General features: G+C 41.6%; 2 protein-coding genes across 5 annotated transcripts; both read left to right on the top strand.

The window, feature by feature from the left end:
- Window positions 1–2,654: 2,654 nt before the first annotated feature.
- LRIT3 (leucine rich repeat, Ig-like and transmembrane domains 3) lies at window positions 2,655–47,481 on the top strand. Its single transcript, XM_089668523.1, has 4 exons — window positions 2,655–2,810; window positions 6,133–6,605; window positions 35,711–36,016; window positions 46,305–47,481. The coding sequence occupies exons 1-4, from the start codon at window positions 2,701–2,703 to the stop codon at window positions 47,387–47,389; spliced, it is 1,974 nt and encodes a 657-aa protein (XP_089524649.1). The 5' UTR covers window positions 2,655–2,700; the 3' UTR covers window positions 47,390–47,481.
- A 22,947-nt stretch (window positions 47,482–70,428) lies between these two features.
- On the top strand, window positions 70,429–257,350 carry EGF (epidermal growth factor). Of its 4 annotated transcripts, XM_089668510.1 has the most exons (25): window positions 70,429–70,791; window positions 70,922–70,996; window positions 72,143–72,254; window positions 97,036–97,649; window positions 133,742–133,941; window positions 136,512–136,693; window positions 140,918–141,148; window positions 144,561–144,772; window positions 148,472–148,555; window positions 150,672–150,794; window positions 160,363–160,485; window positions 165,440–165,565; window positions 166,228–166,364; window positions 169,937–170,085; window positions 171,157–171,261; window positions 174,124–174,344; window positions 176,854–177,021; window positions 198,343–198,510; window positions 209,600–209,716; window positions 214,174–214,299; window positions 216,439–216,561; window positions 224,106–224,256; window positions 227,360–227,521; window positions 248,604–248,681; window positions 255,223–257,350. In XM_089668510.1, exons 4-24 carry the CDS (start codon window positions 97,445–97,447, stop codon window positions 248,656–248,658), a joined length of 3,168 nt encoding a protein of 1,055 aa, XP_089524636.1. In that variant the 5' UTR covers window positions 70,429–70,791; window positions 70,922–70,996; window positions 72,143–72,254; window positions 97,036–97,444; the 3' UTR covers window positions 248,659–248,681; window positions 255,223–257,350. The 4 variants fall into 4 exon arrangements, with proteins under 4 accessions (XP_089524636.1, XP_089524637.1, XP_089524638.1 ...); XM_089668511.1 differs by lacking the exon at window positions 72,143–72,254; XM_089668512.1 differs by lacking the exon at window positions 97,036–97,649 and having other exon boundaries at window positions 70,430–70,791.
- The last annotated feature ends 27,913 nt before the right edge of the window (window positions 257,351–285,263 follow it).

Here is a 285,263-nt window from a genome sequence, read left to right as displayed (position 1 = left end):
CTTTGGGTGAAGCTCAAAATCACCATGCCAGACCAGCAGTCTCTATCTGCTCATTTATGGACATCCAAAAAAATGAAATGTCGACAACAAGTTGCAACTGAAAAAAAAATTCTTTATTGTATGCAAGCAGTAAAATATTTCAGAAAGCAACCAACACTAATGCTTTTCAGTGAAGAAAAGGCCTTATTCATAGCCAGTCTAGTCTGGTCTTTTCTTGACTGAAACGCATTAGTGTTGGTTGCTCTATGGAATATTTTACTCCTTGCATACAATAAAGAAGAACATTTTTTATTTCACCGTGTTGTTGACACTTAGTTTTTTTTGGTGGTCCAAAGTGGAATGTATAAAATATCCATACCTTGAATTCTTCTTTAAGTTTTGATTGTCATTTGAGAAATATTAAAGCAGGTCAGGCAAAAAAAGAGAGGGTCAGACTCACAGGGAAACACAGGGGAAGCGTAGAGGTCTCAGGGAAGTGGGACCTGTGAAGAATGTTGAATAACTCTTGGTTATTTAGCTCAAAAATCCAAGGGAAAAATTTTATGTACATTTTCTGCAAAATAAAAAAGAGCATTGGAATGCATATGCTATAACAAATTGTTCTATTACTCTAGAGTCCTACCTTTTACAATTCTTCTGCGGAAGTGGACCATTGGTCTGAGAAATGAATAGAGAATTTTGTGCCTTCCCACCAGCTAGTGAATATAGATACTAGTGGTGCACCAAAATGAAAATGCTGGTGCCAAAACCGAAAACAAAAAATCAAAATGCACTTGGCCAAAAACCAAAACCAAAACCAAAATGCGCAGTTTTTAAAAATAAATATACATGTTTTTGTAAAAAATACACTTTGATTAAAATAAACAAAAAAAATATATACCCAAATTTTTTGTAAAATATGAAAGAGGATGTTACGGCGAGTAAATAGATACCCAACATGTCACGCTTTAAATTTGCGCATGCTCCTGAAATGGTGTGAAACTGCGGTACTTAAAAATCTCCATGGGTGATGCTTTAAAAATTTCTAAAGGTTAGCAGTGTAAAGTTACAGAGGAGGTCTAGTGTGAGAAGTATTGCTCTTGCTCCGATGTTCGTGGTGATACCTCACATGTGTGGTTTGAACACTATTTACATATGCGGGCATGGCCTACGTATGCATTCACCACTACGTGCAAGCACACGGGGATGAGGGCATTTTAAACTTTTTTTAAAAATTTATTTAATGGAGTTTTTTTGTACTGTCTCTTTAAAAAAAATGTAATCCCTTTTATTCTTATCACAAGAAATGCATGCATCCCTTGTGATAGAAATAATTAGTGACAGGTCCTCTTTATGGAGAGATATGGGGTCAATAAGACTCCACATCTCTCCTCTTCAATGTAAAGCATTGGATCAAAAAAAGCATTGATCTAGTGCTTTAAAAAAAAAATGTCCGAAACCGGAAGTGACATTGCTCCGGTCCTCCAAAGGCATAGAGATGAGTAGATGCCATCTTATCTTCACTCATCTCTATGCCCAGCGCCGGGATTGTAGATGGTTTCTCAGGTAAGGCTGCCGGGCAGCAGAGAGGAGCGGTGGCAAGGGGCGGGGTTTTTTCGGCACCTCTATCTGTGCTTTTTTTCATATCAGCTGACGGCCGAAAGGGGTGTTTTTGGCTGAGACATTTCGGCCACCGAAATTTCGGTGCATCCCTAATAGATACCATAACAGTCGTAGAAACTATGTTATGTATTGTGTGACTAATATGTTTCATGGGTGCATGTGAAGGTAGATACTTTAATATCTATATATTTTATGAATTGCTATTTTTTAAATATGGAGAGGTTGAGCTATTTATATCTGGTGAAAAGCATTAATACCATTTACAGTATGTTCTCAATGAGACACAATAAAGGCGAATATTTTTTAACAGCAATTTGTTATATGATCTATTTAGTACCAAAACAATTCCCTTTTAGTTCTTCAAGTGTTTGTGCAAATATATTTATTAGAGGTTGGTAAACCCTTAAAGTGGTTCTAAAGGCAGAAGGTTTTTAAAAAGAAAAATGTCTGTGTCCAGCTCCCCCAGCCCCCCTTATACTTAACTAAGCCCGATCTTAATCCAGCGCTGTGCCTGAGAACAGTGGATCTCTCCACACTCTCCTTCCTCACTGGCCATGGAGGCAGCAAAAAGGAGCCATTGACCTGTGAGGAGAGGGCTGAGCTGCACTGTGTGTGTCAACAGACACACACAGTATGGGTCAGGAGCGAGCCTGCATGCATGCCCCCATAGTTAGCAGCTTGCTATGGGGATATTCAGTAGTGGGGAGGAGCCAGGAGTGCTGACAGGGCATCTGAGAAGAGGAGAATTGGGGTGGCTCAGGGTAAAACAGTTGCGCAGAGTAGGCAAGCATATCATGTTTGTTATTTTAAAAAATCCCTTTAAGGGGATATAAAAGTTCACACCCATACCAATTGTATTTGTAAACTGATGTACACATATGTGGATATGTGAGTCGAAAGCCAGCAGACTGTGACCCCACAATCCTTTCAAGAGCACATTTGAAGGTTAAGTAACTCTAGATCTCAGTTAATCTCATATAATCTGGTATTACTAAATAAGCATGCAACAGACTAGTTCCCTTTCTCAGAATGCCACTCGGAAGACTCGGACAATGAAGTCTCAAAATTGGTTGACTTTCCTCTAATCACACAGAAACCATGTTTCTGCTCCTTTATGTTTTAATACAAGTATTTAGTACACTTGATGCTTTCTGTCCATCACAATGCACTTGTATTTTCCATGGAAGGAGTGACGGTACTGGATCAAGGTATGTCACAAATGTCATTGTTGATGTCTAAAATTACACCTGAATGTTCAGAAAGATGCATTCTATATTTATGTATACATTTTTCAGCCTTTATGGACAGTTAATAGAGAGGAATTGTCAAAAATGTTGCATCATATTTTGTGCAACAGGACATAATAGTCCATATCTAGGCTAAATTAAAAAAAAAAATCTAAGGATCACGAACAATGCAGTGACAGGTTTTAATGCCAAACCTTAACTGAACAAGTTGAAGTTAGAATCTGATTGTCTACAATGCACAGCTGCACCAAATTATGAGTGCACCAGTTTTAGTAATTCTCCCCCATTATTTTCCTAAATCCTTTTCTATGGTAAAGAAAGTTTGCCAAATCATTCCAAAAACAACCAAACTGAGTACCTATTATTTAATGCTTAGGGCTCTATAAAACTTTAAGACTTACATTATGTGGGTTTAACCAGGTTAGCATATTGAGAACAGGGGACATTCCTTTTGATTTTCTCCATCATGTTTATGTTTACTGCTTGTGTTTAATTTTATCATCATCAACTTATTTTTTGGTATACCGAATGATAGAGGAATTTTATGTTGCTGTAAAAATTCTAAAGGTATTGGGTAAGAAGCCCATTAGTGACATCCTCAGCTGATGCTATGTGACCCTTAATACTGTATTTAATTTCTCAATACTAACGCACATGTTCCTGCATAAGAGATGACTGTGTATAAAAGCTGGTGCTGCAGCGACCATCATCAGGAACCGAAAGATCCAAGGAGAAGAATGTCACCAGCACACATGCCTGATGAAGGGGTCCTGCGAGGCTCCGAAACGTTGCTCTTGCTGTAACTATGTGATCGCTTATTAAAGCTTTGGACCCACATTGGAGACCCTCAGTGTGCTGGTGACATTCTTCTCCTTAATACTGTACATCACTGCTGGGTTGGCCACTATAGAAAGAGTTCCCACAAAGTCTCCAAAAGCAGTGGTTTTGTTACAATAAAACACAGTCCTGCTACTGCAATTCATTATACTGGATGTCTTCTGATCTACCATCAGTAACATTATAGCAAACATTTTACTGTTCTCCCCTCTGTTTACATGAGATATGCCAGGTATCTTCCAGGCATAAAAGAAAAAAAAAAATATGACTTTGTTTTAATAAAGGAAGGTCAAGTGGCACTCTTAGCTTCCCACAGATGTTCATGACTTTTTGTCCTATTAAGTGCTAGATGTTGTAGCTGTCAATAGCTTCAGAGTTAGGTCAGAAAATGACAATCTTTAAATTAACCTCTTGGCGCCGGCCGAACGCAAATGTGCAAATCTGAGCCTAGACGCCAAGCGGCCGCACATTTGCGTTCTATAAAAAAAAAACATATGTGCTGGGAGTGTGCACCCTGCGAGCTCCCAGCACACACATTCGGTTCTCGTGGAAAGGTCCCAATCTCCTCTTTCGATCAGGACCTTTCCCGATCATGTGACCGCCATCACGGCAGTCACATGACCCTAAAACCCCGCCCGCCTTCCGGCTTCTGGAACCCTTAAAGGGCCGGGTGGCGCTGGTGCCAAGGGGTTAACATTCCAATTTTATTAAAACAATGAAATGTTGCAGGCCAATGTGGATATATTAATTGGTCTTCACACACCTCTTCTGCATTATATTCTATAAGTCCATAAACTTTTAGCAAACAGAACGGAAGACATTTAAAAAGAAATGTGCATAATAGGGAGCAATGTTTTAAAACACTAGGTGAACTTCCTGTACATTTATACAACCAGCTGACATTTTGTTAGCAGCTTCCATTTCTGGTAATAGCTATCAAAGGCACAATGAAGTAAGTATGAAATATTTCAATATCTGGAGATGTGTATGTCATACATTGTTGTAAGAGCCATTTCTTTTCAAGCATGTCATTTCACTTTTTTTTTCTGAATAGTGATCCTTTAAAAATTGTATTGCCCCAAAGCCAGGAATCTAATTTTTTGTCTGTATCACCATTGAGAGAGCTCCAGTCACTTTCTGTCCTAACTAGAAATAAATAGAAATTACCCCAATAGACACACATATAGCAACATACTGTAAAGGCTCTAACTATTCCCTGTTCTATCCCAAATTAAATAAACGCTTTGGGTATACATGCACTCTTCTTATTACTAACCATAAGCTAACCACAACACCTAACCCAATCCTTAAAGTGATATAAACACGCATTGTTTAATTTACATTATCCCTTCTATTTTTGTATATGGATGATGGCACTTGGTAATTATTTTAATTAAAAAAAATCTAAGTACCTTTTTCCTAATTGATATACAGCTGTCACATGACCCAGCTCTTTCCCTGCCTGTCTGCAGGGAAACATAAGCAGGAGGAGCTTCTAGTCCTCTACTACTGGTCACATGTTCAAAAAAAACAGCCTTTGAGGTGCAAAATAAAATAAATAAATAATATCAATAAAATGTTTTAAATTGTCATAAAAATATATATACAAATATATATTTGAAACCAAATATTCATTATTTTTTTAGCAATAACATGTTGTGGGCGCATTTCTGCCAGTCACAGGGTGTGTCATACCCCTCCAGCCTGTGCCTTAGAATAGGAGGAAGGTGATTCCTCCATTAATCTGTATGTAATATCTTGCCCCCATTGTGTTTAGTTGGTTAGTGCGCATAGAAGAGGAAAGAAGGAGTGGGCTGTCATTTACCACTGTGTATATGCCCACATGTGTGACTCTATAGTCACATGGGCTGCTTAGATGTGATAGGGAGGAAATGCTCAGCATAGAAACTCACTGAAAACTGAGCATGTGCATAGTTGCCTCCATAGCTGCAAAATCCCTAGCGGAAGTGGGGACATGAACAGAGGGTGGACATAGAGAGCAGCTGGATCAACCAGGTCTTTTGCAGAATACAGAAAACAAATCTCATAGTGACTGAGTGAGTATGAACAGCATGTAATACAGCATTTATTGATTGTTTTTTTTATGATGTAAGTTTACTGACACTCTAAAGATATGACTTAACCCCCTAAACCCCAACCCTAAACCTTACTCTTGATCTTAACACCAGATTTACCACTTAAGTATATAAGGAAGAGTTACATTTCCAGTAAGTTTATGTTTTGCTGGTTGTTACCTATTCTGTACAAAATGTAAAAAACAAGGGTTATACATATACCTCAGGGATTAAATTAGCGGTAGGGATTTAGTTACAGAACCATACCTAACTTGTAAGGTGAGGTGTCAACAAGGTAAAACAACCAGTTCATTTTACCAACTGCTCTGAACACCATCAGGTTAATTGTGATGTTTTTATTCATTTCCTAGGTCAGTTCTTTGTAATGATCCAGATATGTTTGACATACCTGTGAATGTTCCGGTTGATACTGTAAAACTTCGGGTTGAAAAGACAGTCATTCGTAGGATTCCCACTGAAGCCTTTTACTACCTTGTCGATCTGAAGTATCTATGGGTGACCTACAACAGTATTACTAGCATAGACTCAAGTAGCTTTTACAATCTGAAACAGCTGCATGAATTACGCCTGGATGGAAACATGATATCTGTTTTTCCTTGGGAATCTTTATTAGAGATGCCTCGATTGCGCACTTTGGATCTACATAACAACAAGATAGCAAGCATCCCTGCAGAGGCTTCACGCTACCTAAAAAACATTACATACCTGGATGTGTCTAGCAATAAGCTCACCACTCTGCCTTCAGATTTGCTGGATATCTGGCCACCCTTCTCTGAGCCCATATCCAGGAGTACAGACCTGTATGCCCAGAGAGTTATACTCGGTAAGTTATGTTACTATCCTCTGTACATACTGCAAATATTAAAGGAGAACTCATAACTTAAAAAAAAATAAAATCAATAAAAATGTCAAATTTTATACATCAAAGGTGTACCTAGAGTATTTGACATCTGAGGTGGATCATTTCACTAACACCCTTACCTCTATATCACAAAAGAATTAGTAATAATAGGTATGGAATCCAAATAATAATAATAATATCCATAAAAGTAATTCAGTGGAAACAGGAGCATGTATTTACCAGGGGCGTAGTCCGCAGAGGGGCATTTGCTCCCAGGCCAGTGCAAATAATAAGTATTGAGCTGATGGCCCTATTTAGAGATACCTCTGTTCAGGCCTCAAAGGAGGATCTGTAGTCAATGACAGCTGCTGGGAAATATAAGTCTTTCAGAATTGTCTTCCTTCGTGGGTCTGAGAGGTTATGCAGCCAAATATAGAGAGTTGTGCCCCATTGCTGTCTGGGTTCCTTTGGAGAGATTTCCCTACCTGTTCCATGAAATTTTTACAAAGTGAGAGGGATTTCCTCCTTGGATAGTTGTCACTAGACAGATATCCCTATAGGAAGATTTATTTGTACCTCCAATTCTGGTGACAACTATAAAATGTTGGATTTTCCATAATTTTCTGTGATAATTGTCAGCAATACAAATAGAGAGGGACACATATATCATTAAAATCTTGACAGGGGTTCTAATCCTTCCATATTCTATTAAAAACTAAAAAAAGTTTTGTATATACATATATTTTAGGTTTCTTGTTAATTTAATGTCCACCTATTCAGTTGTTGGTCAACTATGGGATGTTCTTTTAGTTGGTGGTAAATGTAGTGACCCCTTTTAGCTGGTCTGAGTGGTTTTGGTGCTCCATTAATGGTAATCAGTGGGAGCTCAAGAGTCATTGCTATCAATAGGATTTTATGGTATGTGGTGTATTTTATTGAAAAAGGTAAACTAACCCTTTAAAGTGACTCTGTAATGAGGGAGGTGTGAGGACTGCTATTGTGGGTCTCCATCTGAAAATGCTAATTGTCTGGTGAGTACTTTTGAATCTCAGGTTTAAAACAAGCATGTTTTAAATGAGTGTTATAAAAGCATCAGACCTCCTTATTTCTCTGTTCCAATCACTTCCATGGCCACAGGTGTATAAAATCAAGCATCTAGGCATGCAGACTGCTTCTACAAACATTTGTGAAAGAATGGGTTGCTCTCAGGAGCTCAGTGAATTTAAGCGTGGTAATGTGATAGGTTGCCATCCTTGAAATTTCCTTACTGTTAAATATTTGAAGGACAACTGTTAGTGGTATTATAACAAAGTTGAAGCAACTGGGAACAACAGCAATTCAGCCAAGAAGTGGTAGGTCATGTAAAATGACAGAGCGGAGTCAGAGCATGCTGAAGCTCACAGTATGCAGAAGTCACAAACTGTCTACAGAATCAATAGCTAAAGACCTCTAAACTAAATGTGGCCTTCAGATTAGCACAAGAGTGCATAGAGAGCTTCATGGAATGGGTTTCTATGGCTGAGCAGCTGCATCCAAGCCTTACATCACCGAATGCAATGCAAAGCGTCAGATGCAGTGGTGTAAAGCATGCACCACTGGACTCTAGAGCAGTGGAGACATGTTCTCTGGAGTGATGCATCACGCTTCTCTGTTTGGCAATCTGATGGATGTGTCTGGGTTTGGCGGCTGCCAGGAGAACGGTACTTGCCTGACTGGATTGTGCCAAGTGTAAAGTTTGGTGGGGGGGGGATTATGGTGTGTGGGGTTGTTTTTCAGGTATTGGGCTTGGCCCCCTAGTTCCAGTGAAGGGAACTCTTAATGCGTCAGCATACCAAGACATTTTGGACAATTTCATGCTCCCAACTTTGTGGGAACAGTTTGAGGATGGCACCTCCCTTTTCCAACACGACTGCACACAAGTGCACAAAGCAAGCTCCATAAAGACATGGATTAGCAAGTTCGGGGTAGTGGAACTTTACTGGCGTGCACAGAGTCCTAACCTCAACCTGATAGAACACCTTTGGAATGAATTAGAGTGGAGACTGCAAGCCAGGCCTCGTCTGACATCAGTGCCTGACCTCACAAATGCGCTTCAGGAAGAACATTGCCATAGACACACTCCTAAACCTTGCTGACAGCCTTCCCAGAAGAGTTGAAGCTGTTATAGATGCAAAGGGTGGGCCAACTCAATATTGAACCCTATGGACTAAGACTGGAATGCCAATAAAGTTCATGTGTGTGTAAAGGCCGGCGTCCCAATACTTTTGGCAATATAGTGTATTTTCCCCTACTTGTCCTTTTGACAATGTCTTACCAGACAGAAAGTGAGGGTAACTCCTAAACGTCAATATAGAAGGAAATTTTTAGGTAGAAGTGAAAAAAACATGGCATTGTATTTCTGTCTGTGTAACTGTTGCTACTTTCCATCTGTTACTGTCTGGTAAAACCATTGTCCATGAGACAGAAAGTGAGGGAAAATCTTTTTTTATATTGAGCATTTTTTTACATGGATACAAAGCGATTTGGATCTGCTTAAAAGTGTTGGCAAAGAGTAGGAAGATCTGTGTACCAGTATACCCTCCTGGGTTAAAAAGGAAAAAGTTCAGTTTGACCTGTCATTATGGGTCAAACTTGGAGGTGAGCGCAAAAGTGTGCTGGAAGTGGAAGAGCACTAAGGGGTGACACAGGAGCACCGTACACGTTTATACAGTAGTGTGGTAACACTGGTCCATGTGAAGTACTGCGGATTTAAAGGGACAGTTCACCATTATTGAGATTATATTAAATTGGCACTCTTTTTGGTGTATTTGTATCACGATATAGAGGAAGTGTGACTACACTGGTCCACGTGATGTGATTACGGATTTAAAGGGACAGTTCACTACAAATGATTATATATTTTATTGCACGATTTATGTTGTATTCATAGCACTGTTTATGTGCAGAATCTATGGGAGTTTATATGTACTTATTGGAAGAGATTAAGAGTAGCATATATTGATTCTCATAAGCACGGCAGATTGATTATCACCATTTATATATGCACGTATAAGGTTGCAAGCACCATTTTATTTATTTAATTGTTGCGCTGCATTTTTTTAACTTATTTTACATTCTTATGCCTACTCAGAGAATTGTAGAGGATTACTGAAAGCAATAAGGGGTGTTCTATAGTGTCTGTACCTTAGAAAATGAAGAGATTTTCTTAGTGCAGATAGCACCAGGTAGGAGAAGAGAGCTCGGAGGAGATGTGGACTGTTCTCTCTCCCTGGTGTCTGTACACAGGAGTTAACAAGGTTACAAGGTTTGATTTTCTTTCCATATCACCTACCCTCACTGCTCCTATCTCAGTAGCAAAACCTGTGGGTAGAGGGAGATAATCAAACCCTTTAAAGACCTAGCTGAGTGGGTTCTGTGATATCTCTGGTATACAGACAGGTGGAAGAGGAACTGGTGAAGTGGAGAAGGTTGGGGGAGGGACAGAACATTCCACACCTCCTCCGTCTCTCTCCTCGCCCTTCTGCTTTCACTACTTCTGTAGTGATGAGATGGATGTGGTGGGATGATAGATTTTATGATGGGGGGGGAAGTTATTTAAAGAAGGATCAAGAACAGAATTTGTGCTAGGAGGGAGGATTTGGGAAGGCAGGATGGGTGTATAACCTACAGACCACCTAACTCTGCCTTACAAGCTACATTTTAGGGCATGCAGTGCTTTAACACGTGGAAAAGCGTGCATTTTTCCAACACCAAATAAAAATTTGCTACCTTTTGCAGATTCAGATGTGAGTCATTCATTCTTAATAGCAACCCCACACAGCTAGTAAATTATTATATTATTATTATACAGTATTTATATAGCACTAAAAGGTTTGCTCAGCGCTGTACAATATAGTGGGGGACAGTACATGAGACAATACAGTAACAAAACAAAACACGAGGGGTTCGAGGGCCCTGCTCTTTCGAGCTTACAATCTAGGAGGGAGGGGATAGTGGCACAGGAGGAAGTGGCTGTGGGGGATGGAGTGGTAGGAGGAGTGGAGGAGATCCGCTGTTAGGTGAGGGCGGGGTAGGCTTCCCTGAAGAGATGGGTTTTCAGGGTGCGCCTAAAGGTGAGGAGGGTAGGTGACAGTCTAATGGATTGGGGTAGTGAGTTCCAGAGGATGGGGGAAGTCCTGGAGAAGTCCTGCAGTCGGGCGTGGGAGGTGGAGACCAGGGAGCTAGAAAGTAGGAGGTCTTGTGAGGAGCGAAGAGTATGGGTAGGGTGGTATTTGAGTATCAGGTCGGTGAGGTAGTTTGGGGCAGAGTTATGAATGGCTTTGTATGTCTGTGTTAATAGTTTGAATTTAATGCGTTGGGCAATCGGGAGCCAGTGGAGGGAATGACAGAGGGGGGTGGCAGAAGCAGAGCGGTTGGTAAGGTGGATGAGTCTGGCCGCTGAGTTCAGGATAGACTGAAGCGGGGATAGCCTGTGATGAGGCAGGCTGGTGAGAAGGGAGTTGCAGTAGTCCAGACGTGAGATAATAAGGGAGTGAACGAGTTGTTTAGTAGTGTCTGGGGTTAGGAACATACGTATTTTGGAGATGTTGCGGAGGTGGAGCCTGCATGAGTTGCCAACGATTGTATCTGGGGCTGGAAGGACAGGTTTGAGTCTAGAGTGACACCTAGGACTTTGGCTTGCGGGGTGGGACTGATGGTGGCGTTGTTGGTCGTGATGAAGAGGGTGGGGGGGGGGGCGCAGGCTGGGGGGAAAATCAAGAGCTCAGTTTTGGAAAGGTTTGAGGAAATGGAGCAACATCCAGTCTGATATGTCGTTCAGTAGGTGGGTGATATGGGCGGAGACTGAAGGGGTGAGGCGAGGGGTGGAGAAGTAAATTTGCGTGTCATCGGCGTAGAGGTGATAGTTGAAGCCATGGGAGTGTATCAGTTTGCCGATGGAGGAGGTGTAGATGGAGAAGAGAAGGGGCCCGAGGACAGAGCCTTGGGGGACCCCAACAGAGAGGGGGAGAGAGGGGGAGGTGGCAGCGTTATAGGTACCGCTGAAGGAGCGTTGGGATAGATAGGAGGAGAGTCAGGAGAGAACGGAGTCTCTGATGCCGAGGGAGTGTAGTTTATTAAGGAGGAGGGGGTGGTCAACTGTGTTGAAGGTGGCGGAAAGGTCGAAGAGTAAGAGGACTGAGTAGTGGCCATTAGCTTTGGCGGTTAGCAGGTCATTAGTGATTTTGAGTATGGCGGTTTCGGTGGAGTGTAGGGGACAGAAGCCAGACTGTAGTGGATCGAGGAGGTTGTTGTCAGTGAGGTGGGCTGTCAGGGACCGTGGGTCTCGCCGTGGCGCACAGGTCTGCGCATGTGCAGATTGCCTAGGCGCATCAATGTGCAGGCAGTAGGACCTGGGCAGCCGTGGCGGCAATTGCGGCCGCGCATGCGCACTTGCATGACGGTGCAGGGCGCACTATTTAAACTGGCCAGGCGGTGTTCAGATTGCCGCAAGGTCTAGTTCCTGTTACCTGTGTTCCTGAAGTGCGTTCCTTGTTGCCTGTTCTGATTTGTGTTGACCTTCTCTTGCTCTGACCCCTGGCTCGTCCCTGACTATTCCTCTGCCTGCCCTTATTATTATTGGACCTCCCATTGCTGAACCTTGGCTCGTGACCCGGCTACTCTCCGTCTACTGCTTGGTACCTATCTGCCTCCACCGTTACCGACATGGCTAGTCTGACCACGCTCACTCCTGACTATCATCCATCCATCCTGCTCGGGACCTGGACCTGTCAGCCTCTTCACATCAGGCTCACCCTTGGCACATACCCTCAGTGGGACCCCTCTACCACAGTTGGGTGCACTCAGGGGTCGCTACCTGGTTTCAGTCTTGCACCAAGTCCATCCCCACCATCAGGGGCTCTGGTGAAAAGGCAGACTGGGACTTAGACTCCGCGTCCTGAGGAATCCCGTTCTGTGGATTACTAGAGATCCAGCCGGGTGGTGTCTGACATGGGCGCTTAGGCGATTGTAGACTAAGCGCTCAAGGAGCTTGGAAGTAAATGGCAGCAGGGAGATGGGTCTAAGGTTGTTCAGGTCAGTGGGGTCCAGGGAGGGTTTTTTGAGTATGGGGGTGATGTGCGCGCGCTTTAGGGGGGAGGGGAATTTGCCAGTAGAGAGGGAGAGATTGAAGATGTGGGTGAGGGAGCGTAGGATGGAGGAGGAGGGTGACCGGAGGAGTTGTGTAGGGACAGGGTCAAGGGGGCAAGTGGTGAGGCGGGCTTCTGAGAAGACCTTAGTGACCTCCTCAGTGGTAGCAAGGCTGAAGGAGCGGAGTGTTGGGGAGGTTATAGTGTGCAGGATGTTAGGTGTGGTGGGGGGTAGGGCGGTTGCGAGGTCAGAGGAGGGGAGAGTTGATGGGATTATAGTGGGAGGGAGGCTAGGTGGGGAGGTAGGTGGAGCATTGGCCATGTCCTTACGGATTGCGTCGATCTTGTTTTGAAAGTGATTGGCAATCTCATGGGCAGTGAGTGAGGTACTGGGTGGAGGTGGGGGGGAGAGAGTAGGGAGTTGAAAGTGGAGAAGAGACGGTGAGGACAGGTGGAAAGGGTGTTGATGAGGGTTACGAAGTAGACTTGCTTGGCAGCGTGGAGGAGTAGGTGAGGAAGGCGGATTTGTAGAAGGAGAATGCTCGAGGGGATTTGGTTTTGCGCCATAATCATTCCAGCGCGCGACTGCATCATTTAAGATTTTTAATGTGGTCGTTCTGCCAGTGTTGAAGCGGTCGGGGTCTAATGCTACATGTAGTTAGGGATGCTATGGAGTCTAAGGCAGCTGACAGCGAGTCGTTATACGCAGTAGTGGCCAGGTCAGGGCATGACAGTGGAAGGATACTGTTGTAGAGACGGTCAGCTGCAGAGTGGAGAGGGGCAGGGTTCAGTTTGCGGAGGTTACGGCTGCTGATGGTTTGACGTTTCGGGGGGGGAGGTGTTTGAGGACGGGGAGACGGAGAACGTAATGAGGTTGTGGTCAGAGAGAGGGAAAGGGGTGTTTGTGAGTTTGTGGAGGGTGCTGAGATGGGAGAAAACGAGGTCCAGGGTGTTCCCATCAGTGTGGTGGGTAGCTCAGACGAGAGGGAAAAGGGTAGCCAGGCGGAAAAGTCGTCAAGGAAGCGGGATACAGGTACAGGAGGCAGATAGATTACTGCAATCCTCAGAGGGGTAAATGGGACCAGACGAGACCTCCATAGGAGAGTTCCGCAGGGGACGTGGAGTCAGTGGCTTGGATCCAGGTTTCGGTGACCGCTAGGAGGTTGAGGGAGTGGGAGATAAAGAGGTCATGGATGGTAATGAGCTTGTTGCAAACCGATGGAGCGTTCAGGAGTGCAACCGAGAATGGAGGGGTGGATGCGGGGAGGAGGGGGACAGGTATAAGGTTGAGGGGGTTGCGGCGGTTCGTGGGAGTAGGAGGGTGCCTAGTGGGTGAGTGAGGTGGTGAGGGACCAGGGTTTGGGGAGATATCCCCAGAGTTTAGGAGAAGAAGAAGGGTGAGGAAAGTAAGATGGGAGTGGGATGTACACGAGCGCACATGCCTTCCAGTCCTGGTGTTTGGGTCAGCAGGAGAGTGAAGTATCAGCAGGAGGTGATAAGAGCAGTAGTAGGGAGATGGTAGCAGTGAGGGTGAGATGTACAAGTTTTGGGGTGGAGCAGAGGGATAAAGAAATGAGATTTTGGGAACGTAAGAAAGTAATATGAAATGGAGGAGTAGAGGGGACATATTAAAAAGGTACACGATGTGGAACTCAGATTTGTAAGAGATGTTTCTCAGGGTGTTTGCTCGCAGTCTGTCCAGCATGCAGTAGAGTTTCTTGCTGTTGTTGTGTCTTCCTGCTGCTTGAGTTCTCCTGCTTTAGTTCAACTGCTGTGTTTAACTGCTTCTTCTTAGCACTCCATCAACGCAGCACTCACGCAAAAGCAGCACCCCCATCAGAGACTGTGCCCCCCATCAGTGATCTCCCCCCATAAGCTAAAGTAAACATAAGTAAATATTCATATGTTGGTGCCCGCTACTGGTACTGCAGTATCATGTATTTTGGTCATTTAAAATATCATGTGTTTGATGAGCACAGAGCAACACATTGAAATAAGCAAACCACAGGAACTTACAAAAAAACAAGCACACTCAGACACACCTCCTGGTGTGAACGAGCCCTCAGGCTGGTGTGCCCCATGATTGTGTGCAATTCTAAAGGGTGCCATTGACTGAAAAAAGATTTGAAAACACTGCTTTACACAGTGAAGTAAGACTTAGTTCATCTGTTTGTTCAGTTGGCATTTATTGTAATGACCAGTTGATCAATACAGTTATTCCATGTAACAAAGTATCTAGATCAACCTTTTTCAACCAGGGTGCCCAGGAACCCTGAGGTGCTTTGAGGTTTCTTCAGGGGTGCCTTGACAAAATGTCTACAAATTGCCCAAAACTTGTATAGAAGCCAGCACGTGTGTAGCCCTGTTTTGGGGGGAGTTATGTGAAATGGCCCACACCAAACAAGCTATGGCGTTAACCTGTATATGAGCAGGCAATCCTGAGCCTTCGCTATATGGAAGAGGGGGTTGTGATAATACAAATGGCAGTGCCTCCACCTAGAATAGGGATCCTGCAATTGAGGAGACTCACCCCTTTCTAGGAATGTAACAGGTAGACAACTTAAAGTAACTATACATAGCAGTATTAATGCACCCAGCTTATATTTCTAACATGATAAACATGTCACCACACCTGTATGAGATTAATGCAAAGTTTATATAAAGCAGCCACATAAAACAGGATGCATAAGAATAACATTCAGGAATTACAATTTAGCATAAATTGGGAGGTTGCAATTATACCCGGGTATATGTGCATGTAGTATACAGAATACCTCCAACCATGGGTTATAGCGCAGTCCGGTTGCAGGGGCCCCTGGAGAGGTGAGAGTCAATAAGATGCACGCTTCCACTTTAGATGCTGTGATGGCATCCAAGTAACATGCGGATGATTGCACTGCTTGTCTGAAGATCATCGATGCATCACCTAAAAGGATAAAATGCCCTATCTATCCTCACTCTTAGTCCCTATCCCTAAACTGGGCTGTCACTGCAACCGGGCCTCTATCTGTCTAAGTGGCCGTCGGATGCCTAACCTACCTCTAGCCTAATCTTATCCAACGCTCCCTATGCTAATCCTAGCTAAAGAGAGATCCAGACCAATAAGGCTCTTCAAGCAAAGAGGCTGCAAAGATACACTGCAATTAATAGAAAGTTCACCAGACAGTCTTATGCAGGTGAAAACACTGATCTATATATATATACAACTATAAGGATTCTGCAGTGTGTAAATAGAATAATGATAATGAACCACAAATCTCTCTTTTACAGAGTTATTAGGGTTCCTATACAGAAGTTGAAATATAACAGAGGCAGACCTAATCTGCTTCTGTAACAACTACATAGATAACAGCCTTGTTAATCTGGATCATTACTCACAGAATTCCCATACAATTCTCCCCAGATACATAGCACATGGCAGGCTGGAACCCTCTGCCTGATACTTCCTGGAAAACAACTATATAACATCCTGGGGTTTCTTGACCTCCTTGTAGGGGCAGGAAGCACACCTAGGGACTTGTCTGTAATGGGACCTCTATGGTAGTGGCTGTATATGAACATAAACAAACCACACTAGTGTATAAAATAACAGTTCCCTACACTCTCCCCCTGGTGAAACCTTTACGTCCCGTCAAAGGAAGCTCACATTATATACAATAATGAAATTCAATTTCAAATACACAACGTTGTCCTCTGTCCATTACAATGGTTTGCTAAAGAAAACAACAGATTAATATAAATACATGCCAGGTGATGCAAATACAGGTAGCATATTGACCAGATTAGATACTGCCCCTACCCAGGCATGGTATAGATGGGGCTGAGAAATGATGCTGGGATCTCCCAAAGTATCATAAGTCAAAACAGGTGGTGGATGTCTAACCCTTCCTCCTCTACGCACTTCCCTATGAGTTAATCCCTGATTTGCAGGTACTGAATGAGGGCTTTGTGTCATGGGAAGAGATGGAACTGATTGTGGAGTAGAACTAGATCCTTGGTTAGGCGTACTCACTGACTCAGGCACAAACTCTGGAGATCTAGGGTTCAGTGACTCTCTTGGAAGAGGAGAAGCTGTTGGGCTCTGAATCTCAGGAACTACAGTCCAGTCACTCTCATTAGAGTCAGGAGGGTCAGTTGTAATGTTAGCCTGAGGTTGTGGGGAGTCCCTTCCCACAGTATCTTCTGAGTCATCATCATCAGTGACTTGAGGAATAGGGAGCAAATGGTTTCGATGCCAAGCTTTTACTCTACCTTCTGGTCCCTTTATTTTGTACACAGGAATTCCAGGTAATTGGCTCACCACTGTAAAAATCTCATTCCTCCATCGGTCAGCTAATTTATGCTTCCCAGAAGGGCCCAAGTTTCTAAGCAATACCTGGTCACCAGGTTTCAATTCTCTGTATCTCACACGACGATCAAACCTCCTTTTGTTCCCTTCATTTATCTTGGCAGCATTTTCTTCAGCCAAACGATAAGCTGACTTAAGGGTATCTTTCAGACGAGCTACATACTGATAGTGACTTTGATGATCGACACCATCAGTGGAGACCCCTAGCAAGAGGTCTATTGGCAGTCTAGGCTCCCTTCCAAACATTAAGAAATAAGGGGAGAATCCCGTAGTCTCATGTCTTGTGCTATTGTAAGCATGAACCATGGCTTCAACTTTACGACTCCAAGTGCGTTTATCATCAACCTGTAGAGTACCTAACATATCAAGCAAAGTTCTGTTAAATCTCTCAGGGAGAGCATCACCTTCAGGGTGATAAGGGGTAGTCCGGCTTTTATGGATGTTGAGCAGTTGAAGTAATTCCTTAACTAGTCTGCTCTCAAAGTCTCTTCCCTGATCCGAATGCAATCTGTGGGGTAAGCCATAGTGGATGAAATACTTCTCCCAAAGCACTCTGGCGACTGTCACTGCCTTTTGATCCTTGGTAGGAAAAGCTTGTGCATACTGGGTGTAGTGATCAGTCACTACCAACACGTTCCCAATTCCTCTTGAATCATTGTCAATGCATAGAAAATCGATACAGACCAAATCCATGGGACCTGAACTCTGTAAATGTCCCATTGGGGCAGCTCGAACTGGGAGGGTTTTTCGTCTCAGACAACGGAGGCACCTTCTACAAAGGCTAGTCACAGTTTCTCTCATTCTGAGCCAATAAAAGCGGTCCTGAATCAAGCCATAGGTCTTCTCAGGCCCCAAATGACCATGATGATCATGTAGACTTCTGAAAACCATCTTTCGAAAACAATAAGGGAGAACCAGTTGACGTCTCCCTGGGTGGTCATGATACAGAGTCACACGGTAGAGTAGGCCCTTTTCAATCCTGAATTTATCCCAGTCTCTCAGAAATGAGCTACATTCAGCAGGCAAGGTTTTCTTCAATATCTCTGGATCATTAACACTAACTGCTCTATATAAAGGTCCAATCAAATGGTCAGCCTTTTGACTCTTAATCATCCGCTGAGGAGATATAGAACAGTTCTCAAATGAGCCTAGGGCTGCTGGGTAAGCAAACATGTCTGGTACAGCATCAGGTCCACTTCCTATGGAGTCTATGAGCCGCATCTCTGAGAAAGCCACGTTATCGTCCACTACTGCAGCCATAGAACATAGTGCTCCAACACCAGGACCAGGGACTTCCTCCCATTCATTGTCTTCAGAGACAGGCATTAACCCAGGGCGTCTGGATAACGCATCTGCACCAATGTTCTTTGGACCAGGTTTGTATTTCAAGGTGAATTGATAATTTGATAGAGCAGCCAACCAGCGATGTCCAGTGGCATCTAGTTTTGCTGTGGTTAAGACATATGTCAAAGGATTGTTATCCGTTCTTACTTCGAAAGCTGCTCCATAAAGATAATCATGTAACTTATCGACAATAGCCCATTTGAGAGCTAAGAATTCCAACTTGTGAACTGGGTAATTGCGCTCGCTAACTGTGAGGCTTCGGCTGATGAAGGCGACTGGTCGCAACCCAGCTGGATACTCCTGGTGCAACACTCCACCCAGTCCTTCAAAGCTAGCATCTACATGGAGAACATACGGCTTTCGAGCATTAGCATAGGCCAGAACGGGTGCCTCTGTTAACTTCTTCTTTAACTGAATAAAGGCATCCTCACAGGCTGAAGTCCACTTATCGCCAAAAGGATTTTTGGTGGATTTCTTCTGTTTTTCTTGACCGCTCGAATCAGTCTTCAACAAGTCATGTAGGGACTTGGCCACTTTGGAATATCCTTCTACAAATCTGCGGTAATAACCACAGAATCCAAGGAATGAACGTAACTCTGTAATATTCTGAGGTCGTGGCCAATTCACAACTGCTTCAACTTTGGCAGGATCTGTGGCCACTCCTTCAGCAGAAACAATGTGGCCTACATAGGTAACAGATGAACAGCAGAACTTACACTTGTCTGCAGACAACTTCAGCCCTTCCTCCTTTAGACGCTGCAACACTCGCATGAGACGTTCTTCATGTTCCTCCAATGAAGCTCCAAATACAATAATGTCATCGAGGTACACAAGACACTCTCGTGGCACTAAATCACCCAAAATGCGTTCCATTAATCTTTGAAATGTTGCTGGTGCACCCCTTATGCCTTGTGGCATGCGGGTAAACTGATAGAAGCCCAAAGGACATATGATGGCTGTTTTCTCTTGGTCTTCAGGAGTACCCTGACCGCAAATCAAGAACTGTGAACCACTGATTTCCATTCAGAGCTTCCAAAGCCTCTTCTATCCTGGGTAGTGTATACTGATCAGGTATTGTCCTTCGATTCAGGGTTCGATAGTCCACACATAGGCGAATAGATCCACACTTCTTTCTTACCACAACAATAGGTGAAGCATAGCGACTTTTACTATCTGCAATGATCCCCTGATCTTTCATCTGATGTAAGGTCTGTCTGAGCTCATCAACATCCTTTGGAGCTATCTTTCTGGGCCTTTCCCGGAAGGGAGTGGCATCTGTTAGCCTGAAAGTGTGTTGAGCACTTTTGGCACAGCCTACATCCATTTCATCCATAGAAAATACTTCTGGTAATCCTGATAACTGCTGTGTCAATCTGTGAACCCAAAGCTCTGATAAGTTTGGATCAGTCAGATCAAATTCAACAGTAGGAGCGGTACCTTCAACTTGCACTTTGCACACTTCAGCATAGGGGTTAACACCAAAGACAGGATAGCAATGGGCTACCTTTTGGTAAGGATCAATTACAACGGGGTAAGGTGAACAGTTTCTCACAGTCACAACTGTAGATAGGTCCACTCTGGCCCTCCAGTCTTTCCTTTCAGGAATCACCTGCCACCCCTCTTTGTTGATCATCTCTTCAGGTGTTTCCATAAGGACGTAACTGCCATCTCCAAGTAGCTCAGGAGCAATGCTGGAAGCAACCCTTAGTATTCTCTCTCCCCCTGGAGGAATTTCCACTGCATGCCTACCGATGTGATACACCACTCCGTGTTGATAGCCAACAGAGAGGACATTACAAAGCTCTTTAAGATCAGAAGACAGTTCAATTTGATCTAAAGAAGCAGTTCGACCTCCTTCAAGAAACTTCTGAAAAGCACAATGTACTGCTTTACAATTAGTACCTAATATCACAGGAGCGGCATTGGAGTCCCCAGTGTCAGGACACACAAGTGCAGTGATCTCCATGGGAGGGACACCTTTGTCCTCTAAACCAGGTACAGTAACAATTATGCGCAGGCTTCCATCAACAGGGTATGACTTAGAGTTCAACCCCCACAACTTCATCTGTCCAGTAGATTGAAGTGGTGTGTTGCTCAAATGCTTCTGATAGAAGGAACGATAGATAAGGGTAACTTGTGACCCAGTGTCAAACAAAGCTGAAGTTTTAGGTCTGTTGACAGTAACGTTAACAATGGACTTGGAGCCTATGATAGGCTGTTTTGATCCTGACTTTGAATATTTCAGTCGTCCTTTGTGCTTTTGTACAGGGAATGACACACTTTGCACCATTCCCTCATAATCGTCATGACATTGTCTAGCTGAATGGCCCGCCTGACCACACCTGAAGCACTTTCTAGAGTTTCTCTCTCTGTGTAATGCAACGGGCTTGTTAATGGAAGACTTGGACCAAGTGAATTCAGGTTGATCATTTTGAACAGGACGAGAAGGGAGGTCCTCTTTAAAAGGTTGTTTCACTTTCTTAGGGGTGCTAAACTGAATGTCAGCTTCCAATTTCTTCACTAACTTCATTAGTTCATGAAGAGGAAGATCATCATCAGATAACTTCACTTTGAGGAGCTGTGTGAGAGGATGATGAGGTAACAACCCCCGTACTAATTGACTAGTTCTCATTGAATTCAATGCATCAGGATGTATAGCAATGTGATACACCAGACGTGACAACAGTAACTGCAATCGATTAATGAAAGTGGAAACACTCTCTCCTTCTTTCTGACGGGTCATACGATAGTCAGCAACCATCTGTTCAAGGTCATAGTATGGTTCAAAATGGTCAGACAGTACTTGTATATAGTCTGTTGCACTTACCCCCTCATGGGTATCTCGATACAAGCGGATTCGTTCTGCTGCTGGAGATCGCAGACTTTCCATAACACGCTGACGCTTGCCTTCCTCTGAGCAGGACCATTCTTTCAAGCATTGAAGGGTGTGCTCTTTCCAAACTTCGAAAGCTTCTTCTCCTTGTGGAACAGGAACATTACCAGAGAACACTTTTAGCTTTCTATAATGTGCCGCCTGTAACCCTTGTGCTAGCATCTCAGTCAGTTGATTTAAAGTGCCAACAGCATTATCACTAGATTGTGAAATATTGACATCTTCCTGATAAAAATATTTAACTTTCTTCTTCTTCTTTTACACTGACGTTTTGTGGGACAGAGGGAAGGTACCTCCTTCTAGGAGTAGGTTGAGGGCGCCACTTTTCTTTGTGTTGCTCCTCCATGACTGACTATTAAACCCACTTCGATCTCAGCAGTGCCTCCAAATGTAGCCCTGTTTTGGGGGGGGGGGGGTTATGTGAAATGGCCCACACCAAACAAGCTATGGCGCTAACCTGTATATGAGCAGGCAATCCTGAGCCTTCGCTATATGGAAGAGGGGGTTGTGATAATACAAATAGCAGTGCCTCCACCTAGAATAGGGATCCTGCAATTGAGGAGACTCACCCCTTTCTAGGAATGTAACAGGTAGACAACTTAAAGTAACTATACATAGCAGTATTAATGCACCCAGCTTATATTTCTAACATGATAAACATGTCACCACACCTGTATGAGATTAATGCAAAGTTTATATAAAGCAGCCACATAAAACAGGATGCATAAGAATAACATTCAGGAATTACAATTTAGCATAAATTGGGAGGTTGCAATTATACCCGGGTATATGTGCATGTAGTATACAGAATACCTCCAACCATGGGTTATAGCGCAGTCTGGTTGCAGGGGCCCCTGGAGAGGTGAGAGTCAATAAGATGCACGCTTCCACTTTAGATGCTGTGATGGCGTCCAAGTAACATGCGGATGATTGCACTGCTTGTCTGAAGATCATCGATGCATCACCTAAAAGGATAAAATGCCCTATCTATCCTCACTCTTAGTCCCTATCCCTAAACTGGGCTGTCACTGCAACCGGGCCTCTATCTGTCTAAGTGGCCGTCGGATGCCTAACCTACCTCTAGCATAATCTTATCCAACACTCCCTATGCTAATCCTAGCTAAAGGGAGATCCAGACCAAGAAGGCTCTTTAAGCAAAGAGGCTGCAAAGATACACTGCAATTAACAGAAAGTTCACCTGACAGTCTTATGCAGGTGAAAACACTGATCTATATATATATATGGACAACTATAAGGATTCTGCAGTGTGTGAATAGAATAATGATAATGAACCACAAATCTCTCTTTTACAGAGTTATTAGGGTTCCTATACAGAAGTTGAAATATAACAGAGGCAGACCTAATCTGCTTCAGTAACAACTACATAGATAACAGCCTTGTTAATCTGGATCATTACTCACAGAATTCCCATACAATTCTCCCCAGATACATAGCACATGGCAGGCTGGAACCCTCTGCCTGATACTTCCTGGAAAACAACTATATAACATCCTGGGGTTTCTTGACCTCCTTGTAGGGGCAGGAAGCACACCTAGGGACTTGTCTGTAATGGGACCTCTATGGTAGTGGCTGTATATGAACATAAACAAACCACACTAGTGTATAAAATAACAGTTCCCTACACGTGGATCAAGCCTGCCTTTTAGTTACAAAAAGCCACAGGTTTTCAATGTGCACCATTACACCCTTCTAGCCAATGGCGTCCTAACAACCAATGGCATCATTAGTTGATAAGGAGGATGTTGGTTGCCTGCACATCATTTTTGTTTGACCATCCCCTATCCCTATCTGTCAGCACTGGGGTCACATTAACTCAGTGATGGCGAAAAACTGAGGGAGAAGAGAAACACTGGAATACTAGTCAGTACCAGTGTGCAAAAGTGTATTTGCTTTGCAAGAATAACTCACCTCTAATGTTGTGTGTCCTACATGTGTGGATGTTGCTGCGTTATATAAAGCTATTAGAATAGTTTTTTACATTTTAGAATGGGGTGCCTCAAGACTGTTCAACATTTTAATGGGTGCCTTTACTAAAAAAAAGGTTGAGAAACACTGATCTAGATTATAGTTCTGTCTTCATAAACTCCAAAAACATTATCTCCATGAGGCCAAATGACAAAGTTTTCTGTACTGTAGAACTGTACAGAAATAACTAGAGTATGAGAGTCAGGATTAGCAGAGATTTCCCAATTAGTAGCCCTGTACTTCAGAGATCATTTAATCTCAGCCATGTGTTTAACGCAGACACTCATCACTTCAAACAACGTGGATCTTAATGCTCCATCCTTATTTCACCTTGTTTTAAACCTTTTAATTAATGAAATGTGCCACTCTACAATCCTTTGTACTATACTTCAGGGGCCTAAATCTAAATACATTAAAGAGACGTGCCAAAGAAAAACGTGACCCACGCACTATCTGAGGATGTTTATTCAATACAGTTTAAAGACCTCTTTGCCAATATCCAGTCACTGTTTAATTTTTGCTACAGTGTTTTGTAGCAACCTAAGGTGCAGGTGCCATCGTGGGCAAACAAACACATTTTAGGTGGCTCCTGTAAGATTGATAGTCAGAGATCTACAAAATTATTTGATATTTCCCATTAAAACATAACTTTAAAGTTTGTTAAATATCATCTAGTCTCAAGGCTTGTGAGCTTACTAGAAAAATTCCTATGTATGAAAAAGGTGGCTTTTGCATTAATCTCTGTGTATATGAAAATAGGTGCAGGAACTCAACCACGGCCCCCCAAAAATCCCTTCCCCCTCAGACACACATCCTTCAAACTGTATCAAATAGTGGATGTGGTCAAACTTCAGTACCAATGGGAGGGTCTTAAAGGGGTTATTAATACCAGGAGTGCATTACACACAGAGTGCAGAGTTCTGGGGGGGGGGGGTTTACACAGAGAGTGCAGAGTTTAAGGGTGTGCTATGTATGCATGGCTGCATTAGTGTCATCTACTTTCTTACAGCATTTGCATGAATTACCTATTACTGCATTATCTCCATTGTTGCCTCCATCCATCTGGCTCTGGCTACACAAGAGGTTACTCACATCATGTCTTGAATGGACTTTGAGGCTATCGCCCTGCAGAGTGACTTTATACTTTGTTATCCTTTCTGGCCAGCGGCCATGGCCACACTGGCCTTATTATATTGCATTTCATTTTATTGCCTTATGTTTATGCATTACATGTCTGTGGTTTAGCAGTGTATATCATTTTATCATTGTGTGGTTTAGTATATCCAGGAGCCCCCGGTGTGTGTAGTTGGCATACACTTCCATCTAGCGGGTGTTGGGGGGGTGGGGTGTCAGTGGGCTGGTTTTATCTCCCTCAACTCCTCTCTCCCCTAGTGAGGGGTTTTGGCGGGACAGGAGGATCCTCCATCTAGGGGAGGGGTGCTTTGTGGGTCCCCGTGGGGGTGTTGGGGGGTTGGGAGTGTTCAATGGGGTGGGTTGTGTCAAGAGTTGGATTTTGGAGGGTTTGGGGTAGGTTTGCCCAGTAGACTATTTCCTATCATCCTTGGTCCATTTTTGAGGGTCCCCCTCTCGAATTCTCTGGGGGGGGATAGTGTCCTCTATCATGCAGGATTGTCATGTCTCTGATGGTTTACTACTGTCCAGGGTGCATAATAAAATTCTTTTGAGGTTAGCCAATTAGGGCTCATGTACATGGGGCATTTGGAAAACTCTTCAGAACGATGGAAACTGACTGTTGGAAAATGTAGGTTAAAAAACGCCAGTTTAGCTGCATTTGCATACCACAGCGTTTATGCACGTTTGCGTTTAGAAGCATTTTTAGAAGATAACCTCAGGAGACCCTCCCAAATGCCCAGAATGCTCTGAAAAATAGTAAATTCATTAAAAAAGGCTACTAAAACACTGCATGAGTTTTTTTTATCAAGTAATGCAGTATTTTTGTAGTGAAAAGCATGCATTATGTTTCAGCTGCCAGCCCCCCGCCCGCAGACCCCCACAACCACAGCCCAGGGTTGTCGGGAAGAGGCCCTTGTCCCCATCAACATGGGCTGAATCCAAAGAACAAAAGGTATATTGCTCAGGCAAATAATCCAGATCAATCCACAACAGGTGCAGGCTCTCGCCACCACACACGATGCAACAGAAAGAAGGGTCAGCCGCATACCGGAGGATAGATGAATATAGTGTGTATTTATTGATCCATAGGACACACAAAACACCAGGTGTTTTGTGTGTCCTATGGATCAATAAATTCACACTATATTCATCTATCTTCCGGTGTGCGGCTGACCCTTCTTTCTGTCCCATCAACATGGGGACAAGGTGCTTTGGCGTGGGGCTTTAATTTTGGCGTAGGGCTTCCCCTCAAAATCCATGCGAGACCCAAAGGGCTTGGTATGGATTGGAGGGGGGACCCCACGCTGTTTTTTAAAAAAAATTTTTAATTGCTGGCAATTCTTTCTTTTGCATTCAGCTGTCAGTGGGAATCCCGCTGACAGCTGAAACACGATGTATGCTTTTCACTACTAAAATTCCGCATGACTTGATAAAATCATGCTGTATTTTAGTAGCCTTTTTTAGTGGATTCAAATTGTTTTTTTTTTAAATGCTCGTTTGCGGAAGCATACCGCTTAGTGAATTGTTCCCTGGATATGGACAAGTCAAAAAATGCTTCTAAATGCAAACGCTAAACCACGTTTACAAGCATTTACACACGTTTACAAGTGTTTGGCGTTTGAAACGCCGGTAAAATTTTCTCCTGAACGCAATTTTGCTGTGTTCAAAAAATGACTGTAAACTCAACTGTCTGTATATGACTGTAAATGACTATGTGTACATGGACACATAGGAAAACATTAGGAAGAGTTTAGGGGCTGCTGAAAAAAACGCAGAAAAGCTCCTGAACATCAGTTTATCAGCTGCAGTGTACATGAGCCATTAGATGTGCAGCCTTTTTTCTTCCCTTTCTTTTGTTTTTGTGCTATGTACATAGTGCAGAGTTCAGGGGTGAGCTGCATACAGAGTGCAGAGTTCAGGGGTGAGCTGCATACAGAGTGCAGAGTTCAGTAGAGCAGTATGCACAGAGTGTAGAGCTCAGTCTTCTTCCACAGCTGTTTACCTCTGCTTCCCCCATCCACATCTCACTTTCACCCCTCTTCAGTTCCGACCTCTGCATGAAAACCCTATCTCCACTGCCCCCATCTTCTCCCCCTCTCCTTAAAAGCTCCACCATCTTCCATATGTCTTACTTTTGTTGCTGCATTAAACTGAAGCTCTAGGCTGGCTCTAGTACCTCCCCGCACGCTTTAGGTGGCTCCACCTCTTTCCCTTGCAGGGAGATCATCCAGTGGGGGTGTCAGCATCTGCACTGCGTCCTGCGTCCTTCCTTGTCCCCATCCTGCACTCAGTGGGAGCTGCTCAGGAGATCAGATCTGTGGGAGCTTTTGGGAGACAAGCTGTCACTTGAGGGACTTCTGTGTTTACAAGTGATAGGGTAAGAAAGGAGCAGAGGACCTGGGTCAGAGGTGGTGGAACAGAGTTCCATCACGTTCCAGCTGAAAAAAAGCCATATATAAATACTGTGCCTTGAAAAAGTAGTCATACCCCTTGAAATATTCCACATTTTGTCATATTACAACTAAAAACATAACACTGAGTATATGTAAGAGGATTGGGGAAGGCAGTAGTGATCATTGAACAATATACAGTGGTGTGAGTCAGTGTTTCGAATCAAGGACAGAACATAATTTTTCAATTAAAAATATTGGAAAAGTTCTGAATAAGATAGTTTGTGGGGTTTCTTTAGGGCTTTGAAAAATGTAACACCTTGTAATGATAATACATCATAGACTTTACGGAGGTTAGCAGGGAACCACCAAGCAGAAGGATTGTGAGGAGTCAAAGCTTGGGCAGACGGCAGTTACCCCATATCATAGAAAGGGAGAGACAGTAATTTGCAGAAGTGTTTTTTTGTCATCCTAGTTCATCAAGAAATTCTTGTTGATGGTGTTGAAAGATGTCTGTGGTGAGGTGGGTGCCAGAGAAGGTTTATGACATTTATGAAATGGAGTAGGCCTCTAAACTTATCCATGGCAGCTTCTCTCTGAGCAACCGGAGGTGGCGGGCGGGGCTGTGAGTAAAACTGCCCCCTCTGCTCTTTGCACATTTGGCCACTTCACTCTGGCTGATGCAGTAGCTGAAGAAGGGACAGGAGAAGGAGCAGAGACAGCAATCCGGCAAGTCTTCCAACAGCAATTGTGCAGTAAGTGGCTCACATATTACGCTACTACATACTGTCCTACCGCTATATATTGCTCTCTTCCCCACCACTACATATTGCGCACTGACTGCCCTGCCATTACATATTGCCCTATCATTACATACTGCTTACCGACTGCTCTGCCACTACATACTGCTCACTGACTGCCCTGCCACCACATACTGCCCTACCCTGTCACTGTATACTGCTCACTGACTGCCATGCCACCATATACTGCTCTACCCTGAAACTACATACTGCTGTCTGACTGCCATGCCACTACATGCTGCTCACTGACTGCCCTACTCCTACATACTGCTCACTGGCTGCCCTACATTTCCCTATTGCTACATACCATACACTTTACAGCTCTGTGCTGTTATTTCAAACTGACCTGCATATTGCACATTGCATTTTATTACTATATATACTGCTCTGCATCAACACTAGAGTTATACCAGATGGGGGGGAGCTGTCATGAAGGCTGTGTGTGGCCCCATGATTTTTAAAGGCAGCTCTTCTCATAATTGGGCTTATAGAGGATCTGAGGAGCAATCCTGGGATTTGGGGCCTTATCTGAATTACAGGTATTGGGTTGAACTGTGCATATAATATGTGAGTAGATTAGGATGAGGAGAACCCTGAAATGATTGTGGGGAGGAAAGCCATGTCTGAAGGGCTTTATTCAGAAATTTTTTACTTTGAGATTGAAGAGAAAGATATTCTGCTTCAAGTTGCGTAATTTTTTCTTCCACTGCATAGCCAGTTGGATAAAGCAACCCCTATTCGTGACCTTATGAGCCTCTCAGAGCAAAAATCTGGTTATACACTAGTAGAATTCCAATTCGTTTTAAGAATATTCATTTGCTTTTCTAATTGGTAGTGGAGGAGGATGGAAAATTTTTCATGAACAAACAAATTTCTAACAAAGTATATGGTTTTCAAATGGTAAAGTCTAGTCGTTCCAAAATCAAATGTTATAAGAAAATGAAATGTTGGACTGCTTTAGAATGATATTTGTTAAGTTGTTGAATGTATGAGAGTTTTTTTTGTACAAATTTTCATATGAAAATCTACTAGTAACCAGCCTAAATTGAGAGGGACACAGCCAATGTTAAGGGTGAAGTATTTTGTAGGGCTATGTGCAAAAGAAGGAAGAGTCACCCCACAGTTTGTCACTGTTGTAACAATGGGACCCTAGGACGTTTTGTATGCTGTCTCAATACATCATGGAAATCAGATCATAGTCCGTCCAAGGGATAGGATACAGAGCATCCAGAAAGTATTCACAGCGCTTAACTTTTGCCACATTTTGTTATGTTACAGCCTTATTCCACAATGGATTAAATTAATTTTTTTCCTCAACATTCTACAAACAATACCCCATAATGACAATGTGAAATAAGTTAATTTTTAAATCTTTTCAATTTATTAAAATTAAAAACGGAAAAAAACAACACCTACGTAAGTATTCACAGCCTTTGCAATGACACTCAAAATTGAGCTCTGGTGCATCCTGTTCCCACTGTTCATCATTGATATATTTTCACAACTTGATTGGAGGTCCACCTGTGGGAAATTCAGTTGATTGGACATTAGGAAAGGCATAAACCTGTCTATATAAGGCCCCACAGTTAACAGTGCATATCAAAGCACAAAACAAGCCATGAAGTCCAAAGAATTGTTTGTAGACCTCTGAGATAGGATTGTATCAAAGCACAGATCTGGGGAAGGGTACAGAAAAATTTCTGTAGCATTGAAGATCCCAATGAGCACAGCCTCCATTATCCATAAATAGAAGAAGTTTGGAACCACCAGGAATCTTCCTAGAGTGGGCCGCCCGGCGAAAATAAGTGATCGAGGGAGAAGGGCCTTAGCCAGGGAGGTAACCAAGCCCCCGATGATCACTCTGAAAGAGCTCAAGTGTTTCTCTGTGGAGAGAGGAGAACCTTCCAGGAGAACAACCATCTTTGCAGCACTCCACCAATCAGGTCTGTATGTTATAGTGGCCAGACAGAAGCCACTCCTCAGTAAAAGGCAAATGGCAGCCTGCCTGGAGTTTGCCAAAAGGCACCTGAGGGACTCTTAGACCATGAGAAACAAAAAAATGTCTGGTCTGATGAAACAAGGATTGGAACTCTTTGGCCTGAATGTCAAGCGTCATGTCTGGAGGAAACAATGCACCGCTCATCACCTGGCCAATACCATCCCTACAGTGAAGCACGGCGGTGGCAGCATCATGATGTGGGGATGTTTTTCAGCGGCAGGACCTGGGAGACTAGTCAGCATTGAAGGAAAGATGAATGCAGCAAAGTACAGAGACACCCTTGTTGAAAACCTGTTCCAGAGCAATGTGGACCTTAGACTGGGGCAACGGTTCATCTTTCAACAGGACAATGACACTAAGCACACAGCCCACATAACAAAGGAGTGGCTACAAGCCAACTCTGTGAATGTCCTGGAGTGGCTCAGCCAGAGCCCAGACTTGAACCCGATTGAACATCTCTGGAGAGATCTGAAAATGGCTGTGCAGCGACGCTCTGTATACAACCTGATGGAGCTTGAGAGGTACTGCAAAGAAGAATGGGAGAAATTGCCCAAAATTAGGTGTGCCAAGCTTGTAGCATCATACTCAAAACGACTTGAGGCTGTAATTGGTGCTAAAGGTGCTTCAACAAAGTTGTGTTTTTTTTGTTTTTTATTTTTAATAAATTCCAAAGAGTTAACACTTGGAGTTAACACTTGAATGAAGTGCACTTGAAAAAGGTAAAAAAGAAATTAAGGTTGATAAAAATTTGAAACATGATACACAGCTATTGTGACTAGTGCATTGTAAATTGTTTCCGTTAGAATAATTTATTTTCCTGAAGGGGTACTTTATGACAAGTGAATTTATTTTTATGAAGGAGATACACATTTTCCTGTTTAGTGTCTTAATAAGCTATATAAAATTGTGGTTAGGAGAGGTCAAGAAAGCAAGACAGTGAGGACTGGGAATAATGAGGCCCTGCACATTCAGATACACTGTCCAGAGGATAGTGGGAGTAGGAAAGGGAGGGTGGAGGATCAGGGAATAAGAGAGGGATAGGGGGATGGAAAAAATGGGAAGAGAGAGTAGAAGAGAAAAGGATTGGATTAGATTTGAATAGGGTGATGAATAGAAAGGAGATTTGCTACAGAAAACCTGAAGGCAGGAGTGGGGAGTGAGGATCCAAGCCAACAAAAACACAAGGCATAAAGGGAAACTAAACCCTCCTATTGTTTTCTGCCAAGGAAGCTGCCATCTTATCTTCTGTTTGATCTTCAATTGCCATGATGATGCACATGTGATTAGTTATGAAACCAGCCATTTGATGGTTTGGCATTTTGGTTGAGAGCACAACCAACTGTGACAGTTAAATTCCTGGCACATGCTCTCTGTTTTTTTTTTTTAATTTATGGGTTTATTTCCACTTTAAGTAATCAGTGTTACTAACTAAGCTTAAAGAAGAATTAAATACAAACATGAGAAAATGGTCTATATACAATAAGTATTTATGTAATAATAAGGGAGCTACAACTTGGGCCCACAGGGCATAACAGTGGGTCATACATAACAGTAAAAGTCATGTGGAAAGGAGGAAAAATATATAAAGACACTATTACTAGATGTGCATTATGCCATGAGAGGCACAGTGTTATTAAAGTCTGTGAGCTGGAACCCTATCCCCCTTCATTAACATAACATAATATAATAGCTTGCTAAAGGTGACAGAGAATGGTTACGAGCTGTTTGATTGGCCCTGAAAGGGAGCAGCAGGTTAATCTATGCAATATCAGGGTAACATCATGCATTATCCCAGTGTGGTCCAGTACATTTAAATGGTTGTGCAGTAATAGAACATCATCGTACAGTTGTATTGTCAATCAATGTCCTCTGTAAAGTGAATGTAGGGTAACAATGTGTCCCTTATTGATGGCACAGTCAATCTGAACATAAATATGACCTGGAGCCAAGTCCACTGGCAATAGACTTTTGAGGGGAGAACCCAGAAATTAGAACAGGATGCCTGTGTGAAATAGTGACTACTGTTTAACTGCAAAGAAAAAATTTGAATTGTTTTCAAAGATCGTCTGACAAATGACTGGCTAGGTGTCACCATAGCATTAAGCCAATATAACTTTTGAAAGTAGAATAAAAAAAGAGAACTCATCCTTAAGTGCCCTTATCAGAAGAAGGCTATCATGGCAGATGCAGAGTATGGTGGGTCCAGTTCTGACAGGTCCACAGTTTGGAGACAAACAGTGGGTTTATCATGCTTTTTCAGAGTGAGTTTGTCTGCAGTGGCTGAATAAGAGAAGTTTTAGAAGTGTGTTGGCAAAAGCATACTTTCCTACTTTTCGAGATGGGAAAAGAGGCAACTTGTAGCACAAAGTGGGCAGGCAAAGGGCACCCCCCTACCACACAAAACCTACATTGAACCTGATGAATTAGTATCCCACATGGAAGAAAAATATATTGTAAATATATTCTTCCCAAATATATTGACATATATTTGAAATACTACAATTTTGGCCGTAGTCAATATATTTAAAAAAATAAACAAATATATATACTGTATGCTGAAGTGCTTTTTTTATATATTACAAAACATATGAAAAATATTTTTTAAAATATATATATATTTTTTTAAATATTCTTTATATTTGTTTTAACATATAAAAAAGTCATTTTAACATATATTTTTACATATATGTGTAAATGCATTCCACAAATTTAGATAAAATGTATTTTTAAAGACATACAGTACATTGATAATGTATGTTTAAAAATATTTTTCATATATTTTGTAATATTTAAAAAAGCATTTCAACATACAGTATATATATATATATATATATATATATGTAAAATGTTTTAAATATATTGAATACAGCCAAAATGATAGTATTTCAAATATATGTCAATATATTTGGGAAGAATATTTTTAAAATATATTTAAACTATATTTTTCTTCCATGCAGGATGTCATCAATGATTGGTTAAAATAGTAAAAAGGCTACTTTAGTACTAGGGAGGTTACTTTCTTAAATTCGTATTTCTCCTTACCAAGGGCCCGGGTTCAGTAGGGGGCCCCATGAGATGCCCCTGGTACCTTTTTCATAGGCTTTTTTGAGTGTGGGCAAGGACACAGGGGCCCCATGATCCTCTATTGCCCGGGGGCCCCATGAGTTGTCAGTCCACCCCTGCTCCTTACTATTAGTGCCATTGTCTGGTCCTCATATCTTGTGCATAATTTGTATAGTAGTGCAGGCTAGGGAGCTTTAGATTGACATACTGAGTACAGATGAGCATCATGGAATGCACAGGGCTGAATGCTCTACACCAGAATATAACCCAGGTCACATTCAATTTATATTTTAAACAGGGAAGGGAGCTATATAGTTCACACTGGTAAAAAGTATTTTCTTGATATGAGGTCTACTTTAATGCAAACAGAAAAATGGTGACATCTAGTGGTAAAATGTTGTGTTTTTTTTTTTTTTTTGGGCACAATGATTTATTAAAAGTTTAGCAGTAAATGTATTATATTTTAAAGCTATGAATAATGCACACCAGGTGTGTGTTGTCAGTGTTGATCAACCAATGCTGGTTCAATGCAAAGACACAGAAAAAACAATAGTTTTCTAGGTTCCCAGTTCACACCATACTGATGTGTTGCATAACGCAGAGCAGCGCACATTAACGCCAAGCAACCCACTGCTAAGCATTGTAATGTACTGTTGTGCATAGAGTTGAACAAACTGTCATTTTAGGTAAAAGAGTTGTAAAGATTAAAAAAAAAAAAGCAAACAGTGTAATGTATTGTAACAACACGTTGCACCGCCCCTACGCAACGCACACCAGCACGCATGTGTTATTGCACCAAACCTGGTCATAGCACTCATATATCTGTATTATATATCATGGTTTTGAGGCTGGCTTAATCTGTTGGTAAGAAATTAAGGCAAAAAATATATTGTGAGTTTATTTTTATTGCAATTTACATATATTTTAATTTCTGTAAAATAAAGCTACATAGTGTCAGTTTGGCACAATCTGTTTATTAAACTTCAGCCTACAAATGCAGTGTGCTGCCATTGTGACTGGCAAAGTTGAGTTTTCAATAAATACTTATGAAGAATGCAATGAAAAGTGTAGGGTGCAGCTATGCTGTAGGGTTGATTTACTAAAGACAAATAGGCTTTTCACTTTGCAGGGGAAGTTGCACTTTGCAAGGGAATTTTCCCCAGAGCTTAGTGAATGCGATCAATACCCAATAACATGTGTAGCACCCTTATTCACAGGCTGTTAGGTAAATTTTGTCTGGGGCTTCTGCTGTAGGCACAGGAACCAGAATTGTTAAGTTTGATCTGCTCAGGGCTCCAGAGGCTGGGACTTTGACTACTTCCTCCTGACTCTAGGAGAAGCTTCTAAAGATTAGGGTGGGAGGATTCACATACCCAGCCTGAATATTTGGCAGGGCCTATCCAGTCCCGGGGAATGGGGGTCTTGGTCCCAGATCGTGGAGGGGTTCCTATTAAATAGGCTGGAGTCCAGAGGAGAGGGTCTTTTCCCTGCTGAGGGATGGATCATACTGATGGACCGTGTATGCTTCAGGACCCCATGAGTAGAATCTCATCTCTTGAGGTGGAGCTCTTTTTTTGGTCTCAGGCTAAAATGTTAGGAAGGAGATGCCTGGCGCACTGATAGCAACTGAGTCCAAGTGGGTTCAGTGGTTTAAGGCAAATAAAAAACTCTTTAAAAGTCCAAATGGTGTCAGTATGCTTGACTCTGAATTGGGACTGGCTGCCGCTGCTGAAGAGCTAGAAAGGACTCTGCATTGGGACAAACAGAAATTAACAGCAGCATCATTCTAACTGAAGGATCAAAGCATTATTTATTTAGAAACAACAAAATGGCAACTAACAAAGTAATGGAGATAAAAGTGCTCATCTAGCCATGTAACACCGATGTAACAAGCCGGTCCATTCCTGCTGATCCCGGTATGGTGGATACTGAAGGGAGCTCCTGGCAGTGCTGGTGGCTCCTAGGAAGTGCTGGGAGCCACCAGCACTGCCAGCAGCTCCCTTTGGTATCCACCCCAATGGGATCAGGGAGACTGGACTGGCTTGCTGCAGCAGTGTCAAATGACTAGATTAGTTCTTTTATCTCCATTACATTGTGAGTTGCCATTTTGTTGGCTACTACATTTGGACTATCTCCTTCTTCCAGGACTTGTGCTACATTTTTTGTGCATGGTCCTCATCTGTGCACATATAGACTGCCCTAGCTTATTATCAAGCTTTTGGGAATTATTAGTGCTTTTATCAAGACAGACTTGTCCACCATTAAAAATCTGTTTTATTTTGGAGTATCCTGTTTCACTCCCAGATCCTTATCCCAAGTTCTGTCAGCAATTTACAAAAAGACACATCTAGACTAATTACTGAGCCAGAGTGGATGGATAACCGCTGTGTGTCTGGGTGCCCTGCTCTGATTAGAGGGAGAACCTGGTCAAAAAATCCAGTGGCCCTTTGGGGGTAGTGGTTCATGTGAAAGAAAATTAAAAGAACACATTTTTGCTTACACATGATTGGATGATGTAAATTAGCAGAGCTTCAACTTATTCACTAAGCTCTTAGGAAAATTGCAACTTCCATTACAATGTGAGCAATCTATTTGCCTTCAGTAAAGTAGGCCCTATATATCATGTGCCTTGCATATTCTTCATAGGACTGTGAGTAGATTTCAGTTTATTCCACAGGTAATGCATGGGTGAAAATTAACTATTACTGGGGTGACATGCCAGGGTGTGGGAGGGAGATCCTACTAAGGTCTTGAACAAATGTAAAGTACTGTGGGGTAATAGACCCTGGCCACTTTACCCAAAAAAAGAAAATAATTACTATTATTTTATAATGTAACTATATTTTTATCTAAATTGACATTTCAACATTTATATACTATACATATGTGTGGTTATTGATTTTGCATTACATATTACGACATATGTTCATACATGTGGAACAAATTGTCATCTACCTGTTCTAACTGGAAAATACAACCATTTTTTTCTTTCTTTTATTTTAAAGGTCTACAAGACAATCCTTGGTTTTGTGACTGCCGGATTTCAAAGCTGATTGAACTATCAAAGATTGTGGATCCTCAGGTGATATTCTTGGACCCTTTAGTTGTGTGTTGTGGACCTGAATCTTTGACTGGAATTTTTTTTCAAAAAGCTGAACTTGAACAATGTCTCAAACCTTCTGTCATGACATCAGCTACAAAAATAACATCCCCATTGGGCAGCAACGTTCTTTTAAGATGTGATGCCACTGGTTATCCCACGCCACAGTTAATATGGAGCAGAGTAAACAACACAAATACTAATTATACAGGTAAGATTGGGTGTTTCAGTCATTTTATGTTGCCAATGCATCCTAGAGGCTGTGTAAAACATTAGGGACCCCTCTGTATCTTTTCCCTCATTTCTGGCTTCAATACTCTTGCTGGAAGTTACACCATAGCCTTTACTACTTCTTTTGGCGCTAACTAACCGTGTTTGACTCCTCTCCGTAACAACATGCCATATATTTTATACCACTTGGATTCTATCAGTAAAGCTTCCTAATATAGAACATTTTGATGTAGACAGATGAGCATGTGTGGCAATCTTGGAGGGGGGGGGGCAGAAGACATTCCCTCCTGCTGCTTGTAAAAGCAATCCAGCAGCTAGTTAGCCCCTAGGATTGCTTTGACAAAAGAGCTGTCGGCTATTAAAAAAAAAAAAAAACGGTACCAGGGTGATGCCCGCAACCACAGGCACCATGTGAAGTCTAGCAACGTATGGGTATGTTGCTGCTCCACAAGTGGATAGAGAGAGGGAGAAATAAGAGGATGTATATTTCAAAATTGTTCCAAAATGTTCTTTACTTGTAACTTCAAGTGCCAATAGTACAAATAACATTTTAGCAGTACTGCATATGTTTTTTTATTTTGCCTTACCATAGACAATAAAGCTGTAAAAACAGAAATTTGTCAGGCTTTTACTGCAGAAGAGACAATCTTTTCTGCAATAAGCTGCCTGCTCGCTGTCTTCTCTGGTGTTGTAAATTGAGCTGCACTTACACAGTTCAGCTGACAGTGCTGACGATCTCTTGAGAACTGGGATGACTGACTCCTGTGCATATGCAGGAGTGACGACATGCCCTGTAAGCCAATGAAGAGGTCCAAAGACTGACACTCAAAAGAAGACACTGGCGCTGGTGGAGAACCGTTGGACAGGTAAGTATTCACCCTTTAGTTCCACTTTAAGTTAGTCTACTTCATCTCTCTTTACAGCAGTATTGGCTTATGGCAGTATTGCTGGTACTTTTTTTTACTGTATGTTCAGTGTACAGTAGCAAGTCTCCCATTGAGGTTAAATCAATTTCTTTCAGCCCATCACTTTCTTTCTATATATTAATGAAATACTGACAGTATCAAGTACATGAATTAGGTATACGCTCACGAAAGTGTTTTTTTTCCAACAAAAACAAATGACAGTTCAATGTTTTGACAGGTGCAGTTAGCTGGTCTGTCACTAAATAGCTCTGTTCTCAATAAAGTATGGTAAAGGGAATTATGTGATTGAGTGTTAGGTCCCCTTTTAGAAACGTTCCTCCTTAGAGATGCCATGGGTATAGTCAGTGCCCATATAAATGCCAGGCTAGAGTTATTCAGATGTAGTCAGCTACTGTCCCAGGGCCCTTACTAGGGCTGCAATCCCGCGTGAGGTGGTTCAACACCCAGTTGGACCAGCCGTATTCTTTGTGACTTTTTTAGGCTACGTTCACACTAGCGTTGTGTGCAGGCGGCAGAGAGGCGTTTGGGAAGCGTTTTTACCGCTTCCCAAATGCCTCTGCCAATTTTGCACATTACAGCACATGGTGCTGTTCTAACGGGAGCGTTTGCGTCGCGTCGCGGCAAAACGGACGCCTCTGGTCGAGTCAGGAGGCTTTGAAGCCTCCTATTCTCGACTATGGTGCTGCTCCGCAAAGGCCCGGCCGGCGTTTGCGGTGCGGTTGCGACGCAGTTGCGGGGCGTTTGTGGAGCGGTAACACCACTCAAACTGCATTATAGGCGTTTGTGGGGCGTTAATCACGCTCGGCAAACGCCTAGCAACCGCCACTAAACCGCGCATGCGGCGTTTGTGGACCGTTTGCCGAGCGTTAAAAAACGCTCCGCAAACGCCGAACCAACGCTTGCCAAACGCTATAGGGGCGTTTGGCAAGCGTTGGTAAAACAGCCAAGTGTGAACGAGCCCTTACAGTTGTCTGTGGGTTGTCAGCGGGATGCAAAAGGCCTTTTAGGTCAGGCTAGAGTACTAGTACACCTGGAAGTGAGTGTGCTATATGAGAGCCTGCAAGGTGGGGCAGAGTTATGGAGGGGACTCTGAAAGAGACTAATATCAGGCAAGTCAGTGACAAATGTGAAACTGCCCACTGTTGTTGGTAAGAGATTTGCCCATTTAAGGTTCATTAAAATTACAGGTGGGCCACATGACTTATGTAAACAATTGAAAATACATGGGTAAATTTTCAGTATCTCACAGAAGTGAGTACACCCCTCACATTTTTCTAAATATTTTATTATATCTTTTCATGTGACAACACTGAAGAAATGACACTTTGTTATACAAGCTATACACTCACTACTTTACATTGTAGCAGTGTAAATTTCCTGTTCCCTCAAAATAACTCAGCACACAACCATTAATGTCTAAACCGCTGGCAACAAAAGTGAGTAAACCCCTAAGTGAAAATGTCCAAATTGGGCCCAAAGTGTCAATATTTTGTGTGGCCACCATTATTTTCCAGCACTTGCTTAACCCTCTTGGGCATGGAGTTCACCAGAGCTTCACAGGTTGCCACTGGAGTCCTCTTCCACTCCTCCATGACGAGATCACGTTGCTGGTGGATGTTAGAGACCTTGCTCTCCTCCACCTTCCGTTTGAGGATGCCTGACAGATGCTCAATAGGGTTCAGGTCTGGAGACATGCTTGACCAGTCCATCACCTTTACCCTCTGCTTCTTTAGCAAGGCAGTGGTCGTCTTGGAGGTGTATTTGGGGTCGTTATCATGTTGCAATACTGCCCTGCGGCCCAGTCCCTGAAGGGAGGAGATCATGCTCTGTTTCAGTATGTCACAGTACATGTTGGCATTCATGGTTCCCTCAATGAACTGTAGCTCCCCAGTACCAGCAGCACTCATGCAGCCCCAGACCATGACACTCCCACCACCATGCTTGACTGTAGGCTAGACACACTTGTCTTTGTACTCCTCACCTAGTTAATGCCACACACGCTTGACACCATCTGAACAAAATAAGTTTATCTTGGTCTCATCAGACCACAGGACATGGTTCCAGTAATCCATGTCCTTAGTCTGCTTGTCTTCAGCAAACTGTTTGTGGCCTTTCTTGTACATCATCTTTAGAAGAGGCTTCCTTCTGGGATGAGAGCCATGCAGATCAATTTGATGCAGTGTGCAGGGTATGGTCTGAGCACTGACAGGCTGGCAGCTGGCAGCACTCATACGTCAATTTCCCTAAGATAACCTCTGGATATGATGCTGAGCACGTGCACTCAACTTCTCTGATCGACCATGGCGAGGCCTGTTCTGAGTGGAACCTGTCCTGTTAAACCGGTGTATGGTTTTGGCCATCATGCTGCAGCTCAGTTTCAGGGTCTTAGCAATCTTCTTATAGCCTAGGCCATCTTTATGTAGAGCAACAATTTTTTTTTTCAGATCCTCAGAGAGTTCTTTGCCATGAGGTGCCATGTTGAACTTCCAGTGACCAATATGAGAGAGTGAGAGTGATAACACCAAATTTAGCACACCTGTTCCCCATTCACACCTGAGACCTTGTAACACTAATGAGTCACGTGACACCGGGGAGGGAAAATTGGGCCCAATTTGGACATTTTCACTTAGGGGTGTACTCACGTTTGTTGCCAGCGGTTTAGACATTAATGGCTGTGTGTGAGTTATTTTGAAGGGACAGCAAATTTACACTGTCATACAAGCTGTACTCTCACTACTTTACATTGTAGCAAAGTGTCATTTATTCAGTGTTGTTACACGAAAAGATATAATAGAAAAGATATAAAATATTTACAAAAATGTGAGCCGTCTAGGGCGCACTGCCACCTAGGGGCACCTGGGTGCAGCACAGGCCTCCATGCTCTCTGTGTGTCCTGTGTACCACTTGCATGAATTAATTTCTCTGCAGATTTCCCTTCTCCTCATACACAGGGAATGATGGTATCTTTACTCTGCACAACTGTCTCACAGCCTTTCCACACACATTACCATTTAGTATACACACACACACACACACACACACACACACACACACACACACACACACACACACACACACACACACACACACACACACACACACACACAGAGATACAGTGCTCAGCATAAATGAGTACACTCCTTTAGAAAAGTAAAATTTGAATTCATATTTGAACACAAGAACAATTTCCAAAGTTTTTACAAAACTGAGTTTTATACAACATTTGTTTAGCTCATTACATGAAAGTAAGGTTAATAATATACCTTAGATTACAAAATCTTTAGTTTAATTCAAATTAGTTGATACAAAAATGAATACACCCCACAACAAAAACTCCTCCATCTAGTATTTTGTATGACCTCCATGATTGTAAGGACAGCATCAAGTCTTCTAGGCATGGTGGCGACATTTTGCAACATTGATTTTTTTACATTCTTCAAGAACAACCTCTTTTAGAGCCTGGATGCTGGATGGAGAATGATTATTATTATTATACAGGATTTATATAGCGTCAACAGTTTGCTCAGCACTTTACAATATAACGGGAGACTGCATGCTCCACTTGTCTCTTCAGAATTCCCCACCTGTGATCGATTGAGTTCAGATCAGGAGACATACTTCGCCATTGAATCACTTTCACCCTGTTCTTCTTCAGAAATGCAACAGTGCACAACGACCAAGGGCTGAGTGATGGTAGCATCTCTTTCAATATAGAGCAGTACATTTGTGAATTCATGACATCATCAATCAAATGCAGCTCCCCGACACCAACAGCATTCATGTAGCCCCACAGAAGGACACTGCCACCACCATGTTTCACTGTAGGCACCATGCATTTTTCTTTTTACACCTCACCTTTGCTACGCCATACAGTTTTAAGGCCATCAGTTCCAAAAATATTTATCTTGGTCTCATCACTCCAGAGTACAGAGTCCCAGGAGTCTTCTTTTTGAGCATGGGCCCTGGCAAATTCTAGACAGGCTTTTTTGTGCATGGGCTTTAGGAGAGGCTTCATTCGTGGACAACACCCATGCATGCCATTCCTTTGCAGTGTGCTCCATGTTGTGTCACGGGAAACAATCACCCCAGGTTGGCTTTCTAACTCTAATTGTAATGAACTTGCATGGTGATTTTCTTCAACCCTTCTCATCAGAAGACTCTCCTGTCGAGGTGTTAACTTCCATGGACAGCCTGGACATCTCTGTGAGATGGTTGCAGTTCCATCTTTGTTACATTTTTGTATCACGTTTGCTACAGTATTCTGACTGATAAGTAAAGCTTTGCTGATCTTCTTGTAGCCTTCACCTTCTCAGGCCTTGTGACATTTCTCTTCCATGTGGTGCATTGCTGACAGCAAGAAATGGGAGGGGTTTTATTTGTTAAGTAAGACCCTTTTATAACCAACTGTCTGCTGGACACCTGTTTAATTAATTAGACTCACCTGTAGTTGAATCCTTGTCAATTAGGATTTTGTTGTCTACAATTTAGCTTTGCTCCTAAGACTTTCATTGGGGTGTATTTATTTTTGCAACATGCTCTTGAATGAATTTGTTAGGAAAAATACTTTTTTGTGTGTGCAAATTAACAAATTTGTTTGCAATCAATGGCCTGTATTTGTGGGTGGATATTGTAGTATGGAGTCTCATAGAAAATGTGGAATCTGAAAGGAAAGGAAAGGTTTTCTGATAAATCTGTTGGGGTGTACTCATTTGTGCTGAGCACTGTAGATATATACCGAATATACAGTGGGGATCAAAAGTTTGGGCACCCCAGCTAAAAATTTGTATTAATGTGCATAAAGAAGCCAAGGAAAGATGGAAAAATCTCCAAAAGGCATCAGATCACAGATTAGACATTCCTATAATATGTCAACAAAAGTTAGATTTTATTTCCATCATTTACACTTTCAAAATAACAGAAAACAAAAAAATGGCGTCTGCAAAAGTTTGGGCACCCTGCAGAGTTAATATCTTGTACTGCCCCCTTTGGCAAGTATCACAGCTTGTAAACGCTTTTTGTAGCCAACCAAGAGTCTTTCACTTCTTGTTTGAGGTATCTTTGCCCATTCTTCCTTACAAAAGTCTTCCAGTTCTTTGAGATTTCTGGGCTGTCTGTCATGCACTGCTCTTTTAAGGTCTATCCATAGATTTTCAATTATGTTGAGGTCAAGAGATTGTGAAGGCCATGGCAAAACCTTCAGTTTACACCTCTTGATGTAATCCCCCGTGGATTTCGAGGTGTGTTTAGGATCATTATCCATTTGTAGAAGCCATCCTCTCTTTAACTTCAGCTTTTTCACAGATGGCATCAAGTTACCATCCAAAATTTGCTGAAATTTTATTGAATCCCTTTTTCCTTCTACTCGTGAGATGTTCCCTGTGCCACTGGCTGCAACACAACCCCAAAGCATGATTGATCCAACCCCATGCTTAACAGTTGGACAGAGGTTCTTTTCATTAAATTCTGTGCCCCTTCTTCTCCAAACGTACCTTTGCTCATTCCGGCCAAAAAGTTCAATTTTAACCTCATCGGTCCACAGAACTTGTTTCCAAAATGCATCAGGCTTGTCTATATGTTCATTTGCAAAGTTCAAACGATGATTTTTGTAGTGAGGACGTAGAAGAGGTTTTCTTCTGGTGACTCTTCCATGAAGACCATATTTGTACAAGTATCTCTTTATAGTGGAATAGTGTACCACAACTCCAGTGTCTGCCAGATCTTTCTGGAGGGATCGTGCAGTCAAACGTGGGTTTTGAATTGTTTTTCTCACAATCCTGGGAGCTGTCCTGTCTGATATTTTTCTTGGTCTTCCAGATCTTGCTTTAACTTCCACTGTTCCTGATGACTGCCATTTCTTCATTACATTCCGAACAGAGGATAATGACATCTGAAAACGCTTTGCTATCTTCTTATAGCCTTCTCCAGCTTTGTGAGCGTCAACTATTTTCAGTTTCAGTTTTCTAGACAACTGCTTAGAAGAACCCATGGTGCTGATTGTTGGGGCAAGGTCAGATGAGTCTGGGCATTTAAAACCTTTGAGATTGACATCACCTGGTCTTCCCAGACGATGATTGAGACCAATCCATGGCACTGGCAGGTCTCAGCTTGGCAAAGGGGGCAGTGCATGCTATAAATTCTGCAGTGTGCCCAAACTTTTGCAGACGCCATTTTTTTGTTTTCTGTTATTTTGAAAGTGTAAATGATGGAAATAAAATCTAACTTTTGTTGACATATTATAAGAATGTCTAATCTGTAATTTGATGCCTTTTGGAGATTTTTCCATCTTTCCTTGGCTTCTTTATGCACATTAATACAAATTTTTAGCTGGGGTGCCCAAATTTTCGATCCCCACTGTATATATATATATATAAAACAGTATTTCATGTAGCAGTGAAGTGTCGGCTCCCCTAGGATGGGAAGTGATGACATTAGCCCAGGACCCAAGGCGGTCAGCAGTCTCTGATTGGAGGAGCAGTCTGTACATCTCTGGTACACACACTGGCACACATGGTCTTCCAGCTGTAACAGGGAGCGGGCTAGTGACTAAATGGGGCATGTCCAGCACTGGCTCCACCTTTTTCTACACAGCTGGATCCAATCAATAGATGGGGGTGTGCTCTGGTTGCAGGGTTAACCCTATGTGAGTAGGATGATCAGGGCCTGATGTATATGAGAGGGAAACGGTGTAGTGCTGGGAGGCTGCCTATCCTCACCCTGGACTCCGCACCCCAGCAGGAGCCATCAGAGGTGAGCTGAGCCTAGGAGGATTGCAGTTCATGGAGGCAACAGGAGGAGGAGTGGGCGGACAATGGTCAGGGTGAGGGGAGTGGATGCTGATTGATCGTGTGAGATGCCGCCACATCATGAATGATCGTTCAGCTGAGGGGAGGGGTTGCAGAGGGGGAGGAAGAAAGGACAGAGGAAGATGCCAGGTGTCTAGGCCCCGTGTAGAAGCGTTCAGCAGTGTTCCTCTCAGACTCAGTCTTACTGTAAGCCCGGTGGCGGCTACTGATCATTGTGGATTTTTGTAACTCTGTCCTTGTTTTTCTATGTATGATTGGTTAATATAGTTAATTTATTTATGATTAATCTATATTTTGTCTTTAACTGCTTCCATACCGGGCACTTTTACCCCCTTCCTGCACAGGACATTTTTCAGGTTTCAGCACTCTCACAATTTGAATGACAATTGCGCGGTCATACAACATTGTACCCAAACTAAAATTTTATCATTTTCTTCACACAACTAGAGCTTTCTTTTGGTGGTATTTAATCAACACTGGGGGTTTTATTTTTTGCTAAATTAACAAAAATGTTGAAAAAAAAACACGTTTTTCTTTGTTTCTGGTATAAAAGTTTGCAAATAAATAATTGTTCATCATAAATTTAGGCCAAAAGGTATTCTACTACATGTCTTTGGTGAAAATAACCCAAATTAGTATTTATTATTTAGTCTGTAGGAAAGTTATAGAGTTCACAAACTATGGGATATATCTGAAAATTGATCAATCCTGAAGTACTGACGGCCAATCTAATTTCTTGAGGTCCAAGAATGTCAGAACAGTACAGATATCCCCCAAATGACCCCTTTTTGCAAAGTAGACAGTCCGACATATTTCATAACAGGCATGGTGAGTTTTTTGAAGTTGTAATTTTTTGTCATAATTTTTCGGAAATGAATAAAAAAAAATGATTTTCACCCGGAGGGACGAGGTGTTTTGCCGGCCGCCATCTGGCTATAGGCCGGGTGGGAACCTGTTAATATTGGTGCTAGTGGCATCTTATGGCACTTATTTTTGCAAAGTAAAGAAATTTAGCAGTTTCATGTTTTGTTGATTTAATATATTCTACTGCTTTTAAAATGTTTTATTTATTTAATTTATTGGGGGGGGGGTCTAGCTGGTCTAGCCTAGGGCACAAAATAGTCTAGCACTGGCCCTGAGGGCAGTCATAAATGGTTCTAAATAAAAAGTAGCAAAATTACATTTCAAAAGAAGTATGTGCCCCTTGACAGTTTGAGGCCATTCCTAACCACAGATTTCTCCATGTTCAATTACATTTGAAGAGCTGTGGAGGATGTCAAGCTGTCATTGAGTTGTACACGCTTTCTGTCCACAGTTGAATGGAAGCACATGGCTGTACCCATCACAAAAATATGCTGATCTTGACAGTGTATGGCATTAATCAGCCATGTGCATGAGCCCTTACGAATTTTAAAACCACTACAAGGAAGCATGTAAATCACTTGGTTTTTCTGTGCTTTTACCTGAAATTTGGTGGCAGAGTCTTTTAGCAATATACTTCATATACAGTACTTGCCAAGACAGAGGCTTGTGACAATAAAAAGAAAGAAAAGTACAAAATAAGAAGAACCTCTGACTGGTAAAGTGCAAGACAGCTTTCAGAAGTCATCACAGGATGTTTAGAGATTCCAAAGGTTGCTGTTAGGTTCAGTAAAGACAATAAATAGTCAAGGTATTACCTCAGAATCCAGGGAAATGTTCCTGGAGAAAGATCAGCTGGGGAGGTCATCTGACAAGGCAGGTTAACCACAGAATCTATCCATAGATAAAGAAAGACAAGCATAATAATGAAATGTGAAGATCACAAGAGTTTTCTTATAAACCTGTGACAAACATATAATGGCAGAATGCATAGATTATTATGGCCAAGTAGTTGAGTACTCTGTGAACAGTGCACTCTGGCACATAGCACCAAACCTTCCAAAATGGCACCAGTGCATCAGTGTGCAGAAGATGAGGAAGTTACATCTATAACAGTTATATTGGAAGGTCTCCAGGGCATGGTTAGTGATTTTCAGTAGAGGTCATGGTTCAGTGCAGCATAGTTTAGTGCATCCATCACTCCAGTTGTGGTGGTACACCTTCTTTAACTCCAAAGTTTTGTTACCACCAGAAGATTTCCTAAGAATGCCTATACATCACATGCTAGAACTCAAATGACTCAAAATAAACTGATTAAAATATTCCCTAGAGTGCCCTTTGTGCCACTAAACCATGCACACAAATCAATTTTCAACTTTTTAACAGGCCTCAGAAAAGACTGGTGCAACACACCAATTTCTAACTAAAATTTGCATTATAGAGCTTTATGAGTCCAGGGATTCTTGAGGCATAACCAAATCTATGTGGTTGCCTGAACTAACCTGCAATTGCCATTATACAGTGCATTAGATGGGTACATGTACTATATTTCACCAGTGTCAAACTGATGGATGTGGACTATTATCATTCAAGATTATAGGAGTCCTGTCACTGGGGTAATAAATTATAAGAACATTTGCATCTGAATGTGACTTAGCTTGTTTTCTTCATTTTACAGTTATCCAGGAGTCCCCCACAGATGGAGTGAGATGGTCAATCCTAAGCATGAATGGTATTTCATATAAAGATGCAGGAGAATATCGATGCAAGGCTAAAAATTTGGCAGGCATATCTGAAGCATCAATAACTGTCATAGTAGTTGGCGTTGTCACTACAACATTAACACCGCAACGTTTTGGAAGGAGGCCAGAAGCAGACCAGGTAAATAATATAAAAGCAGAGGAAAAGGAAGAAACAGTTAAAATAAGCACAATCTGGTCTCCAGAGACATTAACATCCACATTAATAGACACAACAGTGGAACCCACCATGGTACCAACTACAGTTACATCAACTACAGTAAGAGTTCCAGAAAGGAAACCACAGAAAACCAAAGTGCAAAGCCAAGCTGCAAATAAAAAGTCTCAGGTTGCAAATTCTACCAACAAGGAAGGAGAAGTACTTAAAAACATTTCAGATGGCGCAGAAGCAAACACTGTTGTTCGTAATCTGAAGGTCACCAGTGAGACAGAGGATAGGGTAACATTAACATGGAAAACACTCAACACCACCAACAGCTCAAGCTTGACTGTGCTATATTCAAAATATGGTGAAGAACAAATGCTGAGACTGAGTACAGACCCTAGTAAAAATAAAGTAACAATTGATGGTTTACAGCCTGGAACAAAATACATGGCCTGTGTATGCCCAAAAGCAGCTCCGCCAAAGAAAGACCAATGCATTGTGTTTTCTACAGACTCCTTGCTTAAGAATGAAGAAGAGGGCAGTTTCCAGATGACCATCCTAATAGTGGGCAGCAGTATAGCTTGTGCCATTGTCCTGCCCATCATCTTCTTTTTGCTTTACAAAGTTATGAAACTACAACGTAAACCCAAGTCTCCTAATGCAGAAGACCTTTTAAAAGAAACTTATGTCAAGTTTGAAACTTTGTCACTCAGGCCACGATCCATAAACAATGGAGGTGAACTATGGACACGCAGAGACACAACTGAATCAGAAAGACTTCTTTTATGCTCTAGGTCAAGTATGGACTCACAAGGAACTTTTAAAAGTGAGGGATCAAGGCCTGAATACTACTGCTAATATTTATGCTACATTTTACAGGATTCTGTTTTGTTCTACAACTGTTAATTGCTGTGTTGTTCTGGATTTTAATAAACTACATTTTAAATTTAGAGTGTTTTTTTGTGAAGTAAATGTAAGTCATATCAATTGTCATAGTAATCAATTACAAAGTGCAGAATTGAGGGTGGGCAATACCAAGCTCAAGAGTGTAGATGTTCCTGAGGCATTAAACTTGACCAAACAGCAACCACATTATCCTTGATGGGCAATTTGGGCAATGCACATTGTCCCTGACTTGGTTCTTAGTTAGACATCTGTTTAAACTAGGAAAAATTAATTAAAACAGGGCTTTGTTGAAACAAAATGCAGTGTTCGCATGTTGCTGAAGCCAATACATTTAGTGGAAACAAAATATGTTTCTTTATAGGTTATCTCTGAAGGAAGCAATCTCTCTCAAAGATTTGGTGCAAAATGTAGCCAGGGAATGGGAATGGTGTGACTTGTAGCACTACAAAGACAGCAGGGAACATTTGTAGACTTGTTCTTTTACAGAGCAGGAGAGATTTAAGTACTGCATGCAGTGATTTTTACCCTAGATTTAAGAGAGAAAAATGCTGGACATTGTAAATCTATAGAGATAGGAACGGCACTTGTGGGACCTGCCATGATGTTTAATTATACAAATCTAAGAAAGAATGAACGATGGGCATGATGGAACTTGCAGTGGTCAGTGGGCCATGCTAGGACTTTAACTTTAGATTCAAGAGAGAGATCAATGGAACAAGATGGCACTTTTCCTTTAGACCCAATAGTTAGAGCAGTGGGGTATGATTGGACTTTTACATTGGATACAAGAGAGACAATTGGCATATCTTCAGACTCAGAGATGTGAGAGATGACATTGGGTCATGCTAGACTTTGGGGTAGATACAGATGAGCTAATCATTGTATTAGTATTTTATGGACAGTAGAAAATAAGATGGAATTTCGACTGTCACATGTTATATAGAGAAGTACGTAGCAATACATATAACTACAGTAGACAGCATTATTCCCCGTGTGATCATGACCATCAAATTCCAGGACAGCAAGGTAATCAACTAGAAGCCTCAGGCTGGCATATTCTGTAATGAAGCATAGTTAAAAAATAAAAAAAATAAAAAAAATCACAGAATTATCTTAAGCCAACCATAGATGATGCAATTTTCTTTTCTACAACCACGGGTTGCAGGAAAGAAAATCACTCAAATCCCTCCCGCAGAACTATTGTGTTCCCCAGGGGGGGAGGCATAGGGAAGAGCTGTCCCTGCTGGGAGAACACAGTGATTAATGCTAGTGGCTATAGTTGCTGGCAATAATTGCATGAAAAATCTGATGGGCTGGTTGTACCCCAGTTGTACTATTGTACAACTGGGGTACAACCAATTTCTGTACAATCAGCCTGCCCATAGATGGTTCGAATCCTGGCTGGTCCCTGCTAAACCAGCTGAGATTCGAACCATCTATGGCCGGCTTTATACTCTCAGTACTGTGAGAATCTGTTATCATCAGACATCTGTACTCTTCTTACAGTATCTCATTGGTCTGTGTGAACTTCCAATGAAGTGCCATTTTCATGGAGACAAACATCATGGTTTTACATATTCTACATCTCTATATGTCTGCCTTCACAATAGGTAAGAAAGTTACAGTAACTATTTTTGGTAATGGCGGAGAAAGTCACAATATTGTATGTTTGCTTGCAGTACTTCCATAATATGAAAGTTAAGCAATGGCATCTTTAATGGATAAGTGTTCTTGAAGCATATGTAAGCACAATTACTGAAATCTTATGTAAGCTTTATCATGTAAAATAATTTCAATGTCATTGCAAAGGAAGTGGTTTCAAAGATGCTGCAGAAGATCAGTCACACTGACATGCAACAAAGGGTAAAAAAAAAAAAAAAAAGGTTAAAAAAAGTTATAAAACAAGCATGCCAATTGTTAATATACAGTGGCCCTACAACACCTCACCCCTTCAAAAAACCTTAAAGGACCTATTCGCATATTTTTAGACCTTTAACACATATTGAGTTAAGGCATCCCATTTTTTGAGAATGGGCTGCCAATGCACAAAATCAGTCAAGACACTCCTTTAACCACTTGCCTACTGGGCACATATACCCCCTTTCTGCCCAGGCCAATTTTCAGCTTTCAGTGATGTTACACTTTGAATGACAATTGCGCGGTCATGCAACACTGTACCCATATGACATTTTTATAATTTTTTTCCACACAAAGAGCTTTCTTTTGGTGGTACTTAATCACCGCTGAGTGTTTTATTTTTTTGTGCTATAAACAAAAAAAAGAGCAAAAAATAAAAAAATAAAAAAAGCTTTTCTTTGTTTCTATTATAAAATTTTGCAAACAGGTAATTTTTCTCCTTCACTGATGTGCGTTGATGAGGCTACACTGATAGGCAGCACTAATGGGCACTGATAGGCGGCACTGATAGGCAGCACTGATGATGCTGCACTGATGTGCAACAATGATGGGCACTGATAGGTGGCACTGATGGGTGGCACTGACTGACAGCACTGACTGGCGGCACTGATGGGGGACACTTCTGGGCACTGGTGGGTGGCACTACTAGGCACTGATGGGTGGCACTGTTGGGCACAGGTGGGTGGCACTGCTGAGCACTTGTGAGCAGCAATGCTGGGCACTGGAGGGTGGCACTGCTGGGCACTGATTCGATCCGTCCTCTGACAATTGGCAGTTATCAGAAGCACTTTCCTCATGCTGTGACAGCGTTAGGAAAGTGCAGCTGATAACCGGCAACGGCATTTACAGGTGATCTGCTGTGTCATTGGACACAGCTGATCACGTGGTAAAAGGCCGCAGTGATTGGCCTTTTACCACATCACATGAGCAGCTGTGTTCAGGGTTGGACTGACAACTCATGGGGCCCCCGGGCAATAGGGGATCATGGGGCCCCTGTGTCCTTGCCCAAACTAAAAAAAGCCTATGAAAAAGGTACCAGGGGCATCTCATGGGGCCCCCTACTGACCCCGGGCCCTCGGGCAGTGCCCGAGTTTCCAAATGTTCAGTCCGCCCCTGCTCTGGCCTACCACACATACCCCACGGCCAGTCATAGATTATAATAGGCTTCCCCCACTATTTAACTTTAACTACTTTAAGACTGACACTTCAGGGGGGGGCACCTGAAGTTTGACATTTGCTGCTGTGCAAGGGTGCACATGGCATCAAACTCAGAAAACAAAGTCAGAAGCAGCATGTGATGAATTGCTTGCATTGGGTTTATATGCATTGATATTGCACTGGGGATTAGTTTGACTTAATTATGACTTTTTATGGGGATAAAAAAGCAAAATAGAACATACTACTTAATTCACAAAGCTTTCAAGCCCAGTTTAGGGGACAGAAAAAAAACAACCTTTGCAATGCCACCCTTCCAAGCTGCAAGGGCTAAATCTGTGTTAAGTCTAGGGGGAGCACAAGCAGCTGCATGACTTACCTGACTCCCTCCTCCAGCAGGCTCCAGCCCTCTGCCTCTGACCTGGCTTGACAGTTCTTAAATATGTAAGGGGCGGGGCCACCCGGGGACATTACCCAAGGGACTCCGCCCCATGTGATATTGTAAGCCGTGTACCGGGGTGGGCTCCCCAGGATACAGTGAAGTCACGAACGAGGAAAGCAACCCCAACACCAGCCTTTGCCACAACAGAATTTTACTTAGAGGTGGCAAATAAACACAACCACAAATGCTGAGAATATACAATAAATTTACATACACTCAGCCCAAAGGCTGAGACCCTTGTGCTGCACAGCACGGCGCCTCCTGATGGATGAAGGTAGAAAGTGAAGTAATTTACCTACTGGCGGGCACAAATAAGCTGCCATACCTTACCTGTTATTACCCTAAAAGAGCAGGAATCAGTGTATGAGTGTATGGTATGGGCTAGCCTGTGCAGCACAAAAGCTTGCAATCTTACACAAATCTACAGTATTAAATAATAAAGACCTCCTGCGCTAAAATGGATAACCTAATTCTAAGCTGCTCACACTCGCCTTAACCACAAGGTAAATACAAAAGAGGGGGAAAAATAGTGAAGCGCTAGCATAACCTACTGGTCTAGGACAGACATAATGTAATGCAATATATTGGATGGCATAAAAGTGGGTAAAGCAATAATATCATAAATACGCAAACAGTAGATTAATTGCAGTGATACAGTGCATGTGCTCATATATTCAAATGCAGTTCATGCTATGTGAAAGTCCATAGAAAAGAACTTTCCAAATTTGGTGACCAAAAAACACAGCAAGCTACATGGGGTGATCACAGTGCCACACGATGTGCAGACAAATCCACAGATGGCCAAGATAGCTCCTCATCTCCTTAATGTGACCCTACGGGTCAACTCACTGTGTGGGTGGTCCACATGCACCAGGAAAGATATCACCAGGGATAGAACACTAAGGATAACAACCTTATTGCTTCTGGATCTTCTCCTATCTCAGGGATACTCAAATCCACATGACCGTAGTAGGATAATATTAAAAACAGAAAAAATCCTCATAGTGTAATCCTGCTTTTTATTAGACACATAAACAAACAAAGCCAATTGCCCACTCACATTTAAAAAATATATATAATCGCCTTTTTCCCATATCATGGGTGTATACTCATGGTTCTGATGCTGGATACATACAGCTCCACTCGCTCCATGATAACTCCAAAAATGGCTTCCACGCCGGAAACGGCGTCACCGCGTTCCCGGAAATGTGGTCAGTGCATGCCGACGCGTTGCGTCACGATCCACCTGACTTCTTCAGGGTGAAAAAACTAAGTTACAATAGTCAAGGCGAGAGATATTAAGGGAGTGAATAAGTTGCTTAGTGGTTTCAGAGGTTAAGAATGGGTTTATCTTGGAGACGTTGTGTAGGTGAAGTCTACAAGATTTGGACAGTGATTGGATTTGGGGCTGAAAGGACAAATGGGAGTCTAGGATTACACCTAGTACCCTGGCATGAGGGGAAGGACTGATGGTTGTATTATTGATCTTGATGAAGAAGTCAGGGGAGGGGGCACGGCTTGAGGGAATAGTATGAAATCCATTTTAGAAATATTTAGTTTGAGGAAGTGGAGTGACATCCATGCTGATGTGTCACTTAGTATGTTAGTAATGCGAGAGGAGACTGAAGGGGTGAGGTGAGGAGTGAAAGTGTCAGGGCTCCCGGGTATGACCAGAGGTGTGTGACTGACGCAGGGAAACGCAGACTTCAGATATGTTATAAACAATGTAATTTATTAACACTAACCATACAAACATAAATGCAGTGCAATACTAAAACATAACACAGTGCAAACAAACCAACCAACCACCCACAGATAACAGTACATACAATGCAAGCGTCGTCAGGCAGGCCGGGTCAATATCAGTCGGGCAGGTAGGTACAGGGGGAGCAAGCGGAGAATGGTCGGGGTCACAGGCCAGGTTCAGCAGGTAGCGGGCAGCGTGGTACAGAGGGTCAGGCAGAGGAGAATGGTCAGACATGCCAGGGATCAGAGCAGGGTCAGCAGAGAATCAGACAGGAACAGAGAGCAGGAACAGGATACAGGGCCCAAGAGAAACACAACACCAAGGCAGAGTCTGCAGGTCTGAATGTCCCTTAAATACACCAGTATAATTAGTTCCAGGTGTTTGACTGGCTTCAAGGTTGAGTCTCTGATTGCTGGGAGCACCTGCTGGCCAGCCCTGGTACTGCAGCTCATAAGGCAGCTGAGTCCCACTATTGCTGGCCAGTCCATTCCTGACAGTACCCCCCCTCTCAAGGAGCGGCCTCAGGACGCTCCAAACAGTCCTAGCTGGGCAAAATGTTCCACCGCCCCGGGTCTGGTAACTGGCGGGATATCAAAGACTGGCACATCGGGCAGGACTCCGGGCAGAGGCACATCGGGCTGGACTCCGGGCAGAGGCACATCGGGCTGGACTCCGGGCAGAGGCACATCGGGCTGGACTCCGGGCAGAGGCACATCGGGCAGAGGCACACCGGGCAGAGGCACACCGGGCTGGACTCCGGGCAGAGGCACATCGGGCAGGACTCCGGGCAGAGGCACACCGGGCTGGACTCCGGGCAGAGGCACATCGGGCAGGACTCCGGGCAGAGGCACATCGGGCTGGACTCCGGGCAGAGGCACATCGGGCTGGACTCCGGGCAGAGGCACATCGGGCAGAGGCACTCCGGGCAGAGGCACATCGGGCAGAGGCACATCGGGCCGGACTCCGGGCAGAGGCACATCGGATTACAAGGCGAAGCAGCAGGCAGCGGGCCACCAGGCGGAGCAGCAGGCAGCGGGCCACCAGGCGGAGCAGCAGGCAGCGGGCCCCCGGGCGGAGCAGCAGGCGTCGGGCCCCCAGGCGGGGCGACGGGCCCCCAGGCGGGGCGATGGGCGTCGGGCCCCCAGGCGGGGCGACGGGCGTCGGGCCCCCAGGCGGAGCGACGGGCGTCGGGCCCCCAGGCGGAGCGGCGGGCGTCGGGCCCCCAGGAGGGGCGACAGGCATCGGGCCCCCAGGCGGGGCGACAGGCATCGGGCCCCCAGGCGGGGCGGCGGGCCCCCAGGAGGGGAGACAGGCATCGGGCCCCCAGGCGGAGCAGCAGGCACCGGGCCCCCGGGCGGGGCGACAGGCACCGGGCCCCCGGGCGGGGCGACAGGCACCGGGCCCCCGGGCGGGGCGACAGGCACCGGGCCCCCCGGCGGGGCGACAGGCACCGGGCCCCCGGGCGGGGCGACAGGCACCGGGCCCCCGGGCGGGTGACCGGCATCGGGCCCTCAGGCGGAGGGGCGACAGGCGTCGGGCCCCCAGGCCGGGCGACGGGTGTCGGGCCCCCAGGCCGGGTGACGGGCGTCGGGCCCCCAGGCGGGGCGACGGGCGTCGGGCCCCCAGGCGGGCGACGGGCACCGGGCCCCCAGGAGGGGCGACAGGCATCGGGCCCCCAGGCGGGGCGACAGGCATCGGGCCCCCAGGCGGGGCGACAGGCATCGGGCCCCCAGGCGGGGCGGCGGGCCCCCAGGAGGGGCGACAGGCATCGGGCCCCCAGGCGGGGCGACAGGCATCGGGCCCCCAGGCGGGGCGACAGGCATCGGGCCCCCAGGCGGGGCGGCGGGCGCCAGACCCCCAGGCGGAGCGACAGGTCTCGGGCCCTCAGGCGGAGCGGCGGGCGCCAGACCCCCAGGTGGAACAACAGGTCTCGGGCCCTCAGGCGGAGCGGCGGGCGCCGGACCCCCAGGCGGAGCGACAGGTCTTGGGCCCTCAGGCGGAGCGGCGGGCGCCGGACCCCCAGGCAGAGCGACAGGTCTCGGGCCCTCAGGCGGAGCAGCGGGCGCCGGACCCCCAGGTGGAGCGACAGGTCTCGGGCCCTCAGGCGGAGCGACAGGTCTCAGGCCCCCAGGCGGGGCGGCGGGCGCCGGACCCCCAGGCGGAGCGACAGGTCTCGGGCCCCCAGGCAAAGCGGCGGGCACCGAGTCACCAGGCACGACAGTGGGCTCCGAGTCAACTGGTATGACCGCAGGCACTGGGTCAGACATTGGATTGTCTGACTGGACAGCGGGCATCAGGTCACCAGGCATCAGGTCATTTGGCCCGACAGCGGGCACCGCGTCATCTGGCAAGGCAGTGGGCTCCGAGTCAACAGGCACGACAGTGGGCACCGGGTCATCAGGTACCGGATTGTCTGGCTCGACAGCGGGCATCGGGTTACCAGGTATGACAGCGGGCACTGGGTCACCAGGCATCAGGTCATCTGGCAAGGCAGTGGGCACCGGGTCACCAGGCATTGGATCGTCTGGCTGGATCAGTTCATCATGCTGGGTAGAGGCATCAGGCTGAATGCCGGCATCCGGCGGAGTAGAGGCTTCAGGCCGAGTAGAGGCTTCAGGCCGAGTAGAGGCTTCAGGCCGAGTAGAGGCATCAGGCCGAGTAGAGGCATCAGGCCGCGTACAGGCATCAGGCCGAGTACAGGCATCAGGCCGAGTAGAGGATTCAGGCCGAGTAGAGGCTTCAGGCTGAACCACGGAAGGCAGGTTCTCAGACGGCAGACTCACCGGTTTGGATACTGGCAGGATGGTATTGGTTGGAAAGAATTTTCGCTTTTTTCTGGTTTTAACTACTGGAGCACTGCAAGTAAACGCAGGTCTGCAAACGAATGGAGCAGCTGGAGACAGAGAAGAGCTGGAGGATGGAACAGAGGAGGGAGCAGTTGCTACAGAGGACTTTTTTACAGGGTTAAAGGCAGGACAGGTGCAGCGAGTGGGAACAGGGGACTGACATGCGGTAGATAGCAGGGCAGGAGGAGCTGTTGGGAATGCAGGAATAGAGTTTTGAGGAAATAGATTAGAAGCAGGACTGGGTTTTTGTAAGCTGACTGAGGCTGGGTGCAACAAGTCTGTCCATGTCTGCAGTATGGGTTGAACAAAGCTGAGCTTACACAAAGCCTGTCTGGTCAATGACTGCACTGCGTTTATACAATCTCTCAGTGTCTGTGGTGAACATGTGGAATAACGCTCCAGAAAGTAACCCACATCATCCTCTAATAACCACACCAGGGACTCTACCTTGTCTGCACTAAATGGTGGCAAAAATTCATCCCTGCATTCGGGGGAACCAGATGAAACCAACTCAGCACAAACCTCAATCAAAGGCTGCACCTCAGAGAACTCTGTGCCCTGATCTACTAGAACATGAGCAAGCCGTATACATTCTAGCAGTTCATCCCGGGGATACTCCTTCAGAGTCTGATAAGCATACTCCCTGTCATCAAACACTAGCAGAGATAAATACGCAACCTCATCCAGATCCATCCTTCCCATCAACAAGCCAAGATGGCTTCTGTCAGGGACCACGGCTCCAGGGTCCGCGATCGCGGCTCCGTCCCTCGCGCATGCGCAGTGGCGGCGGCTCGCGCCGGGACACGGGCACTAGGTCCCGGCGAGCCGCAGATGACAGGACGCCGCGCATGCGCAGTAGGAGCCGCGGGCGCGCCTCAGGCGTCCAATGACAGCCGGGGGCGCGTCCTAGCCGGCCAATGACAGTGCAGGGCGCACTATTTAAAGATGCCCTGCACTGTCACAGATTGCCGCAAGGTCTTCTGTGATCCTGAGTTCCTGCAACTATCCTGTGACCCTGATTGACCCTGACTATTCTGCCTGCTCCTGCGTTTGACCCGGATTGTCCTGACTACTCTGCCTGTTCCTGCGTTTTGACCCGGATTGTCCTGACTATTCTGCCTGCTCCTGCGTTTGACCCGGGTTGCCCTGACCATTCTACGATTTGACTTCCCTGCTGACCCTGCGTGTGACCCGACTACTCTCGCCTACCGATTCTGTACCCCGCTTACCCCCACGGGCCCACAATCCGTTACTACCCTGCTGGGGCCGCCATCCTCTTCATATCTGGCTCTCCCGGAACCTGTCCCCAAGGGTCTCCTCAGCCACTGGCGGGCCTGCTCGGAGGTCGTGACCTGGCCCGGGACTGTTTCAAGTCCATCCCCACCATCAGGGGCTCTGGTGAAAGCACAGCCCGGGCTTAGACCCCACGCTCTGAGTAGGTCTGTCAGTTGGCAGCCTGAGGCACCACCTGGCGGATCATAACAGTACCTTGCGGCCATGACAGAGCCAGGAAGTGGACCGGCGTCCCTAGAGGATATTTGTCAGCACCTGGCCACCTTGACCCAGGCTTTTCAGAACTTCCTCAGTTGCTGCGCCCGACTGGAGGACCGCATGGAGTCAATAGCCCCCCTGACTCCCCCTGCTCAGAGTCCTCCACCTGCAGGACCTCCCGCTAACCCGGTATCCGGAGCGGTTGCCACATCCCCAGCTCCTGAACCCCGCGTTCCTCTGCCGGAACGATTCCGTGGTGATCGGAGCCGCTTCCGGGCCTTCCGGAACGCCTGCACCCTATACTTTGACTTACAACCCCGCACGTTCACCACTGAGACCGTCAAGGTGGGGTTTATAGTCTCCCTCCTTCAGGATGAGCCCCAGGATTGGGCTCACCGTCTGATGGAGAAGCACGACCCCCATCTTGAATCCGTGACCGAATTCTTTCGGGCCATGGCCGTCTTGTATGACGACCCTCAGCGAGCTGCTTCCGCTGAAGCGACTCTATACTCCCTGCGGCAGGGCCGCCGGACAGCCGAAGAATACGCGTCCGATTTTAGGCGTTGCATGGGCGACACCAGATGGAACGATGCGGCCTTATGCCACCAGTTCCGCATCGGGCTGTCTGAGCCTCTCAAGGACGAACTAGCGCGAGTAGGCCTACCTGACTCCCTGGAAAAACTGATTGAGTTGGCCATTCAAATCGACCGTAGACTAAGGGAACGTCGGCTGGAAAGGAGCAGTCAGGGTCAAAGGGTGGCATGGATTCCTTCCAGGGATACAGCTCCAACCCCAGGGAACCATCCGCGAAGCACGGAAACAGGGGACAACCCGGAACCCATGCAGCTGGGATTGGCCCGTTCTCACTTATCGGTCGAGGAACGTCAAAGGAGACTGTCACAGAACCTATGTCTGTACTGCGGGGAAGCTGGTCATCAGGTGCGCTCCTGTCCTGCTAAAATGAGTAAGTCCACGCCCGTTTCTTTTTCTCTACCCGCAGGAAGGGATGATCTGTCGAGTTACCTGGCCATTCCTGTGTCTTTACAGCTCCCCGGAGGAACATTGTCGGTGACCGCAATCGTTGACTCAGGAGCCTGTAGTTGCTTCATCGATCTGACTTTTGCCCACCGGCAAAAAATCCCTCTCCAGACCAAAGAAAGGGGGTTCAACATCTTCTTGGCAGATGGGTCTCGTATAAAATCAGGGGTGGTGGACCAGGAGACACCACCCATTTTCACCACAATGGCAGACCATCACCAGGAGTTCCTCCGTTTGGATGCCATCGCATCCCCCCTTTTTCCAGTCATTCTGGGCCTCCCTTGGCTTAGGGCCCATAACCCCCAGATTGACTGGGAAAAGGGAACAGTTCAATTTTGCTCACCCTACTGTTTAAGCCACTGCCACGTCACAGGATCCGTGGTCCCCCGGTTCCTCCTGTGCTTGGATGGTGACACCGATCTTTCCCAGGTTATTCCCCCGGCCTACCATGACTTCTTAGACGTCTTTAGTAAGCGAGGAGCTGACGTTCTCCCTCCGCACCGTTCCTACGACTGCCCCATAGACCTCCTACCCGGATCTGAAATCTCTTTCGGCCGTATCTTTCCCTTGTCCGAAGCAGAATCAGGAGTACTGAGGGAATACATTGATGAGAACCTTCGGAAGGGATTTATTCGTCCATCCACATCCCCAGCCGGGGCCGGGTTATTCTTCGTAGAGAAGAAGGACAAGTCGTTACGGCCCTGCATAGACTACCGTGACCTGAACAAAATAACGGTAAAGAATCGTTATCCTTTACCCCTAGTCCCCGAGCTCCTCCAGAGATTGAGATCGGCTACGATATTCACTAAATTAGACCTGCGGGGGGCCTATAACCTTGTCCGTATCAGGGAGGGGGATGAGTGGAAGACGGCGTTCCGTACGAGATTCGGTCACTACGAGTACTTGGTGATGCCGTTCGGGCTCTGTAATGCACCGGCGGCCTTTCAGCACTTTATCAATGATGTTTTTCGTGACCTTCTTGATATTTTTGTGGTGGTTTATTTGGATGACATCTTAATTTTTTCCCCTTCACTGGAGGTTCATCGGGGTCATGTGATACGGGTATTAGAACGGTTGCGTCAACACGGGCTATACGCAAAGGCAGAGAAATGCTGTTTCGAACAGCACGAAACCACATTCTTGGGACTGGTTCTCTCTTCCGCAGGGGTCGCGATGGATCCCCAGAAAGTCACGGCGATCTTAGATTGGCCAATACCCGCCGACAAAAAGGGGGTACAGCGTTTCATCGGTTTTTCCAATTTTTACAGGAAGTTTATTAGGAACTTCTCCGGTCTGGTCTCCCTGATCACGCAACTGACGAAACAAGGGGTCCGCTTTAAGTGGACCCCCGAAGCGCAGGCAGCCTTCGAAAAGCTCAAAGAATTGTTCACCTCTGCTCCCATTCTCTGCCATCCAGATGCTTCTCTCCCATATGTGTTGGAAGTGGACGCCTCCGAAAATGCTGTAGGGGCGGTTTTGTCCCAAAGGAATGGTACCAAGGAACTTCTGCACCCTGTGGCGTTCTTCTCCAGGAAGTTGACTCCAGCGGAACGCAACTACGACATTGGAGATCGGGAGCTCCTGGCCATTAAAACCGCTCTAGAAGAATGGAGGTATTTACTGGAAGGAGCCACACACCCAATCCTAATATTCACAGATCACAAAAACCTTGAATATTTGAGAACGGCAAAACGACTGAGACCTCGCCAAGCGAGATGGGCGCTTTTCTTCTCTCGATTCTCATTCCATATAACGTACCGACCCGGTACTAAGAACACTAAGCCAGACGCTCTGTCCCGCATGTTTGAGGACCCCGACGACGCTGTGCCACCCGACACCATCTTACCTTCTGGGAGTTTCCTCGCTCTACAAACGGAACTTCGCTCTCGACTTCTTGATGCTTCTGTAGGACTACCAGTTCCGTCAGAATCACCCCTCCAGAGCCACGGTGGGCTAATTTGGAAGGAAGACCGGATCATGGTCCCAGAAGAAGTGCGAACCCTGGTCCTAGGGCACTGCCACGACCATCCTATGGCGGGCCACTTCGGGGTAACGAAGACGCTGGATCTGCTACGGCGCTCATTCTGGTGGCCAGACATGATCAAGGACTGTGAGCAGTACGTCCGAACGTGTTCCACCTGTCAAAGGAACAAACCCTCCAGGAGCAGGGCATGGGGATTGTTACGTCCTTTACCCATACCCAAGCGGGCTTGGCAAATGATAGCCATGGATTTCGTGGTCGAACTTCCACCATCCCAGGGCTACACTGCAATAATGGTGATCGTTGACCGCTTCTCAAAGATGGCACATTTCGTGCCCCTGGAGAAGACCCCATCAGCACCGGAAACGGCACGGATCTTCATCAAGGAAGTGGTTAGGCTTCATGGTGTTCCCGAAGATATAGTATCAGATCGGGGGGTCCAATTCACCTCCAGGTTCTGGAACGCCTTGTGTAAATCGCTGGGAATCAAGCTGTCGCTTTCATCCGCCTACCACCCACAGACCAACGGCCAAACTGAAAGAACAAACCAGACGCTGGAACAGTACTTACGGTGCTACACATCCTACCTTCAGGACGACTGGCTGTCGTTGCTGCCTTCTGCGGAATTCGCGTACAACAACTCGAGTCACTCAGCCACGGGTCAATCCCCGTTCTTTTCCAATTATGGGTATCATCCCACATTCCTCCCTGATCTGATGCCTGAGAATCCGGTACCAGCTTCTCAAGACATCTTGAACTTCTTTTCTGTCAATAACAAGACAATTCAGGAAGCCATCGCTAAAGCCCAAGAGGACAGTAAGAGGGCATTCGACAGAAAGAGAAGAGGAGAATTACTGCTTCAACCAGGGGATCAGGTTTGGCTGGCAACGACCAACTTGAAGATGCTATGTCCTTCAAGGAAGCTGGGACCCAAGTTCATCGGCCCCTTTCCGGTAAAACGAGTGGTTAACGAGGTGGCCTACGAGCTCGAGCTTCCGCAGACCTTCAAAATACATCCTGTCTTCCATGTATCTCTCCTGAAACCTTCCAGACCAGATCCCTTCCCGGACCGTGAATCCAGACCTCCTGAGGCAGTCACTATAGGTGACCAGGAGGAATTTGAAGTGGAGACTATCCTCAGTTGCCAAAGGAGGGGGGGCCAGACACAGTTCCTGATAAAATGGAAGGGGTATGGCCCTGAGGAGAACTCATGGGAACCCGCCCAGAACGTCCACGCACCCAGGCTCATCCGGGAGTTTTTTCGTGCTCACCCGCGGTGGAGAGATCAGTGGGGCTCCCGGAGGGTGCCCATTGGGGGGGGGCAATGTCAGGGACCACGGCTCCAGGGTCCGCGATCGCGGCTCCGTCCCTCGCGCATGCGCAGTGGCGGCGGCTCGCGCCGGGACACGGGCACTAGGTCCTGGCGAGCCGCAGATGACAGGACGCCGCGCATGCGCAGTAGGAGCCGCGGGCGCGCCTCAGGCGTCCAATGACAGCCGGGGGCGCGTCCTAGCCGGCCAATGACAGTGCAGGGCGCACTATTTAAAGATGCCCTGCACTGTCACAGATTGCCGCAAGGTCTTCTGTGATCCTGAGTTCCTGCAACTATCCTGTGACCCTGATTGACCCTGACTATTCTGCCTGCTCCTGCGTTTGACCCGGATTGTCCTGACTACTCTGCCTGTTCCTGCGTTTTGACCCGGATTGTCCTGACTATTCTGCCTGCTCCTGCGTTTGACCCGGATTGCCCTGACCATTCTACGATTTGACTTCCCTGCTGACCCTGCGTGTGACCCGACTACTCTCGCCTACCGATTCTGTACCCCGCTTACCCCCACGGGCCCACAATCCGTTACTACCCTGCTGGGGCCGCCATCCTCTTCATATCTGGCTCTCCCGGAACCTGTCCCCAAGGGTCTCCTCAGCCACTGGCGGGCCTGCTCGGAGGTCGTGACCTGGCCCGGGACTGTTTCAAGTCCATCCCCACCATCAGGGGCTCTGGTGAAAGCACAGCCCGGGCTTAGACCCCACGCTCTGAGTAGGTCTGTCAGTTGGCAGCCTGAGGCACCACCTGGCGGATCATAACAGCTTCCCTGTGCAGCCACTTCTGGTCAGGATTGGCCTTGGTGTAATGTCAGGGCTCCCGGGTATGACCAGAGGTGTGTGACTGACGCAGGGAAACGCAGACTTCAGATATGTTATAAACAATGTAATTTATTAACACTAACCATACAAACATAAACGCAGTGCAATACTAAAACATAACACAGTGCAATCAAACCAACCAACCACCCACAGATAACAGTACATACAATGCAAGCGTCGTCAGGCAGGCCGGGTCAATATCAGTCGGGCAGGTAGGTACAGGGGGAGCAAGCGGAGAATGGTCGGGGTCACAGGCCAGGTTCAGCAGGTAGCGGGCAGCGTGGTACAGAGGGTCAGGCAGAGGAGAATGGTCAGACAAGCCAGGGATCAGAGCAGGGTCAGCAGAGAATCAGACAGGAACAGAGAGCAGGAACAGGATACAGGGCCCAAGAGAAACACAACACCAAGGCAGAGTCTGCAGGTCTGAATGTCCCTTAAATACACCAGTATAATTAGTTCCAGGTGTTTGACTGGCTGCAAGGTTGAGTCTCTGATTGCTGGGAGCACCCGCTGGCCAGCCCTGGTACTGCAGCTCATAAGGCAGCTGAGTCCCACTATTGCTGGCCAGTCCATTCCTGACAGAAAGATAGATTTGTGTGTCATCAGCATAGAGATGGTAGTTAAAGCCATGAGAGTTTATCAAGTGACCAAGGGAGAAGGTGTAGATGGAGAAGAGAAGGGGTCCAAGGACAGAACCTTGAGTGACCCCTACAGAAAGGGGAAGTGGAGAGAAGGAGACAGAGTTATACGTAACACTGAAGGAGCACTATGATAGGTAGGAGGAGAACCAGGAGAGAGCAGAGTTTCAGAGGCCAAGAGAGTGGAGTTTTTTTTTGAGGAGGAGATGGTCAACAGTATCAAAAGCCGCTGAGAGGTCAAGTAGTAAAAGTATGGAGTAGTAGACTTTGGTTTTAGCAGTTAGTAAATCATTAGTGAGTTTAAGGAAGGGCAGTTTCAGTGGAGTGTAGTGAGCGAAAGCCAGACTGTAAAGGGTCAAGAAGGTTGTTGTCAGTGAGGTTGGAGCTCAGGCGATTGTAGACTAAGCGTTCTAAGAGTTTAGAGGTAAACGCAAGCAGGGAGATGGGTCTTAAATTGTTCAGGTTGGTGGGGTCCAGTGAGGGCTTATTTTATGGGAGTGATCTGTGCATGCTTTAGAGGGGAGGGGAAGGCACCAGTAGAGATGGAGAGATTGAAGATGTGAGTGAGGGAGCAAAGGATGGAAGAGGTTGACAATTGTAGTTGTGAGGGAACAGGATCCAAGGAGCAGGTGGTGAGATGGGCTTCTGAGAAAACTTTAGTGACCTCTTCAGTAGTAGCAAGGTCAAAATAGGAAAGTGTTGAGGGAGGTTTAGTATAAGGTATGCTAAGTGGGATAGATGTCTGTGTAGTGGAGATGCCCCTACGAATTGCATCAATCTTGTTTTTGAAATGATTGGCAATCTCGTAAGCAGTGAGTGAGTTACTGGGTGGAGGTGGAGAAAGTAGAGAGTTAAAAGTAGAGAAGAGAAGACGAGGACTGGATGAAAGGTATTAATAAGAGTGACAAAGTAGGCTTGTTTGGCAGCATGGAGGGAGCAACTGTATTTTAAGAAATCAGACTTTTGTAGGGTGAATGCTTGCTGGGATTTGGTTTTATGCCACAATCGCTCCAGTGCACGACTATGTCTCTTAAGATTTCTAGTGTTGTTAGTCTGCCAAGGTTGTGATGATCAGGGCCTGATAGAAAGTGTAGTTAGAGGAGCAAGTGAGTCTTAGCGTGGATGAAAGTGAACTGTTGTAGACAGAAGTGGCCAGGTCAGGGCAGGACAGGGGAGAAATTCTGTCATAGAGGTGGTCAGTTTCAGAGTGGAAAAGAGAAGGGTTTAAGTTGTAAAGGTTTCTGCGAGTATGTGTTTGTTGCTTGGAGGGATAAGTGTTTGAAGATGAGGACACTGTGAAGGTGATGAGATTGTGATCAGAGAGAGGAAAGTGGGTGTTTGTGAGGGTGTGGGGAGTGCAAAGATGGGAGTACACAAGGTCTAATGTATTCCCATCAGAGTAAGTGGAGGACTGTGTCTATTGTGTTAAGGCAAAAGATGAGGTTAGGTTGAAGAGTTGGGATGTAGAAGGGTTGTTCACATTAATGGGGATGTTAAAAACTCCAAGAATGATAGTGGGTATTTCAGAGGATAGAAAGTAGGGTAGCTAGGCAGAGAAATCATCAACAAAGCGCGACACCGGTCCAGGAGGATGATAGATCACTTCAATCCTCAGAGAAATGGGAGAAAAAAGCCGAATGCAGTGAGTCTCGAAAGAGAAGGATAGAAAGGGAGGAGTATGGAGGACTTGAAAGGTGCTCAGTGGGGATAGAAGCAAACTAACTCCACCTCCTTTCCAACCACTTGGTCTGGGTGAGTGAGTCCAGTGGAGGCCTCCATAGGAAAGTGCTGCGGGAGAAGCAGAATCTGATGCTTGAAGCCAGGTTTCTGTAATTGCTAGTGGATTAAGGGAATGGGAGACAAAAGGTCATGGACAGAGTTGAGCTTATGACAGACAGAGCGGGTATTCCAGAGTGCACATGAAAAAAGGAGGGTGGTTTTTAGGAGCATGGGGATTGAGAATAAATTGAGTGGATTGCGGCTATTCCTGGAGGAAGGAGTGTGCCTGGTGTGGGGGTGAGATACTGGAGGACCAAGGTACAGGGATATATCACCAGAGGTTAGGAGAAGGAGGGTGAGGAAAGAAAGATGGGAACAAGATGTATATAAGTGCACATGCCTTCCTGTCCTGGTGTTTGGGTCAGCAGGCGAGTTAAGTATCAGCAGGAGGTGATGAGAGCAGTAGTAGAAAAATGTTAGAAGTAAGGGTGATATGTATAAGCTTTGGGGTGGATCAGATTTTGAGAACAGAGCATACTAATATGAAAAGGAGGAGTAGAGGGGGCATATTAAAAGGTAGTTGGAGTGGGAATCAGACGTGTAGGAGATGTTTCCCAGGGTGTTTTGCTTGCAGTCCATCCAGAGTGCAGTAGAGTTCTTTGTTATATCTTCTCACTGCTTTAGTTGTCCTGCTTTAGTTAAACTGCTGAGTTCAACTGCTGCTTTGCACTCCTGCAGAAAATGCACTGAGTGCATTTGTGACTGTATGTAAGATGTTTTTTAGTTAGGAAGAGGAATGCTAGAACCTCTGTCAGGTTTAATAGTTGTCTGTTTCCATGTTGCATATTTTCCCTCCTCTCTGGTAAAAGGTTGTCCCCAGAACAGAAAGTGAGGGTAAATCTCTCTAACAGAGCGCCGCATAGCAGTAATACCTGACATGGGTTCTAATCTTCCCCTATTCCAGTCAACTTATGAACAGTGAAGTCTTATTTTCTTTTTTTTGGCCCTTTAAGCATACCATTGAAAGAATTTTCAACAAAATGGTGGCCATCTGCACACCGAAACAGACTCCCTGTTGCATAAATGTCAAATAAATAAGTAAAATATGGCTTCAGCCTCTGTTTTTCACCTGCAGAGAAATTCAAATGCATTTTGCCCTTTTCGGGGCTTAATTGTACGGGCCTTTAGGATTCGTCTTGGCGCTGAGGGTTCTGCATATTTGCATATCCAATGTGAACAACAGATGTTCCAAGAGTGTGCACCCTACATGCTCCTGGCACATTTGCCAGCGCCTCATGGAAAGGTCCCAATCGCTACTTGCAGTCGGGAGCTTTTTGATCATGTGGGCTGGGAGGCGCCAGTGCCAAGGGGTTTAGGCCGAAAAGGGCTAAACGCATCTGAGGAGTTCTCTACAGGTGGAGAACAGGAGATGAAGTCATATTTTATTAATTTCATTCACATTTATGCAATAGGGAGTTGGTGTCTGTGTATAGACGGCCGCCATTTTGTTGAAGTCTACTAGAGCCTGATAAGCTGATCCTGTCTTTTACCAGTCTATTCACATGCTGATACTACTGACACAGGTTTGGGGGGGGGGGGGGGAGGCTGCATACTGTTTTCATTGTTTTGAGCTACATTGAAAATGTTTTGTTATATCTGTTCACAAAGTGCAAAAAAATACCAGTTGAACCTGCCAGAAATCCACTGAGCTCCTATCTTCCTCTAGAGGGTGGAAAATACAGTGCCTCTGCTACATAGAAAATCCCAATCTGTACACCATCTATATAAAAAACACCTCCAGGTTGCCATGTTGCATTGAATTTTAGAGTAAATTACAGCGCTGCAGATTGAAAAGGAAAGATCATTTATAATAACACTCAATTACAATATGGCTTTTGTAGCAATTGTATATGCTATATTTTTTCCTACTAAAGTGGAGTTACTCTTTAAACCTTCTCACTCGTTCCTTTTAATCGACCATAGTAGTTAGTATACAGTGGATATAAAAAGTCTACACATCCCTGTTAAAATGTCAGGTTTCTGTGATGTAAAAAAATTAGACAGAGATAAATCATTTCAGAACTTTTTACACCTTTAATGTGACCTATAAACTGTACAACTCAATTGAAAAACAAACTGAAATCTTTTTGGGGGGGAGTAAACATAAAAAACTAAAATAATGTGGTTGCATAAGTGTGCACACCCTCTTATAACTGGGGATGTAGCTGTGTTCAGAATTAAGCAATCACATTCAAAATCATGTGAAATAGGAGTCCAATCTGCCATCATTTAAAGTGCCTCTGATCAACCTCAAGTAAAGTTCAGCTGTTCTAGTAGGTCTTTCCTGAAATTTTCTTAGTCACATCCTACAGCAAAAGCCATGGTCCACAGAGAGCTTCCAAAGCATCAGAGGGATCTCATTGTTAAAAGGTATCAGTCAGAAGGGTACAAAAGAGTTTCCAAGGCATTAGATATACTATGGAACACAGTGGAGACAGTCATCATCAAGTGGAGAAAATATGGTGCAACAGTGACATTGCCAAGAACTGGACGTCCCTCCAAAATTGATGAAAAGACGAGAAGAAAATTGGTCTGGGAGGTTGCCAAGAGGCCTACAGCAACATTAAAGGAGCTGCAGGAATATCTAGCAAGTATTGGCTGTGTGGTAAAATGTGGCAACAATCTCCTGTATTCTTCATATGTCTGGGCTATGAGGTAGAGTGGCAAGATGGAAGCCTTTTCTTATGAAGAAAAACATCCAAGCCCGGCTAAATTTTGCAAAAACACATCTGAAACCTCCCAAAATCATGTGGAAATGTGTTATGGTCTGATGAAACCAAGGTTGAACTTTTGGCCATAATTCCAAAAAATATGTTTGGCGCAAAAACAACACTGCACATCACCAAAAGAACACCATACCCACACTGAAGCATGGTGGTGGCAGCATCATGCTTTGGGGCTCTTTTTCTTTAGCTGGAACTGGGGCCTTAGTCATGGTAGAGGGAATTATGCATACAAGATCAGCAAAGGAACGGCTTCACCAGAAGAAGATTAAAGTTTTGGAATGGCCCAGCCAGAGTCCAGACCTGAATCCGATGGAAAATCTGTGGGGTGATCTGAAGAGGGCTGTGCACAGGAGACGCCCTCGCAATCTGACAGATTTGGAGTGTTTTTGCAAGGAAGAGTGAGCAAATATTGCCAAGTCAAGATGTGCCATGCGGATAGACTCCATAACCATATTATTTTATTTGTATTCCCCTCCACCTAACATGTTTCAGTTTGTCATTTAATTGAGTTGTACAGTTTTTAGGTTACATTAAAGGAGGAAAAAGCTCTGAAATTATTTATCTTTGTCTCATTTTTTTACATCACAGAAACCTGACATTTTAAAAGGGGTGTGTAGAATTTTTATATCCACTAGATAGAATAAGTGATCAGGAAGTAATCTGAGCTTTTAAAATACTGCTCCCCACAATATTAGTTTAAAGTGGTTCTAAAGGCTGAAGTATTCTGTATACAGCACTCCCATAGACATGTGCACGCTGAAAATTATCGTTTTGCTATATTGGTTATATTGAACCAATTTGGTTTTGGAATTTTTTTTGTATCTTTGGCATTTGTTTTGTATATTTGTTGGTCTGGGTGGATGAACTTTAATGGCATCCCAGTCTTAGTCTGTAGGATTCAATATTTAGTTGGTCCACCCTTTGCAGCTATAATAGCTTCAACTCTTCTTGGAAGGCTGTCCACAAGGTTTAGGAGTGTGTCTATGGGAATGTTTGACCATTCTTCCAGACGCACATTGGTGAGGTCATTCTCTGACAGCCCTGGCTCGCAGTCTCCGCTCTAATTCATCCCAAAGTTGTTCTATAGGGTTGAGGTCAGGACTATGAGCAGGCCAGTCAAGTTCCTCCACCCCAAACGCACTCATCCATGTTTTTATGGACCCTGCTTTGTGCACTGGTGTGCAGTCATGTTAGAACAGGAAGGGGCCATCCCCAATGTGTTCCCACAAAGTTGGGAGCATGAAATTGTTCAACATGTCTTGGTATGCTTGGTATGCTGGCCCCTTAGTTCCCTTCACTGGAACTAAGGGACCAATCCCAACCCCTGAAAGAAAACCACACACCAAAATTCCCCCTCCACCAAACTTTACACTTGGCACAATGCAGTTAAGCATGTACTGTTCTCCTGGCAATCGCCAAACCCAGACACATCCATCGGATTGTTAGATAAAAGTGTGATTCTTCACTCCAGAGAACACATCTGCATTGCTCTAAATTCCAATGGCTTTACACCACTGCATCCGACGCTTTGCATTGCATTTGGTGATGTAAGGCTTTAATGCAGCTGCTCGGCCATGGAAACCCATTCCATGAAGCTCTCTATGCACTGTTGTTGTGCTAATTTGAAGGCCACATGAAGTTTGGAGGTCTTTAGCTATTGACTCTGCAGACAGTTGGCGACTTCTTCGCACTTTGTGCTTTAGCATGTGCTGACCCTGCTCTGTCATACATGTTTACATGGCCTACCACTTTGTGGCTGAGTTGCTGTTCCCAGCTCCTACTACTTTATTTTATTACCACTAACAGTTGACCGTGGAATATTTAGTAGCAAGGAAATTTCACAGATGGAACTATTCCACAGGTGGAAACCTATCATGGTACCACGCTTGAATTCACTGAGCTCTTGAGAGCGACCCATTCTTTCACAAATGTTTGCAGAAGCTGTCTGCATGCCTAGGTGTTTGATTTTATACACCTGGGGCCATGGAGGTAATTGGAACACCTGAATCCAATGATTTGGAGGGGTGTCCCAATACTTTTGGCAATATAGTGTACCTGAGCTAGATCTTGATCCAGGGCTGTGCACAACAGCAGCATCTCTGCCAGTTCTCTCTCTTCTCATTGGCTGAGACATGCTCCCTCTGCTGTCAATCACAGCTAGTGAGAAGGGAGTGGGAGGCAGGCTTGAGCTGCACTTTGTCTTATAGACACACAGAGGCAGCTTAGGAGCAAGCAGCTTGCTTTGGGGCCCTCGGCAGCAGGTGGGGCCAGGAGCGCCTGTGGGGGACCAGAGAGTAGGAGAATTAGGGCTGCTCTGTGGAAATCCACTGCACAGAGCAGGTGCGTATGACATGTTAGTTATTTTTTTTAAATCTGAACCTTTAGTATCTTAGTATCACTTTAACGCTTTTCATCTAACCTGTATGTAAACCACTATTAAAACTTCTACATATAACAATGTATAATTTCCAGTGGCCCTAGCATAGTTATTTACTATTGTGCGTAATTCTTTTTTTTTATAGGGAAAACATTAAAAGTAAAAAAGGGAATATTGATGAAGTGATATTTCTTGATAAGTCTCATTTGTAGTCAGCACCTAGATATTGTGCTGTTCCCTGAAAGTAACTAAGAGTCCAGAATTTTATGTTGCCTACAGAAATGGCTGAATTTCATGTACGTCACTGGAAATAAAGGTTAATGAATGTATTTAGGTTATGAATGGCCAGTGAAGTGGATAGATGTTGTCATTGTTCTGCTGTACAATGTTCCTGCTGTGCTGAAAGAAGCTGGAGAGTAAATGATCTTCTAAGATTTTTGCATTTTCTTTCAAGAATGTATGTGACAGTGTACACACGATCAAATGCATTCTTGATACTTTGCAGCTACTCAATGAGCACAGTTGTAGAGCAGAGATGTTAACATTGTACATAACCTTTCCTTGTCCTTCCTTCTCTTTTTTTGAGCAGCATAATCTGCAGCTGTGCCCCCTCATAAGGGTGTGTTCGGTAGCTCAGCTTGAATGCCAAGCTCTTGGATGTCTGTTACTTCCCACAGTGGCATTTGGGTCACTGTCCAGTTCTTTGGCTTCCTTTGCAGGCAGCTGGTGAATGTGTCCTACACTGCTCAGGGTCACACCATGTGATCAGCCTTGAAAGCTGAACTTGAAAGTTCTGTCTTACTTTAATGTCTGCTCACCTTTTACTAGAAAATCATAAAGTGGAGAGAGAGGAGCCTTAGAACCCAGCTGGGAATTCTGCAGAGCAAATGCTAGATGGGAGCTATGGAAGGAGAAATGTTGGCGATTACAGCACATTCCCCTACTGGTGTCATAATTTAAGCACGTCAACTAGCTTAGAACTGCAAACACACCCTAAAGTACGTTCTCTTACCCAGCTGGCTGACTATGCCTTTCATGTTGGACTACTGCTTTATGGCTTCGTACTGCATAGGTAAGCTAAACATTATCTGTCTGGTAGTAATAGAATACATTACTTTAATAAAGGTATAATTAGATCGACATACCCCCATTTTGTTAAATGCTGTGTGGGAAAAATTATAATGTCATGTTTCTTTCTTCAGGAGAACAGAACAATTATTATCTATGTGACTTAGAAGACTAGTGGAAGAGCAACAGTCACCCAAGGAATGTTTTTGGTGAGTATGACTCAAAACATTTTAGATTTAATATTAAATATGTGTGCTTGGAAAAATGTGTAAATTATTATTATTATTATTATTAATACTAATTTGATATGACACCTGTGATAATTTATTTAAGCAGAGTTCCAGTTGAATAAAAAAAAAAAAGTCAGCAGCTACAAAAACTGTAGCTGATGACTTTTAGAATACAGACACTTACCTGTCCCTTGGTCCAGCAGTGTCCTCACCACGGCTGGTTTCACCGGCCGTCTTCTCTCCCCAGCGCCGGCATCTTCAGTGCGGGCAACCCACCCTGCATGCACGAGCAGTGCTACACTTTGTGAATGGTCCCGTAGTTTTCTGGAACCTGTCACGTGTCCCAGAAGGCTACGGGAATGGAGGGGGGAGGACAACGTCCGCTTTCGATTGCCTTAGGCGATTGCACTGGAAGTGGGAGCGGGTACCTGTCAAATACAGGTACCTGCTTCCCCCAGGTGCCAATCCTTAACAGGGAGTGAGGGACAAAGCCTTAAAACAGAACCTGCCCTTTTGGGTGGAGCTCTACTTTAAACTTACTTAACAGGGCAACGGCAACAAGACGTTGCAAATGTCTCAATGTACCTGGGGCAACTCTGGGTGCTCTCCTAAGCAAAAATGGTAGCACTGAGTATACTGTAGCAACTGAAGGGTTATTGTCTACATAGTTTACACAGGTGGTAAGGTTGAATAAAGACACCAGTCCATCCACTTCAACCTGTGTGCGTGTGTGTGCTCATGTGAAAAACTAATATCCCATAGTGGTCAAACTATTACAATGTTTTAAAAGGGTATGGTTAAAACAGAGCTACACTGCATCTGAGCTCCACAAACCAAAAACACTGTTTAATAATTTTTTATATTTAAAGCAAACTCACCCATTTATCCATGTCTCCATGCTTTATTTTGCTGAGGAAATCACTTTGAAAACCAGCCCTAGCATTTCTGGCTATAGCCATCCTAAGTAAAGGCAGATTATACATGTAGGATTTAATTCCTGGAATCCATCTGCCCTTTATTCATGATTTTGAATGATCATGAATAAACAAAAACAAAGCTGATCATTGTAAGCGCCCCATCAGTGTTAAATGGTTTATCTCAACTCTCTTACTGCTACATTTACAGGACTGTTTGCTCTGATGAAAAACAGCAGACTTACTGATCAGATCACCAAGTGAAAACAAAGGAAAGAAAGCCAAAAAAAGAAAACCAGTGCAACCATAAAATCTAAGAATTGGTAAGCTGCATTATAATAATGTTTGTTTTTTAATTCTTTTGTCTGTGCCCAGCTAGGTATATTTTCTTGCACTTCCTAATCTGGAGATGCAACGGAAAATAAGAGGAAATCTCTGAAGTAACAGAAAGTGTATAGAATACTCGTCTTAGAGAGTAGTCATAAGAACAGGTGCTTCGGTTGGTGGAGGTTTCTTGACTTTTTGCTCTTCTGATAACTTTAGAAAGCTAGATTTCCCATCACTATCTGTGTCAGTGACAATGGTCACCAAGACAAAAGGCTTTCTTTACTCTGTACTGTCTGGTTTAAAGGTTAAAGTGACTATAAAGGTTGTAATTAAAAAAACAAACAAACATGTGACACTTACCTGCTCTGTGCAATGGTTTTGCACAGAGCAGCCCCAATCCTTTTCTTTTTGGGTCCCCCTCTGATGGTCCTGTCTCCTCCCCCTGCCAAATGCCCCCAATAGCAATAGCCTCTTGGTATGGGGGCACTCAAGCAGTATCACTCCTGAGCTGTGCTCCTGTAAATGGACATTGTCCAATAACACACAGAGCACAGTTTGGCCCAGCCCCCCACTCTCTCTTCATTAGCTCACTGGCTGTGATTGAAAGAGAGACCAGGGAGAGCTGTGGCTCACATGCACATCGCTTGATCAAGATGGGGCTCAGGTGTGTTTAAGGGGGACTGAGATGGGAGCTGCACACAGAAGGTTGTTTACCTTAATACATAGAATGCATTCAAATAAAAAAGCCTTCTGTCTTTAGAGCCAGTTTCCGTGCCAGTCTTAGGCAGGCCATAGATTTGTTTTTGCATTTTTTCAGCCAATGATTAGATTGATTCTGTAGAGTGGGACCAGCCACACGTGGATTACAATTTGGACAGTCGTTGCTGAGCCAGCTGAATTTTTATCCATTTATGGCATGCTTTAAGAGGCCACAAGCTTTATCTGTGCAATCTCCTTGGATTGAATATTAGACTGTGTAGGCAAGCCATTGTACTACATAGTGTACAATCAGAATGCAATGTGTGTGGCCAGCTTTAAGCAGACAATTATCTTTTTTAACAGTACATACTCTAACTCAGGTCTTGAAATTTCCACTTGCCTGCTCACCAAGGGCGAGTGGAAATTATGGTGGGGGCGAGTGTGTCTCCCAGGGCCGTCTTGCTGAGCAGGCTCGGAGCTCAGGCCCGATCTGTCAATGGCACTGGGAGCCGTCAGACTGCTCAATAGCTGAGTGCAGTGAAAGCAAAGGAAGGAGTGTGTGCTGTGCTCTCTGCCTCCCCCTAGAGTGCAGTACCTGGCTCTATGAGTGAACAACGAAGTACTGCAACTTTTTATAGGGGTATGTGTGTGTGTACATGTGTGTGTGTTTGTGTATCCATGTACATGTGTCTGTGTGTATGTATGTGTGTATCTGTACATGTGTCTGCGTGTATGTACATGTATGTGTGTGTACATGTGTCTGTGTGTACATGTACGTACATGTGTCTGTGTGTACATGTGTGTGTATGTATGTATGTATGTATGTACGTACGTACATGTAGCAGATATAAGAAGCGCCACAGAAAATACAAAAAAAACAAAACAAATAATAAGCAGCACCTCTAACCAAAAAAGGTAAAATAGTGTACAAATAAAAAGTGCGCTAATTATTCACAAAAAATGCAAGGATAAATAATAAAAATATAAATAAATTCATAAATATAAACATAAGTCCAGCCACCATAACAGTGATAGTCCACTTTCAACTTAATGTCAATCTTGAAAACAAACACCCATGTGTAAATCCGACACCAGATGAAATGAATACACTCACCAGAGCTATATGCTGATTATATTATAAACCAGCATGATAGCATTTTGCTCTGGGAGCAATGATCTGCAGGATATCCTAGTAGAGGAACAGCAACCAATAGTGATCCAATCAGCACATATGGAACAACTAGGCAGCACATATGGAACAGCTAAGCAGCAATTGATCTTCCAATAACATTGGCAAAGCTCGAGGAATAAGAAGAGATATGATGGTGCAGTACGTTTAAAACCAGTAAAATTTTATTAGTAATTTTATTTGTACACTATGTATGTACATGTGTCTGTGTATGTATGTACATGTGTCTGCGCGTGTGTATTTCCGTGTATGTACATGTATCTGTGTGTATGCGTATCTGTACGTGCCTGTGTGTGTGTACATGTGTCTGAGCGTGTGTGTACACGTTTGTGTGTGTATGTACATGTCTGTGTGTGTGTACAGGTGTCTCTGTTTGTGTGTGTTTGTTGGTGGCGAGTAACTCTTAAGGCCTGGCTAGTAGCTCAGGACATGAAATTTTAAGCCCCGCTCTAACTACTGTACTTATATGACTATATGATTAATACAAAAGAGCTGATAATATTCACAAATAATTTTCTGCTGGTGGTTCATTGATAAATGGTGCTGCATTCCTTTTTCCTAATTCTGGCCTTATTGCTTATTTCTGCCTGCTATCAGGAAATGTCTCTAGAAATAGAGAAGGGAAAGGCAATAGGCCTGGAGTATGAATATGTGTGTCCTTCTTTGGCTAGTCACTAGGAGCTTTGTTGTTAGTGTTGCATGCTAGGGAAAGGCAGAATATTTAGGTTAGCTTTGTGATCTTTTCCCGACCAGGCTTGGTCGGGTGCTGTCTGTGCTAATATCCTCTTAGGCCTGCTGCCTAGGGAAGACTACATGTGTTTGAAGGTAAGATCAGGTTCATAGTCTAGAGCTGTTCTCCCAGAAATGGATGGAGCCTTACTCAAGCTGGAGTACCAGGGGGTGCATTCTGCTGGAGGAGGTGTCCTAGATAGCTTTAAGCAGCTAAAGCCTCACAGAGGACTGGTAACTCTTACATAATGGATACAGCCCTCTGTTCATCAGCCAAGACACTTAAATTACAGAAATGCCAGACTTACCTTCAAGGAGAAGTACAGCCAAAGCTCAGTTAGCTCTCCTGTGGATCACAGGAAAGCAGGTTGTTCTGCACTCCTGTGACCTGTTTTCAGGCTAAAGTCTGAAGCAATCATACAAAACCCCCTTTATGGGACTTTTAGGCTTGGTTCACATATGTGCGGATGGTGCCGCTGCTGATCCACATGAAAATCCGTGCAGCCGCACCACCCACACAGACAAATGCGGACCCGCGGGTGAGTGCCATTAGTTCTAATGGCACGCCACCCGCACTGGAAAACGCAACCGTACTGGGAACCAAGGTTCCTGTGTGGGCTGCGTTTACAGAAGACGTGCAGGGACTTCTTCCCTGCGTGTCATGGGGCACGGGAGTCCATTCAAATCAATGGGCTCTCTTGCCCACGCAAAACGTGGACCGCACGGCCGCATATATGTGAACCAGAAGTAAAGGCAGATATAACAATTGTGTATATTTCAATAAAAGGCTTGTATGCCAAGTTTATTACAAAATATTCACAGAGTATACAAATACATTGCATACACAAAATGCTGTATCAATGTTATTATATAAACCTCATGTGTCGATAATATATGAAAAATTGTAGTATGCCTGTCATAGCTTAATTTTTTCTAGAGACATCAGGACAAAACTCAACGCATTTTGGAAAAACTCTTTCAGGGGATAAAGCAGGGGTATGCCCTGTCTGGGAAGCAATCACATTATTAAGTATATCACATTATTCAGATAGTACCAATACATGAACATGCAGTAATTTTACATATTCCATGCTATACTTACATAATAGATCAACAAATACATAAAAATAGTTGAAGATGGTTGCCAGAATAGGGCTGCCAACACATTGCTCGTCCAACCCAGACGAGGATACATCCCAGGGGTCAACACACATCCACTGGGGCTACCTGGCGTACGACAGAGAGGGTGAGCTAACAGGGATCCACATCAAACACATGTATGAAACATGAAAGTACTTGGGTGAAAAAGGGAATGTAAAGGATCCATATACCCATAGAGGTAAAAAAATTCCCATTAAACCATACCACTGAAAAATACGTGCTGAAAAATAAATTATAGATATACACCCTTTGTAAAAGGGACAAACAAGTGGTTGCCATAAATGTGAAATTCATAAATGTGAATGTTCCCATCAATGGAAAAAGAAAAAAATGATGGTAGAGGACTGATGTAAAATCCCCTGCAAAAAAATATAGCATCCCATAAAAACTTCTCAGATAGGTGAAAAGAAAAAGGTAATATAGGCATGGAAAAAATATTAAACCTCCATACCATGCATAAGACAGAGCAGCCACCCACTCCCAGTTTGGTCTCAACTATGACTGAACCCAGCCTTACCTAGCATATATACAATTGTGCTCATTAGAGTCATCAGTGGCACCTGCTTAAATAAGGCAAGTGATTACCATGTTTCCAAATAAAGGTGTGTAGGTGGGCCCATCTGCAAAAAAGGAAAAAAAAGAAAAAAAGAAAAAATGATGTCAAAGTAGGGAAAATGTAACTCTCCTGTAAAAGGATGTGGTGTCCAAGGAGCCAATCTCAAAAAAGGAAAAGTATAAGCATAGAAAAAAATAATCCATCATACCATGTATAAACAGAGCAGAAATCTGCTCCCATCCAGATGTCATCATGAAACCTAGTCTTACCTAGTATATGTATGGGGGTATATGCAATAAAGTCATTCCTACTCCAATGATGTGGAACCCCCACCAATCTCATCCCTCACGTGCCGCTGCCCAACAAGGGCGGCCTTACACATCTGAAAGCTGCGGGATGGGACGGCGAGACCTGACACACAAAAAGTGGCCCACAATCCCCATCAGAGAGCAAAGGCAGAGCAGCCCATTAAGCACCGCCCCACCACCAACCAGTGGGCTAAAGTCACTCATCTGGTCCACGACACATGGTTGGAATCGACCCAATAGCCTTGACTGGTACCTAGCTCAGCCTCTCAGTGAGCCGCTGAGAGCCTGAGCCAGCCACCCCAGTGAGCACTGGGGGGGGGGGGGGGTCAGAGCAGACCGCAGTGACTGACAGTCACAGCTGTCTGCTCAGAGCAGCAGGGAGAACTGAGTGATCAGCAGTGCCTGATCACTCAGTTCTCATCCGCTGAGCCAGAGGGGGACAGATGCAACATCAGATTAATGCTGCATCCACCTAGGTAAGTATGGTAAAAAAAAAAAACATACTTCTCTTTTAAAGACTCTTATTCTGTAAAGCTGGGAGTGGGAACTGGAGTCTATGTAGGACTGTGCTATTTTTTTATCAATTGCTGCCAAATAACTTTCATGTGTCAAAGTGACTAGCACCAAATGTCATTCAAACCCCATTATTCCCCATGGATTAAAATTCTATCCCAATCTGCCTCTGAGGGTCCATATTATGTCTCTGATGTCATGGGGTGACATGTTATGTATAAAATTAATCATTCTTTATAGCCCTTTCCTATACACTGATGTTTTTCAGCCTTGTAACTGAGTGATACTCAAATGCAGCAAAAAAATATAAAAGCTAATTGTCGTGTAAATGCAAAAGTTAATTTTACAGTAGAACCATGTCCAAGCTACTTTCAACAATTTCCATATTTTTAACAAGCAGTAAAATGTTTTACACAAGTCCTCACTGACTTCTGTACCTGCAAGCACACTAGAGTAGTTCATTCTCAACACCCATGAAATCCAGAAGTTTGAAGTGCTTGGTCCTTACCCTTTTTGCCTATTGCACTTCCTTTTTGTTCATTGAAGCTGTCTTTTATAGTGATGGACCAGTAGAGACGTATTCGAGGTGGTAAACAGTGGGACCAAGTGATACATCAAGTGAACTTGTGATAAGTAAAACTATAAGAAAAATTAATAATAGCGCCTATGGTCAAAATTGTATAACTTACTAATAGTGTACCAGCTGCAAAAAAACACCATATATAAAGTGTACCAATTAATAAATAATTTGCGCTAGTAAATATATATAAATATATGTAAAGAAATCATCAAATCATAAGTCCAGAAAAATATATATATACCAATACCACAGAAAAATATATAAAAAACTTTTTAGGTGCAAAAAAACTTTTGTGCAAAAGGAGTGTCTCAATATAAAAAAAGTGTCTCAATATAAAAAAATTTCACCAAAAAACCTTGATAATATAATGGCAGATCATCCATAAAAATATCTTCAGAAACAGAAGCTCTCCAACACACCGATCCTCATCGATCGAAATAACAGGACGAAAAACTTTGTAGTTAATCGAAAATCCACTTCTCCAATAGAAAAAGGACCACCTTCAAACGTATCCATGGGGGGAAATGCCAAGCACTCGAGAGAAACAGAAAGACTTCATGGTGCAATATTATAAAAACCAATTCCTTTATTAGATACTCATTGCACTTACTCAAGAGGTGTCCCAGCCGACACCAGCATCAGTTGATGCTGTTGATGCTGGTGTCGGCTGGGACACCTCTTGAGTAAGTGCAATGAGTATCTAATAAAGGAATTGGTTTTTATAATATTGCACCATGAAGTCTTTCTGTTTCTCTCGAGTGCTTGGCATTTCCCCCCATGGATACGTTTGAAGGTGGTCCTTTTTCTATTGGAGAAGTGGATTTTCGATTAACTACAAAGTTTTTCGTCCTGTTATTTCGATCGATGAGGATCGGTGTGTTGGAGAGCTTCCGTTTCTGAAGATATTTTTATGGATGATCTGCCATTATATTATCAAGGTTTTTTGGTGAAATTTTTTTATATTGAGACACTTTTTTTATATTGAGACACTCCTTTTGCACAAAAGTTTTTTTGCACCTAAAAAGTTTTTTATATATTTTTCTGTGGTATTGGTATATATATATTTTTCTGGACTTATGATTTGATGATTTCTTTACATATATTTATATATATTTACTAGCGCAAATTATTTATTAATAAGTAAAACTATGTTTGTATGAAAGGCACCAAAGGTGCCTGCACATACCTTACTCACATCCCCTAATCCACTGCTAGTAACTCCTGGAAAACACATGCAAATACCAACTTTTTGAAGCCACATCACTTTACATTCTGTTCCTAAAATATCTAGTTGTATATGAGAACACCACGAGCTTTGAGGCTCCCCGGGTGTAATGTAATGTAAATGCATTTTCAAATACTTTATATCTGTGCCAGCAGTTTAATAACTTTAAAACCAGATCTGCTTTAATAACCAAGCTATTTTTTTGCTCTACAAGAACATTATACTACTAAATAAAAAACTATTATATGAATAACACATTCATGTTATTTGGTAGTTAGCCTTTGCTCCATCCATAAAAGAAGTGTCTCTGACATAGGCAAGCTGATATGAGGAATTTGCACAATTAGCACTTCATGACCTATGAATTGTACTGTGTGTTCAGTGCATCTGTAAGGATTTTATTAATTAGCACTGTGTCAGTAACAGAAGTGTGACTAACCACAGAAACACAGCTGATAACATTTGTAATGTTGTGAGGGGATAAACTATATGTACAGCCAATGGTCTTTGATTATTAATTTGATATTGAGACAAACACAGAACTAGACCGAGACAGAGGAAGAAGCTTGATCCAAACACTCGGGTGATTATGCTTCTTTATTACTTTATTGTTTTATGCACCTTTTGTATAACATTAGATATTTGCCAATTTACTCTTAGTAAATGCTCATAGCAAACATATTCCAAAGACCTGTACCATTCTTTGTCAGTTCTCACTAAACACATAGACGTCTTCTAAGAAAACTCTTATGCTTTTACATATTAAGTGTAGCGCTACCCCTGTAGGACCTGCTGAGTTTCCAGGTTCTTTCCCAAAAGTGCAGTGGAAGCCAGGCCCACAGCAATGTCCATTCACTAAAGTTTAGAAATCAGTCTATGGGGATGTCTTTTTTGTAATTTATTGCTGAAGAAGAAACGTGTAACAAGAAAGGAAGGAGTGTGAGATACTCCAAAACTTTTAGCACATCTTGAGGAGGACACTTCTTTGTTAGTAGCAGTAGTACAAGGACAAATTGACTAACACAGTCTGAAGGTGCACAGCTGGAGACTGTGTGGAGAGGATGGGGACGGGGGGCACAGGGTGGGGGGAAGACCAGGAGCTCGGTTTTGGACAGGTTTAATTTGAGGAAATGGAGCGACATCCAGTCTGATATGTCGTTCAGGGGGTGGGCGATGCGGGCGGAGAGAGAGGGGGTGAGATGGGGGGTGGAGAGGTAAATTTGTGTGTCATCGGCATAGAGGTGGTAATTGAAGCTGTGGGAGTGTATTAGTTTGCCACAGGAGGAGGTGTAGATGGAGAAGAAAAGGGGCCCGAGGACAGAGCCTTGGGGGACTCCGACAGAGAGGGGGAGAGAGGGGGAGGTGGCAGTGTTATAGGTGACACTGAAGGAGCGTTGGGATAGGTAGGAGGAGAACCAGGAGAAAGCAGCATCCCTGATGCCAAGGGAGTGCAGTTTAGTAAGGAGGAGAGGGTGGTCGACAGTGTTGAAGGCCGCGGAGAGGTCAAGGAGCAGGAGGACAGAGTAATGGCCATTTGCTTTGGCGGTTAGCAGGTCGTTGGTGATTTTAAGTAGGGCGGTTTCGGTGGAGTGTAGGGGACGGAAGCCAGACTGTAGAGGATCAAGGAGGTTGTTATCAGTGAGGTGGGCGCTTAGGCGATTGTAGGCCAGGCGCTCAAGGAGCTTGGAAGTGAATGGTAGCAGGGAGATGGGTCTAAGGTTGTTCAGGTCAGTGGGGTCAAGGGAGGATTTTTTGAGTATGGGGTTGATGTGCGCGTGCTTTAGAGGGGAGGGAAAAGTGCCAGTGGAGAGGGAGAGATTGAAGATGTGGGTGAGGGAGCAAATGATGGGGGGGGTGACTGGAGGAGCTGTGAGGGGATACGGTCCAGGGGGCAGGTGGTGAAGCGGGCTTCGGTGAAGACCTTAGAGACCTCCTCAGGGGTAGCTGGGCTGAAGAAGTGGAGCGTTGGGGAGGTGATAGCATGCGGGGCATCAGGCATAGTGGGGGGTAGTGTGGCTATGAGGTCGGAGGAGGGTTGAGGGGATGATGGAGGGCAGGACAATGTCCTTACGGATTGTGTCAATCTTGTTTTGGAAATGATTGGCAATCTTGTGGGTGGTGAGAGAGCTGCTGAGTGGAGGTGGGGGGGGGAGAGATCAGGGATTTGAAAGTGGAGAAGAGCCGGCGAGGACAGGTGGAGAGGGTGTTTAGCACAAGTAGTTACAGACCAGGACAGTCTATGGGTGCACAGCTGAAGACCATGCAGGAGTATATAGCACAAGTAGTTATAAATGTAGACAGTCTATGGGTGCACGACTGAAGACCATGCAGGAGTATATAGCACAAGTAGTTATATACATGGACAGTCTATGGGTGCACGGCTGAAGACCATGAGGGAGTATATAGCACAAGTAGTTATATATGTGGACAGTCTATGGGTGCACGGCTGAAGACCATGCAGGAGTATATAGCACAAGTAGTTATATACGTGGACAGTCTATGGGTGCACAGCTGAAGACCATGCAGGAGTATTTAGCACAAGTAGTTATATACTTGGACAGTCTATGGGTGCACAGCTGAAGACCACGCAGAAGTATATAGCACAAGTAGTTACAGACCAGGACAGTCTATGGGTGCACAGCTGAAGACCATGTGGGAGTCCATGGGTGCACGGCTGAAGACCATACGGGAGTATATAGCACAAGCAGGGGCGGACTGACCATTTGGAAACTAGGGCACTGTAGGGGGCCCCATGAGATGCCCCTGGTACCTTTTTCATAGGCTTTTTTTGAGTTTGAGCAAGGATACAGGGGCCCCATGATCCCCTATTGCCTGGGGGCCCCATGAGTTGTCAGTCCGCCCCTGAGCACAAGTAGTTATATACTTGAATAGTCTATGGGTGCACAACTGAAGACCATGCAGGAGTATAAAGGGCAAGTAGTTATATAGTTGGTGTCAGGGTCCGCCGCAGCATCGCGCCCGACGCATGCGCGGTCTTGTCAGCTCGCGCCGGAATACGGGCACTAGGTCCCGGCCGGCCGCGGCTGAGGGAGACTCGCACATGCGCAGTAGGTGCCGCGAGTCCCTGCTGGGCGGCCAATGACAGCGCAGGGCGCGGTATTTAAAGATGCCCTGCGCTGTAATGAATTGCCGCAAGGTCTCTTCCTGTACCTGTGTTCCTGTGTTCCTGTGCCTGTACCATTAGTGACCCGGATTGCCCTGACTACGCTGCCTTCTCCTGATATTGACCCGGATTGCCCTGACTACGCTGCCTTCTCCTGATACTGACCCCCGGCTTGTTTTGACCTCTATGCGGACTGACCTTCCCTTACTGACCCTGCGTGTGACCTGATTATCCTTTGCCTGCCGTTTCTGTACCTCGCTGCCCCCTCGGTGACAACTGGCTAGTTTGACCACGATCCGTCCATCCATCCCTCCATCCATCCATCCTGCCTGGGCCTGCCGGCCTCCTCACATCTGGCTCTCCTCCTGTATCCATCCCCGGAGGTTCCCTCTGCCATGGGTGGGATTGCTCGGAGGTCGTGACCTGGTCCTGGTCTGCTTCAAGTCCATCCCCACCATCAGGGGCCTTGGTGAACACGCAGACCGAGACTTAGACTCCACGCTCTGGGTAATCCTGCCTAGTGGGCTGCCAGAGGCACCACCAGGTGGATTCGTAACAGTTGGGGAGTACATGGGTGCACGGCTGAAGACCATGCGGGAGTATATAGCACAAGTAGTTATATATTTGGACAGTCTGTGGGTGCACGGCTAACAACCATGTGGGAGTATATAGCACAAGTAGTTATATACTTGGACAGTCTGTGGGTGCACAGCTGAAGACCATGCAGGAGTATATAGGACAAGTAGTTACAGACCAGGACAGTCTATGGGTGCACGGGTGAAGACCATGCAGGAGTATATAGCACAAGTAGTTACAGACCAGGACAGTCTATGGGTGCACGGGTGAAGACCATACAGGAGTATATAGCACAAGTAGTTACAGACCAGGACAGTCTATGGGTGCACAGCTGAAGACCATGCAGGAGTATATAGCACAAGTAGTTATATACTTGGACAGTCTATGGGTGCACGGGTGAAGACCATACAGGAGTATATAGCACAAGTAGTTACAGACCAAGAAAGTCTATGGGTGCACAGCTGAAGACCATGCAGGAGTATATAGGACAAGTAGTTACAGACCAGGACAGTCTATGGGTGCACAGCTGAAGACCATGCAGGAGTGTATAGCACAAGTAGTTACAGACCAGGACAGTCTATGGGTGCACGGCTTAAGACCATGCAGGAGTATATAGCACAAGTAGTTATATATTTGGGCAGTCTATGGGTGCACGGCTGAAGACCATGCAGGAGTATATGTTGTTCCCAGTTGCTTCAACTTTATTATAATACTTCTAACAGTTGACCATGGAATATTTAATAGCAACGAAATTTCACAGATGGACTTATTGCAGAGGTGGCAACCTATCACGGTACCATGCTTGAATTCACTGAGATAATAAAAGCGACCCATTCTTTCACAAATGTTTGTAGAAGCAGTCTGCATACATACTGTAGGTGCTTGATTTTATACATCTGTAGCCATGGAAGTGATTTGAACACCTGAATCCAATGATTTGGAGGAGTATCTAAGGCTAAGTTCACACTAGCTTTGTTAGCAGGCATTAGACAGATGTTTGAGAAGCATTTGTAACATTCCTCAAACGCCTGTGAAAATTCTACACATGGCAGCACACAGTGCTGTTCACAGTGCAGCGTTAGCATCGCGTTGCACCATGGCAAAATTGATGCCTCATGTCGAGTCAGGAGGAGTTGAAGCCTCCCATTCAAATCTATGGTGACGCTCCTCAAACACCTGCCAGGCATTTGCGAGGCATTTGCAAGGCATTTGCGGAGCATTAAGGGCTCGTTCACACTAGGCTGTTTTGCCAACGCTTGCCAAACGCCCCTATAGCGTTTGGCAAGCGTTGGTCCAGCGTTTGCGGAGCGTTTTTTAACGCTCGGCAAACGCTTCGCAAACGCTGCATGCGTGGTTTAGCTGCGGTTGCTAGGCATTTGCCGAGCGTTAATAACGCCCCACAAATGCCTATAATGCAGTTTGAGTGGCGTTACCGCTCCGCAAACGCCCCACAACCGCGTCGCAACCGCACCGAAAACGCCGGCCGGGCGTTTGTGGAGCGGCACCATAGACGAGAATAGGAGGCTTCAACGCCTCCTGACTCGTCCAGAGGCGTCCGTTTTGCCGCGACACAATGCGACGCGACGCAAACGCTCCCGTTAGAACAGCACCATGTGCTGTAATGTGCAGAATTGGCAGAGGCGTTTGGGAAGCGGTAAAAACGCTTCCCAAACGCCTCTCTGCTGCCTGCACACAGCGCTAGTGTGAACGTAGCCTAATACCAATAAACTTCATTATAGACATTTGTGGTGCAGTTTTAACTCTTGGCAAACGCCTCAAAAATGCGCATAGGGCGTTTGAGGAGCATTAAAAACGCTTCCCAAATTCCTAACGCCTGTCAAACACTATAGGGGCATTTGGCAAGAGTTAGAAATTAGTCAAGTGTGAACGAGCCCTAATACTTTTGGCAATATAGTGTATCTTTTTGTAGCCACCCATTGAGTTGCACTGAAAGCACAGAGTGCATTTAAGTGATGACAATGATAGCCCTGAGTGAAAAAGCACACAACCCTTTAGATAAGTATATTCCTCTCTGTTGGCCTCTGTATGGTGCAGACTTTAGCTGAGATGTGCTGATCAGCTACTCAATTACTGTTCAAGAAGCAGGTCTAAGACCTCATGCACACAGGGCATTTTTGCAGCTACTTTTAGGGGCGTCAGGCGTTTTTTTTTTTACTACTTCCAAACAGCCCTCTATGTTATCCTGTGTCCATGCACACATAGACTTTTAGAAGCTTTTAATAGCAGTAGCGTTTACCAGCAGAAAAAAAACCCAGTGCCAGTGCGTCCAGGAACAGCAGCATTTTCACTGAAAAAATGCTTGACGCACTTAAATGTGTCTTAATGCATCTAAAAGCTAGGCGCGTTTAGCTCTTGAGCGTTAATTCATTTCAATGGCTACAATAAATTATCTTTTTGGCCAATGAAATTAATTAAGTGCTTAATGCTTGTAAATGCGCCTAAACACTTGTAAAGCTTTAGATACTTTTACAAGGGTCAGGCGTTTTTTCTGCAAAACCCTGCTGCCAGGAGGACAGCTTCTAGGAGAGTTTTATTTAACGTCCTGTGTACATGAGGCCTTAGAATGTAGTCAAGTAACTGATGGGCTGATTGCATAGATAAAGTCTACACCAGCTTCCTCCCTGGAATACACACATCTAAAGGCTTCAACCAGCCTGTCAGATTTTACATGTGATTATCACTAGCAGCTATTATAGTCGCTAGCAATAATCACTGTCCTCTCCTGGCAAGAACAGTGGGGACTGCTTTCGACCCCCCCACCAGGAGAACACAATGGCTCAAAGGGATGGATTCTCCAATCAACCCTAACTGTGTTTATGGGGGAATCAAGGTTGCAAGAAAGAAATGTGCACCATCTATGGATTGCCTAATACAACATTTTGTGTCAGTTCTTGGTAGTAAAACCTTCTGATTTTAGTTACTTACCAACACTGCAACTGGAAAGCTCTCCTTAATAATTGACCATTGTAACAGGCATCTTTTTATGTTTCTGTCTTTAATGAAAACTTTAAAATTGTAGGTGCAGGACTTTAAAAGAGTTAGGAACTGCATCTGATACCTGTATAGAAATCTTCTTATCACTAATATATGTGTAGCATCCTCCTAGTCGGCTAAGGCGAGCTAGACCTCAGTTGTTGGCCAGGAGGGCTGAGTAGCAGCCAAGGTGTAATAGCTAGCACCTCACTGACCCGCAGAGGGAGGATCACCTGTACAGCAGGGAAGGAGCGGCCCCGGTAGAAGGCCTGGTAGCAGCTACCAGCCCATCAGTGGTACAGGAGAAGATCTGAGTGAGAACCCCTGCACCCCCCGGGCAGATAGAGGAAGAAGCACTTTGGTGGGAAACCAGATTCGCCACCTGCCTGGGACTGTACATTTCTTAAAGCAATTGGCAACAGATCCACTGTTCAGGAATACCTCTGGATTGCTGGGTGAAGCAAGAGGAGTTCACCTGAGGTCTGGGGTAGTACATTAGGAGATGCTGGCTGGCTCTCCCACAGAGACTGTTTTACAGTGGAGGCTTGTAAATAGTTCCAATAAGTTGTCCTCAGTTCATCAGTTCCCTTGGGCATCCTATACACCCCTAACCCTATCTCAGTTTAAATCCCCCTAAATAAAAATAACAAAAACAAAGCTCAAGGACTGATCTCTGGCTTCTGGATGCAAGCCTGTGTGAAGATGCCTGGCTGCACAGGGCTATAGGGGGACCCCAAATCTTTGCGACTCTTAAGGGTGTAGTGCTACATATGGTTTTATGTTATTATACAATATACTAGAATATATAATATACACACATTTTAAAACCAAGTTGAACAAAAGGATAAGGATAGGTAACCTAAGAACTAAAGTAGCTTTAAACCTTTAGAAACTAAGAGTGATATCCTTGTGAAATTATAAGGCAAAATTCACTGCTATCACCAAAGGTTATGCACCCAACTGTTTAGTTTTAAAGGTAAGCAGGTATGTTTTTGGATAAGTTTTTAATCGGGTCTTTGGGAATTTCCTGTTCAAACAATATCAAGGCAAGAAATACTGGAACCAGATGTTACTGAAACAGGATGGCACTGACACTGTATGTGTCCCTTAACTTCTTTGTCCTTCTAAAAAGTGAGATGGTTTTTTTTTGTGTAAGGTTCACAGACAGTAAGAAAAACCTGAAAAAAAATCAAAGAAATAATTCCTGCTATATCTGAAACATAACTACTTGTTTGCGTAATCATCAGAATTGGTGGGCATTCTTTGCTACCATAGCTCCCTCTTAGATAGGTGTTAGGTTTGGAGTTGGCTTCCTGTATGTTTGTGGAGCTGTGTTTGATAGGTAAATCTAGTTACCTCACTCTACCCAGTCTGACTATAATTATTGTTAGGAAAGTTTTGTTTGTACGCTGTACTCAGTGTTGCTGCATTCTACTATATAGATCTGCTCAGTGAGCTAGTTGTTGCCAGCCTGATAGGTCCCTCTGTCTTCAGGGAGCTTAAGAAGCCTGTATATATTTTTTGAGCACACTGGGCTCTGGGCCTTTTTCCTGGAGAGGATCCGTCCAGACTGAAAGGGGTTTGCTGTCCCTCCAGGGCATTGCTGCCACATGTCTGCTGTTGTGAGGCCTCAGGTGGGTGACCTGAAGGCCTGAATGCTGAGACCTGGGTACTGATAAGAGCTGACTGAAGGGCTACCTACTGGAGATCTGTTCTGGTATCACAGAAGAAAGCAACTAGCTGTCCTTGGACCTTGTGAGAACAGACAGTCCTGAAGGAGACTTTTGTGCTTCTAATACCCCTTTGGTGCTAAGGAGTCAGCTATGGATCTATTTAACCACCTCAATACTGGACATTTTCACCCCCTACGTGCCCAGGCCAATTTTCAGCTTTCAGCGCTCTCACACTTTGAATGACAATTAGTCAGTCATGCAACACTATACCCATATTACATTTTTATAATTTTTTTTCAAACAAATCGAGATTTCTTTTAGTAGTATTTAATCACCACTGGGTTTTTTTTTTTTTTGTGCTGTTAATGTCATATTAACAAGTTATTTCTCACACACAGCATAGACATACTTGCAACTACACCCCAAAACACGTTATGCTACTCCTCCTGAGTATGGCGATACCACAAGTGTGATACTTTTTTACAGCCTAGCCTAGAAAGGCCCAACATCCAAGGAGCACCTTCAGGCATTATCCACTTTAACGGACAAATTCACCTTTCGTAACATGTTACATGTTACACTGATATTCAGACCGCCCCCCGCGATCCCCGCATCAATTAAAAAAAAAGTGGCTCCGCCCACACGGTTACACCACTCACAGTCATCTGTGAATGAGAGACTACAAGTCCCAACAGCCTTAGCAGCTGTCAGCTTCTAGTCCTCAATAAACTACCATGGTGCTGTGAAGTGCTGTGGTAGTTCATTCATTTTTCCTGTCAATATATCTGCTTACTTCTACATCCCGTATATACTGACAGATCTTCAGGAGACCTGCATAGCACCAGGCTCCTGCAGACAAAAATAATAAATGCACATTTTCTTACCTTCATAAAAATGTGCATTTATTCTTTTTTTTCTAAAAGGTGAAGTTATCCTTTAAGACCAGGCCTCCTTCTGACACTTTTTGTTTACAAGCAAAACTCTGTATTTATGCTAGAAAATGACTTAGAATCCCCAAACATTATATATATTTTTAGCAGAGGCCCTAGAGATTAAAATGATGGATTATGCTATTTTTTTATCTCACGCAGTATTTGTGCAGCGGTTTTCCGAACACATTTTTTTGGGAAAAAATACACTTTAATGAATTTTAATGCACTTAAAAACAATATAATACCATTTTTTTTGTAAAATATAAAATATGGTGGTGTGCCAAATAAATACTTACCAAATATGTCACTCTTTAAAATTGTGCACGCTTGTGGAATGGTGCAAAACTATGGCATTTAAAAATCTCCATAGGTGACAATTTATAAGCCTTTAAAGGTTACCAGTTTAGAGTTACAGAGGATGTCTGGTGCTAGAGTTATTACTTTCATTCTGACGTTCAAGGCAATACCTCACATGTGTGGTGCGATTGTCAATTACATATGCATACAGGACCAATGCATCCATTTGTCTTTGCACATGAGCATGGGGGGGGGGCACTTTAAATGTATTTATTTTATTTTTACACTGCTTCTTTACATTTTTTTTATCACTTTTTATTGCTGTCACAAGGAATGTAAACATCACTTCTGACAGCAAAAAGCAGTAACAGGTACTCTTTATGGAGTGATCTGGGGTCTATTGGACCCCAGATGTCTCCTCTGCCCTTAAAGCATCTGATCACACTGACTACAGCACTCATCACTTCCAGTTTCAGACACCATACAGGTCATCAGAGACCTTCTGGTCCTCCGTGGTCTCTATTGTAAGCTGACGGAAGCGCCGGTTTCCGTTCCGGGATCTCTGGTGGGATGGAGACCCCAGAGAGGCAGCGGCGGGACACCGACAGATGTTGATGTTGCAATTGGACACCACCAGCTGTTGATGTTGCAATAGGACATGTTGATGTTGCAGTGGGACACTACTGAAGATGTTGATGAGACACTGCTACAATGTGACAGGTGTTGATGAGACACAGGAACACTGTGACAGATGTTGATGGGACACCAGTACACTGTAACAGATGTTGATGAGACGCTGGTACACTGTGACAGATGTTAATGGGACACTGCTACACTGAAAGATGTTTTTGTGCACTTGTACACTGTGACAGATGTTTATCGTCCACCGGCAGACACGGACAAATGTTGATGTTGCATGTGGACAGTGATATGTTGATGTTGTAATGCGACACTATTGCAGATGTTGATGGGACACAGGGACACTGTCATAGATGTTGGTGAGACACTGGTACACTGCAACAGATGTTGATGGGACAATCGTACATTGTGACAGATGTTAATGGGACACTGGTACACTGACAGATGTTGACAGGACATTGGTTCACTGTGACAGATATTGATGTGACACTGGTACACACAGATACTGTAGTTGACAGGTGTTGTCATAGAGGTTGTATCCTGAAGAGCTTAGTCCATCTAATCCTCTGCTTAACAGGGACTCTGCTCTTGTGACACAAACTAAGAAGTCTGCATTCAACTACTACAACTTTTCCAGAGAGAAAATTAGTCCTCAGGTTGTACATAGCTCTTGTTTTGGAGTATCCCACTCAATTCCCTTATCCCTATCCAATTTCTCCAAATAAAAACACCCCTAAACTGGTCATTGGAGAAATGCATAGATGAGCCTGTGTGGGGAAGACTTGGACAGTATTCCTGTGGCTCCTACTGGAGTAGCGCTACATTACTCAAAAGTAGCACTGCACAAATATAAAACATTAGTTCATAAAGTTTAACACTGGGATTGAGAAAACATTTACCCTTGCAGTGGGCTCCTTTCCCACAACAAGGATTAAATGCTCTTTTTGTCTAGGAGATAAAAAATAAGGTGAATTACCTTCTTCCCCCTTTAGCTGCCGTTCTCCGACACTGTCCCAAGTTCCTGGGATGTGGGTAAGCTTCAACATGCTTACATACAATGCTGGACTACTGGCCCTGCATTGTAAATGATGACACTGTGGAGAGCTGGGCAGTGAAGAGAAATGGCCTTAGGGGACTGGTCTTACAAAGAAGAAGAAGTCTGCAGGAGTGAGAAATAAGGTAAGCATTTCATCTTGTTCCATTCTCCTAAGACAAATCGTGGATGCAACCCTTGCAGTGTGGAGGGGCCCTCACTATGTAGATTGGTTTTCTTTACAAGGAGAGGATAAAGAAATAGAAAGGAAGGAGCCAAAAACAAGAAGTGCCTTTCCAAAAACACACAAGAGATGGGCAAACGAAAATTAAATAAAGAGATAAATATAATTAATCTAACACTATTTGCATTAATCCCTAATCCTAAATGTATAAAGATGTCACTGTAATCATCCACACAGTTATGTTTTGTTGGTTTTATCAGGAGAAAAAAACTTCTGGGGAATATAATAATAAATCATGAAGAGGAAAGTCTTAAAAACATTAGAATAACATTTTGAGGAAGGTCAGATAGGTAAAAAATGTAGTATAATGTTAGTAGAGCAGGAACTGGATAATCAGAAAGAGACAATGAAGTGTGGTAATTTACCATTAAAAACCAAGATGTTGCCTCTTCATTTGAATATAAAAGATTTTCTATTTCTGGAAGTAATCTCACAAGAATTGTGAGGGATTGATTGGACAATGACATGAAAAGATAGTTTATGGAGAAAGAAAAGCACTGGATGAACTGAGAAGTAATAGTGTGATAATAATTAAACCCAGTGACAAGTGGAGTGTATTTGTCATGTGAAATATTATATGGGGGAATTTGAAAGACAACCTTCAGATATAAGCTGCCAAGAGAAGATGAGGGACCCTTTGGGAGCCATGAGGGGCATTTTACAGAAAAGATGACTACGAGTACATAAAGTGGAGAAATACAATATTCCCATTTTTATGTGCTCCCAAAAATACATAAAAATAAGGATGCGTCCCTTGGTTGCCCATATAATTTCAGCCATAGGCAGCCCCAGTCAAAGAGTGGGAGACTGGATGGAAAAATGCTTAAGGGCCCAGTGACCTGTCTTCCATTTATGTGCAAAATAGTAAGCATATTTTGAAAATTTGGATTTGACAAAATTAGAACAGGAGAATATTCTATCAGTTGACAATGAGTTTTTCAGTATATCAATTCAACAATTAATATAGTTGCTGTAGGTGCTGTAAAGTGTTTTTTTACAATTGTATTGAGCAAGTGCAAAATGCATATAAAAAGGATCTACCTAAATTAATTTTGGAAAATAATTATTTCCCATTTGCAGGTCATTTTTATAGACAAATAAGCTATGGAAGCCTCATGCACTCCAGCTTATGCATATTTCTATTTGGGTTACTGGGAGGAAGTGCTGGTGAAAAGTGTTCATGGGTTTGGGACACCCATATTAAAGGTATTCAGTTTCACCAGGAAATAAAACATAAAAGTTACACAAATATTAAAATCTCATTACTACTGCTTTTAAATATCATAATCTTAAAATGAATGAAAAATGAAGGACAAAGTGAATAATTATCCCCAATTTTTCAAGCCATGCAATGTTACATAACCAAAACACTATATATAACAAGTTATAACAAATGTGCTGTGCCGCATAGCCACCCCCTATGACAAAGTCGTAAATGAGAGGCAATGTGATCTGGTGAGTGGACACCAAGAATGGTGATTCACATTTACATGTGGTAAATATTGGATGGACTATTGAATATTGGCGTTTGGTCTATTGTTTTGTGGCACTTCAGGAGATTTGCACACTATTATGGACGTTTTTCTTGAACATTTTATTTTTTTTTATGTATGGTGTTTGGGTTATGTAATTGCACTTCTTGAAAAATTGTGGACAATTATTCATTTTAACCTTAATTTTCCATTCATTTTAAAGTGGCAGTAAAAAAAAATATATATTTTCCCTGCAAGTTAAGAGCATAATATGCATTGCATACCAGCACAATATGAAAAACTTACTTGACAATAAAGCCCTTCAGCGTAGCGCTGTCACAGCTCCCCGAGGCGTCTATCTTCACCCGGTCTTCCTTCCAGGTTCCCAGGCTGTGCTTGTTTGACTGGCTGGGCCATGGTGATGTCACTCCTCCACATGCGCATGGGAGTCTCGGCCGTGGCACGGCTCTCTCAATAGACAGCACGCCGTCCATTGCGTATGCGCCGGTGACATCACCTGCGCTGCTAAAATATCTACAGTACCTACAGGTAAGTCTTATTGAAGGCTTATATGTAGGTAAAACATAAAAAAAGTCTTTACTACCATTTTAAGTATACTAAAGGTATCCTGATAACTTGTTGGTCATGTGGAGAGGTAGTGAGCTAGAGTTTGAACGATTATTTGAGAAGTTAAACCAGAATCCATGTTACATCTTCCTGAAATATAAGTTAAATGAAAAACAATAAAGGAATTTTTGTTTTTCTGAATACAAAAGGAAGGGTTGATAATTACAGCATCCACTTTCAAAAAGCAACAAATGCTACTATCAATCAACTATATGGGGGTTACCATATGACAATTCTTATGTATATAATATGTCTAAACTGTAAGGATGAAAAGGAAGCTTGTGATTTCATAATCACTAAACCATCATATCTAAACAGTAAACAGAACAAGAACAACCAGAGAGTGTTTGTTAGGCCCCAACAAGGGGAAGCAAGAGGAGTTGGTCCTTGGATGGTGTGAAGGAAATTCAAGTAGATATTTTTTATTACCCTGTGATTCTGCTCTCTCCTGGCTCTCATCCTACCTGTCACAACGCTCTTTCAGCGTTACCTATAATGCTACCACCTCCCCCTCACTCCCCCTCTCTGTTGGGGTCCCTCAAGGCTCTGTCCTTGGGCCCCTTCTCTTCTCCATCTACACCTCCTCCCTTGGCCAACTCATACACTCTCACGGCTTCAACTACCACCTCTATGCCGACGACACACAACCCCCCACCTCACCCCCTCAGTCTCTGCCCGAATCACACGCCTACTGAGCGCCGTATCAGACTGGATGTCGCTCCACTTCCTTAAACTGAACCTCTCCAAAACCGAGTTTCTTGTCTTCCCCCCAGCCCGGACACCACCCCCCATTGACTTCTCCATCACATCCAACAACGTCACCATCAAACCCGCCCGCAGGCCAGAGTACTTGGTGTCATTCTGGATTCCAACCTATCCTTCCAGCCCCAAGTCCAATCATTAACAAACTCGTGCAGACTCCACCTCCGCAACATCGCCAAAATACGCACAATCCTAACCCAAGAAAACACTAAACAGCTCATCCACTCCCTCATCATATCACGACTCGACTACTGCAACTCCCTCCTCACTGGCCTGCCTCACCGCTGGCTATCCCCGCTTCAGTCGATCCTGAATACGGCTGCCAGACTCATTCACCTTTCCAACCGCTCCGTTTCCGCCACCCCCCTCTGCCAATCCCTCCACTGGCTTCTGACGGATCAAATTCAAAATCCTAACACTGACGTACAAAGCTGTCCACCATACTGCCCCGAACTACATCACCGACCTAATATCCAAGTACTGCCCAGCATGCACACTCCGCTCCTCACAAGACCTCCTTCTCTCTAGTTCCCTGGTCTCCTCCTCCCATGCCCGCTTCCAGGACTTCTCCAGGGTGTCACCCATCCTCTGGAACTCCCTGCCCCAACCCATCAGATTATCACCTACTCTCCTCTCCTTTAGGCGCACCCTGAAAACCCATCTCTTCAGGGAAGCCTACCCCACCCCCTGCTAACTTGCCGACCTCCTCCACTCTTCCTACCACTCCATCCCCCACAGCTATCTCCTCCTGTGCCACCATCCCCTCCCTCCTAGATTGTAAGCTCGAAAGAGCAGGGCCCTCAATCCCCTCATGTTTTGCATTGTATTGATATTGTTTTGTAACATGTTCTGTCCCCCTTTGTAATGTACAGCGCTGAGCGAACTATTGGCGCTTTATAAATACTGTATAATAATAATATTAATAATAATAATATTATTATAGCAAATTCAGAAAATGGCAGTGTACTTACAGTATTTACCTAATTCCATTTCTTTTTATATTTATACTAATGTTTTATTGATAGACTAATATATTCTCCTAATTTAAGGTGAACCTGTATATGATTTAGAGAACATGTGTCAAACGCAAGACCCACAGGAGATAGCGATAGCCCCATCCTCATTAAAGGTACAACAACACAACAGAATCCCAGTTTTTATCAAGGCAGCTAAAACCCTGCAGTATGTAACTGCAAAAAATAAAAAAACACCAAAAATGGCAGCCACTTCATGTGTGTGTGGCCTAAGTCAGATTTTGAAGGTGAGCCCTAAGTACTGTGTCCATTGCTCTGTATGTTATCCGCCTCTGATGTCTTGAAAAAGGCTGCATGCCTTTTTGTGTCTGTAAATATTTAATGCCAGCATCTAGCATCAATAAATACATGATGAGAGTCTGCATCAATTCAACACTCAGGCCTCTTAACGATGTCCAGCTAGGCATGTGATTGCTGACATTCCTTTACATCACAGGAGATCCTATCACTCATAGCCACCAGCCTAGGGTCTGCCCCTTGCTGGTATTTTACTGGCCTGCCTGGTAAAAATGGAGACATGCTGCCTGTGCTAATAATAGAAAGAAGGCCATTAGGCTGATATTTTGTCTCAAAAAAAGGTGACATGCTTAGGTGTCACTGAAGACTGGATAAATAATGATGATAAATGGTGACAAAATATGTTTTAGTTAGGGCCTAAGACAATTGCCTTCTTAAGAGGACCCTGATTTTAAAGTGTAGTGTATAATACAAAAATGAAAGGAAAACTCCAATTAGGTGCTTAGATTTTAGCTCCCATAGATTTCAGCTTGTAGGCATTCAGTGCTCATATAGACTACACAGGCATGTTAGAGAAGTGGAGAAAAAAATTGCGTTATAGAGTTAATTTGGTTTCAATGCATTGTTCATGTTGGAAAGTGTCTGAAAGTCTTTTGGTATGATCCTAAAGCTGTGGTTAGCCATTTGGAGAAGCAAGCAGAAAATGTAATGAGCAGAGAGGGCAGGAAGTGAAAGAGGAACAGCTCTCAATAAAGTGGAGTAGCAGATATTGACATATATGATTTGTATCTGAATCTAGGCTTACATGGTCTCTCTGTGTTCCCTTCCTCTCCTTCATGTTTGTAACAGGGCAAAAGACAAGACAAAACACATACTATAGGATAGACCAGCGACCTTTAGTTTCTCCTTTTTTGACAACTGAGCTCTGCATATGGTGGCTGGTTTAAAATGGACTGCAGACAATCATCAGTTTCTAGGGAATTTCATGACTGTGCCTCTTCTTACTAAGCTTTTCCTGTCCACCTGCCAGTATAAGTCACATGGTACTGTATCCAGGACCAGATTTATATTTCCTGCATTCCAGGCCAAGAGTCGTGTGCCAGCCCCCAAATGAACTTATTGGCTATCCTTAATATCACACTAACAAGATCAGACAACATAGCTACACAAAGAATGCTGAGCATAGGGGTGGAGAGACTGAAAGAGACAGATCACAAACTCGGTGTTGGTCCTTGAACAGTATTGCAAACTATTAGCCTACTCTGATAGCAGTTTGAGTCTAAGTGGATAGACCTAGAGTGGGTGACCTGTAAATAGGTGGGTGAATGGCAAATGCACAGAGAAGAATGGGAACCCAGCTGGGGCTGGGTGTGTACTGCCCCCAATTGGAGACCTTGGCTATGGCCTATATTGGCCAGGCAGATATACATCCCTGGTTGTGTTGCCCACATCTATAATGGTAGCCACCACCACTCAAATACGCAGAATGGAGGTTGAGGACCATGTAGGATAGGACTGGTGCTGTAGGAAAGAGCACATCAAGAACTAAGAGATAAGATCATACATTGTTAAGCGCTTTTATTCACCGAATCCTTCCTAGTGCTGAATCTCAGTGCTGGGTAGCGGTGTTTTTTAAATTCCTTATCCTAAACCAGATGGTTATTTGAAGTGAGCATAGTGTGGCAGGGTTAGAGTAAAATGTAAACCCATTGGTATATGCAAATCCCAAAGAGAATAATGTAAACTATGCCTTTGTTTGTTTTGAAATGCCAGTACTACGGTTTTACGACTTGCTGAGTCAGGTATTTCTCAATATCTTCCTGATCATGTGAAGAGCCAGAAGTGTGTGCTGTTTACAACCTATATAGGTCGGATGATGATCGTCTAGATGAGTCATTTTTGTTCTCTTTCATATTGATTTTCAATAATTCAGGCACCAAAACATAAGTCAGATTACTGTATTCAAGATGAGTCACTTGTCTCATTTTTGAATCAAAGAACACTCAAATGAGTTTCCACATCAAATATACTTATTCTCTAGTCTCAAACTTGTTATAGATTGCCCCAGTCATCAAAATAAAATTCATGATACCTCTCTACATACCTTCCTACAATTTGAAAGAGTTACAAGTGCTTGTGTGTTTGTTCTAAGTCTGGATTCTTTCATTCCCAGCATGGAATAGACTAAAGACGGGCTCCGCTTGACTGGCACTACGAAGACAGGAGGAGTGGCGAGGAAGCATTTTAAAGGGGGCAGCATTTGGGGAAAGACAGACCCTGGTATAGAGGACTGCACACCACGAACTGGAAGGTTATCACATAGCAGTTTGCTCTGACACTGAAAGAAATGCTTCCAGACTGTATTTTCTGAACGTGTTACATTTGTCACTAGGGTGCCTGGCATTTCATACTTTGCTTCGAAAAGAAAAAAATCAAGAGGCATAACTAATTAGGAGGCTTGTATACGGAGAGGGGTCACCACATTGTTGAAGTAAATAGAAAGGCGAATAACAAAAATCTGGCATTGCTGAGAAAATGTTGTTGGCTGTGAAGGGCTGTGTGGAAGAGACAGAGCGTCCTTCATGCACACTGCTGCATGGGGTGAAAGACAAGTGACATGTAGCCTATGGACAGCACAATCACAAGAAGAGGAGATTATGTTCCTTTTATTAACTGTTTTCTGGCCATTATTTTTTTTTATGGCTTTCCTTTGCACCCAAGGAATACAACAATGGGATTGTCAAGAAGGTTATGGTGATTTTGGTAACGGACAGACCACTTGCAACGGTAAGTAAATGTTTATTAGCTGATGAGTTCAACGAATGTATTTTGTTGATTTCAGATAAAGAAAGCATTTTTGGGCACACAATCATTTTGTAACATTATGATGGTGTATGTTTTAACTTAGCATAGCCTTTATATGTAAAAAATATGACTATATGGGGAATTGTGAGAAACTTTAGGAATGAATAAAGGTGAAGGTGCGGAAAGTGACACATAAATCATTTTTCACTCTTCTTGCCCTCATTCACAGCTTAATCTTTCAAGAAAAACGTAATTGTGAACACAGCTTTATAGTTGCCGTAGTCAAAGTCTACTTCAACAGATATGTGATTGTTCTGTTTGTTTGAGGCAATCTGTACACATATGAAAGCAACGGAGAGTGTTGAAATAAAGGAACTTAGCTGTACAGGTTTAAAAAAAACTAGAATAATGATCAAATAAAATTAGAGTCAGAAGCAACTGTAACTAGGTGGTTGATTTGACAAGGGAAAGACCAATGTGCAGCATGCAGTGAACCTCAACAGCCAATCAGAATTCTTGCACCTATCTGGTAATAAAAAGTGGCTTAGCACATTGTAATTGCATTTTACAGTGGATTGTTGAATAAGCCTGTAATAGTATACAACTAGACAAGTTGCTAAAATGTCTCCTTCATTGTTAACCCCCTTCCTGCCCAGTGCCATTAGTACAGTGTCATTGCGTTTTTTAGCACTGATCACTGTATTGATGTCACTGGGGATGTCAGTAACACCAAGTCAGTTCCCCCCCCAGTGTCAGAATGCCCTCCGCAGTCCCGCTATAAGTCACTGATCGCCGCCATTACTAGTAAAAATGAAAAAAAAAAATTCCAGTATCTATACCGCCATTTGTAGATGCTATAACTTTCACGTAAACCAATTTATTTACACGTATTGGAATTTTTGTTTTAGCAAAGACATGTAGCAGAATACATTTTGGCCTAAATTTATGACGAAATTTGATTTTTAAATTTTTTTTACTGGACATGTTTATTAGCAAATAGTCAAAAATATTGTTTTTATTATAGTGCAAAAAATAAACGCACAGGCGTTCAAATACCACCAACAGAAAGCTCAATTCGGGGGAAATAAAGCACGTAAATTTCATTTGGGTGCAGCGTTGCATGACTGCGCAATTGTCAGTTAAAATAGTGCAGCACCTTAACACAGAAAATGGCTTGGTCAGGAAGGGGGGGGGGGTTGTAAATCCTCAGGAGGGCAAGTGGTTAAAGTAATTAATGAATAAAAAGAGAAGCATATTGAAATCCACATTTTGATACCCTGTGGCACTGTAAGGGCTTGTTCACACTAGCCCATTGGACTACACCAGGCAGAATTGCACAATGCTTTTCCATCATTAGGATGAGGCAATTTGTTATACTGTGTGTTCTATTTCTTCAGTTCATACCAGTATGCTGCGTTGGTGTGCATTGTAAAAAGTAGGATATGTTGCATTTTTATGTATCGAAATGTGCTGCCACACATAAAGTTAAATGGCCCATCAGGCTTAGTAAAATTAAAGAAAAAAAAATTATTTAAAAAAATTTAAATATACTGTGAAGCAATGTAGAATGGCTTGCAGCAAGCATGCACAATGCAAATCAGCAAGTGTGTTATTTACACCCAGGGGCGGACTAACCATTTGAGCACTCAGGCACTGCCCGAGGGCCTGGGGTTAGTAGGGGGCCCCATGAAATGCCCCTGGTACCTTTTTATAGGCTTTTTTTGTGTGTGTTTTGAGTGTGGGCAAGGACACAGGGGCCCCATGATCCCCTATTGCCCAGGGGCCCCATGAGTTGTCAGTCCGCCCCTGATTGCACCTTTTATGTGCCTGCTGGTATGAATGTGCCCTAAGTATCTGGCAAAAAATAAAAAGTGTTGTTAAATATGAAACTGTTCTTTGAACATCTAGTGTCAGTAGCTCCCTGCCACCTCATGTTGCTGCCATATTAATCACATTTCACACACCTGTTGCAAATGTTATGCCTCATTTATAAAAACTGAAAAATGTATCAGCCAGTTAGAATGCTGCTGTCATTTTTAAGCACACATTGTAAAATGAGAGCTTGAACCAGATTGGCAGCTATAGACAAAGTCTCCACTTCCTTTTTTTTTCCAAATGTCTTGATCAAACTGCAATATGGGAGCAATACATAAGGATTTAGGTTTTGTTCACCCCATGCAGATGCAAGTGTGTGAGTTTAGGACAGCTCATTAATTTCAATGAGCTGCCCTATGCTAGAGAAACACGCAAAATAAGTCCTTGACCATTAAAGTTGTTAGGGATGATATCACATGGCAGTGAATCCAAGATTGAAAAGGGTCTATCCTTTGCAACTTTCTGCCTGCCAGGTACTTCTATGTCAGAACTGTCCACAATGCATTGCTTAGGTTAGTGAAAGCATTGCTCAGGAAATGAAATGGACTTTATGAGCCTCACATTTTTTGAATGACTGTCTCTAGTATACCCAGGAAGGTGTACTGCAATTCACACAGTGTGGAATTCCTTTTTATTATCAACTAAAACAAGTGTTATGTCATTGCATATGCAAACTGTATACAGAAGCATGCAATTACATTGTTAGAGGACTTCGAGTATTTATAATAAATTTACAGTTTGGAATGTTAATTCATTTATCGCCACTACAGAGAATTACTGGCAGATATATTTAAAATTAACTTCTAAGTATTATAATTATGTAGCATAGTGTTTTTTCTTTCTTTATACTAACAGCTTTTGCTGGAGGTTTTCCTGTATAGAGTAAATTACATTGTTTTAAAAAATTACTGATCCTTCTACAGCTTTTATTTCAGCTGTAAAGTGACATACACTACTGTGCAAAAGTTTTAGGAAAGTGTGAAAAAATGCTGTAAATTAAGAATGTTTTCAGAAATAGAAGTGGAAATAGTTTATTTCCATCATCTAACAAAATGGAAAGTAAATAAACAGAAATCCAAATCTAATCCATATTTGGTGTGATCACCCTTTCCCTTCAAAACAGCATCAATTCTCTTAGGTACATTGCACACAGATTTTGAAGGAACTTGGCAGGTAGGTTGTTCCAAACATCTTGGAGAACTAACCACAGATCTGAGGATGTAGGATGCCTCAAATCCTTCAGGGCTCTGTAAAACCATCACTTCCAGGACTCCTCATTCTTCTTTGTGCTGAAGATAGTTCTTAATGTCATTGGATGTATGTTTGGGGTCGTTGTCCTGCTGCAAAATAAATTTGTAACTGATCACACACCTTCCTGAGGATATATGGATAAGAATCTGCCTGTATTTCTCAGCATTGAGGACAGCATTGATCATGACCTAATGTCCAACTCCATTTGCAGAAATGAGCCCCAAACTTACAAGGAACCTCCACCATGCTTCACTGTTGCCTACAGACATACAGTATTTTAAATTTTGACTCATCAGTCCAGAACACCTGCTGACACTTTCCTGCACCCCAGTTCCTAGGTTTTTCTGCATAGTTGAATTGTTGAGGTATGGCTTTGTGGACGCAATTCTTCCACAAAGACCATTTCTGGCCAGACTTCTCCAGACAGATAGGTGTACCTGGGTCCCACTGGTTTCCACCAGTTCTATGCTGATGGTACTGCTGGACGTCTTCAGATGTTGAAGGGAAGTATGATGTATCTTTCATATGCTGCATTAAGTTTCCTTGGCCAATCACTGCGTCTGCGGTAATCAACTTTGCTTGTTTCTTTGTACTCCTTCAAAAGAGCTTGAACACCACATCTTCAAACCCCAGCTTGCTTTAAAATCTTTGCTTGGGAGAGGCCTTGTTGATGCAATGCATCTACCTTGTGTCTTGTTGCTGTGCTCAGTCTTGCCATGGCGTATGACCTGTGACATGAAACTGTCTTCCACAACCTCACCTTAGTTGCAGAGTTTGGCTGTTCCTCACCCAGTTTTAAGCCTCCTACACAGCTGTTTCTGTTTCAGTAATGACTGTGTTTCAACCTATATATGAAATTTATGATCATTAACACCTGCGTGGTATAATTGGCTAACCTGACTCTAATTCTTCAAAATCCCTGACTTAGTGCCAGTGTACAAAGTGTGCAAGGGTAAAGCAATCCATAGCAATCCAAAGACGATTGTTCAGTTCCCTCATAAATTCACTCAATGTTGATGAGGGAATCCCTCCCACAGCTCTATTGTGTTCTATAGCCACTGGCAGTAATCATATGTAGAGAATCCGACAGGCTGGTTGTACCCAAGTCAACTGATGGATTGACTTGCATACATCAAGCCTGCCCATAGGTGGATTGAATCTCGGATGGTCCCCATTGAACCAGTGGTGATTCGGTCTATCTATGGACAGCATTTCTTCACACTTGACTAAAACTTTTGCACAGTACTGTGCAACAAGGTCCCCTTTACACTTGGCCATTTGTTGAAGCGAGCTACCACTAGTATGTTTATATGCAGTATTCCACACTTTGTTGCTTATTGTTGTGCTGAAGTTTAGTTCTACCAGAACCTACTGTACTTATTAGTTGGGGTGCCATTTGTTGTAAATGAATGGCACAATACTGCACAGAGTTCTGTGCTTGCTGGTTGTTGTGGCAATCTGTGGTATAGAGCATTTCATCACGTTACAGCAGTGTGTATGCATGAAGCCAACAATAAAGTGGAGTATAGGAAGTCTCCAGAGTTCTGATGAGCAGTGCCCCTACTTTCCATTCCCACACTGTGGGGCACCTTCACACCTATCCACATGTTTACACTTTCTTAATCTGCTGATGCGTGTTGTATTAAGGTAGCTAATGTACCTGAATGGGTCTTTAGAATATCATAGCTTTTATGATGCTCTTTCTTTCTGTATAAGTAATAAATGGTGTAGCTGAAATATTTTAGGTTAACTACAGATGCAGCTAAGTGGAAATGTTTTGCACTTGTTTAAATAGACCTACACACAGAAGATCATTTTGCTCCCCTTAACCCCTTGAAACATTAACCTTCTTTTTTTGTTTGTATACTGTATTTACAGTTTTCTTTGGGTTTTGTAATTCTAGATGGGCACCTGAAGCTTGAAGGCTTCAAAGTGTCTTCGGTGGGAAGAAGCCCTCAATCCTGTGTCCAGGTCTTCCTGGAGACCTGCACGGTGTACAGTATGTGTCCAGGTGTACACACTCATTGTAAGCCAGGAGCTGGCCATAGCTCAGAGCCCTTGTTGGAGAGAGAGGTGATCTGCTCAGAAGACAACAGTGGATCCCCTCTCCTGGCTGAGAAAGCAGAAGCTAGAAGCTTTGAAAGTTTTAAACTGCAAGTGCTGGGATAAGATTTTTACCAACTGGGGAATTATTATTTTATTGTGCACTAAGTGTTAAGATAAAGGGTTTAATTCTACTATATACTGCTTACTACTTGAAGGTCTAACTGCAGGGTTACCTAAAGGAAAAGTAAATGGCTACAGCTCCCTCATTAGCTGTTTGCCATAATGCGTTAGTTATGCACAGCATATTAGAACATTATTGTAACCTAATTTTGCAAGCAATACCTTCCAGTGCTGAGATTTCAGCTCCCTTCTGTCCCTTCCATCTTCTTGGGGTCTTCCTCCAATTTGGTGTCTTTGCCCTTTTGATTTGCTGGGCCTTGTTGGTGTAACTCTCCCACATGCCCATGGGAGTTATTTCAATTGAAAGGGCCGATTCACACCATGGCCACATCCAAATCACACAGAAATGTGCTGTGAGATTCAAACCACATGCAAAATGCACTACATTTGCGATTTGCAGAGTGTGTTAATAAAAAGTTAACGACACCCCAAACATAGGTCACAAACGCAGTGCAATTGCCCGCACATGATTACTTTTGTACCACATGATCTGGTTGCAGTGCATTTTAAACAGTTGTGCATGCACTACTTTTGGTATAGTGCAGTACAATTTCAGTCCATTCTAAATGAGTGGGCTGATATCACACTGCTCAGAACCACATATGAATCCTGTGCGATTCAGACGTGGGTATGGTGTGAAGTGGCCTTAATAGCAATTTACAAATTGTACAAGTATGCATACTCAAAAATCTGTGTTGCCTTTTGCATTTTATATATTTCAGATCATTCATGTGCTATCTTGTAGAGTCTATTTTTCAGCATTAAAGGGAGGTGGTAAAAGTGTTACTTGAAGTACTGTTGAGGGCAATGATATAATAATTCCACACAGGAAGTTCTCTATAAGAAGAACTTACATACTTTCCAGAGACTGGGGGTGAAATAGAATGGTTCTATCCCAGTCTAATCTCTGTTTTTACTTGTTTTACTAAATGCTGCTGTCAATCAAATAAGAAAGTATAACATGGACAGAACTGGGGGAGACACATTTTTCTTCAAAATTAAAAATACACAAATCTATTAACGAAAAAACTTTGTGCCAAAAAAGTGACCTGTGCTTCAATGATCATAATATGCAAAAAAGTAAAGTGTCCAGTGCTTCAATATTCACAGCTTGTAATACAAAGTGTCCAGGGCTTCAATATTCACAGTTTATAATACAAAGTGTCCAGTGCTTCAAAATTCACAGTTTATAATACAAAGTGTCCAGTGCTTCAATATTCACAGTTTATAATGCAAAGTGTCCAGTGCTTCAATATTCACAGTTTATAATGCAAAGTTTCCAGTGCTTCAATATTCACAGTTTATAATACAAAGTGTGTAGTGCTTCAATATTAACAGTTTATAATACAAAGTGTCCAGTGCTTCAATATTTACAGTTTTTAATACAAAGTGTCCAGTGCTTCAATAGTCACAATTTATAATACAAAGTGTCTAGGGCTTCAATAGTCACAATTTATAATACAAAGTGTCCAGTGCTTCAATAGTCACAGTTTATAATACAAAGTGTGCAGTGCTTCAATATTCGCAGATTATATTCCAAAGTGTCCAGTGCTCAAAGGTATGACAATCATTCTTCATAAAATCTTTCCAGCCTAAAATCCATAAAGTGCTACTTCTTCATATGCCATTTAGCTGGGGTTCACATATATGCGGTGTGGTGCATTGCATGTGATTCGCACAGGAATGGCACCGCATTCCTGTGCAAATCACATGCGATTTGTGTGCGGTGTGATTGGAGCCATACATTTTGTATGCCAAAGAGGTGAAGGACCCGTTTTTTGGGCCACACTAGAATTGGATCTCATGGGTATTCACAGCTATGCGATTGGATTCTGCACATCGCACCGTGTTTTGCGGACCGATTTCGGAGTGTTGTTAATGTAACATACACACCCGCAGCGGTTCGCATGAACGGGGTGCAATTCTGATGCGACGCAGAATTAGCACAGAAAGCGCTGCAATTTCCACACCGCATCAGTGTGAACACAGGCTTAGTGTATAAATTCATGCAACACCTCTGTGACTCTTCTACCAGCCACACTAATAACTCACCAAAGGAATGGGCTCTGTATAATATGGATCTGCATATTTCCTCCAGAGGAAACTTATATATTAGAAGGAAAGTGAAGAACAAAAAGCATCCATAGTGTAAAAACATTTTTAAAAACCTTATAAAGACAAATCACTAAACTCACTTAGAGAAGGTATCTCTCCTGACACTAGGAATCAATGATCATGACTCTGTACAGTGCCGGCTCGAGCTGCACTCACTAGCTGTAAACAAGCGCTGATGACAGGATGACATCACATTTACAATAAACCCTTCCCTAAGTTGATCTGATGTCTTCAGGGACCATTCGGACACAACTGTCCTGAGTGGCACTTAAATTTTAACACATTATTTGAATATGCATGTTCCTCAAACAAAACCTAAATTTAAAAGCAAATAGCTACCCTTAAAACTGACTTATTATCTGCACCAGACTTTTATGCTGAAAAAAAGTAATATTAAAAGACAGCATTTGAAGGGACATTACACTAATTAAAGCAAAACTCTCACCCTATTTTGGTGATCTCTATTAACAGGTGCCTTACACCAAGCCAAAATCCCCTATTGTGGATCTAAATGTTCATCTAACAAAGGATACCACACTTTATTTAGGGTGGAACTATAACATATCTAAATCATTACATTAAAGCAGAACTCTACCCTTACACTGTTAAATTACTTAAAAATCATATAATGTTCCACCTTTACAACCCTCTAACACTAAAACGGATATAGGAATAAATAATAAGCTAAAAATGACCTCTAAAAAAAGAAAAAGCTACAAAATTACCTCTAAAAGTACATAAACTAAATTGACATAAAAAAAATGTCAAAAGGCAGTTTAAATCAATATCTGTGTTTAGTTCTGTAGATTATAATGTATCTATCTCATGAATTCAGATAGTTTCTACCTTAGAAATATCTTTCATAAGATCCAAACTCCTCCAGTGATTTTTAACATGATCGATACTATAACATATTAGAGAACTTGGACCTTTGCTGTGCACCTCTTTCTTATGTCTAGTGTCTAGTCTATGTTTTTTAAAACCTTTTCTAAAGTTACTTTAGTATTTATGTGTTCTTCAATTCTGACACTAAAGTTTCTGGTTGCCCTACCAACATACTGCATCCCACAAGGGCACTCTAGTACCTAAACTACATGAATAGTATCACATGAAATAAATTATTTTATATGATACTGCATTTTGGTGTACAAACAACTCAAACATACTTGCTTTTTATTTTGCTTTTTCGGTGTTTTGAATGGCGTTCACCTATACAATAATTTTCCTTCAAAAAATGTAACTGTTTTTCTAGGAGGATCTATAATGTTATGTGTAATTTTGTCTGCAGGGGGATCTTCTGTAAATAAACATAGGTTTGTTCAGGGGTACCTTATAGAATTATTTATCTTTAAAAGATTAGCCAGTATTTCTTTATGATTTTTTTTCTACTTTTCTGTGTTGCCTACTATAATCAACTATAAATACGCATTCATTTTCCTTTTTTCACCTATTTTTTTTCTTAATATTACTCTTTTCAGAGTTTCCAGCTATGTTTTTTCATATTCCTTGTTCACAAATCTTCTTTTTTAAACAGCAGCTGCACCTTTAAAGGATAAGTTCACCTTTGGAACGTTACATGTTCCACCCATTTTTAGGGTGGGACATGTAACATGTTCCCATAACCAACACCCCCCTCCCTCTGACAGATAGTACAGGGAGAAGTCTCCCTGTACTATCAGTCTGATTTGAAAACAGCTCGACTGTGCGGGGCTCCACCCACACAGCCGCATCGCTCATTCACAGGCTTCTGTGAATGAGTGCCTACAAGTCCTGACAGCCTTAGCGGTTGTGGGCTTGTAGTTTTCAATGAACTACCACGTTTAGCAGCGTTTTGCCACGATTAGCGGCATTTTTCTGCATTCGCGGTTTTTAGCTTTTTTTAGCGTTTTACAGCGTTAGAGCATTTTTACAGCTAAATAACTCCTCTAGAAACCCACTAGTCCTGGGTTTTTTTTCCAGCCAAAAAATGTCCCAGCCAAAAAATGTTGATTACAGTCTATGTGTGCATGGACACATAGGATAACATGCTGGGGGGTTTACTGGCTGTAGAAAAAAAACATCAAAAGCCAAAAACAGCAACTGTAAAAACGTCCAGTGTGCATGAGGACTAAGAGTAATTCTTTCCCTACTCCACCCTTTCCAGGAGCTGAAAAAAGCCTTACAGTGGGACCAAATATATCATGCAGACGTCATGACTAATAAATCCAGATTACCACCAAACAATTGTTTATAAATGTATAAACCCCAACTGAAATCCCTGGAAAGAAAGCTTTTCTAGCTTTAGGCTTAGCTTTTAATTGCATGAACTGGCTCTATTTGTAAAAGATTATAGAGAGGTTTTGGTTCATCTTACCCATAGGATAAAGCTCTGAACCAGATTGCTAGCAGTAGAGCGAGTGGAGCAATGTCCACCTCTTTTCCTTTATCACTACAGGGGTTCTCTGTTGCTACTTTTGTTCTCCATAAACCAAACCTGCAGCCATTCTCATCAGTTATTCACCTTATATGGCTTTATGCATACAAAATTCAGGGTATTCCACAACACACTTCCCTGTTTAGAACACACCAAGTAATGTGGATTTCCAGATTCTAAAGGTTGACTAGGAAAATATCTCTCATGCCAAATTTATTTTTGTCTCTTTGAAGACACCGCAAATACTGAAAAATACCTGTCAGAAATGCAGTGAGCTTGTAACTTCCCATAGCAAGGTGGCAACACTGCCTTTTCTGCACTAAAATCCCAAGCAGTGTTGTCAGTCCTGACTAAGTTTCCCCGCTGGACTACAGAACACCCCCCCTTATGTTATGCAGATGAGGAATGGGATAAGTGTCATGTAATTGTCCTGCTTCCAGCAGGGAAATATACAGGTGAAACTCAAAAAATTTGAATATCGTGCAAAAGTTCATTTATTTCAGTAATGCAACTTAAAAGGTGAAACTAATATATGAAATAGACTCATTACATGCAAAGCAAGATAGTTCAAGCCGTGATTTGTCATACGTGTGATGATTATGGCTTACAGCTCATGAAAACCCCAAATCCACAATCTCAGAAAATTAGAATATTACATGCAATCAATAAAACAAGGATTGTACATAGAACAATATCGGACCTCTGAAAAGTATAAGCATGCATATGTACTCAGTACTTGGTTTGGGCCCCTTTTGCAGCAATTACTGCCTCAATGTGGCATGGCATGGAAGCTATCAGCCTGTGGCACTGCTGAGGTGTTATGGAAGACCAGGATGCTTCAATAGCGGCCTTCAGCTCTTCTGCATTGTTCGGTCTCATGTCTCTCATCTTTCTCTTGGCAATGCCCCATAGATTCTCTATGGGGTTCAGGTCTGGCGAGTTTGCTGGCCAACCAAGCACAGTAATCCCACGGTCATTGAACCAGGTTTTGGTGCTTTTGGCAGTGTGGGCAGGTGCCAAGTCCTGCTGGAAAATGAAGTCAGCATCCCCATAAAGCTCGTCTGTGGAAGGAAGCATGAAGTGCTCCAAAATCTCCTGGTAGACGGCTGCTTTGACCCTGGACTTAATGAAGCACAGTGGACCAACACCAGCAGATGACATGGCTCCCCAAATCAACACAGACTGTGGAAACTTCACACTGGACTTCAAGCATCTTGCAATATGTGCCTCTCCATTCTTCCTCCATACTCTGGGTCCTTGGTTTCCAAATGAGATGAAAAAGTTGCTCTCATCAGAAAAGAGGACTTTGGACCACTGAGCAGCAGACCAGGTCTGTTTATCTTTAGCCCAGGTAAGATGCTTCTGACGTTGTTTGTTGTTCAGGAGCGGCTTGACAAGAGGATTACGACAGTTGATGCCCATGTCCACGATCCATCTGTGTGTGGTGGCTCTTGATGCACTGACTCCAGCCTCAGTCCACTCCTTGTGAAAGTCCCCAACACTTTTGAATGGACTTTTCCTAACAATCCTCTCCAGGCTGCAGTCATCCCTGCTGCTTGTGCATCTTTTTCTTCCACACTTTTCCCTTCCACATAACTTTCTATTAATGTGCTTAGGTACAGCACTTTGGGAACATCCAACTTCTTTTGCAATTACCTTTTGAGACTTTCCCTCCTTATGGAGGGTGTCAATGATAGTTTTCTGCACAGCTGTCAGGTCAGCAGTCTTTCCCATGATTGTGATTCCTACTGAACCAGACTGAGAGACCATTTAAAGGCTCAGGAACCCTTTGCAGGTGTTATGGCTTAATTAGCTGATTAGAGTGGGACACTTTGAGCCTAGAATATTGCACCTTTTCACAATATTCTAATTTTCTGAGATTGTGGATTTGGGGTTTTCATGAGCTGTAAGCCATAATCATCACAATTATGACAAATCATGGCTTGAACTATCTTGTTTTGCATGTAATAAGTCTATCTCATATATTAGTTTCACCTTTTAAGTTGCATTACTGAAATAAATGCACTTTTGCACGATATTCTAATTTTTTGAGTTTCACCTGTATTATGCCTTTCCTTTCCCGCAATATTATATTTGCCACTAGATGGAGCTCAGACTTGTACAGAATCAAGAGACTGTTTAGCCTTAATAAAAAATTCCTTCATTCTATGCAAAAGAAACATATGCATCCTGGGAGCTCAGACTCTATCTTAAGAACTGAGTGAGATGAAAACACAATTATCCCCAAATCACATGTTGTGGACTAAACATACATCCCCCTACAGGCAGCATCGCTGGTGAGCATGAACTTATTGCCATCTGCAACCTAATTATTCACTGTGTTTTCTATATGTTTCATTCATTGATTGTATGTATTTCTTATTTGTTTTTCTGTAGTTTCACCCACCCTGTTTTGTTAATAAAGCTTCAAGATCACATTCAGTCTAACTTTCACACAGGGAAACATGGAGTGAAGAACAAACAGTAGTCCACAAAAGACCTCAAGCAGTGCTGCTTGGGATTTTAGTGCAGTAGTGACACCACTGACAGGAAGTTACAAGCTCAGTTACATTACTGGCAAGATTAACAAGTGACTTTTTATACTGGCAGCAATTTTAACCACTTTAATGCCATGCTATAATCAAAAGATGGCTACAGCACAGTTCTCTTGTTCTGGGAGGGCATCTATTGAGGGCTCATCGGACATGCTTTGTGACTGCTGTGTCCCTTACACACAGCTCATCACAGATTGTCGTAAAGGGCCATTCACAGCGGCCCTTTACCATGTAATCAGCTGTGTCCAATCGGTGCTGGTCACATGTAAACATACTTGCTGGTTATCAGCAGTCTTTTCCTCATACCCTGTGTCTGTGTGAGGAAGAAACAGCTGATACCCGGCAAGGTAGTCAACACTTTGTTTACACTGATTATCAATGCAGCCCCATCAGTGCAGCTTATCAGTGCTATTTCATCAGTGCATTTTCATCAGTGCAGTCTCATCTGTGCCCATCAGTACAGCCTATCAGTGCCCATCAGTGCAGCTTCATCAGCGCACATGAGTAAAGAAGAAAAATTACTTATTTGCACAATTTTATAACAGAAACAAAGAATTTTTTTTTCCAAAATGTTTGGACTTTTTTAATTTGTTTAGCAAAATATAAAAAACCCAGTAGTGATTAAATACCACCAAAAGAAAGCTCAATCTGTCTCAAAATATATATAAAAATTTCATATAGGTACAGTGCTGCATGACTGAGTAATTGTCATTCAAAAGTGCAACAGCAGTGAAACTAAAAATTGGCCTGGACTGGAAGGGTGTGAAAGTGGCCAGTATTGAAGTGGTTAAAGAAACAAAACACAGGGAAATGTATTTCAGAGATATACTGAACATGTTTTTATTTTACCATAAGCTGAAATAAAATGTGATTCAAACAAATAACCAATACTATAAATTTGTGTATTTTAACAGTTTACAAAGTACACTGTTGGTATCTGCACATTCCTTCTGTGTTAGTGTCCGTCCATGGCTTAACATTCATTTCTTCTGATCTCTTCCTGCTTGGCATACTAATGCTCTGCTCTGCTTCATCAGACCTTTTCTCATGCCTTCCAATAAGAGCAAATTTTGTGTTTGTCTACAGTACCATTGAGAGCTGCCAAGGATCGGAGATTGTTCATTATTTTCATTTGTTCCTCTAACGCATTATGCGCTAAGGTGACATAAAGGATCTTTTCATCCCTGCTTTCGGCCAGCTCATTCTTCTATTCAGAGCAGGCCGACACGATGCTGCAGAGTGCCTTTGTATTTTGTTAAGCTACTTTTTTTTCAGGACACGGCCTCCATAATACCACAGTTGCCAGGATACGGGGGGCATTAAAATGTCATGGTGCGTCATGCCTAATTGAAATCTATGTAGTATTTGTAGTTACTGATATATGTAATGGTCTGTTATCTGAAGGGCTTTTTATTCCAGAAAAGTGACTCACATAAAGGTTTGAACTCTCCATTTTTTATAAACAGACATATAACAAAATTGTAGTGTTTTGTTTTCAGTGATTGTAAATTGTTAGAACAAGGGTGTGCAAGATATACGGATTTAAAGAGAACAAATACGTGAATACCTTAAAATGACTCTGTTTTTTGCCCATGCATGGTAAGAGTGTCACTTAATTCCCCCCTTCACAAGAAAACATACTCAGCTTTTGTTAGTTTCCCAGCACTCTGTTCAGTGGCTAGGAGTGAAAAGAAATACCCTTCACCTACAAATATGTGACTCACTGGAAAGGTCAATGCAAACATTTGGACAAATGTGTACTTCACATCTTTTAATTGCGTGTTTCACCCGTGTGTCTTTCCTTGTGCATCACTTATTTCCTGGGATCAGTAAGCACAGTTCCAGATGTTGTAGGCAACGTTACTCCTTGCTGAAATATAAAATCATGGTTCCTACAGACATATTGTTAATAAATACGCAGAAAACAGTTTTTCACATAAAGTTTGATTTGGGGGGGAAAACTGTTTCAAATATGCAGAAAATGTATTTTAATAAATTAATGTGACAAATCAGCAAAGATCAGGCCAGAATTGGTACTCACAAGTTTCTGTACCAGGACTGCTTCCAGCTTCCATAGTCCAATAAAAGTTTCAGTCACTGTGGTATGAGAACCAGAATCAGAGCCACTTACAACCTTGCTTTAGGAACATACAGCATGGCCAGCTACAGTCCTGCCATCAAAATCAGGAGTAGAACCAGCTGCAGTAATGCTATCAGAAACAGGAGCAGACCTAGCCACAGCCCTGTCATGGTAATCAGGAGCATAGCCAGCTGCACTCCTCCAATCAAAATCAGGAGTAGAGCCAGCCTCAGTTCTGCTATTAGAACCAGGAATAGAGACAGCCACAGCCCTGGTATGTGGACCATGGGCAGGGATAGCCATAGCCTTGGAATAAGAATCAGCCCTGCCATGATAACCAAGAGCCAGCCACTGTACTACCATGGGAATCAGGAGCAGAGCCAGCCACAGCCCTGTTACAATAACTAAGAGCAGAACCAGCCATAGCCCTACCATGTGATCCAGGAGCAGAGCCAGCCACAGCCCTGTTACAATAACTAAGAACAGAACCAGCCATAGCCCTACCATAGGATCCAGGAGCAGAGCAATCCACAGTCCTGTCATGATAGCCAAGAGTAGAACCAGCCACAGCCCAAAAATTGGAACTAGGAGCAGAGACAGCCACAGCCTTGCCATGGTAACCAAAAGCAGAACCAGCCACAGCACTACCATGGGAACTAGGAGAAGAGCCAGCTACAGCCCTGTCATGGGAGCCAGGAGCAGAGCCAGCCACAGCCCTGCCATAAGAATCAGGTGCAGAGCCAATACAGCCCTGCCAAGATAGCCAGGAGCCAATGCAGCAATACTCTAGCCACAAAATCTGCTGCAGTACCATTTGCAGCCCTTTCATGAAAACCAGCATCAAAGTCAGATGCAGCCCTCTCACCAAAACCACCAATGTAGCCACAAGTCTTGCCTCCAGAACATCAAGCAGGACCATCACCAGTCTTGCAACCAGTGCCACATACAGAAACACCAGTGGTCTTCCACCAGATTCAAAAGCAGGTAAAATTCTTAGACTATCAATAGAACCAAAAAGCCTGTTACTAGAGCCAGCGGCATTAACAAAACCAGTCCTGCAATGTTTCACCCTACCAATACTATGGTCTCTTAGTCTGACCAGTAATCCACATCAATGCACCCTGGACTTTGTAATAAATTGTCCAAAATACATCACTTGTTCAGAAATGTGAAGTCTCCCAAGGAGAAGTTGTACCCTACATACAAAAATAGCCCCAAATTTTGACCACACATTTCAGAGAGTCTGTCTGCTAAGACAGATGCTTTTACAAAGACACAACGAATTGTTTATGGTGAGACATTATTCATTCTGTCAATGCTATGTCCTGCTGTTGGCTATACTGCAGGAAGAGGTACAAAATATTCTAGTGCTGCTCCCAGAGGAGCTGCTGAACTGTTTTGTGATTTCTCTGCACACCTGAAGATGGCACACCTCACTCACCCAGGACTAACCAACACATCTTGAGTCATTTCCAAAGAATTTATTAGGCAAATCACAGCATAAAAGAGGTTTAGCAAATGTATTTATATACACATTCAATAAAATTATAGTGTTAATCTGAGAGATATGGTTAAACATCTGTATTATTCTGACTAACAGTAATTAACAGAACTAAACTGTATTAACCTAGCAACAGCATATAAAGACAGTCCGAACTTACTATAACAGTCACAATTTTATTCCACTTGCCAGTGATTGATAAAAAAAAAAAAGTTGGCCAGAAACATGGAGCCCTTGAAGAAAGCATAACAGTTCCCAGCAAATAACAGATTACCCTGTACCAGTCCCAGGGCACCCTCTTCTGGGTCTCTGGACATGTGCTCTGATTCAGTAAAAGTCCAGTTCAAGTCAAACAGGAATAGAACTTGATAATGATCTCTCTCTTTCAATCCTGCTGAGAAAGTCCCTTTTTTCCTCCCTTACAATTGGTGGAGTGCTCTCTACTACAGTTTGATATCACTAGGCATCCAAATCATACCTTTTCAGAGAAAAAGGTTTTCAGTCTCTTTGCATCTCTGAGTTCTCACCTGATTGTGGTCAGCTGTGGCAGGGATCCTTTCATCCAGAGAAGCAGCAGCAGCTCAGTCTCTTTCCCACACACCTGCTTGCTTCAGAGACCATCCACTCACATTTAGCATTGCACAGAGTATGATAGCAGGAGCAGTTTCTGATCATCCCTATTCTGGGCAACATGGCATCAGATAGTTCCAGCAAACTCTAGCTACACACTACTGTTCCCCCTTCTCTGCCAGCTTGTGATGCTGTCTCTCAACTGCTCAGTACAGCAAAATGGTTGCAGCAGCACATGGTCCCCACAGTTGCTTCATCCCTGCATTCTCCAAGCTGGTGGCACAACATAGCTTGCAGAGATTACTAGTTCTTAGATGTGGTGGCTCTATTAGTTTTCATTTTTCATACTAAGAACATTTTCAAGTACAAAAATTATCTGTTGATCTTTCTAGAATTGCAGTATCCTTGTCACTTTATGTAAGCTAAAAAAAAAAGCACTGAACCTCTAAATCAGCCTTTTTCAAACTTTTTTTTTTACCCCACAGAAACCCCTAAATTAATTTCAGGACTCTGGAAAGTCTTACTAAAGTCAAATCATTTGTGGGGGGGTTAAAGGGAAAAATGCCCTTTACATTGGTAGTAGTAGGTGTGTGATGTAGAAGTGCTGGAGCTACTGTACAGGCACCTGATCTGTAATATCCCTCAGGAAAGGTTTTGGGTACTGCAATGTGTTGGATACCTACTTTTGTATCATTTTTAATAAACCTTCTACTAGATGTATCCAAAATGTGGCGCTCTCTTCTTTTTTATTCCCTATTGGTTGTTAATACGAAGGATGAAACACTCACAGAGGTGCCATTTAGCTTAATAAAGATAATTGGCGTCATGCTACTGGCTTAGTCAAGTGTTGTTGGCTCTTGAACTCTGTAGGCACCATAAAATTGGAAGCTAATCAGTCACAACTCAAGGAACTCCTAGCAACCTCTTGAGGAACCCTAGGGTTTCATGGTGCCCTGGGTGAGAATGGGATGAGTGAGATGAACAAAGGCAGGTAACTCTTAAGTGATAGTTTTGGCTCCCTTCATAGATACAGTGGAGAAAGAAAGCATAGCCACATAGGAACAAGAAGGGAGTAATTTGCAAGATTAGCAGGCAAAAAGAAATACAGCCAAAAAAATAAGACTAACACAGCCTACACATCTAAGGACTGGTAATCTGCTATATACTACACTTGTTTTTAGGGGGAAGACATTTTTTTGTTATTAAATCCTGGCTGTTTTTACAAGCCATTATGTTAGCATCCGTGCCTTGGGTGCCAGAGGACCTGGTACTGTCACTGCTTTGCGCATAAGGCCTCTAGGATACAGCCTACAAGCCAATTTAAGAGATGGTATAAGACCCCGGATTTACTAAACAAAATGTACACCCAAATCCCTGCAGAATGTGATGTAAAATACAGATGTAAAATATATATTTTGGGAATGTCCTCTTCTCCTCCCCTTTTAGACAGTTGTTCTAGCACTCTGTTACAAACATACAGAAGCCCTGATAAATAATGCTCCTCTTGCATTCCTCTTCCAACATAGTCTGGCCATAGACAAGTCAAAAACTGAAGGTTCTGTTGAATGAAAAATCAAAATGGTGCATACATTGGTGATATAAATTGTGTTGTTCTTCTAAACAAAATCCAGCATATTGAATCAGGCATTTTAATTGCGACACCAAAATTGCACGGCGCAGCTGGCACACTAATGATGCAAAAGACAAACAAGAATTTTCCCTTGGTTTTCGACTCATCTATGGCCTGCTTTTCTTCTTTCAGTCAAGAGATACAAGAAACTTGCTGTTATTATTAGAGATGAGCGAATCGAACCTGGCGAAGTGGAATTTGTTTCGAATATTAGGAAAAATTCGATTCGCGTCGAATCCGAATATTAGCAAACTTCGGATGCGCGAATCGAATTTTCCCCGATCGGCCGATTTTCATCCCTTCTACAGCCGGCAAAAAGTGTCCCTGCAGAGAGCTCCGCTATTTCTGACAGTTCTCTGACAGTTCCTTCACATTTACAGCAGTTGAAACATTGTATCTATTTGGTTCCATTTAGGATACAGATGTTTTTATTCGGAAACAAATAGATACAATGTTTCAACCGCTGTAAATGTGAAGGAACTGTCAGAGAACTGTCATAAATAGCGGAGCTCTCTGCAGATACACTTTTTGCTGCACTGGAATTCTTCTTCATCCTCATCCTACTTCTTCTTCTTCTTTTTCATCCTCATCCTACTTCTTCTTCTTCTTCTTCTTCATCCTCATCCTTCTTCTTCTTCTTCTTCTTCATCATCCTCATCCTACTTCTTCTTCTTCTTCATCCTCATCATACTTCTTCTTCTCCTCTTCTTCTTCTTCTTCATCCTCATCCTACTTCTTCTTCTTCATCCTCATCCTACTTCTTCTTCTTCTTCATCCTCATCCTACTTCTTCTTCTTCTTCATCCTCATCCTACTTCTTCTTCTTCTTCTTCTTCTTCTTCATCCTCATCCTACTTCTTCTTCTTCTTCTTCTTCTTCATCCTCATCCTACTTCTTCTTATTCTTCTTCTTCTTCATCCTCATCCTACTTCTTCTTCTTCTTCTTCTTCTTCTTCATCCTCATCCTACTTCTTCTCCTTCTTCTTCTTCATCCTCATCCTACTTCTTCTTCTTCTTCTTCATCCTCATCCTACTTCTTCTTCTTCTTCTTCTTCTTCATCCTACTTCTTCTTCTTCTTCTTCTTCATCCTCATCCTACTTCTTCTTCTTCTTCTTCATCCTCATCCTACTTCTTCTTCGTCTTCTTCTTCTTCATCCTCATCCTACTTCTTCTTCTTCTTCTTCTTCGTCTTCTTCTTCTTCTTCTTCTTCATCCTCATCCTACTTCTTCTTCTTCTTCTTCATCCTCATCCTACTTCTTCTTCTTCTCCTTCTTCTTCTTCATCCTCATCCTACTTCTTCTTCTTCTTCTTCATCCTCATCCTACTTCTTCTTCTTCTTCTTCATCCTCATCCTACTTCTTCTTCTTCTTCATCCTCTTCTTCCTCTTCTTCTTCTTCATCCTCATCCTACTTCTTCTTCTTCTTCATCCTCATCCTTCTTCTTCTTCTTCTTCATCCTCATCCTACTTCTTCTTCTTCTTCTTCTTCATCCTCATCCTACTTCTTCTTCTTCTTCTTCATCCTCATCCTACTTCTTCTTCTTCTTCTTCTTCTTCTTCATCCTCATCCTACTTCTTCTTCTTCTTCATCCTCATCCTACTTCTTCTTCTTCATCCTCATGCTACTTCTTCTTCTTCTTCTTCTTCTTCATCCTCATCCTACTTCTTCTTCGTCTTCTTCTTCTTCTTCATCCTCATCCTACTTCTTCTTCTTCATCCTCATCCTACTTCTTCTTCTTCTTCTTCTTCTTCTTCTTCATCCTCATCCTACTTCTTCTTCTTCTTCACCCTCATCCTCATCCTACTTCTTCTTCTTCATCCTCATCCTACTTCTTCTTCTTCTTCATCCTCATCCTACTTCTTCTTCTTCTTCTTCTTCTTCATCCTCATCCTACTTCTTCTTCTTCTTCTTCATCCTCATCCTACTTCTTCGTCTTCTTCTTCATCATCCTACTTCTTCTTCTTCTTCTTCTTCTTCATCCTCATCCTACTTCTTCTTCTTCTTCATCCTCATCCTACTTCTTCTTCTTCTTCATCCTCATCCTCATCCTCATCTTCTTCTTCTTCTTCTTCTTGCCATGGGCCCCTGTACCGCCTCCTCATGCTGCTGCCAGGTCCAGAGTGTGTCATGGGTCCCTGTACGGCCTCCCATTGCTGCTGTCTCCATCGCCACACTCTGCCATGTGCCACTTTCAGGTCTCCTCACACTGCTGGTGGGTTCCATTTTGTCATAGGGTGCTGTATGGCCTCCCATTGCTGCTGCCTCCACCGCCACACTGTGGCTCCACACTCTGGTTTTGGCCCCGTGACTGCCCAAATGAGTGAAGTGTGCGGTGATTCTAAGATCGACGGCACTCATCTGCATGTCATACTGACTGACAGTATTATTTCTCTTCCCCAGCAGACTCCAAGGGCATTTAAATTAAAGGTACAGTGTTCTGCACTAATATAAAGGCTCTCTGAAGCCTAGAAACCCTTTTTATAAGTTAAATTCGCAGCGAATAAATTCGCATCGAATCGAATTTATTCCACAAATTCGGCGAATCAGCCGAATCGAATTTTTGAATAATTCGCTCATCTCTAGTTATTATAGTGAACTCATCAAGAGCCTGTTTCCTGTTTTATGGAGACAGTCCTCCGCTCCAGCTAACACTATGGTTCTCTCGAATCAATGAAACTATGAGAATAAAAGATATAACTGCTTCCCTATATCATCGAAATGAGAAATTCAGGAAAACCTGGTTAAGGAGGGAGTTCTGCTCCACTTAATCATCCAACTACTTTTACATTGTAGATCTACTCATTTTATCCCTTCTTTACAATCCTCAAGTAGATCCAAAACAAGTTTGCTGTTTCTCCTTTATTTACTAACAGTTCTACTTAACCTCCCCCTTCCCCCCGTTTGTTTCTTTTTTCTTTCTTTCCTCTTCGTTCCATCCAAACCCTATGCTCTCTTCCTCATACAGTAGTATAGGGGGTCAATCCTCAATATTCCCCCTCCCTTTGAATATATTAATTGCAAAATGAGAACTCTTGGCATTCAGAGTAATCATGTGCAGGGGCGGACTGACCATTTGGAAACCCGGGCACTGCCCGAGGGCCCAGGGTAAGTAGGGGGCCCCATGAGATGCCCCTGGTACCTTTTTCATAGGCTTTTTTGAGTTTGGGCAAGGACACAGGGGCCCCATGATCCCCTATTGCCCTGGGGCCCCATGAGTTGTCAGTCCGCCCCTGATCATGTGCACCTGATGAAGAGAACTATAACCTGGACCTCCATATCCAGACTGTATCCTTCTCACCCACCTTTTGATATGGAATCTTATTCACTCCAGTTCTTGTTATACATTGACTTGAATCTTGGTGCAGATCACTAACAGCATTGTCAACTGTATTATTTATATCCCTAATGTTGTAGGATGTGCATGTTCATTCTATGGCTTTGTAACTGAAAGTTTCTTAAAATAAAACTAAGTTAAAAAAAAACCAAAGTAATATTTTGCCCTGTCCTTTGCCGTATCCTTTTGTTGAAATTTACCTTCTGTTTCAAAAATGCAACCAGAAATGAGAGGAAATTTCCACAGTGAGGGGAATGGCCATCTTCTGAAGGGACAGCAGAGAGGAGAGGTGTCAGAGTTGCTGCTGTGTGAGAAAACACTGTCTCTCCTGTCAGAGCGCTGGAAGTATAGTGATAGCTGTGCTACTGCTGCTTAGTAAAACTGTCAGTTTTGAATCAAAGAGATAAGCTCAAAAGGCGGCATGTGCCTCATTGGACTTAACCCATACTAAGTGGCTGAAATACCAGAGTTCAGCTTTAAAGTCTAAGTTCACATGGCTCCTCCTCTTCTGTGTCCCCATAGCAAGCCACTTGCTATGGGGGCACATGGGCATGCTTGCTCCTGAGCTGTGTGTGTCTATGGAGCTGAGCTCCATAGACACATACAGTACGGCTTGGTCCCGCTCCCTCCTCACAGAATTTGACTGACAGCAGCAGGAGCCAATGGCTCTTTCTGTGACTTCATCAGGAGACTCCTGATGAAGTTACGTGATGTGACGTAATGTGTAGGGTACGCCAATGCCGTCAAGTCGCAAACCGGAAGTGCACGTACCACCATTTTGGAAAAGGGATTCCTGTACATACTGTATAGTGAGTTTTACCCTGTAGTGTCCCAGGTGGACACTTTTAAATGTGAGTTCATTTTGTGCATTTTAATAAAGCTTGTTTTTTACCTGGCAATATTACACTATATGGAGTAATTTTTCCTGTTTGTGGAGCGTTCTGGAGAGTTTAAAGTGCTGATGGTGGTGAAGATCTATGTACCAATATACCCTCCCGGGTTAAAGGGGAAAGCGTAGTTTGACCTGGCATTCGCAATAGTGTATTGGAGGAGATTGTACACTAAGGTGTGACACAGGAGCACAGTACACGTGTATGCAGTAGTGTGATTATACTGATCCACTTGGAGTACTTTGGAGTTCACCATTGTCTGGAGATTTATGTTGTTGGAGTATTTGGAGCACGAGCTATAGGAGACATAGCGCACAAACATAGGTGAAGATTTTTGAGACTTACAGGGACAGTTCACTATTAAATATAATTTATTTGGTTTTATATCTACATTCATTTCAGCACTCATATGTGCAAGTCTACGTTGATTTATGTGTATGCGTTAAGAATACATTGGATGTAGCACATATTTATTGTTGTCACATACACTATTTTTGTTTCACTATTCATTTATGCATGTTTGTATTATGTGCACCATTTGAGTTTATATTGCTGCACTGCATTTTTGTTTGATTTACGGATTAAAATGCTTGTCAGTTTTTATTTCTGTCTGTGCCGCTTTTAAAGAGGTAGTAAACCGCAAAACAAATTTTAGAAAATGGTCCCCTGCAGGATAATAGCATAATGTGCTAGTATGCATTGCATACTAGCACATTATGAAAGACTTACCTTAAAACTAAGCCCTCCAGCAGCATGCTGTCACCGCTGTAGGCACTTCCATCTTAACCTGGTCATCTTTCTGGGTTCGCGGGCTTCAGCTGCTTGAATGGCCGAACCACCATGCGCGTGGGAGTCAAGGCAGTGACATGATTCTTCAATGGATGGCACACCATGCACTAGTGACATCACCAACTGCTACTACTGTAAATATCTCCTAAATGGTGCACATTTAAGAGATATTTACTGTACCTGCAGGTAAGCCGTATCATAGGCTTACCTGTAGGTACAAGTAAACTAAGTGGGCTTTACTATCGCTTTAAGGAGATCCACCCTCTTTATTTGTCCTGCTTACCATTATCATTGAAAATTAAAGAAAAAAGAAAATCCCAAATTGTGGGTTGTCCCCAGAAAAGTAACAGAGGGTCAGGGGCGGACTGACAACTCATGGGGCCCCCGGGAAATAGGGGATCATGGGGCCCTTGTGTCCTTGTCCAAACTCAAAAAAGCCTATGAAAAAGGTACCAGTGGCATCTCATGGGGCCCCCTACTGACCCCGGGCCCTCGGGCAGTGCCCGAGTTTCCAAATGGTCAGTCCGCCCCTGCAGAGGGTAAATCTTCCAATAGGGACACTATTTCTAGTGACCTAGGGTCCCCAAGGAATTCCATTAATTTGCAGGGATTTCTTCTCACTTCCTGTTTGGCTATGGGACAGGACGTGAAGGGGAATCTCTGCAACAGAACACAGATGGTGAAAAAAAAAATCTGACAGGGGTTATAACCCTCCCTCACTCTCTGCAAAATGAAAAATTTTACCTATAGTTCTACTTTAAGGTAAAAAACACCCAATCTTTAGTACCACTTTAACCTTCTTGCTAAGTTAACTGAAAAGACTAAAGCCCTGTTTACAGGTATAGTTGCTGGTAGGTTCTGGGTTAAGTTCTTCAGAAATCGTCCTTTGCTCTGCATCTTTGACACAGTTTCCAGCAAAGTATGCAGTGGTAATGAATGTAAAAACACACCTAACCACGCAATATGCATGCAACAGATGTGAACAGGTTCTAATATCACCTGAACTATTGGCCTAATACTTACTTAATGTCAAATATATTGGTGCCCAAAGTGGTGCCTTTTAGAGATTCTGTATATAGCCCTACAGAGCAGACAATACACAGTCCACATGTGTTATCTACTACTTCTCTGCAAGGAGGAAATAGGAACTTTATTATAGAGAAAAGACATAGAGTTTAACCATAGATGCAGCTACAAACCTATAAACACTGCCATCTACTGGCTGAAGAATATATCTCTACTGAACACTGCCACTTATGTAGTTGTTGTACAAAAATACATGAACACTGTATTCCAACAGTCCCACGATGAGAAGCACATGAATCCAAATAGCAGCAGAGTCATATACTAATGATCAAATCATGATAACTAATATTGAGTTTGCTAGTAACAAAAATCCTTTGCATTGCGATGCTACTAAGATTCATGGGATGAGGACCAGTAACACCATCCTTATATGCAATCTGAAACAACTGAACTCCAGCAGAATACTTTCATAAATCTTCATAACTCTTTTCTCTCACTGCAGCCTCATATTAGGAGTCAGCATGTGCACATTATATGCCAGGCCATATTTTGGCAAATATTTTGGGTCATTAATGTATTACTAAACCTACAACAGTAAAATAAGTTTGTATATGCAGGAAAGCATGCTTGTTATGCTCACTTTGGAACCTAAGGGGTTATTCCTGCACATTGTGTAAAAAGACTGTTTGATCCTGTCTTATCTGATCCTCCCCTTCTTCTACTGTCCCCAATCCATCTGCTGATAGCACAGAGCTCTAGGAGTCACTCTGCACATGCTCAGTTTAGTATGTATTACTAGGGAGGTTTTTCTTCTTTGGGGGGGTGCATGTGATCAGCACAGGGCTAAACAGCACTGTCCAGACAGAGGGTCATGCAGCCTCATAGGACAGCCAGAGGAAAATGAAAACTCCTCCTACAACATTAACCAGTGCTCAGCTGGACACTGATAGAAGTCACAAGACTGAATGCTGATGAGAAAAGATATTTAAACACTGCTCAAAAAAATTAAACCTTTGGGAGAAGATGGAACTTGCTGTAGGCCCTTAAATGACATATATATATACATATATACACATACATACATACATACAGATACACTTCAGTCAAAGATAAGCAAAAAAATTCTGTTTAACTGCTTCAGCTCCGCCCCATAGCAGACATACTGCTACAGGGCATCTGCTGTGCGCAAAATCATGTAAATATACATGATTTTGCATTTCTGGGTAGGGAAATTGCACCATTCGCAGCCGTGGCTGTCAATCACCAGGTCCCGGCCAGTGATTACTCGTCGGCGCCCAGTGATTGCCGAGGATCTCCAATGAGAGGGAGAACTGTTAGTAAAGAAACCACTTCTCCTCCCTGTCAGCTCCTGCACACTGCTTTGCATAGCTGTGCACAGCACAGCCATGCAAAGCAGTGTGTTTACAGTGAAGCACACACACACAGCACACATTGTAAAATTGCACACAGTTAACCCTTTGATCGCCCCAGGTGTTAACCCCTTCCTGCCCAGTGCCATTAGTACAGTGTCATTGCTTTTTATTAGCACTGATCACTGTATTGATGTCACTGGGGATGTCAGTGACACTAAGTCAGTTCCCCCCCAGTGTCAGAATGCCCGCCGCAGTCCCGCAGTCCTGCTATAAGTCGCTGAGTGCTGCCATTACTAGTAAAATTTAAAAAAAAGCCCAGTATGTATACCACCATTTGTAAACACTATAACTTGCATATAAACCAATTAATTTAAATGTTTTGGGATTTATTTTAGCAAAGACATGTAGCAGAATACATTTTGGCCTAGATTTATGAGGAGATTTGATTTTTAAAATTTTTACTGAACATGTTTAATAGCAAAAAAGTCAAAAACATAGTTTTTTTATCAATATTGTCAGTCTTTTTTTTGTTTAGCCCTCTGTGGTCCATTAGGGAGATTTCCCTTCACTTCCTGTCCCATAGCCAAACCAAGGAGTGAGAGGAAACCCCTGAAAATTGAGGGGATTTCCTGTCTGGGGACAACTCAAAATTTGGAATTTTCTTTTACTTTCACTTTTGATGATAATGGATATCATGATACATAGAGAGAGTGAATCTCCCTAAGGAAAACACAGACAGCAATAAAAACCTGATGGTGGTTCTAATCCTGCTCCGCTCCATCCAAAACTAAAAAAGAAAAGTTTTGCCTTTAGTTGTACATTAATTTGAGTTTGTGGGCATAGGCTAATAGATAATTTGCTCTTCATGCTAGAATTTTGATTTTGTACCCCCTCTAGCTGAATTTGTATAGGTTTGGGATTGAGATTTGATTTCAGCCTCTGAAATTTTAAAGTGTTACTAAGCCCAGGCCCCTGCATTCACTGTATCCGATCTCCCACAGTACACAGAACATGGGAATGCAATTTTTTTAGTAAATACAAACAACTAAATACCTTTTCTTATCAGCAGTCAGAGCAGTCTTGTGACTTCCATCAGTGTCTAACAGAGCACTGGTTAAAAATTGTAGGAGGAGTTTTAATTCTCCCCTGATTGTCCTATGAGGTTGCAGGACCCCTGACCCTCTGTCTGGACAGTGCTGATTGGCTCTGTGCTGATCCCATACATTCATCCAAAAAAACAAAAGCAAACTAGCAATACACACAAAACTGAGCATGTGCAGCTTGTCCCCAAGGCTCTGTTCTATCAGAAGATGGAGGGGATCAGAGAAGACAGGATCAAACAGCCTTTTTACACAATGCGGAGGATTACCCCTTAGGTTCCACAGTGAGTATAACAAGCATGCTTTACTGCATATACAGACTGATTTTACTTTTTTGGGGTTTAGTAACACTTTAAGCCAGTGTGTTTCTTGGTTCCAGTACCATCTTCTTGGCAAGCCTATTGCCGCCTTGAATAGCAACGTGTCCTGCACAAAGGACTTTAAGCACATTTTTAAATACATTGTTTTTATTTTGTTCAATATAATGGCAACAGTGCATTTTTTTAACATTGTGAAGTTTTGTGCCTAACCAGCTCTTCAGAAAGCCAGGAGTACATTTATGTTGCCATTATGTTGAAATAAAAGCTACTGATTCACAGTGGTGTACGTAGGTAGGTGCGATCTGCACCGAATGTTGGTACTTTGGAGATGTTGCGGCCACCCGACAATGTTTTATGTTTTGCATGGTGCTGCAGTGCTTATAGTATTTGCACTACAGGGCTGCTTCTACCTGCCTGACAGGAGCAATTCAGAGCCAAGGGAATCCACCTCCTTTGATCTGGTCACATGGCAGAGATGAGGGGGGGTTCCCCTGACTCTGAACTCCTGCTGTAATTGGTAATTTGAAGGGGTGGATATGTAGGGAAGGGGGGTGTGTTTGAGAAAATTAGGCTGGAGGGAAGGGGTTTGTACTGAGGAGGTAGGCTGGGAAGTCTGCACTAGGGGTGGCCAGTACTGTGGAGGTAGGTTGTGTGGGAGGGTCTGTACTGAGGGTGTAGATTGGGGGGTCTGTAATGAAGGGGGGATGCTGGGAGTAAGATGTGGGGGGTCTTTACTGGAGAGGTCTGTACTGAGGGAGTGAGCTGGGGGTGGGGGGATATTTAGGGCTGTGGAGTGAGCTTTGTACTTGAAAGAAATTCGGGGGAGATTGTGCTGGAAGAAGGGGTCATTTTTGGTTTTATTATTATTATTGTAAGCTGGAAAGAGCAGGGCCCTCGAACCCCTCGTGTATTGTATTGTTACTGTATTGTCTCATGTTCTGTCCCCCTCGCTATTGTACAGCGCTGAGCAAACCCTTTGGCGTTATATAAATACTGTATAATAATAATAATAATAATTTACAATGTTCTATGTGTTATGTACACCTAACCTTGTATTCTGTGCATTGCACACTCCTGAGCCTGTACTATCTGTATTACGCACTCCTGAGCCCTGTACCTTCTGTATTATGCACTCCTGAGCCCTGTACTCTCTGTATTATGCACTCCTGAGCCCTGTACCTTCTGTATTACGCACTTCTGAGCCCTGTACGTTCTGTATAATGCACTTCTGAGCCCTGTACCCTCTGTATTGTGCACTCCTGAGCCCTGTACCTTCTGTATTACGCACTTCTGAGCCCTGTACGTTCTGTATAATGCACTTCTGAGCCCTGTACCCTCTGTATTGTGCACTCCTGAGCCCTGTACCTTCTGTATTACACACTTCTGAGCCCTGTACGTTCTGTATAATGCACTTCTGAGCGCTGTACTCTCTGTATAATGCACTCCTGAGCCCTGTACCTTCTGTATTACGCACTTCTGAGCCCTGTACGTTCTGTATAATGCACTTCTTAGCAATGTACTCTCTGTATAATGCTCTTCTGAGCCCTGTACCCTCTGTATTGCGCACTCCTGAGTCCTGTACCCTCTGTATTATGCACTTCTGAGCCCTGCACTCTCTGTGTAATGTGCTTCTGAGCCCTGTACTCTCTGTATAATGCACTCCTGAGCCCTGTACCCTCTGTATTATGCACTCCTGAGCCCTGTACCCTCTGTATTACGCACTCCTGAGCCCTGTACCCTCTGTATTATGCACTTCTGAGCCGTGCACTCTCTGTGTAATGCACTCCTGCGCCCTGTAATCTCTGCATTATGCACTCTTATGCCATTAACTCTCTGAATTATGCACTGTTGATCCTTGCACTCTCTGCATTATACACTCCTGGGCCCTGTCCTCCACTGTCCTTCCTGTAGGTAGACTACCCTCCCTGGGGCTCCCTCCCAGGCTCCGCAATCTCACCTTTCTCAATCCATCTTCCACTTGACTCTGCATACTGCTCCCCAGGCTTTGCCACATTTAAGGGTTGTCCTCAGTCACCAAGCCCAGCCTCCTGCCTGGGGATTGGCCAAGGTCCCTCAAACATGCAGATCTGGGTGTCCTTTCCTCCTCTGCCCCGTTGCAAAAACTGCGCAAAACACAGTGAAGTACGCATTTCAACCATTTTGTAGGCACCTCCATCTTGGTACGGAGTATATATTGTGTCTCTCATTTCTCTTTCTCCTTCCCCCTCCCTTCCTGAGAGGCACAGTGACAGATGTGTGTGTGTTAAAAGTGTCACTGGCATGTAGAGCTGAAGGGGGCCCAGAGCTACAAGGCCCCCCAAGAGAGACAGAGACTAGCTGCCCAAGAACATGTGTAATTTCTCAGTTCGTAACCGAGATAAGGCAGCTTTTCCCAGGAATTGAAAGAGATTGTAACCTCATAAAACCTATCAGCATAGGTGACAGAATTAAATGAACATTCCTCAAGTCAGTTTGTCCCCTATGTTTCATATAATGGATTATGACAGATGCTGGTTCTAGTTTAGAGTCCGCCCGACGATCCCTCCCTAAACAGAGTATTGGTCAGTTACTCAGAGCCACCCCCCTGCTGGGGGACTTTAAAACACAGGCTAGCAGGCCTAAAAAGAAGTTGAAGACTTCTCCCATTTTTTCCAACGTAACAGCGGGAGATCAAAGCACCATTCTGCTCTGCAACTTTGATCTGCTTCCATTAAAGGCTTAAATGGCAAGTAACTTAACCCTTTAACTTCCTTCCTATTATCTCTCTGCTGTGCTATGGTTCTTTGTGTGTATATACATATATCTTAGTTACATCTTTTTCTGTAAATATTTTATTGCACCTGTTTGACTCTTTTAGTAATAAATCTTTCTTTCTGAAAGTGTTAAACTGTTTCTAAAGCGCTTAATTGCAATTTACGAATTCCTGCCTCTAAAGAGACGCTACTGTGTTTGTTTAATCCTCTGCCCAATCGGCCTGTGGTGACCGTATTGGACAGATGACTTTTCAACCATTACAGTGTATATGTGATAAAGAGAGTTTTCCCTTTCTCTGTACAAAAAGGGGTGGTGGCAGTGAAGGGTTAGTTCATAATTAACCTGACCCAGTAACAATCGCTCAGGCTGACGGCACATCGATCGGTTGACCATTAGCTGCAAAACCGCTGTGTAGGGTGTAGCTGGGTGTGGCATTGTTACGCACATCACATCGCGGTTTTAGATCGGCCGGTCCTTCGGTCACAAGTTTGGTGAGAAGGTCTGGGGTCTGACGCCCCGATCGTGACATATTGGTGGCAGCGGTCGTGAGATTGTCGCATGTTGGTGGTGGCGATCTTGTGCCGTGACATGCCCCTCTTCCAGAAAGTTCCTCCAGTCTCTAGAAGGTGGGAGGGTTCCAGAAGCCTTTACACATGAGGTGAACTCATTACCTCACTCCCAGGCTGACTCATCCCAGGCTGCTTCCCAGCCCCTGTCTAAAGAAAAACAATAACGCCTATGTAGCTTACTTAGAGGGTGCTACAATGTTTTTTTATTTGCTGTTTTTTTTACCACAAAGGTGGAGTTACCCTTTAAAGATTGGAAAAATGCAGTGCATTACATTTTTGTTTTTGGGCTTAGGTATACTTTAAAAGAAAAGTTTCCTAAGAGTTTCCAAGAAGGAGCCTGCCATTATGACTTCTATTTCTGCAAATGCTATTATCTGGCATGCAAGCTGACCCTTTTGCTTCAATAATTGTGTAATAGAACCAGAACAGTTATGCAGATTAGGACTAGGGGTGCACCAATACCGGTATCGGTGGCGATATTGAGTGTTTTTACAAGTACTCATGAAAATGCTCTCAATACCGGAAACTAATACTTTATGGTGCGTTTTGAGTCAATACAAATTGCACCACAAAGATTGGCATGCAATTTGAACAGGAATTTGATTCCTGCCCAAATCACATGTGGTTCCCCACTGCTCCTGTGTGAACCCAGTCTTGTCATAGCCCGAGTTCACACAGGAGCAGTATGGGGAACCTCCCTGCAGGTATCCCATGCTGAGCGGAGAGTGGGCGTATGGGGATGTATACTATGGAAGCAGATGGTCCATATTTTCAGAGGTAGGAGAGGAGAGAAAGTGGCAAGGATTTCAAATCCCCACTGCTTTCTCTCCTCTCCGTTCAGGGATGACAGTTGGGGCTAGAAGGCTTTTGATTGGTCAGAACCATCACATGGATGGTGCTGACCAATCAGATGCCATCTAGCCCCTACTGTCATCGCTGCAAGGGGAGGAGAGAAAGCACCAAAATTCATGACTGCAACACACCTGCAGGATATAATAGAAGTCTATGGCAAAGCTCAGTAAACCCAGGAAAGTTGCAGATGCACTGCGCTGCACCCATGGTACAGGTAAACCAAAACACATCAGTGTGAAAGCAGCCTTATAGGGGGTTCAGAATGTAAGGGTTCATTTACATTTGCAGTTTGGGGCGTGGTAAAAGCCCATAGTTAAGATGTGTTTTTAACACCCCTGCCCCAACCACACCGCCTTTAGCTGCAGAGGCCAGAGGTGTACACATGTCGCAGCAGGAGTTATATGCCCTGTCATGGTTGGTGGGTGTAGCACCTGCCAAGCATGACCCATAAAAGTGAAAGAGGCTGCTCTGCAAGTGCCCTGCAACCTTGTGCAGTACAGCAAATAAGGGGGTAAAGCAGGAAGCATTGTGTTGCTTCTGATTTAACCCCTTTGACCCCACAGAAGCATGCAGTTGCAGGACGTTTGCAGAGTGGCACCATTTACTTGAATGGGTTACGATTGGCGGGTGGTAGCACCCACCAAAAGCAACAGGGGGTTTAATTCCTGCTGCAGTATGTGTACACCCTTGGCTGCTGCCTGGGCAGCTAAAGGAGGTAGTGGTTGAGGACAGTAAAACCACGACTCAACCGCAGGTTTTTACCGCCTCACAACTTTATTGGGCTCATTCAAAAGTACAGCAGGCACAGCTGCTCTTCTGAAAAGCGATCTGAGTGTGTTTGACAGGTGGTGAGGAAGCAATATATTGCCTCTTCACCACCTTATTTAAACCCATGATTGACATACAACACACGCAATTGTGACACAGTAGTACGGCAATTAGAGGTTTAAATCAGGTGTAAGGAGGTGACACTGTGCAAGGCAGGTAGATCTCCACCTCTTCAAGGTTGCCTACCGCTGGTCTAGCACATACAGCCCACAGCTATGCCTCTCCCCTGTCACAATGTGGAGGATAGGCTGCACCCATGGGCTCAAGGAGCAGCTGCTTTGGGTCCCACAACAATGACTAGATGCAGGTCAGCTGCCCCTTTTGTCCCGTGCACCCAGACCTTGTTGTGGGAGCATTTTTGTATGCACGTGATTGGGTGTTGGTAGTCGACAGAGCTTCACCTCATTCATGAAGCTAAGGGATAATTCACTTACAGATGCAACTGTACTTGCAAAGAGAATGGTCTATTTGCCAATAGTAAATCAACCCAATTGTCTCAGAGATGGGCAGTTTTATTCACTTAGCTGGGTGTGGTGCCTAGCTTGTTAGTTCAGTTTACAGAATAGGTTCAGCTGTGCAAATTCCCCACTTTCACAATATACAAGACTGCAGACAGTTTAAGAGGACATCCTCCCTTAGTAAATTTTAAATAAAAAATTAAATGTTACGCTAAGTGTGAAAGAAACAGATTCTAAAAATTAATGAATCATGTGAACAACTATACATACACAGTACAATGTGTAAATGAATGCCTATAAGTGATATCATATACGATCCATATAAGGAACAATAGAATGTTCAAAGTCCACGTGACTGACAGCTTCCACAAACACTTTGTGAAAAAGAACATGCGTTTTCTTGAGTGCAATATTAATAGTATTGAGCTTCTTTTCATCCAATGAATCACCAACGTGAATGAACCACCACCATAAATGTAAAATGGAGGCTTACCAGATGAGAAGACCCTTGTTATGGGGGTCTAATAAGGCTCTATATAGATGTAACTCCCTCCGGACCTCTATGTTGTAACCTGGGACCCAGATTCCACTTAGGTCAGTAAGCCATTCTCATAGCAGAACCAAGACAGTGTCAAATAAAACACGCCTCTCATAGTGCAGTAAAGACTAATGTGCCTTTATTGTGCAAGTAAAATCCTACTTATAAAACATAGAAGGAATATCAGCATTCAAATACAGCTTCCAAAATAGTGGACAGTGCGATGACGTCAGAGGAAGGCTCCGCCCGACGCATTTCATCATCAATAGACATCTTCTGGGGCTAGGGAACCACCCTCTGTCATTGCGCATAAATAGACAAGCCTCAATTTGGAACTCGGCTTGTGACCCTGACTATTCTCTGCCTGCTCCTCCGGTACCTCACTGCCCGCACGTTGCTGACCTGGCCTGCCTGACTACGCCTGACACTACCCAGACGATCCATCCATCCTGCACGGATCCAGTCACTACTGTCCAAACCTGCCAGCCCCTTCACATCAGGCTTTCCCCCGATACATACCCTCGGCGGACCCCTCTACCACAGTTGGGTGCACTCAGGGGCCGCGACCTGGTCTTAGTCCTGCACCAAGTCCATCCCCACCATCAAGGGCTCTGGTGAAAAGGCAGACTGGGGCTTAGGAGCCACCATGGGAGGCGTTTTTACACTGAAGTTGATTGGAAGCATTTTTTTTACATTGAAATCAATGGGAGGTGTTTTTACATTGAAATATATGGGATATGTTTTTGCATTGAAGTCTATGGGGGGGTGTTTTTGCATTGAAGTCTATGGGAGGTGACTTTGCATTGAAGTCTACAGCAGGCGACTTTACATTGAAGTCTATGGGGAGCGACTTTGCATTGAAGTCTATGGGAGGCAACTTTGCATTGAAGTCTATGGGAGGCGACTTTGCATTGAAGTTTATGGGAGGCGACTTTGCATTGACGTCTATAAAAGGCGACTTTGCATTGAAGCCTATGGGAGGTGACTTTGCATTGAAGTCTATGAGAGGCGATTCAGTCCAATTGTTTGATAGACTTCTGTTGAAGGGAAAAATTTTGTCGACTGGCAGCTGCAACCAGTCATCTGCAGTCACTGATTAGTGGCGGGTACAGCTATAAGAATGTGATGTCACAGTGGGTAGGATTCTTCCATCTTTGTATTGACTTTGTATTGAAGTCTATGGGGAGCGACTTTGCATTGAAGTCTATGGGAGGGAACTTTGCATTGAAGTATATGGGAGGCAACTCTGCATTGAAGTCTATGGGATGCACCTTTGCATTGAAGTCTATGGGAGGCAGTGTGTGAACCCAGGAGCCAGGACACATTTTTTAGTGGCTATGGCGACCTGGTGTCTGAGATTTGTAGAGCCCTTGCATAGCGTGAATGTGCCTAGTGTTATTGACTGCTCTAGCAGAAACTTAACTCAGTAACTAATAGGCATTAAGATGTATTTACCTCTTCCCACCGGTCGCACGCATATATGAAGCCTCTTAGCAGGCGGGCTTTAACACCAAGCAGCTGCATATACGCTTCTTTATGTAAACAGTTTACTGTGCCGAGTGAAAGATGTGTCTATTTTCATGCGGCTTTGGTCCGCTCATGTGATCTCTCCTGTGTCAGCCATCAGCCGGCTTCAGGGAAGAGGAAAAAGCCCTCAACAATGACTGGTAAAGCCTGGAGCAGTTATGTAACCCATAGACTCCTATGGCCCATCTGTTGTTGCTCCCTTCTCTCCCCTGCAGCCCCTGCCACTGCACACAGGGGGCCGGATCACATGATCACATCAATCTATCCTGCACAGGTTAGTATGGATACGTATTAGGAGGGGGAGTGAATGTTTTTAGGATTATATTGTAGTTAGGTTGATCCCAAAATTCTACTTTAGGCTAGTCATGCACAGTAAGTGTTTGTTGAATAAAAAAAAACTAAAACTGGCCATACTGATCAAAATTTAGCCAATTCAGCAGGGACCGGCTGAATTTCAGTCAGTTTGTGGCCATCCTTGCTCAACAGAATCCAATTTTTTAATATACTTCTGTTGAAGGGACACGCTGGAAAAATGTTATCGACTGGCAGCTGCAACCAGTCACCTGCAGCTGCTGATCAGGGTATCCAGCTGTTAGAATGCTATGTCCCATGTGGGTATGATTCTTCCATCCATTTTGTTTGGATGGAGGAATCTGATCAGCTGGCTGAATAAAAAAAATAACCTTTTAACAGCTAGCATAACAGATTTCACAATCCACACAAACAAGTTGTATAAAGGAATCCACCCCACCAGGACATTTTGACAGCTGCACCTGCCACTGTCAGAATACACTGATTAGCAGCTGCAGCTGTTTGGATGCAGTTTCTGATCAAGAAACATTTTCCAGCATGTCCCTTTGACAGAAATCAATCAAACAATTGACTTCTGTTAAGTGGGGACTGCCATACACATTGATCAAAATTCGGCCGAGCCCTGCTGAAGCAATTTAATTTAGACCAGTGTATGGCCAGCTTTAGAGAAGAGGTTTTTAAGTGGAGATATGATCACTATCTATAAATTAATCAATGGTGACTGTTGTGTTGGTAACAAACCAGGGGCGGACTGACAACTCATGGGGCCCCCGGGCAATAGAGAATCATGGGGCCCCTGTGTCCTTGCCCAAAGTCAAAAAAGCCTATGAAAAAGGTACCAGGGGCATCTTATGGGGCCCCCTACTGACCCCGGGCCCTCTGGCAGTGCCCGAGTTTCCAAATGGTCAGTCTGCCCATGTAACAAACTATTTACTTTAAGGTTCTGCATGAGGACACACAGCCACGATTTGGAGGTTGAAGGAAAGGAGCTTCAATCTGAAAGCATTTTTTATACAAATCTATTTGTCTTCCATACATTACAAAATTTGTCAGGGTAAAGTTTTGCAAATATAATTCTGAATAAAAGGCTTGTTTCAATATTTGATCATAGACAGTCTTGTTTTCACACACTATAAAGTGATTTCCTCTGAAAAAACTCAGTATCTATTTTTTATTTTATTTTTTAGCTCTAATGCCGTTCCTGCTGTTTAGTCATGGAAATAAAATTTTCAGCATTGACAGCGATGGGACCAATTTCAGAACAGTAGTGCGTAACACGGGGTCTACAGCCTCTCTGGATTTTGATCATCAGGAACAAAGAGTCTACTGGCTTGATCTCAGCAAAGGTTTTCTTCAACGAGTTTTTTTGAATGGGACTAAACGTGAGGTAAGGTACATGGGAATGTATTGCAAAAATGAATATTCACAAGCACATTACAGTTCAACAAGTGTTCATGTTTGTAAATAATGGATTTGTGATATTTGGATAAACGAAGGGCAACTCCACCAAAACCTGACATTTTTGGTGGGCACTGATGATTTGGATTATTAACCAGTTCCTAATACTGTGTCTCATTGCTACAGTTTCTCATCTATACCACCTACTTTTATGCCTATATTTTTTTATAAGATGACACCCTCTTTCATTTACTCCCCAAGTATTTTTTATCCTGCATTTTGGAGAAGTCTTCTTGAAATCACATTATCTGTGCATGAAGCAAGCATGTGAACTTGCAACAACCTTGCAAAACTGAAATATAGTTTGGGGGGAAGTGGTCTATATATAACAATCCTACTCTAAAAAAATTATATTTCTCCATATAATACTTAAGCACATATATTATCTTAAATGTCATGGCATCTTACATGTGCATATGTGTATGTAACAAACAGAAATCTGCAACTCCGTTATGATTTTTCTACTAGCATGCAAGAACAGTAGTCTAGACTGACTGATCTGACATCTTTTTCCCTTGGCTCTGGTCACCCACAGATCTCTGCTTAGACCCACTGTTTACCAGAAATCAGCCTGATCCTCCTGTCCTCTGTCCAAATGAATTAATGTTTCTCCAAGTAACCAAACTAACACTCTTTTTGAAAAAAAAAAAAAATTAAAATAGCGCCAAAAGTGTTCACATGTGATCAATTGACATGAGCTGCTAAACCTTACCCTTAAATAAAGGTTGCAATCATAAAACAAAAAAAGGTAGAGCTATCAAATTAAATATCCAAATCAAACATTGATAAATAAAACAGTGAAAAAATTAATTTAAATGACCAAAAAAATGTCTTTAAGAATTTTCTCTTTCCATCAACAGTGAAGAATGTCCATCACCATAAGAACAGATTTGTGCAAATCCACCACCAACAGAAATGAATAAACTCACCAGAGCAAATTGCCAGTTAAATTATAAACCAGCAATTGCACTTGTTTGCTCTGGGAGCAATACTCTGCAGGCAGACTCAGCGGTGACCAGCTTTTCAAATTCTTCCTCTCTCAGCTTGTTGATGTAATATATTGCAAGTCAGGGAGACTCAGATATCCAGACACTTATTTATCCTCTCTGGGAGCAATACTCTGCAGATCTATAAACTCAGCAGCAAAAACTTCCAGACCGAATTCCAAGAACTTCGTACACTTCTGTAAGAAGCTGGCGTCTCGGCTTTCTGTGATTTTAACGAAATGTGTTTGTTGCTAGTGTCGGCTATGACACTGTTCCATGTGAGTGGATTATGATGCGTTTTTACAAATAAACGTGTCGTACGGTATCATACGACCATTTGCTTTGTTTATTCTTTTCTTTTCTGAGCCTGTGTACGAAGTTCTTGGAATTCAGTCTGGAAGTTTTTGCTGCTGAGTTTATAGATCTGCAGAGTATTGCTTCCAGAGAGGATAAATAAGTGTCTGGATATCTGAGTCTCCCTGACTTGCAATATATTACATCAACAAGCTGAGAGAGGAGGAATTTGAAAAGCTGGTCACTGCTGAGTCTGCCTGCAGAGTATTGCTCCCAGAGCAAAGTGCAATTGCTGGTTTATAATTTAACTGGCAATTTGCTCTGGTGAGTTTATTCATTTCTGTTGGTGGTGGATTTGCACAAATCTGTTCTTATGGTGATGGACATTCTTCACTGTTGATGGAAAGAGAAAATTTTTAAAGACATTTTTTTGGTCATTTTAATAAATTTTTTCACTGTTTTATTTATCACTGTTTGATTTGGATATTTAATTTGATAGCGCTATCTTTTTTTGTTTTATAAAACTCTTTTTGGATTAAGTGCGAGAGGGTAAGAACGTAGAAACATAGAAAAGTGACGGCAGAAAAAAGATCAAGTTGTCCATCAAGTCTGCCCATTTTTTTATACTCGTTTTGTATTTTTTTTTTTGTTAACTTTTTTGTCTGAGTATAGATCTATGTTTGTCCCAAGCATGCTTGAAACCATGTCCCTGTGTTCTTGATCTTGGTTTTATACTGAAAATAATGTTCTCTTGAACCTTATTCACCCCCTTGATGTATTTAAGATTTAAGAACCTCTGTCAAATATTTATTGGCAGAAATGTTTTCTCCTTCCCGTTGTTTTAATAGTTTAAGACAGAAGAGGAAGTGAGGGTAAATCTCCTTAACTGTGGCACAAACATCAATGAAACCAATTAGTTGTCACCAGAAAAGGCGAATCTTCTTTGCACAGAGAATAAAGACTCAAACTCAAACTAAAGATATTCAAGACTCAACTCAAACTAAAGACTTGGCTTTATAAATACTTTTTGAATTATTATATCAAATTGCTTTTGTATGCTGGAGCAGCATTAAACAATTTAATTTTATAGTCAAGGTTTAGTAATGCCATAATTTTTGAATTGTTGAATTGGTCGATGTTTTATATATGATGTATTTCAGCTGATTATGCTATGTAGCTTACTTCTCTGTATTGGCTCTGTACAAATTTTCTTTTTCAGAGAATGCGTGCTATAGTACAGGGAGCCACGCTATTTACAGTGGACTGGAAACACAAAATGATTTTCTGGTCTAACCAGAACAAAGGAACCATAGAATGGACCAGCTTGAGTGGGAAGAAGTCTCGAACGCTTTTGAGAGGTTTAGTTCATCCCACCTTCATTTCTGTTGATCCTGTGGAGGGGTATATGCTACTTTAGAACTTCATATTACTATATTATACTATAGCACAACATTTAATAATTGTAATAGTATAATTACAATATTTGTTACTGCCAAATTGGGTGCAGGGAATATAGAAATATATGTAGCGAATCTCATTTGTAAAACCATTGGTGAGTGTTACCTCTAGCAGCCACAAAATGTAGACCACCCCTTACTGCGTAAGGCCATTTTCATATGGGGCGAACTGCAGTTGACCATTAGGATCTGTCTGCTGATCCGCTGCTGATCACAGCAGAGCGGGCAGATGACAGGTCTGTGTCCGCTCAGTTTATGCAGAGAGAACTCTGACACAGCTTGCTTTGTTTTATGGGAGGCCAGGAGAAAACGGATTCTGCTGTCTGTTTACACCCGACTGCCCTATGATCTGATCTGCCTAGACAAAGGGTGACAGATCCCCTTTAGTTTTTTTTTTTAGTGGCCTGAATTGGATTAGGCAAGTGTAAAGAGACACAAGTCTGTTTACATATGCCGGTCCATAGGGCTGAATAGACCATCTGATCAAGTCTGCCTGAAAAACTGACAGGTGGACCTGAGCAGATGCCTGATGAGGGGTCTAAAGCTGAATTTTGAACAGATATAATGACAGGACCTATCAATGCAATTATGAATTCATTAATAAACCATTAAAGGGTTAGTTCATCTTTACAGAAAAAAATTAAAAGATGAAGTAACACCGTATATCCTCCCCACCCCACCCCACCCCACCTGTTTCTAGGCTGTCAGTGCCAATGCAGCCCGTGTAGTAGTTCAGTGTTTTAAAATTCCCCTGCTTCTCCCACTCTGCAGAGCTTCTAGGAGGGATCAGAGTGATCCTCTGTGCTGGTGCTCACCGATCTGCCTCCTCCCTATGTTCGCTGCCACATTTGGCACTTTTTTGGGGGGAATGGGTACCTGCTTTTGACAGGTACTTGCTCCCACTTCTATCTCAGTTCGACCCCCCCACAGCCCTCTGGGAAACTCAACAGGTCCCAGGGGACTGTGGACTATTCGTAAAATGCAGCGTGCTTCACTGATGTACAGTAGGAAACCGGCTGCCGGTTTCCCTTAGTCAAGATGATGGCACCAGCAACCAACAGCCAATTGAAGAACTGGCTCAGGGTGAGGACACCACTGGATGCCTAGACAGGTAAGCAATCTAATATTAAAAGTCAGCAGCCACAATATTTGTAACCGCTGACTTTTGATTTTTTTTTTGCAGGGGGGGGGGGGCGGGACCGGAACTTCGCTTTAACCTACTTTTAGGTTCTAGGAGAAGCACACAAAAGCCATGGATATATATACAGTATATATATACAGTACACTATATTGCCAAGAGTATTAGGATGCCTGCCTTTACACTTACATGTACTTTAATGACATCCCAGACTTAGTCTCTAGGGTTCAACATTGAGTTGGCCCACCCTTTGCAGCTATAACAGCTTCAACTCTTCTGGGAAGGCTGTCCACAAGGTTTAGGAGTGTGTCTATGGGAATATTCGATCATTCTTCCAGAAGCGCATTTGTGAGGTCAGGCACTGATGTCTCTGCTCTAATTCATCCCAAAGGTGTTCTATCAGGTTGAGGTCAGGACTCTGTGCAGGCCACTCAAGTTCCTCTACCCCAAACTTGCTCATCCATGTCTTTATGGACCTTGCTTTGTGCACTGGAGCGCAGTCGTGTTTGAACAGGAAGGGGCCATTCCCAAACTGTTCCCACAAAGTTGGGAGCATGAAATTGTCCAAAAAGTCTTGGTATGCTGACACCTTAAGAGTTCCCTTCACTGGAACTAAGGCAAAGTCCAACCCCTGAAAAACAACCCCACACCATAATCCCCCCTCCACCGTTCTCCTGGCAACCACAGAACCCAGACATGTCCATCGGATTGCCAGACAGAGAAGTGTGATTCATCACTCCAGCAAACACATCTCCTCTGCTCTAGAGTCCAGTGGCGGTGTGCTTTACACCACTGCATCCGATGCTGTGCATTGCACTTGGTGATGTGAGGCTTGGATGCAGCTGCTCGGCCATGAAAACCCATTCCATGAAGATCTCTATGCACTGATGTTGTGCTAATCTGAAGGTCACACAAAGTTTGGAGGTCTTTAGCTATTGACTCTTGGTGGCTAAGCTGCTGTTGTTCCCAGTTGTTTTCACTTTGTTATAATACCACTAACAGTTGACCGCAGGGGCGGACTGACCATTTGAGTACTCGGGCACTGCCCGAGGACCCAGGGTCACTAGGGGTCCCCATGAAATGCCCCTGGCACCTTTTTTATAGGCTTTTTTGGGTGTGCTTTGAGTCTGGGCAAGGACACAGGGGCCCCATGATCCCCTATTGCCCGGGGGCCCCATACGTTTTCAGTCTGCCCCTGGTTGACCGTGGAATATTTGCTATCAAGGACCTTTCACGTATGGACTTACTGTACAGGTGGCAACGGTACCGCGCTTCAATTCACTGAGCTCCTGAGAGCAATCCATTCTTTCACAAATGTTTGTAGAAGCAGTCTGCATGACTAAGTGCTTGATTTTATACACCTGTGGCTATGGAAGGGAATGGAACACCTGAATCCAAAGATTTGGAGGGGTGTCCCAATACTTTTGGCAATGTAGAGTATATGTATATATATACAGTATATATATATATATATATATATACACACAGACACACACTCAGTATATTATATATATATATATATATATATATATATATATATATATTATAAGTTAAATGAACACACTTTGCTTTCAGTAATAGTCTCCTTTTTAAAATGATACCAACATTGTGTTCTGGTACTATGATCATAACTATGTTTAGCTTGTACTTACTTGTCCTGACCACTAGTGGCCAAGGTGCATATTGCAGCAATTGTGCTTTGTAATTGTTAAATTGTCTGAGGTTGTTACAAGTTATCAAAGACCAGTTACAGTTACAAAAACAGTTGATTTCAAATAATTTCTGGGAAAATTATAGTAACAAATTTTACTTCCTACTATTACACAAATGTCTGAGTCTGATCCCCAGCATGAATTGCTTTGCAGATGAAATAGAAATTACTTTCAACATACGCTAATAAATGGAAATTTGTCACAATGCACACAACTGTGTGAGAAGGCTCATATGGAAGCTCCCATTCTTTCATTCTTGGACCAGATACTAATGCAATAACAGTGGGGGTTATTTACTAAAACTGCATGGGGCAAAATCTGGTACAGCCCTGTATAGAAACCAATCGCCTTCCAGGTTTTATTGTCAAAGCTTAATTGAACAGGCTGAAGTTAGAATCTTATTGTCTACCATGCACAGCTGCACCAGATTCTGAGTGCTCCAGTTTTAGTAAATCTCCTCCAGTGAGTCCTAACCACATCTTTAAATATTAGTGAAGTAATTTCCCCCAAAATAGCTTGCAGCCAGGAGTCAGAAAAATACAGTTTTTTACTAATGCTAAAAGACATTTTGCTTTGTCATATAGTTCCTGGAATGGATCAGCAGATCATTCCTTTAAAGCTAGACACTTTCCCAGAAATCAGGGATTTGGTTGAACACAATTTTGCAGATGACATTTTTTGAGCACCTCAATCCCAGTTTAAAGTGTAACTCCAGGATTTATCTTTATGTCAGTTTACATTGATCCAGCTTGGCACAATATCATTGTCCATATCTTATATCTGGAGGGTCACTGGAGATGCTGAAATCCCCTGTAATAGCCTGCACTACATAGAGCGATAGTCCTGTTCAAGCAGCTTCCACTTTTCACACTGAGCACAGGGGGTCATTTGCTAGGCACCAGTGTGGTTCAGAGAATGCCTTGTTTTTTTTTCAGTGAATACAAGGCAGTCTGTGATTGGACAAAGTTAGATTGTGACATCATACACTCTTCCTATTTGCCTCGTTCAAATAAGGTTGTACACCCAGCTTGTATAGTGTATGTACATTGTATGATAACCAAAATGAAATGTTTGTCCAGTAATTTTCTCTTGAATGTGTACATCAGTTTAAAATCATCAAGTCATCCTAACAGGCACTGCAATGTAATATGTCCATCCGTCATGCCATGTTTTAAGCAGGCACTTTTTAGTGGTACTTAATGCAAAAATATGACATTATCTAAACTTTCTATTATGAATTACCATGCATATCTTCACATTTGAATTGGCATCTCCTCTGACTGTGCTATTAGTTATATGTCTCCTTTTTGATTTTCAGTTTTCTGTTCTGGGCATCTGGGAGTCCAGTTTCTGTCATTGAAAGATCCAGTTTGAATGGAACTAATGTGATGTCTGTTATTGTAATGAAAGGAGAACTCAAAGCCCTAGCACTGGATACACATGATAAAAGCATCTACTGGGTTAGGTCTGAACTCGATGCTGCAGAATCAAGCCTTGGCACATGCACTTACCACGGGGAGTCTGTAACTGTAATTAAGTATTTAGCCATGTAAGTTTAAACACACATTAAATGTCCAACATTTATCATGTACTTTCTTTCCCATGCTCCTTGCATATTCACAATTCATGAATGTCTAGCTTTTATATTCTGTTTTAGATTGAAACGTACTGTATGTAGACCATAAAACAGGATTATAATACAATCTGGGGAAGATTTCCTAAAACTGGTTAAAATCTGGTGCAGCTGAGCATGGTAGCCAATCAGCTTCTAACTTTAGCTTGTTCAGTTAAGTTTTAGCGATAACACTTGGAAGCTGATTGGTTTCTATGCAGAGCCACACCAGTGCAACAAAGAAAATAATGGGACTGGAGAACCTCAGTTAGGAGGAACGACTGCAAGCATTGACCTTATTCTCACTGGAGAAAAGACACTTAAGAGGAGATATGATTGCAGCATACAGATACCTTAGTGGTTATTCTAGCATGGGGAAAAAAATTGTTGCGTTTCAGGGAGCCTAAGAAGATCCTATGCGGTTTGCCAACTCAGTGAAATTGGAGGCCAGTCAATGAAATTGGAGGATAAGTAGTTCAACCTTAAACTACTTAGGGGGTTCGTTACTATTTAGAGCAGTAAGGATGTGGAGCTACCTTCCACAATCAGTGGTGTCAGCAGAAAGTGTCAATAGTTTAAACAAAACTCTTAGATGGGCATCTTAGCAAATGCATTATACAAGGATATAGAAAATGGTATTAACATAAAGACTCACACACCCATACAGATTGAACTGGATAGACTAGTGTCTTTATTCAACCTTACCAACTATGTAATGCAGGCCATAGACGGGCCGTTTATCAGCCGAATTTTCGGCCGATAAACGTAAAATCGGTCAGCCCCGTTGCCGATGCTGCCACCAATGTCCATGAAAAATGGCGTTTTATGTGGATTTTCCAGCATGACCGATAAAAATAAATGAGAAGATCCGCGAAAAATGGCCGACGGGCTGGCTCCACTAATGACATGAATATCGGCCGATTTTTCGTGTGGACGAAAATTTGTCCGATAAACAACCCGTCTATGACCTGCATAACTGTATGTAAGATTTTTCATGTTTCAGTTTTAGTAATGCCCTTCCTCCACTGTGTACTGCATAAAGAGAACATTTCCTACTGATCATTAAGTTATAATAAAGCAAGATTCTCAGATTGCGAAAGGAAAACCCTTTTAGATTTCACTTTTTTTTCCCAAGTGTAGAATATTTTAACTCTGTTTGAAGCTGAATACTTGTATTTCAGAATGCAATGGGTATACAACTTTTCATGCCTAACAGCTTTAAGACCCCCCACCCCCAAACCAAACCATATAAACTTTACTTAGTAGCACGTAAGGTGTCCTAAAGTGTGAGGAAGGAATGCTAAATTGTCCTCTCGGTCATTATTATGTGATAGGCACTTTTTAGCATGCCTTTATTGCTATTATTGTTTGATAAAGCAGAGCCAAACTCTTGCTACTGTCCAATCATTATTATTATTATATAGTATTTATATAGCGCCAAAGTATTTGCTCAGCGCTGTACAATAGCAGGGGGACAGAACATGAGACAGGACAGAAACAATACAATACACGAGGGGTTCGAGGGCCCTGCTCTTTCGAGCTTACAATCTAGGATCATCATGTATCTGTTTTGGTAAAATCACATCCATTTTTACTAAAATGATCTTCTAAGTGGGGCAATTTGTAATGTAAATTTTTCTTGATGAAGGTTAAGCTGCTCATACATCCATAGATTTCCTTCATTCAGCCTGCGACTTACTGAAAGAAATCTAGCTCACTGTAACTAAATAGCCTAGATGGACAAATCTCCCACCGCAACTGTCAGCATACCTGAACAGTGCCTGCATCTGATTGGTTGCAGGTACTGTTTGGCCAAGAATTTTCTACCCGGCTCTTTTGATTTTTCAATTGAAGGATGTCAGACAGAGTGATGCTGACAGGGCTACTCACTGATTAATTTTCAGTCAGTACATTTCAAACTGGACAAAATTTGCTGACTGTACAGCCAGCTTTAGTACAGTTTGCATTAGGATGGCTTTGCCCAAGATTCACCAAATGACTGGTGAAATGACTTTGAATAAGGCAACTGGTACATTGGAGATTAAATTAACCAACACTGAGACTTGATTAGGCAAATGATCACAATTAAGTTTTACAACTCCTTAGGCCATTTGGAACAGATGTTCTCCTGTGAAAATTACAAATCAGCAGCCTGCACGATCACATGGATTGTTTGGAACTATTAACTGCTCCTCAGATTTCGTTATGAATTCTACTTGATGGGCCTTTTTTTCTGGCTCTTGTCCGTGTTACTAGAATGGACGATCTGGAGGTGGAGTTAGGCTCCTTCTTCTCTACCCTGTCCCCCCCAACCCCTTCTTGTTTTCCTTTCTTTCTCTTTTTTTCTCTACCCTTAAGCAGACCATACCATTGGTTTGCAGGAAAGAAATTTGCTCGGTTCCTCCATCAACACAGACAGTGTTGACAGGGGAATCCCTCCTGCCCAGTCATTGTATTCTCCTGGGGAGGGGCGGGGGAAGCCATCCCTGCTGGGAGAAGACTATTGATTATTGTTAATGTCTATATCAGCCGCTAGCAATAATCGCGTGTAAGATCGATCAACTTGGTACCTTCAGCCTGCCCATACATAGTTCGAATCTTGGCTGGTTCCTGCTGAATCGACCAAGATTCAAACTGTCTATGGCCAACCTTAATTCTTCCCTACTTATTCATAGTCATCACCAGGGGCGGACTGACCATCTGGAAACTCGGGCACTGCCCGGGGGCCCGGGGTCTGTAGGGGGCCCCATGAGATGCCCCGTTACCTTTTTCATAGGCTTTTTTGAGTTTGGGCAAGGACACGGGGCCCCATGATCCCCTATTGCCCGGGGCCCCAATGAGTTGTCAGTCCGCCCTTGGTCATCACTTACTTGTTAATCATTGCTTTGTTGTGTGATAATGTAATTGGCCTTGCAAACCTAAAGGTGCAGCAGACTCATTATGGAGTGGCCCTATATCTCAACCTCCTTGGAGACCACTTTCTTATTTACAGTTACTATGACCTTATTGTTAGCTATTTTAGCTTTATGGCAAATGGGTCTGCTTATGTTTGATCCAGAAGTTACTTTTTCTATAACTTCTAATGTTTGTATTAATGTACTACTACGCCTGGAGTAGACTATTTGTGACTTATTTATATTGCCTAGTTATGTCAATACATACCTCATGCTTAAGTCCTTTGAATGTGATATGTTCTGTACTGTACTTTTTGTATATACAATTTGATAATAACAAACAGATTAAACATAATTCTGCTTTACAGAACAGATGTAGAAGAACAAGCTCTAATAATTTATGCCATTTCAAGAATTAATGTAATTGGTTGATGGACTTTATTTTAATTTCTTAGGGCTTCAAGACCAAGTAATGTAGGGCTTTCAGTCTTTTATGATCACATCTACTATTCAGAAAGGAAATCTGCTTCCATCAGAAAAATTCATAAATATACAGGAAAAAATTCCACTGTTATTAACCTAAAACCATACATTGTGGATGTCATCGACATGAAAGTGATTGCTCAGCTGTCACATACCAGTGAGGCCACTTACTCAGAGAAATCTGGTAAGCTGATTCAATATTCTATTCAATTCAATTTATCATAATGACTGCTATTTTTAGCCATCTGACTGTTATTTTAAGCTCACAATGGTTGTCATTGCTGTAAATAACACTTTTTACGACAAACAGCTATTGATAAAGCTGGGTGAGTCCATTACTAGTTTGAATGATGACTCATACTTATGTCTTTGATTCTTGTCTCTTCTGATTTCTTTTTTAATTTAAAAAGGAGAAATTTTGCATTTGTAAAAATTTTCTACATGTCAGTAAAGCTGGAATTGCTGTGGAAAACATTTTTTAGTCCTCATGCTTTTGTACATAATTAGGCTGACTGGCTTACTATATTTGACCCCTTTTTTTTTTTTGCACACAATACACAGATTAAGAAGTGACCAGGTGTTTTTTACAGCCTCCCAAAATACTTCTACATAAAAACCTGCAGGGAAAAGGTAAAAATACCTTTTTTTAGCAGCTGGCAGTTTGTATTCATGATAGAGCTTCCTAAAAAGTAGTAGTTACATTGGTGACAGAGAAAGGGATAAAGTGCAACTGTGCCCATACTATGGACATTAAAGTATATTCTTAAATAAAGTAAAAGAGATTTAAAACAAATCATTACTTACCTCTTTAGCTACTTGTATTGTGAAGTAATTAATTCTTAAAGATCCTTAAAAAGCACAACTCTATAGTTAGGTTTCTTCTTTCTGTTTTCAACTACGTAGAAAAACTTGCTGTTTGTTTAAAGTAGAACTAAAGACAACACTCTTATTTAATTTTGGATAGAATAAAGGAAGGTTATAACCCCTGTCAGATTTTTTTTTTTGCCATCTATGTCCTATTGGGGAGATTTCCCTTTACTTCCTCTCCTATGGCCAAAACAGGAAATGACTCATTTTTTTTTTCAATAAGCTAATGGACTGAAAAAAAAAATGAACAGATTCCTTCATCCACACAAACAAGGTGGATGGAGGAACACTCTTCACCGGGGCATAAGCTTCAGTTGCTGATCGATAAAAGTTTTCCAACATTCCCGTTCAAAAAATGGGTTGAACAAAAAAAAAATGAACAGATTTCTTCATCCACACAAATAAGGTGGATGGAGGAACGCTCCTCACCGAGGCATAGGCTTCAGCTGCTGATCGATAAAAGATTTCTAACATTCCCGTTAAAAAAATCGATCTAAGGATCGACTTCTGTCCAACAGGAAGAGATACACATAGATCGAAATTCAGCTGGCCCCTGTGGATCTATTTGCATTTTGATCCATCTATGACCAGCTTTAATGTAAGTACTTTAGTGTGCATTGTCTGGATGCAGGTTCAATTTGAATTGTAAATCCTTTACTTTTAGACAGAGTGGGGAAGGAATAGAGCCTCTGTCAGATTTTATTGGTATGTGTGTCCCCATGGGGGAGATTTTCCTGTTTGAACACCAGTGGACAGGAAAGAGTAGGGATTCGTTCAGGTTTTGTTACCATCTGTGTCCCAGTAGAAAGCATTCCCTAGGTGTCCTAGTGACAGCACAAGAAATGAAGGGAAATCTTCACACTAGGGTGCAGACACCATTAAAGGGGTTCTAACCTTATCCCAATATATCAAAAACTAAGCTGTGACTGGATTTCAACTTGACAGGTGCCACATGTATGAAGTCAAGCAATTAAATACATTGGTGTTCTTACACTAACAGAAGATAGGTAAAGGGAAAATTGCTCTCCATCTCCCGATGGCAAGAATGACAATTCATATCCTTTTTCCCATCATCCAAAGTGGAGGTACCACTTACACATCAAGGAAAGGGGTGAGGTTTCATATGAAACGGACTTTAGCACTTTAATGAAGTTTCTTGTGATACTTTATTAGTGCTGGGGAGTTTAACACCACTATGGCAGCTAGATGCTGCTAAAAACACTGTGCACTACTGCTGAAATACTGCCATAACTAACTTACATACCTGAGGATGAATGATAGCTGTGCTATATCAGTAGTATCCAAGATATGTGTCCTAAAGTTAGCCTTGTGTATGAAAAAGCCAGTTATTCCAATCCAGACTTTCAATATACAGTATAGGCAAATCGCAGACGAAGTTACATTCATGTCAGGAACAATGCATCGTTCCTTGATGATAGACTTTGACTGCCATAATAGGACCAGATATCATGTTGGGAGACATTCATTACTGTGCAGGAATCTGCCTCTTCCAATGAAGCTTCACCCCTTGTATTTGCTGCCCTGTGGCTGGGGCAGAAGGTTGCCCTTACTGAGAAAATGTGTGTGAATTATTTTTAATTCCTTACTAAATTATTGTGAAACTCCCTCTTCTGCCCAACAATTCTTCCCCTGGGCTACAGAAATCACCAGTGCTATAAATTAACTGAAAAGCTGCCACTTAAAAAATATTGAAATCATATAAGCCAGTTCCTTCTATGTATCCAATAGTGAACTGTGGCGTTATGCTCTGTCTTACATAAAACATTCAACAATGAAAATGAATGTCCAATAATAATAATAATAATAATAAAGATAAAAATTAACCGCTTCCCGTCTGCCCTATAGCAGAAGTACTTCTGCAGGGCGGCACGGGTGCGCAAAATTATGTGATTTTGCATTTCCGGGTAGGGGGCGTGCGCACGGCGTGTGTGCTCCCTACCCGTGCCGCCATTCGCAGCCGCGGCTGTCAGTCATCAGGTCCTGGCCGGTGATTACTCGCTGGCACCCGGTGATCGCTGAGCATCTCCGATGGAGGGGGGTGGGGGAGAACTGTTTGTAAACAAAACAGTTCTCCTCCCTGTCAGCTCCTGCACACTGCACAACAGAGCCATACAAAGCAGTGTGCACAGTTAAGCGCACAGACAGCCTAGTATGCAAAACAGTTAACCCTTTTTTATTGCCCCAGATGTTAACCCCTTCCTGCCCAGTGCCATTAGTACAGTGTCAGTGCTTTTTATTAGCACTGATCACTGTATTGATGTCACTGGAAATGTTAGTGACACCAAGTCAGTTCCCCTCAGTGTCAGAATGCCTGCCACAGTCCCGCAGTCCCTCTATAAGTCACTGATCGCTGCCATTACTAGTAAAAAATTTTAAAAAATCGCAGTATATATACCGCTATTTGTAAACGCTATAACTTTCACGTAAACCAATTAATTTACACGTATTGGGATTTTTTTTTTTAGCAAAGACATGTAGCAGAATACATTTTGTCAAACAACAAAAAAAGAAAAATATGCAGCTCACACTTGCCAGCCAGCCTGCAAACAAACCAAATTACCTGTCTAGCAGTATGCAATAAAAACAGGGGTTTAGGGGTGTAGTTAACACACATTTGCAAATACATGCGTAAGCTACAGAGCCTCGTCATGACACCCCGATATTCTGTAGTTCCTAACTCTTGAATTCTGTATTTCCTAAGAGCCCTCATAGTAGAGGCACATGTATTTAATGGATAGACCAAGGGCAGGTGGACCTGAGGGAGCATGAGGAAAGTACTGCCGCTGGGGGCGTGTTCTGGGATGACCTTCCAGAACTGGATGACCACGATGTAGCCGTCATTCATGTTGCCATAACCTAATAATTAGAAGATAATTTTGATATGTGTGAATTCTGTACAAACATATTTTGTATAATTATGGGATGAAGAACACAATAAAGAACTGAATATTCCAAGAGTATGATCCTTGCAATGAGGAAACTGACTATTTTTCAGGAATATGTCAAAATGATGCAGCAAGCCAGCAATGTAGATGTATAGAAGGGTTTCAACTTTCCGCTGATGGAAGACACTGTGAAGGTGAGATGAACACTCTGTCTTTGATTACCTTTGAGATACAGGTAATAACTTATTACATTTCGGTTTTGTAGTAAGCTTTTTAGTATTTGTAAGGATTGGTGCTCACAAGAGTATGGCCTTATACAGCCTTTCATTTGTTTACGCGGCACCTGTGGCTCCTGGAAATTGACACCGGACACATAAAATACCTAGAGACATTCTTGTTGATGAAACCTAAGGCTGCAATAGAACTTTTTTTGGCTTATTTTTATATCTTAAATTCCTCATCGTCTCAGTTTTATTTTGCAATCAAAAAAGAAAAAGGCAGAGGGTAAAGGACTAGTTACCAGCATTTCCCATGGTCTCCCTGCTGTTGATATTTCACCTTTACTGACTTATCATGCCTTGTTATTCATTGTTTTCAGTGTGGAGATGGCCTTTTTGGTATACACAGGGCTTTGCTTCCTTAAGTCAGGACCTCCAGCAAGGAGAACAGTGAGCAGCACAGTAGTGAAATCACCAAATCTCTTTCCAAACCTCATGAGACTAGTAGTTAGAGGCAGCAGTGCCTTAGTTTCTCACTAAGAACACAAAGCTAAAAGGATATAGGCACAGGAGTGCCCAGGCACACTCACACAGGGCCAGTGCAAGCCATAGGCAGCTTAAGCAGCCACCTGAGGGTGCCAGGTGGGGGGGGGGGCGGTAAAATCCACAGGAGCTGAGCCCAGTATCTTAACCCTGGAGCCCAGTGCTTGCCTAGCAGGGGCACATTGGTGTGTGCACCAGTGACACCTGCCTCACAGCTTGTGTGGGGTATTTTGGGTCCGGCACAGTGCAATTGCTATGTATAGCAGTCGGCATCTTTCCCCCCTCCCCCCCTTCCTTCTAGCACACAGTGCAGAACTGAAGGTTCTGGAGGTGGAGGGGGGAGGAGGATAGACACCGCTCTACATGTCCTAGACTGAGTTAAGGTCTGTACTGAATTCAATACACAACATGAGACCTGCAGGGGAAGGGAAGGGGGGGGGGGGTAATGGGGGCATATTGTCAAAGGAGAATACTTGTAATGATTTGGGGGGATAAGTGGATACTGTATGTGCTAAGAGGTGCTTTAGGATGGGAGAGGACTTGTGTTGGGGGGGGCAAATTTTATATCCCCCACCAAAGCACACAGCACACATTAGGACATACAGTATCCCCTTATCTAGTGCAAGTATTCTTCTTTGACAATTTGCCCCTCCTTCCCCATCTGAAAAGAGATGTTGGCTGCTACAGAGGGGAGAAATGTGGTGTTTCAGACCCCGGGCACCTCATTAGAGATTTAGATAATTGCCCCAGGTGCCAGCACTAGTGCCCCTGCCAGGCAAGTTAGTGGAGCTGAGTGCCGGAACATTTTTCCACCAAAATGCACTTTTGCCTATGTAGACAAACATCCTTGCACCGGCCCTGCAGTCAAACACCAAGAAATGTACTGCTATTTTCAAAGGTGTTTCCAGACAAAAGGTACATTTTTCAGGGTACAATTAACATTTCTAAAAGTTCCCTATAACATAACAAATATTTGCTTTTTTGTTCTGTTTCATTTTAGTGAACTGGCAAGTGATTGAATCAGCCCCCCCTCAAACAGATTGTGGGTGGGCTTTTTCTTTAAACTGGGGCAAAACAGAGGCCTGGGGGTGTATGTATTTGGAACACTCTTCTCTGCCACTAGCCCATAAGAGTAATTTCCCTTTAAAAATGACACAAGTAAGATCTGTGCATTCTATCCCTTTTTGTACATAACACACGTGCTTATGTCCTGCTCGTTCTAGTATTTAAAGAATGAACGTCCAGCTCCAATGAAAATTAATGCTGCAAGAAAAATATGTTTAATATTTAGAAAAAAAGAAAACAGTCCCAGCTGTTAAGTTATAAATGTTTACTGAGGAAGGTTAAAGGTGGGAGGCTCAGCTCACTAGACTTTCTATTTCAGGTGAACCTAAACATGAAAGTAAAACAGCTGAGATGGGTTGTTTTAAGATTCTGCCATGACATGTCTTTTTGTAGTCTATTTTATTAAACACATGAAATGAATATTTGAAACATTTAGGAGTCTAGGTTTGTATTCAAAGTTACATCTTTATATTTTTTTCTTTAGATATAAATGAGTGTGCTTTTTGGACCCATGGCTGCACTCTTGGCTGTGAAAATGTACCAGGTTCCTATTTTTGTACTTGTCCGAGAGGCTATGTTCTTCTACCAGACAACAAGTCATGTCACGGTGAGTTCTTTCCCCCTGACAACTATACGGTGTTGTTCCCACTTTTAAATGCCTTCACTATGCACATCTCCTTCTGCACAACTGTGGCAGAATCGAATTTGTTAAGATAACATCTTTACTTCCCTGCCTTCATAAGGCCACAGACACACTAGCCTTTAGGTCACATGCATTACATCCAACTACAGCATCCAGTCTTGCTGTCAGCAGCTGTCAAGGTCCTACCTTTCCTCGGGGCTTGTGCTGCTCCATGTGCTGGCATCCATCTTAGGTGTCTGCAAAGCATTGTGGGATCCTTTATGCTTTCAGCCCTCTGCGGCTCCTCCCCCAGGAGGTGGCGGCTTATCACATATAAGTCTGCTGTTTGTAGCTGTCCATTGCATTCGTGTCCTGTCTGTTGCACAGCAGAAGCTCCTGTTTAGTTTCTCATTGCTCTCCTGGATACCGACTCGGCTTTGGCAAGACTCCTTCCTAGCTTCTGACCCCGGCTCTGGTGACCATCCTTCCTGGCTTCTGACCCCGGCTCTGGCGACCATCCTTCCTGGCTTCTGACCCCAGCTCTGGTGACCATCCTTCCTGGCTTCTGACCTCGGCTCTGGCGACCATCCTTCCTGGCTACTGTTCTACCAAGTCACCTGCTGTTGCTGTTGGACTTGCATAGACTCTGTCTTGTTTTTGTATAATAAACCTACCTTTATTTGCACCTCCTTGTGTGTCTGGCTCCTTGCTCCCTGACACTACATGAATGCCCTTGCTCTTTCTCCTGGGATGCGTATCTCCAATGTCTTCCACGTATCCCTGTTGAAGCCTCTGGTCTGTAATCGCTTTACTGCCGCTCCGCCTCGGCCTTGTCCTATCCGGGTTGGCGGTCATGAGGAGTATGAGGTGAGCCGCATCCTGGACTCTGGGTTGGTCCGCGGTCGGGTGCAGTTCCTGGTCCATTGGCATGGTTATGGTCCCGAGGGGCGTTCCTGGGTTCCTTCCGCGGATGTTCATGCTCCTGCCCGCTTTCCCCAGAAGCCTTATGTTGAGCCGTGGAGGGGGAGGGGCCCTTGAGGAGGAGGTACTGTCAAGGTCCTACCTTTCCTCAGGGCTTGTGCTGCTCCATGTGCTGGCATCCATCTTAGGTGTCTGCAAAGCATTGTGGGATCCTTTATGCTTTCAGCCCTCTGTGGCTCCTCCCGCAGGAGGTGGCGGCTTATCACATATAAGTCTGCCGTTTGTAGCTGTCCATTGCATTCGTGTCCTGTCTGTTGCACAGCAGCAAGCTCCTGTTTAGTTTCTCATTGCTCTCCTGGATACCGACTCGGCTTTGGCAAGACTCCTTCCTGGCTTCTGACTCCGGCTCTGGCGATCATCCTTCCTGGCTTCTAACCCTGGTTTTGGCGACCATCCTTCCTGGCTACTGTTCTACCAAGTCACCCGCTGTTGCTGTTGGACTTGCATAGACTCTGTCTTGTTTTTGTATAATAAACCTACCTTTAATTGCACCTCCTTGTGTGTCTGGCTCCTCGCTCCCTGACAGCAGCCTCACAAAATCTAAGACAGGCTGAATTACACAGCCATTGGACACAGCTGGATGCTGTATTGAGTTGGACTTGCGTATAGGGCTGTATGCGTTCAAGGATATATGCCCTGCATTACAGTAATTCTGCTTTAGGGGCAATATTGCCCAAAAATGCGATGAACATGGAAACATAAAAGAGTGATGGCAGAAAAAAGACCAATTCTGGCCATTTGTAGGACCTATAAGCAAAGGCAATGGGAACAAAAAATAAGAAAAACCACAGCACTAACCCAAAGAAATGTATTAATCAATATAAATAAATAAAATATACAGTATACCTGTTGCCGCTAATCACTGACGTGCATTCCCATACCTAACTGTAAAAAACTTCACATACAAAAGTTGTTACATATCTTTCAAACAATAAAAAAAATCACTTATAAGTCTGTGCATGTAACGTATGACACTTTAGCAACAACTTTATTTCACTATAAATAAAATGTAGTACAATATGTATCTGTGCTATACCAATGTTTACAATAATTTATATTAATCCCAAATAAAGTGTAGACCAATGTCCATCCAAGTGATGGGAAAAAGTGCTCAATCATTATTATTCATATAAAGTCCACAGAACTTCTCTTCTAAAAACTCATATGTCTCCACAACATAAATAATGTGTATTATAGTGACATGTGTGCTCTAGCACCGAAAACATGGAAGAAAATTCACCGCTGTGTTTCATCATCTGTGTCTGCTGCCTCTTACCTCAAGAACTTGAGCTACCATAAGGTGAAAGTAAAAAAAAAACCTTTCCAGAACCAGAAGTATGTTCTGGGAGGATTGCTGCATTCTTTTGACCCAGTGATCTGACAAGGCTGTTTTTGACTTTCACCTTATGGTGGGTCATATTCTTCAGGTAAGAGGCAGCAGAGACAGGTGTTGGGATTGACCTGCTTTACTATTCTTTTACTTTTAAGTATTCTTTAGGTATGTGAAATTGTATTTTTCGAAGATATGTACATGAAGTGGCCAATTAAACTAAATTTAACTATTGTTTCCCAACTTCTCCCATATAGTAAAATTCTAGACTTCAGATCAGTACTTCAGTACATACTGGAGGACCTCAGATCAGTACGAGAAAGGAGGACTTCAGTTCACTATTTCAGTACATACTGGAGGACCTCAGATCAGTATGTGATAGGAGGACTTCAGATCAGTACTTCAGTACATGCTGGAGGACCTCAGATCAGTACCTGATAGGAGGACTTTAGGTCAGTACTTCAGTACATACTGGAGGACCTCAGATCAGTATGAGAAAGAAGGACTTCAGATCAGTACTTCAGTACATACTAGAGGACCTCAGATCAGTACGTGATAGGAGGACTTCAGATCAGTACTTCAGTACATGCTGGAGGACCTCAAATCAGTACATGATAGTAGGACTTCAGATCAGTATTTCAGTACATACTGGAGGACCTCAGACTGGTACCTGACAGGAGGACTTCAGATCAGTACTTCAGTACATACTGGAGGACCTCAGATCAGTACGTGAATAGAGGACTTCAGATCGGTACTTCAGAACATACTGGAGGACCTCAGATCAGTACGTGATAGGAGGACTTCAGGTCAGTACTTCAGTACATACTGGAGGACCTCAGATCAGTAAGTGACAGGAGGACGTCAGATCAATACGTCAGTACATACTGGAGAACCTCAGATCAGTACGTGACAGTAGGACTTCAGATCAGTACATCAGTATGTACTTGGTCACCTCAGATCAGTACATGACTGCTGATTGGGGTGACTTGGGGGGATCTCTTACCAGCTGGGATGTAATGCTTTCAGTTAATTTATAAGGAAATGAGTGAACATTAGTCTGAAACACAATTGAGGTAAGACTGGTATACCTCTATCAAAAATGTTTTAGTTTGTTTTGGATAGAATAGGAAGCAGTTGGAACCTCAGCTGCATTTCGTTTTGCTGTCTGTGGGGATATTTCCCCTTTCCAGTTCTTGTCAGTCCTTTTCATTAGAATATTTAGGTTTGTGTTGTTGGTCCTTCATAAAATCTAGATCCCTCTATGGTCTAGTTAACCTTTAATTATTGTTGCCACTAATTACATAGTTGAATGTTCTCAACTAATTCATAGGAAACTGTCAATTACATCAGTTTACGAGTACTCTTGCTGCATTAAAACAATTTAACAAATTACATATTGCTGCTCTAATGGCTCTCATTATTTTGCTTTCCTCTTCTTTGCTCACTAAATTAATGAGAATGTTTAGAATAGCTCTCCAATGTGAAAGATTACACATTTCCTGTAAATGCTGTTTTATTGTGAGGTGACTATTGCAGAGTCAGATAAATGCACTGTAATGTTTGTCTGTGTTTTGCAGACATGTTCATGCAACTGTAATTTGTCAATTCAATCTATAATACTAATTGTAGGAAGCTTGCACATTGGAATTAGCTTCAAGACACAGATTTAACGATTCATTATTTTAAACATTGGTTATGCAGCTATTACATGAACTAATCTTGCATGAATACTTACAGGACAAAAGATTTACAGATTCAGTAATAAAATAACAGCTTTTTAATAAAGGTGTTCAGAGCTTACTCCCCACTTTTTTTCCTGTTAAAATGTAGGAGATGCATTCATCAGCAAATGACAAGCATGCTCACATATACAGCAGCAGGTTTAAAATGGGCAGTAAAGAATATAGGCATAGTTTGCTGTATATCGGTCAGTGATGGACAGCTTGGTTGTTATTTGTGTCGTGTTATACACAACTTTTCACATGCAATGCAGCTACCATTTAGACATGGCCTGTAATTGAGTTGGGTAGGTAGAAGCTGAAAATACAAGAAGCTTTAGCGATATGAGTGATATTAGGCAGACCGCTAACCATCTTCTCATGTACAAGTTTTCCCTTACTTGCCCATACATTTGCTTTTTGCAGCAGGATTTTAACATCTGTTTCTGGTCCTTTACCCCGGGTTCACATATATGCAGGCGTGCAGGCCGCGTTTTGCGCGGGCACGAAAGCTCATTCATTTGAATGGACTCCGGTGCCCCATGACATGCAGGGAAGAAGTCCCTGCACTTCTTCTGAAAACACAGCTCGCATGGGAACTTCAGTTCCCAGTACAGTTGCGTTTTCCAGTGCGGGCGGCGTGCCATTAGAACTAATGGCACCCACCCACTGATCCGCATTTTTCTGTGTGGGTGGTGCGGCTGCACAGATTTTCATGCGGATCCGCAGCGGCACCACCCGCACATATGTGAACCAAGCCTTAGGGTCTATTTATACCAGACACTGCATTACAAGAGAGCAGCTGTTGTGCGGTGGGATGCAGTGAGATGACTGCAGTGCCGATATGCAGATTCCTGTGCATCTCACTGTTAACTTTTTTTTTAAAACAAACTTTATTGAAATGTCACACAGTTATATTTTATCAAGTTCTACTGGCCACCATGGTCGGATCTAGGGGGGTGCTGGGGTGGGCTATGTGTCCCCAGATTTAGTTGTGCTCCACCCTAAAGCTATCTGTGTGAGGAAACAACAAAGAAAACAGCAGCGCGGGATCTCTGTCAGCAATATATGTTATTTTATTGAAACAATTAAAATTAGTACACTCATGTGTAAAGTTCTTGGCAAACGGCTCAGGTATAGATCTCAGGGAGGCAGTGTTAGCGGTGTTGGCCATTAGTGGTCTTTGACAGCTGTCAAATTCAGTCCCTCGATATGCCGGCTGAGGGATTTTGAATGGTTGTGTACTTAACACACTCAATCTTATTTCCACGTTGAGATGTGTAACTGAGCCGTTTGCCAAGAACTTTACATGTGGGTGTACAATAAAATCACATATATCGCTGAAGGAGATCCCGCGCTGCTGTTTCCTTTGTTTTTTTCAAGCTATTTTGGATCTTCCCGGGTCTATTGTTAGCTGTAGGATCCTTTGGCTGTGTCCATCTCAAGATTCGCTTCCTCCATCCCCGCAGTAAATTGGACATTGAATTTGGAAAGCTGGGACCCGTAGTGCGCTAGATGGGTTTGTGATTAGTTTTATCTCTGTGAGGAGGAAGAGATCTGCTGCCTGTGTCCAGGCTGTGTGCAGTACAGGGATGGGAAATGGAGTTCTGCTGAATGCCCTGCCAGCAGTGACCCCTGTCCTCTACCCTGCCAGTAGTGACTCCGGTCCTCTATACTGTCATTTGTGACTGCTATCCTCCACCCTGCTGACCCCTGTCCTCAGCTCTGCTGTCCCCTATCCTCAGCTCTGCTGACCCCTGTACACTGCCTTCTGACCTCCCATTCTCTGCCCCCTGACATTTTTTATTGCACTCCCACATCAGACAGGCTAGATCCAGCCCTGTTGGTCACTACATATTATTGAACTTACAAAACTCTCTGAAGTCATAACTAAAGTTGCAAGGATAAGACAAAGAAACAACTTCCTTGTGACTTTTGTGATTTTAACATTGCAGTCTATGGCAATCATGTCACAAGAAAGATGCAGAAAAGTAGTGCAGGAACTGTTTTTTCGTTGCTGCAACTTGAGTTGCAGTAATTAATATGGCAGCCATTGAAATCAATGTATTTTGACTTGTCATGTGACTTTCAGTGACGCACAAATCAGTAAGTTGCATGAGAAGTTGCAGAAGTGTGAACCAGGGCTTACTCCCAGTGGCGTCCCGAGGCAGGTGCGGGGGGTGCGGCCCGCAATGGGTGACACCTACTGCACGGGGTGACACCGGACCTGCTCCACGAAAAGGTAAGTTGTAAAGCTAGTCGACAATCCCCGCAGGATGGATCTGATCCATCCTGTGGGCATCATCGGCTTTCTTTACAACTTACCTTTTTGTGGAGTGGGTCCGGTGTTACCCTGTATAGGTTGCATGCCGACGATCCCCGCAGGATGGATCGGATCTGCGGATTGGGGAGCATAATGGATCGAAGTCCGATCCATTATGCTCAATCCGCAGATCCGATCCATTCTGCCGGGATCATCAGAGGGGGTGTCACCAAGTGTTATCGCACCGGGTATCACCAACCCTAGGGACGCTACTGCTTACTCCCTTAGTAAATCATCCCCAATGTGTGTTATCTTGGCAGCAAATTGTTTATTACTTGTGTAATGTTTGGTTACCTGAGGTTCCTAAAATGTTTTTTAATTATCTGGTATCTACTAACCAACATTATCAGACAACAAACAAGTATGATCAGTAAATGGGGCCTTAAGGGATGCGGAATGCATATTATTTCCAGGTCATTTAAAGCTATAGAAGACAGAGAGAGAGAGATGGTGTTAGACTGCAAACATGCTAAAAGATCTATGCAGATGTGCTCCAAGAAATATTCAGACACTGCATTCATGCTATAGGAAATGTTCAGACACTGCATACATGCTATAAGAAATGTTCAGACACTGCATACATGCTACAAGATATGTTCAGACACTGCATATATGTTACAAGATATGTTCAGACACTGCATATATGCTAGAAGAAATGTTCATACATGCTACAAGATATGTTCAGACACTGCATATATGTTACAAGATATGTTCAGACACTGCATATATGCTAGAAGAAATGTTCAGACACTGCATACATGCTACAAGATATGTTCAGACACTGCATACATGCTACAAGATATGTTCAGACACTGCATATATGCTAGAAGAAATGTTCAGACACTGCATACATGCTACAAGATATGTTCAGACACTGCATATATGCTAGAAGAAATGTTCAGACACTGCATACATGCTACAAGATATGTTCAGACACTGCATACATGCTACAAGATATGTTCAGACACTGCATATATGCTAGAAGAAATGTTCAGACACTGCATACATGCTACAAGATATGTTCAGACACTGCATATATGCTAGAAGAAATGTTCAGACACTCCATACATGCTACAAGATATGTTCAGACACTGCATACAGCATATGCTAGAAGAAATGTTCAGACACTGCATACATGCTACAAGATGTGTTCAGACACTGCATACAGTATATGCTAGAAGAAATGTTCAGACACTGCATACATGCTACAAGATATGTTCAGACACTGCATTCAAGCTATAGGAAATGTTCAGACACTGCATACATGCTATAAGAAATGTTCAGACACTGCATACATGCTACAAGATATGTTCAGACACTGCATATATGTTACAAGATATGTTCAGACACTGCATATATGCTAGAAGAAATGTTCAGACACTGCATACATGCTACAAGATATGTTCAGACACTGCATACATGCTACAAGATATGTTCAGACACTGCATATACGCTAGAAGAAATGTTCAGACACTGCATACATGCTACAAGATATGTTCAGACACTGCATATATGCTAGAAGAAATGTTCAGACACTCCATACATGCTACAAGATATGTTCAGACACTGCATACAGCATATGCTAGAAGAAATGTTCAGACACTGCATACATGCTACAAGATGTGTTCAGACACTGCATACAGTATATGCTAGAAGAAATGTTCAGACACTGCATACATGCTACAAGATGTGTTCAGACACTGCATACAGTATATGCTAGAAGAAATGTTCAGACACTGCATACATGCTACAAGATGTGTTCAGACACTGCAAGCATGCTAGAAGATATAATCATAAACAATGTATATTCTACAGGAGATGGCCTGTGACAATAAACATTATACAGGAGGCACTGAAAACTGGGGACACGCTCCAGGAGATGGCCATATACTGAGTATATATTACTGGGGACGTCTAGAGATTTCCACTTAACAATGACTTATAATGACTTAATAGGGGAGGTTTACTAAAATTGGAGAGTGCAAACTCTGGTGCAGCTATACATGATAGCCAATCAGCTTCTAGCTTTAGCTTGTTTGTTTAAGCTTTGCCAATAAAACCTGAAAGATGAGTGGTTTCTATGCAGAGCTGCACCAGATTTTGCACTTTCCAGTTTTAGTAAATCAATCCCTATACTGTAGGTCTTATGGTGAAAAAATGCTTTTAAATTTGTTTTCCCTACAGTCCTTTAAAAATTAAAAAAAAAACACATTTGATATTCCTCAGAGTAAGCTCATTAATAAAGATTCACTGAACCATATAAACAGATAAATAGAGAAAAGTGATTGAATACCACAAAACATATAAAGTGCTGCGTAAATTGATGGCGCTATATAAGTAACTCTAATAATAATAATACTATAAGAATATGTGAAAGAAATAGATCAAACATCTAATGAATCTTACTAGTCTGCAGCTTGCACCATGCTAATCTCTGTTCACAAACACTTGTCAGCTGCAGCTTGTCACCAAACCTTCATTCCAACTTCAGTAATATATGAAGCCGTGTCCTTCCCAATCCTCTATGTTATGTACCATCACCAAACACCCTTCAGGCATAAACACTCACCAGGTCCTCATGTTCTCATTTTCATGTATGCCTCACTATGCTTAAGCGATCCTTAGTTCTGCTCTTTACTTGTCACCATGGTCTTGTCACTCTTTTTTCCCTCTTTGGTGTGAGATGCACTCAGCAGATCAGTTTCCGTGAATAAGAACCAGAAAAAAAAATCAGAAAAATAAAAAAAAAGTCTGTCTGGCATAAATGACTTTACAATGTATTATGTCTCAGGAAACAAGATTTACAGTTTCAGTATTAAAATAACTTTTAATAAAGGTGTTCAGTGCTCACCTTCCTACAAATATTCCTTAATACTTTTCACACAGCAGGACTTAATCAGAAGGCTATTGTTATACGAAACACGTCAAAGCATTTTGTAGATGGTCAATGTCTTTTACTCATGTTTAAAATAAAAGTCTACTGGTTTCTAGATTTTTATGAATTCACTACCTTTTGTCTGATTGGTACAAAGCCAGTTTCAGGCGAACAAAATACGAGAAGACGTAAGTTTACATAGAAAAGGAAAGCACCTGCTACCCATCACAATATTTATATCTGTCTGGTAGTTAATTACAGATGTTTGCTCAATTCATAATGCTTACAGCTGTGTTTAATCAGATAACTCTTTTTCAATCTGCTAGATGTGACACCTTGCTTACAAGAAAATAGAAACTGCAGTCATGGCTGTGTACAGACAGCTGGGGGACCTGTCTGCTACTGCCCTGAAGGATCAGTGCTTGCTAGTGATGGGAAAACATGCACAGGTATGCAGGAGTTCTAGGAAGAATAATGGTCACAATAATTAACTATCTGTCCTCTCTTATCAGCCCCATATGGCATTTCCGGCCCTTTCCCATATGGCACATCATCATGGGACTGGTCAAAACTAGTAAACTCAACATATAAGCATCCTGCAGTTGTGTGACAACATAAATAAAGAGTTTATTAACCTCCCTAGTGGTATGATTATGTCCATATTTCTGTGCTCAAAGCGGTACATTTTTTTGCATGGAAATATGTTTTTTTTATTGTAGGCCTGTAATTTTTAGGAATAACTCACTGAAATCTGTCCGAACAACAGTCTAGTAAATATCCCGGGTAGGATAAAACTTGAAACACGAAATCATAAATTATAATTTAATAAGTAATCCTAAAAAATAATAATATAATAATAAATTTAATTCAATAATATAATCAAACCAGAAACACTGAAATTTGAAATATAGCGCCAAGTTCGCACATCGCTGAGCTTAGTGGCAAAATCGTTTTCAGTGTCTGATGACGAATTTCCCCACGAATCTTTATCACTCAATTCTGCAAGTAGTTCTAATTTACTATCGCTGTTCTCTAGCTGGTCTAAAACCGCTTTTGACCTAAAGGGACGCTTTTTGGACGCCATGGACATTTCTCAGTTTCCAGGCAGAAAGAACAGTAAAAATGCGGGCAGGGCACAGGACAAAGCACTAGGGACAAAATGTATGTGAAATGGTTTGATACAGTAATGATTTAGTATGTGATTTTAGTGATTTTAGTGAATGTCACTTTTTGTCATTTTCAAATTTCCGTACCCCGTACGTCCCAACTAGAGATGAGCGAATTATTCAAAAATTCGATTCGGCTGATTCGCCGAATTTGCGGAATAAATTCGATTCGATGCGAATTTATTTGCTGCGAATTTAACTTATTATAAGGGTTTCTAGGCTTCAGAGAGCCTTTATATTAGTGCTGAACACTGTACCTTTAATTTAAATGCCCTTGGAGTCTGCTGGGGAAGAGAAATAATACTGTCAGTCAGTATGACATGCAGATGAGTGCCGTCGATCTTAGAATCACCGCACACTTCACTCATTTGGGCAGTCACGGGGCACGATGAAGAAGATGAAGAAGAAGATGAAGAAGAAGAAGAAGATGAAGAAGAAGATGAAGAAGATGATGAAGAAGATGAAGAAGAAGATGATGAAGAAGATGATGATGAAGAAGAAGATGATGAAGAAGAAGATGATGAAGAAGAAGATGATGAAGAAGAAGAAGATGAAGAAGAAGAAGATGAAGAAGATGAAGAAGAAGATGAAGAAGATGAAGAAGAAGAAGAAGAAGAAGATGATGAAGAAGAAGATGAAGAAGAAGAAGAAGAAGAAGAAGATGAGGATGAGGAAGAAGAAGAAGAGGATGAGGATGAAGAAGAAGAAGAAGAGGAAGAAGATGAGGATGAAGAAGAAGAAGAAGAAGATGAGGATGAAGAAGAAGAAGATGAGGATGAGGAAGAAGAAGAAGAGGATGAGGATGAAGAAGAAGAAGAAGAAGATGAGGATGAAGAAGAAGAAGAAGATGAGGATGAAGAAGAAGAAGAAGAAGATGAGGATGAAGAAGAAGAAGAAGAAGAAGAAGATGAGGATGAAGAAGAAGAAGAAGATGAGGATGAAGAAGAAGAAGAAGAAGAGGATGAGGATGAAGAAGAAGAAGATGAGGATGAAGAAGAAGAAGAAGAGGATGAGGATGAGGATGAAGAAGAAGAAGAGGATGAGGGTTAAGAAGAAGAAGAAGAAGAGGATGAGGATGAAGAAGAGGATGAGGATGAATAAGAAGAAGAGGATGATGGTGAGGAAGAAGAAGAAGAAGAAGAAGAAGAAGAAGAAGAGGATGAGGATGATGAAGAAGAAGAAGAAGAGGACGAGGATGAAGAAGAAGAAGAGGATGAGGATGAAGAAGAAGAGGATGAAGAAGAAGAGAATGAGGATGAAGAAGAGGATGAGGATGAAGAAGAAGAAGAGGAAGAGGATGAAGAAGAAGAAGAAGAAGAAGAGGATGAGGATGAAGAAGAAGAAGAGGATGAGGATGAGGAAGAAGAAGAAGAAGTAGGATGAAAATAAGAAGAATTCCAGTACAGCAAAAAGTGTATCTGCAGAGAGCTCCGCTATTTCTGACAGTTCTCTGACAGTTCCTTCACATTTACAGCGGTTGAAACATTGTATCTATTTGTTTCCGAATAAAAACATCTGTATCCTAAATGGAAACAAATAGATACAATGTTTCAACCGCTGTAAATGTGAAGGAACTGTCAGAGAACTGTCAGAAATAGCGGAGCTCTCTGCAGGGACACTTTTTGCCGGCTGTAGAAGGGATGAAAATCGGCCGATCGGGAAAAATTCGATTCGTGCATCCGAAGTTTGCTAATTTTCGGATTCGACGCGAATCGAATTTTTCCTAATATTCGAAACGAATTCCACTTCGCCAAGTTCGATTCGCTCATCTCTAGTCCCAACGCTTTCAGGGGACGGAACCCAGATGACAGATGCCAGCATCTGCCGGATTACATTGCCGGGGACACTGCAGGAGGGACATCGCAGGAGCGCAGGACAAGGTAAGTGATCGAGGGATCCCGGAGCAGCGCCGCATGGTAAGCCCGAGTGTAGCTCGGGGTTACCGCTTGTGGTACTGAAACTTTACCCCGAGCTACACTCAGGATTACCGCCAGGGAGGTTAATCATCATGAGCCCATGATATGACACCTAGGGGAATATTTACTAAGCCTGAAGAGTGCAAAATCTGGTGCAACTCTGCATAGAAACTTATTAGCTTCAAGGTATTATTGTCAAAGCTTAACTGAACAAGCTGAAGTTAGGAGATGATTGTCTACCATGCACAGCTGCACCAGATTCTGAGTGTACCCATTTTAGTAAATCTACCCTTTACAGTGATTTAGTCTGTCATGACAATATAGTAGGGTTGCCAACCATCAGTAAATTTATGGACAGTTTGTAATTTTTACAACTGTCTGCAAATATCAGGGGCTGATAATTTGTCATGCTTTTGCAAGTGTAAACCAGTCAAATTACTTATTATGGGTATTGTCAGTGTTTTCATATTGTGTTTATACTGTTTAAATATTGATTATCTTAGTTTTTAATGTAATTTTTTAGGTTGTCAGTAAAAAAGGTGCTTCATCAGTACATTTTCCATGTTTTGTCACTAAAAAATGCTTCAGGGGGTTGGCAACACTGCAATGTAGTAATATATAGAATATGTAGATATAGTACTGTGTATAGAATAGTATACCTCTATTTTATTATTTATCATATATATAAATAAATAAGATAAAAAAATAAAAATAAAATAAGTAATTTGTTTATATTTTCTTTTCTTTATGCTGAGGACTAAAAATTACATTTTTAAAGGTATTTTTTGTTTCTTTATTTTTTTAGTTAGTTGTAGCTGAAGGATTGCTTGACTATATCATATTTATATTTCCAGAAAGCATATTAATTTTCACGTGTACTGAACTAGCCATAGCTGTTTTGCTGAATAAAACCAGATTTTTTACCTCAATAGCTTAAGCTCAGATTTACACACAGAACATGATGAGTAAGAAGGGCGACGCCCCATCACTTACCTCAGTGCCTGTTTTGTTTAGATGAGTTGTACAGACTTTCAGTTAGAGAAAGGCACACCGAAAGCACGCCTGTGCTTTTCCATTAGAAAACCTATAAATATCTGTGACATCGGTGATAATGATGCACCGCCATATTAAAGCCCAAGTCTATCTTGGGCAAAAAAACAAAAATAAAAGCAATCCCTGACAACTCTTGAAAATAAAACAGAAGCTTTAGCTGCTAATCTCGTCTCCTTTCTGGCACTCTAGCTACTCATCTTTCAGGTTTAATTGCAGCACAAAACATTAAAAACACAAAACTGCTCATTCAACCCACTTTCTGTGAGCACAGGGTGTTAAGGCTACACCCCAACCCTGAACTCAAGCCTAGTATACACGGTCAGAAAATTGTACAATAAATATTGCTTTTGAAGCGATCAAAGGATAATCTGGTCAATAATACACAGCTTTCATCCGAAATTATTTGAAGGAACAAGCGTGAAAATTTCTTGTACGATACCAGATCATACAATTTTCGTTTAATCGGTACAGTTTTGTCCAAAAATATATTACAAATATATTACAATACATGACATCACTTCCTAATTTTTTTCTGTCCTATGAGAATTTTTGTAACTTTAGTAACCTTTTTATTATTGATATGAGAATAGCGTGCAAAAAACCCCCTGCTGATCATTATTCTCATTGTGTGTATGGGGCTTGACAGAGGAAGCTGAATAAACTGGTGCCATGTTATTACATTGCTTCACCTTCCAGATTTCACTTACCTCTGCAGGGCCTGTGATGTCACGGGTCCAGACCGAAGACACGATAAGAATAAAATAGTAATAAGAATTTTCTTTAGAAAGAGTGGGAGGGGGGATAGTACTCCATCAGGGAGGAGAGTGAGATATATGTATATTAATTGTTATTTTATTAGTTGTGTCTTATGTAAACTGTCTTGTATGTTAATATTTTTGTCTTCTGTTTGTGTTTTGTTAAATGTGAAATTGGCGAAGGTTTGAAAAATCGAAATGAGGGTTTATCCACATGCGGTGGCCCATTGATTTAACTGTTTTTATCAAACAGTTGAATAATTGGACATCAAAATTGGCACATGTATACCCAACCTAAGATAGGGATTTTATATTTGCTAGATATTTCAGTATATTGTTATATATGTCTTTATTGTGTGATTATATAATTTTATTAAACGTGGACACTGTAATGGAGTAGGACTACATTAAATTCATGCATTCATAGTTGGAAATTCTCGAAAGATGTGAATATGTTATGTATAGTAACTGCATAAGTACAAAATCATAAGTCCTAGATATGTTGTTTTTAAGGCTGCTCATCTCCTGACAACGGAGGATGTAGCCAGATATGCAGGGGGACTAGAAGAGCAGAATGGGAGTGTGACTGTTTTCCTGGGTATACTCTGCAATGGGATAAGAAGCGCTGCCTTGCTTCAGGTCAGTAGATTTCATAGCTTTTTTGTTTTTATTTTAAATTTTTACTAAACCCAGGAGCCTGCATTTATTATATCTGGTCTCACACAGTACAAAGAACATGAAAATGCAATTATTTTTGTAAATATAAACTGCTAAATACCTTTTCTTATCAGCCGTATATAGCAGTCTTGTGACTTTTATCAGTGTCCAGCAGAGCACTGGTTAAAGCTTGTAGGAGGAGTTTTCATTCTCCTCTAGGAGAATGCAGGACCCCTGACCTCTGTCTGGACAGTGCCGATTGGCCCTCCAAACCTCTGTTCTATAAGGAGACATTTAGTTGACAATGGAAGAAAGGGAGGATCAGAGAAGAGAGGATCAAGCATCCTTTTTACACAATGCAGAGGATTAACCCCTTAGGTTCCACAGTGAGTATAACAAGCATGCTTTGCTGCATATACAGACTGATTTTACTGTTGTGGGTTTAGTAACACTTTAAATCATTTGCCATTTTTTTTGTGTAATCAATAAAAATAGCATATGGATAAGGCAAATAGTTAAACCATTTTATTTGCTACAAAATGCTAAATATAGCTCTGACTTTTGTTTATAATTTCTTTTTTATTCTATGACAGCATTACTTCCTATATTTAACAGAATAATATTTATTTGTGCATTAAGTACAGGTCCTCGGCCATTCCTACTGTTTACAAATGTACAAGACATCCGGAAAATGAACTTTGATGGGACAGATTATGACAATCTACTGGAAACACAGATGGGAAGAGTCTTAGCACTAGACCATGACCCTCTGAAAAATAGGGTAGTGTATATTGAACAGATCTTATATACTTTGTATATTAAAGCCCTTTGCTCAAAGGGATTACCCAATTTTGAATGTCCATGTCTCCATTATCTTATCTATGTCTTTGTCTACTATCTATCGATTTTTTTAAACCTTTGCCAACCAAGTGTTTTAATGATTCAGAACATCAACTCCAGTTCTTCGAAGGCTTTCTGCAGAGGATGTGGTTGACAGAAAGTGAAAATTCTAGGAAGTTAGTTAATAGACAGAAAATACTTAAAAAAAAACATATAGCAAAAATGCAGCTATAAAAATTCCTTAAGCTAATATGTGCATCCTCAAAAAATACTGGCAATTTACAATGGTAAATATGAAATTAAATCAATAAAAGGAAAGTCTAGCTAGAGATTTTTTTTTATCACAATTGCATTGTCTAAAATATATTTAAAGCCATGGTTGGAACTCTAAAAGCTGCCAAACGTAAGAAGATTTCCTGTATTAAGATCTATCCTGAATTTACCTGGAATAAGCTCGTTTGTAGACAAAGTCGGGGAGTGTAATAATATGGTATAAGATCAGTTGTCGGTTGGTCATTGGGCACTGTGCAACATCTACTGCAAACGAACTGAGAAGGTCACATCTGGGAGCTGTCAGTCACACTAAATCTGCCTATTACGCTCGCTCAAAGGACTGCCTCCGTCTCGAAAGATTTGGGGTCCACAAATGTTGCTGACATTAAAGGACAAACATAAATCTTCTTACGCTTGGCAGCTTTTAGAGTTCCAACCATGGCTTCAAATAAATTGACACATTGATCATCATTAAATAATAAACCAAATTTTACTTTCAGTTATTGCACTGAATTGTTGCATTTGCTGCCAAGCTTTACTGAGCATAATGCATTTAGACAGTTTAGCGTATTCCAGGGTCACTACTCATCATAATTATGTAAAATTAGTATGAATTAATCTAGATATGATAATTGTTTATTGAAAGTGGTAATAAACCTAAAAGGAAACATTTATTATACTGCAGCTTACCAATGCTTAGATGTGATTACTCCTTTATTTTCACCTGGTGATCCAGTTATTAAGGCTGTTGTTTGTCAACAGAATAAGGTCTCCTTCAAATTTAGCAATCGGAGTGTTGAGACAAACCATTTACCACTGACAGGGGTATTTACAATGATCAGTGTTTATTTATTCATGGAAAACCTCAAAGAAAAAACTTGCTGTAACTGCTTGTGTAACTGCAGTGTGAGCTGGAGTTTGGCTTCAATTTGCTAGTGTATCTAAATGTGCTAGTACATCTGACACTCCCCTCCACCCCAAAAACAAAAATTTAAACTATTGCAGCATCCTAACACACACCTTGGATGTGATTGCTCCAATAGTTTTCTTTTTCAGGCTTTTTCTTCTTTATTTTCACCTGGTGATCCTGCAAGCAACACACATCCTGTTCTAGGGGGACAACACTCACTGTACTTTATCTATGGAGGAACAACGTTGTCACTCTACAGTAGGCACCTCTTCTGATTTGAACTACAAACACCTCAGCCTCTCCAGACCTCCATTACACAAGGATCAAGGATTCTGCCATGAGGTTTGAGATGCTAGTCCACTAAACTGCCTGGAGGTGCCTAACTGCCTCTCAGGGAAAGGGAGTGCTATGCATTGTTTAAGATTCCGGTTCAATTAGTTACAAGGACAAAGTACATCACGTTATATAAAATATTACATTTTGGGGGGTTAGATATGCTTTAATATACTTTTGAGGATTAGGTTAAAGAATAGGTTAGAGGTAATGTTACTGTCAATGGTTATAGGGTCAAATCTAAGTGTTATGCATAGGGCTGGGTGGGTTAGTTGATAGGTTGAGGGTAGATGTGCAGGTTAAAATGTTTGTGTAATGTAGGGCAGGATTAGAACCCATGTCATGTTTTTATTTCTGGACATATCTCCACTAGGTAAACTGAACTTCTGTTTGTCTCCTGGAGACCCTTGTCACTGAGACAAAAACTGATAGGAAATCAATCATGATAATTATGCATATTAGTGCTCCATAGCCAAAGGACTGCAAGTGTCCATACCCTTTTTATGCTGATATCAACCTTGCATCCAGCAAGAGAAGACTGTCCAAAAACCTTTGTAAGTGCTGATGTCTCTGCCAAATATTGAGTGGCATAGTGTAGAAGAGAACTGAATTGTATTCTTTTACTATTTCACAAAAAGCAATATGACCACTTCTGAATAAGCATATAGGAAGCACCTTCATTCTAAATGAGCATTGGTTATGACATTAATATTCATTATATGATAAGGAGAACATTATTGCCTACACTTTGCAATATAACATATGTATCAGGGCAGGGTATATCTCCTTTTTATTATATTTAATAGATTTTGCTAACAATTGTGTGCTATTTGCTCAGAACTGAGTTGAAATAGAAGTTTTAAATGCCTGTTCCTTTGTATATAAATGTGTATGTAGTGATATTGATAATTTAATTTTTTTTAGTGACAGTATTGTCACTTCAATGAGATCAGTGTATTTTTATAATTCTTTCTTAGTTCTTAGTTTGGAATAGAGAAGAGAAATATTAAAACCCCTGCTTTTTTTTCTCTTCACTTCATGTCTTGGAGGTGCAATAGGAAAAGAGAGTAAACCTCAACAAAAGGAGCAGAACTCCCCTATTAGTTATCAATGGAGTATATTTGTTAAATCAAGGATTTCCCCTCACTAGCTGTAAAATTTTAGATTTCCCATAACTTTCTGTTTCGGTGATAATGGGTTTCCCAGAGCTTCATGCCAGCCTCTGACATATTCAGCCCAGTGGCTTCGGTTATTGATCCCTGGCAGTTTCCATTGGCTGTACCGAGATTATGTCACTCCCGCTCATGCGTGGAAGTTCAATCATCCCGTCATTGCCAAAATTCTTGCACTCGAATCTTCCAATGTGCAGCTCAGTGTACAGTGCAGACAGGCAGATAAGTAACTTTAATGCAGAAAAGATATAGTATGTCTCTTCTGCATTATAAATCCTGGCTGATACCTGTTCATAATTTTTTTTCAGGTAAAGTTGCACTTTAAATTACACTTATCTACTGTATATACCTATGCATGTTATACTTATAATACTCCACAAGAGGGCAGCCTTGCATAGTTTTCATCCACCTTGATTCATCTACAAGTCATAGTGACAGCAGACAACTAAGATCTGTAGCCACATTTAATATCAGTTATGTCCTATCCTAAATTAACAGGTTTTTCAAATTTTAAATCAAGGGGCACAAAGAAAGTTTGAATTATTGAGCCACTTTTATCTGACTAATTAACTGCACTGTACTACGCATACTTCTTATAACAGCCTTGATTGGAATACATGTGGTTGTACATTGTGTGTATATGAGCAAACATATGTTCTATGTTATTTATGCTTTTATCCAATATGATTTTGTAATCATGGAATTGTGATGTTATTTTAGGGCAGTTGAATGAACATTACATATTTATTTTGTACTACTTTGCGTAATCTAGAACCCATATCTGTAGTCATTATGTTTTATGTGTCTGTACAATTTTATTCTTAGATTTACTTTGCACACACAGCTCTGAAGTGCATAGAAAGTGCAAAGATGGATGGCAGCAGTCGAAAAAAAGTAATTTCAGAAGATGTAGACACACCAGAGGGACTTGCCATTGATGCCATAAACAGGAAGCTGTACTGGACTGACAGAGGGTAAGTACCTTATAGAGGAATAAAAATGCACAGACTTCATGTAGGGCAGCCTTTCTCAGACAGGGTTCAGTGGAAATCCAGGGATCTTCAGAAGCTGCTAGGGTTCCTTGAAATGAGAGCAGTGGTAGATTGGCCACTACAGTTTTCCCTGTCAGTTTTTAATTTTTGCTCAATATTGTTATTTATGTTAGAACTATGGAAGTCCCATCTTTATTGTTTTTTTTAAACTCTGTACCACCTAGTGAGACTAATGCACAATGAGCTGTCGGTTTAATCATTTTAGCAGATGATCCCCAAGACCTATAAACTATTTCAAGGGGTTCCTCTATGGTAAAAAGGTTGAGAAAGGCTGTTGTAGGGGATTGAAATATAATTTTTGTAGAAAACATTTCTCACTGTTCCTAACTGTTATTGTTATAGGATTGTAGATATCTCAGAATACATCTTCCCCATGCTCCAGTGTCCCTGAAGTTAGGGTGTGCACCAAATTATACTGTGTCTCCTATGTATGGGTTGATTGTCACTTGCCCCAATCCCCTGAGCTATCCCATAATACCTGACAATATCCAACAGAGAATGCATCTAGCTTTGTCTAAAAAGATTATTTTCTATGCTGCTCTATTATAATGTCAAGCAATGTAGACTTACAGATAATGCTAGATACATTAAACCCGTGTCTGTCAAAGCCGCTAATTACTTGACCTGCTAGGAGTCAGGTGATTAGTATATAGTCATAGTGATGCATTTCTGTTGGTTTGTTTTTCATATGAGGTGCTTAGAAAAGCAGCACTATGAACTATTTTGCAATGCAGCTTTGTCAAGTAAATACAGTCAGAAAATAGATATCCCACACGGCAAATATTTAATGCTTTTGAATGAGCATGCAGACTTCCTTGGGAGCATGCATTTGTGTTTCTGTCAAAGTTTATGCATTGATAGTCACACAGTAAAAAAGGGCATAGATATACAGTGGCTGCCTTTTACATTCCAGTACCAGTGAATTTATTTTCAGTGTTTTACTGAATGGTGCATTTATTACTTTATCATCTTGTTTATTTTCTCAATAAATAGAAAATCCTGCATTGAAAGGAGTGACTTGAATGGAGAAAACAGAGAAAAGATTATCCACGAAAACTTGCATCAGCCAAGAGGCATTTGTGTACATCCTCAAGCTGGGTATGATTTAGTAGTGCATTGCTTGTCTTCTCTGTGTGTCTTATGTGTGTTTAAAGTAAACATGTAGAACATTTGCAAAAAGCAAGTTAACTGACAATATGGCTGATTTACTAAAACTGGAGAGTGCAAAATATGGTGCAGCTCTGCACAGAAGCCAATCAGCTTTCAGGTTTTTTATTGTCAAAGCTTAATTGAACAATCTGAAGTTAGAAGCTGATTGGCTACCATGTACAGCTGCACCAGATTTTGCCCTCTCCAGGTTTAGTAAATCAACACAAACGAATAACAGGTACACTTGTGTCATCTCAGTTCCAACACTGCACTCCCCCAAAGCATCTTACGCAAATACCAGCTTTCTGAACGCTAATATTAGCATACAGTATATCTAAGCTTGCCACTCATATGTTAGCTCTTGGGCCTAGCAATAGTTTGCTTAAGCACTAAACGCTTCACTGTGGGAGACAGGGAGTGTGCTTATGTGCACAATAAATTCCACTTTTTTTGGGTGCTGGAGTGGCAGATTATGAGCCTAAGTTTTGCTGTTAAGGTAAGAACAGCCATCTTGATGTGCCATGCTAAACACTTGATGTGCCATGCTAAAAAATGACTTACCAAATAGCCAATTAACCAATTCAACTAGTTTCGTCTGTAATCGGACATCCTCAGGAAGCTAGTGTTCACCATTTTGGAAGATGGATTTATACCCTGCCGAATTAACTCTTTGGGGACCAGATGTGAACTGACATATGTAGCAGATGTAACAAAGTCCCACTGGAAGTGGGAAACGTGGTTATTGTTCCCTGGCTTGACCATATATTTGTCTCTGCTATGAGGAGCTGTTCCTTTTGTTTTTAAATGTAAGTTTCCGAATAAATGGATATTTTATTTGATCTACCACATGTAATTGCGGATTCTTTTATGAGGGAAATGGAGGAAAGTTCGTAAGACTGAGTTGGATCCTGAAGAAAGATGTTATCCTAAATCTGTGATATGCCCTTCTGATATATTTATAGGGTAATTATCCATTACTACACAAGTTGGAGTGGTTTTTTTTTGTGTCTCAAGGGGTTGTAAGGTGATCTCTGTTTTATATAGAGTGTGGATATACACACAGGAATGATTCACGGATTTGTTGCAGTGGACACAATTCGGAGTGTTTCATGTTTGAGAGTTTGGATATATATAAGTTTGTAGAATATATGTGCGTGTGTAGATATATGCATATATATCTATATTAAATTTTTTTTTTCCACTAATTATGTATTTTGCATGATGCACAGTGAGTGGCACATATTAATTTATTTTATAAAAGGTATGACAATATTTTGAGTATGTTTCTTTTTGAGGTTTATGGTCATTGGATACTTCGTGAATTGAGAAAGATATCTATTTTGAAAGAAGAAAAAAGACTTTTACGTATGGTGTTTAAGACATTGGAGACATTTGGTTTATCCATTGGACTCTTTGCATGTTTATTTAATTTGTAAAAGAAAAGCCTTTTATAGTTTGATTAACTTTCAAGGGTGGAAGTGAATAACTTATCTATAAGATTGGGTTTCATCAAGTGATTTTTGTGCTGATTGATTAATAGATGTAACAAAGAGTTAATTTGGCAAGGTATAAATCCAGCTTCCAAAATGGTGAACACTAGCTTCCTGAAGACGTCCAATTACAGACAAAACTAGCTGAAGCAGTGTTCCCCAGCTGATACATCACATCCCGTCCCATCCCATCCATGGAGCGCAAGCTAGCTTCTGATTACGGGGCAGTCGCAGTCATCTTAACAACAAGAACTGTATGTACCTGGTGCCGGTCCCTAGGCACATATACATGTGAGTGTGGTTGAATTGTTAGATTGATATGATCTAATAAAGTTTATTTAATAAATTAACCTTTTCCCTGATACTTTTTTATGAGTGGCGGTGTATTGCATGGAAAGAAATCGCATTCCTGGTACATGTAAATGGTCAAGTTAGTGACAATACACACAATGGGTCCAACAAAAAAAAACGCAGTGAGACCTATCTAGTAATAGAAGGTCCATCCATTGTGGTGAGTGTAAATCCATGTGGGGTAACCTGGAACACCTGGAAGTGGTCCCTGTTTTTTTGTCACCGGCACCTGTTTACTTATCTTTTGGCTTTCAAGCAACTATTTTTTGACTGGGACTTACTGATACATTGGACATTATTTGTATTTTCTTGTGTTGCCCATTTATATAATTTTTTGCATTTTAACCACCTCCCGTCTGGCCGTTGTATATAAACAGCTGGACGGTGGCAGTGCAGGGTCGGGTGGCCGTTTATAAATGGCCTCCCCGCCCCCTGCTTGTGCGCGCTCCCTTTTGGACATTTTCATTTACATAGCAAAAAAAATAAAAATCCCAGTGGCGAATAAATACCACCAAAATAAAGCTTTATCTGTCTCAAAAAAATGCTAAAAAATTCATATGGCTACAGTTTTGCATGATCGCGCAATTGTCATTCAAAGTGTGATAGCACTGAAAGCTGAAAAGTGGCCTGGACAAGAAGGGGGTAAAAGTGTTCGGACTTGAAGTGGTTAACATGTGGCAAATTGTTAAGTAATTTTGGATCTAATTTTTGGCAGCACAGTCTATATACACATTTATAGGGCTCACTAATGTGGAAGTTAGACACACTTTGAAGACTGCAGCAGCCATAATTACACTCATCTGTGTTTCTTTATTTTTGGTTTCTTTTGGTTTTGCTTGTGGCGCAGAGTTTTCATTGTTATTTGTAAACACTGTCATAGGCTTGAAAAACAACACAGAAGATACTTTTTTTAAAAATTATGTACCAATACAGTGTTTTATTATTTAATTGGAATATCTTTCTTTTTTAGGAGATTGTTTTGGACAGATATAGGATCTGCTCCTCAAATTGGAAGCTCCAGTCTTAGGGGAAGGGACAGAAGAATTGTGATCAATACCAACCTAGGGTGGCCAAGTGGAATCACTGTAGACACCCTCACTGATAAGCTATATTGGTGTGATTCCAAGAGATCTGTCGTTGAATCTTCGGATCTGGATGGCTCCAGTCGTCACAGCCTATCCCATGATGTAGGTGAGGTTTTAGTAAAAAAACATTTCTTGGCCAAACACCTGTCAAATTACTAAACACCATTTATATTACAAAAACTCAGATGCACTTTATTTAGTAGTAAACACTAGCTTGGAATAAGATTATCTTTGTATCAACGCCGCATTAAAGACATGTTAAGACTGGTATTGCATGTAATACATTTATTTAATACTACAGATGTGTAATCTGTACTTACTTATCACATGTCTACATAAAGTTGAACATTATTCATGTTGACAGAAAAATATATAATGAGAATGTGATAAGCCCGTTTATTGGCACATTCAATTACCAGCATGCACCACAAAATAATGATAGTTTCTAAATGGTCATATGTGCAAATGACATTCAACTTTCAGTATTTCTGTAATATGTATAATAGATTTTCAATTTCACATAATAGATCCAAGTTAATGGAAAGCTTTCTTGAGGAAATGAGACTGGTTTACTAAAGGAGCTGAGAACCGTCACTCCATAAACTGTTGCTATGTTCACTCTGAATACTCAGTCATGTGCAGATGAAATACACAAAACTTGCTTTTCACATGATTGGATAACTGAAGTAATTTTTCATTCAAATTATTGATTTAATCCTTCTCCCCCCTCTCCTCTTCCTTTCTTCTTTTCACTTTTTTCCTTTCCTACTCTCCTTGGCTCTCCCACTGTGGAGGTCCTTGTTTACATACCTCTTCGGAGTGTCTGAGTGGTTTACAATGGAATTTGATATGTCTTATGATCCTAATTTTGAAAGTTTGGGACATTTTATATGTAGCCATATTCTTGTAATGCAGTAAGGTGCATGGTTTACAATTTGGTTATAATGTTTATAACCAAAGCTCATCATAAATACAGATATCTGCGTTAAGCAATGTAATATGAAAGCAGTAATATTCCACATCCACACTTCAGTAATTGTGTGTACAGCCTGTATCAAAATGTCTCAAGTTTATAGAAAATACAGATATCTGTGTTTCTAAAATCAAATCTTTTTTTCGTTTTGGATAAAGCTCCTTCATTTTTTGCTGTCTGTGTCTTATTAAAGAGTTTTCCATTGATTATTTCAAAGTGAGAAGAAATCCCCTCCAAAGCTAGCCATGGAAGGATTGAATCTCGGCCAGTTCAGCAGGGACCAGCCAAGATTCATTGCATCTATGGGCAGGTTGGTTGTACTGAAGTCAAAAGAAAATTGCATCATCTATGGCTTGCCTCAGACAGTTTTGACCAGAACAGGACAAAGACAGGAATAAAAATCTTACAGGAGTTATTATCATTATATTAATATATAGGATTTCTATAGCGCCAACAGTTTGCTCAGCGCTTTACAATATAACGGGAGACAATACAGCAACAATACAGTTGACTACAAGAGGGTTAGGAGGGCCCTGCTCCTTGGAGCTTACAGTCTAAGAGTTCTAACTGTTCCTCACACTATTCAAACTAAAAAAACATGTTTTAGCTTTAGATTTACTTTAAGAGTGGTATTTTTGGAAGTGGTGTTTCTTGACACCTTTCCTATTTCAGTAACTTAGGCGCTTTGCTTCTCTGTTGTTCAAAATATAGCATTTTAGGACTACTCATGCCCTTTATCACATACTGCCAAAAAATAAAAAAAATCCAATCCTACCTGCAATGTGTTCCCTTGAGAATAATTGCCCTGATGATATTTAAGTGATACTAAAGGTAAAAAAAAATAAAATAATAACAAACATGTTATACTTACCTGCTCTGTGCAATGATGTTGCGCCAATCCTCTTCTTCTCAAGTCTTCCGCCAGCGCTTCTAAACCCCCCCCGCCTGCTGAGTGCCCCCATAGCAAGCCGCTTGGTATGGGGGCAATCATGTATGCTCGCTCCCGAACCCTGCTCTGTACGTCCATAGACACACAAAGCATGGCTCAACCTCTCCCCCGCTCCCTCCTCACTGGCTGTGCTTGACAGCCAATGGCTCCCACTGCTGTCTTTGAGCCACTGCGGAGAGCAGCTGCTCCAGTTCACAGTGCCAGATCACGATAGGGCTCAGGTAAGTATAAGGGGGATGGTTGGTTGAGAAGCTGCACACAGAAGGTTTTTTACCCTAATGTATAGAATGCAAGGTAAAAACCTTCTGCTTTTATAACCATTTTCAGTTAGATCAGGCCATTAGCACGAGATTCCTTTCAGCACCTTTATTTTGACAGCTAAGGCCAAGTGACTTTAGTGTGCTAAGTTCAATACAGTATCAAATATTTTGTTACATATATGGCTTCCTTAAACTCCATGTTTTGGGTTTCCGGTTCTGTAAATTTGTAGTAAACTACATCTCCACTGTACCCTAACCACCTTCTGTTTCACTGCTGCCATTGTTTAGGGGATGTCCTGCCTAATTGACAGACATCATAGTCATTACCTCCTACTTACACTCTTTCTCTATATGTTTTTACTGTAGAAGTTTAAATAATATGTGTACTACAAGGAACCAGCTGTGGATTATTATATTTGTGCACATTTTGCAGGTCATCCATTTGGTATAGCTGTATTTGAGGATCACATATGGTTGTCTGACTGGGTGCAGCCATCAATAATAAGAATGGACAGGAAGAACACACACAACTGGGTACGTCTCCGGGGGAGTATGCAAAGACCTTCAGCACTTGTGGTTGTGCATCCATTGGTGAAGCTAGGTAATTCTTATTTATGACCAGATATCGATACAGTATATAGATGCATTATACAAATTGATTTTTATGTCTGCTACTTTTATTTTTGTGTGAGTTTATGCAACATATAAGTATCTTCCATCTTGTTTGAGGTGATTGTAGCCATATTTGTGTACTTGCAATAGAAACAATTGAGTACTGTCCATGATAATTTTTTTATTTGCACTAACATACAATTTTCAGGACAAGCTTTTGTGGTGTACCCTTGGACCTTGTACTGTACTGCTTGGACCTTGAAGAAGGGGGTACACCCCAAAAGCTTATCCTGAAAAATTGCATGTTAGTACAAATAAAAAAAGTATCACAGACAGTACTCAATTGCTTCTGTTGCAAGATATAATTGATTTTATGTACACAATAAAAATAGAAAAAACAGTATAAGCTGTTATATAAAATATTATATCCAACAAGACTACATCTAACCAGCTATGATTGGACCAGTTCTGCTGTGTAGCACAAGTGTTTATTGAACAAGGTAATATGTAGCCCTGGTCTGCAGCACTTTTTGCCTATTGCCACATAAACTGGGCTGTCATTTGGGATGCTGCAGCTGCTCACAAAGCTTCTCCCCCTCTCTCCAACCGACAGTGAGCAAAGAAGCAGCTATATGGGCAAAGGAGGAGACGAGAGACAGGGCAATTGTTAAGGCAAAAGAGAGTCCACCCACAGTCCCAGAATACAGGTGATTCTGATTGGGTGCTGTGCACCCAGGGAAGAAGAGACTGCTAGAAGCCACCTAGAACTATTGGGATGTAGTCCACAGGGACAGTTATCTATCAAGTCAAGGACTGGATGGGCCTACAAGTCCCAGGAGGACAGAGTTCTGCAAGAGGAGTAAATAGGGTAGAGAAGTGAGAAGCCTGGGTTCTGGGTGGTCTCATGGAAGAGTGGGAGGTGACCATCAGAATGGGCTGCTGTGTCAGAGAGCTGCCAGCTGCAGTGTTCACTGCAGTGTGGCAGAGAGAGACTGGACTGCCACATCAGCATGGAGGGCATGACTGTCAGAAAGGGTCACAGGTTCCTTGAGAGATCGCCATTGCTGGGTCCTGAGTTGCCACCAACATTACTGGTTCTGTGGAAGACTGCCACCTCTGGGTCCTGTCACTGCCAATGTCACCAGTTTTGGAAACCAGAAAGATGGAGGAGGCTTAACATCAGGCTTCTTGGTGGTGAGATGCTGCTGGCTACAATTCCCTTGGCCACTGTTTAAAGGGACAGTGTCACCTTCTCTTGGGATACAATTTAGGCCCTGTACTGTGAGAGCCGTATACACCTGAGCTCTCCAACACAGGAACTTTGAGCCTCAATGGTTTATTACAAAGGCCAGTGGGAACAATTAAGAGAGACTGAAGGACCTTAGCTGTCAGTATCGCCCCTTTAGTTAGGACCTTTCCACTTTCAGGGTTTGGTTATAAAGACACTTGGTCCTCCTGCTATTTGTAGTGTTGTGCCCATTTATTAGGTGTTATTGTTTATTGATAGTGCCATACTGTATTGATGCCTTCTTGGGAGTATTTCCCAGATTAATACTTTTTATTTAACCTTGGTGTGTCAGAGAGTGTGGCATTGCTGGAAAGGTTGCTGTCATCTAGAACTAAAGTACCCAAACCTCAGCGCCTCCTTTGGGAGTAGGCGCTGCAAGTACAATTAGTCCACCCTCAGATTACCTGTGAGATTGGTTATTCTTCCAAAGTTTCAAAGTTCTCCACTTCAGTGTGCAGATGTTGATCAGGCACATGGCTAAATGTCTAATACATTTGTCTTTCCAACCACATTTTTCTAATATATGGTCTTCTGTATCCTATACTTATGATGGAACATGTGTCTAGTTTAAGAATTATTATTAATTACAAGAACAGCAAATATGGTAATAGTATCCCAAATATTCATACTATTCTAATATGGCTTTGTTGTATGAGCCTTAAAGTGTTCATACAAGTGATCACATAAGTTAATCATGCATTATTTATTGACAGAAGACAGAGCTATAAATACAGACGTGTTGGTATCTGTCAGTGCAGAGTAACGCATGTCTAACAGTCTGCTTCTCTAAAGTTATTGCCAAAAGCACACTGATACTTGGGGTGATCTTTGTATAGACTGAGAATAGCTGGATCATGCTACTCCTCCTGTCTGCATTTAACACTAGAAAAACAACATTCTACACAGGATTTCAAGAGACAAATAAATACTTGTAACTTTCATTAAGATTCCTTCCCTAAAGAATGACAGCTTAGGCTAATGCAGAGAGGCAGTGTTATCTAACTATTTTTGTTCAAGCTTTCCACTTTTGTATGTCATTAGCATTCTGTTTTGACACTATTAAGTGTAAATGTAATTTCTAGGTTTCAAAAGAATGTTAGAGTTTTCATTCATTTTGACATTACATACAATTTACATGATCATGCTCTTACTGAGGAATGTCAAGGAAGCTGAGCTTTGACAGCTAGTTAAACCTAAAAGCTAACTGACCATCAGCCCAAAATGTAGTAGAGGTTTATCAGCAGAGATGACTTAAAAAACAATGACTCAATTCATGGACTAGAAGCTACTGCATCAAAGAGACAATATAAAGCATGACAGGTTTGAATCTAGTGTTTTTCTGGCCTGGTCTTGTACATATACACATCTTGATCTACTTTTATGCACTGTACAAATCAAGTAGATGCAGTTTATTGTTGTATGGTCACTGCTGAAAGGAGAGTTAGAAGAATATTACTGACGAAATACTATGCAGCATGTATGTGTGTGTGTGAATGTGTATACAGATTTGAAAGAGGGGGTTAATACTTGAAGCCTCTGCATGGAAATGCCAAGTGTTTCTATACAGGCCAAGGGCCTGCTAAAAAGAACCGTTAGGGAAATGTAGTGGAAACTGGGGGGGTGAAATGATGCTCCGGTCAGGGGTGGACTGACAACTCATGGGGCCCCCAGGCAATAGGGGATCATGGGGCCCCTGTGTCCTTACCCAAACTCAAAAAAGCCTATGAAAAAGGTACCATGGGCAGCTCATGGGGCCCCCTACTGACCCCGGGCCCCCTACTGACCCCGGGCCCCCTACTGACCCCGGGCCCTCGGGCAGTGCCCAAGTTTCCAAATGGTCAGTCCGCCCCTGGCAAACCTGTAAAGCAAAGGTCTCTGGTGCTCCAGAAACTGTCTCAAAAACCTGGATGCTGGGGGGCCCTCCAGCTTACTTTTTGTCTACCCACATCTGGATACTGTTAAATAAATTGAGCAGTGAAACTGAATGTGCTGTTATTAGGAGACCAAAGTTTCAGAGGGACCTGCAATATCACTTTTTTAGCACTAAATGGCATATCATATGATAGTATTTTTTTGTTATTTTGTTATTTAAGAGGGTCACTGAAGCATACAGGTAGTACAGTTATCTTAAACAGATAGAACTGGAGTAGGTAACACTGTAACATACCTTGATATACACACATAACTGAAAATGTAACAAGCAAAGTTGCATTACTGTACATGTTATTAAGTACCCCATGAACCCTACCGCCCATGGGGAGAGCATTTTCCTGTATGGTAGAGTGCACAGTGAAAACCAAATTTTCTGTTCTTACAGGACAGGGGAAACACTAAAGACAGAGAAGGGAGAGGGTAGGGGTCTAGTCAGGAACCAAACAAGAACTAGAAGACATTCGTATGAGGTACTTGCAAATGTTAACTGTAGGTCTTAGACAATGAGTGGGAAGGGAATGGACAACTGGAGAGGAAACCATTTAGGAGAAGAAGAAATGAGGCAGGAAAAAAAAGGGGGGGGGGTATGGGGATGGGGGACCAAAGAAGGAGAACATGGCTTCCACTACAAAGATCTTTCTCATGTGTATTGTAGATACTCAGTGCAGTATCAAAATTTTTCCCAATAGAACCATATGGCTGTGTGTTATTCCACCTTGTTGCTAAGGGCAGAGGTGAGGTTTTTAATAGTCTGTATATCATTCACTTTGGCAAACCATTGGCTCAGCATTGGCAGACTTGTTTGTTTCCAGTTTTTGGGGATGGGTCAGCAAAGATTTCTTGTAGTGTTTCTTGGACAGCAGTGTCAAGTTTAATTGGACAGCCATAGGGTTGTTAGACAGAGAAATATCAGTAGGTTGTGTTATGATTTAGGTAATGTGTTTCCAAAATGGGCTCAACATGGGGCATTGCCACAAATCAAGTAATAGAGCTCCTGTATAGGCATTGCAATGTGAACATAAGTCAGTCTGTTGTGGAAAGAGTTCTGCAAGAACAGACAACGTCTTATACCATCAGTTCATAATCCTGTAAGTGATCTCTTAGTATTTGGTACAAATAGAGGCTTTGCGAGCAAAGAACAAGATCCTATCTTTCTGGTAGTCTGTAAATGTAGTCTGCAGATCCCTTTACCATTTGTGAAGGTATGTCAGGTTTATATGGGGGTACATACTCACCATGTGATAGTATTGTTTGATCTCTCAGAGTAAAACATTTTGGCTAGGAAGTTTATCTACTGCTATTTTAACAATCGATTCACAAAGGCTTCACTGAGTAAAAATGATAAATATAGGCATGAAGGAGGCGTTAGGTGGTCCAACTGCAGGTGTACTCTGTTTGACATCAAAATTATTTTTTGTGCTAAAAATTGATAATAAAGTTTCTGAGGCTAATAGTCTGGCACATCAGGTTTGGTATCTAGTGCTTTTGCACTGAAAATAATGGCATTTGGTTGATTGGGACTCAACCAACTCTGTGCTGGCATGGGGGTGAAGTTTATTTAACTATCCCCCACCAATTTTTTGTCTGCATTACAACATATTACTTTGATGAATAATGGCCACATTAAAAACAATCCAATGTAATTTTTTTTCTGCACAGATCAACTCACTTAGCCAAACTTCTGATCACAGTGCTTTATAGATTAAGTAATATACAGAAATCTCCTCTGTTTGTCCAGGTTGTTCATTGATAGACTGTACAGCCCAATGAGAGATCTGATAAAGTGCTTCCATTAGTATAGTTATTAGTTTTAAAGTGTATGTTTAGTCAAAACTTTTTTCTTCATTTTGAATAGAGAGGGGAGGGTTACAACCTTTGTCAGTTTTTTTGTAATGCAATCTGGGGCAGAGAGATTTCACCTTACTTTCTGTCCTGCTGATGACATTTTACCAAACAGGAAGTGAAGGGAACTCTCCAACAGAAACACAGACAGATATAAAAATATATTTCGATAATAGAGTAGGGGAAGCCTAGAACCCTTGTCAGATTTTTATTTCTAACAAAAAGTAAAATTTGAAGTGCCAAACCACTACTAAGATGCCCAGATACAACTTTATTTCAATAAAAGTCAGGTGGACATTCCAAATAATAGGAAACACGTTTTGGAAGTTCCAAAGACGCTCCCTACAAAAAACATAATTACATTTTCATATCAATACAATATTAGTACAATAGCCCATCCTCAGCATTATAGTTAAAACCAAATACCAAATAGCCAATAGTATTGAATGTATAAAATTGAATGTTGGGGGGGTTCCCTGCTAATTTACGAGACCTTTACGAACATAATTACTCTCTTCTCCTATGGGCTTTCCTAGATAAACTTAAGAACTGGTCCAAATTACAACATTGCTGTTTAGGCCAGGTAGCTCTTTTCAAGATGGATATACTACCCCTTTTCTTCTATTTGTTTCAAGCCCTCCCAATGTCTCTTTCTTCCTTTTTCTTTTCAGCCCTAATTAGCTATGTTTGAGCGGGATTCTCCCTGAGACTTTGCTAAAATAGAAGCTCAGTAAAACCTGACGGTGACTTGGGTCAACCACATCTAGAGCTTTACCATAGATCTGCTCTGACAACCAATGGGTAGCCCTTGAAAAATCACTCTTGATGATATCACCCAATTAGCACTCCCTTGGATGATCCTGTCCCAGAGACCTCACATTGAAAAAAAGGCCATTTTGCATCCCTTTCCTTTTACATTGGGATTCTTCAATTATAAGTCTTCGACTTTCTACACTCATAGGTCTCTTAATTCAAATCATGGGTAATCCAATGTTTACCCTGAGAATAACATCTCCCACCTTCCTCAAGTGGACCAGGGAGAAGATGTCACCTATTTAATCTGCTATGCACCATAACCAGTTTCAACCTCTGACCGTACTTTTGTTGAACCTACCTCGCACCCCTGGACGGCTGTATCTTCAGCACCAAAATTTTGTGTCCTCTCTCTCTAGAAGTGCCACTCTTGATAGAGACTTGACACCGTATGAACGAATATGCATGCAGGATGACCAGTCCACATATCTCATTTTTGGGCCGTGATCTTGAAAAAATTTACACTCTCAGCCATAAATTATGCATCTTTACAGCTGTCCAGGAGACTCATAAAATACTCTCATTCATAAATTATGCATCTTTACAGCTGTCCAGGAGAGCTATAAAATACTCATGCGATGGTACTGCTGCCCCACAACACTTCATAGGATCTATTTATAATTCGACTCTGCCAAACTGCTGGAGGTGAACCACCCTCAGGGCTACATGCTCCACATTGGTGGGACTGTACAACCGTACACAAATTTTGGGCACACATTTTTCGCATTTATGACACTGCAGTATTCTCCCATGCCTCTGTGTCACCTTCAATTGCTCTTCTTTCCCTATTGCCAGGCTCTATCTCTGCAGCTAAAAAATGGCTACTACACTTCTTTTTAATAGCAGCCAGAAATGTTATTGCTAGACATTGGAAATTGATGGCTGCCTCCGTGATCATGCAATAAATTGCCCAACTTACTCACATTGGGTCTGAACAATGCCTTTCCCATTCTTGTACCTGTCCTCCCATTCCTCCTCTCGTTCTTTCTCTCACTTGCTCTTTTCTCCTCTGTTCTCCCTACCTTTTCCTTCTGTCCTACCTCATCATCAGGTTCACTCCCCTATTTGCTCAATTGCTCTCCTGTTTTATTTGTTTATTTCAGGATATTCACTTTAGGCTACTGAATCCTGTTCGCTGGGTTGGACCACATCCCTATACAATATATTTCCACTAGCTGTTATTTGTGGTCTCTTGAAGAGACCTCTGTCACACACCTACACAAGAAACTTGTGACCTTGAATCTACCCACACTCACTAAGATGAGGTGTGGACTGTGAACATATGCAAATTGTATTTTAGCATTTAAACAAATCCTAGTTGTTTCTCACCACATGTTGCTATGTCTTATATATATGTGGAATGACATCGACCTTTGTGGTCAATGGCATTGGACAGATGACATATACTTTGCAGAGCTGGGAAACTGAGGTGATCTCTCTTTAAATTCATGACAATTTTGATCTGGAATCTTGAGTTGTTGACCACTTGTGGAATTTAAGTGTATTTCAATCTTGCTCAGCCATCCTTGTATATAAGATTTACACCATGTGGTTTACATGGACTGTTCAGCTGGCATTATCTTAGGTATATAAGACTTTTCCATTATTAGAAAGTCTCTCCTCTCAGGGATACCCAATGATATAAGATGTGAGGTAGCTTTGAACATGTATATCTCCTCCCTATATGTTGCTCCCATACTCGCCACGGAGACTTGATCCCATTGCGTCATGTTAGCTAGTGCGGTACTGGGAATTTATTGGATATTCTACATGTTATCTTTCAAAATACTCCTGAAGAAATGGAAAAACCAAGAAACATGTTGAGAAGATCTGTGTGATCCTAATAGTGTTATGGCTCTTGCTGCCTGTTGACACTAGTTTCTAGTGATAAGCCCAGTCAAAAGAGAAGTGTGATGAATACATTAGGATATACCATTGGTGCTGCTGTTGCACATTTGTATTTTTTTATATTGTAATAAAGTATTTTTTTTTTTTAATAAGCATTTGTAATGTCTATGATGGTACCAAGAAAGTCCACTTTAGGCCTCAAGTCAAGATTTTTTTGTATATGTGGAATGGATCTCTGTATCAGCTATGTTATTTGGGACCACCATTTTTATTTATTTCTTTCAGGTACTTATATAGTGCGGTCTATTTACACAGCACTTTACATATATATTGTACATTCACATCAGTCCCTAACCCTTAAGGGCGTACAATCTAAGGTCCCTAACTCACATTTATACACTAGGGACAATTTACACAGGACCCAATCAACCTACCAGCATGTCTTTGGAGTGTGGGAGGAAACTGGAGTACCTGGAGGAAACCCACACAGGCACAGGGAGAACATGCAAACTCCAGGCAGGTGGTGCCATGGTTGGGATTTGAACCGACAACCCTAGTACTGCCAGGCGGAAGTGCTAATCATTTAGCTACTGTGCCACCATGATGAAGTTTACTTTTGCCTTTCTAATGTTTGCACTTTTATACTTATTCTTTATAAAAAAAAATAATTTTGGGTAGCATTGAATTTCTAATCAATAACCTCAGAAAAATGTGCTAATATGAATAATAGAACATTTCAGTTCACCAGTCGGGTAAAAAACAGTAATAATAATAATGAAAAATAATAGCAATAATAATATTAATAATAATAAAAAGAATAAATTCAGATTAAGATATGAAGCCAAAAATAATATTTGTATAACTTATAACATACACTACACAATCCAATTGTACAATCTCCCCCAATTCACCAAAATCATGTGTTATGAGATTTGTATTTTTGTCTGTGTACTTCTTGCAGATTTTCCCTGACTTCCTGTCTGGTGAAATAATTGTTAGCGGGACAAGAAGTGAGGGTAAATCTCTCTAAAGGAGCCCTGGATATTAGTGAAAACTGACAGGCATTCCTCACTCTATCAAAAAAATAATTAAAAAAAGTGTTTTTGGCTTGATACATACTTCAAGATCTCATGCACACAAGTGTATGCTTATTTATGATCGAAGCTGCTTATAACTGTGTACAACCACATGCTGTAATCCTGTTATACAGGCAGCTGAACACAACACCTATGGCTACCAGGTGCTGAAATATGGCACTACTTTATCCTATATGTCCCAATACGCCCGTATGCATGAGCCCTAGCTTTCATAATAATAATCTTGTACAACGTTCAAAGCTTAAGCGTTGGCCCCAGTCAAAACAATGTCACTCTTCACACATTCTTAGGCAGAAGTATCCCTAAATAAAGCCCTACCACACTTCTTTAATGACATTAGTGATGATTGGGCTCATTATCAGATAGAAACTAGATGCAGGTGTCCGAAAACCACAACTGGTCTGACTGATTAAAAAAAGTAAAGTCTCCAAATGCAACAGTCAATCCGTGGCAAGAGCATTATAACTTTGTCCTATTGAGAATAATCCCACAAATGACTGTTTTCTTTAGTAAATTTCTCAGCTCGGGCAGATAACAGTGACAAAGGCTCGAATTTCTACATTCCAGACTGCTGTCCTCAACATTAGGCTGTTGTCCTTTTACTAACAGTGGAATTGCACTCAGACTTCAACAACAGCTGGGGGAGAGGATGGCACGGCAGAAGCCCCAGTAATCCTCATTGTCATCATGTCATTCATGTTCCCTATTTAAGTAGTAACTAGAGGCAAGAGTGAAAACGCAGACAGAAGGCATTGTTACCACTGACCACTAAGTTTTGAGGCCATTTGGAAAACATGCTGACCCCATAAACATGACATATGACAACATAATTATGCTAGAAGGGCAGATTTAAGCTTACCATGTCATGACACTATGCTTTCCTAAATCGTCCCAGTGGCTAATATGGGCGCTCAGTACTGGCAGAGGAGAAGTCAGTTTGAAAAAAAATGAGTGTATTACTAAAAATGACCACTAAGCTGATGTCTATTTTCATTTTATAGAGTCAGCCTCAGAACACTGCGTACAAACCTATTGTGAGCCATTGTGATATATGACCTGAGAGAGTGATGAAGCTCTATTGTGATTATCTATGACATATTTTAGATGCCTCTGGCAGATCTTGGCTTTCTTCTTGTTACTAAAAGAAAATATTGAATATGAACCGTCGGCAGGCTCTATCAGCAGTTTTCAGGAGCTCCTTTGAAAAGATGTTGAAAGATTTACACAATAGATTTCATAAAAATCACACTGCCTGTCTTTAGTTTTATATCCAAGATCATACCAATACTTGACGTATTTAAGATTTGTGGAAGGAATTACAGGCGGAAAAAAGACAAAAGTCTGTTTTGTTACCAAGCAGAAGAAAAATAAAAAAGTAATGGGTGTGCAAAGAAAGACAGATGTTAGACCAGCTAAAAAGTGATTCATAAGATCCATGTAGAGCTTGTGCTCTCACACAGTGTCATTCATCAGCTTTTTAGCCTCTTATTTAAGATGCTGATCTCCCCAACTAAAACTGTAATCTCAAATTCACTTCTGCATATAAAATTAAGAAAACCTTATGAGAAATATCCACTAAAGATATCAGTTTTGAGATATATATATATATATATATATATATATATATATATATATATATAGTGCCTTGAAAAAGTATTCATACCCCTTGAAATTTTCCACATTTTGTCATGTTACAACCAAGAATGTAAATGTATTTTATTGGGATTTTATGTGACAGACCAACACAAAGTGGCAATTGTTTGTGAAGTGGAAGAAAAATGATAAATGGTTTTAAAAATTTTTCACAAATAAATATCTGAAAAGTGTGGCGTGCATTTGTATTCAGCCCCCCGAGTCAATACTTTGTAGAAACACCTTTCGCTGCAATAACAACTGCAAGCATTTTTGGGTATGTCTCTACCAGCTTTGTACATCTAGAGAGTGAAATTTGTGCCCATTTTTCTTTGCAAAATAGCTCAAGCTCTGTCAGACTGGATGGAAAGTGTCTGTGAACAGCAATTTTAAAGTCTTGCCACAGGTTTTCAATTGGATTTAGGTTTGGACTTTGACTTGGCCATTCTAAAATATTAATATACTTTGCTCTAAACCATTCCATTGTAGCTCTGGCTGTATGTTTAGGGTCATTGTCCTGCTGGAAGGTGAACCACTGCAGCGGTCTCAAGTCCTTTGCAGACTCTAACAGGTTTTCTTCTATGGTTGCCTATATTTGGCTCCATCCTTCTTCCTGTCAACTCTAACCAGCTTCCCTGTCCCTGCTGAAGAAAAGCATCCCCACAACATGATGCTGCCACCACCTTGTTTTACGGTGGGGATGGTGTGTTCAGGGTGATGTGCAGTGTTAGTTGTCCACCACACATAGGCCAAAAAGTTCAGTTTTGGTCTCATCTCACCACAGCACCTTCTCCCACATGTTTGCTGTGTCCCCCACATGGCTTGTTGCAAACTGTAAATGGAACTTCTTCTGGCTTTCTTTAAACAATGGCTTTCTTCTTGCCACTCTTCCAAAAAGGCCAGATTTGTGGAGTGCGCGACTAATTGTTGTCCTGTGGACAGATTCTTCCACCCAAGCTGTGGATCTCTGCAGCTTCTCCAGCATTACCATGGACCTCTTGGCTGCTTCTCTGATTGATGCTCATTACCAAGGTGTCATCTCATGTTGGGTGAAAGCAAAAAGCTCTCACAAGACCTTCGCAACCTTATTGCTGCAACACATACTGATGGTATTGGTTACAGAAGGATTTCTAAACTTCGGAATGTTCCATTGAGCACTGTTGGGACCATAATTCGGAAGTGGAAAGAGCATAATTTCACCATAACCCTGCCACAACCAGGTGCTCCTCACAAGATTTCTGACAGAGGAGTCAAAAGAGTTGTCCAAGAGCTAATGACCACTTGTGGAGAGCTTCAGAAAGACCTGGAATTAGCAGGTACAATTGTTTCAAAGAAAACAATAAGTAACACACTCACCTGCCATGGCCTGTATGCACACTCACCACTCAAGACTCCATTGCAGAAGAAAAATAATGAAGCTCGTTTAAAGTTTGATGCACAACATTTAGACAAGCCTGTGAAAAATTGAGAGAATATAGTGTGGTCAGATGACACCAAAATTAAACTCTTTGAATGCCATAATACACATGTTTGGAGGTCAAATGGCACTGCACATTACCCAAAAACCACCATACCAACAGTGAGGTTTGGAGGTGGGAACATCATGGTATGGGGCTTTTTTTTAGCATACGGTACTGTCAAACTTCATGTCTTTGAAAGAAGGATAAATGGAAAAATGTACCAAGACATTCTTGATAAAAATCTGCTGCCATCTACCAGGATGATGAAAATGAAACAAGGGTGGACATTTAAGCAAGACAATGATCCTGGACACAGAGCCAAGGAAACTCAATTGGTTTCAAAGAAAGAAAGGAAATAAAGCTGCTACAATGGCCCAGCCAATCACCTGACTTGAATCCAATAGAAAATCTATGGAAAGAACTAGAGGTCATAGAAGAAGCCCACAGAACCTTCAAGATTTAAAGACTGTTTGTGTGGAAGAATGGGCCAAAGTTACACCTCAGCAATGCATGCGATTAGTTTCTCCATACAGGAGGTATCTTGAAGCGGTTAATACCAACAAAAGATTTTGTACAAAGTATTAAATAAATTTCAGTTAGCGTGTTCAATACTTTTCCCTTGTGTCATTCCATTTTATTACAGATAATAAACGTATTTGTTTTGTTTTTTTTGTTTGTATGGATTGCATGGGTTGTTGGCTACATTTCCCAACTTGTAGATTAATAGCCAAATTTTCATGTAACCCATGGAGCACTTATAGTGAGGCTGTATAATACTCGGGCTTTAAAGTTTTCATGTTGAAATTAAATGGAAACTTCACTTTCCAGCTGTCCCTCCATATATTCCAAAACAGATTTTGGAGTGGCTGGTAGGCGTGCTCGGTCTCCAGGCCACTCCCTCACACAATAAGTCAACCACAGGTGGAAGTAAGTTCCGAACTGAAGGTAGGAAGAAATGGAGATCTGGTCTTTGTGGGTTTGTTGGTAGAAAGATGTATATCTAAAGGACAAAACTGTCTTTTTTTTATTTTGGACAGCTTAGGAAATGGTTAACACCCCTGTTTTTGCTGTCTGTGTCCCATTTGTGAAATTTCCAGTCACTTTCTGTCCACTTTGGTAAAATACATTGGAGCTGAAAGAAAAAGCGAAATGAAGGTGGTTCTTTGTAGTTTTTTTAAAGATTCAGTTGTCTTTAAATGGCTCAGGAAGCTCTTTTCAAATATCCTAGATCTGTTCTTGTGCCAGAAATGGCCCCTCATTAGCATGATTACTATTTTTTTAATTACTGGAAGTAAAATACAGACAATGAAAACATTTAAAGTGATTACACAAATAATGATCAAATATAAAAAAAAAGAGGAAAAAACAGAAATATAAAGAATAGTTATTCAAATAAAATAAACTACCCTAAATATTTAAATAAATTAATTAATATTTTTCTTTCAAGCAAATTTCCCCTAAGAAGTTGAATGAGTGAAATTGAGTTTACGTGAAATCATCAAAATGCTAAATCAATTTAGCTGAAATCACTTTGTCACTGGAACAAGCATCTCCACTGGAAGATTTCTCCTATGTTCCTGTTCTGGTGATAACTCAAAATTTTGTACTTTCCCTTTTTTTTTGGTTCTTGTGACTAAGTGAGATGAATCTACCTAACTATGAATGAGAGAATCTACCTAACTGGAACACAGATGGCAATCTAAACCAAAGATTCCATTTGCTCAAAATTGTATTAAAAAATAAAGTTTAGGCTTTAGGTGTATTTTACTGTAATGCTAGGCATAGTTTGAAACTTATGGTTACAGTTTAACTAGTTTCCCAGCTTTGAGTACCAAATAAACCTAAAACAGCATGGAAATTGATAGATAATGACTTTCAACAGGCACTATGGTGGTTTGGATCACATTCAATTACAATTTCTATTGTTTAGGTTGCTTAAAACTGCAGAATAAATAAAACCATGGGTGACAGTTTGTTGTGGTTGAAAACTGCTGTTTAATCTCCCCAGCCACCAACAAAATTGACAAGTGTATGGCTAACAGCATTCATCTTGCATTTGAAGCAGCTTCCTTATATTTAAAAGAATGGATCTAGCTATACCCCAATCAGAGCATAAGAGTACAGGACTTGGCATTTATATCAGAAAAACAACCCATCATTGATCTGACTGTAATGTTCACAACATGATGAATGGTGCCATCCATTCCTAAAACTGTTATATCCTGCCCTTCAATGCTCATACATCTGCATGAAGCAATTTGTATAGACAATGCTCAAAAATTACTGTATGTTGAGATGTCCTGATGTCCTCCAATGCTTATGTGTATAAGGTCCATACTGTTAACTTTGGATATAAAGAGAAGCACTTGAAGTCATGAATATAACAGACAGTGTAAAAAAAACAGCTACATGAAAAATGCATTGATGTAAAGGGACAGATCATATCCCAGTTTAGTGAAATGAGATCAGTGAAATAGGAATTCCCATTAACTTTTGTGATTTACTGCACTCTGCACTTTGGTGTTTGCAGAGATTTTTAGCTTGCAACACATGTTGTGCAAACATGTGTAATCTGAACACCACAAACCAAAAACACTATTTAATTAATTTTTAATATTTAAAGCAAACTCACCCATCCATTCATGTCGCCATACTTTATTTTGCTGAGAAACCACTTTGAAAACTGCCCCATAGCATTTCTCGCTGTGGCCATCTTGAGTAAGGGCACATGATTCATGTAGCATTTACTTCTGCCCTTAGCTCAGGAAAGCAGGCAGGAGGGTGTGCTTAGATGAGAACCCCCCCCCCCCTCCACTCCTGAAGACTCCTGGGATGCATGACATCTTTTGCCTAGGCATGGAACGGAAGAAATGCAAGAAAAAAGGTTAAAACAGGTAACTATAATATATCTTTATATCTATTTACAAATGATATCAGTGTAAGGAGTAAAAATTGTCAAAGTTGATTGAGAGAATGAAGTTCCCATTTAAAGTCCAAATCAGGGAAATCATAGAAATGTGTCCTTGCAGTGAGTAGCACCCACACTGCAGGGATTAACTTCTCATTTTTTCTAGGGTAGAGTAAAAACACTTTTACTTATCTTATGCTAAATTCCCCCGGCAGACGACACTCACCTATGCTCTGGTGGAGAACAGTCTGTTGGTGTCATCACACCGTCTTGATGACATCAGGACCTTAGAAAACTGGAACATGGGGGAGAAGATACTACAGAAATAGCTAGGGTGGAGGAGCAGATGATTAAGTAAATCTTCTTTAGACCTAAACAAGTAATTAACCCTTGACAATTTTCCCAGGATCAGCTTTAAATCTAAAAATGGTACATTGATGGAAATGCCAAACGATGTTTACTCTTTTCAATAATTGCAGAAAGTATTTACTGTGAAAGTATGCATTAATTACTTAAATGTCAGTGCCCCAGCTTTGAAATTCTCATTATATGACATATTTGTTTTCTGATCAAATGATTGATGTGGATTTTATTACAACATGACATAGCTATTTGTGCTATTTTACACCGATTATGTGTATGCAGTTTAAATAGTCTGAATCTCACAATTCAGATCTGAGCCTCTGCATTTAAATTGTGTCACCTGGATAGTCACTTATATTTTATAAACATTTGCCTGTAATCTAAAGCCATATTTGTACAGCTGTCGCTATATGTAAGTTTTTTTTTTGTGCCATTTTCTATAAGCGTTGCTAATAAAAAAAAAGGAAAATAAAATGTTTTCTCTTATATGCTATTGGTTTGCAATACTTGTATACAGGGCTGGTGCTAGACTATTTTGCGCCCTAGGCAAGACCAGCTACTTGTGCTCCCCCCCCCCAAAAAAAAAAAAAATTAAAAACAGTACAAACCATGAAACTGCTAAATTTCTTTTAATTTGCAAAAATAAGTGCCATGAGATGCCACCAGCACCAATATTAAGGACAGAATCAGTGTCACGGAAGGACTGTATTTGCGGCTGGCAGTGGGAGGGTGACAGTTGCAGTGAGTGAAGGATGATGGATCAACACTCGGACAGATTCCAGGCTGGAATTCCCCAGGCAATGGGGGGGGGGGATAAAACGCTGGGACAGCAGGCAGCCCAGCCCATACACACAGAACACCTGAACAGAGCAATCCCACACATTGACAGATCTCACAGAACACACCACCACCAACACTGACACAGATCAGCATGCCCAGCAGACACTAGAAGAGCAGGCTGTGGGATCAATATATAATATAATGAATAGATAATCATAAGTAAAAAATTAACAATCAATATAAAAGGATAACCCCAACTGCGGGGACCAAACTAAGTGAATGAAATAATTAGTTCATGTGTACACAAAAACACTCTGTGAAAATAATATATATATATCCACTAATAAAAAGTCCACATACTGCCCCAATAATGTTGATTAGTGCCCCACAGCAATGACTCGCGTGTAAATAAACGTGAATCCAGTGCCAACAACTAATGAATCCAAAAACATCCAAAGTGCCCCCTCACCTCCTTGCAGTGACCACAAGGGCCAGCTCGCTTTAGGGTAAGACACGCTTTCCCAGGAATAGCCTCGACACCATCATATGGACCCTCCTGGATATCCCACAAGCTTTTATCCTCCTGAGTACTCCAATCCCCTGGTACTTGTAATAGTAGTTCACCCACACAGGATCATGACAGAAACAGATAGAGATCCTCCATAGTGTAAATTCGTATTTATTGCACCAATGAACCAAAAAAATTCCTACTCATATGTCACACAGCATAATCAAGCATTTCCCCATATTATGGGTGCATATGCATGGTTCCGGGTGTTCCAAGATGGCCCCCATGCCGGAACTGACGTCACCGCACACCGGACGTCCTGTCACCGTGTACCAACGCGTTGCGTCACGATCACCACGTGATTTTCTTCAGTGTTTTTGTGTACACATGCACTAATTATGTCATTCACTTAGTTTGGTCCCCGTAGTTGGGGTTATCCTTTTATATTGATTGTGTGTGTGCACTAATTTTTTACTTATGATTATCTATTCATTATATTTGAGTCTGATTTTGGTCACTTATGTTAGTATTTATTTAGCGCTACACCATTATATATCGATTATTTATACTTTATGGTTGAAGGGAGGTGTTAGCAGCTTAGGGGTAGGGATTTTCCATTCAAGTGCAGGGGATTGTTCTCTCTTTGTCTGTTTATTTAGGCTTTGGGATCGTGATCATGTCATCACTCACTAACACATTGCACATGTGATGGATATCAGGCTGACTGGGTCACACTCACACAGACACGAGACATCAGAGTCAGACATTACCTTCCTCCGCAGGCGCAGGCTCCACCTCCACTGATGAATGAGAAGAGAAGGTTTGGAGCTGCACAGTGATCAGCAGCCACCAGCTGGCTTGCATTAAGGGACTGAGAATGTGAGGAACACTGGAAGGAGCTGTAACTAGCCCCAGACACCTGGCATCTTCCTCTGTCCTTTCTTTCTCCCCTCTGCTGAAGGATCATTCATGGCGTGACGGCGTCCCACACAGAGAGAGTGCTGGCCTGTGCTGCGCCCAGGCACCCCTAGGTGGCAGCGCCCCCTAGGCAGCTGCCTAGTTTGCCTAGTGGAAGCACCGGCCCTGCTTGTGTAAAATCTACTGTTTATCTTCATGAGTGTTGAATAATACCAGTTGTATTAGAACCTACAGATGATGCATTAAAGTAGTTGTAAACCTTAAATGAATATATATCTATATATATATATATATATATATATATATAGATAGATAGATATATATAGATATATATATAATTTATTTATTTTTAAAAACATTGTTATTATTTATTTATTTTAAATAACATATTTTTTACATCCTTGGTTGCCTTGTGATACTGATCTTCTGCAGCCTCTTTGCAGCTACTTAATATATACTTGCATGTACTCTAGTGGTGGCTGCATTGCACTGCAGGGCAAGTTTCCTAATGTGAACCATGCCTGTTTAATGTGTGCTGAAATGACCACTTGTGTTCACCAATAGACAGGGCCATCTTAATAGCATAATGGGCCCCTGGGCAAAGTAATGCACCGGGGCCCCTACCAGCCTGCCCCAATTTATGCATCTACTTTCAAGAATTAAAGTATAATTAGTTGATAGAATTGAAATATATACTTATTAGTACTTTTAATAAAATCAATTTTAAACAGTAAGAAAACATGGCATAAATCAGAGACTAATCACCACAAAGGGCACAGTACAGGGATGAAGCAGAATGGAATAGTATGAGGGAGGGAATCAGGAGGGCACAGTACAGATTCCAGGCTGCTGCCCATAATATGGTCATCCCAAGAAAGCTTAGTTAAAAGCATGACTGTGCCAGCAAATCTGGGACAGTTGGCAAGTATGATGTAATGCACAATTATCAAGTGGCCCCCAATGCACCTGGGCCCCCTGAGCAGAGCATTCATTAAGACAGCCCTACTAGTAGAAACCCTGAGATAATGCTTGACAGAAAAAGAGCATTGTCACCCCCTAACTGGATATGCCTGATCACTGACCCTTATGGCAGGATCATCAGACATTTAAAAATATTGAAATTGACTTATGAAGTGACACAAACATGTTATTGTTTCTATAAGTAATTGGATTTACATGCATTTATTATCCGGGCCTGTTCAACTATTCTGTAGGATTACCTTTGCTTGCTTTTTTTTTCTCAGTGAGAGTCTGACAGCTGCTGTGGCTGGACAGGGCCAGGCAGTGCACTCAGTGGTACTTATGTTAGGGGCAGTATGCTTGCTCCTAGGGACAAAGGTTCAGAATGCAGGCTGTTTTTGTTCTGGGCATTCATCCCTGGGCCCATGCTGCCCTAAACATATATACTAGGTGCACTGCCCAGCCCTATCCAACTGCAGCAGCTGTCAGCTTCTCATAGAGTTTGACAGTCAGCCAGCAGCGGGACTGGACAGCGCATTTCTAGACTCTGCCTGCAGCTAAATGCTTAGTGTGCATGGGGCCTTAGCCACATCTATCTATCTATCTATCTATCTATCTATCTATCTTTCTATCTATCTATCTATCTTTCTATCTATCTATCTATCTATCTTTCTATCTGGATCGAATTGCAGTGAATTGCAGTGAATAAGTATTTGTACTTCTGCAGGAGATTAATTGAAAGCCATTTTTTTTGCTATGAAAACGTTTGATAACTATGTCTACCACTGGTTGAAAAAGTGAAAATTACTTTTAAAGCAATTGTGTAACAGTTTTAGATAGGGTTAGTAAATGCTAATTTACAATGTGTGTTTGTCTAATAGTATATAGTGGCCGCTTATAAAGAATAAAATAAAGACAGAGTTGATTTGCCTATATTTGCCTATATTTCCCTTATTCATTGCTCAGTTTGCCAGCCATTTATGAAGCTGTAAAGACATTGGGAGCCAAGAATTGTGAATCTATTTGGATAAACGAAAGATGAAAATAATGGGACAATAAGTGGTGAATAAGCAATTTATAATTTATTAATCTCAAGAGTCCCAACACACATTTCCTACTGAGATGTCTGTCTAATAATATACAGTAATCATTTCTAATAGTAAAAAAATTACACCCCCTCCCCCAAACCATTGTCCACCAATGTAAAATCAGCACTGTTTAATAGAAATTGATATTTATATTCTATATAATAGTATGTTACTTACCCTTTCTATTTCTTTGAGGAATTAAAAATAAATGTTACATAACCTCAGGACCTTCCTGGTTGTATATGCTGAATTGTGGTATACAGTGTCATGTTCACCATTTCTAATAGTAAAAAAATTACCCCTCCCCCAAACCTTTGTCCACCAATGTAAAATTAGCACTGTTCAATAGGGATAGGAAATTAGGTATATATTGCATATGAAGTATGTTACTTACCCTTTTTATTTCTTCGAGGAATTAAAAATAAATAAATGTTACATGACCTCAGGATCATCCTGGTTGTATGCTGAATTGTGGTATACAGTGTCATGTTCACCATTCGATCCTGGCATAGTAGAAAGATTTCACACTAAAAATTCCAGCTGGAATTGAATGGCAGGGAAAAGAAAAATGAATGTCTCATATAATGTGAAAAACTCCGAAAAAGAGTCAAAAGGAAAATGTTCAACAGCCAGTTAATAACCTGTGAATATTGATCAGTAGTTTTCATTTCGACCTGTTATAAATGGGCCCCTTGGTATATCAACTGTCCAATCACAGCATGTGCTGTTGCTGTAACTAATAGGAGGAACATTTGTTAACACTTTCTGTCCTTTGAACTCTTAAAATTGCCTAATCTAAAAGTTAAGAGCTACTTAAAATGGTTGAAACTAGCAATGCACCTCTACAGGGGGAATTCTAAATTTGGTCTGTGCTATTAACGTTCTGTTCCTGAGTGTACCTGGAAAATTGTGACCTGACAGCTGACATTGATGGGCTCGATTAGGAAGAAAACGTTTCCATTCATAAAAAGGTGTCAGGGTGGTGATGTGTGAGAGCAGACTGTATGTGCATCATTTGTTCAATAAAGACTTTATGAAACGGAGCCATGGAAAAACTGCTAATGCCTCTGAAACAACAGCAGGTAGTCCGGGATTAACTTAATCTTTCCCCAAATATGTTTTTATTTACAGTGTATTCAGGTGTATCTTTTATGAGGGTTTATCTTTTATGAGCTTATCATGTCATTACACTGTGGGTCCTGTGCACGTTCTCCCTAAATAGACAATAATGCGCCAGTGAGTCATTGTTTTTTTGCACGCTCATAACTACATTGCAATCCTAATCTTTTATAGTGTTAGAAGGATGGAATTAGAAGAACCACTTTGTTTTGATACCCTTCATGGATTGAATTGTATTTTTGGCCCCGACATAAAGAATGGAAAAGGGGAAGAGAACTGCTTTAGATGCCTTGATGTAGCATAATGGAAGCTTTACTGTGCTGACAATCTAATCTGAGAATACTTGTGATGTGTCCAGATATCCTGGCTTGGCACCACTGTGTGCAGAGGGAGTGTCCTTGTTCATCTTCTTTGAAGGCCTAGGCTTAAGCATTGGCTCATGTTCAAAGTGGAGAGCGTTCGCTTGTTAGAAGTGTAACACTCTTTTATTCAGCCTTTAGTTTAAACTTAGTCTCTGCTTATCGTTAAACACGCACCAAATTATGGGACAGTCGACTAACACCTGACTATAATAAAACATAATTCTGCTCCCAAGCTGTCTATATTTACCTCCTGATCCTATTATGCGCATAATGCCCCTTATATTAAGAACAATAATAAAAAAAGAGAGCCAAAGTGTGAAGCTTAGTAATGACTAACATAATGACTGTGTAATTAGTTTAAGATGAAGTTTTGATGGTTCTTTGTGTTTCAGCCATTGCAGACATCACGTCGGAACCTAGAAAAGCCATAGCTGTTAGCGATGGAACCACACTTAAACAGTCCTTCCTTCATGGCCCTCTAAGCACCATCTTTTACGGGAACGTTACAAAAGAGGATGCCCATGGCAGCAATGAGTTAGTTGCTGAAATATTTTTATCAGGTAAAGTATGTTTCTATATATATGTATATTGGAATCAATTTGTCATTAGTAAATAAGCAAATTGCATATACAGCTTTATAGTTCAAATATCTTGATCGTACTTTTCAAATACACTTTTTAATAAAATCTTCAAAATGTGTTAATAACGAACAAATTGAAATTAGCTGCATATTTTGCTATAGGAATATTATTATTACTCAAGATACTGTTGAACAAAAATATTGGTGAATTATAATTTTTTGTGAAGGTTCACTATCTGAAAGTGTCCTAGTTAGCATTGCTTAACATGTATCCATGTAACCTTGTACCTTTTTCTTTTTGATAGAGTGGTGAAGGGGTTATAACCCTTTTCTGGTTTTACTGCGTTCTCTGTCCCCACCTGGAAGAATCACCCTCTTTATTGGTCCTGGTGACCATTGTCCCCAGGGCAGAAATTGATGGGAAATATAAAGTTTTACAGTTGTAACAGAACAGGAGATGAGGGGGAATCTTCCAATGAGGACACCTGTTCCAGTAGCAAAAGGGATTTCCCTTCACTTTGGAGAGATTGCCTCCAACTGCATTTTGTGTCTCCATGTCAGAAAGTGAAGGGAAATGTTCCCAGTGATAGAAAAAAAACCCCATAGGGGTTCTAACCATTTCCTACTGTATCCAAAACATCTTTTTGTTATAGACATACTTTAAATCTGATTCCATATCGGTGTCAAAAATTGCGAAATAATAAAGCATTACTGTAAAATATTATAATAATAGCAAAATAAAGGTTTTTTTAAAATAGTTTTTTAGTTATATTGAAAAAAATATAGAATTTATCAATAGAAGATCTTGCATGCCAAAACCATCGGGTAAACTACCCCTAGTATTTCTGCAATCATTTTTTAATTACAGTTTGCTGTTGGAGAAATGAATCTTGTATGTATTTTGTTTTTCTCATGGAACAGCAGCATTTATCTTTAGTTCTTTATTTACTTTTTTTTTTTTTTTTTAAATGTCGCAAAACAAAAAACTCAACAGGCTGAAAACCAGTATTGTCAATTCATAATTTATGACAAGAGTCTTTTGGGTTTTTGAAACTCGCTAAATAGTTATCCTACAGTTTTGTTAGAGGGATCTCTTTCACATCAACTGTTTACACATTTATTTTATTTTAAGAAATCAATTTATTTTAGCTTGCCTGTAAGCATGGTAGTGTGAAGATTTAGCACAGTCCTTTCTGTTTATTTACAGTGAAATTAAAAAGGCTTGCAGATGAATACACAAATATGCTTCCCAGCATAGCCATTGTTATTATTTTGTAGCTCAGCTTCCATAGACCACCCTGTTAGTTAGTAATGTCTAATGCAAAACATGCACTTTTTCAAATGCTTTATGTGCTCAGTATGGTAAAAAAGGGGTACTAGGGCCTTTTAAAGACAAGTGTAAATTACAGTAATATAAATATAATATAAATTATATATTATAAAGAAAGTTTCAAGCAGAGCAGGATGTTTGCAAACCATTAGGACATATTAGATATTTTAAGATAAATTGCATATATTAGGTGGTATTAAGTAAACACATTCTATTTAAAGGCAAATTTGTCTTTATTAGATTTTGTATCAAATTAAACAATAGATAGCAAGAAAATAATAAGAATATCGACAATGGAATGGGCAAAAAACAACAACATAGGTATCAGTATGATCCGTGGGGATAAAGGAAGATGAATCCAAACATAGATACAAGGGGGGCATCCCCAGACAGGCGATATTCAACAATAATGAGATAATTCCATAAAACCAAAAGAATATACCCAGAGAGAGAGGAAAGAAAAGGAGAGAAGAGAAAAAGAAAAAAAAGGGCGTGGAGGAAAAGGGGGAGTGGGGGGGGGGGGGGTGAGACACCAGATGTAAAGATATTGAAGGAAAAGAGGAAAGAGAAGGAAGAGGGTTGGGAGACGAGCATGGCAACAAATGGAGACAAGGTGATCATCCATCAGTATCCTATCAAAATGGTGCCACCGGTCGCACCCCAATATGGACCGCAGGGCTACACCGATGAACATGCTAGAATGAAAAAGATCGGAGGAGTAGGGCTCAACTCCATTAAGGCACAAACACATTCTATTTAAAGCTGTCCATTATATGGTACTTGAAATACATTGGTGTCAATTTTTTTAACAAGAAATTGGATTTTTTTAAAGCCATTTTTCATTCCAGTCAACCTATAGGTAAATTCACAAGGACAATGTGGATGAATATTATTTGATGAGATAAGTGAAACCTGAAACACCATTGTAAATAAATACTTGTAATATTCTTACCATCTTGCTGTCTGTACAAGAGCTGACTCAAGTTCCTGTAATCATAGGGTTAATGCCATTGCCACAGACAACACCCCCACTTTTCATTCCATCCAGCCTTGAGGAGTTCCCTACATACCCCAGGACCAGGGGCGGACTGACCATTTGGAAACTCGGGCACTGCCCGAGGGCCCGGGGTTAGTAGGGGGCCCCATGAGATGCCCCTGGTACCTTTTTCATAGGCAAGGACACAGGGGCCCCATGATCCCCTATTGCCCGGGGGCCCCATGAGTTGTCAGTCCGCCCCTGCCCAGGACCATATACAGTATATCCCTGGGCTAAGACTATGCATTATTTTCTTTTACATTTTAAATTCATGCCTCTGTTGCAGAGTAATAATCAGTAGGATCATATATCAATCAGTGCCACACAGTACTTTATAAAATGATATAAATGATACACCTATATTACACAAACAAAAGAGTGTCTATTTAAAAAGTCTAAAAACAAACAAAACATGCCCAGTCCAATCAGTAGGAAATGACTGATTTTGAGGTGTTTTATTTCAAGTGGCATTAAAGCAACCCTAAAACAAAACATTATTTTACTGCAGCTTACCCTTTCTTAGATGTGGGCACTGCATTCGTTTTCTTTTTCTAGGCTTGTTTCCTTTATTTTCTACTGGTGATTTATTCAGTGAATCTGTTATTTGTCAGCTTCCTAACAGACCAAGCTGTCCAGCAAAAGTAGCAGTTTGAGGGTTGAGACAAACCATATAACACTGACAGGGGTGCATACAATGATCAGTTTTTTTATTTATGTAAAAGAAAAGATAAATGTTGATGTCTCTGCTTAAAAATTATTAGCTGGAGTTCAGCTTGTTAATCAAGTCCATCTACATCTGCTAGTGCATCTAACACTACATTCTCCCCAGACTGAGAATGTTGCCATCTAAAGGTGTCTCCATTGCTCCTCCATCCAGAATGAAGACACCCTAAAGCAGGCTACACACACACAGGGGTTTATTTACTAAAGTTGGAGAGTGCAAAATCACTTCTGCACAAAAAAAAAATCTAGGTTTTATTGCCAAAGCTTAATTGAACATGCTGAGGTTAGAAGTTGATTGGCTACCATGCACAGATGCACCAGATTCTAAGTGAACCAGCTTTAGTAAATCTCCCTCCAGTTTTTTTTTTCATTCAGTGGGTTGAATAAAAAAACCTGGCAGATCCCTGCATGAACACAAGTGTTGTTATTGAAGGGATCCCTCCCGCTGTTCTATCAGCCATTGGCTGCAAGCAATGATCGAATGCTGGTTATCCAGCATGGCTCTTCTACATAAGCTGGTCATCCTTTTTTCAAAAACATACATAATTTTCCGTCTTTTATTATATAATTAGATACATTTATATTTATATATTATTATATAAATTATATATAATATATAATATTATATATAATATATATTATTATATAAATATCCATTTAACCTTGTAGCTGTAAGAATATAAAACTTTTTCAGAGGATCTTTTTCTTGATACAAATTGACAGACAGTTTAATGAAATTCGGCACATTTCCAGGTGAGATTCAACTGTGGATATGCTTAGGAAAAAAGGAGAGACAAAGTTAATTTCAACAAAATAAAAAAAAAAAAAAAATTAAGAAAAGTCCATGTTTGAAATCAATTCAAACTCTCAAACAAGCTGAATGAGTTTTGTGAACAAGGAGTACATCGGAGTTGAATAATCTGTTATGTGCTCCCACTAATACAAAATGCCTAAAATGGCTAAATGGTTAGCACTTCCACCTGGCAGTACTAGGGTCGTTGGTTCGCAATCCCAGCCAAAGCACCTCCTGCCTGGAGTTTGCATGTTCTCCCTGTGCCTGTGTGTGTTTCTTCCAGGTACTCCGGTTTCCTCCCAAACTCCAAAGACATGCTGGTAGGTGAATTGGTTAATGTCTAAATTGGCCCAAGTATGTGAATGTGAGTTAGGGACCTTAGATTGTACACCCCTTGAGGATTAGGGACTGATGTGAATGTACAATATATATGTAAAGCGCTGCATGAATTGATGGCACTATATAAGTATCTGTAATAAAAATAATTAAAAAGGTGCACTCATGTTTTTGGGGGGATAAGGATCAGATACAGTCTCATGTTTGCATAGACCAGCTTCTTTTGAACAGACAGCACTACACACGAAGCAAAAGTCGGCCAGTTCCTTCTGAACCGGCCAACTTTTGGTACATGTGTACCCAGCTTAAGACCGAAGTGTGTTTCTGGTTGGATCACCTGGTGAAAATGAAGGAAAAAAAGAAAACTAATGCAACCACCACATTTAAGATCGCTAAGCTGCAATATATTTATTTATTTTTTATAATAACACTTTAAATGTTTATCACTTTTGTAGAGAGCAGTCAGTCAGCTGCACAGAAGTAGAAGGAGTAGATTTATTAAAACTGGAGCACTGAGAATCTGATGCAGCTGTGCATGGTAGCCAATCAACTTCTACTTGTTCAATTAAGCTTTCACAAACAAATTTGGAAGCTTATTTATTTATGGTACTTATATAGTGCTGTCAATTTACACAGCACTTTACATATATATTGTACATTCACATCAGTCCCTAACCCTCGAGGGGTGTACAATCTAAGGTCCCTAACTCACATTCATACATACACATATTAGGGCCAATTTAGACAGGATCCAATTAACCTACCAGCATGTCTTTGGAGTGTGGGAGGAAACCCGCGCAGGCACAGGGAGAACATGCAAACTCCATGCAGGAGGTGCCATGGTCGGGAATCAAACCCATAACCCATTTACTGCAAGGTAGACGTGCTAACCACTAAGCCACTGTGCTTATTGGCTTTTATGTAGGGCTGCACCAGATTTCGCACTCTCCAGTTTTAGTAAATTAGTGCCGATTCACACTGATGCATTTTATGCAGATCAGATGTCATCCAAAAAGTATAGATTCACACATGTAATCTACAAAAGCATTATTTTCAGTGCAGGCTGTTCACATATATGCGGTGCAAATATGATCCAGTCCAAAAAAAGGGTCCTGTGCGAGTTTAGAGAGGGTGTAAAATGAATTTCATCTCCTGCTATGCCTTGTCCCCTCAGAATTCGCATTCATTTTGCATCTGTCACAGCAGAAATCGCACTGCGATACCGCACTGCATCAGATTCGCACTGCATCATTGTGAACCGGCACTAACCTCCAAAGTGTAAAATCTCTTGACAATTATTTCAGAGAATTATTCAGCATGACACTTACATTTTAACATGATTCCAATCACTGACAGACTCAGCAAGAACACATTTTTTACCATTAGAGATTTGTCTAGGCATTTTTTTTTTTTGCCTTCATCCTGTTGAGGAGATATCTGCTTATTTTCTGTGGGGGAGATGCAACTAACTTCTCATGCACACTGGGTGTTTTGATAACGCTGGTAACATTAGCTGTGTAAAGTCACGTTAAAAACATGAGTTTCTCAGCTTTTTTTTAGCGTTTTTGCAATAACGTTTTTGCATTAGCGTTTAGCAGTGGTTTGCCGTGATTAGTGTTGTTTTCCCGCATTTGTGTTTTTTAGCGTTTTTTCTTTACCAAAGAAAAATTTTTTGGGTCAAAAAAAGTTAAAAAAATTCTGATTTGCTGCATTTTACCGCGCCTTACCGCGTTTTGCTGCGTTTTTCAGCATTTTTACAGCCAAAAAACCTCTCTAGAAACCCGCTAGTTCTGGGGTTTTTTCCAGCCAAAAAACGTTGGTTATAGTCTATGTGTTCTTGGACACATTGGGTAACATGCTGGGGGGTTTACGGCTGTAGAAAAAAATGTCAAAAGCCAAAAACAGCCGCTGTAAAAACGTCCAGTGTGCATGAGGACTAAGTCATGTTATCCTATATGTCCTGTGTCCATGCACACATAGACTGCAATCGACTGCAATCAACGTTTTTTGGCAGGGATGTTTTTTGGCTGCAAAAAAATCCCAGGACTAGTGGGTTTCTAGAGAAGTTTTTTAGCTGTAAAAATGCTCTAACACTGAAAAATGCAGCAAAACACGGTAAAATGCTGCAAAGCAGTGTTTTTTTACTTTCTGTTTACCAAAAAAAATTATTTTTGGTAAAAAAAATGCTAAAATAAGCAAACTCGGAAAAACATGGGAAAACGCATCTAATCGCTGCAAAACGCCACTAAACTCTAATGCAAAAACGCTAAAAAAGCTAAAAAACTTAAAGTGACTTTACACAGCTAACGTTACCAGCGTTATCAAAACGCCCAGTGTGCGTGAGGACTAAAAATGAGAGGAAATCTCTACAAAATGAGAGGACATTTGGGCAGCACAGTGGCTAAATGGTTAGCACTTCCACCTGGCAGTACTAGGGTCGTTAGTTCAAATCCCAGCCACGGCCCCTCCTGCCTGGAGTTTGCATGTTCTCCCTGTGCCTGCATGGGTTTCCTCTGGGTACTCCGGTTTCCTCCCAAACTCCAAAGACATGCTGGTAGGTTAATTGGATCCTGTCTAAATTGGCCCTTGTATATGAATGTGAGTTAGGGACCTTAGATTGTACACCCCTTGAGGGTTAGGGACTGATGTGAATGTACAATATATATATATGTAAAGCGCTGTGTAAACTGATGGCGCTATATAAGTACCTGAAGTAAATCAATAACTCAATTTGTCACCTGAACAGGTGTTAATAAGTTTTACACTAAACTTGTTTTGGTTGACAACTGGAACATTTTAGATTTCCCATCATAGTCTGTCTAAGTGACAATGGTCACCAGGTCAAATAGTAAATATGAATCTACCTGAAGGGGGAATAGATTGTGCTAAAAACTGTCTACTGGGACTTTTTTTCTCTTTTACTCAATATTTAAAACATTGCACTCTTCAATATTTCAGACCTCCGGTATATTTCTATTGATGCACTGTGAACTCTTCAAAAACAAGCGCTGAATGTGTCAAAAACACTACAGTATAGGTGCATTTTTGGTGCCCTGGAGCTGAAAAATTGGAGACAGCAGGTTGTGACAAAGCCTAGAAAACAAGACATGTCCTAAAATTCTTGATGTGATGCAAAGCGAAGCGACTATAACATGCTGGTGTATACTATCCTGTCCACTTGACATTGTTTTAATTAGTGAATTGTTGTAATTAGTGAATTGAAAAAGTGGTACAGGGGCAAAAAAATATTAGTGTTGCTGCATCTGTATTCCTTCCATGGCACATGGCACAATCGTATGATGAAACAAACACCATTTTCATTTTTTGTTAGACAGAACATCCAGTTTTTGACTCGTCATTGGCCTGCTTTAGGCTCCAAGCACACTGGGCGTTTTGATAACTCTGGTAATGTTAGCTGTGTAAAGTCAAGTTAAAAATGGGAGTTTTTCAGCTTTTTTTAGCGTTTTTGCATTAGCGCTTAGCTGCATTTTGCCACATTTAGCAGCATTTTTCAGCATTTGCATTTTTTTTACAAAAATGTTTTCCAAAAAAAAACGCCAGTTAGCGGCATTTTACCACGTTTTGACACGTTTTCAGTGATAGAGCATTTTTACAGCTAAATAACTTCTTTAGAAACCCACTAGTCCTGGGGGGGGGGGTTTCCAGCCAAAAAACATTGATTACAGTCTATGTATGCATGGACACATAGGATAACAAGCTGGGGGGTTTACTGGCTGTAGAAAAAAACAAAAGCCAAAAACAGCCACTGTAAAAACGTCCAGTGTGCATGAGGACTTAGGGAGATTCACCCTCTCTATTTAACCTGGGGACTGGTATCACTGGGAGGGAAAGTGAAAGAAAATCCCAAATTTTGAGTTTTCCCCTAGAACAGAAGTAGAGCTGAACTCTTCAGCTTGGACTCTGGTGACAGCCAGGAATTTCCTTCACTTTGTAGGGATTTATTCTCACTTCCTGTTGTGGCTATAATAGAGTAATTTTAAACATCCCTTACTCTATACAAAATGAAAAAAATGCCTTTAGTTCTATTTTAGGAGTCGTGTACAAATGACCTGATAATAAAATGTTTCCATATTTCTTGTAAACAACCCTCTCCAGATATAGCTAATCTGATTCCAATGCAATTCTCCTGCAAATATTAACATAAAGTCAGCTGTATGTAGAAAGGTTTCTTACAACATTTATTTAACATAATCCTAAGCAATTCCAGCTGAGGATATGATAAAAAATGAGTTCAGCATGCCAAAATAATTAATAGAGCCAGAGATATAGGCAAACACAGTTAAACGCATATCTTGCGTTTTTTGTAAAATGTCAAACTTGGCTATACCAGCTCCCAGCTACTGTTCCTCCACTGGTCGGTGGGGTTGTACATCACAGCTAAAGTGATAGTTTTTTTAATTTCTAACTTATAATAAAGCTTACCTGTAGGTAAAATGAATATCTCCTAAACGTACACCATTTAGGAGATATTCTCTTTCCTAAACTGACGCATGCGCTCTGAAGGACCTTTAGAATCACTTTAAGTCCTCAATCACACTGGACGTTTTTACAGCGGCTGTTTTTGGATTTTGAGGTTTTTTTCTACATCTAGTAAACCCTCCAGCATGTTATCCTATGTGTCCATGCACACATAGACTGTAATCAATGTTTTTTGGCTGGAAAAAAAACCCAAGACTAGTGGGTTTCTAGAGGAGTTTTTTAGCTGTAAAAACGCTCTAACGCTGAAAAATGTGGCACGACATGGTCTAATGTCGCAAAATGGGTTTTTTGGATGTTTACTTGACCAAAAAAATGCTAAAAAGAACAACCATGGAAAAAAGCTGGAAAACGCTGCTAAGTGTGGCAAAACACAGCTAAACGCTAATGCAAAAACGCTAAAAAAAAGCTGAAAAACTCATGTTTTTAACGTGATCTTACACAGCTAATGTTACCAGCATTATCAAAACGTCCCGTGTGCATGAGGGCTAAAGAAGTAGAGATCTCCCTGAACAACATGGGAAAAGTAAAAAATCACCGGGCACAGTGTCACCTCCTCACACCTGATTTAAACCTCTAATTGCCGTACTACCTTGTCACAATCATGTGCATTGTACGGCAATCATGGGTTTAAATCAAGTGGTGAGGAGGTAACATATCACCTCCTCACCACCTGTCAAACACACTTGGATCACTTTTCAGAGGAGCAGCAGTGCCTGCTGCACCTGTGAATGAGCTCTTAGTTGCATTCTGCAGTGGCACTCTTAGGGCTTGTTAACACATAAAGTTGGGGGTTGGTAAAACCCTGCAGTTGAATTGCAGTTTTACCTGCCCCAATCCATAACCCCTTTAGCTGCTGAGGCAGCAGCCAAAGGTGTACACATGCTGCAGCAGGAATTAAACCCCCTGTTGCGTTTGGTGCACTTGCAGGGTGCATACAGCGTGCCCCATTTACTTGATTGGTTGTATCGCCTGCCAGTCGTGGGCCCAATCAAGTAAATGGGGCACTCTGTATGCACCCTGCAAGTGCATGCTTCTGCGGGGTCCAAGGGGGTAAAGCAGGTGGTGAGAGAGGGCTGCCTGTTTGCTATACTGCACAAGGTTTCAGGGCACTTGCAGAGCAGCCTCATTCACTTGAATAGGTCATGCTTGACAAGTGCTACACCCACCAACTATGACAGGGAGTATAATTCCTGCTGCGTCTGCGACATGTGTACACACCTGGCCACTGCAGCTAAAGAGGGTGCGGTTGTGGCGGGGGTGGTAAAAACACATCCTAATTGTGTTTTTACCACCCCCCCAAACTGCAAATCTCAATGAACCCTTACTGTTCTGAGCCCCCTGTAAGGCTCCTTTCACACTGATGTGCTGCGGTTTACCTGAACCGCAGATGCAGCACAGTGCATATGCAACATTCCTGGGTTAGGTGCGCTTTGTCATAGACTTAAATAATATCCTGCAGGTGTGGTACACTTTCAGAAAATGCTCCAAACCCTCAGTATATAATAGAAGTCTATGGCTAAGCACAGCTAACCCACAGGAAAGCTACACTGTACCCGTGGTGTGGGTAAACTGCAGTTCATCAGTGTGAAATTAATCCTATACTATTACGCCCAGTGTATTACTTCACACTGACCTGAAGATCTCTTCTTTCCTGTTGCTGGAACCACTCTGGAGACTGCTAGCTAGTGGAGTGCAGTTGGTATCTCTCCACATGGGAACGGAGCCAGCAATACAGAGGAGGCATCAACTTATGCGGCTCTTTCCCCCTATTACAGCTCCAACTTTACAAGTAGTCCCCCTGCATTGCATTCTGTTTGATGCTCTGGAATTGGGGGTCAGCAAGCCCAGACCACGATCTACCAGTCACCTGGTCACTATCAACTGGTAGATCGTGATATGCAGGTTGCTGTCTCCTGTTATTTACTAAGCTAAGTGAACATCCTCAACTCCTTCAGTAAATCAATCCTGATATATTTTGCAGAATTTCAGGCATCTAATATAATTTGTGAATTTTAGTTACAAATGTTCTTTCTTTTTCATATTACTGGGAAGTATTGGCAATGGTTTTGCCATTCAAGCATATAGTACAAGACACCTTAATTTGTAGATCTGTGTTCTTTTATGTTCCACATTGAGCTAGGGATTCACAGTGTTAATCTAATTAAAGCGTCTCCCATTGGAAACTATAGATGGTAATCTACTGCAATAACTAGATGCTGTGATAGTATTTTAAGAATAATCCATATTGACCTGAAAATGTAATTTAAAAAGGTCACATAGCTGGGGCACCTGTTGGGCCTGTAATTCTTTTTGGCAGAAATGTAAGGCTATAAACTTTGTTCTCCAAACAGATGAGAGTGGCTGTGGGGACAGTTCGTGTGATATCAATGCCTACTGTGTGCCATCAGAAGATGGACCAAGATGCCAGTGCTTGGAAGGATATTCTGGGAATGGCAAGTCCTGTCATGGTAATGACAACATCACTTACTTATTTTCACTGTAGTAATCAAGTGCAAAGAAATAATGAAACCCTTTCAGTTTTTTGTTTGTCAAGAAATAAATCATCCCCAACTCATGATATATGTAAAATGTGGTGGGTTCACAGAGATTCCCTGTGCACAGACTATGCAAGTATTTACATAGTCTGAATAAGTAGTAAGCCCCCCATTCATCCCTGTTGGTATAGGAATTTTGGTGTGACATAAGCCATAAGTCCAGTTGAAACTGACGTTTCAATTTTTGTAGATGCTGTAGATTTGAAAAGTTGAAGAACGCACTCATTTTTGTAATCTCTCTTATGTTGTTGTGGGCAGTTTTCCCAGGTCTGACTACTTGTAACAACTGTTATGAGGTTCTTTGTGGCTTCTGAAAATGACATATTTATGGCATGGGTGTTTTGGCACCAGGGAATCATGGCACATCATTTTGGCAAAAAAGGAGCTTTTACTGCATGCAGTATACACTTATCACATAGTAATTTACTAACTTTTAACCTAAAAAAAAGCTCACATTTGATTTCAGCATGTAAAGAACTCAAGATACTGTAACACATTTCATGGTCAGCCATGTTGTCTATTTGAATTATACTCACTGACATTTTATATACACTATATAACAAAAGTATGTGTATAGCCCTCCAAATCATCATTCCAACAAAAAAGGCAGGTTAAAAAAAGACATGGTTTGATCAGTTTGGTGTGGAGGAACTTCAGTGGTCTATAGTACAGGTATCCCTGATCTCTTCTCTACTAAATATAGGATAAATTGTAACAATGATTGTGAGCCACAACTTCTTATCTAACATCAGTGCTTTAAACGAGTTCTTTTGGCTGCATAACTATAAATTTCCACAAAGACATCCCAAGATACTTTTGGAAAGCCTTCCTGGAAAAGTGGAGGCTGTTGTAGCTGCAAAGGGGCAAGCTGTATCCTAATGTCCTTGGCTTTGGAATGGGATATCCAATAAGCTTCATATACTGTAGGTGTGATGGTCAACTCGGCCCAAAACTTTTGATTATTTAATATATTTAAAAAATATTTTTGTATACTATTACACTTTAGTGAGGGATCACAGACCTCTTTGCGAGGTCTTACAATAACCTGCCAGTGCTGAAAATGAGCATACTGTATTTCTGTTGAGAACACAGATTTGCAAACTCCTATTTGTATTTTGGCTACCTCTTCCTGTCAATATATTACCTATTTTGACTTGAATTATGATGTATTAAGACTAATTATCTCAAGTTACAGAACAGAATATGAATAAACATTCTAGTTGCTTTATAGAAAACTGGAGCCATAATTTTGGCTTCCATATTGTTGTGCATTTTGCAGTTTTTCTTTTTAAGAAGGCCCATTGTTGGTTGTGATGTGTAGGGGGGGATGAGGGGCGGTGCAATGTGTGGTTCCAATGCATCACACTGTTTCTTTATTTTTTAACTTTATTGAAATGTATTGAAACTGAAATCTATTTCATTGCAGCATTATGGTGTTAACAGGGAACATAGGCAGCTATTTTTTTTGTATATGCCCTTGTGTTGAGCCTGCATTGATCTATGAAGATCACTGATGCTCAGTGGACATAGTGTGATCGTACCCTTAGATGTTTACTTGCAATATTTCTTCAACATATCTGGACTTGTGTAATAGAGAATTATTATCATATAACTTAGTGCAGGAAGATATAGCATGATTGCCTGCAGTTCTTGGTTTTCAAGGAATGTCCCTGATTTTGAACACTGATCAACTCTAAGGTCCATGGCACACTATTGATCCTGTAACTGGTGACAACTTGCCATAGAATGGATCACGATACAAGGCAGAATACATACTTTCTTATTTTTATATGCTTCTCCTCCGCTGGCCAGATAAGCAAAGCGTCATTCTGTTGCTGGCCAGTGACATTTTGCAGTGATTCTGTCAACAGGTGAGTGACCCCTTGCTCATCCAGCCAGCAAAGGAGTGACACATGGAAACAGGTGAGACATTTCTCTGCATTTCTTAGCCAATCTAATGTAGGCAGATTGTCACCAGGAGCAAGATCACCAATATGCAATGAGCCTTACAGTAAAATTGCCTTCATTTTGGAAAGCCCCATTCATTTTCTAAAATATATTTGTGTTATCTTAACTTCTAAGTTACTATTTCACCTTGACATATACTCCTTAATATAATTGTAGTGTGCCGCCATTCTCAGATCAACTATGGACACAGTTCTGTGTTTTACGTAAATATCTGAATGAAAAAAGTATCTGTGCATATGGTAACCAGATCAATTTCTATGTTATTTTTCGAGTAAAGGCTAGATAATGTAAAAGGAATCAAGACTGAATGCAAATTATTATTATTATTATTATTATGCAAGTGTAGCACCCTCCTAGATAGTTAGGGGAAGCTGGCTCAGGTTTTTTTCAGCTAGGAAGGCTGAGTCAGAAGGGGTTATTTCAGGTCAGGACTGAGAGGCTCCCCAGGTCAGTTCCCTGAAAACTCCCTCTGCTCTAGAATCTTGGAGAAGATTCTAGTAGCAGTGGGCAGTGGTGATGAGTGGTGATGAGTGGATGGCCTGCACACTTAAGGGACCCTGGCCAATCCCCAAGCAGGAGGCTCAGCATGGGACCAAGGTAGCCTTTAAATGTGACAGAGCCTGCTCAGTGGCAGGAGAGATTGGGTGGAAGATGGAGTGAGAAGGCTGAGGTGTAAGAGCCTGGAAGAGGGCCCAGTAGGGAAGGATTCCACCTCCAGGCAGTGGTGTGGGAAAGGAGGAATGCTCCAACCTCAAAGGCCCCCAGAGTGAGGACCACCTGTGCAGCAGGGAAGGAGACAGCCCAGTGGAAGGCCTGAAAGCAGCTACCAACCCACCAGCTCATAGGAACAGGACTGCGTAAGTAATCCTACATCCTCTGGACTGTTAAAGGGGAAAAGAGCACTCTGGTGGAAAACCTGATTTGCTTTTTACCCAGGACTGTTCACCTTAAAGTGGCAGACACTGGATCTCCTGTCCAGGGATACCTGCAGACAGCTGGATAGAAAAGGATTGTCTGGGGTCTGGAGTGGTACCAGGAGAGGTTGGAGAGCTCTCCAGAAGAGATTTGCTGTGTAAAGATTTGAACATAGTTCCAGGAAGTTGTCCTCAGTTGCAGTTCCCTTGGACATCCCATACACCCCTTACCCCATCCAAGTTATCCCCTATTAAAATCCAAAAAACCCAAGCTCAAGGACCGTTTACTGTCTCCTGGATGCAAGTCTGTGAGGAATATCAGGCTGTGCAGGACTATAGGGGGACCCAAATCTCTAGCGACTCCTAAGGGGGTAGTGCTGCACAAGATTGCACAGCACTTTTCAAATAGAGATTTCCTGTCTTCAGTCTTATGCTTGAAACCTTGAGAACTGTTCTTTAGACCTACATACTGAATGACATTAACCATAACAGTTGTGTATATAAAAATACTACATTTCTTGGCCATTCTAAAAAGGCATAGCATTGCTTGCTGCATATGTCCATGGTAATTAATATCGTATGAACATTTCTAAAGTGCAAAATAAAATTTTACTATTTTATTTTAAGCATACATAAGTGACACCTCTTTTCAAATACAGCACAAATCTCCTGTTATTTAAACATGCCTCGCTCTGGAATGTAAACTCTTACTAAATTTATTTGTTCCGCACATATATTCTTGGCACAGGTGAATTTATTGTACATCACGCACCTCTATCTACGTTACCAATGTAACAGACAGCCCTCAACTCCCTCTGATGTCTACATGAAAAAAACAGCTGCCACACAAACCTTCACATTATTGATATTACAGCAGAAACTACAAGGTGAAGAAGTGGACACCACATTCCACCACTCATCTCCCTAATTTATATACTTTCAAGTCAGAAGGATTACAAAGGCATTTGCTTGTAAGGGCTCATGTACATGGCCGTATCTGGCCATATGGCGTATATCCCAGTGCATTTCCCCACCAGGGAGCCCACAGATGATGTGTACAGCCATCTAGAGAAGTCAATGGCCATACCTTGCTTTAAGCGCGAATACCGAAGTGTCTGTATAAACACGCAATGGTGTATAGGTTTACAACTCCGGATGCATACATTTGTATAAAGAGTTGTGTACTGGTATGCATATGTGTGTTTATGCAAGTTTCTCGCATGTAAATATATATAGATGTGTAGCCCTATTGGCTTTTATAGGCAGCTTTACATGTTACCTGGAAGGGAAATATGCCAGAACTTACATTATACAGCCAGATGCTGTCTGACATTATACAGCCAAGCTAAAGTAGATAAAGCAATACAATATTTTGACCAAAACTTTTAATTTTTAAGTTCTAAGTCATAGCCTTTAAGCTAATCAAGGCGTTTCAGAGAGCGTGAACACTTGCTTACCATTTGTTTTCAACGTGATGCTTTACTTTAGATATTGATGAATGCTGGTCACACTTTGATGCCTGTGACCCACACAATGCGGAGTGTATGAACATGGAAGGTGGTTATATATGCCGATGCAGAGATGGTTTCCATGGAAATGGCCTTCAGTGCACAGGTAAGCAAATATATCCAGTTTTCGCATGGAGTCTTTACTCATGGGTGAATGGAGTGTCTTTTACAAATGCACTTTACCACCTGTTGTTATCTGATGGTTTGCAACATTAAAGCAATCAGTCAGCAATTATCTTTCATTGATTTGGTTACTGTTAACTGTTAAAATGAGGAATATTAGTTGCTGCTGGTTTCCAGGACTTTGCCCTGCTTGCACTGCCCTATTTAATGAGCCTGGTAGCATCAAAAAGTTAATCATGAGGATAATCATACAGTTACAAGAGTGCACTTCATACACCATTGCATCTGGCTCTAGAGATGCCCACAAATTCATGTGAATTGTTTATTATAACTATAGAACATAAAGAGAAGATTATATGAATATGTAGCATAAAACTCCCTGCTATTACTTTGTTAATGGTTTCTCCCATAGCTTACAAACAAGTGAACATTACCTTAGCCTCAAATCAATGGCTAAAGCCTAAGATTTTTCGTGCTTATATCTGCATTTCTCTTCATTTCCTTTGGCAGCTGTAACAGAATAGATACAAATGGAACAAGTGCATAGATTTATTGGAAATCTTTAATATGAATACAAGGCTCAAATCAAGAGTGACCCAGTAGTTAAACTCATCAAATAACTGGTTCTGATGAATAGTCATGAGAGTCATTGAGCTGACACTGACACACTCACTATACAATGAGGAACACCCTTATTTAGGTTACATGTTTTAGGTTACATTTTTTTACTCCATTATATTTTTTAATAATTCATTGCGTATCTCATATGAGTAGGACAGGATTGTGCCATACTCTAAATGGTATGAGCTATTCATATACCACACAAATTTAACAGAAATTAAAAATGCAGTATATGGGCATAATGCTACATAGACTGTATGTGCTGCTCTAAAACAGTCTAAAATTCTCAGCTCAGAAAAAACACAAGCCACATCAAGTACTCATGCCATTCTAGTAATTCAATTTTGGTAATGCTGATTTAAGAATTTTGTTGAATAACAAGATTAATAGAGAAAGATCCACATACAAGGGTAATAAACCCTCCATCATGTGAAACATGACAGATCACAGTACATAACATGCTTGAGTCTGAGTCTATGAGAAATAACAGGCAACTAAGGCTATATAGGAACTCAGGTCAACATTTGCCCCTCTGGCAAATGTGAATGTGAAACATGACAGATCACAGTACATAACATGCTTGAGTCTGAGTCTATGAGAAATAACAGGCAAATAAGGCTATAAAGGAACTCAGGTCAACATTTGCCCCTCTGGCAACCATGTCTGTTATTATGTGAAGGGCAGGTAGTGTTGATGTAGTCATAACACCAGTGGAGAAACAATAAAAAAAAAACATTAAGAGAGATATAATGGAAGGTGTTGGGGGAATTGGTAGGGAAAAAATAGGGTAGGAATGTGCGGTAAAAGGGTGAGCCACTTAGTGCACAGAACCACAGTGAATTCACAAGAAAGTCAGTGCCACCACTGGATTGAGGTAAGTATGCATCATAGTTTAACATAGGGCAGGAGAGCACAAGAAATAAGAGCACTGTGTGTTAATGGGAAGGGACATATCTTTGCATTGGTAAGTCTGTACTCATGTATGAAATGTCTTCAGGTGTTTGAAATGTACAATAAGAAAATGCTGCTGTAGTAAAAGAGCACTGAGCTTGTCATATATGATTTATTATATGATACATTTACTTGGGGAACTTAGTGCAGCCCATCAGACAAAACACTGTCATGCTTTCACCCAATTTACTAACACAATGGGGTTGATTTACTACAACCAGAGAGGACCAAATCTGATGCAGCTGCATGTTAGCCAATCAGCTTCTAATTTCAGCTTATTCAATTAAGCTTTCACAATAAAATCTGGAAGCTGATTGGTTTCTGTACACAGCTGCACCAGATTTTGCACTCTCCAGTTTTAGTAAATCAATGCCATAGCTTGTATTATATGTTGTTGAATAAAAGCTATTTAACATAATAAAAGTAAACTGTTAAAATGTGTCAACACAAACAATATGTGTACATAAAATGTGCATGAAATACAGTATATGATTCCATGTTGTCATAGTCTGTATTATATTTGTATTTACTGGAAGCCTTTGTCTGGTAGATATTGATGAATGCACACAGGGCACTCACGGATGTGGAGAAGAATTCCTCTGTAAGAACACACCAGGGAATTACACCTGCATATGTAGTAATGGGATTCCTGAAACTGCAGCTAACTGCCTGGGTGAGTAGTTTCACGGAAGTCTGACACTGGGAAAGCGAAGTGAGCACAGGGATGGTGGTTAACCAAAGAAGTCTTACAGTGGAGCCAAAGAATCCCTGCATAGTTAATAAGCTTTTCATATGTCTCCTGCTGCTGTTTGGGAATAATCTTCTGAAATCTCCATAATCATGATTGTTTCTTAAGTCTCTTCATTTTCCACTTCTTTTCATTTGCCGTAATTGACATCTAGTGTTAGAGATTTAAGTGATTAACTATATAAATTGTTCTCGGTTCTCTTTTTCTTCATTTTGTATTATGGTATTCATTTATGCCTTTAAAATTTTGATTTACTGTGAAGTGTGTTATCTAATCCTTTTTATGGCCATGATTACTCTTCCTATCATTTAGAAAGTAAAGACATTATTTCTGTAGAAACGCAGTATTCTTCTATTGTTTGTGTATTTTTTAATCTACTTTTAAAGTTTTTTTTTTAAGTGTAATGCTATTTGAGTATATATATATATATATATATATATATATATATATATATATAAGCGCAGCCACTGTGCTATTAATTATGTATGTGCTTTAAGTACTTCCAGTAACATATATATTGTAGTCAAACAGCTCATGGGCATAAATTGTGAGGCTAAAATGTATAGTGGTTACAGCTGCTCTCGAAATAGCGATAGTAAGATAGTACATGTTAAAAGTTCATCCTTGTGAAACAATCAGCACATCCCAAATAAAAGGCCTGTATAAAGCCATTTTATGGGTTTTTTTTTAAATCAAATGGCAACACTAATGCCGGCCATACATGGGTTGAAAATCTACCTATTTTTCATCCGAAAATCGAACCTAAAAGCAATCGGCCTATTTTCGCTCTGTTAGTGGATCAATTGCACCGGCCGATTTTTGTGGTTCCTTCCCTTTTCAGTGATCGAGCATGTTGGAAGATTCGTGAAATACGACCGATTTTCGAGTCAATGATGGTTAAATCGTATGATCGTTTTTCCGAAAAGAATATGCGCATGAGCCGTGACCTGGAAGGAACAGAAGTTTCGCCTTTTATATGGGGTGAACTTTATGACTTGGTCGGCCAATTTTCGAAATCATTGATGGCACCATCGGATTACTGACAAACAACATTTTCAATTTTCGGATGAAAAATCATTCGAAATTTGACCCATGTATGGCCTGAATTGGAAGCAGCACAGTGGCTAAATGATTAGCACTTCCGCCCAGAAGCACTAGGGTTGTTGGTTTGAATCCTAACCACGGCACCACCTGCCTGGAGTTTGCTTGTTCTCCCTATGCTTGCTTGGGTTTCCTCCCACACTCCAAAGACATGCTGGTAGGTTAATTGGATCCTGTCTAAATTGGCCCTAGTTTGTGTATGTATGAATGTAAGTTATGCAGACCATAGACGGGTCACAAATCGGCTGATTTTTTGGCCGAAAAAAAAATCGGCCGATTTTCGCACCATTAATGGGTTAATTGGTCGGCTGTTTTTTTGGGTTTTGGCACTTTTTTTTATCGGTAAAATTGAAAAAAAAAATAGGCCGATTTTCCGATCGCCCGATTTTCCCGGTAATGATGGGCAAATTGGCCGATTGTTTTACCGATAAAAAGTTTGCGCATGAGCCGTGACCTGCAAGAAGAAGAAAAAGAAGAAGAAGAAGAAAAAGAAAAAGAAGAAGAAAAAATAACAAAAAAGAAGAAAAAGAAGAAGAAAAGAAGAAGAAGAAGAAAAAGAAGAAGAAAAGAAGAAGAATTCCAGTCCACTATTATATTTGACATGAAAAAGTATTGCGGTTGCAACAATGTATCTATTTGTACCTGAATAAAAACATCTGTATCCGAAATGGATACAAATAGATACAATGTTGCAACCACAATACTTTTTCATGTCAAATATAATAGCGGGGCTCTCTGCAAGGGACAGAAGTAATTAAATGCTGGCCGTAGATGGGATGACAATTGGCCGATTTTTTTTACCGTTGGTGGTAACGTCAGCCTATTGAACGACCGATTTTTTTTTTTTTTTTTAAACAGCCGGTTTTCAACCCGTCTATGGCCTGCATTAGTGACCTTAGATTGTATGCCCCTTGAGGGTTAAGGACTGATGTGAATGTACAATATATATGTAAAGTGCTGTGTAAATTGACAGTACTATATAAGTACCTGTAATAAAATAAAATAATACAATATGAAACTGCACTATTGTAAATGGGACTGATTGAAATGTAGTTTTATGCAGCCATTTTGTTGGGGATACTACAAAAATTAACAAAAGAGGGCACACTAGTGCGTGCATTATCCCACAGTATTTATTTAAAATCAATAGGAATAATACCAACAACCATGTGAATTAAAATCGTTCATCAAGCTACTCATCTATAGCCCAGTAGTCCTATACTTGGCACACTCCAGGGGGACCTCTCTGGAATATAGCTAATGTGTTTCGAAGGTTACCCCATCTTCATCGTAACCTTCAAAACGCATTAACCACAAAGAATCCTGGTGAGGTCCCCCTGCACTCTGGAGTGTGATAAGTCTAGGACTACTGGGCTATAGACAAGTAGCTCAATGAGCGATTTTAATTCACTTGTTTGTGAGTATTAAATTGTTGATTTTAAATAAATACTGTGGGGTAATGCACTGGGCTGGTGCATCCTCTTTTGTTCATTTTTTGTAGTGGCTTTAGGACATCCCCAGTCCTAGAGAGCAGAAAGGCTCGAAGCATTCCCCAGTGACTTGTTGTTATCCTTTACACATGTACCAGACTGTGGTGTCCTTTTATGAAACAGAGATCAGCGGTGATCCTAAGGATCGTTGCTGATCTCCGATCATTAGTGGTTTAGGAAACAGAGATGATCAGTGGAGATCATGTTCTCCGCTGATCATCTCAGCACACAGATGGCCAGTATATGAAGGAGCGATGTCAGCCCTTCACTGGCGATATGTGTTCTCCCTCCAGATGCTGCAGCCCAGAGCTGGAGAATCGGAGGAACCACAAATTAAGCAGTGATGATTTACCGCTGCTTAGTAAACGGTGTTTGACTGATCTCTTACTGTAATCTCACAAGATTATAGTAAATGCAGCTGTTTTCCAGCATTGAAAGCGTTTGTAGATCGCTTCTCCCTTCATTCAGAGAACTGATCTACACCGCTTCATAAAAAGGCATTCAGAGGAGAACTGTCTTCTCCGAGAATGCCAGAGAACTGAGCAGCGGTCATTTACCGCTGCATGATAAAAGGACACCTATCACACTTACAGTTGTGTTCAAAATAATAGCAGTCAGACATCACTAACCTAATCAATCACTGTTTTTGGTAGAAATTATATTTCCACATGGCAAATAATTTACCAGCAGGTGTAGTAGAGTAATAGAAATCCAACAGACTCAACAGTCATGACATGCATGCTGCTGATTCTGTGTAATTGAATCACTAATTGAAAGGGGCATGTTCTATTAGTGAGGTCATTCATTCTTTGAAAAACAGGTGGCAATTATTGCCCTTATTTAAGGAAGGAAGGCAGCAAATGTTGTACATGCTGGTTACAGTGCATTTCTCTCTGAAATTCTGAGGAAAATGGGTTGTTCCAGACATTGTTCAGAAGAACAGTGTACCTTGATTAAAAAGTTGATTGGAGGGAAAAACATATAAAGAAGTGCAGAAAGTGATAGGCTGCTCAGCTAAAATGATCGCAAATGCTTTAAAATGGCAACCAAAACCTGAAAGACGTGGAAGAAAGCGAAAAACTACCATTCGAATGGATAGAAGAATAGCCAAAATGGCAAGGGCTTAGCCAACAGGTACACTGTGAAGACAGTGAAGCATGGTTGTGCAAGCATCATGATATGGGGATGTTTCTCATACTACGGTGTTGGGCCTATTTATCGCATACCAGGGATCATGGATCAGTTTGAATACATCAGAATACTTGAAGAGATCATGCTGCCTTATGCTGAAGAGGAAATGCCCTTGAAATGGGTGTTCCAACAAGACAACGACCCCAAACACACCAGTAAATGTGCAACATCTTGGTTCCAGACCAACAAGATTGACGTTATGGATTGGCCAACCCAATCCCCGGATCTTAATCCAATAGAAAACTTGTGGGGTGACATCAAAAATGCAGTTTCTGAGGCAAAACCAAGAAATAGAGAAGAACTGTGGAATGTAGTCCAATCATCCTGGGCTGGAATACCTGTTCACAGGTGCCAGAAGTTGGTTGACTCCATGCAACACAGATGTACAGCAGTTCTCAGAAACAGTGCTTATACAACTAAATATTAATTAATTGATTCAAAGGAAAGAAAAATCTTCAAACATTTTTCAGTTTATATAGTGAATGTTTGAGTTTGTAAAGAAGAATACAAACACTGTTTTTTTTTTTTGAACAGTCTAATATTCACTTTTCTTCAATTTTTTTTAGAGGAGCAACACAAATTTGATATATTTTTCTTCATGTTCCCAATGCATATGTGTGTATGGAAATAAAAGCTATTAGAAGTATTATGAGCTTTATTCACTTTTTTCAACACACTGCTATTATTTTGAACACAACTGTATGTGCAGGAGACCTTCGGTCGTTTTTTGGGGACAATTGGATCATTTTTTACAAGCACTTGGTTACGGGGTTGGAGCTCATGTCATCTGCATATGTGGGAACTGATACAATATGAACAGGCTAGCTGAGCAGATGAATATGCATGTAAAATGAGAGTCCTTTCCTGTAAATAAGGTGAATCTGTTTTCACTTTTGATACCCCATTCTGGGCAAGGGAAATTAATAAGTAATAAAAGGATTTTTACTTCCACATGGTTGGCTGATTTTGCAATGAACACTACCAATAAACCTAATTCACTATACTAAGTAAACATTCACATTGCAAAAGTGAACATTCACCTCTACGCTACAAAGTGAACATTCATTTTGCTAAGTGAGTAGTCTGTTTTCTTTTAGTAAATACTTGCAACACAGATTGGACTAAAGCTCTTGTCAGTACCTCTGCAAAGCCTAGTCGTAGTGGAGCTATGACATAAATGTGCTGGAGTCACAGTGCCGCAAAGCTCTGACCCATTCCCACTAAGCCCTGCATTCTTTTACTGAGGTGCTATGACATATATCCAGGGCAAGTGTGTGAAACGGTTACCAAGGACAAGAGGTATTACCAGTTCATACATTTTCATTGCAGTTCATACATTTGTCAAAGTATGCCTTATTCTGCACTATGATTACCTTTTTAAAATGTCACCACATCTATCATAAATAAAAAAGGGTTTATTCGGCACTTTCTTTTATGCCCAAATTTCTAACTACATACAGAACCCCTAGATTAAAATGCCCAGATACACCTAAAATATAAAGCCTCTTTCATATCACAAAATAATATAATATATAGCTCCATGCTGTATATACAGTATAATATAACGTGGAGATTTAAACAATGCAAGTTACAACCTACTTAGTTTTTCTTACCCCTCTATCCAAAAACATTATTTAACTAACACCTCTGACTCCTCTACAGGCTATTTGGTGTTCTGTCATCCCCAGTCACACTAGATGTGAATTGGCATGCTATTTGCATGCCATGCGACTTGCAAATTGCATGCCAAGTCGCACCTTATTGTCCGCAATTAGAGCGGCCATATTGGTGCGGTTACGACTTGGTTGGAGCCACACCGATTTCTAAAGTAGTACATGCACTACGTTTGGTATGATTTGCATAGACATCTGTGTCAGATGTCTTGCAAATCGCACCTGAAATCAGCAAGTCACCGACTTTGAAATCGTGCAACTTTACTGTGAGTCACACGATTTCAAAGTCGGGTTTAAAGTGACCGGGGTGTAACTGTCAAAATAGGTGCTACTTAAAGCGGTATTAAATCCCAAACAAAAAAAATATTATATTGCAACTTACCAATTCTTAGATGTGATGGTTGCATTATTTTCTTTTTTTACACATTTCCTCTTTATTTTCACCTGTTGATCCTGCCAGAAAGTCTGTTGTTTTTTTTTAGTTTCCGTTAACAGACCAAACTGTCCAGCAAAAATTGCAGTTCGAGGGTTCACACTCAAAAGGATGTTTACAGTGGACACTTTTAGTTTTTTATGTCAAACTTTTATCCCAATATATAAAAGTAAACTGTTACTGTGCCCACTTAAAAAAGTGTTAGCTGCAGTTCAGTTTTAGTTTGTTAGTCAAGTCTGCTAAATTTTCTAGGCCATCTACCACTATCCTCTCTTCAGATTGATAATGCTGCTGTACAAGGGTGTCTTTATTGCTCCTCCTTCCAGAGTGGAGACACTGTAAGACAGTAGGTGTGTAAGTGGTCAGATCACCAGGGGAAAATAAAGGCAAAAAGCCTAAAAAAGGAAAACGAATGCAGCCACCACATTTAAGGATTGGTAAGCTGAAATATAATTTCATTTCTGTTTTGGGTTTACTGCTTTAAAATTTACATCATGGTGACAGGGGAAACACTATAGCATTGATTGAGGACACATGATTGTAATCTGACCCTGTCCAATTTGCAAGCAGTGTTCAGAGACTCTCAAGCACACCTTAGAGGTTGGACAACCTTAGTAATGACACTGCCGGGTATCTGATTGGAAATCAAAACAATGTGACAAATGATGGAAAGGATCAAAAATTAACAATAAGATTTTCTAATGTATGCAGGTTATATTATTCCAAATATATCTTTAGGCTGCATTCACACTTGAGCATTTTTCAACTTGAAGCTCAACGCTCAAACATGCTCAACAAGTAAAATCCTATTATTTCCAATGGTCCCGTGTTCACACCTGAGCGTTCTGTTGCCTGTAGCACAATGCCTCTAGCTCAAAAAAGTACTTGCACTACTTTTCAGGCAAATCTGATCATTTTGTCCCCATAGACTTGAATGGGAAATGCCTGCACAGTGGGAATGATAGTTTTTGCAAATGTTTTTTCAAGTGTTTTTTCATGCATTTTCAGCTCAAACAGCAGCTATTTCTATTTCTATTGGCCACAGGAAAAATGCCTAAATGCCTAGATTGTAAGCTCCAAGGAGCAGGGCCCTCAAATCCCTCTTGTATTGAACTGTATTGTTACTGTACTGTCTCCCACCATAATGTAAAGCACTGAGCAAACTATATAAATCGCTATATAATTGCTATATAAATCCTGTATAATAATAATAATTATAAATGAAAAATGCCTGAAAAAATGCCTATAATATTTGCAAATCTGCTCAAAGAAACGCTCAAAGAAGCCTGAAAAAAATGCTTGAAATAACGCCTGAAAAAAAGCTCAAGCTTAGTGTGAATGGCGCCTTACTCAAAACAATAAACCTGTATTGTTAACATGCACAGACTCAAGTATATAGGAGATGTGGTCATTGGTTAAGTGTAGTTCAATTTTAGATAACAGTCATGCAAACTGACTTTTAATACATCTCCTACATGCTGTAATGTGGAACACATTGGTATATATATTATAAAAGGTTAGAATAATGGTTCTCATTTTGTTCTAAGTCCAGCTAATGTTTGAATATCACATTATTTTCAGAGTTGACCACAACTACCAGCACTTTCTTTACAACCGTTTACAACTCTTCAGGGAGCGGCTATATAAAGGATTGCCCTGCAATCTATGATGACTACTGTTATAATGGGGGAATGTGCATCTACTTACCAGCAGTAGAAGAATATGGATGCATGTAAGTCAATGGAATTAGATCTGTAATTCATAGGTAACCAGGTGTGCTTGGGCCTTTTATTGTGTATACACTGCTCTCTTCTCTACATGTCACCTTATTATCTTTTTTATGTCTGATTTTTCCAGCTTTTAATCCTTCTTCAGAACATCATTTCATATTTTCATCCTTTGTGTTAAATCATTTACAATTACAGGCCATGCTTTAAGACAGGGGGCTCTGTATCTTCCAGTTAACCTATAAAAACCATGGCTATAAAATATATATATATATATATATATATATAATTTTTTTTTTGGATGGAGTGGGAGAAATTGGAAAGATCTAATTTCTCTCTCTGTCTTGGTGAGAGTTGTTAAGGACAGAAACCAATGTAAATGTGATGATGGGGAGTCTAATCATTCTCCACTCTACAACTCATGCCCTTTTAAACATGAAGAATCTGTACAACATCGCTCGCTGCCATCGAGATCTTTTTACTAAATTGGAATCTATTTAGATAGGATGAAAAATTATTTAAATGTTTTGTGCAAACTCATCAATGTTTTATTTAATTGGGTTGGGTTGCATAAAACAAACAAGATTTAGCATTAATGTCAATCACATTTTTTTTTTCAAATTTCCAATGCACTATAGATTTATACTTAATGCTATTTCTCTAAAATCCAGTAGGTGGCAATGTTGTCCCATTAAATTGGCTGTGAAAGCAGGGCAAAAATAGCAGCAATTTGATTCTGTTGTTCACTGTGATTCCTTGCAGCTTCACTGCCAGCTGCCCATTGTGCATGCATGAGCCACATTGTTGTGAATAGTCGAGCAGCCTTCTGGGACCTGTGAAGTGTTCTACAAGATTGCGAACAGGGTGGTGGGGGAACCTCCGGTGGATCCGCAGTGATTCAAAAGTGGGAGCAGGTACAAGTCAAAACCAAGTACCTACTCTCCCCATCCCCCAAAAAGTGCCCAAAAACAGACGAGGAGGGAGTAGGAGAGCATAAAGCGGAACTTCCTCTTTTAGGGTTATGTTTAGCTTTACGTGCTATATAGTGCATCTTAAAGACCAACACATGTACTGTGACTTTCAACAATGTAAAAGGTTTATAAAGGGTTTAATACATACATTTACGTGTTAATGCACAGAACATCACACCTAACTTTTTTTTTTTATAGTACAGTAAACATGTAGTGGTGCTCTGCAGTGCAGGTGCATTGTTACAGTAGCAGGGAACTTCTGGTGGATCCGCAGTGATCCGACCAGAAGTGAGAGCAGGTACAAGTGAAAACCAAGTACCTGTTCCCCCCCACCCCCAAAAAAGTGCCCAAAAACAGATGAGGAGGGAGGATGAAGGCATAAAGTGGAACTTCCCCTTTAGTGTGAAGTTTCGCTTTAAGTGCTATATAGTGCATCTTAACCACTTGGTAACCACGCTATAGTTGAATGATGGCTACAGCTTGGTTATCCAGTTCTGGCAGGGTGACATATGACGTCCTCCCAGAAAGTGCCCTCCCGCACGCCCCCAGTGGCACGTACCCGGTGATCTCTGTGACACAGCTGATCACGTAATGAAGTAAAAGGCCAATCACAGCGTCCTTATACCACGTGATCAGCTGTGTCCAATGACACAGCAGATCACGGAGTAAATACAGTTGCCTGTTGGCTGCACTTTCTTCACGCTGTCACAGTGTGCGGAAAGTACTGCCGATAACAGGCAGCTGTTACTGAGCAAATTGGCACTGATCATCAGGGCAGTGATGAACAGTGCCCTGCAGTGCCACCCAGTAGTGCCGCCTAGCAGTGCCACCCACCAGTGGTCAGCAGTGCCTCCCACCAGTGCCTTCCACCAGTGAGCAGCAGTGCCACCCATCATGCCCAGCAGTGCCACTCATCAGTGCTCCCCAAAAGTGCCACCCATCATTGCTGCCCAGCAGTTGTATCTGTCAGTGCCACCCATCAGTGCTGCCAGTCAGTGCCATCAGTCAGTGCCACCCGTCAGTGTCACCCATCAGTGCCACCTACTAGTGACCATCATTGCTGCATATCAGTTCAGCATCATCAGTGCTTCCTCATCAATGCCCACCAGTACCGCCCAGGGGCGGACTGACAACTTATGGGGCCCCCGGTCAATAGGGGATCATAGGGCCCCTGTATCCTTGCCCAAACTCAAAAAAGCCTATGAAAAAGGTATCAGGGGCATCTCATGGGGCCCCCTACTGACCCCGGGCCCTCGTGCAGTGCCCGAGTTTCCAAATGGTCAGTCCGCCCCTGGTACCGCCTCATCTGTGCCACCTCATCAGTGCAGCCTATCAGTGCCCATCGGTGCTGCCTATCTGTGCCACCTCATCAGTGCCCATCAGTGCTGCCTATCAGTGCCAATCAGTACTGCTTATCAGTGCAGTCTCATCAACGCACATCAGTGAAGGAGAAAAAGTACCTGTTTGCTACATTTTATAATAGAAACAAAGAAAAACTTTTTTTTTTCAAATTCTATTCTATTTTTTGTTTATAGTGCAAAAAAAAACCACAGTGGTGATTAAATACCACCAAAAGAAATCTCTATTTGTGTGAAAAAAAAGATAAAAATTTCATATGGGTACAATGTTGACCGCACAATAGTCATTCAAAATGCGACAGCACTGAAAACTGGCCTGGGCAGGAAGGGTGTACAAGTGCCGGTAGGCAAGTGGTTAAAGACCAACATATGCACTATGATTGTCAACAATGTAAAAGGTTTATAAATAGTTTAGCTGAATGGTGTATCATGTTTAAAATGTATCCATGGGCAAACTGTAAAATCATATATTCATTTCCTCATTGTATTTCAATTACTTCTATTAATGTGAATGGTCTTGAAGTTTGCAAACTTACTTTGTAAAGATCCCCATATTTCCGAGAATGCTGTGACCTGTATTCACTTTGCTTTGTGAGTAGGCACTGCTGTGTCACACATTTCAGAGAGCCTCATCTACAACACAGGTTAAAGTAATTAAATATATGACCAGTGATTTTTGTTTGTTACTGTTTGGTAAATAAGTGTGAGCAGATTGTGCTATTTTAAAAACAAATTTTTTTCTCCGTGTGAATATCATAATATGTCATTTCACATTTCAGCTGTGTGAACGGGTATTTGGGAGAACGATGCCAGTTTGATGACCTGAAGTGGTGGGAGCGACTATCAACGCAGAGGAGGATTCGTAGTGTTTCCATCGTTGTATCTTTGGTTGTCCTCTTCCTGACTCTGGGTCTTGGGTCTTTTGTAATATACCATTACAGGTGACTGCAATAAATATTCATGTAATGTAAGCTGAACATAATTTCAGACAGTAATTCTCTACAATAAATACAAATACACTAGCTTTTCTGGCAAGTTGATTTAATGCAAACCGTAATGAGTAATGACCCATAAAAACAATTAGATTTCATTTTCCTGCAAACGTGAAACTGTAAAGTTTAATACATAAATTTACCTGTTAATGCACAGAAAATCACACCCAACCAGGGGCGGACTGACCATTTGGAAACTCTGGCACTGCCCAAGGGCCTGGGGTCAGTAGGGGGCCCCATGAGATGCCCCTGGTACCTTTTTCATAGGCTTTTTTGAGTTTGGGCAAGGACACAGGGGTCCCATGATCCCCTATTGCCAGGGGACCCCATGAGTTGTCAGTCCGCCCCTGCACCCAACCTTTTTTTTTTACATACAGTAAACATTTTGTGGTGCTCTGTAGTGCAGGTGCATTGCCTGCTACTGTAACAGTGTGTTGGGTGTGTGTGGTGGTGCAGTAACAGGTAGTAAAATTCACCAATCTGAATTGGCCTCTAAAATAAGTCATGACTTTTTTACATATAGCACGGGACATCCCTGGCTCCACTCTTAGCATGACTTTTATTAATGGAGAACCATATAATGGGAAAGGGGAAGTACAGTATATAGCAATGTTCGAGGCATTGATTTACATACACACATACTGCAGTAAGGGAAATGCTGAGACTACTGTTTTTTTTATCCCTCTTATTCTTTCTTTGCGACTTCTAACCCAATTTAAGAGTTTAAAGTGGAGTTCCACCCAAAAGGGGAAGTTCGGCTTTAAGTACTGGTCCACTGCTCCCCATGCAGAATTGGAACCTTTGGGGAGCTGGTTCCCGATTTTGACAGGTACTCACTCCCACTGCCACTGCAACCACCTAGACGAATCAAAGCGGAAGTTGTCCTCCCCCCCCCCCCCTTCCCATAGTCTTCTGGGACGTGTGACAGGTGCCAGAAGACTACAAGTCCATTCACAAGGAGCAACGCTACTGGCGCATGCACAGTGGGCACCCGGCTGTGAAGTTGCAAGCTGTCACGCCGGGTGCCCACACTTAAAGTGTTACTAAACCCACAACAGTAAAATCAATCTGTATATGCAGTAAAGCATGCTTGTTATACTCAGTGTGGAACCTAAGGGGTTAATCCTCTGCATTGTGTAAAAAGACTTTTTGATCCTGACTTCTCTGCCCCTCCTCTTGTTCAAATGTCCATGCTGATAAGACCCACTGAATTCATAGCCTTTCTGCACATGCTCCGTTTAGTGTGTATTGCTAGAGAGGTTTAGTTTTCTTGTAGGAGTGCATGTGATCAGCACAGGGCCAATCAGCACTGTCCAGACAGAGGTCAAGGGTTCTGCATCCTCCTAGAGCAGAAATAAAATTCCTACAAGTAACCAGTGCTCAGCTCACAAGACTGCTCTAACTGCTGATGAGAAAAGGTATTTAGCAGTTTATATTTACTAAAATAATTGCATTTCCATGTTTTGTGTACTGTGGGAGACCAGATAGAGTGAATGCAGGGACCTGGGTTTAGTAACACTTTAAGATGCTGTCACCGGGGAGCGAGGATGGCCAGTGAAGCCAGCTGCGGTGAGTACACCGCTGGATCGTGGGACAGGTAAGTGGCTGTTTTTTAAAAGTCAGCAGCCACAGTTTTTGTAGCTGCTGATTTTTATTTTTTTTTAGCTTTGACTGGGGCTCCGCTTTAAGATTGTTTTCCTGCTCATAAAGGCAACACATGTCATTTTGCAGGTGAATGTTCATAAAATGATTTATAGACAATTTCTCAGTAATAAAATATTGTAAGTTGAAGTTATTTCTATAATGTTAATTACTTTTTCCAAAAAAAGTATTCAACCCCTAGGAAGTTTTCACATTTTATTGTCATTAAACATTGAATCAGAGCCATTTTTTTTACGCTAATCAACAGAACTAACTCCTTTTATGTCAATGTGAAAACAGATATCTGCAAAGTGATTTCACTTAACAAAAAGCACATGCTATCTGACTGCATAAGTATTTACTCCCTTCAAGTCCATATTTAGTAGAAGCACCTTTGGCAGCCGTTCCAGCCTTGAGTATGTGTGGATTGGTGTCTATCAGCTTTGCAGATCTTGGCACTACAATTTTCTCCTATTCCTCTTTGCAAAATCACTCCAACTCTTTCAGCTTGCATTGGGTTTGTGAGTGAACAGCCACAAACTCTTTATTGGAGTGAAATTTAGACTTGGCCATTTCGGAAACATAAACACTGGTGTTTAACACATTCTTGTATAGTTATGGTATTATGCTTGGAGTCAGTATGGTTGATTTACTAAAACTGGAGAGCGCAAAATCTGGTGCAGCTGTGCATGGTAGCCAATCAGCTTCTAACTTCAGCTTGTTCAATTAAGCTTTGACAATAAAACATAGAAGCTGATTGGTTTCTATGCAGAGTTGTTCCAGATTTTTGCACTCTCCAGTTTTAGTAAACAACCCCATGGTCCTGTTTACTTAGGGCTCATGTACACGGGACGTTTGGAAAACTCTTCTGAACGATAGAAACTGACTGCTGGAAAACGTAGGTTAAAAACCATCACTTTAGCCTCGTTTGCATACTGTGTATGTGCGTTTGCGTTTAGAACCATTTTTAAAAGATAACCTCAGGAGACCTTCCCAAATGCCCAGAATGCACTGAAAAACAGTAAAAAAATTACCTATTTCAGATATTTTGAGAGGAATAGAGAGAGCAGAAGCAGAGAGAGCAGTATGTGTTGAGATTACTTATCTTTTCTGGTTGTATTCACTATGGATCCCATCATGAGCATAATGCAGCATGTTCTACCATTTTTTCCTTCACGCAAAACCTGGAACTGACTGCGCTGGTGTACTGGGTCCATTTGAATACATGGAAAATGCTTTGCATGCATTTCTGATGATGAAAAAGGCTCTGGACAGCATCTGGACGTGGAACAGTTAAAAAATGCTTATAAACGCAGTTAACCACGTTTACAAGCGTTTGGAACGCTGGTAAAATCTACTCCTGAACGTGAGTTTGGTGCGTTCAAAAAAATGACTGTAAACTCAACTGCCTGTAAACGACTGTAACCGACTATATGTACATAGACACACAGGAAAACATTAGGGAGAGTTCAGGGGTTGCTGAAAAAACCGCTGAACAGCTCCTAAATGTCAGTTTATCAGCTGCAGTGTACACGAGCCCTTAAAATTTTTGCAGGATGCATGCTTTCCTAAAAGTACTCCCCATATTCAGCTGCGATCATTCTATCCTCTACTAGGGTTGCCACCTCATCCCTTTAAACCCAAATACATATTAATTACACAGGTTCTGTGGTTTATTAAGGTGGTAATTAAACTCACTTTGGTGTCCGTTTATGACACACAGAATAGCTGCGATTCAGAGGATCACAGCTATTCTCTGGTCATTCACAGTTTATGACACCCAGGAGAATATGTTCAGCCCTTCTCTGGAGATCTGTGTTCTCCCTCCAGATTCTCCAGCCCAGAGCTGGAGAATTGGAGGGACTGCAAACTAAGCAGCGATAATTTACCTCTGCTTAGTAAACTGATCTTTTACTGTAATCTCGCGAGATTATAGTAAAATCAGCCGTTTTCCAGCGTTTGTAGACTGTTCTCCCTTCGTTTGGAGAACTGATTTACATATGCTTCATAAACGGCATTCAGAGAACTGTGTTCTGCTGAGAATGCCGGAGAACTGAGCAGCGATCTATTACTGCTGGTTCATAAACGGACACCTTTGTGCCTTATCAGCATTAAGGTGTCCGTTTATGACACAGAGAATAGCTGCGATTCAACAGATCTCAGCTATTCTCTGGTCATTCACAGTTTATAACACTTACAGTTGTGACCAAAATTATTCAACCCCCACTGAAATTGAGTGTTTTGGCCAGTTTGACATTGCTTTTGATCATTCAGTCATCTTGCTTACATTTACATTAAAGAGGCACTTGTAGGTCAGACAAATATAACATAACAGTTATAATGAAATAACCACAAATGTCTTTTCTGTGCTCACAGCATTATCAGTTTTATTCAACCCCCAAGTGACATTCAATCTTAGTACTTAGTACAGCATCCTTTTACAGTTATAACAGCTTTTAAACGTGAAGCATAGCTTGACACAAGTGTCTTGCAGCGATCTACGGGTATCTTCGCCCATTCTTCATGGGCAAAGGCCTCCAGTTCAGTCACATTCTTAGGCTTGCGCACTGCAACTGCTTTCTTTAAGTCCCACCAGAGGTTCTCAATCGGATTTAAGTCTGGTGACTGCGATGGCCACTCCAAAATGTTCCAGCCTTTCCTCTGCAACCATGCTCTAGTGGACTTGGAGGTATGCTTGGGATCATTGTCCTGTTGAAAGGTCCAACGTCTCCCAAGCCTCAGGTGTGTGACGGACTGCATCACGTTTCCATCCAATATCTCCTGGTACTGAAGAGAATTCATGGTACCTTGCACACGCTGAAGCTTCCCTGTACCTGCAGAAGCAAAACAGCCCCAAAGCATGATTGACCCTCCACCATGCTTCACAGTAGGCAAGGTGTTCTTTTCATCATAGGCCTTGTTCTTCCTCCTCCAAACATAGCGTTGATCCATGGGCCCAAACAGTTCTAATTTTGTTTCATCAGTCCACAGAACACTATCCCACAACTTTTGTGGTTTGTCCACATGGCTTTTGGCATACTGCAGTCGACTCTTCTTATTCTTTGGAGACAGCAAGGGGGTACGCCTGGGAGTTCTGGCACGGAGGCCTTCATTACGCAGTGTGCGTCTTATTGTCTGGGCTGAAACTTCTGTACCCACATCTGACAAATCTTTTCTCAGTTCCTCAGCAGTCACACGGGGACTTCTCTCCACTCTACGCTTCAGGTAGCGCACAGCAGTCGAAGTCAGCATCTTCTTTCTGCCACGACCAGGTAGCGTTTCAACAGTGCCCTTTGCCTTGAATTTGCGAATGATGCTTCCTAAGGTGTCTCTTGGTATGTTTAACATCTTTGCAATCTTCTTATAGCCATTGCCCTTCCTGTGAAGAGAAATCACCTCTTCTCTTGTCTTCCTGGACCATTCTCTTGCCTTCACCATGTTTGTAACCACACCAGTAAATGTCTAGAAGGAGCTGAGTATCACAGTCATTTTAAAGCTGCCTAATTGGTGCTTATTATGCTTGATTGCTGCTCGGTGACATCCACAGGTGTTTTCAATACCTGATGGAAAGCACCTGTATGAACCTCTGTTCTTCAGAGTGGTAGTCTTTAAGGGGTTGAATAATTGTGGCAATGAAGAAACCACATAAGAACCATTTACTACTGTATTACATAAACAATTGATGTCATTTTAGTTGCATTTGGGTAGTTACAACGTCCTTGTAGGATTTGATTCTGAATACAATTCCAAATGTACACTATAGTCCCTAAACCCCTTTACAGCATTGGGGGTTGAATAATTTTGGTCACAACTGTAGGAGATCCTGTCAGCCCTTCTCTGGAGATCTGTGTTCTCCGTCCAGATTCTCCAGCCCAGAGCTGGAGAATCAGAGGGACCGAAAACTAAGCAGAGATAATTTACCTCTGCTTAGTAAACTGGTCTTTTACTATAATCTGGAGAGATTATAGTAAAATGAGCCGTTTTTCAGAGTTTGTAGACCGTTATCCAGCGTTTGGAAGCCGTTCTCCCTTCGTTCGGAGAACTGCTTCATAAACTGCATTCACAGGAGAACTTTGTTCTCCGAGAATGCCGGAGAACTGAGCAGCGATCTATTACCTCTGGTTCACAAACGGACACCTTAGTCCAATCAGTGACTGAGAGATTGTCTTGTATCTGTCTCCTGACCTGTGCTTTTCAGCTATGTTTCCCAGTTGCTTGGAGTGTTTTCTTTGTCTTCAAAGTGTAGATTATGCAATAATACTTTTCCTATAATCACATGAAACTACAAATATGTGATCTTTATTTAACTAGTTATGTAACTTGGAAGAATTGACTCTGCCAGTAGTTTATTTCAATGACTGATATATGCATTGGCATAACTTGGCACCATCCACAGGCAGCTTAAAGCGGGGCAATTCACAATGCGCAGAGCGGCTTGTGCATGTGCAGTGGGCACCCGGCTGTGAAGCCACAAGCTGTCATGGCTGGGTTCCTGCAGTTAAGATGATGGCACATCTTAACAAGGCAAATTATATTACTTTAGGGTCGCTGTAAATTTGCTCTAATGTCTTCCACACAAGATTAAAGATCTTGTCTGGCTTATATGGACAGTTTTAAGTCATCTAACACAGTCTGATGTTTGACGGTCTAGCCATCTGATCATTGGATCAAGTTCTTGCAGAGGTGGGATGTAAGGATCCTGGACAAATGACTTAAATGTAGATTTCCTAGTTGCTCTACATTACTGCATGTTTTATCAGCAACAGTTATGCATTGCACAGTTCTGTTCCACAGATCAGATAAATTATCAGACATTTCTTCCTGTTGGTTTCGTAGTTCTCTTTAATCCCTTCACCTCTCACACCTGTTCACCCCCTATAGACCAGAGCAATTTTTACAATTCTGCAATGGACCTCTTTGTTTGGCAATAACTTTGTCATTACTTTACTGTAAATAACAAAGCAATACATATATTGTTTTTTTTAAGGACAAACAAGGCTTTCTTTTCATCATATTGTCTTGCAGCAATAATTTTTTCGCAAACCTTAGACAATTAAACAACAAAACTGAACAAATTACACTTTTTCTTTTTTTTCTCAGCAGTGTTAGTTTTAAAATAAATAGTATTCTGTAATTTGTCCTGTTTAAAATTACAAAGAAAGTATGATTTTGGTACAAAGCATTGCAAGTTATTTAAAAAAAATAAAATAAAGTGTTATTTTTTTCAACTTTGCACTTTTTGTAAATGTATAAATATATATAAAAGGTGTAAACATCATGAACAAAACAAAAACAAAAACAAAAAAAAAGTTTAAATAATAATGATTATTAAAATAGAGAAAATAATAAATTAATGGAGAAGGAGAATAAGGAGTTAGTTAGCCGCTTGCCAACTGCGCCATAGCTGAAAGATGGCTACAGCGTGGTTAAAGGGGTTAAACAGAGGGACATTTTATTTAAAAAAAAAAAACATTTTTTGCTTGACAGTTTGCTTTAACTGATATCCTCTGTAGATCAAGCGTATCCCTTTGATCTGTATCTGAATGAACAGAATGATACAAATGTAACAATATGTTACATTGTATTTTTTCTGTAGTGTCTGAACATATGTGTTACAAACACTGTCTGGCTGCTTTTTTTTGACAGCTAAAGCTGGCAACTTTCTCTGTGTACACAACCATGCTAAACCATGATTAATCCAAGCCAATATAGTGCTTTACTAGGAGGGGGGATCCTGGCCAACAGGCAGAGTGACTGGACGTGCTTAACATGTTCTGTGTACAATTGTACAATTATTTGGGTGTGTGTAGCCTGTACAAAGTCTGCAACTAGTTAAAGTAGTATTAAGCCCAAAAAGTAAAACTGTCCTTTACATTTAGCTTCGTCCATATAATGCTTTTTCTCTCTCCTTGCAAGCGCGCCTTGTGACACCCGTAGGAACACTGGCGCTGTGCCTGGCCAGTGCAGTGGGGGCTGCTGGTGTTGTGGGGCCAGTTGGAGCTGCTATCTTTCTGATGGCTGATACTGTGCCCAGCCTGCAACTGCACAGTACAGGGCTGCTGCAGCTTTGCCCGGCTGGCACATACACAGTACGTGCTATAATATACAATAACCACACACGCTAAATAATACCATATAAATGCAGCTGCTATCTCTTATCTTTTAGATCTTAATAAATATATATATAACCAATTGTGCTTTCTACCTCTTAGCAATATGTACAAATATTGTATAATATAAATGTGTTCATTAAAAAAAACATATTTCTCATGATATCATATTACTCTAATTGTGCAAAGGCCAAAAAATATGTGCTCCTCAGAATCCAACTGTGAATATATAAGGAAAGTCCAAAAGGGAAGAAAATGTTGATATCCACTTACACTATTTGTTACAATTCCACCACGTGTGATTATAAACACTCTGCACTCACCAGACTGCAATGACCACCTTGTTATATAACAAGAAAAGTCATATTGCGCTTTGTGGTCACCAAAGGACCTGGTCAAATCTCTTTTTTGGCACCTATTGTTGTTACCTCTTCACCAGCTGGATACTTCAATGCCTCAAATGGCAGGTGTAATAGTGATGCTGGGTGCAATTACTAAAAACAAGTTATATACACGCACACAATCAACATGCAGTCATGCAGGTACTTTTAATCAGCATTTAAACCATTACATGTTCTACGCATTGTAAAAGACAATCTACCAAATGAATACCTGCCCTGGCACATCACAGCATTCACCCGGCACTCCAAGAAATAACAGAATCCAACTGCAATATTCACTGTTTATTATCACACGACACCCAGGAGGATATATCTTAGTCATTGCAATCTGCATAATAACACACACCAATAATAATGTGAGCATTACAGCATGAAATAGACACATCATTTGACAGTGTCACAGCATAGAATTAATACATTACCAAAGCTATGTGGAAGCTGGGAGGAACAAATCCCATTGGAACCAAACTTCCCAGGGGGTCACGGAGAAGCCATAGGCACGACCAGACTATGGGCCCATATAGCCTTGGTAAAAATCCCAGCGTCAGAGCGTCCTCTGGCCACTAGGAGAGATTCTACTGGTCTTGCCCGAACCTCCGCGTTATAAACCCTTTTTCTGGAAGCGATCCAATAGTGGGCGGTGCCACACCCACCACAGGAGTGGCTAGCAGAAGGGTTCCGCGGGGATAACAGTCACGTTCAACCACCATATTCGTTATCTGAAAAGTCACACTTTTGCTTCTTATCTACCCCAAAACCTCTTTTCATCTCCCCCAGACTTAAGGATTTCTAACTTAGATGTCCTTAAACAGGTTTTTGTCTCCTAATGTGAGGTTACTAGATGTCATATACACGGTTCATTCCATAAACAAGGTTTTATCTTGCTCTCAGCAGAATATCTTGTGACTCTGTTCCTTTGGCTAAAGAAATTACATCATGTCACTTCTCATGCCCCTGGCATTTTGGCGACAATGCATTATTGTAAAAATTACCCAAGAAACAAAGGGTCCAAGGCAGGGGCGGACTGAAAACTCATGGGGCCCCCGAGCAATAGGGGATCATGGGGCCCCTGTGTCCTTGCCCAAACTCAAAAAAGCCTATGAAAAAGGTACCAAGGGCATCTCATGGGGCCCCCTACTGACTCCAGGCCCTCGGGCAGTGCCCGAGTTTCCAAATGGTCAGTCCGCCCCTGGTCCAAGGCCAACAAATTTCATAGGCATTACAGCAGGTAATAAAAAAAGAGAAAAAAAAGAGGGAATATCACCGAACTGTGCCATAGATTACCACCAGAGGTCTCTCGTTTTAATAGGGAAACAGCTATCTTTTTTGGTAGTGTACCAAACAATGTGCAGGAAATATATAGAAAACAGCGCTAACCTACCCCCAGCACAAACAAAACAACGCACCATATATATATACAGTGGGGATCGAAAGTTTGGGCACCCCAGCTAAAAATTAGTATTAATGTGCATAAAGAAGCCAAGGAAAGATGGAAAAATCTCCAAAAGGCATCAAATTACAGATTAGACATTCTTATAATATGTCAACAAAAGTTAGATTTTATTTCCATCATTTACACTTTCAAAATAACCGAAAACAAAAAAATGACGTCTGCAAAAGTTTGGGCACCCTGCAGAGTTAATATCTTGTACTGCCCCCTTTGGCAAGTATCACAGCTTGTAAATGCTTTTTGTAGCCAGCCAAGAGTCTTTCAATTCTTGTTTGAGGTATCTTTGCCCATTCTTCCTTACAAAAGTCTTCCAGTTCTTTGAGATTTCTGGGCTGTCTGTCACGCACTGCTCTTTTAAGGTCTATCCATAGATTTTCAATTATGTTGAGGTCAGGAGATTGTGAAGGCCATGGCAAAACCTTCAGTTTACGCCTCTTGATGTAATCCCCCGTGGATTTCGAGGTGTGTTTAGCATCATTATCCATTTGTAGAAGCCATCCTCTAACTTCAGCTTTTTCACAGATGGCATCAAGTTACCTTCCAAAATTTGCTGACATTTTATTGAATCCATTTTTCCTTCTACTCGTGAGATGTTCCCTGTGCCACTGGCTGCAACACAACCCCAAAGCATGATTGATCCAACTCCATGCTTAACAGTTGGACAGAGGTTCTTTTCATTAAATTCTGTGCCCCTTCTTCTCCAAACGTACCTTTGCTCATTCCGGCCAAAAAGTTCAATTTTAACCTCATCGGTCCACAGAACTTGTTTCCAAAATGCATCAGGCTTGTCTATATGTTCATTTGCAAAGTTCAAACGATGATTTTTGTGGTGAGGACGTAGAAGAGGTTTTCTTCTGATGACTCTTCCATGAAGACCATATTTGTACAAGTATCTCTTTATAGTGGAATAGTGTACCACAACTCCAGTGTCTGCCAGATCTTTCTGGAGGGATCGTGCAGTCAAACGTGGGTTTTGAATTGTTTTTCTCACAATCCTGCGAGCTGTTCTGTCTGATATTTTTCTTGGTCTTCCAGATCTTGCTTTAACTTCCACTGTTCTTGATGACTGCCATTTCTCAATTACATTCCGAACAGAGGATATTGACATCTGAAAACGCTTTGCTATCTTCTTATAGCCTTCTCCAGCTTTGTGAGCGTCAACTATTTTCAGTTTCAGTTTTCTAGACAACTGCTTAGAAGAACCCATGGTGCTGATTGTTGGGGCAAGGTCAGATGAGTCTGGGCATTTAAAACCTTTGAGATTGACATCACTTGGTCTTCCCAGACGATGATTGAGAACAATCCATGACACTGGCAGGTCTCCGCTTGGCAAAGGGGGCAGTGCATGCTATAAATTCTGCAGGGTGCCCAAACTTTTGCAGATGCCATTTTTTTGTTTTCTGTTATTTTGAAAGTGTAAATGATGGAAATAAAATCTAACTTTTGTTGACATATTATAAGAATGTCTAATCTGTAATTTGATGCCTTTTGGAGATTTTTCCATCTTTCCTTGGCTTCTTTATGCACATTAATACAAATTTTTAGCTGGGGTGCCCAAACTTTTGATCCCCACTGTATATATATATATAATTGCTATATATACCATAAAGTGCAGTCATATAATACTTGTCTGCTCAAACTATATAACTTAAACCCCTCTTATATAACCACTATTGCAAATAGATGTGCAAAATAATCAACAATTGAAATATATAAAAATACACAAAATGTTGAAAAAGTGCTGCTGTGCAATAAATAATCAAATCATATAATTCATATAACCACTTCTACAAATAAAAGTGAAAAATACAACAGTCAAGTATGTGAAGTATTGAACAAAGTGCTTCTGTGCAAAAAATATTCAAATCCTACAATTCATATCTCAACTTAAAGTAAAATTCACTATGATAATTGTATTGCATGAGCCAACATATATGTATATAAAAGAATGTCCACCATAAATAGCAAACTTCGTGTATCTTCTTATCATGCACCACCAAAAAAAGATTGTGTGTTTTTCCACCACCGCATGAATTAAATGAACTCCCCAGAGCTCCAGGCTGGTAACATTATAACCCAGGTGTAAATGCGTGGAACCTGCAGACAAAACTGTTCTCCTCTCAGGCACCCTTCTCAAGGACCCGCAGCCAAGAAACACTCCTTGTTTCAACCTTTCTGCTGAGTGTTTCCTTTGTGTCTCATAAGGTCACATGGATCAGTAAAGAAAGGAAAAACTCCCATAGCGTAAATTTATAAAAGATCTTTTTTAAAAAATATATTCCATAAAACTCACATTTCTGAGTGTTGCCACTGACACTAGTATAACATGCAATCTCAGAAAAGGATCAAATCCTGCTGATGTCTCCAGCCGCAAACTACGATCCACCATGCACGATGAAGTACATCCAGGCCTTACCCTACACGTTTCGTCATTCGACATCCTCCAGGGGCAGAAGGATATGCGTCACCTCCCACGCTCTTTTATACTGATCATTAACATCATTAACAATCTAATATACAAATTCATAGAATAAATGAAACATTTCTAAAAAGCTGCCTAGCAGGCTGTAAACCTGTCCCGTCTAATCTCCATGGGTGATTTTGAGCAACTTGATTAACACAGCCATATGAAGGCGAACTCATCTTGTTATTTATGGTGGACATTCTTTATATATATATATATATATATATATATATATATATGTGTGTGTGTGTGTGTGCGTGTGTTGGATCACGCAATACAATTGTAGTGGATTTTACTTTAAGTTGCGATTGTTGAATTGTAGGATTTGAATATTTATTGCACAGTAGCACTTTGTTTAATACTTCACACACTTGATTGTTGTATTTTTCACATTTACTTGTAGAAGTGGTTATATGATTTGTATGATTTGATTGTTTATTGCACAGCCGCACTTTTTCAACATTTTGTGTAATTTTATATATTTTCAATTGCTGATTATTTTGCACATCTACTTGCAATAGTGGTTATATAGGAAGCATTTAAGTTATATAGTTTGAGCAGTCAAGGGTTATATGACTGCACTTTATGGTATATATAGTAATTATATATATATATATATATATATATATATATATATATATATACAGTTGTGGCCAAAATTATTCAACCCCCACTGAAATTGAGTGTTTTGGCCAGTTTGACATTGCTTTTGATCATTCAGTCATCTTGCTTACATTTACATTAAAGAGGCACTTGTAGGTCAGACAAATATAACATAACAGTTATAATGAAATAACCACAAATGTCTTTTCTGTGCTCACAGCATTATCAGTTTTATTCAACCCCCAAGTGACATTCAATCTTAGTACTTAGTACAGCATCCTTTTACAGTTATAACAGCTTTTAAACGTGAAGCATAGCTTGACACAAGTGTCTTGCAGCGATCTACGGGTATCTTCGCCCATTCTTCATGGGCAAAGGCCTCCAGTTCAGTCACATTCTTAGGCTTGCGCACTGCAACTGCTTTCTTTAAGTCCCACCAGAGGTTCTCAATCGGATTTAAGTCTGGTGACTGCGATGGCCACTCCAAAATGTTCCAGCCTTTCCTCTGCAACCATGCTCTAGTGGACTTGGAGGTATGCTTGGGATCATTGTCCTGTTGAAAGGTCCAACGTCTCCCAAGCCTCAGGTGTGTGACGGACTGCATCACGTTTCCATCCAATATCTCCTGGTACTGAAGAGAATTCATGGTACCTTGCACACGCTGAAGCTTCCCTGTACCTGCAGAAGCAAAACAGCCCCAAAGCATGATTGACCCTCCACCATGCTTCACAGTAGGCAAGGTGTTCTTTTCATCATAGGCCTTGTTCTTCCTCCTCCAAACATAGCGTTGATCCATGGGCCCAAACAGTTCTAATTTTGTTTCATCAGTCCACAGAACACTATCCCACAACTTTTGTGGTTTGTCCACATGGCTTTTGGCATACTGCAGTCGACTCTTCTTATTCTTTGGAGACAGCAAGGGGGTACGCCTGGGAGTTCTGGCACGGAGGCCTTCATTACGCAGTGTGCGTCTTATTGTCTGGGCTGAAACTTCTGTACCCACATCTGACAAATCTTTTCTCAGTTCCTCAGCAGTCACACGGGGACTTCTCTCCACTCTACGCTTCAGGTAGCGCACAGCAGTCGAAGTCAGCATCTTCTTTCTGCCACGACCAGGTAGCGTTTCAACAGTGCCCTTTGCCTTGAATTTGCGAATGATGCTTCCTAAGGTGTCTCTTGGTATGTTTAACATCTTTGCAATCTTCTTATAGCCATTGCCCTTCCTGTGAAGAGAAATCACCTCTTCTCTTGTCTTCCTGGACCATTCTCTTGCCTTCACCATGTTTGTAACCACACCAGTAAATGTCTAGAAGGAGCTGAGTATCACAGTCATTTTAAAGCTGCCTAATTGGTGCTTATTATGCTTGATTGCTGCTCGGTGACATCCACAGGTGTTTTCAATACCTGATGGAAAGCACCTGTATGAACCTCTGTTCTTCAGAGTGGTAGTCTTTAAGGGGTTGAATAATTGTGGCAATGAAGAAACCACATAAGAACCATTTACTACTGTATTACATAAACAATTGATGTCATTTTAGTTGCATTTGGGTAGTTACAACGTCCTTGTAGGATTTGATTCTGAATACAATTCCAAATGTACACTATAGTCCCTAAACCCCTTTACAGCATTGGGGGTTGAATAATTTTGGCCACAACTGTATATATATATATATATGGGGGTGCATTGTTTAGTTTGTGTTGGGGGTAGGTTAGTGCTGTTTTCTATATATTTTATTCCAAAAAGAGAAGAGGAATCTTCTCATAGTGTGAAAATTGTTAGTTTATTAAAAAAAAATCTTACATGTAAAATTCTGCCCATAAAATAATAATAAACATAAGGGCAATCTCTCTCTTTCGATCATTTGAAAGCCGCTGACTTCTCATCATGCGTTCCAAGCTCCGGTCACTTCTGGTCTAGCTTGGAATGCATGTTGAGGAGTTGGCAGCTTCCAAATGATCGGAAAAGAGATTGCCCTTATGTTTATTTTTTCTATTGCCAGAATTTTACTTGTAAAATAATTTTTATAATAAACAAACTATGAAAGGATTCCTCCTCTCTTTTTGGATTACCTGCTGTTTGAGCCATTGAAGTATCGTCCTGTGTCAGCAATACAAGGTGCTAATAGGAAATTTGACCAGGTCCTTTGATGACCACAAATCGCAATGTGGCTTTTCTTGTTATATAACAAGGGGGTCATTGCAACCCGGTGAGTGTGGAGTGTTTACAAACACATATGGTGGAATAGTAACGTGTGGTGTCAGTGGATATAAGCATTTTCTTTACTTTTCATGGACTTTCCTTATATATTCCCAGTTGGAGTCTGAGGAGCACATTTTCTTTGGACTTTGCATGTAAAGATTGATATGATATCATGAGAAATTTGTTTTTTTGAATGAACACATTTACGTTATATGATATTTGCACATATTGCTAAGAGGTAAGCACTGACAGTACTCGTATCCATGTGCGTGGTGCCAAGGGAACCCCTACTATGCATGTCCTGGCCAGGCACAATGGCAGATCTCAGAAAGATAGCAGCCCCATACACTGGCCAGACACTGCAAGTATCCCCTAAACTGTGTATGCACCAGCCAGCCAGAGTTTCAGCAGTCCTACTGCTACATTCCACATGCAAGACATCAGTTGGCAGGAGTGGGGACATCAGGGTGGCACTAGAGAGACTCTGGGAACAAAGGAAACACCCTACATGCAGAAACTCAATTGAGGAAACTTTCATAGGTTGCTAATGCTGTAAAAATATGAGACTGCAAACAGGAAGCAATGGTGTCAGAAAATATGTATATAAAGTTATGCAAAAAGCAGGTGTTTATTCAAAGCAGAAATCGAATACAGTATATTCCAGCATAAGAGATAATAATAAAAACAACAGTTCTTGTAGTCCTGCAAGCAATTTCAATTCACAGGAAGTCCAATGCATGCACAGTTTTCCAAACTGTAGAAAGATGTCCATCCAAAGAATGGGAACAGATACATTAGGATAGCGCAGGAAACTGAGACCTGATCATTTTTTGCTTCAGAAACGATTTCTCAATATAATAAAGCATAGAGACATGTATGGGTGAGTTTGCTTTGACTAAAAATTAATTGAATAGCAGTTTCAGGTTGTGATCACAATAAGAACGTTTCACACATAACTACACTGCTTAAAAAAAATTAATGGAACACTTTGAAAACACATCAGATCTCAATGGGGAAAATATCATGCTGGATATCTATACTGATCTGGACTGGGTTAATATGTTAGGAATGTAAGAATGCCTCATAGTTTGATGGAAATGAAAATTATCAACCTACAGAGGACTGAATTCAAAGAAACCCCAAAAAATCAAAGTGAAAAAATGATGCAGAAGGCTAGTCCATTTTACTGAAATGCCCCCACGTGCTTGTATGTATACCTGATAACATCGGGGCATGTTCCTAATGAAACGACGGATGGTGTCCTGGGGTATTTCCTCTCAGATCTGGATCAGGGCATCACTGCGCTCCTGGACAGTCTGGACCAAATATGATATCCCAGAGGTGTTATATTGGATTTAGGTCAGGCAAGGGTCGGGTCCATTCAATTGTATCTATTCCTTCATCCTCCAGGAACTGCCTGCATACTCTCACCATATGAGGCCGGGCATTGCCGTGCACCAGGAGGAACCCAGGACCCACTTCACCAGCGTAGGGTCTGACAGTGGGTCCAAGAATTTCACCCCGAAGCCTAATGGCAGTCAGAGTGCAATTGTCTAGCCTGTAGAGGTCTGTGCGTCCTTCCATGGATATGCCTCCCCAGACCATGACTTATCACAGACCTACCACCAAAACGGTCATGTTGAACAATGTAACAGGCAGCATAACGTTCTCCATGGCTTCTCCAGACCCTTTCCCGTCTATCACATGTGCTCAGGGTGAACCTGCTCTCATCTGTGAAAAGCACAGGGCACCAGGGGTGGACCTTCCAATTCCGGTGTTCAATGGCAAATGCCAATCGAGCTCTATGGTGCCGGGCAGTGAGCACAGGGCCCACTAGATGACGTTGGGCCTTCAGGCCACCCTTATGAGGTCTGTTTCTGATTGCTTGGTCAGAGACATTCACACCAGTGGCCTGCAGGAGGTCATTTTGTAGGGCTCTGGTAGTGCTCATCCTGTTCCTCCTTGCACAAAGGAGAAGATACTGGTCCTGCTGATGGGTTAAGGACCTTCTACGGCCCTGTGCAGCTCTCCTAGAGTAACTGCCTGTCTCTTCGAATCTCCTCCATGCTCTTGAGACTGTACTGGGAGACACAGCAAACCTTCTGGCAATGGCACATGTTGATGTGGCATCCTGGAGGAGTTGGACTGCCTGTGCAGCCTCTGTAGGGTCAAGGTATCACCTCATGCTACCAGTAGTGACACTGATCCTAACCAAATACAAAACTAGTGAAAAACAGTCAGAAAAGATACGTAGGGAAAAAAGTAATTGGCCTCCACCTGTAAAACCATTGCTGTTTTGGGGGTCGTCTCATGGTTGCCCATCTAGTGCACCTGTTGTTAATTTCATTAACACCAAAGCAGCTGAAACTGATTAACAACCCCCTCGGCTACTTAACTGACTAGGTCAATATCGCAGAAGTTTAATTGACTTGATGCTATGCTCTGATTAAAAAGTGTTTCTTCAAATGTTTTTGAGCAGTATATATATATGCATATATAAAATACACTTGAAAATAAGTAAATAAATAAAATTAAGCCAAAACCATTTTAGTTTCTAATTAATGTGTTGATAACTATAAATGTTCTGTACCTTTGGGAAAAGATGGAGCTTGCTGTAGGCCCTTAAATGACATATTTCTAATTACACACTTGACCTCAACAATATTAGCTTCTATTACTTGTATACTCTTGTTTCTAAAAATGGCTTTATGGCACTGAGCACCCAGTTCTAAGAGCAAATGGTCAGATTCCTGCTGAGAGCTGGCATGTTTTGATTGAATTTTGAAAATATAACATCATGGTAATCCCTGTTTTCCTCCAAAAAGAGACTGCCATCTGTTCCTGATTTAACCATTCCATCAGTTATCTCAGCTATCTTGACTTGGATGTCTGTGTTTGCTGCGTTTCTGCTTAAAGTTTAACTGAGCCATGAAAACATTACATCTATGTCACATGTGAAGACATCTGGTGAGAAGACAGCTACAGGATCACACGCTACTACACAAGCATACCCATCCAGTCTGACATGTTGGTTTACTCGATGACATAATACATGTAGCTTTGCTAGAAAACATATGTGATATACAGAGGAATAGGCTGGATTGAATCAAAGATCTTATTAACAAACTGCATCTTTTTAAGGTTGCTGCTGATAACGTGAAATACCTGTGTAGGTTTTTTATTATCCCTGGCTGGGAAATGTATTATACTGCTTAAATTTATTATGCTGTTTATTACCAGTCAGATTTTATATTTTTACTTTTCCTGCTGGGAAAATGGAAGTGTGCTAGTACTATTAGAATTTTTGGACATAAAGGCCTGGATAATGGGAATCATACACTTCAGTAGAATCTAGGCTGCCATAGAACTTGTAGCTGTTTGCTGCTTTTCCATTGTGACAAACCTCCACTCAAACGCTCACCCCACCTTCTGTCCAATGATTGCTGTTGGTAGTTTATGGGTGGAAAACCCTTGTTCAGTTTAAAGGAAACTTTTTCTGGGTAAATAGTGGTGTCTCTTCTTGCTGACCTCTCCTTTTAAAAATATGAACTCCTTAAGACCCAGTAAAAATGTACAGATAAGTTTGGACTTTTCTCCAACTTTCCTGATCTGCATGAATTTACCAGATCAGTGACTGAAAAAATAGAAAAAGGTAGAAATGTAAGGTTGTGGTACGTAAACAGCCAGGTAGCTAGCATATTCAGAAGACGTTCAACAATAGCATCTCTAGTTATCAGGGCAATTCTAACATACTGGGCATTAGAACTTTGGGGTTTTTTACTATTGTGATGTCTAACAAATGGCTTTTATAAATGACATAGACTGTACACATCACAATATCCCAACAAACCTTTTAATGCTAGTTTTGTCAATGTTGCAAGATAACGTTTTACATTGTTCTTGGGGCCTTGATATTTCTGCTTAGCGTTGCTGCTGTCATATGCTGGTTTTCTGTTTTTTTAAGGGACTCTGGAGACGAGAGATTCCCACCAGATTTCTCATTTAAGTTTAAGTGCCATGGCTAGCCCATTACACAGCCAAACAATTGTGCCATGCACTGCAAATGGATGAATCTTATGGTAGAATATGTAAATACTGAAAACACATAGTTCAGCACAAGGAGAGTGACATTGTGGGATATATGCCAAGACAAACCTAGCTGGGCAAATTTCCCTAGTGGAGTCTGTAAGAGATTTTTAGATGTTGGTAGCTGATAGGGTTCACCTGTACCCATCTCTGCTAATATTACAGTGGTCTGTAATTTGACTTAGGTTTGCAGGAGCATTTTAAGTGACAGCAAGGATAAATTAACTTTTTATCTTAGTTATAATGGTACTTTTGTTTTTTTTTCTTTTTTTTAAGTCAATTAGCATATATGAATATGTGAACAATACTCAACTACCTACATGATAACAATTTAAAGTGGAGCTTTTGCAAATATTTTTTGGCTTACTTAGCAGTGCAGGACAGAGAATAAAAAACATGAGACCCAATTTGTTAACATAGAATACAACTCTATTTTGCTTTCTTCCACTTTGCTTGTGTTTTATGCACAGTGTATACAAAGTTGAAGTTAAACATTAAAAAGCACATAGGGCACATGAAAACAAAAAAGTTATATTCTAATCTTTTTATGTGATTTATTTATAATGAACCAGATCTAGCCACAGACTAAAGAGGATGGGCGTACATGTAGGCCACCTTGAGCTTTGTCTGTTGGCTGTATGTCACAAACATACACTGATCAGCCATAACTTTATAACCTTTCACCTAATATTGATTAGTTCCCCCTTTGGCCACCAAAACAACCCTGACCCATTGAGGGATGGACACCAATAGACCTCTGAAGGTATGCTGTGGTATCTATCAAGATGCCTGATCAAGTCCTGTACATTGCGAGGTGGGGCATTCATAGATCAGACTTGCTTTTCCAGCATATCCCACAGACGCTCAATGGATTGAGATCTGGAGAACATGGAGGACAAGTCCACACCTTAAACTCATTGTGTTCCTCAAACCATTCTTGAACCATTTTTGAAGGGTGGCATGATGCATTATCCTGCTGAAAGAAACCACTGTCATCAATGAACAGGTGTATTTGGTCACCACAATGTTTAGGTAAGTGGTATGCGTCAAGTAGAATTCACAGGAATGGCAGGACCCAAATTTTCCTAGTACAGTATTGTCTAAAGCAGCACACTGCCTCCACCGACTTGTCCTCATTGCCATGGTGCCATCTTTTCCCCAGGTAAGCAACACACATGCGCCTGGCTATCCACATGATGTAAAATAAAATGTGCTTTCTCAGACCTGGCACCTTCTTTTCCATTGCTCCGCGGTCCAATTCTGATGCTCACAAGCCCATTGTGTGCACTTTTTGTTTTGGTGGTGTGGTGGTATGGTGGTAGTGGGGTGGGTGCTTTTGGCTGTGGACATGGGTCAGCATCGGCACCCAGACACGGCTACATAGCCCTATATACAACAAAGTGCAATGCCCATTTTTTTCTTCTGTCAACACATCAACTTCAGGGCAACACATTTACTTGTTTAATATATCCCAACGACTTTCAGATGCCATTGTAACAAGATAATCAACGTTATTCAGTGTATGTACAACTGGATATCCCAAGCATGCATGTTTAGATAAATAGAATAGAGAGGAAAGACTACAACCAGACATCTCTAGCATTTTTCTTGAATGAAAGAATCATAATTGTGCAAGGTTTTATAAGCTATCCAATCAGTCCTTTGGTATCTGCTGGTCTCCATGAGCTAAGAAAGAGATTTTCACCTTATCTGGCCAAAGTCTGCCACTTTGATGACAACTTATGTCTATGACCAGTACAAGGACCTCATCCAAAGACATGCTGGTAGGTTAATTGGATCCTGTCTAAATTGCCCCTAGTATGTGTATGTATGAATGTAAGTTATGGACTTTAGATTGTACGCCCCTTGAGGGTTAAGGACTGATGTGAATGTAAAATATATATGTAAAGCGCTCTGTAAATTGATGGCGCTATATAAGTACCTGTAATAAATAAATAAATCTGCTTTGAGGGATGCATAACACCTGTGCTACTTCATTATTAACACTACATTCTTTAAACGCTACCTAGGTCAGTCTGACTTACTGCATTCTTCTATTTTTGTTTTCACTGTAAGGCATCAGCTCATACAAAGCAGAAGCGCTGGCGGGCGCCACATCGAGCCATATTAGCAACATGCAGAAGCCAGCCTGAGGTACAGTAATTCTTTATTATTAATATGTCGCAGCAGAGGATCAAAGGGCAGTGGGGATCCACTTGAGATTATCCATGAAATAATTCACATCTTCTATACATTAAGTAGCTGCCAGAATCATTGAGTGCTTTGCCCTGAACTCCAGGTCATCTTACTTCATTGTTATCCCTCTAAGTTCACAGCTGCTTGGATATACTGCAGTTATGAGCCAGTGTTATTGTTAGCCCCAGCACACAACAGTTGGAGAGCCGAGTCTAAATTAAGGAAATGGCAAAGCGATGACATGGTGTATTGATGTGAGACCCCATCAAATTAGTGTAAACCTGCAGATTTTTACAAACAGCTATTGTAAAAACACCTTAAAAATATTTATTATTACCTCTTTTATACGTAAAAGGATCATGACTAGCGGCCAGAGTGTCTATTACAGTGAACAGGGAGACCCATTGCAGGATTAACCTTTTGATTCCTTTACATCCTGTTTGAGTCCTGGCAGTGTTTAGACTATGTATATACAAGTGCTGGATGATAAAACACACCAAGGATCCTTATGAAATTGCTGGTGTTTATCTCATTCGGAAATGCTCTTTTTTTATGGATCCACAAGGCCAATATTAGCGACTGCAACCTCAATGCTTACAAACGTGATCATTTCCAATAAATCAATGAACTTTACCCTCTGCATTTTTGCTCAGTACCCCTTAACTATATCAAGAACACATGGTTGGTGTCAGGAACATGCTAAGCAACCTTTTTTTGTTCCTGTATGCAGGGGCGGACTGACCATTTGGAAACTCGGGCACTGCCCGAGGGCCCGGGGTCAGTAAGGGGCCCCATGAGATGCCCCTGGTACCTTTTCCATACGCTTTTTTGAGTTTGGGCAAGGACACAGGGGCCCCATGATCCCTTATTGCCTGGGGGCTCCATGAGTTGTCAGTCCGCCCCTGCCTGTATTTATAGTGACAGTTTAGCTTTCTCCAAACCTATACTGTATATCAAAAACGTTTGTGAATGTTGGGCAACAAAACTAGCCATAGATATACAGTACATAATGGACTTTCCCACTATCGGATGACTGTTTTTCGTAACACACATATTGGACTTTTCCAAGTGAACATTAATGTTTATTGAAGATGCGGAGAGGCTACACATCCTCATTGCCAGTCTTCAGAAAACAGTAGTGATTGACTAAACATATGCAGTCCAAGTCTTTTAGAGGGGAGAAAGTGTATTATTTTGAGGTTTGGGGTTTTGTAGACACTGTTGGCACACCAATATATTCACTTATAGATTGACTAAACATGCTGTACAAGGCAATAAGACTGTTGTTATTTAGAAGAATGCATATACTTTATTTACATGGGATTGCCTGATCCATTGCTGTGTTATTTTATAAAGACACTATCAATGTTTCTATTGAAAAAGAACCAGCAAATATAGCATACGACATCTCAGTGTTAATTAACTGTTACTTAACCCAGGACCCTGCATTCATTATATCCGATCTCCCACAGTACACAGAACATAGAAATGTAATTATTTTAGTAAATATAAACTGCTCAATAACTTTTCTCATCAGCAATATACAGCAGTCTTGTGACTTCTATCAGTGTCCGGCCGAGCTCTGGTTAATCTTGTAAGAGGGGTTTTCATTCTCCTCTGACTGTCCTATAAATCTGCATATACAGTGGTATATTTAGGTTTTGTGCTGCCCTAGGCAACACAAAAATTGTTGGCCCACACAGATGCTGACTAACTACACCCCCCCTTCCCCCTTCTGCGGAGAGTGCCTGACCCTGCCCCCCATCTGAGAGAGCCTTCCATTACTCCCCCTTCCCTTGCTATAGAGAGAAAGACACCCATCTTCACAGCTCCAGACATCCGTGAGAACGAAAGTCAGGCTTTACATACACCATCAAGCAGCCTGCAACCTCTCTCAGATCCCCTGTTTCCCATGGCGTACGTGTTCCTTCTTCCATCCCTTCTTCTGGAGAAAGGCGTGTGCTGCCCCCCTGAAAAATGCCACCCTATACGCAAGTGCCTTGTTTGCCTTGTGGTAAATATGGCCCTGTGCAAATCCCTGACCCTGTGTCTGGACAGAGTTGATTGGCCCTGTGCTGACCACATGCACCCCCACTCCCCCCCCCAAAAAAAACCCTCTCTAGCAATACACACAAAACTGAGCATGTGCAGTCTTGCCACTGCTGCTCTAACTATGGCAGATGGATTTGGGACAGCAAAAGAAGGAAGGGTCAGAGAAGACAGCATCAAACTGCCTTTTTACACGATGCAAAGGATTAACCCCTTAGGTTTCACAGTGAGTATAACCAGCATGCATTACTGCATATACAGATGGATTTTACTGTCGTGGCTTTAGTAACACTTTAAGTAAAAAGTGACAGAATAGAAAAAGCAGGACTCAAGAGAGTTGTTTAAGAGCACCTCAGAGGTTACACTTGTACTGAAAAAAAATATGGATGTTTACATACTAACCTGATGAAAATGGTAGTGGACCTGGTTGTCTTTACCTGTAACACTTTCTGGGTCACTGAGCTAGAACAAGCATGCAGCCTGTAAAGTCAGAACTTCTAATCTCCATATTTGTTCTGGGTCATAAAGCCATTGGATCAGTGTGACAGACAGGCAACTGGCTAGCTAGCTCAGCAACTGTACCGCTCATATTTCCCTCAGTATAGCTTTCCTTTAAAGTGACTGTAAAGTCTATAATTTAATTTTTTTTAAATAACAAACAGGTTAATACTTACTTGTTCTGTGCAATGGAATTGCATGGAACACCCTGAAACCTCCTGTTCTTGGGTCTCCCGTTGGCACTCCTGGCTCCTCCTGTTTTTGGCGTGCCATCATAGGAAGCCACTTCCTATCGTAGCTTTCCCAAGGTCTCAATCCCAAACCCTACTGTCTGTGTCCATTAACACAGAGAGTAAGGCTCGGACCTGCCTCCCAATCTATTATTACAGGATTTGACTGACAGATAATACACTGCTAAAAAAAATTAAAGGAACACTTTTTAATCAGAGTATAGCATCAAGCAGTGGCGTCCCAAGGCAGGTGCGGGGGGTGCTCGTTGGGATGCAACCTATACGGGGTGACACCAGACCCGCTCCAAGAAAAGGTAAGTTGTAAAGGGAGCCGACGATCCCCGCAGGATGCATTGGATCTGCGGATTGAGCATAATGGATTGGAGTCCGATCCATTATGCTCAATCCGTAGATCCGATCCATTCTGCGGGGATCGTCAGAGGGGGTGTCACCAAGTGTTACTGCACCGGGTGACACCTACCCTAGGGACGCCTCTGGCATCAAGTCAATTAAACGCCAGGGATGTTGATCTGGTCAGTTAAATAGCAGAGGGGGTTGTTGATCAGTTTCAGCTGCTTTGGTGTTAATGAAATTCAGTGTACTAGATGGGCAACAATGAGACGACCCTCCCCTCCCCGCCCCAAAACAGGAATTGTTTTACAGGTGGAGGCCAATGACATTTTTTTCCCTACTCATCTTTTCAGACTGTTTTTCACTAGTTTTGAATTTGGCTAGGGTCAGTGTCACTACTGGTAGCATGAGGCGATACCTGGACCCTACAGAGGTTACACAGGCAGTACAACTCCTCCAGGATGGCACATCAATACATGCCATTGCCAGAAGGTTTGCTGTGTCTCCCAGCACAGTCTCAAAAGCATGGAGGAGATTCCAGGAGACAGACAGTTACTCTTGGAGAGCTGGACAGGGCCATAGAAGGTCCTTAACCCATCAGCAGGACCGGTATCTTCTCCTTTGTGCAAGGAGGAACAGGATGAGCACTGCCAGAGCCCTACAAAATGACCTCCAGCAGGTCACTGGTGTGAATGTCTCTAACCAAACAATCATAACAATCATAAACAGACTTCATGAGGGTGGCCTGAAGGCCCGACATCCTCTAATGGGCTCTGTGCTCACTGACTGACACCATAGAGTTTGACTGGCAGTTGCCATTGAACACCAGAATTGACAGGTCCGCCATTGGTGCCCTGTACTTTTCACAGATGAGAGCAGGTTCACCTTGACCACATGTGACAGACGTGAAAGGGTCTGGAGAAGCCGTGGAGAATGTTATGCTGCCTGTGACATCGTTCAGCATGATCGTTTTAATGGTGGGTCAGTGATGGTCTGGGGAGGCATATCCATGGAGGGACGCACAGACCTCTACAGGCTAGACAATGGCACGCAGACTGCCATTAGGTATCGGGATGAAATCCTTGGACCCATTGTCAGACCCTACACTGGTGCAGTCTGTCCTGGGTTCCTCCTGGTGCACAACAATGCCCGGCCTCATGTTTCAGTCCATCTGACGCCACCAGGTTGCTCCTCAGATTGTCCAGGAGCTCAGTGATGCCCTGGTCCAGATCCATCCATCGTCTCATTAGGAGCATGCCCCGATGTTGTCAGGCATGGACACAATCATGTGGTGGCCATACAAACTATTTTGAGTTGCTGCAATGCAATTTCAGCAAAATGGACTAGCCTGCTGTATAATTTTTTCACTTTGATTTCCAGGTTGTCTTTGAATTTAGTCCTCTGTAGGTTGATCATTTCCTTTTCCATCAAACGATGGGGCATCCTTACATTCCTAACAGATTACCGAGTTTATATCAGTATAGATATCCAGCATGATATTTTTCCCTATTGAGATCTGATGTGTTTTCAAAGTGTTCCTTTAATTTTTTTGAGCAATGTATAAGGGGTGGGTTGGGTGAGGGGGTGATACTTTAAGCTAAAGGAATGCATTAAGGTAAAGAATTTTAGCTTTTACAATCACTTTTAGGTGTACCCATGAGCTATGTGCTGACTAGTATGCATGTAGCCCATTAACTCAATAGAAATTATGGCATCACTGAAGCTTCCCGTAAACACCTTGGTTAAGGCACGATTTAGCTCACAATAATCACTATTCCCACTTTTAAAGGATTTGAGAGTCCCTGTGGACTATACAAAGTCCGGTGGGTAATTCATTTTTAACATTCTAGCTACTGAGGATGTGTATTTTTGGTTGTCTATAGCAGTGGCCTCCAAACTGCGGCCCTGGGATGTGGCCCTTTTGCCTTTATATGGCCCTTGGGGCACTATTTATCCCACTTATACGACACACTATTCTGCCAACTGATACCAACAATGGGGGACCATTTCTCCCACTAACACCAATAATGGAGCACTATTCCTCCCAATGACACCAATAATGGGGCACTATTCCTCCCCCTGACGCCAAACATGGTGATGTTTACTCCCACTGAAAACTTCCACTATTGCTTGTTACAGTCCGGCCCCCCTAAAGTTTGAAATACAATAAACTGGCCCTTTATTTTGAAAGTTTGGAGACCCCTGGTCTATAGCTAAAATGATGCCATTATTAATTGAACCAATATCATAAAGTGTACTCACCCACTTTCTTACCTTGTACATTTTTGGCAAAAGGACCCTGCCATTTTGGCAAAAGGTCTGCACTAATAAGATATGTGCTATATACCATGTTTTGCCTCCCAGAATGGTCATTTATATTAGAATGAGGACAATAGATGGCAGACTGAAAGGGTTTAATATAAACTGGAATCCCCTTTGAAGAATCTCAAACCTCAGCTTTATTGACTTCAACTTCCATATGATCCCAGATGATTTAGGATTCTCACAAACACATGGCTCATAAGAATGTATGATGCATTGTGTTGGAGATGGTAGAATTTATTTTCCTGAATGTATATGACAAATATAATGTGTATGTTAATAATATGAATTCATACAACTTGCATTTAGAAGATACATACATCTCTTCATCATTTCTTTCTATACAATACCCACAGGCAGAAATGTAAATGTCAACTACATGTAGTATAAAAATGACCAACTGTATCTACAACAGAGGCAGACCACTTGTGTCTGTTACAGGAGACAGGCTTGTATTAATTTTATTTACCAAGCCTTGCTTAATTTGTATTTTCCTACACAGGATTTATTGCCAGGTGGATGTTTTCTTACCATTAATAAACATTGCAAAGGAAAAGCCTATGTCTCACAAGTGACATTTAGGGAGATGTAGTGCTGAAATGTCTCTTTGTACCACAGGTCAGGTTTCTTATTGCTTTTAAAGCTATGCCAGTATATTGGGTGTCAACTGAAAGCTTCTCTTCAAGGTAGCTTTACAGCACATCATTCCCTGACAAGAATATGCTCCATATTGTATACATCTGTCTTTATATATGTATGAGCATTCATATATGTGTTATTAGGCATTCTTTGAAAATTTAAGGGGGCTTTCTGTCTACAAAACCCACCAGCGAGTTATATCCTGGCAAATCTGGAAATTGCAGTCTCAGCTTTCTTCTGCATGTACACCTGCTGGTGAAATTTGGTACTGCAACTTGTTTAGTGAGGTATATGACTCTACTCTATTAGTGTAATATAAACAACAGCTGGACTGGATTCCTAGGTAAATGAAGTTTCATTATAATCACTTGTACTTGTTGTTGATTTTTCTGCATTCCTTCTTTTGACAGTGGCCAGCAAGACTGTGAAATTGAAAAATGAACAAGTAATTGGTCTGTGAAAATTAAAGCAGAGCTTCAGTAATCTATAAACTAACGTGAAGACAACTGTGCCTACAAAAACGAGAGTTCCGTAATCTGATTTGTAGATGAATGCGAAACAGAAAGGACTCATCTCCAGCCAGCTGCAGCAATAAGAAGAACTTGACTACTCTATACAGTTGTACAATTTAACCAAATTTATATGGGATTCTTATTTGTCTAAAAACCATTACGCTCCACAATGAGCAGATTTTAAATTCATATGTGAAATATTTAGCTCACATTGTTCCTAGTGCTAACAAGCAAGTCAGGCGACTACCCAGAGTGCAGGTGGCCATCTTTTTTGTATTTTTCTAAAGAAAAGTCTCCACTGCTATATAATAGATTTTTTTTACACTGAGTCAATAAGAAAAGTGATTGCAAAAAGCTATCTGAGGACTTGCTGGTTATATATGGACTTGCCTCTTATATCCATTAGATAGACTTGTAGGCTACATTAAAGAACATAGGTTTGGAAGTTTGCATCTATGCTCACATTTCTACCTTTTGGTTTGTTGAACATAGGGGGTTATTTACTAAAACTGCATAGTGCAAAATCTAGTGCAGCTAATAAACCAATCAGCTTGCAGGTTTTATTGTCAGAGCTTAATTGAAAAAGCTGAAGTTAGAAGCTGATTGGCTACCATGCACAGCTGCACCAGATTCTGAGTGGTCCAGTTTTAGTAAATCTCCCCCATACTGTAACATAATGGGTGTGATTTCCTAAATACTTGTTTACATCTCTCTGTATTCCTTCTTTTCAGTTAAGGTTGTGTAGCTCCAGTCACCAGTTTTGTGTGCTGTGGTGCTCGAAACAGAAGTGAACTGTATTCCCATTGGTTTCCCCATATTACTCCTATTACTCAAAAACCTTTCAACCCCTTCATTCTTCCTCGGTATAAATCAATTATGAAATCAAAGACACAACCTTAAATGAAACAAATGTTAAATATATGAAAAAAAATCAATATCCAATAAAAGACTGAAGTTTTATCCCCTGTAACAAAACTGTTTATTTATACTAGACTTTTATAAAAACATATCTACCATGGTTCCTTACTTCCTAAAAAGTACTATATATGTCATATACTGTTAAAAAATACAGACATAACTCCCAAAACATTACATATCACAATATTACACAGTACATATGCTTCAGCCTCTTAAAAGATTCAATATCTATAGAAGATGTTCAATGTTCAATAACAAAAGGGCAAAAAAAAATCAAAAACCCCCAGAAAATCTAAAAGGGGATAATTTTACAGCATTTTCTATCTTTGGAGGAACAACCCTGCCTATTTAACCTGCAATGGAAAAGAGAGGTCATAGGCATCTAAAGAAAAACCTATAGACATGCTAGGGGATATTAGTCCTTAAGTATTCCAAGAAATCCCTTGCTGGTATAGTGCATGGTGCTCCTACAAGTGAATCTTTCCCATTAATGAACATAAACATACTCCAGTTCCTTATTGGATATTGATTTTGTTTTTTCTTATATATGTAGTATTGCCCCATTGGTACTCTGTAGAAGTCCATTAGTCAGGGATTTTTGCAAAGTTTAATAACTAATTTCCCCTTATTACTGAATGGTAATGTGGAATGCCATATTTCACAGCAGTAGCAGTGGATTGGTGTGATGCATGGTTTTCATGTTCTTTTCTGAGAAACCCTGGCCAACTTTGACATTAAAAAAATGAATATTTCCATTTAGCCTGAATAACTATTAGAAGCAATGGCATTCAGTCTAGTATAAAACTTTCAACCTGTAGTAAATCATTCCCAAATGTTTTGTGTCATCTTGATGTATTTTGTCGTAGTTCTGCAGCTAACATCCCCAGATCTAAATACAATGATATGATGGGCACCATAAACAAAAGTACTGTGACAAACAAAAATATGTTCTTTATATTTAAATGTGGTCTAACATTATTGGTAGTTGGTGAAATAATTGTGGAGTGGTAGCAGCTGGTGAAACGTCAGTCATGGAAATAGCAAATGTATTTTCCTGCTTTACATGTCTTCAACACTTTGTACATAAAATAATTTAACCCTTGATAAACTTTCCAGCCTTCGTTATTTTGTATGTGCTGCCTTTGCTTATGATTTTTAATGTGGGGAATGCATAAGAACATTTTATGAAGGTTATTAAAGATGCAATTTGGGCAGATATTAAAAAAACTGCAATCAATTAATTTATATAAACAATAAAAATATCATTAAAGTATATCTAATTCCAAAAACAAATATATAATATATCGCAGCTAGAGAGGCCTTAGATGTGGTGGCTGTCTTTTTCTTTTTTTTTTTAACTTTGTGATTCTGCTAGTAACACGCTCTCTGGTCTATGGGTGAAAATGTATCAATGTTTACTCAGTGTATCTATAGAGGTACAGCATTGCACCCTAGGACAGAAAGGTTAGCACTACTGGACACCTTCCCCTCTCCTCTTTACATAACATGGTGGGTTGTATTTTGTAGTCCACAGAGATGGCAACAAACAATGCTAACATAAGACAGTCAGCAGAGGCAGGTGCACAGAAAAATATCACCTTATTGGATTTCTGACAGGATCAACAGGTATTTTCTCTACTTAAGAAAAGAGACAGGAGGCGCCTGTCTGAGTGTAGTAATAACACTGTATTTAATAGCAAAGGATTAAAAACAATAGAGGCCTATAGAAGGAGCTAGAGGCTCTGAGCGCGTAGCCTGACTTTCCCACGTCTGTGCTCTTCCTCCCCACTGACCCTCTTCCTGTGATGTCACATCTTGCCGGAGTGTTCCATGCTGGTTACTAGGCTCCTTCCTGCTGGATCGGCTCTAGAGCACCACCATTCTGAAGGATTGACCATCTCCATTAGCCCAGCTGCTATTGCACCAACCACCGGTGGCACCTGCAGGACGTTTTGAGGATTGGTCATGTCTCATATACACAGATGAGCTTGTTTTATTACTTCCTTTGTGAGTGTTTTTAATCCTTTGCTATTAAATACAGTGTTATTACTACACTCAGAAGGGCGCCTCCTGTCTCTTTTTTTCTGTCCATGCATACAGAGCTGGCTTGCTCCGAGGATGGCTGCCATCTTTTTTTGCTAAAAAGATTCCTGGCAAGTTGCCTGAGAGACTCTTATAAGGACTTATTGTACACCTATGCATTTACATACCCTGTTTTAGTACTTGTATGCCAATATTGCCTTTATCATCTTTTACTTCTTACTTTATACATTTTATCATTTTTATCCTTTTCACCCTTACACTACTTTACTCCTGTGCGCCAGAGTTACTCGTTTTTTTATTTTCTCTACTTGCAGCATTTTTAAATATATAACAAAATACTTCCATTTATCAGACAAGAGAGAACAAGTAAAATAAGCTCATTGTTAGGGTTAACTGACATCTCAAATGGATTTTTAAATATGATTTGTTTTTTTTTACCTGAATTTGTCCACATTCTAAAGTGATTGTAAAGGCTCTGATAAAAAAATAACAAACTTGTTATATTTACCTGCTCTGTGCAATGGTTTTGCAGAGAGCAGCTCCGATCCTCCTCTTCTCAGTTCTCTAGTTAGCGCTCCTGGCCCCTCCTCCCTCTTAGAGCAAGCTGGGGGCACACGTGCATGCTCGCTCCCGAGCTGCCTCGGAGACACACAGAGCTTGGCTCTGACCCACCCCCCACTCCCTCCTCACTGGTTGTGATTAATAACATTGGGTGCCAATGGCCAAGAGAATGCATGAAGGTAAAAAACATTCAGCCTTTAGAACTTTAACTTCTTTTACAGGCCAAGGACACAAACAACTGTCAGCTAAAACAACAAAGGACTTACCCTACATTACCAATAGTTTAAATAATGTAGATGTTTATTTTACAAAAATATAAATTGCTGAAATATATAAAGCACAATATTCTAATTGTTTGCTAGCAGCAGGTTGATAATGGGAGTGCATTCATAAGCTGCTGAATGAAGGTGAGAGTAGAAATGAGTACTTCCTTCAGCTGGTTTCAGAAACAAAAGCTGAATCTGGCAATTGTGACCCCATAGAGATAAAGTTCTATGGTCCACAACTGGTGCCTTACTCTTTTAGCCTAAGTAGCTAAAGTAGTAGTGGCCACTAGTGATGCACCAAACACCCCCTTGTTCTGTTCACAGTTGAACATTCAAACCTAATAAAAGTTTGACTGCGAACTTCGAACATAATGCGAGTCTATGGGGCTCCAACTTGTGCCCATTTTGAAGGCTTATATGCAAGTTATTGGCGATGAAATGGGGTATGGGGGCTCAAGGTACTGCCCTGACAGACATGAATCAGTGAAAAACAAATTTCAAAAAGTACCATTTTTTAATTTTTTAGTGCTTAAATTAAAAGAAAAAAAAGAAAAATTCCTTTAAATATCATGCCTGGGGGGGTCCCCTTAAACTAAAAGCAGAGCTGGTAACTGTGACAACGCGTTTCACGCGAATGCGCTTTATCAAGTCTCAAGTCAAGACTTGACAAAGCGTATGTGCGTGAAACACATTGCCACGGTTACCAACTCTGCTTGTGTCTCATGGCCAGGATCCAGCTTCCGCCCTCACAAAGGTTGCGGTGACATCATATCTGGAACGCAGTGATCCCCGGCCGGCTCAGCCGTATACCGTTGCTGAGCTTCTTTCCCTGCTTGGGTTCATTGAGGAGCGGATGGTCCACAGCACTATCCTGGCAGAGACTACACTAATTATCATCCCACTTATGGCTTACTCTGCATCAATAAAGGTATACCTCCTTGGGAGGTGAACATTGTGTTACCATACTCTCACAGCGCTGTTTTCTTGGGCTAGTATAAAATAAAGCACCGAGGCATGCAGACAGCTTCTACAAATATTTGTGAAAGAATGGGTCTCTTTCAGGAGCTTGGTGAATTCAAGCGTGATAACGTGATAGGTTGCCACTGGGCAATAAGTCCATCCGTGAAATTTCCTTGCTACTAAATATTCCACGGTCAACTGTTAGTGGTTTTATAATAAAGTGGAAGCAACTGGGAACAACAGCAACTCAACCATGAAGTGGTAGGCCACGAAAATGACAGAACGGGGTCAACGCATGCTGAAGTGCACACTGCGCTGCGCAGAAGTCGCCAACTGTCTACAGAGTCAATAGCTAAAGACCTCCAAACTTCATGTGGACTTCAGATTAGCACAACAACAGTGCGTAGAGAGATTCATGGAATGGGTTTCCATGGCCAAGCAGCTGCATCCAACCCTTACATCACCAAGTGCAATGGAAAGTGTTGGATGCAATTGTGCACACCGCCACTGGATTTTAAAGCAGTGGAGACATGTTCTCTGGAATGACTAATCATACTTCTCTGTCTGGGTTTGGCCAAGAGAACGGTACTTGCCCGACTGCATTGTGCCAAGTGTGAAGTGTGGTGGAAGGGAGATTATGGTGTGGGGTTGTTTTTCAGGGGTTGGGCTTGGCCCCTTAGTTCCATTAAGGCGTCAGCATACCAATACATTTTGGACAATTTCATGCTCCCAACTTTGTAGGAACAGTTTGGGGATGGCCCCTTCCTGTCCCAGCATGACTGTGCACCAGTGCACAAAGCAAGGTCCATAAAGACATGGATGAGTGAGTATGAGGTGGAGGAACTTGACTGGCCTGCACAGGTTCCTGACCTCAACCCAATAGAACACCTTTGGGATAAATTATAGCGGAGACTGCGAGCCAGGCCTTCTTGCCTGACATCAGTACCTGACCTCACAAATGTGCTTCTGGAAGAATGGTCAAACATTTTTATAGACACACTCCTAAACCTTGTGGACAGCCTTCTTAGAAGAGTTGAAGCTGTTATAGCTGCAGTAGGTCATTAGCTAAAAGGATTTTGTTTTTCACCAGCATAAAAGATCAGTGTTTATTACCAATACAAAATCATGTTATGGGAATTTTCTTTTATTCTAATTTTTCCAGCTTTCTGCCAGTACCTCTTTACTGGTTTTCTGTTTGAAAGAAGGAAGGATGAGTAAATTGACTGATCAGCACGTTTGCACGCTCGCAGTCCATTGAAACTACAGTGCAGTGGCAGAGGGACTTGAAGTTTATGCATTCACATATCCCTGTAAATGAATGATGTGTCTGTGATGGGTGGAGCTCCACACAGCCATGCTAATTTCAAATTTGGCAGCCACTGGGACAGAAAAGACCCCCACCCACTGTCACTGGGGGGGGCACTGCTGGGTCATGTTACGTTTCACCTTAAATACTGTTGTAAAATGTTCCAAAGGTAAGCCTTTAACAGATAACTTGCTAAAGTGTATCTAAACTGAAAAAAAAAAAATTATATATATATATATATATATATTGGAGCTTACCAACCCTTACGTGAGATGGCTGTATTCATTTTCTTTTTTCATAGTATTTTTTTCTTACCTGTTAATCTTGTGAAAAATGTCCTTCCTGTTTTAGGGTGGCTACAGTCACCACCCACTCCCTCCCCCCACTTGGATGTCACCCAGGCTGGCCTTAAACTGGAAGTAAAGCCTAACCCTAACTATTCTTAAAAATGTTTCCACCCCTCCTCCTACACAACCTGCCTACCCTATATAAAAAAGATCTGTATACTCACCTTTTTTCATTCCGCTTCTGTCCAGTTATGTGATTCTGCAGTTTCGACACTGAGCAGTCAACACTGGTGGGGAATTCTGGGAGGCATGATGTTACGCAAAGGCTCCCATGACCCAGATGTTGTCAGTGCTCTCGCATCCCCCATGCAGCCGCCGCTCATTGACACAGGGTAGCTGGAGCTAGGATCATGTGACCAGAGCAGTCTAAAACTACGTAAGTATTCAGATCTTTTTTACATTGGGTAGGAGGATAGGGGAAGGAAATTTTGTAAGAACAGTTAGTGTTAGGATTTAAAGCTGCATTCACATATGGTCACTCTGAAAATGCAGGCAGAATCATGCATTTCTGCTTGCATTTTCTGAAACGCTGCAAAAACATGCAGGATGCTTGCGGTGCCGAATGTGCCTGGGGAAATTTGGCACATGAGTTTATTTGGTACATTTGTCCTGCAGGTGAATGGACTGCCCTATGCACAATGTGTGCAAACTGGCAAAATACTGTGCATGTTGTGAATGTGTGTGAATTGAGCTTTATTAAGCCTAATTCAAACTAATACAACTAAATTGGGGGTTTTGGGTGACCAGCCTTTGCCATATTCAGCATACTTACATCACACTTTCCTCTGGAAATGTTCTCCTCCAGAAATGTAAGGTCTTTGTTCCTCACTTCTACTCTGCTGGCAATATTGTCATATTCTTCTCTTCTTTTTCCAGGTCTTGTATCTTCTTACTTCACCCACTGAGCAGGCACTGATGATGTAACTTCTGCTCCTGCACTTGGCTCCCTGCATCTGTAAGGATTTGTGAATGGGCTGGGACAATACACTGCACTATGCATGCACCACAGTCAGTGTACAGATAAAGAAGGGCTAGCAGACAGTTAAAAATTTTTTTGGGGGAGAATAGACTCAGAAAAACTCCACCTTGCTAGAGCAATAGGTATTCTGTATTGTCTGAAAATTGTTGTTTGTCTAAAATAACTAATCCAGTCACCACATACTAGGACTGGTAATCTGCAATATATTACATTTTTGTTCTTGGGTTTAGATATCCTTATAACTGCATTATATCAGTTAGGACCACAAAGTGGGTACTTATGTGGTCAGGAATGCCAGATCGTGGGTTAATTGTAGCTTATTTATTGTGTGATTTTTGAATGCATGCCTATACATCATGTAGCAACCACAGCTAACAGCTACATGATAGTTTTTGGTGACCACAAAGTATATGCTACAAAACTGACCATGCCAAACAAAAGCCGTACAAACTCTTAAGTGGGTTATAAATTAGACCTCGTGGATCTTTAATCAAAAAAAAAAGTACTGGTATCTTCCATTCTCAAGTGAATGATCAAACAAAAGTCCAGATGTCACAAATATTTAACAATAGTAAACTTGGTGGCATGGAATTTTTTTTCTTTCAAATAATCATTTGTTTAACAGAGCTTATCATCCACTACAATATGTCTTACCTAATACCGGTGTCACGAACTATTCTATTTGAGAGTGAGGCATTCAGTACAGCCATAAAGACCTAAGCCCTGGATATAGCTCACAGCAGAGACATACCGGCCTTGAAGAAATATTTGCATTTTAATTTAAAAAGGACTGACCCCTGCCACTGCTTGCACAACAAACATGGTGGTATTCTATGCAAACTGTCGAGGCGATATGAAGAAGTACAAGTCCAACTAGAATGAGCTCTGTAATTTAAATGTCGGTATAGACTGAAGGCAGTGATTTTATACTGGTAGTGCTTCATTATCCACTAATGTGGATTTTTCCTTTTGTGGGGCAATGTGGTTTCAAATCACTGTCTACAAAGTAAGCCAAAGCTAAACTCCAGGCAAATCTAAAAAGCTACTTATGAATTGGCAAAAAACAATGGCATATCATTTTAAATACTGCTAGTAAAAATGCCTGAAATCTTCTCTTATGTTAGCTTCCCATGTTTCCCTGTACAGCAGGGCCAGATGCGAAAATAGCAAGAGCCAAAAATGCGAGGCATTTGGGATCAGTGGTGTATTTAGGTTTTGTGCTGCCCTATGCAACACGAAAATCGGGCACCCCCCCACAGAGAGAGCCTGACATTGACCAACAACACCCCTGCCCACCCCCCACCTGAGAGAGCCCCCCCTGCCGAGAGAGAGAAAAACACTCACCTTCACAGCTCTGGACATCTCCGGGAACGAAAGTCGGGCTCTGCATACACCATCAAGCAGCCCGCAACCTCTCTCGATCCCACCTGGTCCCCATGCCGTATGTGTCCTTCTGCTGTCCCTTCTTCCGAGGGGCGGTGCTGCCCCCCTGAAAAGTGCCGCACTAAGCAAATACCTTGTTTGCCTTGTGGTAAATACACCCCTGGTTGGGATTCTGTTGCACTGTATGGCACTGCACTGTTCTGCCTAAACACTTTCAGTATGGTGCTGCCTCTTCACTGTCCAATCAGGAGGCCAAGAAGTGAAAAGTATGGTCCCCTATTTAAATGGTCTATTGCAAGGTTTTCTATTCTTAAAGCACTAGCATGATGAAGTAAGGCCAATTAGCATGGAGAGCAGCCAGCGATTACGAGTCTCGCTGTGGATGGTCACATGACAGTGAATTAAAGTTCATGATCTAGTGTCTCAGAAGGTTTTTTACAAATTATTTGTTTTAATATAGAATGGCTAGCAGACAAAAACAGTAAAACTTTATTTTTTTTTGCACTGTTGACATGTAGTTCAGGGTTTGGCTTTCTCAAAAATGTTGTGTCCATAGTCCACAACATCATGCTGAATGACAGCATAACAATCCTATGACATCATAAACACTGGCTTGCTTATCTATCTTGAAAAGTTCAAATTCTTCTTTATTCTCTATCAGAGCAATCCCATTGACAGTAAATTCCCCATTTAGATGAGTAATGACTTGTGTCTTGTAAATGCAACTCATTACTTGGCACGTGTACATGTATTCCTGTGGTGTGTAATGAACTCTACTCGCCTCTATGGATGGACTGGGCTGTCAAGCAGGTGTACATGTATTCAGGTAATTTGTGATGGACTGATGGATTATTGCTAAAGACGAACAGAGCTGTCATTTACACACACAATGCATGCAAGTAGACCAGTTACATATAGTTACATAATTAGTCTGGCTGAAAACAGACAAAAGTCCATCCAGTTCAACCATAATTGAGCAGCAATAATAAAAAAAAAAACACATGGCAATACTTCCCCACACACCATGATGTCCATCGAGGCACTTATACATAATATACACTCACTGGTCACTTTATTAGGTACACCCTGCTAGTGATAAGAAAATATCCCCCACACCATTACACCACCAGCCTGAGCCATTGATACAAGGCAGGATGAATCCATGCTTTCATGTTGTTTACACCAAATTCTGACCCTACCATCTGAATGTTGCAGCAAACAGTCTGCCCATTCTCCTCTGACCAACAAGGCATTTTCATCCACATAACTGCCACTCACTGGATATTTTCTCTTTTTCGGACCATTCTCTGTAAACCCTAGAGATGGTTGTGTGTGAAAATCCCAGTAGATTGGCAGTTTTTGAAATACTCAGACCAGCCCATTTGGCACCAATAACCATGTCACATTCAAAGTCACTTTAATCCTCTTTCTTCCCCATTCTGATGCTCGGTTTGAACTTCAGCAAGTCGTCTTCACCATGTCTACATGCCTAAATGCATTGAGTTGCTGCTGTGTGATTGGCTGATTAGCAATTTGTGTTACCAAGCAATTGAACAGGTGTACCTAATAAAGAGGCCGGTGAGTGTATGAATAAAAGATAAATAAGCAGAAGTTGTTATATAAGCAGGAAAATGTGTACAACTGCAAGGTGCCACGTGGCATGACCAAGACACAGCTCAGCACCTTTGTGAATGAGCTGTTACCATGTTCCTTCTTCTTTAATTGAACTGCAGTTATGTTATGTACCCTGTTTAGCTGCAAGTAGTTCATACTCCAGTTCTCCTTTAAGGTGTCCAACTAAGCTGTGCAATAAACATTGATATCTGGCTATGACGTAGTGAGTAATTCGGCTAAAAAAAGACTTGTCTGTGGAAAACATTCTGCGCAATGGATTCCTTCTCACTCCCACTCAAATACATTTGATACTACTAGTTAACCAGCGACCTTTTAATCTGTTTGGCATGTTGACATTAAGCTGGAGAAAATAACACCAAGATTACATTTATAGTGAATTAATGGGCCTTTTAATCACATTGTATTTGTGCATTAAATAAACTGCTGTAATTAAAACAATCCAGGCTGAAAAATAAAATGAAATGCTAAAAAGAAAATCTCTTTCTCATATGTCATAATAAAACGACACCAGGATGATAAAGGTCCTCTAGGCTCCGAATATTTATGTTGCCAATCTTGGTTCCTGCCCCAATTCTTTTCGTCAAACCAAACTTTCTTAGGAAAAAAGTACTATGTCTGACTGCCTTGTAGCTAGGAGATGGTAAATACTGTAAGGACACATACAGAATACTGACCTCAGTGACCGGAGACTGAAATGTCTTCTTCATCAAGAAAGGTCTGTGGTAGGGTCAGCATCTTGGACTGAATGCTTTTATACATATCATCAGATCTCCATTCAGATTAACAGGATACAAGCTAGAAATATAAACGGCTGTCACTGTGCTGTCATCACCCAAACACAAATAACTAATTAGGTAAATACCTTGTGCTATTATTTGAAGGTCTAATCTGTACACAGCAAAATCAATAGAAGAAAAAGTGAACGGATAAGAAAATAAAAACACATTCTCATTTTTTTTAAAGTGTATCTATATCCCAAACTTTTTTTTTTTTAGACTTAATAAGAGTAGGGCATGTATTATTTTTCCCATAAAGGAATTCATACTAATATATCTATGCAAACCAATTTTGATCTTCCACAAACTGAAAATATTAGGTGGACCCAAATCACACATTTTTTTTCACTTTGTAAACTGGAAAACAGATATACTGTACTTATCTTGAGAACTGTTTTTGTTTTTGGGAATCTGTGTGAAATCTCATTTCATGAAAAGGAGACAATATCAAGTTTAAACTTTATGCATCTTTCACCCCAGTTGAAACTTCCATTCATGAAGAAATAGAAAAATTGTCCTTGAGAAATCGGTAACTCCCCAGAAATGGCAAAACGAGGCCATTATTCATAGTTAATTGTAAACTGATGACCTGTAGGGGCTTTTGAAACGTTCCCTATGTAAAATATTTTGGGTGTCGAAGTTCGTCTTTGTTTTACGGGCACACAATTTAAAGCCTTGATATGTATCTATTTTCTTGCCACAACACCATCTTTTACAGTATATTTTAAAACAAGGAGTGGTTTAATTAATCTTCATGCTTAAAAGGATTATTTTAACATGTTTGCAAAATAAATAAATATTAGAAAAAACAGCTTTGGCAGCAAATGGGTGAATTGTAATAATAAAAATAAGACTCTTAACAGTATAAAATTAGGAAGATTATTATGATGTGTTCTTTTAGGCTCAATAGAAGTAATCATAAATACCAGTGGTATAACAATAGCCTTTTCTATAGTAGTGTACTGTGTATGCTGTCTGCTCTCCTGCTGCCGATCTTTGATTTAAGCATACCTTATGTTAAGACTATTGATACATATTGTTACAGCTGCCACTGACAGCTGCCACAGACAGCTAGCTGTGGACACCATCAGAAATTTGCTATGGGGCCCTGTGATTCGTGATTATGGCTCTTTGTAATGCTTTTAAATTCCCTATACATTATATCTCTTAGATTGTAAGCTCTAATGAGCAGGGCCCTCTGTTTCCTCTTGTACCAAATTGTATTGTAACTGTAATGTCTACCTTCATTTTGTAAAGCGCTGCACAAACTGTTGGCGCTATATAAATCCTTTATAATAATAATAATAGTAATATCTGTTAATTGACAACTCTTCATGAATATTCTCCAAGGGTTGTGTATTGTTTGCAACAACTAAGCATGACGTAAAGGCTTGGACAGCGTTCTGATAGCGGTTGATGGAGTTTGAAGCAGAAAGCCATCAAATCCCTCTGTTCTGCATAAAAATGTCTTTTTTTTTCACATGAGCAGTTTGTCATCCTTTCATCAGACAATGAAGCAGAGAAAAGGGTCCAGACATGCATACAAATATTTACTGTAACAATAATAAAAGAGATCTCTTAACAGGAAGGGTTGTATGAGGATACATTAATGAGAAGGATATAAACATGACTTCTGTGTAGAACTTACTGTGTGTTATAATAAAGATGATTCTGAGCATATTTCTGTATGACAAATTCAGAGCAGAAGGAAATGTTAATGTATTATATATATACTATTGTAGATTTTATCATTTATATTATATCTTTACTATATTATGTCACTTTCTGTAGATATTGTATACATTATATATTTTCCTGAAGTCACAGTAGATGTTTCACATGTCCAAAGGAGAAAACCTTTTTAGTTTTTGGAGGATTTTTTGGGGTTTTGTAAAAAAAAAATGTATTAAAATCCCTGTTTTTTTTTTTCTTTGCTTGTTTTTTATTTATTTCTAGGAAGATCTCCCTTCACTTCTTGTTTCAAAATTCAACAGGAAGTGAGAGCACATCTCTCCAAAGCAACAAAAACCTATCTTAAAGCACTGCCATTGGAACAAGTGTCTACATTGGAATCTTTTTCCTCTATTCCTGTTCTGGTGTTTCCATCACCTTAAGCCCCAGTGACAATGGTTATCAGGGCAAATAGGGGGACAAAATCCCCCCAGCGAAGATACAGAGAGCAAAAAAATATAGGAGTTCTAACACTTCACCATTCAAAATGGCTTTAGATACACTTTACCTTGAAACTATATTTTGTAGATGTTTCTACATGTGCAGCATCAGAAGCATACAGGAAATGATATGTACTGCCAAGAGATGTACAACTATGTTCAAACACTTAAGGACCGCCTGCCCATGCAGGCATAGAGGCACAGCGATGTACCTGTAGGTTGCTGACGTGCATGCGTGCCCCCGCTCATCTACACCCGCTGTGTCTAATTTTGTCAACAGGTCCCAGCCAATGATTCATGGCCAGAACCTGCTGATAGGCTGTGTCCAATCACAACCTAGAGCCCTATGTTGACAATCAGCACAGGGCTCTGTACAGAAGGAACAATCTCTTTGTTTTGAAGGAACAAAGAGATTGGTAGAAAAAGCATTACATAATACACACATTACCACTTGTTAGGCACACACTTAACCCCTTCATTACCACAAGATGCTAACCCCTTCCCAGCCAGTGTCATTAGTACAGTGACAGTAGATAGTAATATCACGGATCACTGTATTAATGTCACTGGTCTGTGTCAGTTAGTCAGTTCCCAACCAGTGTCAGTTAGCATCAGACTGCCCACCACACTATCACAGTCCCACTATAAGTCTGTGATCACCACCATTACTAGTAAAAAAAATAGATAAATAAAAATTTCAGTATATACTGTATATCACAGTTTGTAGACACTATAATTGTCATGCAAAACAATCAATATGCACTTAGTGGGATTTCTTTTACCAAAGACATTTAGCAGAATAAATTTTGGTGTAAATTTATGAAGAAATTAGATTTTTTAATTCTTTTATTGGATATGTTTTATAGCAGAAAGTAAAAAATATTATATATATATATTTTGGGTACAGAATTGCACGAGCGCACATTTACCAGTTAAAAATGTGCAGTGCTAAATAGCACAAAATGGCCTGGTAAAACCTTCCAGAGATGCTGTACTCCAGGCACAAAAATGTTCTTATGAGTTTAAACTTCAATTTTCACACAGGATATAGATCCAATCTATGTACAATGAATGCTTTTTCTGACCCCACTCTCAATGCATAGATATAAGAGATTCCACAAAAAAATAGAAATACTCAGATCCTCTGATGGAGGGCCAGAGGATCACAGTGGTGAATGAAATTAATGACATGGAGTGCTTGAACGCAGCTATGAAACAGAAAGAGTAGCTGTTCTCTAAAACTTGGTATTATTGGCACATCTTTCAATACTCTAGGGACTACAACACCAACATGTCCTCCACAATCACCTAAATACGTGATGTAAATGCCATGAGAGACTACGCAGGCCCAGAGGGGCCAGAGTGCACAACATGGACTATTCTGAGGTGGTCCTAGCTGTACCTCTTACATAGCCCTCCCCCAACTCCCTCCCCTTTTTTTATTTTTTCTCTCTACTTTTTTTGCTTCCCCCTCTTACTTTTCTTTTGCTTGTGATTTCTTACTTCCAAATTACTGGTTCTTACACCTGATGTACACCTGTTTGTAAATTATTGCTAGCTCCCACAGGAACAATGTTGCAATGTTCTCTTTTTGCTCTTTTGGCTCTTGGACCTTTGCTCTTTTTGTTTAACTCTTTTGGGAAAATAGGTACGTAGGCAAGACGTTGACTAAGAGGTTATATTGCTTCACCGTCTTTGAGATGTCACTGGGTACTCACTGCATGCTGTTATACTGGTCTATTCCCCCAGGGGGGTCTCTCACTGAGCAGATATATCAATATTTACACCTTATTTTACTAACTACAGTATGGGAACCTTCACTACATCTTGCTCTGTGTATGGAGATGATGACATTTATACCTCCTTGCATCATCTATGATAAATGCTCTACCTCTTCATCTTGTTTGTAAACAGATATGTTGTAGTGTCATACTGAAGTATGCAGTAAAAATTTGAAATTAAAAAATACAACAAAAGCTTTTGCAAATCCAGATATTAAAGGTAGCTATGGAATTGTCTGCCTGTCAAAAAACAAAATTGCTGATTGCTGTACTGTGTGGTACTCATGCTTAGGTCACTAAGACTTCTGAATTCTGGGCATTGAATACATAGGGTCCTAACCATAGGAGAAGGAAAGGAGGGTGTTATTTTGCCTGTGAGAATTTACAGCTGTATAGTCATGTAAGCAGAAATCTTGACATTCCCTGCCAGGGGAGGACTGTCAACTCATGGGGCACCCAGGAAAAAGGAATCATGGGGCCCAAACTCAAAAAAGCCTATGAAAAAGGTACCAGGGGCATCTAATGGGGCCAAAGATAGTTAATTAAGAGGTTGCAAAATAAATTACTGTATCACCCAAAATATGGCTTCCATTCAGTAGCCCAAAGAGGCATACAAAAAAGAAGGGTTTGTGAAAAGAAATTCACAGGAAAGCGGCTACACTATGAACAGAATGTGATACTCAGAAAAAATTCCAAAAATAATGCTTTATTACATATAAATATTTGACATATGGGCAGTCGCCCTGGTTACCATCACCTCAGTATGAGACAATATACACACAGACCTAAAACCATATAAAATCACCAAGACCGGTCTGAATAAATGTGCTGCCAAGACAATGACAGAAATGTCTAAAGTCTTTGCCGCACTGGCACATAGGTTAACACTTCCCAAAGGAGGTGTACACAAAAATTATACCATAGGTATACAGTGTCACATGTAATAAATGTAAAGACATATGTCATAACCATATAGGTTCTATCCCATAGAGGGGATTTCCCAAAAATTATACCAAAGGTATGAAATATCACATGTATGCATAGCAGCGAGCACAGTGTGCGTCAGAAGAGAGGCATAACCATAAGCCTATGTAAGGCAGCAAAAGGATATCATATATAAAATGCAGTACAGTCCCATGCCGGTACATGTGGTTGGGGCCCATTCATCTGTAATAGAAGTGACTGATATTTAGGACTCTTTAGATGTAAATAACGCCCCGATTGTTGCCTGGATGGAGAAACAGATGCAGATAGCAGAGCACTGCTTTAAGTGATGACTTCACCACAGTTTGTGGACTACACATCACTTATTGTTGAAAACAAGATAAAGCCCAGCGGCTCCTCCGCCTGTTGAAATATATATGGCATGCCTTGTTTCCTATGTAAAGCACCATAATGTCCCCATCCTGTAATAAGACAAACAATATGAGGGAAGTCACTGTAAGAGCTTTGAACTCTATATTAGACGTTTATACCATGTAGGTCACAGAGGACCTTGAATCTAATGTCCTGTAACAGTCCACTCACCACCTGTGCAATGGGTAGTAAGAAAGAAGAGGATATCCTTCATGAGTACTGCCCTTCAAAGAAGTACTGCTGTATGGAACCAGGGAACCACCGCTTACATCAGCCGACATACCGCGGGTTCCGACCTCTCCATGGCGCCTGTGCCGCCTAAGCCTGCCTCATGGCATGTGAAGATGGCTACCTCCTTGTGGGTCAGCGTGCGTTCCACCTAGTGCGCATGACCGGAAGTGACGTATCTGACGTATGACGTCAACGCGTTTCGCCGATGGGCGTATCTCACTCAGCAATATCACCCACAAGGAGGTAGCCATCTTCACATGCCATGAGGCAGGCTTAGGCGGCACAGGCGCCATGGAGAGGTCGGAACCCGCGGTATGTCGGCTGATGTAAGCGGTGGTTCCCTGGTTCCATACAGCAGTACTTCTTTGAAGGGCAGTACTCATGAAGGATATCCTCTTCTTTCTTACTACCCATTGCACAGGTGGTGAGTGGACTGTTACAGGACATTAGATTCAAGGTCCTTTGTGACCTACATGGCACAAAACGTCTAATATAGAGTTCAAAGCTCTTATAGTGACTTCCCTCATATTGTTTGTCTTATTACAGGATGGGGACATTATGGTGCTTTACATAGGAAACAAGGCATGCCATATATATTTCAACGGGCGGAGGAGCCGCTGGGCTTTATCTTGTTTTCAACAATAAGTGATGTGTAGTCCACAAACTGTGGTGAAGTCATCACTTAAAGCAGTGCTCTGCTATCTGCATCTGTTTCTCCATCCAGGCAACAATCGGGGCGTTATTTACATCTAAAGAGTCCTAAATATCAGTCACTTCTATTACAGATGAATGGGCCCCAACCACATGTACCGGCATGGGACTGTACTGCATTTTATATATGATATCCTTTTGCTGCCTTACATAGGCTTATGGTTATGCCTCTCTTCTGACGCACACTGTGCTCGCTGCTATGCATACATGTGATATTTCATACCTTTGGTATAATTTTTGGGAAATCCCCTCTATGGGATAGAACCTATATGGTTATGACATATGTCTTTACATTTATTACATGTGACACTGTATACCTATGGTATAATTTTTGTGTACACCTCCTTTGGGAAGTGTTAACCTATATGCCACTGCGGCAAAGACTTTAGACATTTCTGTCATTGTCTTGGCAGCACATTTATTCAGACCGGTCTTGGTGATTTTATATGGTTTTAGGTCTGTGTGTATATTGTCTCATACTGAGGTGATGGTAACCAGGGCGACTGCCCATATGTCAAATATTTATATGTAATAAAGCATTATTTTTGGAATTTTTTCTGAGTATCACATTCTGTTCATAGTGTAGCCGCTTTCCTGTGAATTTCTTTTCACAAACCCTTCTTTTTTGTATGCATCTAATGGGGCCCCCTACTGACCCCGGGCCCTCGGGCAGTGCCCGAGTTTCCAAATGGTCAGTCCACCCCTGTTCCCTGGCCAACAGAGAGCATGGTACATCTGGCCATGTTCCCTGGGCACATTGAAGTACTCCCTCTGGATAATAGGAGGTATTCTATAATGTCAGTTCAGTAATGGACAATATGGCTGACAAAGGATAGTTTGGAACTGATTTCATAGATTTGAGACTGGATTTAAAAGGATAAATGCTCTACCTCTTCATCTTTGTCAGAGTTTGTCAGGGTTCTGAGCTTAAATGATTCTTACTACAAAGTTTCTGATTTGTAAATCAATTATTAGACATCAGTCAAGTTTTCCATTAATTTTGCTTCACTTTTAAGTCTGGAAATCACTTAATTTAATATTAGCATCAGTGAATTCATAATGGTGTGGCTCCCTCCTCTAGTTAGGCTGCTAGGTTTACACCTTCACAACCAGTCTATAGCAGATTGACGGCCTAGTGGGACATTCCTCCTTCTGACTGGGTGTCATAAGATGTCCCCTCTGTGATTGGTCACAGCAATCACATGGTACAGACAGGCCCAATCACAGCCCATCTGTACCATGTGATTAGCTTTGGCCAATCACACCTAATCACAACAGTGAATGAATCAGTTTCATTCAGTAAAAATGGTTTCTTATATCAATGAAATACATTGGTATAAGCAGTCATAACGTGAAAAAAACCCTGATCACTTCCCAAGAGTAGTACAGTGTTACTATGGTAACACTATAGTGCTCTGGTCACAGTATGAAAAAAAAAATAAAATAGAAAAAAAGTAATAATAAAAAATGTACATTTTTTTTTTTACATATTGTCATCAGTCAGTGTCCCTGATCACTCCCATGCAAGTTATAACACTGGACTGGACTGGTGACAATATGTAAAAAACAATTGTGAATTGTTTTTTTCTTTAATATCTTCATTTTCCAAAAATTGTAACAAAAAATTACAACTTCAATAAACTCACCACGCCTCTTACTAAATACTCTGGACTGTCTATTTTCCAATGTGGGGGATATTTGTACTATTCTGGCGTTTTCTTGCCTCAAGAAATTGAGATTTGCCATCAGTACATCAGGACTGATTGATTTTCAGATATATATATCATAATTTATGGACTCTAAAACTTCCTACAGACTAAATAATATACACTGATTTGGGTTATTTTCACTAAAGAAATGTTTTAGAATACAACTTTGCCTAGATTTATGAAAAAAGGTTATTTTATTGCTAAATTTTATAACAGAAACAAAGAAAAACATGTTTTTTATTTTCAAATTTCGGTCTTTTTTTGTTTATTTAGCAAAAAATAAAAAACTAAGTGGTGATTAAATACCACAAAAGAAACCTCTATTTGTGTATAAAAAATTATAAAAATCTCATATTGGTACAGTGTTGCATGACAGTCATTGACCACCATTTACCGTCATTCAAAGTGCAACAGCACTGAAAGCATAAAATTGCCCCGGGCAGGAAGGGGTAAAAGTGCCTGGCATTGAAGTGGTTAAATTTAGCTTTTGGCTTCACTGTAGTGAATGTAGCAGTTATTGCATTTGTTTGTTCAGGGATTTCTAGGCTTCCCTGGATGGAAGCATCCAGAAGGTGGCTGGGGAGTTGATAAATGTTTGGGAAGCATTGCAAGTCCTATCCTTTCCAGGGAGGGCTCCAGTTCTCTTGGGGACGCTACTCCTGGAGGCAGGCTCACTAAGCTAAGGATTGCAATCTTGACCTCAGCAGCTGCTGGGCTGAGGGCCTGGAGAAGATTGCAAAAGGATTATACTTGCTGGAGGGCACTGTCTTGAAGTCCTCGTCTGGAGGAGGATTTTTTTTATCTCCTTTACTGAGGATCCACCTGTGGATGCTGGGTGGCAGGGACATTGTGAGTAAAGACTGTGCTATGGACTATCAGGTGTGCAAGTGCCAGGTGGGAACTAACAGCCAGAAGCTGTTACGTGGACAGGAGCTGCTACTAGAGGGTCCTAGATGTACTGGCCATTCCCATTACTTTGAGAAAAGAAGAGAAGATTAGTGGGAAGTTTTATCTTCCATTATCACCATTGATCATTTGGAGCATCCTGGGATCCTAAACCGCTCCCCTGTTAAAGTTCTTCAGCAATAAATACTAAAAAGACATCCTCTAGACTGAGCCTGGTTTGTCGATATCTGTGCTTATGTGGCTCTCTGTACTGTATTGAGAGACCCCCTTCCGGGGTGAGCACTACAATGGTGTTGATGAGGAAGGGGTTAATTATCAGATGAAGAGTGTAATACATGCAGCAGTATGTGTTTGTTTTATGAAGAACAAGTATAAAACATTACAGTAAGACTGGCAAAGAAATGTGGAAACTCTGGTAACTTGAGGAGCTGTCTTGGGACTGTCCTCTGTGTTTTCCAAATGTGGTTTGGGGAACTGTCTTAAGCTGGCCATACATCAATAGATTTCTTTTGTTCATCCTATGAGCTAAATAAAAATAAAAATCTATTAGATTCCTCCATCCACAGTAAACAGTGCTGATGGATGAATCTAACAATTAGACTGATCCCCTTGACATTTGTTGAGATGAATTGTACGTCAGGGTGGGACAGAGTTTGTGCTGAAGTCACCAACGCCAGCTGGCATTTTTATTATATGCACTTTATGTGCAGGTGTATTGTAAGTAGTTTTTTGGCTTTTATTGATAAACCTTTTTAATGGTACCTCACTATTGGAGATTCATCTCTTTCATACCAAGTCCTATAAAGACTAGGAGAAGGAAATCACAGTACTGCATGCATTTCCTCATTGGATGATCCAGATCAAGACTCACAGAGCTTCATGCTATATCAGCCCACCTGTAACTCGGGGTCTGTTCATCTGGTAAGAGGCTGTGTGTGCAGGTGATGGATTAACATCTCACTGAGTTTTATTGAAGATATTATGGACACTTGAATTCATGGAGGATTGATGTTTAATGAATCACTATATGGACTTACTGTAATTTTGAATGTTTAAATGTTTTCATTTTTATTTATGTAAAATCACTTTAAGGTAGATTATTTAGAGTTTTGAGATACACTACCTTACAAGTGATCAAGTGCTTGTAAAACAGCTCAGAATACTTTTACTGAGCAGCTGATTGCTGACTGAAAACATGTACCAAGCTCAAGGCTGTACATGATGCCACGAGCTTGTTGAAACCCTTGAAATTCAGAACATTTTAAAAGGGCCCAAGGATGGCAAATGGTTAAAGGATAAGTTTTCCTTTTAACAAAAAATAATAAATGCACATTTTTTTGCAGGTAAAAAAAATGTGCATTTATTAGTTTTTGTTTCTGGAGCCTGTAGAGCATTGCTCCAGCGATCAGCAGATCACTGGTGACATGCAGGTCTCCTGTAGATCTATCAGTGTATCTGTGTGCATGTACACCTTGTCCAGACAGGGGTGTAGATAAGGGGGGTCAGGGGGGTCTGAACCCCCCCAGAGGAGAGTTGCCAACCATCCCTGCAGCCCTCAAAATTTCTACTCACCCGTGAGTGGAAATAAGGTGGGAGCAGCGAGCAGGGGTGTGTGAGAGGGGTGGTGGTGGGGGGCAGTGACGAGCAGCGATCACCTGTATGGCTTTCAATGAAGCAGCTGGAAGCCACAGGAGGGAGAGGAGGAGAAGCAGCTTTGAGCTGCTTCATTGAAAGCCATACAGGAGATCACTGCTCGGCACCGCCCCACCACTGCACAGAACATACCTGATTGTTCAGTTTTCTTTCTGCCACCGCCCCCCCTCTCCCTCTCCCCGTCGCTGTGTTCTTTTCTGCCCAGCCCATCCCTCCATCCTCCGCACCAATGGGAGAAGAGGGGAGAGAAGTTGGATCTGCTCTGCCTCCCCCTGTTCCTGCCAACACTGCAGTCCATGCAGCTTCAGAGAAGGTGTGGGTGGGAAACTGAACACAGCATCCGACAGCTCTGATACATCTGAAAGGGTCATGGTGAGTGCAACTTCCCTTCCTCCCTTCCTTCCTTCCACCCACCCCTCCCTTCCTTCCACCTGTCCCTCCTTCCATCCATCCACCCCTTCCTTCCTTCCACCCACCCACCCTTCCTTCCTTCCACCAACCCCTCCCTTCTTTCCTTCCATCCACCCCTTCCTTCCTTCCACGCACCCTTCCTTCCTTCCACCTACCCCTCCTTTCTTTCCTTACACCCACCCACCCCTTCCTTCCATCCTTCCACCCACCCCTCCCTTCCTTCCACCTGTCCCTCCTTCCATCCATCCACCCCTTCCTTCCTTCCACCCACCCACCCTTCCTTCCTTCCACCAACCCCTCCCTTCTTTCCTTCCATCCACCCCTTCCTTCCTTCCACCCACCCTTCCTTCCTTCCACCTACCCCTCCTTTCTTTCCTTCCACCCACCCACCCCTTCCTTCCATCCTTCCTTCCATCCACCCCTCCCTTCCTCATACCCCTCCCTTCCTTCCACCTACCCCTCCCTCCCTTCCTTCCACCCCTTCCACCTACCCCTCCCTTCCTTCCACCCCTCCCTCCCTTCCTTCCTTCCTTCCACCCACCCCTCCCTCCCTTCCACCCACCCTTTCCTTCCTCTATTCCACCCACCCCAGCCTTCCTTACACCCACCCACCCTTCCTTCCACCCCTTCCCTCCTTCCACCCACCCCTCCCTCCCTTCCTTTCACCCACCCTTCCTTCCATCCACCCCTCCCTTCCTTCCACCCACCCTCCATTCCTTCCACCCACCCCTCCCTTCCTTCCTTCTATCCACCGCTTCCTTACCTCTACCCGCCCCTCCCTCTCTTCCTTCCTTCCATCCACCCCTTCCTTCCACCCACTCCACCCTTCCTTCCATCCACCCCTTCCTTTCCTCCTTCCACCCAACCTTCCTTCTTTCTACCCACCCACCCCTCCCTTCCTTCCATTCACCCCTTCCTTCCACCCACCCCTCTCTTCCTTCTATCCACCCCTTTCTTAATTCCTTCCACCCCCCTCTTCCTTCCACCCACCCCTCCCTTCCTTCCTTCCACTTACCCTTCCTTCCACCCACCCTTTCTTCCACCCACCCCTCCTTTCTTTCCTTCAACCCACCCCTTCCTTCCATCCTTCCTTCCATCCACCCCTCCCTTCCTTCCACCTACCCCTCCATCCCTTCCTTCCACCCATCCCTTCCACCTACCCCTCCCTTCCTTCCACCCACCCACCCCTTCCTTCATTCCACCCATTCCACCCACCCTTTCCTTCTTCTATTCCACCCACCCCTGCCTTCCTTACACCCACCCACCCTTCCTTCCACCCCTTCCCTCCTTCCATCCACCCTTCCTTCCACCCCTTAGCTCCTATCATCCAGCCCTCCCTCCCTTCCTTTCACCCACCCTTCCTTCCTTCCACGCACCCCTCCCTTCCTTTCACCCACCCTTCCCTTCCTTCCTTCCATCCACCCCACCCTTCCTTCCTTCCATCCACCTCTCCCTTCCTTCCACCCACCCCTTCCTTCCTTCCACCCCTCCCTTCCTTCCTTCAAGAGGGAGAAGTTGGTGGGGAGCGGTAAAAGTGCAGCTCAGCTGCTAGCTGAACCGCCCTGCGTACAGGCAGGCAGGCAGGTACTTTTTGAAAGGGAAACTCAATGATTTTCCATGGCACTCCACATTGAGAACTACAAACCAACAGCCACAGAGGCTATCGGGACTTGTAGTGTACTCATTCACAGAATACTGTGGGTGGGACCCTTCACGGTTTAATTTTTTTAGAATTGTGACAACTAGCAGGAGGGAGAAGGGATGGGGGGGGGGGTGCAGAGGCCTGTCTATTCATAACATGTTACATGTGCGTAACATGTAACATGTTATGAAAAGTTATTATGTAAGGTAGGCTATGTGTAGAAAAACATATGTAATGAAACTGTTTATTTTTTAAATATTAGTGTGCTGGGGTTTGTGGCACAGTGATGAGATCATATTTTGTGGGTTCAAGGGCCGTGGCATTTGTGCATTGTGTATACAGAGGGTATCTTCAGGTTTTATTTAACCATGCCCCTTTAAACCCCTCCAACTAGCACCATTTGGCCACATCCAGAATCTAGTGTGGCACACTTTGCACACTGTTTTTATTCCTTCAAGTAATTTTTTTTTTTGGTGGGTGGGATAGGTCTTAAAAAAATGATTGGTTTGGGTGTCAGATATGCGAAGTATGCCACTGCACTTGTGGTGTTTCTGTTTATGATGCAACACATAATCAGCAGTTTTCACACCTTCGTTCCTGATTCTGGCTTCATAACAGAAAGCTGCACAGACCTAGGAGCTCACATCACTGTTCTGTGCTGGGACACTGGAGTCAGTTAACATTGCATTTTAAAATTAATCTGGACACTGACAGATTTGACAGTAACAGGTTACTTTATCTAATTAGAGAACCGCTAAATGTCAGCATGCTTTTTGTTCGATGACAGATTTCTTTTTTACCCAAAGCTGACCACAAAAATTGTTGCAGCTTGGAAATAATTGCCATCATCCGTGTCTAAAGATTTCTTCTGGATTCTGATTCTAAATGAGTTTTATTTCATCACTATCTACTTCTGTATGCCTTGACTACGTCAGCTGACTCAAAAAAGTCTGATAGTTATTCTACAACAAATAATACATAAATATCTGCAGATTAGGATGGCAGCTATGAAATAATAACATTAAGAACATCCTCTTTAATTATATCATTTATTAATGAATTACAGTTATAATCAACTTGAATTCACCCATTCTTCAGAACATCATATCAAGAGGGTGATTACCTCCAGTCAATATAAATGTCACCAACAAATGTATGTTGGGTCATGTGTACTTCATTTTTTTATTGCTAGTTGCAGCAGTACATGTACAGAATGGAGATTCAAAGCATGGAGTGTGATTCACTGTATGCCGGAACTAACTATGGCTAGGTGTTTCTTTTAGTTTGGTGACACAGAAGCAGGTCCAAAGTCAACTATTTATTTTTTGTCAGGTGCAGTGGTGAATATTTAGTAATTCTGTAAAGATTGTTTTTGTTGTCCCATGAGGAAGAATCAGTCTATTTGGTATCAGTGGTGTATTTAGGTTTTGTGCCGCCCTCCTGAAGGATACCGCCCTAGGCAAACGCCTTGTTGCCTCACGGCAAATACACCCGTTTGGCATTGAGACAATTGTCCCAAGGGCTGAAAGCAAAGGATAAGCTATGATTTTGAACAGAAATAGAGGGGAAATTTTCCAATAGGGACACTTTTTTATTTTGGAGAGATTTCCTCTCACTTCCTTTTGTGTTTATTGGACCGGATAAGAAGGGAAATCTCTCCAGCGGCACACAGATACTAAAAAAACAAATAGCATGATGAGGATTTTAAGCATTTCCTACTCTGTTTAAATGTAGATTTACTAGAGGTTACAGATCTTAAAAGGAATCAAAGTCTGGAAGCTACACCCCAAAAAGGAAGGTGGAGAGGACTTGGCTAGTCATCAGTAGGCCCTATAAATGTGCACTGCCATAAATGTGAACCAAAATTCCTTAACAATTTGCTATATGTGAAAATGCCAAAAATGCTTCCTGAAGACGTCCAATTACAGACGAAACTAGTTGAAGCAGTGTTCCCCAGCTGATACATCACATCCCAGCCCATCCCTGGAGCGCAAGCCAGCTTCGGATGATAGGGCGGTGGCAGCCATCTTAACCCCTTCCCCGCCGCCCTATAGTAGAACTACTGCTACAGGACGGCAGGGCTGCACATGCTGCCCTACTTGCGCCTCCATTGGCTGTGTGTAAACAACACAGGTCTTTTTCCTGCCACCAAGAACAGCAGAGAAATACACAGCAGCATGTTTCCCTAATAAAACAGCATCTAGCACATTATGTCAAACAGCACCCAACACAGTTAACCCTTTGATCACCCCAGATGTTAACCCCTTCCTGCCCAGTGTCATTAGTACAGTGTCAGTGCTTTTTATTAACACTGATCACTGTATTAGTGTAATTGGGATGTCAGTGGCAGTTAGTTCCCACCCAGTGTCAGAATGCCCACCACAGTCCCGCAGTCCCGCTATAAGTCGCTGATCACCGCCATTACTAGTATAAAAAAAATAAAAATTCCAGTATATGTACCGCCATTTGTAAACGCTATAACTTTCACGTAAACCAATTAATTTACATGTATTGGGATTTTTTTTAGCAAAGACATGTAGCAGAATACATTTTGGCCTAAATTGATGCCGAAATTTCATTTTTTTCCTGAATATGTTTTGTAGCAAAAAGTTAAAAATATTGTTTTTTTTTTTCTCAAAAGTGTCGGTCTTTTTTTGTTTATAGCGCAAAAAATTAAAAACGCACAGGTGATCATATACCACCCATCATTGGTGTCAGTGGGAGGAATAGTGCCCCATCATTGGTGCCAGTGGGAGGAATAGTGCCCCATCATTGGTGTCAGTGGGAGGAATAGTGTACCATTATTGGTGTCAGTGGGAGGAATAGTGCCCTATCATTGGTGTCAGTGGGAGGAATAGTGCCCTATCATTGGTGTCAGTGGGAGGAATATTGTCCCATCATTGGTGTTAGTGGGAAGAATAGTGCTCCATCATTGGTGTCAGTGGGAGGAAAAGTGCCCCTTCATTCGGGTCAGTGACACCAATGAGGGGGCACTATTCCTTCCACACTGACACTAATGATGGGGCACTATTACTCCCACTGACACCAATTATACTTACATCGCTGTGCTGACCCCTGCTCCAGCCCAGGCTCCCTCCTTCAGGCACAGACACTTACCCATCAACTGTCTTCCTTCTCCAGCTGCTCTCCTCCTCTTCACCGGCTCCAGCTGCTTCCTCACTCGATCTTCAATCTTCGCGCTGCTGCTCAGCTCCTCCTCTCCAAGCTCCACCTCCTCACCTGTGATTGGCCACCTGTGTGCCTTTTCTGAGCTACAGATCTGGCAGCCAATCACCGGCAAGGAGGCGGAGCTTGCAGAGGGAGCGACAGACTTTTCTCAAAAGTCGGAAGTGACGAAACGCGTCAGTGACGTGACGTCAGACGTAAAACCGGAAGGAGCGGCGTGGCCATCTTGGATATTGGAGTTCAGTCATGCGAACTGTGGGAAAGGATGGACGCTGTTTTTTGCTAAATGTAAGCTACAATAAAATTGCGCTTTTTTCTTATATACTCCATTGAGCATTGTCTTCTCTGCCCTTTTGAGGAGCGGGGAAGTCCGGATTGAGCACCTCAGGAAGGGGGAGTTATGAATTACCCTGGAAGATTGTAATGCCTTGTTTAACTGAAAGAGGGTAAGGGTATTTCATCCTGCAAGAGTGGTGGCACTATTTGGGTTGATGCACATGATCACAATCTGTTTAATGTGGAATACCTTGGAATGGTTGTGAATTTTATTATGAGGATAATGGTGTTTAATTATGTTAGAGTGTTGACACTGTTGTGGATTTTGCACATATCACAAAGTTGAAGTGTGTTAATTTTTCTCACGAGTGCGGGGTTAAGAGGAGTCACTTTAATTATCACGAGTGGTCCTGCTCATTTTGTTTTTTAAAAGATAATGCACTGTATTTAGTTTCCTTTTTTTGAGGTATCGTGGATTGGAAACAACGTATTGGATTTGGTTTAACGTTTTGGAAGATCACAGTGTGTGGACTCTTTGATGGACCTTTATACACTCATATGATATAGTTTTTACTATTAATTGTATTAGTTATATTTAGGGGTAGGGGTTAAAAGACTGTAGAAAAGGTTATATTTATATATTTACCATATGTTACTACATTACAGTCAGGGCTATATTTACCATAAGGTACTACTGAGCCAGTGTGTAGGGTGTCACTACCAAATCTAGAAATCTACAGATTGTGACAACTTTTTCCTTTTCTTTTGTTTCCCACTTTTGGCAATCTCTGGACATCTGTGACTAAATTCAGCAAGAGAGCTACCTGGGAAGAGGGTGCAAAGGATGTTAAAAAGAGTCAATAATCCATCACTCTCTTCTCTTGTTTGATGTGTATTGTTGAAAAGACGTTTGGCATTGAAAGCTGACCATATGCTACCTCCAATAGTGCATACTGGTACAAGTTTTCCTAAAATAATTACATGACACAAAGGGCAGAACTTCTACGAGAAGATGTCCTCATACAGGAACTCCATGATAGCTAACTACAGTCCCTCAATTCAAACAATGTCAACTTTTCTTTTTAAACAGCATACTCAGAAACAAAAAGTAGGGAGACCCAAACAGACCTTCACATTAATCATTTATTAAAAATGTCATGTTTCTTTCTGGAGCTCTTCTTTAAATGATGATGTTGTTGTGTTATACTGTTTAATGCATTTTCAAGAAATCATTCTTTATATCACACATCTGGATAAAACATTTTCCACAAATGTATTTGTCTTTGTAACAGCCAGTGCTCAGAATATATAGACTATATATAAAGTTTATAACTATAAAATATACTTGATATAAATAACATATGATATAAAGTCAAAGGTAATCTAAATATGTTCTTTTGAGGTCTGCATAGTATTTCATAACCGGGTACAATGTGCTTCAGAGACAATGTTATTACAAAGCATATTACAGGAATGATCTGCACTTGACTTCCTGCTCTAGTACTTAAACTGCCAAGACCTATTTATTTCAGTGATTTAGAAAAGTGTTATAATAATGCTCTGGAATCCATTCATGTTTGCTCGGTATGCTGTGTCAAAGGCCTACTGAATCAGAACGGTAACAGCGTAAGTCACAACGATCTCAAAAGACAGACTCTTTAAGCCTTCAAAGGCCCTGTTTCGATGAGGGCAATGCTTTGTTCCTTGTATGTATGGAATGCACATATGGAAACATACCTCCCAAATGTGTATGATGAGCAAAAGGGACACCTTTTAGTGCACAATTTAGATAAAAGACACCTCTCTGCCACAACCCCAGTTATGTGGAGCACAGAGTAATAATATGACATTCTTGATATGTTAAAATGAGTGCTTTTTTCACCACTGCTTTTCCTTTATACTAACTTTTAATTGTATATTCAATAGTTTAGTGGTTGAATGCAGCATAGCAGTTTCATTAGTTACCAACTATATTTTCATAGAAGTCTATACTTCAGACCAAGGGAAACTGAGGAGGAACCAAGGACAAAAAACCTGGTTCCAAAATAGGAGGACATTTGGGGAGTTAAGCAAAGCACAATGGCTTAGTGGTTAGTACTTCTGCTCTGCAGCACGGAGGTTCTCACTTTGAATCCCGGTCAGGACATTATTTTTTTTTGGGGGGGGGGGGCTATCAGGTTGGCTGTGTGGGGCCCCGTGGTTTCTAACAGCAGCCCTTGCTGTCACCTTAAAAAAAGTCTTCCTAAGAACTGAAATACAGCTGTGAATGCATATAGACAGAAAGTGGCTATGAAGAGGCTGCATGAGATCTGCAATGCTGAGATTGCAGATGCTGAGGTTTTTTTTTTTTTAAAAGAGAAAGCAAAGGTTTTATTTTATATAAAAATTGCAATTGTTTATGATCCAAGGTGCTTCAGCAATCTAGATATCATTCAGTTAAAGCAAAAACAAAACCTCCATCACACACAAAAAACAATTGGGCCCGTCAGGAACTTTATTCCATAATGTGCTAATATGTACAGCATGTTAGCATATTATGGCAGACTTACTTTGCAAGCGGTTCCCTCCAGTGCTTTGTGTCCAGCACCTCCCTCCATCGCTGGCACTTCTATGTTATACTGGTCTTTTTCTGGGATGGGATTCATCAGTCTTTCCATTGGCTGGGCAGGAATGGTGTAACTCCCATGTCGTGAATGTACACTGAGCTGCATATGTTCAGTTCAGTGTACACA

This window comes from Staurois parvus, unplaced genomic scaffold (genome assembly GCF_062004578.1).
Source record: "Staurois parvus isolate SC_StPar_1 unplaced genomic scaffold, SC_StPar_1.0 ptg000058l, whole genome shotgun sequence".
NCBI lineage: Eukaryota > Metazoa > Chordata > Amphibia > Anura > Ranidae > Staurois > Staurois parvus.
Note: the sequence above shows the minus strand (reverse complement) of the source record. Positions and strands in the feature narration are given on the sequence as shown.

Coding starts and splice junctions, on each gene's coding strand:
- LRIT3 (XM_089668523.1), top strand. CDS start 2,701: ATGTTTCTGCTCCTTTATGTTTTAATACAAGTATTTAGTACACTTGAT. Junction 2,811..6,132: donor AGTGACGGTACTGGATCAAG/GTATGTCACAAA, acceptor TTCATTTCCTAG/GTCAGTTCTTTGTAATGATC. Junction 6,606..35,710: donor TGCCCAGAGAGTTATACTCG/GTAAGTTATGTT, acceptor TTTATTTTAAAG/GTCTACAAGACAATCCTTGG.
- EGF (XM_089668511.1), top strand. CDS start 97,445: ATGCACACTGCTGCATGGGGTGAAAGACAAGTGACATGTAGCCTATGG. Junction 144,773..148,471: donor CACTTACTCAGAGAAATCTG/GTAAGCTGATTC, acceptor ACTATTTTTCAG/GAATATGTCAAAATGATGCA. Junction 224,257..227,359: donor GTAGAAGAATATGGATGCAT/GTAAGTCAATGG, acceptor TTCACATTTCAG/CTGTGTGAACGGGTATTTGG.